Source organism: Elgaria multicarinata, chromosome 8, assembly GCF_023053635.1.
Source record: "Elgaria multicarinata webbii isolate HBS135686 ecotype San Diego chromosome 8, rElgMul1.1.pri, whole genome shotgun sequence".
NCBI lineage: Eukaryota > Metazoa > Chordata > Lepidosauria > Squamata > Anguidae > Elgaria > Elgaria multicarinata.
This window is the reverse complement of record NC_086178.1, coordinates 54915025-55200353: the sequence shown is the minus strand read 5'-3', so window position 1 is coordinate 55200353 and position 285329 is coordinate 54915025. Positions and strand designations below refer to the sequence as shown.

The 285329-nt window shown below is 46.7% G+C and overlaps 10 protein-coding genes across 14 annotated transcripts; 4 read left to right on the top strand and 6 right to left on the bottom strand.

Moving 5' to 3' along the window:
* Nucleotides 1–42642: 42642 nt before the first annotated feature.
* On the top strand, nucleotides 42643–45630 carry NKX2-3 (NK2 homeobox 3). The gene is made up of 3 exons (XM_063133239.1): nucleotides 42643–42976; nucleotides 43881–44225; nucleotides 45002–45630. The coding sequence occupies exons 1-3, from the start codon at nucleotides 42643–42645 to the stop codon at nucleotides 45628–45630; spliced, it is 1308 nt and encodes a 435-aa protein (XP_062989309.1).
* A 10740-nt stretch (nucleotides 45631–56370) lies between these two features.
* Nucleotides 56371–59981, bottom strand: SLC25A28 (solute carrier family 25 member 28). Of its 3 annotated transcripts, none has more exons than XM_063132472.1 (4): nucleotides 59703–59981; nucleotides 58581–58809; nucleotides 57546–57602; nucleotides 56371–56980 (listed from the first exon to the last, which is right to left on the bottom strand). In XM_063132472.1, exons 1-4 carry the CDS (start codon nucleotides 59979–59981, stop codon nucleotides 56463–56465), a joined length of 1083 nt encoding a protein of 360 aa, XP_062988542.1. In that variant the 3' UTR covers nucleotides 56371–56462. The 3 variants fall into 3 exon arrangements, with proteins under 3 accessions (XP_062988542.1, XP_062988543.1, XP_062988544.1); XM_063132473.1 differs by lacking the exon at nucleotides 59703–59981 and adding an exon at nucleotides 59560–59615; XM_063132474.1 differs by lacking the exon at nucleotides 58581–58809 and having other exon boundaries at nucleotides 59703–59853.
* A 991-nt stretch (nucleotides 59982–60972) lies between these two features.
* Nucleotides 60973–76770, top strand: ENTPD7 (ectonucleoside triphosphate diphosphohydrolase 7). The gene is made up of 13 exons (XM_063132476.1): nucleotides 60973–61054; nucleotides 61240–61344; nucleotides 62356–62535; nucleotides 69720–69925; nucleotides 70074–70224; nucleotides 70762–70865; nucleotides 71188–71244; nucleotides 71630–71778; nucleotides 71859–72025; nucleotides 73271–73595; nucleotides 73703–73788; nucleotides 73932–74093; nucleotides 75992–76770. The coding sequence occupies exons 2-13, from the start codon at nucleotides 61337–61339 to the stop codon at nucleotides 76206–76208; spliced, it is 1812 nt and encodes a 603-aa protein (XP_062988546.1). The 5' UTR covers nucleotides 60973–61054; nucleotides 61240–61336; the 3' UTR covers nucleotides 76209–76770.
* Nucleotides 76771–77622: 852 nt separating this feature from the next.
* On the bottom strand, nucleotides 77623–80767 carry ATP6V0E2 (ATPase H+ transporting V0 subunit e2). Its single transcript, XM_063132478.1, has 4 exons — nucleotides 80616–80767; nucleotides 79471–79518; nucleotides 78569–78691; nucleotides 77623–78149 (listed from the first exon to the last, which is right to left on the bottom strand). Exons 1-3 carry the CDS (start codon nucleotides 80717–80719, stop codon nucleotides 78598–78600), a joined length of 246 nt encoding a protein of 81 aa, XP_062988548.1. The 5' UTR covers nucleotides 80720–80767; the 3' UTR covers nucleotides 77623–78149; nucleotides 78569–78597.
* A 602-nt stretch (nucleotides 80768–81369) lies between these two features.
* Nucleotides 81370–91379, bottom strand: LOC134402755 (cytochrome c oxidase assembly protein COX15 homolog). The gene is made up of 9 exons (XM_063132469.1): nucleotides 91046–91379; nucleotides 89197–89384; nucleotides 86320–86442; nucleotides 85897–86083; nucleotides 85353–85520; nucleotides 84022–84103; nucleotides 83627–83781; nucleotides 82624–82737; nucleotides 81370–82074 (listed from the first exon to the last, which is right to left on the bottom strand). Exons 1-9 carry the CDS (start codon nucleotides 91115–91117, stop codon nucleotides 81943–81945), a joined length of 1221 nt encoding a protein of 406 aa, XP_062988539.1. The 5' UTR covers nucleotides 91118–91379; the 3' UTR covers nucleotides 81370–81942.
* CUTC (cutC copper transporter) lies at nucleotides 91303–106598 on the top strand. 2 transcript variants are annotated; one of them, XM_063132470.1, is made up of 9 exons: nucleotides 91303–91405; nucleotides 94391–94462; nucleotides 99620–99679; nucleotides 100147–100356; nucleotides 101162–101197; nucleotides 101457–101590; nucleotides 102675–102702; nucleotides 103684–103789; nucleotides 104534–106598. In XM_063132470.1, the coding sequence occupies exons 1-9, from the start codon at nucleotides 91360–91362 to the stop codon at nucleotides 104643–104645; spliced, it is 804 nt and encodes a 267-aa protein (XP_062988540.1). In that variant the 5' UTR covers nucleotides 91303–91359; the 3' UTR covers nucleotides 104646–106598. The 2 variants fall into 2 exon arrangements, with proteins under 2 accessions (XP_062988540.1, XP_062988541.1); XM_063132471.1 differs by lacking the exon at nucleotides 91303–91405 and adding an exon at nucleotides 92476–92746.
* Nucleotides 106599–106684: 86 nt separating this feature from the next.
* ABCC2 (ATP binding cassette subfamily C member 2) lies at nucleotides 106685–151870 on the top strand. Its single transcript, XM_063132467.1, has 32 exons — nucleotides 106685–107480; nucleotides 112129–112302; nucleotides 114677–114808; nucleotides 117062–117196; nucleotides 117917–118039; nucleotides 118388–118443; nucleotides 119637–119868; nucleotides 120262–120437; nucleotides 122340–122517; nucleotides 122979–123233; nucleotides 124803–124868; nucleotides 125174–125311; nucleotides 127166–127312; nucleotides 127946–128030; nucleotides 128208–128274; nucleotides 128661–128787; nucleotides 130484–130660; nucleotides 131768–131935; nucleotides 134590–134776; nucleotides 135419–135545; nucleotides 137231–137342; nucleotides 137848–138067; nucleotides 139122–139276; nucleotides 140994–141149; nucleotides 142357–142556; nucleotides 143461–143587; nucleotides 145463–145564; nucleotides 145713–145856; nucleotides 146395–146553; nucleotides 147375–147541; nucleotides 148187–148381; nucleotides 151392–151870. The coding sequence occupies exons 1-32, from the start codon at nucleotides 107307–107309 to the stop codon at nucleotides 151519–151521; spliced, it is 4791 nt and encodes a 1596-aa protein (XP_062988537.1). The 5' UTR covers nucleotides 106685–107306; the 3' UTR covers nucleotides 151522–151870.
* Nucleotides 151871–152862: 992 nt separating this feature from the next.
* Nucleotides 152863–202340, bottom strand: DNMBP (dynamin binding protein). Of its 2 annotated transcripts, XM_063132465.1 has the most exons (17): nucleotides 202258–202340; nucleotides 184056–184209; nucleotides 180211–180333; nucleotides 177283–179124; nucleotides 163095–163279; nucleotides 162127–162226; nucleotides 161208–161355; nucleotides 160769–160786; nucleotides 160025–160224; nucleotides 159020–159150; nucleotides 158809–158913; nucleotides 158199–158327; nucleotides 157193–157525; nucleotides 156165–156347; nucleotides 155791–155989; nucleotides 154678–155114; nucleotides 152863–154210 (listed from the first exon to the last, which is right to left on the bottom strand). In XM_063132465.1, the coding sequence occupies exons 2-17, from the start codon at nucleotides 184201–184203 to the stop codon at nucleotides 154025–154027; spliced, it is 4467 nt and encodes a 1488-aa protein (XP_062988535.1). In that variant the 5' UTR covers nucleotides 184204–184209; nucleotides 202258–202340; the 3' UTR covers nucleotides 152863–154024. The 2 variants fall into 2 exon arrangements, with proteins under 2 accessions (XP_062988535.1, XP_062988536.1); XM_063132466.1 differs by lacking the exon at nucleotides 180211–180333.
* A 4338-nt stretch (nucleotides 202341–206678) lies between these two features.
* Nucleotides 206679–226220, bottom strand: CPN1 (carboxypeptidase N subunit 1). The gene is made up of 9 exons (XM_063132464.1): nucleotides 225734–226220; nucleotides 223269–223465; nucleotides 220423–220578; nucleotides 218117–218299; nucleotides 216359–216470; nucleotides 214529–214668; nucleotides 213678–213777; nucleotides 211807–211925; nucleotides 206679–208921 (listed from the first exon to the last, which is right to left on the bottom strand). Exons 1-9 carry the CDS (start codon nucleotides 225954–225956, stop codon nucleotides 208790–208792), a joined length of 1362 nt encoding a protein of 453 aa, XP_062988534.1. The 5' UTR covers nucleotides 225957–226220; the 3' UTR covers nucleotides 206679–208789.
* A 6327-nt stretch (nucleotides 226221–232547) lies between these two features.
* On the bottom strand, nucleotides 232548–284402 carry ENTPD1 (ectonucleoside triphosphate diphosphohydrolase 1). Its single transcript, XM_063132463.1, has 10 exons — nucleotides 284333–284402; nucleotides 247766–247890; nucleotides 245160–245277; nucleotides 244407–244557; nucleotides 241543–241702; nucleotides 238645–238869; nucleotides 237034–237300; nucleotides 235179–235286; nucleotides 234700–234837; nucleotides 232548–234377 (listed from the first exon to the last, which is right to left on the bottom strand). The coding sequence occupies exons 1-10, from the start codon at nucleotides 284346–284348 to the stop codon at nucleotides 234171–234173; spliced, it is 1515 nt and encodes a 504-aa protein (XP_062988533.1). The 5' UTR covers nucleotides 284349–284402; the 3' UTR covers nucleotides 232548–234170.
* Between the last annotated feature and the right edge of the window lie 927 nt (nucleotides 284403–285329).

Below are 285329 nucleotides of genomic sequence, written 5' to 3'. Positions count from 1 at the left end.
TCCCTGCTGGGAAAGGAGGCGGGGTCTGGAGAAGTAGCTGGAAGGCCAGATGTGGAACCCCTTCAGAGCGTCTATCGGCTGGAGCTCATCTATCCCCAGTATGAGAGTTTGGAGAATGTAACAATTCTGCAGTTGACAGGAGGGGGCTCTGTGCTTGTGAGTGTGTGTGAGACAGGCAGGAGGAACTGGTATTTTTTAAGATGTGATTTGGCTGAAAGTGCAACACCTTCAGGATCTCTCTGGGGTTCTTATATGGAGTAGGAATTCTATGGCTTTCTGGGTTTGCCTCTTTGCCTCCACTTATAGTGTGCTTGAATATTTGCAGATAAAGCAAATATTACAAAGATACCTTAAGTCTCAAGTGTTCCCCCATGCAAAGGAAACCCAGTAGCCCTGCCCCTGGAAGTGGGAAGCGTTTACTACTATTTACTATTGCATTTATATCCCAGCTTTTTTTCCTCCAAGGAACCCAAGGTGGCATACATAATCCTCCTCCTCTCCATTTTATCCTCACAACAACAACAACCCTGTGAGGTAGGCTGGGCTGAGAGTCTGTGATGGGCCCAAAGTCACCCAGAGGGTTTCCATGGCTGAGTGAGGACTAGAACCCAGATCTCCCGACTCTCAGTCCAACACTCTAACCACTACACCACACTGGCTCTGGAAGCATGGAACAATATGAAAGTTGGCCCAAAGTGAACGGCCACCAAGAATCTGACTGGATTGAGGACTGGGAATCCTCCATGAGCCAGATGATGAGCCAGATGGTGAATGTCTGACATCTCCCCATGTCCCTAATAAAACCGCGTCACAAATATTCGGGAAGGATCTCTGTAAACACCAAGAGAAAAATGAAACCATGAACCATAAGCAGGATGAGGATTGTAAATAAGAGGCCAGGCCAAAGAAAACAAGCAGTGACTGTTTGGGAGATAATGTCAAGATTAGTGAAGGAAGGGGACCCACCAGATGTCTAGGAGGCCGCCCAATCTGCGCATACACCCCAGTTCCAACTAGCCTAGCCTGCTCTCCATCATGCATGGACTCTGAAGAGTGCATTGAAGAAAGGTTTTACGGGTCAGCTTCAAAGAGAATAGAACCACTACTTCCAAGAGCACCTACCCTTCTCAGAGCATGTATTGGGGCCTCTGAAGCGTTAAGCAAGCTCTCCTCTCACCATTACACCCTAGGCAGACTATTTGGGTTTTTTTGAGATGGCAAAGGAGAAACATCATTAGAGCATCATTGGGGATTTCAGAGCATTTTGTTCAGAGACGAGTTTGGGATTATATTGACTTTAAGGCTTATCTACACGGAGACCATCCAATGTGCATTTTAAAACCTATTCCTGGTCTCCCTGATAGTGTGCTTGCAGCAGCTGTCCCATTGCAGCTAAAGCACAGCGTCCTTCGTATTAATTATTGGATTGCCACCATTTGTCACAAGTGTGTTTGGAAGAACAATTTTGAAAGAAACACTTCCAAATGCCCATGGTTCCAGTTGTTCCCCATTCTCTTCAGCCTTGTGGCCGTTCCATCATGGAATTAACCAGCTCTGGCCATTTTAATGTAAAAACTTTAATAAGCCACAAGTTCTAGTTTTAGATATTTCCCCTCGGCTGCCACACATCGCTTACCTCACAGTTTTTCCTTTCTAAACCAAATCATTACACATTAAGGCTGACCATAAAATGCCTATCCCTTTAAGAATATCGCTACCTGCTTTCCATGACTAAGATCTCAGGAAACCAAAAGGGCATCTCTCTGATTTGTAATTCTTTGTCTTACCTGCCTGGGCTGTTGGTCAGCGTTGATCACACATTTAACATGGGCTTCCTGCCTGCATGAATACGCCTCAAGTGTAGCATCTCAAATCCCCTGCCCCCTCAAAGATAGTTATGCCCACCTGATTGGTTAATCCTTATAACCCTGTCAGCCTCCCACCTCCTTCCTGAGTACAGAGATCAAGATGGGTCTGTTAGCATCTTGGATCCTTGTACTTTTTCAGATATGTTTGATGAATCTATGCAAGTCCTCTAGGATAGTGCTACTTAGAACTTTGTATTTCCTTTCTTTTTTATACTGCTTTCTTATTTTTCCACACACACACACCCTCAGCTTAAGCTTTGATTAGTGGTGCAGCTAGGGCTGAAACATGGGGCCAAAGTCCTAGGCCCCAAAACCCAGGGGCCTCCTAGATGACCACCCAGAGAGTGGTGGGTGATGAAAGCAGCAGATGTAAACTACCTTTTATTCCTGCTATGATTTAAGTGAGTTTAAAATGCAAAACTGCACATGCTCAGAATTGGCAATCACTTTTGTTGTTGTTCTAAAATGTCAGGAATGTAGAAGCAGTTTAAAGCATGGAATGTTGGGGTGGGAGGAAGGAGAAACGTTAGTTGTGCACTGTGCCACTGAAGTAATAGAGAGGGCCATCTAACCCCCCAGTAAGTAAGACAATTATGTCCAGGGTCTAAAAAGAACTTCCTAAAAAGAACTAAAAAGCTCTAATAAACATTTTAACTGGGCCATTGAAGTTGACCAGATTTTTATATAGCCTAAGGATCTGTCCCATGCGTGTGTCAGATCATTCATGTCCATGTTACATGTTTTCCTAAAGAAGAGGTAAAAAGCAAACACAGATTGTGCTCTGCCAGATATTAGAGGCTGGTGGCTCTGAAGTCAGTGGGGCAATGAATCTGCTACAGGTTTCAGTCAGAACCAATCAGAACTCTAAAAGAGCTATCCAAAGTGCAGAATAACTCTTTTAGAATTCTGACTGGTTCTGACTGAAACTTAGAGCGGATTCACTGCCCCATTGACATTGGAGTCACCAGCCTCCACTGCTGCCAGGGAGTGATCAGGAACATTTGCTAGGAAAAATTTGCTTCTTTTCGGTAAATGATCAAGTGCAAGTCTGGGTTCTCCATTCAACCAGACCTAAGCTAAAACAGACTGAATGGTGGCAATTGCTTGTAAATCAAGGAGGTGATTAAGTCAAGGAGGCCCACATGACACATTGCTGGATGGAGTGGCGACCTTCCCAAATTCTATGTACATTTATCTGAGAGTTCCAGTTAGGGTAGTTCTGAAAACCATCCATAGGGTCACGTGAAGGTTTTCTACAGCTCTGCATTTCCAAACTACGTGCCCAGAAAGTACTGGAAAGGAGGTACCTTTGAACCAGTCATGAATGTCATAACAGCTTCTGTGAATCAACTCAAGTAGATCATCTTCACTTTTTCTTATGCTGCAATTTGTCTGCCAAGTTAGGAAGCCATTTGTTAAAACTCATTCTTGGACCAGACATTTCCCCACTATCACCAACCCCCTCCTTCTCCTCAGAAATTGTAGCATGTTTATTAGCTGGCAAATGTATGAAAACTAGGCAGCAGTAGCCAGCTAGCATAGCTAGGGTAACAGCGCAGAATACTTAAAAGTTCATTTGGAACACAGTTCTCCTGAGATTACAGCATAAAGCATTTGTAAATGTGTTTAGAATTTGGTAGACAGCACTGAATTAGTTATATTTGATGTCTATATTTTATCTAGCATAACCTTATATGTTGGTTTTGTTCATACTCGCTTTTGTTTATCTGTATGATGGATTTGCAATAGCTGCAGCAAACATGTGAAACTTAAAGCAATTCGCATTATGAACAACAAGAATCTGAAAGGCAAGATGCTATGAGCTCCATCACACCAGCGATTTATTGCACTTGCACCATGCCTGATATGTGTTTTTGCAGCTTGGTACTCACGTGATGTTGTCCCTGTCCTGTGCTCATCTTGCCTCTTCCCCTCCCTTTTCAGTCTTATTTTGGAGTAGGGAAAGTCCGTTTTTCCCCTCAGTGCACATTAAAGCTGCTCCTCCACCCCATGTATTGAAGACCTTGCACTATATCAGACCATTCCGGTGTGTGTGTGTGTGTGTGCCAAAGGGCAGCCTCACTGTCAAAAGAGGGCAGTTCTTCACTCAACTGTGAAGGGGGAGGGAGAGAGGGTGCCCAAACACCCTGTGGAGAAGGCGAACAAGGCTGCTGCCACCCGTGCCCAGCCTCAGTCCCATTCAACTCTATGGTTCTTACTCCCGAGTAGGCACGTCTAGGTTTCCTGACCAGAACAATGTTGGCTTCTCATTGCCATGCCAACATTGACCACAAACTTCTCCAAAAACTAATTGTAATACTTTCTCTTCACTTATATTGTTTAATATGATCTTAGTGGAAAGCATAGTGTGTTGTTTTACTGTAATTGCACAGTTTCAGGCTGCCGTACTATTGTATTTGTACAGAAATAAAATAAAAATAAAAATATATAAACAACTTCAGGAGGAAGGAGAACATGGGGGGCGGGGAGGAGATTTTGCTGGCACGGTAGCGATACAGATGAAAAGACACACAAGGCGAAATAACGCAACAGTGCACAGACGTGAAAGTGCCCAGCGCTCAACTCACTAAGGAAATGGAGGGGGAAACCACGCAGGGCCGGCGCTGCCATAGAGGCAGCTCAGGTGGTGGCCTAGAGCGCCAAGCAAAGGACGGCGCCGAACGGCGTACCCGGAAGTTGCTCTCCTAGAGCAGCTTCCGGGCGCTCTGTTCCAAAGCCGCTGCCCCGCCCCCCAACCCCAGCATCCTGGCTTCGAAGCCAGCGCCTGGCCAGAAGCCACTCCTGGCTTCGGAACCAGGATGCTGGGGTTGGGGGGCGGGGCAGCGGCTCGGCTTCCGAGCGCACCGTTCCGAAGCCGCCGCCCCGCCCCCCCAACCCCAGCGTCCTGGCTTCGAAGCCAGGATGCTGGGGGCAGGGGGGCAGCTTCAGAATGGCGCGCCTGGAAGTCACTTCTGGGCACGCCGTTCCGAAGCCGCCGCCCCAACCCCCAAGCCCAGCGTCCTGGCTACAAAGCCGTTTGGCTTCAAAGCCAGGATGCTGGGGTTGGGAGGCGGGGGGGCGGCTTCAGAACGGCGCGCCCGGCTGGAAGCCGCTCACCTGCCTAGAGCGCAAAATAGTCTGGCACCGGCCCTGAAACCACAGAATCAAAGCGGGGGGCAGGAGAATAGGTGTGATGGAGCTCTATGGCTACTTCCAGATGGAGAGCTCCTACTGGCAAGAATCAGAAGGCATCGTGCAGCTCTTCCAACTTTTCTTTCTTAATGGATTTTCTGTGATAAGAAAAAAGATGGAAGAAGCAGTGGGAAAACACCTGAGGCTTAAGGGTTGAAAAAGATGATGTCTGGACCGCCTGTGAATGAGGCAAGGGCGATGGCATGATAAAAGCCTCATCTGAAAGCAGCCTATCATGCCTTTTTTGACCATGAAGAGTCAATGAAAGAAGAATCAGAGGTGGTGCAGGAGGGTCACCTTTCTCTACAGCATATGTAGGATTTCTCTTGTATGAGTCATCCAGTGTTATTTGTTCCACATGTGTCCTTTTGCATTGGGGGATAAGTCTACTTTGAGAGGAGGCTGGTCTAGTCCAGGTTAGTCAGTTAGTTAGGTACATTTACATCCTGTTGTTCCGCTAGAAGCTTGGGGCTGCATACATAGGGATGGATCCACATTAAGGCCCACGCAACCAGGCTAACTGAAGCAGATCCTGTCTCCCATTTTTTCCTCACAAGAACCCTGTGACATTATGATTGTCCCAAGGTCACCCAATGACAGCTTCAACATGGCTGAGTGGAACTGGGCATACAAACCTGGGTCTGCCCACTCCTACCTTGATGCTCTGACCACAACACCATTCATGGTTTACATGTCATTTGATGTCTTCTACCCTTGTGGTTGGATGCATTAATGCATACAAGGATTCATGATAAGGATCTACTGCAGACTCTTGAACACTATCCAGTCTTCCCCAACCTGGGGCCTTCCAGATGTGTTGGACTATATGGCTGGCTGGGGATGATGGGGGTTGTAATCCAACACATTCAGAAGGCAACAGGTTGGGGAAGGCAGCACTATTCCATTTATTAGCAACATTTTGTATCGCAAATTTACCAAATGTGTAGCTACAAGTCTCCAGGGGAGAAGGAAGTCCCCAGCTTCACTGACAACACAGATAGGTGAAAGTGAAATGGCCGGTTAGATGCATGAGCTTGTGATTCTAGAGGGGAACAAAATAAGGAAACAAGTCAATGTCAAGGTAATTATGCATAAGATTTTCAACTCAGTGAAATTGGAAAGGCAAAACGGACCAAGGCTAATTGTGGAGCACATGTCATTTGGTATATAAAATGTTTGTCATAACAGTAGCCAGAGTAACCAAAAGATACCAAGATGCAGAAAATCCCAAACAGAATGAGAATTTGCACAAAATACACTATCAAGGTTGGTTGGTTGGTTTTACTTTTGCTCCTATGTCCTTTGTACTCCTCTGTACTTTTGCTCCTATGTAGTAGAAGTAGAAGTAGACCTGGTGAAAAGTTCTGAAATTCATTAGCAAAAGCACTCTGGTGTGGGGTTCATTTATCCAAACTGAAAGTATTAAAACACATTGTTATTGACATTGTAATTCTCATTGTTGTTTGTCATCATCAATATCAAAGCTAATTTTGTTTAAAGCTTCTCAAGTGGGAATGCAGATGAGGCTTGACTTTGCAGATTCATAGAATCATAGAATAGCAGAGTTGGAAGGGGCCTACAAGGCCATCGAGTCCAACCCCCTGCACAATGCAGGAATCCACCCTAAAGCATCCCTGACAGATGGTTGTCCAGCTGCCTCTTGAATGCCTCTAGTGTGGGAGAGCCCACAATCTCCCTAGGTAACTGATTCCATTGTCGTACTGCTCTAACAGTCAGGAAGTTTTTCCTGATGTCCAGCTGGAATCTGGCTTCCTTTAACTTGAGCTCGTTATTCCGTGTCCTGCACTCTGGGAGGATCGAGAAGAGACCCTGGCCCTCCTCTGCGTGACAACCTTTTAAGTATTTGAAGAGTGCTATCATGTCTCCCCTCAATCTTCTCTTCTCCAGGCTAAACATGCCCAGTTCTTTCAGTCTCTCTTCATAGGGCTTTGTTTCCAGACCCCTGATCATCCTGGTTGCCCTTCTCTGAACGCGCTCCAGCTTGTCTGCGTCCTTCTTGAATTGTGGAGCCCAGAACTGGACGCAATACTCTAGATGAGGCCTAACCAGGGCCGAATAGAGAGAAATCAGTACCTCACGTGATTTGGAAGCTATACTTCTATTAAAGCAGCCCAAAATAGCATTGGCCTTTCTTGCAGCCATATCACACTGTTGGCTCATATTCAGCTTGTAATCTACAACAATTCCAAGATCCTTCTTGTTTGTAGTATTGCTGAGCCAAGTATCCCCCATCTTGTAACTGTGCATTTGGTTTCTATTTCCTAAATATAGAACTTGGCATTTTTCCCTATTAAATTTCATTCTGTTGTTTTCAGCCCAGCACTCCAGCCTATCAAGATCACTTTGAAGTTTGTTTCTGTCTTCCAGGGTATTAGCTATCCCACCCAATTTGGTGTCATCTGCAAATTTGATCAGCGTCCCCTGCACCTCCTTGTCCAAATCATTAATAAAAATGTTGAAGAGCACTGGGCCCAGGACTGAGCCCTGCGGTACCCCACTCGTTGCCTCTCCCCAATTTGAGAAGGTTCCACTGATAAGTACTCTTTGAGTCTGATTCTGTAGCCAACTGTGAATCCACCTAATAGTTGTTCCATCTAGCCCACTTTTAGCTAGTTTGTTAATCAGAATATCATGGGGCACTTTGTCAAAAGCTTTGCTGAAGTCAAGATATATGACGTCCACAGCATTCCCACAGTCCACAAGGGAGGTTACCAGATCAAAAAATGAGATCAAATTAGTCTGACAGGATTTGTTCCTGACAAATCCATGTTGGCTTCTAGTAATCACTGCATTGATTTCAAGGTGTTTACAGATTGACTTCTTTATAATCTGCTCCAGAATTTTCCCAGGGATGGATGTTAGACTGACTGGTCTGTAGTTCCCAGGTTCCTCCTTTTTGCCCTTTTTGAAGATAGGGACAACGTTAGCCCTCCTCCAGTCATCCGGCACCTCACCCGTCTTCCATGATTTTGCAAAGATAATAGACAAAGGTTCTGAGAGTTCTTCCACTAGCTCCTTCATTACTCTAGGATGCAGTTCCTTGGGCCCTGGAGATTTGAACTCATTCAAGGAAATTAGGTGTTCTTTGACCATTTGTTTATCAATCTCAAACTGCAATCCTGCCCCCTCAACTTCTGCTTCACTTTTTACAGGGGGGTCATAGACCCGCTTTTGGGAGAAGACTGAGGCAAAGTAGGAATTGAGCACTTCAGCCTTTTCTTTGTCATCTGTTATCAATTTGCCATCCTCATTAAGCAGTTGAACCACCATTTCTTTCCTCTGTCTTTTACTACTCACATATCTGAAGAAAGCCTTTTTATTGCTTTTAGCATCCCTTGCTAATCTCAGCTCATTCTCAGCTTTAGCCTTTCTGTAGGGTGACCATATTTGGGAAACCAAAAAAGAGAACACCTAGTGTGTGTGTGGGGAAGCAGCTTTCTGAGTCCTGCAGAAAGTATGTTATTCCCCCGCCACCTTAAAGAACCCGATTGGAGTGGAGGAGGGGAAAGGATTTCATTCTGCACCACCACCATTCACTCCAATTGGGGCCTTTTCTATAATGTCCACGAATGACCCACTTTCCCCTTTAAGACCTCAATTGGAGCTTGGGGTGGGGGAATGATGTGCCTCAAGAAAGCATGTGACTCCCTCCTGCCATGCTAATGGCAGCCTTAAAGAGGAAGGTGTGTCATTCCAGTACATAATTGAAAATGATAGAAAATCCCCCCTGACACCATGGAAAGAACAAAAACCAGGACAAATCCGGGGAAATCCTGACAGTTGGTCACCCTACCTTCCTGGTGCCATTTTGGCACTTTTGTGCCCCCTGTCTGTACTCTTCTTTTGTAGCCTGGCCTTCCTTCCACTTCTTATATGTATCCTTTTTTGTTTTCAGGTCATCTCTAAGCTTTTTGTGGAGCCATATTGGTTTCCTCTGTTGTCTTCTATCTTTTCTCCTTGTTGGAATTGTTTGTAACTGTGCATTTAAAATTTCCTTTTTTAAATACTCCCACCCATCCTGCACTCCTTTTCTCATTAGGCTCACTTGCCATGGGACCTTACTTATCATAGTTCAGAGTTTGATAAGTAAGGTCCCATGGCATTGTCAAGTCTGTTGCTACACATGATGACCTGAACAATGGTCTTTCCTTAAAGTCAAAGAAATGGGTAAAACAATATATATTCTCACACAAAGCCCTAAAAGGTCCAAAGAAGCAGAGTATCCTGCTTTATTTATTTATTTATTTATTTATTACATTTTTATACCACCCAATAGCCGAAGCTCTCTGGACGGTTCACAAAAATTAAAACCACAATAAACAACCAACAGGTTAAAAGCACAAATACAAAATACAGTATAAAAAGCACAACCAGGATAAAACCACGCAGCAAAATTGATATAAGATTAAAATACAGAGTTAAAACAGTAAAATTTAAATTTAAGTTAAAATTAAGTGTTAAAATACTGAGTGAATAAAAAGGTCTTCAGCTGGCGATGAAAGGAGTACAGTGTAGGTGCCAGGCGGACCTCTCTGGGGAGCTCATTCCACAACCGGGGTGCCACAGCAGAGAAAGCCCTCCTCCTAGTAGACACCTGCCTCACTTCCTTTGGCAGGGGCTCACGGAGAAGGGCACCTGTAGATGATCTTAAGGTCCAGGCAGGTACATATGGGAGGAGGCGTTCCTTCAAATAACCTGGCCCCAAACCATTTAGGGCTTTAAATGTCAATACCAGCACTTTGAATTGGGCCCGGACCTGGACTGGCAGCCAATGAAGTTGTAAAATGACTGGCATAATGTGATCTCGCCGGCCAGTCCTGCCCTGTTTTGTACCAGCTGAAGCTTCCGGACCGTTTTCAAAGGCAGCCCCACGTATAATGCATTGCAGTAATCCAAACGAGAGGTTATCAGAGCATGGATAACTGTAGCTAGGCTATCTCTGTCCAGATAAGGGCGTAATTGGTATATCAACCTAAGCTGATAAAAGGTGCTCTTTGCCACTGAGTTCACCTGTGCCTCAAGTGACAGTTCTGGATCCAAGAGCACCCCCAAACTACAGACCCAATCCTTTAGGGAGAGTGCAACCCCGTCCAGGACAGGGCAAACATCACCTCGCCAGACAGATGAACAGCAGTGACTGAGGTACGGCTCTAGCAGGATTGCTGATGATGTTAATTCAAGTGGCAGGAAAAAACTGCAGGTGAGACGAGTAACTTCTTCTCCCTCTGACTAGTTTGTTTCTCAAACTTGAACAGGCATTATTTATTTATTTATTTAAAACATTTGTATCCCGCCCTATATCATTAGGATCTCCGGGTGGCATACAGATAAAAGCATACAGTAGAAAACAATAAATATACACAGCTAAAAACAAATTAAACCATGAACAAAGTTTAAACAATATATAATTTAAAAGCAGTAAAAAACAATTAAAACAGTTCTCTGAGATTCACCAGATCAAGGGGCTTTACAATGACTTTAAAGGACAGACCCTAGTCAGCAGCGGATGTATGAATCTAGCAGAGTGTTTTGGGTTTCAAGAATTAATTTATATGGATTGTGGTCCTTGAAACTTCTCTCAAGTCAAATAACATGAAATGGTAGCACATATATATATATATATATATATATATATATATATATATTGCTCTAACAGTATTAGAGAATAATAAAGCTGTGAAATGATTAAACAAGCAAAACACATTACTACAAACAATGTAATTAGGATGATTAGACGCATGATAGAAATGGTGGCTGGCATATTCTTCAGTAAAACTAAAGTTCTATTCCTCTGAACTAACAAAGCAGTCATCAGTGAGATCTAATCGTTACCTATCTGGCAAGCATGGTTTGCAAAGCTTAGGTAATCATGTTTGGTAGGCTTCTCATTCTCCCAGGATCTCTTTCTGGGTAATCAGATCAAACTCTTGTCTTATATGACTCCTATGATGTTGATGTTCTCATCTCAAGTTTCCAGTCTGGTCATATACCACAACTAGGGTGAATATATGGAAAGATGGACAGGACTCCTGTATCTTTAATGGTTGTATAAAAATGGGAATATCAGCAGGTGTCATTTGTATGCATGCAGCACATGGTGAAATTCCCTCGTCATCACAACCATAAAGCTGCAGGAGCCCTGCCCTCTTTTGTATCTGGCCAATAGCGCAGTTTAATTGTTGAGATGAAGAGGAACTTTCACCAGATGCTGCATGCATACAAGTGACACCTGCTGAAATTTCCCTTTTTTATACAACTGTTAAAGATACAGGAACCCTGTCCTCCTTTTCATATGGTCACTGACACCAGTAACACCTTCATGAAGATATTCCTGCTAAGCTAAGCAGCTTTCTGCTTCTCGTACCTAACTAAGCCACTTGTGGGAACTTTGCTCCACTTTCAAGAATATTTTACCTTATTTCCAAGAATATATTCCAGTTCACAGTTATCTCACAACACAGAGAGAGAGAATTAATCACATATATTACTAATCACTTACAGTTAGCATACACAGATAATTAGGAATAGCACTCCTTTGAAATACAATGAATTCTTGTCAACAATGCATGTACATTCACCCTCTGCAACACTAGCCACACCAACAGGAGGCAATGCTCTTTCTAGTCATGGGGCTTCACAGTACACGGGATCCAATCTTCCTAAAGTCTCTCTTGACTTCAGGTGGAGCAAGCCCAGGCTCTTAACCACGGGCCTTGCATCTCCAGAGGACTGGGTGACTCAGTCTCATTTTGAGAGCTTCACTCAGCATGCCTCAGCCTCCTTGAAAGAAACACCCATGTCTTCCCTTTGTCTCATGAGACAAGATGCTGTGTTTGGCCAATCATTAGCGGAGATTGACAGGAGAATGTGAGCAAGCCCAACATCTCATTCAGCCACAGGAGAGGGACCTCCAGGCTATCAGCCCAGGCAAGCAGAGTCATGCCCTGCTCCTACTACAAACTAGGAACACTCCGCTCACTGACGTCTACCATGTTTCAGAGGAATATCCCAGTTGCCTGGCATTTACCACTGCGGGGTGGGTGGGGACAACACCTTTTCCCTTAGCAACCAGGACAATTCAAAGGGGAAAACCTGCACAGTGCTATGCTGTGGAAATAGTAACTCTCTCTGCCAGAAGTCAGTATTCAGCCTCAGCAATTTTCACTGCATGAAGGCAAGGGACAGAATAAGAAGTGGAGAAGAGCTCCAAAACTACCAGGAATCTCAGAAATTCAAGTTTAACAGGGGGGATGAGATAACAGAGGTTGTACTGCCCAAGGAAAAATAAGCCTAGTTAGTAATCAGAGGAAGAATTCCCTGGGGAATCCGAACATTTCATGCACTTTCTTGGGCATTACATCTGTATTGCCCCCTGGTTCACACATAAAGCTAACCTATGGAATGGGTTGTTGAAATCTGGGTTGTTGATGGCCACAAACAACCCAGAAAGAGAACCCAATGTTTGTTGTTGGGTTGTTTAAACCATGCGTTGTTGTTCGGTGTGAATCCAGAAATGTGGGTCATGCATGTTGCTAGGCTACAGAGGTGGCATGCAAGAGCACAATCAAAAACACCAGCTACTCTACATGCAACACTGCAGAGGCATCTGGGATACGGAGAGGGAGGGGGCAAAGGAGAAGGGAAGTGATCTGGCTAAATGATCTGTAATTAGGAGTGAGTTGTGAAGTAGCCAACTTTTCTTATCACACCAAATTATTTAGGGTGGTGAAAACAAAAAGGAATTATGAGGTATTCCAAAAGGATCTATATTATTATTATTATTATTATTATTATTATTATTATTATTATTATTATATTTCTTACCCGCCTCTCCATTTTGATTGAGGAGAGGAATGGGCATCTAAATGGCAAATGTGGTTCAATGTAAGCATGTGTAAAATGATACACGTTGGGGCAAAAAATCCCAACTTCAAATAAAATCTGATGGGTTCTGAGTTGACTGTGACTGACCAAGAAAGAGATCTCAGGGTTTTGGTGGACAGCTCGATGAAAATGTTTACCCAATGTGTAGTTGCTGTAAAAAAAGGCAAACTCCATGTTAGGCATAATTAGGAAATAAATTGAGAATAAAACTGCCAATATCATACTACCCTTATATAAATCTATGGTGTGATCACACTTAGAATACCGTGTACCGTTCTGGCCACTGCACCTAAAAGTGCAGAAAAGGGCAACTAAAATGATCAAGGGGCTAGAGCAACTCCCCTATGATGAGAGGTTATAAAACAATTGCTTAGTTTGGAAAAAAGGTGAGTAAAGGGTGACATGATATAGGTGTACAAAATTATGTATAGTGTGGAGAATGTGGATAAGGAGACATTTTTCTCCTGCTCTCATAATCCTAGAACCCAGTGCCATAAATTCAGGACAGAAAAAAGTACTCCTTCACACAGCACATAGTGATACTATGGAATTCGTTATCTTTTCATTGTGTCTATAACGAAGAAATAAATACAAATACTGACACAATAACTGTATATCTTTTGTTATGTTATCACAGCTGTTTTGACCAAATTAAAACTTACCCTTTTTGTTTAAACCTTGATTTAAATCGAAGATGGGTATTGTAATTTTTTGCCAACCCATGCCCACTGTGGGATAGTATAATCATTTCTCATCACACATCATCACACATAGGGGCAGGAAATCTCAAGATGAGTTCCAAGACAGGTTAAGGAGCTGGGTGGATTTCCATGTAAATTAAAACCAGGACCACACACTATGCTTTCATAGAGTCATAGAATAGTAGAGTTGGAAGGGGCTTATAAGGCCATCGAGTCCAACCCCCTGTTCAATGCAGGAATCCAATGTGTGAAAAGGGATGGAGTATCTATCTGCCATCTGTATGTTCCAGGATTGCAAAATGATATGTGCTGTAGCTGTGGTGCTAACATGGTCCTCAAAAGGTCAACTAGCACCAATTCCTGGAATAGAACAGGATAATTGCTCAGATTTAGAGGGGGTTAATTAGGTGCATTAATCTGTTACTTTGTGGTCTCAGATAAAGGCCACATACATGCATAGTCATTTAATTAGTACTTAATATAGCATGGCTCCATAAGGGTGCAATTCTATGCATGTTTAGACCGAAAAATTCCTAAAACTCCCAGCATTCCCCAGCCTGCATAGTTACATGGAAAATGCTGGGAGTTGTAGGACTCTTTCCTCATACAAACATGCATAGGATTGTGCCCTAAGGTGCACAAGATGTGAAAGGCTCTGGGGACCCTATTTCCTCGGATTGAGCTGATGGATTGGACTCTCTTCCTTCCAAGCTGACTCAGCCAAAGTAAAGGCCGAGGAGGATAAGTGTGGGGCAATGCAACGTTCTGTTCAGAGCCAAATTCATCTCACAGTTTCCTTGACAGATGAACTCTCTCTGTCCATGATACCAGGACTCAGGTTCTCCATTTGCAATGGGATAAGACAGAAGACCAATGCACAAGGGAGAGATTGTCACCGGCAGCTATTAAACAATAGACGCTATTGGTTATTTATTCTCTAAATAAATCAGCAGGCCCTGGAAAGAGGCAATTTAGAGCAGGCCCTCCCTGAATCCTGGCTGGGCCTTCAGCTGCCATCAGGCTACAGAGGAACAGCAGCAGCAAACTCTCACGCAAACCAACTATTAAAAAGGCTTGTCAGAGGCACCTTGACCTGGAGGTTCACTCTGGTCCTCAGCTCCCCAGCAGCCCTCCCTTTGCATGATGTATTTCCCTTGCCATTTTTAGAGCTGCATTATGTTCGCTCCAGGAAACAGCCTCTTCCTTCTTATAAACACAGGCCTGGGTAACTGACCAGCAGCCCTGCCACTCTGCAGCTACTCTCTGTCCATCCATCACATCTTGCTGTCACCCTGGCAACATTTCTCTTGAAGCGGTCCAGCTCCAGAGATGGCGGGGGAGGGGGAAGCAGCCCAGTTCCAGCCTGCTGACTAATTCCTTGGAAACTCCTAGACAACACAATGAGAAATTCTTTCCAATAGCTTCTAGAATGTCCCTGGAAGGTCACCCAAAGGTTGGGGCAAGGACACGATTTCTTCGTTCCATACTGTCAGCAGGATTGGGGCAAAGTGCATACGTGGGTGAGCTGTGTTTATCTCGCTGTGTACATGGGTGCCATGCTGTGTGCAACTGATAGGCCGAAAACAAACAAACAAAAAAGTCTCCAAGGAAAACTGTGTGTGAGAGAGAGAGGGTCTCCAAGGAAAAAAAACAGCCTCAGTTGCAGTTTTGGCTTCTAGATCTGTCTCCCACAGCCTCGTGTCCTCCAAATGTATTGGACTGCAATCACCATCACCCCCAACTAGTACACACACAGGATGATGGGATTTGTAGGAGAACACATCTGGAGGGTGCCAGGTTGGGAAAGGTGGATCTAGAAGATGCCGTATTTGTTAACCCATGGAGGACGTTCATTGTTTGCTTTGGAGAGCGGGCACCCCTCTTGCCTATGACAAAATATAGATCAACTTCATCCTAAACCATCCTCTCCTGACACTGTGTAGCAGCCTTCCCCAACCTAGTACCCACCAGATATTTTGAACTACAACTCCCAGCATCCCTGACCATCGGCCATGTTGGCTGGGACTGATGGGCGTTAAAATTGAAAACATCTGGATGAAGCAGGCTGCTGTAAAGCTTAAACTAAAGCCCTTCTTTCAGAAAGGTTCCCATTCTTCTTTTGGGAGGGCCTTGATCGATGCAACCCTTGAAATGCCCCTGCTTTCTACTATGGTGGACTAGCTGAATTCTCAGCTCTAGCCAAAGTATACACAGTGAGTGCCTTTCACAGGAGGATTTGTCCTTGCAGCCCAGATTTCCATCTTGGGAGACATACACAATTTCAAATTACACTGGCATTAAGGAGAGGGGAAAGAGAGGAGAGAAGACTATTGATTAATTACAGAAGAACCTTGAATGGATGGAGTGGTGGAAGACGGATTCTGACAACTCCTGAACTAAGGTGCAAGATGAAGCAAAGTGGGAAGGAAGCAGGGTAAATTTAGGGGGAATGAAGCAGAAGGAGGTGGGGGGGGAGTAAGAGGCATAAATGAGAGCAACACCACTTTATGCAGAAAAATCTATAGTTGGCCAATACCTTTATTAGGACCAGCCCAAACGCCAAAAAAACCTGTATATACTTTTGAGTCCTCCAGAACTCTTCATCACATTAGATGATACAAAAAGTAAGGGGGGGGAATATATTAGAGATTAGGCCAGATCTTTTGCCCATGCGGTTTGCAGTTTAGACCTACTCTCAAGATAGAAATTACAAACTGAATGAATTAGAGTGCAATCCTATGCATGTCTAGACAGAAAGAACTGGGAGTTGTAGGACTTTATATGTGTAAACATGCATAGGATTGAACCCAAAGTCACTGGTAGGTTCACACAACATGACAAATCAGAGAATAGGTTGAATATGGGTTGAGTATGGCTTATCATTGAATTGTGAGTTGTTGTTGAGTCATGGATTATTGCATTGTATGAACCCAACCATGCTAACAAACCATGTTTTTTAAACCCAAACAACCCACAGTTCACAATCCAACAAGAAACTGTGGGTTAGCTTTGTGGGTTGTTTGTGGTTAACAAACCATAGTTGTTGGCATAGCTGGATTCACACAATACACCAACCCACAATTTAATGACAAGCCATACTCTACCCACACTCTGTACTCTGGTTTATCATGTCTTATGAACCCAGCCTGCACCTAGCATTCTGGGACAAAAAACAATGGCTGATCCCCATTTCTGAAAGCATAAAGGGTGGCTGTAACTCAGATCTGTCTTTTACCCTGGCTGAGTCACACAGGTCTCTGAATGAGAGAGAGTAGAAACAAAGAGAAACATAAAAGACATGAAGTATTAATCTCAGATTGGCAGATTTATATATACATGCTGGGATGGCAGCAGTGGGGGGATGGGAGGCAGAGAGATGTAAGCTGTGTTGTCAGAGGGAACTGAAATGCAAAAAGTACAGACAGTGATGATTACCTTAACAGTTGCCAACCACAAAACATGTGAGCTGATTAACATATGTAATGTGATTTTAAAAAACAAAACACTCCTTTTTAAACCCACAGGAAATAGAGCTTCCAGATATCAACATGAAATCAATTTCATGTTGATAGCTGTCCTTGAAATTCCTTTGTTCAAGAATGAGCACCTTAAAGGCTTTTACAAAGTCTCCTTGAAGGTTGAAATGTGTCCCCTCTGGTTTCTGAATATTGCCATTCATAATGTCAGATTTGTGTCCATTTATTATTATTTGTAGAGAGTGTCCAGTTTGTCCTATTTAGAATGCAGTGGGGGCATTGCTGGCAAATGGGGGCATATATCACATGAGCAAGGAAGGTGAGCAGGTATATGAACCCCTGATGTTGTGGATGGCATTCTGAGGTCCTATAATAGTGTTGTCAGAATAGATATGGGAACTGAGTTGGCATCTCTGTCTGCCACAGGGTCTGGTTTCAATAGCTTTATCTCTGTTGCAAGGTCTGTTGTTGCTGGTGAGTATCCTTTTTAGGTTAGGCAGCTGACTGTAAGCAAGTATAGCACAGTCACCCAAGGCCTATGAGCGGGAAGCGTAATTGTCCAGGATGGGTTGTAGATCACTGATGACACTGGAGTGGTCTTAGATGGGAACTATGGGTGACAACAAGTGGTGATCTATTGTTTTATCTCCTGGGTCTGTCCTGTAGTAGATTATTCCTGGGTATGAAACTGGCCCTGTGATCTGGTGTGTGTCCCCCCCCCCACTTTGTTGGATGGGTATTATAGTCTGAGAAATGGCTGATTTAGAATTGAATCTCTCGATGAATTATATTTTGGCAGTTTCACAACACTATCTGTCTTTGAAGAATGGAATTTCAAAGACAGATATCATTTATTTATTTATAATATTTATATACCGCACCCCATTGAAAATTTCAGAGCAGTGTACAAGATAAAATAAAATAAAAAGAGAATAAAACACATTAAATAGATGTTAAAAGAAGCAAAATGTATAGTGAACTGTGGTTGGTCATTAAGGAAAGGCTTCCTGGCATAATGAAATGCATCAAGAGATTCAACTCTATTTCATGAGATTTGAATATGGACAAAGAAGTTATTTTTAATCACACTATATATGTCAATTGGCTCTCCGTTGCAATGATGTCTGCGTTATCACCCAATGAGGTTTTTAGAATGGCAACAGTTAAGGTAAATCACTGTCTGTGGTTTTGGCATTTCCATTCCTTTTGACTACACAGTTTACATTCCCTCACCCCACCCTAGCATTTGTATATAAATCTGCCAATTTACATCCACAGAAGCTTATGCCAAATAAATTCCTTAGTACTTAAGGTGCCACAAGACTCTTTGTTGTTTTTGCTGCCACAGACTAACATGGCTACCCATCCAAAAAGACAGACATGACCATCTTTAAGCTCCATCATGCTGGGGGTTAACACACTCTCTACCTTCACTTCCTTTCAAAAGAGGAAGTACCCAAGGAGCACAGGGCCCATTGAGTCCGCTGTTCTAATGGCACTGATTCTCCTGCACACAGCAGGAGAGAGCAGCAATTCCATGTTTAAAAATACATCAGACTTTTTGACGCAAAAGGAAGGCCAGAAGGGACGGAAGGCGCATGGGAGGCAGATGACGTCATGTGAGGGACCTGAGCAAACTCCGTGAGTGCCCATTAACGAGGGTACAATAAAATGCTCGTTGGATGGAGCTTTTTATGTTAGCAATGCTGGAGGTTATTTTTAGGCAGTGAGATGAAACATTACTGAGAGTGACCCGACACACACAGCTCTGTTCTATGGCTAGATCTACACTACTGCTTTATAGTGATATTGAAGTGCACTAATAACTGTTGGGGCACAATCCACATTCCATGTACTGCTTCCATAGTATTACTTCCTGATTTTTATTCCACATTTGTAATGACTTGACACAAGGTGTAGATCTGGCCCAAGTCTTGCTCCAACTAGCTGGTTGTGGACCAAAATAGTTTTTCTCACTTTTGAGGGCCACTGATCTTGTAGCCAATACATTTGAAATGGCAGGTTTACCCTAATATGAAACCAATTAAGACTGTTTAACATAGCAGGAAGGCACAAACTGTATTTGCAACTATTGAAAAGCTGGGGTGGGGGTGGGGAACTGATCTCCACTAATTTCCAAATCCCTTACAAACATATATTTCCTTTTTATATTGTCTGCACAATGATCCTTCATACAAGGATCTCAGATATGCAGGAGACAATGTATCTGAAGTGAGTCTCAAGAAGGGATAGTAAGCAATGTTGGTCTCTTATATTATACATTTAGTTAGCTACCTTCTCATTCTGCTTGACAAACAATTCAGCCTGCTTTGAAACCCTAGAGACTGAGAGCTGAGCTATGGTCCGCATTTCCCACTATTAATACATACGTACAGTGAGCAGCTGCCTGGTCCCAATTCAGACTAGGGTTGAGGCTCTAGAGAGGAGACTTCCTTTCTCCCTACACTGTTTCCAACATGCAAATCTCTTTCCCCCCCCCCCACAGCCCCCAAAAGCTGTTTTGTGCCCTGCTGAGAAGTATTTACATATAGGCACCCATAAAGTTTTCTCCACAGAGTAAATAACATCAGGGAGTCCAATTGAATCAGGAAAATGGGACTGGGGGAAGGCTTAACTATGAGCTTTATCACACCAGCCTTATACTGTGCAATCACTGTGAATTGCATGCAAAGGACTCAGAAGTTTCCCACCTTATAATCTGCTTTGATTGTGAAGTACTCCCATGCATCCTGCCTTAATTGTGCAATAAAGCAAAAAGTTTTTCCGTATTTAGCCCCTACTTTTTCAGTGTATCTTCCGAGCCGCTGCTGGGGCGCAGGAGCAGGATTTTAAACAAATGCTTACATCTTCGTAAGCTTTAAAGATAAAGACACGAAAATTGGCACAGTAATAGATATTAGGGAGAGCTTTAAGTATACCAAATTTGAATTGAATTGGGTCATCCATTGATTTTTTATGATTTTTTACATTTCCCCCCTTAAACTCACTTCCTGGTATGCAAAGGATCGCTGTCGCCCGGTAGCAAAAGCAACAACAACCGCGAAAGTTTAGCGCTATGGGAATAATCCGAGGGAAGCAGGTACATGGGATAAAGCTTTATGACTCCAGTCCAAACCCAACCTCTGAGGTAGCACACACACACACATGTGTGTGTGAGAGAGAGAGGGGGGGGGTGAGAGGGCGTGTAACATGTGTCCAGCCTTGTGTATGTCCTGCCTTTTCCTCTCTTGTAAGGAACCCAAGGCGGCTTACATGGTCTTCCTCCTCTCCATTTTATCCTCACAACAAAGCCGTGAGGTAAGTTAGGCTGAGAGTTGGTGAATGGTCCAAGGTCACTCAGAGAGCTTCATGGCTGAGTAGGGACTAGAACCTGGATCTCCCATGTCCCAGTCCAACACTCTAAGCATGACACTACACTAGCTCTTCAATTCAAGTCCCAACCTCTGAGATCACGCACATATATACAAACATACACCAACATGGGAGATCCTGACAACAGATGACTTCTTACAATGTGGAACCTACATTAACACCTGTTCCAAAAGCTGGATCTATACATGTGGCAGAACGAGGTGGTAGTAGAATGCTGCCTTAGCGGCATGACCTGTACCTCTTCAGACTACATGTAGGGATTACCACTTCTGAATGCTCCTCCATGTAGAAAAAATATTCCTGCAACTAGAAAACTAGTACATCAGGAGAGAGGTTCTAGCCAAACCTTTTTACACAGGTTTCCGGTTTTCATTAATGTAATTTAATTTCATGTGGGGGAGCATTCAAAAATCTCATCCCCACCACCACCAGACTATTCTGCCATGTCAGCATTCTTCCACAAGTAAATGGCAGGCTACTATCACTTAGAGAAATTGGTCTAACCAAAGATCTCCCCCATTCCCAGTTCTTTTTCTCTCATTCTCTGGCACCAAGAGAACAACAGCCGTACATACCAAAGTGTTGATGCTCAACAAGACCAAACTCTATTAGAGGGAATGTTGTGAAAGCCTCGAGGAAGGTTGTGTCTGTGCACTGGAACAATGTTAATTTCAGATCCAAGTACAGTTATTTATTCAAAACTGGCCCAATAAATAAGATTCAATGCTAATGCATTGTGGCAAATTATCTATGCATATTTGTTAATGTTAAGACAGGTGCTTCAGAACATTTCTAAACCACCATTAGTTGTGCTACCTTGTTGAGAGAAATGTCTTCAAAAGTCCACTTTGGCTTGCTGAGTGTTAATGGCACAAGGGCAGGAAAGATAAAGAAAGCAAGGAACCCGTTTCTTCTGAGATCTGGCCTGGCCCCAATAAGGCATCCCCTGGTAACATCCAGGCTAGATTACGGTGATGTGTTCTATGAGGAGCTGCCTTTAAGAAGTGCTCAGAAGCTATATTTAGTCCAAAATGCAGCAGCAAGTGCATTTGCTGGCGCTCCCCACTAGAGCATATGATACTGATAACGTGTCAATTGCACTGGCTCCCTATCTGCCTCTGACTAGACACAGTTCAAAGTGCTGCTATTAACCTTTAAATGGTCTGGGAGCAAGAGGAAAGAGAAGCTAGGAAGCTGTCTTATACTGAGCCAGACCATGAGTCCATCTAGCCCAGTATTGTCAACACTGACTGGCAGCAGTGGTCTCAAGGTTTCAGGCAGGAGTTTTTCCAGCCCTATGTGGACATGCCAGGGATTGAACCTGGGATCTTCTGCATGCAGAACGTGGGTTTTACTACTGAGCTACGGCCCCTCTTGGTCTAGCTAGCTCAGTATTGTCTAATTGAGACCTTTTGCACACAGAGTGTGTGCCCTACCACTGAACTACAGCCCTTCCCAATCATAACAGCCAGCCACCTTCCCCTACTATTTTGAACATGTGGACATGTTTAGGTAGTCAGCTGAGGTTCTGCTCTGCATCCCTCCCAACACCAACACCCAATAGAGGCTAGGTGGGTGAGTACAAAGGATAGGCAGCTTTCCCTAACCTGTGTCAGGTTAGGGAAGCCAAAGACAGATCCCTTTCAGCCATTCCATCTAAGCTATGGAATTCCCTCCCCTGCAGAGTCCATTTGACTGCCTTTATTCCTGGCCTTCCTGCACTATGTCCAACACTTTTGTTGTTATTGAGGATAGCTTGGGGGAATAGAGGGTTGTTTTTTGCTTGCTGCACTAACTTCTGCTGGTTGTTGTTGTTGCTTTTTTGCTTTGTATATTCTTTTTTTATTTGTATGAAATATCTATTTTTGAGATTTTGTGAGCTGCTTTGGGTGGGGAGGAGGGTGCTTAACAGACAATCAGGTTATAAGCATTTTAAAATAAATTATTAAATAAGGACTGGCAGCTGCTTACCTACCTAATTTATTAGTAGGGGGCTGTCTTCACAGTGCCGGGTTCTAGGGTGACCATATGGAAAGGAGAACAGAGCTCCTGTATCTTTAACAGTTGTATAGAAAAAGGAATTTCAGCAGGTGTCATTTGTATATATGGGGAACCTGGGGAAATTTCCTCTTCATCACAACAGTTAAAGCTGCAGGTGCCCTGCCCTCTTTTGTAGTTACTAGATGACACCTGCTGAAATTCCCTTTTCTATACAACTGCTAAAGATACAGGAGCCCTGTCCTCCTTTTCACATGATCCCCCTAGATTTGGCACCACCTTCTCCCAAAACCGCATGGTTTCACTTATATGGGGTGGCGTTGGGTAATCCCCATGCCAAGGAGGGAGCGTGGGGTTTTGGGCATTCATCCAGGTACTGAAGCCAACCCTGCCCTCTTCCTGGCTTCTGGTGACCAATTGCTTGTCGCCTTCCACCAGTACCGCCACCCAAATCAGCCACAGAGCGAGGTCAGATGGCATAAGAGCCCGGATGACCTTGCTCCCACTATAAAAGTTGGAGTAGGTTCCTACTTTTTTTCTACACAGCTTCACTAGAAAGCCTCATGGTGGTGCGAATCTGTGGCTGCATCATAACTGATGCAACACAGCTTCACAGCCACTGTAGGGCTTTGGGCACATATAGACAGCCCCTAGATGTTTCATATGCTACCCTAAATAAATCTCCTGCCCCTTTAAGAGCTCAGAGCCAGCAAGAGAGTATGCAGTGTCTCTTATTCTGCTGCCATGGATTGGATGGTCCTTTCATTTGCAATTCTCTGTGGCTCACCTTCTAAGGAATTGTGGGAAAGAAAAATTGTCAAAAAGACTCCTGGGGCCAAGAAAGACCCATTGCTGCCAACTCTCTAGCAACCTCCAGCTTCTTAAAGAGAAAGGCAGAGTTTCTGCAGCAACACCTGGAGAAGAATGGGAATCTACCCTCTAATGGGCACACAGCAAACTAAGGCATTCATTTTATGGAACAATAAAACACTTATTCGGTCCTTTAGATTTTTATTGGTTGAAATCCTAATTGCCCTCCTTCTTTCATTTTAGCACATGCAGACAGTATTCCCCCACCAGTGGCTTCAGCAGCAGACCAGAATCCCACCTGTACAATCTTATTCAGTTCAGCCAAGTCCATGCACATTGCAGAGTATCCTTGCTCAGCCCAGGGAAGCTGTGTGTGGCCCCATCACCACCATTGGACTCCTGCACAGTTGCACAAACAGCATAAATTCAATGAGTGTTGCTTTGCCTGCAAGACAGAGATACAATGATGGGGAAGGGTTGGCTCAGTTGACTTTCTGCCCATCCTGCAGCTGTTAAAAGCACTGAGCCCCTGTGTTGGCAACTGAAGTTCAACCCACAACATCCCCATGGCTCTTTGTATGGCAAATTCTGGGCAGGGGGTTGAATGGATAATCACAGGCTTATTGTAAGTAGTGCTGTCCACATGAGAATTGATTTTAACCAGGATCTAGAAACTCATAATATCCACTTTTGCAAGGATTCTTATCTAACGCAGAAGCAGCAAATTTGGGACATAGGAGGCTCCTGAAAAGATTTGAGGTGATACTTTTTTTTAATGGAGGAAGGCTGTGTGCTCCTATGACCTGATGTTACAGGAAGAAGTTCAAATAACGTAGAGCATTTCTCCATGGGAGGTATGCTGTACCTGTTGAATTTCTGCCTGCCATGCAACTCTTAAAGGCACAGGCCTCGTCCATCCATAAAAAGGAAGCAACCTCAATGAAAATGTGTCTATCAGTGTGTTTGAATTTTTATGAATCTGACCCATAGATTTCATAGCAGACCAGTTCCTCCCCTATTGGGCGGATTCCGCAGACTTGTAGAATGTTTTTTTAAGCTTCAGGAATTTTGCACAAATTTCACTGTAGAAAAATGTGGTACCCCACCCCCACCCAAATATGTGCTTTCCTCCATTGGCTAAAGCATGAAAATGTGCGCTTGGGAGGGAATTGGCACATTTTGTAAGAATTTGTGCATTTTTGCACATGCGAATTTGCACAAATTCAAAAAAAGAAAAAAATCCTATTCTGTTGATGGGCGGACAATGGAACGAAAGGCACCTGGCAAACCATGAAACACATTTGGGATGGATTCTTCACAATCCATACATCCCTAAGTGGACTAGATAGGCCTTTAGTCTGATTCAGCGTGGCTCTCTTTATGTTCTTAAGAGGAGCATAAGATTTATCATTTATTAAGTACCATTTCGGCCATTTGGAGTGACAGACCTCTTAGCCATGGTGGATGAGACATAAAATGGTGTCTGGGCTTTGTTCTTCACAGGCTTCATCCATTTGTCAGAAGCCTCCTAAATTCAGCCCCACAGCCAAGGCAGAGAGGCAGCGGCTAACTAACTTAAGTGTGAGGAGCAGCTGCTGAGTTCCTGTGGGCAGGGTGTTTTCTGGGAGCTGGGCCTCAGCCACTGGAGAGCTGTGATCTAACAAGCTGTTAAAACGTGATTTATGAGCAATACTATTTCAGAAGAGGAATAGTTTAACTGTCTTTTAACGGCCTGTAACTCGGAGGCTGTGTGCAGCTTGGATATACAACTGGCACGGAATATTCCATATAAAATCAGCCAGCGGTGGCTGCTTGGTGGAGACATTTCCTACCCTGCTTTGACTCAGTAACAATGTGACCTTTTCACACTCCTGCAATGTGATTTTGAGCACAGCTTTGACACATCAGCTCTGCTTGCTGTCGCTGATGAGACTGCAACCAGCATTGAAAGCTCCATTCCATAAAACCTCTTTCAGAATTCCTAAAAATAAACAATGAAAAGGGAAGACATTCCCAGCCACCAGAAATAAATTGGATTCAATCTGGGTTGCATTTCCACACACACTTCAAACTTCCTACTGTAAGTGGCCAATGGGGAACTATTGCACTGGGAGGGGGGGGGGGGGTGTGATGACACCTATCTACCGCTTGGCCTTTGAAGAGAAAGACTGGGAGATGATCTTCTTTGCATAAAGTCTCACTCCCCTCTTCTTTCCTTCTTCTCTCTTCCTCCCTCCTTCTTTCATTTGTTAACAGAGAGCTGGGGAACATGGTTCTTCTTTCTTTTATCTGGGTTGGAATATTGTGGGGGGTAGGACGCAGATTTATGCTATTCCAGAAGGGAGAGTGGGAGTATGTTTAGAATAACATCTGCATTGGAACATACTTTTCAGATCCCAGAAACAAATTCTGGTTGGAAGAAGAAAATTGGGAGTGTGGGGAGGAAGGAACAGGTGGGGGAGTGGTTTTTTATTTGTTTTTACTGCAAAATGATTAAACCTTCAATAAACAGTTAATTTTAAAAAATAAATCTGAGAAGGGTCACCCAGGAAGCACATTGGATGACCTTGGGCCCATTTTCACAACATAGTTGGCACACTGAAGGTTATTTAACCCATGATGAGTCTTGGCACATCCCAGGCCACATGCAGACACCATTTTAATTATATAGCGTGTTGTGCAAATCTGCCCATCGTCAGTTATTAGAGGGTTAAACAACCTATGATGACCTGGCTGTGTTGTGCGAACCAGGTCAGTGTGGGCTCCATCCGATGAGCGTTTTATTGAACGCTTGTTACTGGGCACTCATGGATTTTTCACAGGTCCCTCACATGACGTCGTCTGCCTCCTGTGCCTTCTGGCCTTCCACAAGAAAAACCACAGAAAGTCCTAAATATTTTTAAAACCAGAAGTTGCTGCTCTCTCCTGCTGTGTGCAGGAGAAGCAGCGTGATTAGAACGCCCAACTGAATGGGCCTTGTGCTCGTTGTTTACTGCCTGTTTTGAAACAGGAAGTAACTGAGCAACGAAACCAGGAGCAGAGAAGCGATGGTGGGGAGCGTGTTTTCCCAGGTGTGATGGAGCCCTATCTCTCACCCTAAACAACCCTATTGTGAGGATAAAAGAGGGGGAGTGAACTAAGTTTGTCACCCTGAGTTTCTTGAAGGAAAAGTGAGATGACGATGACAACAACAGCCCCTGGCAACTGATTGGACAATCTGCCTATGCCTGATTGGAGGCCTCAGGCTATGTAAAAGGGATGCAAAACAACAACAACAATCAGGAGTATCAGTGCATTTTAAGTTTGCAGTGATGGGAAAGATAATAAATACTGCCTACGATTAAGTCAGTAACAAAATGCAAACCCTATTTCAAGAATTAAAGTCCTTATAGGTATTAGTAAGACATAGTTTAGAATAAAGAGTCAATGGCCTGAGTCCAACATTACATGTAGAAACTTCTGCCCCTCCTCTTCCCCAGCACCCTGCTTGCACATACCCCAAATCTGCTCAAAAAATTCCCCAACCTTCTGGAGCAGATTTGGCACTACAGGGAGGGAAGGGAATTTGATTGCCAGCAGGAGCTGTTTTGCTGGGAGAAGGACACCATTGGATACAACCTAATGTCTCTGTGTTTCAGTAATGCCCACTGTTCTTTTCTGGCATGCATTTTTGCTTGTTCTTTTGCATCACTGTGGGAGGGGGGTTCCTTGATGGTAGAGCACTGGCTTTGCATGCAGAAGGCCCCAGGTTCAATTCCTAACATCTCCAGGGAGGGCAGGGAAAGACTCCTGCCTGAAACCTTGGAGAGCCGCTGTCAGTTAGTGTAGACTAGGGCCATAGCTAGACCTAAGGTTTATCCCTGGAACGTCCAGGGGTCAAACCTGTTCATCTAGGTGACACACAGGGGATCCAGTGCTCAGGCAGGGGCGAACCCTAGATGGTCCCAGGATAAACCTTAGGTCTAGCTGTGGCCTAGGTTTCTCCAAACTGGTGCTCTCCAACTGCCCGGGGATGGTGGGAATGCTAGTCCCACACCTCTGGAGGGCACCAAATTGGAAAAGGTTGGTGCAGACAATAGTATGATGGACCAGCAGACCATACAGACAGATTATAGGGCAGCTTCCAGTGTCCTCAGGCCAGCAGGACATCTTTATTGCATGGATAAGCACACCTCCCTTTTCCATGTAAGCCCCTTGCAGTTCCCCCATAGCTTCTCTTCATTTGATTCAACCTCAAGACTGGCCTCAATTATGAAATGAACTCCCTAGTGAGGCCTGCCTGATGCCAACATTATTATCTTCTCTGCACCAGATTAAGACCTTCTTCTATTCCTAGGCATTTGGCAGCATACTGTTGTTTTTATGTTTTTGGTGGTTTTTAAATTTTGTATACTTTTTAATGTTTACCATTTTTAACTGTGTAAACCACCCAGAGCGCTTCGGCTATAGGGCGGTATATAAATGTAATAAATAAATAAAATAAATAGGGTTTTAATCAGCTATTCAAATAAAAAAAGGACAAGATCCCCAACCTACACAACTGCAACAGACCACTTAATTAAAACATTTATAATTATTAGTACTACAATTATGCCAGTTGATTTTGCAAAGCAACCATAACTATTATAAACCAACAGTCAGTAATTAAAAACAACAGGATCAGTTATGCTTAAGGTGACTATATGAAAAGGAGGTTCCTGTATCTTTACCAGTTGTATAGAAAAGGGAATTTCAGGAGTCATTTGTATGCATGCAGCACCTGGTGAAATTCCTTCTTCATCACAACAGTTAAAGCTACAAAAGGAGGCAGGGCTCCTGCAGCTTTAACTGTTGCGATGAAGAGGGAATTTCACCAGGTGCTGCATGCATACAAATGACACCTGCTGAAATTCCCTTTTCTATATACAATAATGCAGGAGCCCTGAAATTCCCTTTTCTATACAAAGATACAGGAGCCCTGTACTCTTTTCCATAGGGTCACCCTCATTTTTAATCTTTGTAAACTGGCCAGAGAGCTTTGGCTATTGAGTGGTATACAAATGGAATAAATTAAATGGCCTTACCATGAAACAATATTCTTCAGACAGCAATTCCAAAGGAAGTGCCATTTTACTGCCTCCATCTTGATAAAATAAGTTACTCTGGTTTGAAGGAGAGAAGGAAGACTGTGCCTTTGTGGGTGTGGTGGAATTCTTCAGATGTGGAAATACCTAGGGCTGGACCCATTCCACCTTGTTTCTAGTCTCCTTGCTGCCCCGGTTCATTGTTCCATCTTATTCAGCTGTGGCACCTGATATTTGCATATGCATTACCTAAGAGTAAGTTTCATTGAACACAGTGGGACTTACTTCTGAGTAAATATGCATAGGATGCCTCTGTCAATCAGGAGGAATCCTGAGGTTCTTTGGAGATCCCCCACACAACTCTCAATGAGGTGGGGTTATGAAAAAGGAAGGAAGGAAGGAGTGCTATGTGAATGTGACAATAGATGTATTTTTGTAGATGTATATGGTGCATATATGCTTCTGTGTGAGCACACAAAAGAGAACATGCTTGTACTTAATTGTGGCCCAGAGGCCAGTTTGCATTTAACAATGTGGCTTCCATACACAAATAAATTAAAAATTAAAAAGATCTCTGATTTCTGCTTTGTTGGGATCAACAATCTCCCTTCCTTAAGCATGCTTAGATGTTCAAATAGAGGTCCGCTATTGGAGGATTTAGGAAGGAAGCCAGACTGCTCTCAAGATTTATCTGAGCAGAAAATTAAACAGAAGATAATTGAGGGGGTGTGGGGGAGAATCTATACTTGTCTTCACCCAAGTCTTGAGTTTGTTAATCTTGGGGCACCAGGCACACCTTAATCTGCCAATCAAAGCTTGCCCTCTGGCATGTCTTGAATCTGGGTTTACAGTTCTCACCAACTAGTTCAGACTAAGCAGCCAGTTCTGCTTATCTCAGCACGGTGAAGATGCAACAAGGTCCTCAGGGAAGATGATTCAGCAGAACATCAAGGGTTGGAGGCACTCTGGCCTTGCTTTTAGGTACCTTTTCGCCAAAGGCATTAGAGATGCAATCCTATGCATGTTTAGACAGGGGGGTGGAATCCTATAACTCCCAACATTCCCCAGCCAGACATGCAGGCTGGGGAATGCTGGGAATTGTAGGACTTTTTTCTGTCTAAACATGCATAGGATTGCACCTTAATGCTACAATCCTTCACCCACTCCCTTGGAAATAAGCTCCATAGAACTCAATTGGACTTAACTTCTGAGTAGACAAGTATGGTGTTGCACTATACGTTGGAGGGGGTGGGCAGAACTGTCAGAGGCCAGAATGACTATTGGGGTCTGGCTGAGTCGACAAATGTTATAGGAAAAATATTAGCCCCACAGGAATGACACTCCATCGAAGAATGAGGAGGAGGAGGAGACCAAGCAGCTTTGATGAAATCTTCATCCCCAAAATGGATCCCACTCCCAGGAGCAGTGAAATTGATCCAACAATGAAATGTATAAGCAAACAGAGGTTTATCATGCCATAAGTTTGGCGTAATGTTTAAATTCCCCAGGAGCCAACATCAAGCAAAGGAAGCTATTCGTGTCCAGCTTCATTGTTCCAAATAAATTAAGTGTGTTTGTGGTGACTGAGCTCCCAGAAAGATGGAGGATGACGCCAATCATCCCACGTGCACACACACACACGCATGTCTTTGTATACAAATTAAATTCTTCTTTATTTATTAAAAAAGAAGAAGAAAAATCTTCTGAACAAGAGAGAGAGAGAGAGAGAGAGAGAGAGAGAGAGAGAGAGAGAGAGATTATAAATCAGACACTGGACTTCTTCACCCAGCACAGCTGGATTTGGTAGGAGTTTCTTGGGCTGTAACTCCAGAGAAAGGTGGTTCCTCCAAAATACAAGCAAAGATCATCTCAGGAGTCTTGGCAGGCTTGGGCATGTGGCAATGGCTGCTTATCCCAAAGCCGGTAAAAGGCTGGGCCTCACCTACAAAGGAGCTCACACTCATTGTACATTTCTAGCATTTCCTAGAAGACTGCAGTGGCCAGAAAAGTTGGGTGGCTTCTCTAGTGCAAATTCTACCAACCTGGGGCCCTCCAGCTGTGCTGAACTACAACTCCCATCATCCCATCCAACTGGGGATGATGGGAATTGCAGCCCAATACATATGGGGAGAGTTGGAAGAGGTGGCTTGGGAGGGGAGGCTCTACTGATTCTATAGGTAGTAGTAATCTCCACCCAGCTCCAGGTCAAGCAAAAGGCCCCTTCCTGTCATGTCTTAAAGGTACTTCCACCTGATGTTTCATTGACTGTCTTGTTCCCAGTGGAGTGTTAGTCCAAAGCCTGGGTGCTATCAATAATTTTCCAGTAGCCATGTGATTTGCCAGAACTACCCACTAAGGGCAGGATCAAGACATGGGAAGATCAGGTGAGCCTCAGCATGAGCCTTTGTGAGCAATTTAGGGACTGCTGCTATGAGATCAGGGACTCTTGTATATATATACTAATAGACCTATGAACACTCCGGATGAGTGGAAGTATTTGTTTCACCATATTCTCCAACCTTGCAACCTCCAGATGTTTTGAACTATTGCAGTCCAACACATCTGGAAGGTGCCAGGTTGAGGGTGGCTGCTGTAGCAGAAAGAAAACAAAAGATGCTGTGATACGCTTTTACTGATTACACACACACACAGAGAGAGAGAGAGAGAGCACTACAATTGTGCTATCCAGAATCCAGCATTAAGAGCATTATTATAGCCCCCAAGCAATGGGGTGATGGCAGAAGCCTTGACACATTGCACATGCTGCAATGGGATTGCCTATTTGCTACTTTTTCCAGGTCATTCCAGCATCGGAGGATTTCAACCAATGGGTGACCCTCCAGATGTTGTTGGAGTCTGTCTCTCATCAACCAACATAGCCAATGGCCATGGATGATGGGAATTGTAGTCCAGCAACATCTGGAGGGCCACTCTCAGTGAGAAGAGACATGAGAGCAAGGCTAGGCAACCTGGTCTTCTCCAGATGTTTGTGATGACAACTCCTAAAATCCAAGATAATCTCCCAGACTGATAAGAGTTTTAGTCCAAAATCTGGAGGTCTGCCCCTGCTCTTGGGTCTCTTCGCACCAACAGTGGGAAGCTGTCCCTGTGCCACCATCTAACATAGATCTACCTACCCTTTATCATCACAACACTCCTGTGAGGTAGGTACGGTTGAGAAATGGCAACTAGCCCCAGGCCGCCTATCCTGCCCTTTTGAGCCCAACAGTGGGTGGGCGGCCCGGTGCTGGTGGTGGTGGGGGGCTGGATGAAGCAGCGTCTCGGGGCCCAGCCCGACCGGCAGCGATCGCCCTGCTGGGGCCCCGTCCTCCGGCTTTGCCACGCCGACTCCTCCTGCCGCCGGTGAGCGCGTCCGCCGGGCTGCTCCGCATTCCCTCGGTCCGGTTCCCACATAAATCAGCGCGGGCGGAGCGCCGCGACGGGCCGTTTCTCATCGGGCGCTGCTGACAGCCAACGACAAACAGAGAGGCCTGAGAATAACCACGGCCCGGGACGAGTTTACACAAGGGCAGGCGCTGTGTAAATACGGAGCAGAGCGGGAAGGAGAGGAGGACCGGGGAGGGCTCCCAAGCTCCGAATTGCGCTCCCTCCGGCAGCCGCCCCGCGCCCCAGCGACGTGGCCGCTCAGGGGCGCCCGCCCCGGAGAAGGGCACGGAGCGGTGGCTGGCTCCACCTTCGCCTCTAGGGGCGCCCTAGGAGGCGGCTGGGCCACGGGCAGCTTCCGGCGTCAACGGGAGCACGACCCAGCCCGAGTGGAGGCCTTGAAAGGACGCCATCCTCGGTACAGCTGACCTGGGGCTAAGCCCCCTCGGGCGGACTGCGACGTGCCCCTGAGTTAACGCGGAGGCTGGCGCTCTTGCTTTCAATGGGAGAGACTTCATTTCCCCCAAGGAAATCAGCGGAAGGAACACCTGATAGTCCTTCGCTTTGGCTGCCTCCTTCGGCCAAGGTCTTTCCGACTGGGTGAATCTCTACCAGCAGGGCCGCTGCTTCTCTGGGTCATTTGGGAGGGAACCGTTAAACCGAGATCAAAGCGGATCGAGGTCTGTTTTAATCCATAATAGAACCTGGCTTAAGTGTTCCAGGGATGCCTGGGACCAAATTGCCAGGGCCTGATGGAAGTCTTTTAAGGTGAATGGAAATGGCAAATAGAGTATGACTCTATTCGCTAAGAACAAGCCAACGAACCAAATGGTACCGGCTCGGCTCTTGTTTCCAAGATCAGCAGGGCGGGTTGAGAAACCAAGGGAGCGAAAGCCTCTGGCCCCCATGTTCATTCCATTTAAACGTGGCTCTCTTCATTCACAACATTCACACGTGCTCGCAAGCTGCGGGAGAGGGGAGCGAGAGTGCGCGACTGAGGTGGCGCCAGGACTCAAGGGTCCCTTTTCGGAGATGGATCTCGTTGCTTCCCGCACTCAGCATTGAGACGTCTCTCCTTGCTGTCGGTGGAAGGCGTTGAAACACCACCTAAACAATGGGTTCGAAATCAATGGGACGGAGCCCTGCTTAATTTGGTCAAAACCTGCCTGTGACAGATTTAGAAGTTGTATTTGATTTTTTAAAAAAACCACCTTTCACAATCCACATGAACACTACCCAATTAAAATAGCAACAATAGAACAACACAGGGGTGAGAGCCAGTAGTGGCTAAAGTATTGGACTGGGAGTAGGGAGATCCGGGAGATCCGGGTTCTAGTCCCCACTCGGCCAGAGAAGCCCACTGGGTGACTTTGGGCCAATCGCAGACTCTTACACCTACCTACCTCACAGGGTTGTTGATGTGAGTATAAAATGGAGGGGGGGGGGAGGATTATGTATGCCGCCTTGGGTTCCTGGGGGATATATATGTATTAAACAAACAAACAAACAAACAAACATACATACATACATACATACATACATACATACATATATATATATATATATATATATATATATATATATAGTAAACAAACAAACGATAAGTTTTGCTGATCAGGAAGGGAGGAGGGCTGAAAGAAGTTGCCATCCCTGAAGGTGCGCGCAGCCCCCTTGGGGGGTGCTGCTGGCGCAGAGGCCGCGAAAGCAGGGGGGCGATGCAGCCCCAAAGATCACCTGGCCGCCCCCTGGCCACTGCCGAACTCCGCTTACACTTGGAGTACCGTGCAGCGGGATCCTAGGCATGTTTACTCCGACGTAAGTCCTAACGACTTCACTGAGATTTACTCTCAGCTCGGTGTCAGTGTGCAACCTCCGGTTGCAATCCTCTCCCCTCTGACCTGGGAGTTAAAGCCCGTGGAGCACCTGGGAAGGCCTGCCCCGTCCGCCTGCCGCACCAGTGCGCTGCGCGTTGTTCATTTCCCCACCCTTCCAGTTATGGGCGAAGCTCCAATTCTCGTGCTTTATTGTTTGGCTTTGGGAGGTCGTTATTTCTAATTAATTTACTCTAAAGATGCAACATTCGTCGAGCAGATTAAATTATTAAAGACTTTTGATCAACTAAAAGGATGCAGCAGATCCACCTTGCATATTTGTTAATATATTCATATAAGTACTTAATAAGAACGGCAGTCGGCGGATGCTATTTTCAAAGAGGCATTCCGTCCGGTGTGACAGAAGGAGATCCTCTTCTTTTTCTTCCAAAGAAACAAAGCAAGTACCCTTTTTTCTTACATTATGCAGATGTAATCGTTCATTCATCCGCTGCAAATATATATATATATATATATATATATATATATATTCGACTCAGATTGTATTGATCATAGAGCAGCCCCCATTAATAGCAGGGATTCTATTCTCAGGACGAACCCAGCATGGACCCCTGCAGAATCGTGTTCCTGAGTTATCTTAATGGAAGTCTGGTTGATTTCAGGGCATCTTGACTTCCCAGAAACCCTGCTCTCCATTCGGGAGGGGGACTTAGGGAAACCCTCACTACAGCCCTGCAAAGCAGGCTATTATCCCCAAGTTAGCGGATTGGGCAGGGGGCGCTGAGGGAACCGTGGCTTGCCTAAGGCCACCCAGTGAGATGTCTCGCGTCCCATTCCTCGCCTCCGTCTTGCAGATCCGCGGAAGATTCTCAGGGCTGATGAAAGTGGCTGGGCTGGAACAAGGTGTACTCGGTTGTTTGTTTGTTTGTTTGTTTGCATGTGTGTGTGCTGCGTTTGGGGCCATTAGCAGCCCAGCGTGGCGGCGGGGATGGGTCTCACGCCGGCCCGCGGGGCTGATGGAGCCATTAGGCCACGAGGAGGCTGATACCATCTGCTGAGAGGGGGCTTCCTGCTCCGGCCGCCCCCGCCCCCGTTCGCAGGGACTCCGGCTCCATCCATTACCTTAATCCCTTGTCTAAACAGTGCGCAGCGCGGCTGGGACAACAAGGCAGCGCTAAAACCAGAGGGGGCCGGTGGGCAGCCAAAAAGCTAATGGGCTGTTCGAGACAATAACCATTAATACAGCAGCAGCAGCAGCAGCAGCAGCAGCAGCCGTGGACTTCTCCAGCGCCGCGACGTGCGCAAAGGGCGCCCGGGAGAAGCAGCGAGAAGACAAAACAATCACAGTTTTCGCCTGCGGGGAGGTGTCCAATGTTAGTCCTACGTAGAGAAGGCCCATGGAAAGGAATGAGACTTAAGTAAGTCATAACTCACTTGAGTCCCTTTCATTTCAACAGGTCTCCTCTGCATGGGACTAATATTGGATACTATCCACCGTCTTTAAAAAGAAAAAGGTAAAGTTTAAAGCTTTTCCACACCAAGTCAGGCTAGTAGCCAGCCTAAAAGTTCTGGGGGATGAGGCGCCAAAATACGGGGGCAGCACAGCTGGTTTGCTTGCATTTAAAGACAAAATTGAAAACTGATTTTTTTTTTGTTTTTTAAAAAATAGGAGTCAGAGAACATTTGGGGGGAGGCTCCCCCAAGCCCACCCCTGTCTACAGGCCTGCCCCAAGAACCCCTGCGACTCGCACATCCCACTACAAAGTTTTTCCCACCGCCTGGCAAGGAACCAGGCACCGTCGTGGGGCACCGTGGGCCATTCCAACCAATGGCGCTTATGCAGTTGTGCTCAAGAAAAGAACATCGCAGTAATGCGGGCGTGTTTTCCTACAGCGTAGAAAGCGCACCTGAATGTCATCTCTCCAAGGGCTTTCGGGATTCCTAACTATGAAAGCCCCCATAGTGGCCGATTTGGGATCAAGTTCTGAGATTTACTGCCTTGTGCCCAGATCCAAACCACGTTAACTGGAGGTTTCTTCCCGTTAATGTGGTTTGGATCAGGGGATAAAAATCTAACCTAAACCCTGCTTAGAGTAGAACCACTGAAATGAATGGCACTTAACATAGTTCTGACTAGCTTAAGTCTCATTTATTTCAGTGGGCCTGCTCTAAGTGGGACTTACGTTGGATTTTATTCAAAGCCTACAAGACAGACAGAAAACATTGGACCGGCCGGTTGGACAGGAAAACTCCAGCCGAAGGTGGAAATTCAATGCAGCCGCAACCAACAACAATAAACATCTGTAGACCACTTTTTGCAGCGCAAACCTATGCGTGTTTGTTTGAAAGCAAGGCTCACTGTGTTCAGTAGGGTTTACTCATTTGCTATATGTGCATAGGATTGTGAGCCCTGTTCCAAGCGCTTTACATACCTAGTGGTGTTTTGTTTTGTTTCGTTTCGTTTCGTAACCCTTACAAATAAGTCAAGACTATTATCCCCATTTTGGCAATTGTGGGGCTGAGGCTGGGAGAGATGAAGGACAGACCGGATTTATTTCATGCCCGCGCGCACCGATCGCCGTCATTCGTGACTTTGGTGAGATTTACACCAGGGACTTTCCTGATAAATCAACCCCAGGAGTGTTAAATGATCAAAGCTGCGGAACTTTTTTAATATTCAGCGGCGTGCGGCGTGGGTGCTCGCCTCGTTTCCCGCTTCTGTAGCCCTTCGAGACATTTCCCCCGGCCTGGCTGTGAGAGTCGGGGAAGCCCAACGTGGGCCTGGCGCACGGAGGAAACGAACGCGGTGCGAGGGGCAAGGAAGGGCCTTGCGGGGCATGTGGGAAAGTACACTGCGCCGGGGAAAGAAAAGGCGCCTCCTCCCCGCCCCCGCAAAGTTGGGGTGGAATCGAGTGGTTACCCCGGGCTCCGGAAAGAGCCCGAAGGGGATCACATCGAGAGGCTGGAGGAGGACGCGCCGACGGGGGCGCACGGGCGAAGGCAGAGAAGGGGCTGGAGGAGACCAAGCCCAGCCCAGCCCAGCCCAGGCAATCGGAGTGGGCAGGGGCCCCTGGCGCACGTCGCGCGGTTTCTGTGGCCTCGGCGCGCAAGCTGCGAGTCTCGCCGGCATCCGCTCTGCGCCTCCCGATCTCCCTGCTTCTCCTGCGACGCGCGGTGGTTTCCGCGGAATCTCTGCCGCCGCGGCGCCGGCGTCCGCTTCTTGCCCTCGACGGGCGCGGATTGGCAGCCAAGGTGCTGGGCTCGATCAGGCGCTGGGATCGGGGCCCTGCTCTCCCCCCACCCGCGGCTCTTGTTTGCCTTTCTCCAGAAGCAACGGAAGGCTTGGGGTCTCTCGAGGCGAGGCCTCGCCAAACGCACGGAGCGCGCAGCGCCGTCCGCCCAGCCGCCGCCCGGCTCGCGAAGAGATCGCACGTTTTCCGCGCCGAGACGGAGGGCCCGGGCTGAGGGTTGCCGAGCTCGCCTTCGGCTTCCCGCAGCCTGGGCAGCGAAGCAGCCCTCGCCTTCCTCTGCTCAGGGCGCTTTGTGTGTTTCGCCCGGGCGCCGAGCGCTTTCTGCAGCACATTCCTCGGGGAACGCGCGCCCGAAAAGGCCAGGCCGAAAGGAGTCGAGCAACAAGCCCCTGGTTCCAGCCGCTCAGGACAACGGATGCTCAGCCGCGGGCAGTCGGAGACACGCGTTACCACCCAGGCCAGGTTGGGAGCTTCGGCCTTGGAACTCCTGCCTCGCACTTTCCAGAGCCCGGCAGATTCGGACCGGCCGCCGACTGGTCCCGAGCTGGCCACTCACTGGCCCTTACCCGGAACCCAGTGGAGCGACTGGCGAGCGTCTCAGGGCAGGGAAACCAGGCCGGACGGAGTGGGGTAAATACGCACCTAGGAGATGCTGCCTCGCTGGATCATGTGCTCAAATTAAGTGAAAGCAACAGTCAGTCTTGTGGCACGAACACATTTATAGAGGCATAAATTTTCCTGGGCCAGAACCCTCTTCCTTGGATGTACGAAGTGGTCACTTAAGTGGATAAATATATAAACCCTGAATACAGAGAGGAGGGGTGGGTGGAAATCTTTATTTGTTTAACAAACGGAGGCCAAAGGATCAAACAATGCAAGAAGCATCGGTAAGTGTGTCATGGTCATATCCGGAGTACCACTGAGCCTGGCCCCATATTTACTTGGGCCACCCTATAAGCCATGCCATCCAGGGCTTCTAAACAAAGGTGATGTATGCTATTATCTGCCAACAATGCCTTTAAGCCATTTGCATGAGCCAAATCGAACCAGTCTCTGTGCAAGAAAATAAATACACACGCATCAGGCATTAAAAAGAGCTTTTAAAATGGCTGGAGAGCATTTCTATTTGTCCAGGAAGATGGGAATCCTCCCACACCATTTTTTTAAATGTAAAAGTTGAAACGCTCGGAGGAGGAGGACAGTAACAACATTTCAAAGGGAGACTCTGGCATGAAGCTGCCAAATTGAAATTCAATTATAAATTTATTCCAGCATAAGCAGTGGCAGACTATCATCCACTTCATGGAATTTTATGGAAAGTTTCAGATTTTTAAACAACACATGTAGGGGAGGTGGGAGGCTGTAATGTCATAAGGAAATTAAATTAAGGAAGTGACAAACATTATTATTAGTGTTCATTTAAAGTGCAGTTGCTGCTGGTAACACAAACATCCTGGCCCTAGAAAACAGATGCAGTGTGATTTTAAAAAAAAAAATCCGTTACCAGATTAAAGCCTTTGGCTAACAAAACTTGTTGATGAATTCTAACTCAGCACCCTCTCGTTCTAATCAAGATCTGCATTTAATTCCCTTCTGACCTCACTGTTTACAATCACCACCACCACCACCACCCTATATACTGTATCAAAACCTGAAACTCTCCATAATACTCCGTGCATCTGATGAAATGGGCTACAGTGCACGAAAGTTTTTGCGAGAATAAATGTGTTTGTCTTTCAAATGCTGCAAGTCTCTGTTGTTTTTGCTGCAATAGGCCTTGTCTGTCTTGAAGGTGTTTATTTATGCGATTGATCGTGCTATGCCTGTTCACCACCAGTCATACCACAGTGATTGGGTCTTTTATTCATTTGTCCTCTCTGTTTGGCGCTGAGACTCATCTACTGCTGCCTTGCATAGGCAGATCTTTTGTTTGAAAACAAAACAGCAAACCCAAAAATCATTTATGTATTTATTTTGGTACTCAGGGGGTGAAGGTACGAGTGCGAGCACGCCTATCATGTACACATGTACTACACACATACATACCTACTTAGGTGACCACTTCATGAAAAGTTTAGGCTACAATCACCTTTACTCCACAGGATATTCTGGCTTTTGCTGCAACCGGGTGAATTCCTCGAATAAAACAGGCTCTTCTCTCCTCTCTGCTATAGATTTTCAGCCGGATCCCAGACGAATTTACTGAAAAGTAAATCCCACTGTTGTTTAGCGGAACATTAAACCTGCTTCTGATTACTGTTTAAGCGGGAGATAATTAAGTCATCAAGAGACAATTTACTTCGAAGTTATTTTTGTAAATACCTTGTCTTACACGGGAGCCTCTACACTCTTAAAATACCATTGAGCGCAATGGGAATTCCTCTTGGCTAAATAGAGAGCTCCGGCTATTGGGCGGTATAGAAATGTAATAAATAAATAAATAAATAAATAGGATTGCAGCTTCTAGCACAGATTTTCGTATTCGGCGGGGATGGGTACAAGTTTGGGCGTAATGTTATCGTGATTATACAAGTAATAGAAATATCAAGCAGCCATCGCTGATGAAATCCGTAGTGACTGGAGAGAGCATTTGCAAAGCCAATTGTTACTGATTGGCATGAAATCTATGAGACGAAATGCTTCCACAGACTTTGCATTTGGGCGAGAGGGGTTTTAATCTGTTCCACGCCGTCACGTCTTCCCCTTCTGGGTGTCAAGCAAAATACCCGCATGGATGCCAATGGACGGAGTTCGTTTGTTGCATTCTAGCTATACATGACCTGAAGAATGTCACCGTTTCTATTGCATAGGCACTTAATATAAAAAATGTCACATCGGTGGGTCTAGGACGATCGTGGGGAATTTATGCTTGCAATTAGTAAAGCGAGCATACGATTAATCCACTCTGACAGGGAAGGGGGAAGTAATCCCTACTATACTCCCAGAGCAGAAGTTGGTTAGTTATGTGCCTTCAAGTCTTATGGCGACCCTATGAATCAATGGCCTCCATTTGCATCTATTGTAAACCACCCTATTCAGATCTTGCAACTTCATGGTCCCGTATCCTCCTTTCGGAGTCAATCCATCTCTTGTTCGGTCTTCCTCTTTTCCTTCTCCCTTCTGTTTTTCCCAGCATTATTGACTTTTCGAAAGAGTCATTTCTTCTCATTATATGTCCAAAGTATGATAGCCTCAATTTCAACACTTTCGCTTCTAGTGAGAGTTTTGGCTTAATTCGTTCTAGATCCCAGATTTAAGCAGCCTAATAATAGAGGGCATGATCCAGCACCCTAGAAACACCCTCAAATCCGTTGATTTCATGGGAAAGATAACTTCCTTCTATGGAAATCTATTCACGTTATTTGAGCAATGGACCCTCAGGGCAGAATAAAATCCTATATCCCGTGTCCAAGCGCCAGCCTGCCCCCATTAATACAAAGCAACTTCTTCTGAAGCCTCATTTGGAGCCCTGGAGACAGAGATCCATACTAAATGCACAATTTAATTTGGGATCCTGCTGGAGAATCCTACTACTAGTTATGTGTAGCCCCCCCCCGCCAAAAAAAACCCCCAATCTGGAGCAGGTCCATTGAGGCTTTTTATGTTTGTTCGAAGGTCCCCTTTTGACCGCCTAAAGAAAGAAAAATCCTGAAGGAGGGCGGAGGAGCGGGGGTGTGAGGGGGGGTTGGTATTTTTAGAAAATACGAGCTTGGGCGCGGTTCTAACCGCCAAGGACTCACTGGGCCCCTCTGCAGGCTTCCTCCTCCTTGCCTCTCGCGAATCCTGCAGCTGCAGCCTGCAGCCTATGCCCAGGAGAGGACAGTGGAGCCGACAATAAGGAAAATTAGTAAGCTTCGCACAGATTTCATAAACATTAATTAAAATTAATCGGCGGTAATTAAATAGCATTGATGTCATTGCATAACTACACAAAACCATTTCAGTAGCTTTATTTTAAAATAACCTTCATGAGTCGAGTGATTTTCAGAATTGTCTGCCTTCATTGCTCGCTCGCTCTCACACACACGCGCACGCGCGCTCCCTCCCATTCAAATTTCTGGCTCTCTGGAAAGGTTCACTGGAGAGAAAAAAGAAAGCAAATTAAATTCAACCATAGCAGGAAAGAAACACTTGGCGCGGTTTACTAACCTCGGACACACTATGGGAGTAAATTCAAATCAACATTGCATGTTGAAGCAGTAATATTGCATTAGTTGTTGTTGTTAAGAAGAATTACTATGATCAACAACAACCACAACATTCTAGTATTCTGGTTTTGGCATTGTTCAGACAAGTGCCAATGTAAACTCACAATCAGAGCATAGAAGTGATGGCTTTCACCCGTTGTATTACTTACACTCACACACGCCCACACTCGCAGCCTCCGTAGGTGAAGGTTCAATTTGGCTAGCAAGCTTTGCTAAAAGACCCATCCGCAATTAACCCGAGCAGTTTAAATGCTCACTATCTAAGCTTGTGGCTAGGAGGCTATCTTGCCAAAATAATGCATATTACCACATATTATTGCTAGCCACCACCACCACCACCACCACTACTGCCACTACTACTTTCTTCACCCATGATTCTCTCACTCTTCCATAGTACACCAGCCCTGGTACATTGCCAACAAGTGCTCCAAAAGGTCTGGTTTGGGAAGGAAAGAAGAAAGAAAGAAAGAAAGAAAGAAAGAAAGAAAGAAAGAAAGAAAGAAAGAAAGAAGCCTCTCCCCGCAGGCAGGCGGGGTCGCTCCTTCCTTTGGGAGGCTTCAGAAAAGTTTTCGTTTAGTTTTTTCCCGAACGAGGCCATTGATGGACCTGAAGTTGAACGCCAGCAATTCACAACCACCGTCTGCGCAGATGGCCTTTGCGCCTTCTACCGCGCCCAGCGGCGAAACAGCCCCCTCCGCGCGTCGCCAGCCAACACCCCCACGCCCCACACCTTCTCGCTCGTCTCGGGCCCCATTTGCCCCAGGAAGGGCCCGCAGCTTACCCTACCCAGGTGTGTGTGTGTGTGTGTGTGAGAGAGAGAGAGCGAGAGAGAGAGAGAGAGAGCGAGAGAGAGAGAGAGAGAGCGATTCCTCCATTCTTGCCCCTTTCCTTTGCTCAGTGACTTACCTTTCCTTCCGTTCTCTTTCTTTCTGTTCTTCCGGAGTTTTACAAGAAAAAGGAGGGGGGACCCGACTCACACATCCCCGAGGGACCAGATGAAGCTCTCCGGAGCCGCGGGAAGGGGGTGGCGACGCGGCTGACCGGGGAAAGGCGGGGCGGTCTGGCAATGGGGAGGGGGCCGGTCCAGCCCCCCACCCCTCGCTCCGCCGTTCACACACACACACACAGGCCCGCACAAACGCAGCCGGCTCTTCCTGCGGCAGTTACTCCCCCCCTCGCCCCCCCCCCGGGCGCCCGGCGTGTCCCGGCGTCCCTCTGCCCCGACGTGGCCTGGCCAGCTCGGACTTGGCCGCCGCCTGGCCCCGGGCAGGCGCCTGGGTCCGAGCGTGCAGGTCCCTCTTTCGGGCAGGGTCTCTCAGGGGGCCGGCTCAAGCTCCCCCGCCTTCCAATGGGGGCACAGCCCGAGCCCCAGCCCGGCCCCTCCTCGCCGTGACGTGCCCTCCCCGGCCGCAGGGGCGGCTCCGAGTCCAGAGCCGGCTGCTGGTCCTGGCAAAGGCGAGAGCAAAGCCGTCGGAGCAGCCCTCGCATGGACGCCCCGTAGCCCGGCGGGCGCGGCCCTTTTGCCTCCAGCCGGGCCGCCCGCCTCTCCGCCCCGCTCAGGATGCTCCCGAGTCCCGCCACGTCCACCCCCTTCTCGGTCAAGGACATCCTGAAGCTGGAGCAGCAGCAGCGCCTCGGGGGGGCCCTCGAGCCGCCCTTCCCCGTCGCAGCTGTGGCCTCCTGCCTGCTGGGCTGCCGCTTCTCGGACGGGGAGGACGACGAGGACGACGAGGACAAGCTGCCCCTGCTGAACGCCATGGCGGCGCCGGTCGCCAAGAGCCACGGGGACGGGGGTCTGTCCCCGGGGAGCTACGTGCAGGCGATGTTGCGGGGCCCCTGCGAGCCCAAGGGCCTCGTGGACGAGGGCGAGCTGCCGAAGGACTCTGGAGCCGCGGGTGAGTAGTCCCAGGCCAAGCACGGCCAGGGCTCGTGTGCTCCGCGAGGCTTTGTGGGGGGAGAGCAGCACCGCGAGCCGGGCCAGGCCAGCACCCAAGTCCCTCCATCAGAACTGCCCGGCCTTCTCCACTTCAAGGGCTGCGACCGGGATGCTCGCCCCAAAAGGGCCCCCAGCACCCGGACTGCCCAGCGGCGGCGCCGAATCCGCTTCTCCCCAGGGGATGCTAGAATAGGAGGGGGGACACCCACGGCGCCCAGAGCACCTCGGGACGCTGAAAGGCCGTCCAGAAGCGGCTGCGGAACGCATTGACTAGAGAACCCGTGCCCTTGAACGTCGGAAGACTTCATTCTGAGTAAACATGCTTGTTTAGGATTGCGCTGGAAGCGTGCACTCCTATCTATGCGCGTTTGCCTCGGAGTAATTTAGGCCCCTGGAACTCCGTGGGACTTGCTAGCATCCGGTAATAGGCAGCGGGCTGGGTTGATCCGCTGCAGTTCTGCGCCTGTTTCCTTGCCTAGAAGACCCCCTGGGTGCAATCCTAGGATAGCTGTTCCTTGAGAGCAGGTCCCATTCGACCTACTTCCGAGGAGATGTGCCGGATTAGGCTGCAGGTCCTAGCGGAAAGGGGACTCCGCTTTCGGGGTCGGGACGGTCCTTCCACATCCCAAGAAAGAGGACGACATATGCCTAGCTAGGCCCAGCCACACGGAGTAAGTTGGCCTTTGCGGGTGGGGACGGTCGGACCAGCTTTGGAGCCCCCAGTTCCTCTGTCGAAAGGCAAAGCCGGGGGCAGGAGGATGTCGAGCCATGGCCAAAGGCAGAAAGAGCCCCTCGTTTGGGGCCCTTCAAGCGGGGATTTCGTGCAAGCGCAGAAAGTCAACCCTTCGCTTCTGCGCTGTCAGTAACGGGCCTGGCCTGGCCTAGCCGAGGGCTAGCGGGCGGGAGGCGGTCTCGGAAGTGCCTGAAGACCCCCATCGGCTTGCTAAGTCGGCCTGGACGCGTTTCCCCGTCCCCGGCTCCCTTCCGGCTGCCGCAGCCAGTCTCGGGGTGGCCCAGAGGCGTCTGTTTCCCCGTCCTCGGCGCGTTCGGCTGGACTCGGCTCCTTCGCGCTGGGCTCGCGGAAAAAGGCCCGGCGGCTCCCGCATTAGAAGGCCGGGAGGCCACGGCTATAGGCGGCAGCGGCGGGGGAGCCCACTGGCTGCAGTGGAACTCCGGGGCGAAGCGCCTTCCTAAGCCGACAGACGTCGGTCTCCCCGGGTTGCGCCTCCCAGACCACCGGAGGCGCGTTTTGCCCGCAGCCAGCTTACTTTGACTTTCCGTCCAGAGGTGCTCCAAGGGGAGCCCGCGCCGCCCTGGGGCCTCTCGCAGCGAACGGTCTGTGGCTGCCACCGGGCGCGCGCTTTCCCCGGGAGGAAGACCCACGAAGCCTAGCGGGACTTCTTTCTGGGAAATCAGACGTCGAAGGCGCCTTGGGGCCGAAGTCCGGGCCCCACGCAGAACCCTGAGCTAGGGAGGGGCCGGACGCAGCACCCAAAGAAGAGGACTCCCGTGAGACCTTGAGCTCCTGAGTCTGACATGACTCCACTGCAACTCTCCAGGGAAGATCAGGCCACCACCGGCAGCCCTCCAAAAGTGTTGGCGCTTTCTTCAGGTGCTCCAGAACGCGTCTGCGTCTCCCGTCTCCTCCAATGCAAATTGGCATTGGGGTGACAACCGCGTGGATGGAGAGAGCCTGCTCGGGGGCCCGATTCATCGTACACCTTCAATGTATTGCGCGGGGGGGGGAGGGGGAGAAACATACAAGAGTATCCAATGTCAGTCCTATATCGAGTAGATCCATCGAAAGGAATGCGACTCAAGTGAGTTACAATTAACTTCAGCCCCATTCATTTCAGTGAGTTTAGTCGAGGTAGGACTGGGGGTGGATCCTACCCCACTGGCAGCTCTGGTCTCCTTGAATCGCGAGCGTCCCATCCCCAGTCACGTCTTCTTTCTCTGCCCCTCTCTCCGCCCCGCTCTCCAGGGAAGGAGGCCGCGGACTCGTCGTCGTCGTCGTCAGAGCGGCCCAAGGCGCGTGGCCGGAGGAAGCCGCGGGTGCTCTTCTCCCAAGCGCAGGTCTTCGAGCTGGAGCGGCGCTTCCAGCAGCAACGCTACCTGTCGGCCCCCGAGCGGGAGCTCCTGGCCAGCAGCCTCAAGCTCACGTCGACGCAGGTGAAGATCTGGTTCCAGAACCGGCGCTACAAATGCAAGCGGCAGCGGCAGGACAAGGCCCTGGAGCTGGGCGGCCCGGCGGCCGGCGCGTCCCAGCAGCAGCAGCCGCCGCCGCCGCCGCCCCCGCGTCGGGTGGTCGTGCCGGTGCTGGTGAGGGACGGCAAGCCGTGCCTGGGCGGCTCGCCGGCCTACAGCGCGCCCTACAACGCCAACGCCGCCTACCCGTACAACGGCTTCCCCAACTACGCCTATGGCGGCTCCCCCGCGGCCGCTTACAGCGCCGGCTACGGCTGCAGCTACCCGGCGGGCGCCAGTGGGGGCCCGTCGGTGCCGCCGCCCGCGGGGGCCTACGTGAACATGAGCGGCTTCCCCGGCGGCGCCCAGCCCCTGCACCAGGGGGCGGCCGGGCCTTCCTGCACTCAGGGCATCCGAGCCTGGTAACCCCGACGGACCGCGCAGCGCCGGCCAGGCCGCGCTCGGCAGTCGAGGCAGAGGCCGAGCGCCCGCGCTCCTCCAAGACCGACTTCTGCCCCGGCGATGGATGGGCCGCCTGCTTGGCGGGGCGGGGACACTCTGGGGACAGAAGGACTCACCCAGAGAAGCAGCGCTTCTCCGCGCCCCCGACGGGAGACCCACGGCTTGCCTCGGGGGCTCAGAGCCCCCCTCGGCCCTCGGAGCTCACCACCTTATCTTCGGCCAGCAGCGCCTCAGGCGCCCAACAGCGCCTGCCCATCGCCACGTCGGAGAACGTGGCGCCACTAGCTCTGACTGCAGGAAAGACGCTTCGACTTGGACCCTTCCTTCCCCCCCCCCGCTCGCCCCGGCAGCGCTGCCGTCGGCCATGGCTCCCCAACGCTCTCCCGGGTGGGGGTGGGCGTGGGCGTGGCGCAGCCGGGCCAAGGGACGGCGGTGCGGTGGAGGCCGGGCGCTGCCACAAAGCAGCTTCGCTTGTACAAAGCCAAAGCCGGGGTGGGGGGCAGCCAACCCTTTGTTGTATCTTATTCCGTGTATTGATGTAGCCACCGCTGCAAGGAGTTAAAGGATCCAATAAACCAGGTGCAATATCCACACGAGGTTACGCCATGGCGAGGCGGGAGGGGGCTGTGTGGGCAGCATGAAGCGCGTGCGAGCGCGGGCAATCCGGTTGGCTCCATCGCAAGCATTGTGATGATTCCTTTCCACGTATAGCTTCTATCTCGAGTGCATGCTTAAAATAGCGACACGCACGCACGTTGGGGACCTTGCTCTAGCATACTCAGGAAAGCCAGAGCCACAACCGCCGCACTTTTTTTGCCAGGATAGGAGTGGTGGAGGGGGCATTTATGGGTGCCTCTAAAGCTTCCCAACAACCTCTTCGCACTCCGCTCTTTTGCTCGGGGCACCCTCCTGCCAGGGCTGGCCCAAGGCAGTTTGCTGCCTACGGAGAGGAACAAGGTGGTCTCTCCCCACCCCCTCTCGTCCGCTCCCCATCTCAAGTACAGAATCTGGCCTGATTGTCCCCAGGACAGCGCCCTCCACCTCTGTACCTGAGGGCAGCGGGCTAGCTCAGGGGGTGCAGGCACAGACAGCTCTGCCCTCAAATACCGTCCCACAGCTCAGCATTTGTTGCCGACGGCCGCAGCCTCATTCTGCCTAACGGTAGGACCAGGCAGCAGACTCAGGCCAGGTTGAAATCCCCGCGCAAACGCCAAGTTTGCTGCTGACCCTGAGATGGTTTCTCACTAATGGCTCCGTCTCAGCCTTACTCGCCTCCCTGGGTAGGAGCAAAGCGTGCACACCGTCCCCAGCTCCTGGAAGGGAAGGAGAGGGGGTGGGGGGTGGCGGGAAAGAGAGATTTGTATTCACGTCTGATAGCTGCCGTTCTTGATCTTTATTTTAGTATGTCCCTAAGAAAATCCACTACCCTGAGCATAATTCGGTGGAAGAATTTAAAACAGGGGTATCTAATCCGCATTAAGGGGTTTAATTATATGCCCATAGTTACTAGTTAACAAGTTGGTTAACGATAAAGGTAGTTGTGTGTGAGAGAGATTGATTCCTTCTCTTTCACCAGACGCTCTGCGTGGAGGACAGAGTCAACCCCGCTAAAGCTACGGGCCCAAGGGCAGCAACTACTTCGGATTAACAGGGATAGCTTTGCGGGCGAGGCGGGCTGTGGGTATCCGAGCCTGGCTCTCCGTGCCCGGAAGTTCCACCTTGCCGCCTTGAGCAGCCAGCCCGGCCGCTGTAATCCCCTTGTCCGGGGCGAGGAGCGGGTGCCAAGGCGCTGAATGGGGAGCGCGCTGCGCGGAGCGGCCCATTGTGGCAGCTGGGTCGGCTCTGAAAGGAACCGCCGGGAAGGGGCCGAGAAGCGGCGCTTATTGGATTGGGGAACAAAAGGGGGGGTCGGGACAAAGAACGAGATTGACGGCCCGCGCTGCCCCCACGCTGGGCTGGGGCGGGCAAAGGAGCTGCCGTTTTGTTCCCCCCCTTTTTTGAACCAGAGGGCGAGGGGGGGAATTAGGGGACGCAGTTCAATGCCGGGCCCGCCTTGTTCCAGCGCAAAGGGGTGTCGTAGGGCAGTGGGGGGGGGAGTGGGGGGTAGGAGTGGGGCAGTTGGGAGGCTGCAGAAGCCAGCCATCTCTCCCTCCGGCTCCCAGCGCTCCTCGCACAGCAAACCGGTGCTGCGTCTCAGGCCTGGCTTTTCTCTCTGCTAGGAGGTGTGGTTCCCTAGTGGCTGAAAAGATGCAGCGCACCACTGCTGAACAGAAGCCGCGCCATAAATTCCGACGCGCAGCCCTGGCCGGGCAAATCTCTCTGGCTGGCAACAGCGCCCGTAGTAGCAGAGGTCTCTCGGCGCCTCAGAGGCCTCCGCGGATCCATCTTCCCAATAATACTTGTTTTCAGTCAGCTGGAGCCGAGGACGCGTTGAGTGGATGTTAAGGAGAGAGTTAGAGCTCGATTGGGGAAGAAACTGGTTTCAGGAAACGGTGGGTTGTTGGGGGTGGGTGCCTGGGACGCCCTAAGCAGACACCCAGTCCCGAGAAGACTAGAGTTCTGACGGCTCATGCTCAAAAACACTGAATGCAGAGGAGGGCGCAATCCTATGCGTGTCCCCGGCTACAAAAGTCCCCCAGCTATCCTCAGGACCGGGCAAAGCTGGTAATAGGTTCGGGCCAGATGGGAAAGGTAGGCCCCATTTCAAACTGCTCGTTGAGTATTTTTTTAATCAGTTCTAAATACATATGAACTAGAACGATTTATAAAAAAGGTAACGGCAAGCACTTTTATTCAAGATGTATACAAAACATCACTTCTTCACATTCAGAAATGCTTTATGTTCTTTTCTTTGAGCAAATTCATCATCAACAACAGAAAAATCAAGCTACTTTGTAACAAATCTTTACCAAAGGGTCCCCCTTTGCCTCTACCACGGAGTAGGCCCCCTCAAAATCCTAGGCCCATGCCAACCGGCCCCACTGCCTCCCCTCTGCCCAGCCCTGGCTATGCTTCCAAGGAAGTGAAGGGCTCCCCGCCCCCTCTAAACATGCATAGGATTGTGCCCTAACTTTGTACATGTTTTAAATTTGTAAAGCCGCCTTGAGTCCCAGTATTGGGGGGAAAGCAGGATATTATTATTATTATTATTATTACAGGAGTTGTTACTCCTCCTTTAAAGATCTCGTTAAACAGAATAAGGCAATGGACAGAGGTGTCAGAATTCTGGGTTGTACAACTTCAGATTGCAGATGCTGCGGTGGTTATATTTTAGCGCTATTATTATTAATATAATTAATAATATAATATCTCCAGTTGTGTATGTACACATGTTAAAATATTTCTATGCCTCTTTTATCCAAACTCCCCACAGCGGTTCATAAAGTACAAACAATATCTAAAAAAACCGCACAGTCAAATAGCAACAAAACTTAAAACAAGCAATACGATAAAACAGGAGCAATAGCTAAACACACACAGAGAGAACACACAAAATATGCTAGGTTTACGATAGGGTTGTTGTTCTTTGCAGAGAAGCCTTCAAATTATTATTCACTTTGCTGCCTGGGCCTCCGAAGTCCTTCAGTACTGCCGACGGGCTCAGGGACTTGATCTACACACATGAAGCGGTAGAATGGACGGAACTATTTCTGACGGTGGGGGGGGGGTCGGGAATCATTTCTTTTTTAATGCTGCGCTATATTAAAAGCTCCCTGTAAATGAAAAACCATCGCAGCAGGCGAGAATCTAAATGTTCCCGCTTTAGATTTGCAGGGAGCGTTATGTTTTTAACCTAGAGGAATATTCAGGAGTGGTACAGTCCGTTCTGCCGCCTGAAAGTCTTTCCTCGTTCTGCCGCTTGTCGACGCAGCCTAACTGGCAGGCGAAGGGGCAGAAGCCGCCCGCCCGCCCACTCTTGGCGCTGGTTCTCTTCGGTGTGGAGATTATTCTAAACCACATGAAGGACGGTGAATAGGAAACCAAGGAACAGCGGTAATTTCAGGGTTCTTCGTACTGAAAGGCGGTGCGTGGACACATCCGCTCGGAAAATGGCCAAAAAAAAAAGTGGTTTGGAGCTGCATGGTGAACTGTCACGGCTTGCCCCACAGGGAACCTGGAAATGGTCGTTTGGGAGCTGTGAGGGCTCTTTGTTTACTTTCGCTCCTTCACAGAACGACGGTTCCCAGAATTCCTCGGGTGCGAGTGAGCCGTGGCGGTTGAAATAGTCTGGGAACAAGACGCGTGTGCAAGAATGGCCGGGGAAGTGGGGGGGGGGGGGGAGTAAGAGCTCCGCGAGCAGAGAAAGGAGCCACCAGGGGGCGCTCCCACGAAGCCCTCTTCGCCTGCCGCTTTGCTAAACTGCGGCCCACAATATTTCGCTGAATGAATTAAACAGTAAGAGATTGGGAGAGAGGGGATCATGGATACGGGCAATTCCATTTGCTGCCTGCCAGAGGAGAAGGTTTAAGGGATCCTTTGGGGGTGGGGTGGAGATGGTACAGGAATCACCACCTCCTTTGGGGCCTTGACGATCCTGGGAAATTCCTGAACGAGGAAAAGGAGACAGTAACTTCTCCGGTAAAGCTCAACCTGTGTGAGTCAGGTGGCAGGCGACACTAGCACATGTTTTAAGTAAACTTTAACTCAAGGGTGGGCAACTTGTGGACCTCCATATCAGTGGATGCTGGTGGCTCCGGTTTTGACAGGGACATGGATCCATTCTGGGTTAGTCAGAACCAGCCAGAATTCTAAAGGAGCTATCCAAGGTACTGAAACCTAGCCCAAAATAGGTTCAGCACCATGGAGAACTCCGTCAGCAGTCTCGCTGGCTCTGACTAAAACCCAGAATGCCTTCACAGCCCCACAAAATCAGAGCCATCAGCCTCCACTGCTTCAGATGTTGTCAGGCTGTATCTCTCATCATCATTCACCATTGCTTATGATTACAGATGATGGGAGTTGCAGTCCGACAACAACTGGAGGGCCACAAGTTCCCCACCCCATAATTCAGCTGGACTTGGTATCGATCCTCTCATTCTATATGAATAATCAGCGATTTCCCCTTCTTATGTTGCCAAAATAGCACCATCCACTCTGTGCAGCAGTGCACTCGGGGGGAAACCAAGGTCTGCAAAAGTACAAAAATATTTAGTGTGAAGGGGGGGCAGAGTAACAGCCCAAACGGAGCAGCCACGGAATAGTGACCGGTGGGAAGGTATGGAAACGGGTGTGGAAGGAGACACAGAACGTGGAGCACCTTGTACTCCACACTGAAACATTTTATTGCAGGTTCCACATGTGGAATTCCAATCTATGTTAGCAATTGCAAACAGGGGACCAAGGGTTGGTAAAGTCCTCCTTGCTGAATTACAGCAGGAGGAATTACACTGGCACATCTACAGGAAGGGTTTGCCGCAGGGTTGCTTCACACTAGAGGCATGTCATCTACATAACGCAGCTGCCACTGTGAAGCCATCTGGGGGCAAACCCTGGAAACTCCGCTCCCAAAGTTGGGCACTTAACCCAACTTTTTTTGGCAGTGGAGCCCATGGCGCCCTGATTGGTTGCCATGGGCAACCCACTCCTCTATAAGTTTTAAAAAATGGGGGTAGGAGAGGAATGGGGCCATTCCTCCCCCCTTTTAAATGTTTTTATCATCTCTGTCTCTGGAGCTCCGCAGATACATATAATAAAAATAAATGAGGATGGGTGGGGAGGAACGGGCAACCAGAGGGAGGAGACATGGGTAGTTTGCTGCTCGTGCAGGTCTCCCTCCAGTCCCTCTCGCATCCTCCTCTGGCTGCCTCATTCCTTCCCCCCACCCCATTTTTATTTTTCTTAAATGTAACTGTGGAGCTCCACAGATAGATATTAAAAAAAACAATTAAAGGGGCGGGGGGAACGGGCAGCCAGAGAGAGGAGACCTGGTTCTACAGTCCCTCTTGCATCCTCCTCTGCTGCTTCATTCCTCCCCCCTTTTTAATTTTTCTTAAATGTATCTGCGAAACTCTGCAGATAGAGATTATAAAGTTTAAAAGGGAGAGGAGAGGAACAGCCCTGTTCTCCCCCCCACCTCTGTTTTTTTAAAAAAACTTTTCAAGAGATGTGGGGCTGGGAAAATTGCACTTGCCTTCCTTCCTGTGCAGATGCTGGGAAGGCAAGTTCAGGTGCAAGGCACCTCGCGGTGCCAAAGTGCTTCTGTAAAGATGGGGGCCAGGTGCGATCTTGTACTTGGAGTGCTTGGAGGAAGCCTGCAACACCATGCAGAAGGATTCATTTCTCTGGTCTAGCCGGTAGGGTTCCTTCAACTTTTTGATAAGCCGAAGTTTAGCAGCAGCTGGGAACTACTGGCGGGAAAGCTTCATCAGTTGGTTTTCTGCTCAGCACGCTGGGTGTTAAAGAGACAGGAGCTTTTCCATTAAAATCAATCAATCAATCAATGAAGAAGGCCAGCAGCCATCGTGGGGAAGGCCGGGAGTGGAGGCTTTCACATCACCACCTGTAGGCCTGACAGGGGTATCACAGGTTCCATTTCTGCACTTAGATTTGTTCAGGTTTAGAGGCATAAGAACTCTCTCCTGCCCGAAGTTTTCTGTTTCTGGGAATACACCAAACACAACACCCGGCAGTAGAGAGGTGGTGGTGAGGTAGAGAAGGTGGCCAATGACCATGCTGGCTAGGAATTATGGTAGTTGTATTTGAACACATCTGGGGAGCACCAGGTTGAGAAAGGCTGCTCTAGGCCTCAGGCGAACCAGCTGGAAACCAGACTTGCTACTGGATATGGAAAGTTTTATGTATTTATTACATATCTATACAGCCCATCTATACATTTCTATACAGAAGCTGTCTGGACAGTTCACAGAAATTAACAACAGAAGTTATACCACCATCCCAGAAATGGCAACAAGCCACAGTGGGAGGGGCTCAGGAGGGGCAATGAGGAGTTACAGCTGTAGGGGGAAACGCTAAAGGCTTATCCTTATCTTTCTAAGCCAGCCAGCAGAGCAAAAACCTGCCCAACTTGTGATGCACTATACTGAAGGCAGGCCTAATTGCCCTGGAGTGCAGCCCTTTAAAGCGCAATCTTATGCATGTTTAGACAGAGAAAAATCCCTAGTATCTCTCCATCACCCATGCTGGCTGGAATATGCCGAGAATATAGCACCCATTTTTCCTGGTCTAAAGATGCATAAGATTGCATCCTTAATTACAAAACATGCATAACCTCACTGGGGTGTGGGTGTCTCCAATGCAGAAGGAGTAATTTAACCCAATCTCTAGGGCAGGGGTAGGGAACTGTTTTTCTGCTGAGGGTTGCATTAGCTTGGGTTAATTGCTGTGATAAATTCATGCTGTCAGTGGGTAGGAGCATCCCTTTTCTCTCTGGGAAGGGGCAGAATGCTTTTTCCAGACATCTGAATGGATCATTTGCAGAGAGCTTTTGAAATTAGGCTGAGGGTCACAGGTTGCCCACTCCTGAACCAGCCAAACAAAACTGGCCTATAATGAGATGCTACATTTTATATTTAAGCAACAGAATCTTTAGGCTATTCTATCCAGGAAAGGCTACCCCACCTACCCCTAGGCATGCATTAGGAGCTGTGAACCTGATTCATAGTTAAAAGCCTAGGAGGAGAGGATTTTAACACTTGTGCATTTTGGGTAGGGTTGCTGACTTTGAACTGGCCCTGCTCTTCTCACTTTAGCAGCAGCCTAGCAGAAATTAATCAGGTGGCATTCCCCCCCCACAAAAAAAAACACTTAACACCATGTGGGGGTGGAAACAACTTTGCCAGAGAAATTTCTGCATGTCAAGTTGCTGTTACAGGCATAGGGCCCGTCAAGATGTTGATAACTCTAAGTTATGCACAACATTCTACCCACATCCGTAGCCCCCAGACTTCCTGAAAGGATTGGCAAGAGCCACATGCCAGGAACTCCAGTCCAGCATCCTGGAATATAGCTAGAACTGTAGCAGCAGTTGCTAGCACAAACATTTAGATCAATCTGAACATCTTTAAAGGAAGATGTGGCACGATAAAGCAGCCTCTACTCTCCAAATGGAAGTGTCTGCTCTGTATCCATAGCCAGACAGGGGGTTGGGGTTGCATTTGACTTTACTGGGAACTGTCAAGAGGCCTGAGAAATCCCAGAACATCAGGACAAACAGGGTGTATTCAAGTGCCTCTTTGCTTCCTTATCCCCCTGCCCCCTCACATCGGCGGTTATGGTATAAAATTAGTGGATCAACAGAACTCACTCCCATGCATTGATACATTTTGTCTGGAACATTTATGACCAAGATGGGTTAGGCACAAAAATGTTTGCTTCAGCCTAAAACCCACTTTTTAAAAGCAGCTGGCACAGATGTTACCAAAGCTGGCAGAAATGGTAGCTATTTTCATGAGCAGCCTTCTTGTCTGCCTGATGCATATGGAAGATCACAGCATTCCATAATTCAAAGTCAAGCTGAGGATGAAAAGGGAAAAAAGCAAAGTGATCCCCACCCACGCCCAATTCATGGAAGTTGACACTATGATTGTGCATGTATCCCCAACTTCAGATGTGAAATTTATGTAGAGAAAGTCTTCCCAAAACTAATGTTTATTCTACCTCAAAGACTGAAAGACACTCTTAAGGAGGAAGAAGCTGACACATTTTTTGATTTGATTGAAATCCTATTTCATATGACAGATGTCTATCCCCCAAGCCATGTGGCTTCCTCTCCAAGCTGTAGATCTACACTCAGTGAAGTTCAGGAATAAAGGTCAAGAGTCCAGTAAAAATCTTGATATGCTTGGGAGAATCAGTAAGATAGCCAGGAGAGTGTAATGAGAAAGATTATGGCCTCAGGAACATAGTCAAGCAGAAGAATGCCCTATGCAACTCCTAGTTTTTGAGATATGTAAGATTAACTAAAAGGCAGCCTGAAAAATAAGATCATAGCACCATGCTAAATCCTTTGAGCAGCTAGCAATACCAGAAGCTGCACTTAAATGAACCCTACACACCCACAAGATCTTAAGAGTGGCAATATTATGAACAGCATGCAGGTGGACACAAGACCTGATTGCTATATTCTTCGGAGCAGGGATATCAGGCTTTCCAGTATACTGCTGCAACAGTGGTTATAAGTGGTGAGGCTTCTGTCAACATTCATTTTTCCAGGAGAACAAGAATTTCCTATCAAAGCCCACATTTTTAAGATGGGCCATGTCAGCAAGAAGTACAGAAAGCAAGATCCAGCCACTTACATGAAAGGACATTTCGGAAAAAGATGTTCTACTCTCCATTCTGGTTCAGTTTTAAAAGATCCGGAACTTCAATTCATTCTCCTTCACAGACCTAGTACTAAAACAACAGAAAGGATGTACTAGGGAACCTAGAATTTAGTTACACCCATCAGAAGCAAAGGAAGAGAACTGTACTGTATGAGGATTCACTTTTTCTGCTATAACTTGCAAAGGCTGCACACAGAAAGTTGACTGGCTGTTCATTAACATACTGGGCAATAAGGTATTGGCTTAAACACAGCCCTGCATTAGCTTCCTCTGTGCATTTCCCCTCCTCCAAAATGGCAGCCTCTTATGTCTTGGGGAGGAGAAGGAAAGATGATCACGCCTTCTCCATTACACAGACAGGTAGTTCATCTCTGCAGTCAAGAATGCCCTTGTTAAGCCACTCCAAATTAAATGTTATTAGCTACAGAAGCACTATCCTCTTTTGAGTTCGTACAAGGACCTTTCATTAGATCAGATTCAAAAAGAGAGGCTGCATATCTTACAACTGCAGATGGAGAAATATGCTAAGGACACCTGTCCCTGCTCTTCAGCTACAGTCTGGCACAGAAGGCTCCACTCTTCCATACCTCATCCTTACAATCCTGTGTGACGCAGAATGGGGGAGAAGCAATGAACACACATACCCCTATATATGCAATTTCCCCATCACCGTGTATGATAGTGGAGGTCACTACAAGCCACTTGGAAGGATACCCCGGGCTGAACCAGACACTGGCTCTTTTGCACTGCTACCGTAACACGTATTTGGACTATGCATGAGAGTTACTACCACCTGAACTGTCAGTTGTCTGCTAAAGGCACACAAATACTGCTGAAGGCACACAAATGCTTTTCCAGTGTTGCTTAAGGGTGATAGAAACAGGCCCTTCATGGATCAATATCCCCCGTACAACGTGTAAAAGATGCTGCATTATATAAACCCAAACTTGCTCTTCCCCTCCCCTTATCCAAATCACAAGAGGAAACAATATCTACCATCGTCCTACAAGTGGGTCCAACTTACTTGTAACAAAGAAAATGCTGAGAATCAGAAGGTGAGACAATAAAAGGGCCATGACAATGAAGCAGACTTTATTGGAGGTGCCAAGGGCCACAACAATCAAAGCCTTCCCAGAGAGCACGAGGTCTGTGTGTGTGCTTCTAGGCAACAGCTCAGCTAACACCTTCTCTGCCTCTATCACCACTAATAACTTCAGCCATTTCTGGGTATGCAGCCCATCACCCCAAGTTTCAATGTGCTCACAGTAGCTCATGGGTAGTCACCCTCATTTTTAGGGGAATGCAAACATTGGTGGGGCAAGGGAGATGCTTGTTAAGTGACAGGCCAGAAAAGGGCAGGCCAAGCTGCTGCCCACTGCATACTATCCGTTTGGGAGAAGGATGATGGGCTGTGCAAAATGCAGCAGCAGGCAAGAGGCGGCATCATTATTCCAAAGGCTTGCTTGTCGTCTGAGTCTGACACCTGCCAATCCAAGGGGAGGTGTCAACATTTCACTTCCTCGCCAACCGTTCCTCCTTTCGCTTTGTGAGGATGTATTTGAAGAACTCATACACGGACCAGGCAATGGCTGTGGAGGGCATCTGGTAAATGACACGGGCCTGCACCCCACGGAAATAGGCAGTCAGCCCACCCACGCGGTACACCGTCCTGAATGCGTGAGCCATGCCTGTAATGTGCCCACTGATGTTGGTATTCAGTGCCAGGGCCTCCTGGGTATTCAGCAGTGTCTTGCAAACATCCAAGGGTGTGGTGACAGCAGCAGCAATGGCCCCTGCACAGGCACCTGCCATCATATGGGAGCTAGGGTTGTATTGTCTATGAGGGTTGAGGTGTTCCTGTAGGGATTCATAGGCCATGAAGTGGATAGCCTGGAAGGGGATGTTCATGGTCAGCTGAGTGGTGTAGCTTCGGTAGAAAGCTCCTGCCCCTTCGTTGCACCACACAGCTCGCACACAGTCTGTTACTCGCTGGTATGGAGAGTTGTACATCTGCATCCTCTGCTTTACCACTGGGGGCAGATGACAGCAGCAGCCCAGCCATGGGGAGGGGGTGGGAAGGGGGGAAAAAGCCAGTAAGTGCAGTGATCTGAACACTGTGCATTATAAGTAAGTAAACACTCCTCATGCTGCATCCCATTCCCTGCAGCCCTCAAACATGCCTCAGTCTTATCTATCAGCCCAGCAAATCCCACAGAATTCCATAACACAGGAAGAACCAATGATGCCACGTTCCTGGATTGTGAGACACTTAAGTAAAAATTGGGGTCCACTGAAACGTGCTCGGGTTTTGCCTACAGAATGCAGAGAATACACATACAGGAAAGGCCAGGTTATAATATCATTTTCATGTCATTTATCAACCTCCCCTCACCCCGAGCAAGACCACACGGCCCTTCTTCATTCCAGCCAAAGTCTCTTCTGCTTGCCCCACAGCTGAACCCCACCATCCAAACCACCCTTACTGCTCTCTCTGTTGGTACCTTTTTACAAACAATGTGAGAGCACCCTCTGGTGTCAAGAATGGAGCAGCACAAGCTGCTTGAAAGCTGCAGCATAGTTGGGAAGTAGTATTACCTTCTGCTGGGTTCATGGCTGCATCATGAAGCAATGTTGCCACACAGCCTGCTGCGCCTGCAAGACAAGGACTGTTACATATAAAGAAAAGTGGAGAGGAGACCCACCAGGGTCCTCATGAGCTCCCAGAATATTCCATAAAGGGAGTGTGTACATGGAAATAGGGACACCACCCTCCCCAAGAGACAGACAAAGAGTCTACTTAGAAGTCAGCATGAATTTTCAGCAGGAATCACTAAGCCTCTAGTGTAGATAATATTTCTCTGACTTATTCTCAATCCATACTGGAAGAAGGAGGAAACAAAAATACCCATAAGACTTTAATGTCCTTAATTCCTAGAGCACAGAAGAGCCAAGACTGTCCTGCAGTTTTTTGGGACTCCACCACCCTCCTGCCAACAGATTTCAAAGACTGATGTTAGGTCCAAACTTAACATCAAGCCAAATGCATCTTTCTATTATCTGTCCAGACTATCAGAGATGGAGGAGCATTAGAAATAGGATATTGCGAAGAAGCAGATGTAAACAGATAAAAACTAGAGCACATGTTATAGGAAGCCAGGGGCTCTCCCCACTCAAGCATTAAGTTGCTAAATAAAGTGATCAGTTTAGGACAAACAGAAGCACACAAATCTCTGGGACATCTGTTTCAAAGGAACAACACTATATAAAAACAAAGAGCAACACACCTATCCCTCTATCGCATCTCAATCTCTCATCACAATAAGGAACAGATCTTCCAACTGTCCTGATGGAAACATCAGCCACTTGCCCCTTCTCATTCCCTTCCCATCCACATACTGCTCTAACAGGACAGTGGCAAACCTATACTTCCACTGATCATGCTTAGATACTGCTTGGAGTTAAGGAAAACACAGTGTTAGGGAAGAGTGCCAATCAAAACCAGGGCTGGGAAGGTAGCAATGCCAGAGCAACAGGAAAGAACCTGACGTCCAATTTCCCCGTCTCATTTTCAGCCCCAACTGGTAACATGGGGACCCCGGGATGGGGTAAGGAGGCAGGAAGGGACAATACCGTTGGCCACGTGACTATTGCCCCCAGCATGGACAATGTCGGTAAGTGTCTTTTTCAACTTTTCGTAGCAGGCGAAATACAAGGCATGGGCAGGGCCAGCTCCTGTGGCTGTGATGTTCAATCCACGCATGGGTCGCCAGATCCCTTCAGTCCGCACAATTCGCCACAGAGCCTCCAGCACATTCCGGTAGCGAGCAGCAGGTTCTGGTTGCAGGCTCTGCATCCTTGTCTGCCAGCACAGGGAAGGGAGCAGGTTAGATATGCCAAGGGACTGACCCAAATAACTTCTCCCCACCCAGCTCTTGCCCACCTGATGCAACATTTCTCTTCACAGACCATCAACATTCGTGGCTCTACAGTGGCTCTGCAGCACACTCTCCCTGCCAGTTGCAAATGACCTTTGCAGATGCAGACCAGTTGGGTTTGGGGGTATTTTTTGGTACTGGTCCATGCCCTGTAGCCCCTGCCACCATCAGCTAAGGGCTCAATCTTATGCATGTTTAGACAGAAAAAAAGTCCAACTCCTCCCAGTATTCCTGAGCCATCGCTGGCTGGAGAATTCTGGAAGCTGCACGACTTTTTCCCCATCTAAACATGCATAGGATTGCGCCCTAAGTGTCCTGCTACCTTAATGACTGAGCCCATATCATTATGTGGGAAGCAGGAAAAGTGGTTTGCCTGCAAAAAGGCCCAGATGCGATCAACTAAATAGTTCCCACTTCTACCATTGGCGGCAATTTGTAACTGTCATCTCAAGCTCCCAAACCAGTAATTGTCCGTTGACACATCCGCCGCAAAAGAGCCATCTACTTGTTGATTCCTACTTCCCTGACATAATTCGTAATCTCTACCTCGCGACATTCATCCCCTTGCCCTTCTGTCAAATATCCAGACTCATCGCTGGTTGGGTCGATTAGGATCGAGCCGAACCGCCCGCCCAAAAACGGATTAAAGCGCAACGCCCCTGGACAACGTGTACCTGCGGTTACCGTGCTCCGGTCTTGCTAAGAGTCTCCTTACAATGACTCCTGGGTCTCGCTGCGAACAGTACATCGCCACCCTTCCCGGCCCCGATTCCCGCCACCGCCGGAATCGCGAGGGCAGCTTTGCACCTGTTCTCACCTTGACACAGTCCACCGGGTACATGAGGCTGTGCTCCAGCACCCCAGCCACAGCCCCTGCCAGCATGTGGGTGGAGGCGGCGGAGCCGCGCGGGAGGGCCTCGTAGTCCGGCTCCGGGCCGGCCTCGGTGTCCGTTCCCCTCCCCCCGTCCCCGCCGCCCCCCGCCACGGGCCACGCCCAGCCCGCCCCGCCACCGCCCAGCAGCAGGAGGAGCTGGCGGTCCGGCACCGCCCCGCCCCGCTGCCCGGGCCCAGCCGCGCCGCCCGCCCCCAACTCCATGGCGCCGCCGTCGAGTCCGTTACGGGATGCCCGCTCGGTCCTGCGGCTCCCGCTCTGCCCAGCCCGCCCACGGACACCGTTCATTGGTCACTGTCGATATCCGCGCCGCCCAAGGCCAACCTCCATTGGTCCGTCCCGACTCCGGCTAGTTTCTATTGGCTAATGCCAGCCTTGCCTCCCGCCTATCCAGAGAAGAAGTTGAGCAATACCTCTTTGACCTTTCTTTCTTTCTTTCGCCCATTGGCTACCTTTCCCCTTTACGCGCTATACATCGGAAGGAGAAAATATTTATTGGGTGCCATACCTGCCATTTAAAATGACAGGCTGGTAATAAGGTCTGCGCAGTTTTCTATGGCGCGTGGGGTTTGTTTGTGGATGCTGGTTGGCTTTTCTTTAGTGATGACGTTGCTATGGGAAGGCTACGTCTACGGCCAGCCTTCCCCAGCCTGGTACTCTCCAAATGTGTTCGACTGCAGCTCCCATCATCCCCACCCAGCACGGGGGAGGGAGAAGGCTATTGGACGAGGGTTGACTGGGAGCTGTCATTGGCTCGGCGTTAAGAGCAGGGCGCTTGTGCGGGTCTTCGAATAGCTCAGCCCACAGAGACAGAACAGGCTGAACTTTTAAAAGCAGCCTTCTCCCACCTAGCGCCCTCCAGATGAGAGGGGCTATAACTCCCAGCCTACATATCTGGAAGGCCCCAGGTTGCGGAAGGCTCATCATCCACGCTTCAGACCGATAAATTGGGCAATATTAGCGTGACGTAATTAAAGGATACATGGGAGGGAATTCCTCCCCGGCCCTTAGCCGGGACCTAGCACTGGATTGGCCCGGACACTGTGACGTATCCGATGCAAATCTTGCTGAATGATGCCTGAGGAAAGTATCGGATTCCATTCTGGAGAGTAAGAGGCGGAGCCAAGGCTTCAGAACGGCCGAAAGTAGCCGGATTGGTTCCGCTACGTCAGCCCTATGTGGACTCTCTTATTGGTTGGTGCTACTGGGCCCCGTCGCCCTGGGGACGTGGCCGGAGCGCTCGCTGCCCCGGCAGGCACCGAACGGCGAGCGAAGCGGTGAGTCCCCTCTGCCAGGGCTGGTGTTCGCCCCCCGCCCTGGTGGCGACTGGCGAGGCGCTCTGTCCGAGCCGCTGAGAGCCATTTGGAGCGTGGAGTTAATTCACCCGGGGTTAATTGTGGCCGTCACGGGGCAGAGAACCGGCACTCCTTGGGTGATCCCGCCTGACCTGCTTCCTTTTCAGGGTCCGGGATCCTCCTGTGGCTGGAGGGGAAAGAGATGCAGCTTCCTCCCGGAGACCGTAGAGGAAGTTAACCGAGTTTGGGGAGTGGGGTGTGCACATGGCCAGGTGAGATAATGGCACGCGAATATTGCGCAGGTAATCCGTGGGACTTCCTTTCCGTAATGGTCAGCTTCTTCCTTGCCTATCGGTCATGGACCATGCTGGCTGGGAATGATGGGAGTTGTAGTCCAAAACATCTCGAAGGCAGCAGGTTGGGGAAGGCTGTTGTATAGGGCTTTGTGTTGGGATGAAAAGCACGCCAGGCTGGCAAGACCTCGAGAGAAAAACTATGCTTCTCTCCCCGCTACCAGTTACAGTGATGTTGTCAGCCTCCAGCTTGTTCTGTGTGGCTGTTAATTCTTAGAAACCTCTGCTGCGCCACAGCACAGCCTGACTAGCAACTAGGGAAGTGCAAAGCTCAAGCTCAGTGCTTATTAAGCAAGGAAGAAGGGAAGCTGACACGTTTCCATGTCGGTCTGGAATGTGGCTGTTGGATGCCGCAGAGTCCCACGTACGTGGCTAGGACGGGTGGGAGCAACACTCCTTCCTTAACGATGAGCATGTCTATAAGGCGAGAAAGAGGGGAAATGAGCCACACACCCATTCCCTGTGCCTATACAGGGCTATGAAAGTGGTTACTGCTGCAATGTGGTGCATACTTACCTGGCAGTAAGCCCCACTAGACACAGTGGGATGTGCTTCTGAGTCAACATATGTGTTGGGTTTCATCGTTGTAGTAACTGACTGAAAGCCACTGCAGTCTGACCCAGATGGTCAGTTCAGATGCAAGATTGTCAATTAGACAAAAACACTCTCTTAAGACTGCAGTACTCCATGTTCTCATGAATCTGTGGGGCCCAGCTCTTCCTAAATGTGTGTTAGGAGTTCCCAGCCTCCTTAGAAGAAGGGTTCCTCCTCTTCCAACCTACTAGCTGTGGGCTGTTTTGTTTTCTCTGTGGATGTTGGAAGTACCCGTGCTTGGCATTTTTTATGGTCAATTCTTATGTATTGACCGAGGCTCTTGCCAGACTTTAACAGTTGTTACTCTGTTCTCTCCCCCTCCCCTTTCTCTTCCAGGATCAGTTTTTCTTGCCTGTGTCCAGCAACTTGGCACTTCACCGTGCCCTCGGTGAGCCTTTGCCTTCGTCAGCGTTTGGCTCTGCTGGGCCTCTTGCTTGGAGCCTGCCTTCTGCTGCTTTTGACAATTACAAATCTGTGGCATTGGAAAGCTGACTCCCAGGACAGGCAGTTTGAAAGGTGGGTGAATGGGGCAGGGGGCTGGCCTGAGACATGCTAAGGGAAGCCAAACGGATGTTTCCTGGCCTGGTTGTGAAGATCACATTGTGCAGGGTGCATAATCTGCAAGCAAGACCTCTGTCAAGAGTGATCTGTCCCTTTTCTGGCAGTTTGTTGGAAGGGAGGAAGAGGGGGAGATGGAGAATAGGAAGCAGCGGAGAGAGATGGCTGAGCCCCTGCCTATGGCTGGTATGGGTCACTGGCAGATTTTTTTTTTTTTTAGTATTCATTCATTCATTTATTGGAAGCATTTTTATACCGTTTCTTAGCCCAAAATGCTCTTAGAGCAGCTTACATTCAATCAGTAGAACAAGAAGGTTCTTGCCCACAGGCATACAGTCTAAAAGGACACAGCACTCAAGGAAAAAAGACTGGGAAGGGAAGAGGGGGGAAAAACCCACCTTTCATCAGGGTTGGTAAAATGGCTCTGCTTTCCTTCTCATCTCCCTCCCTACAGTCTGCTGGAATGGTTCAAGATTACCCCCAGGGAATGTGGCCCTCAACAGAAAAAAGGTTCCCTAGCTCTGGCATAGAGAGAATCTTTCTGGCTCTTAGTGTGCCAATCCTATGCTGGTGAACATTTCTCTGCTGGGAGCCACTCACTGTGAAATCTGTAGCACTTGTGCAATGCAATTCTATACATATTTACTCAGAAGTAAGTCCCACTATGTTCAATGGTGTCTACTTCCTAGTAAGTACATTTTGGGAAGCAATGTAACTTAGATCTGAGGTAGAAACCAAAGAAGCAAAGTGTGCTTGATACATAAGTGCTGGGAGCCTATCAGCTTCCATTGTCCGCATTTCCAAATCAACTGAGCTTTGGCATAGCATTTTAAATGGCTTTCTTCTGAAGCCGCTAGTAGTGGATATAAGAGGAAAAGCCTCTCTGTATCTTGCCAAATGCACCAAGATTAAGGGATTAATTGGGAATTGAGCACAATGTTGCTCTCAGAGAGATGGAGCAGATACAGCAGTTCTCTAATAATTTGGTGCAAACAGTAGGCTCCAGCATGATGGTCGTCCCACCAGAAATCTTTGTGTGCCCCTTCGGAAGACGATGCCAGATTTGTTTCTGCTACTGACTAATCTAAAATAGAGGAAAGCCATAGGAACAAAAATGGGCTTAGGGCGTAATGCATGGCAGGCTGGGGAATGCTGGAAGTTGTAGGACTTTTTCTCTGTCCAAACTTGTATAGGACTGCAACACTGAGGAAGTAATTACCCAGAAATGCAAATTCTTTCAGATTAGAAATAAACCCACTCCGAAAGGGAAGTGTTGCTTCATATGGAGCATAGCGGGGTATCTTCAGGGTGAGAAAGTGCTGTGTGCCCTTTAACCAGAAGTGTGTGCACAATGTAGATTCTATGTCCTAGAATCTGGTGCCCTGTGAAAGCCATGGGGAAGGGCAGAGCTTGTCCTAACAAAAGAGGGCAATTTCCACCTGCAGGGACTTCAGCTGGTGTTTTCCCACCAGCAAAGGCCTAAACCTTTTTAGAGTGGAGGAGGAAGGGGGTGCCCAGGGTTACCTGCACAGTCTTAACACAAGATCAGGGTGGCCGTGATCAATGCTGCCAGGCAGAGCTTTCACAGTGCTACTCTGTGGCGGCTTTGTTGGCTCCCTCTCTCTCCATTGGTGGAATGTTAGGAACAGATCGGTGTTGGCATCTTAGATGGTGTACATCTGGAAGGCACCAGGTTGGAGAAGGTTGGTCCAAGTGTTGGAAACTCTGCATTTTGGTGGGATTTTCCCTCCCTTCATTCACTGATTTCAACCCAGGCCTTTTTCGCTTCTCTTCTGTACGGAGCCTGGCTAGGCTGCTCTTCTGAGATGCGGTTTGTGTTCGGCTGTCGGAATAAATGATATGTCACACGAACGCTTCCCCGAGTTGGTTTGCCCACCCTCTTTATGCCGGGCCTTCTCTTTTGTTAAAACAGGGATGCGGAACCCCTTTCAGCCCAAGGGCCGAATTCCATTTCAGAGAAACTCTCTGGGGCTGCATTCCAGGATTGGGCCGGGCCAAAGTCAAAAGTGGCAGGCCTTGAAGGCAAAAGGGGTGGGGCCCAAAGTACCAAAAATTAGTAGCATAATTTAACTTAACACTTGTACTGCCAGTAAGTAAGCCTCAGGAGTGGCATTTCAACCTTTTTGAATGGGGAAAAGGTGAGGAAAGCACTAAAGTACTGGTAGTTGGAAGGAAAAGGGGTGTAGCCAGGTGGGCTTCTGGGGAACCCCAGAGGGCCAGATTTGTCCCCCAAGAGGACTGGATTTGGCCCCTGGGTCGGAGGTTCTGCACCCCTTCGTTCAAACCTTACTTCTTGTGGTTGCACTTCAGAAGTTTAAGACCAACCACCATATATCTTATGCCATGCCTACCTACTCCCACATAGAATCCATTTCTGTGTGCCTGTGCTGGTGGCAGGGGCACTCTTGAAATGGGTATTTCCTTGGGTAAGGTTTTTTTTTTGACACCCCAATCTCTCTGTGCACAGGAGTCTTCCTCCTCCCACCCCTGCAACTTTCCCTATACTCCTCTTAAGATCAGTAGCATTTCAGAACTAGATATGTAGATGTTTTTAACTTGGCCTAGACTACTTGAATAAAGGAAGTTATCTCTATTGATGAGACTAGAGAGACAGGAAAGCATCAAAGACAACAAGCAACTCGTAAAGAACAAAAAAGGTAAAATCTTTCAAGATTTGTAAATAGCTTTGTTACTCTGCTGCAGCCTTCACCAACCTGCTGCCCTCCAGAGGTTTTAGACTACAACTTCCAGCACTCCTGATGGGAGTTGAAGTCCAAAAGATCCAGGGGGCACCAGGTTAAGGAAGGCTGTTTTATTGGGTAGATTATTGAAAATTAAAATTTACTAAACTTAGGGTTAAATCCAACGTTAACCTTATGTAGGATAGACCCCTTGAAATGAATGGGACTTAAGTTAGTCATGACTAACTTCTATATCATTGTTTTCAGTGGGTCTACTCTATGTAGGACTAACATTGGATTTAATCTTAAAAGGCAGCTTGTTACATTTCTATGGATAACATGACAGACAGCAATTCTCTAAATAAAGTGATGAAGGCTGATAATTTCCCATGACAATACCACCTCCACCCCCAAGGGCTTCTTGGGAAGATCAGAAGTCCTTTTTAAGGTTCTGATTTAGGATCCCGCAATCTGATGTAGACTCTCACGGTCTGGTGGAAAATGACAGCGCTTCCTCTGAAGCCCACATTCTATTTAATATGCAAAAGAGGCTCTGCAGCTGTGGTTCTTTCTTAAGATTAAAGAGTCTAGACTTGTAGATGTTATCACTTTAAAATGGGCCATTAAGATAAAGGAAGGGCAGATGTTTTGGCCAGGGTTAGTCATTTGCATTTGACAACCACCTCAAACAATTGCTTTTCAGACCAAAGAATAGATTGGTAATTACTTTTGCATTCACATTTCCTAGAAGTGTATGTGATTCTCTCTGCCTGCCCTTATGAGTGGCAGGCTGGATTAATAAAAGACATGTTTTTGTTAACAGAATTTTTTTCTCTTGCTACATATTATAATCTGCATAACATCCTGAATGTAGTACTTCTATTATTACTGCATTTTCTTCCATCATGGAACTCAATGTACCACAGATAAGGGTTAGGGTTATGGAACTCAACAGAGCATGCATAACATTCACAAGTGGTATCCCAGCCTGGCAGTGACCAGGTCAGACCTGCTTAGCTTCAGCAGGTTGCTGTAACGTGTGCCTTCGGACCATCACTCGGGGCTAGTACTTGTGCCTTCTCTGTCAAGACCAGAGGTGCTCCTGAAAGATATCTTCAATGTATGGCTTAGAAGAGGGGCTCTGGCTCAGTGGTAGAGCACATGCTTTGCATGCAGAAAGTCCCAGGTTCATAAGAACATAAGAAGGGCCATGCTGAACCAGACCAAGGGCCCATCTAGTTCAGTTTCTGGCATCTCCAGCTAAGGCTGGAAGAACCACCGATTTGAAACCCTGGAGAGCCCCCAATACCGGGCTAGATGAGACTGGAGCAGGCAGGGACCATCAGAGCCTGCTTCAGTTGGACACACACACCCCCCAGGGCTAACACCTTCACCTTGTGGGGAAGAAGGAGCTGTTGGTTTGCCCCTCCATTGGGAGATGAGAGGACGGAGCAGGGCCTTCCCACCAGCCTAAGCAGTCTCCTTAATTTCCTTTTATTTTCTCCCTCTTCCCTCCCCATCCACTTTTCCTTGTGTGTCATGTCTTTTTTTTAGAATGTAAGCCTGAGGGTAGGGACTGTCTTCTTTAATGATACGTTGTAAGCCGCTCCGAGAGCCTTTTGGCTGAGGTGCGGGATAAAAATACTCTAAATAAATAAATAAATAGATGGACCCATGACTGGACCTCGGAATAAGGCAGCTTCCTGTGTTCCTATCAATTCAGTGGGATGTGATATGGACCAAAGGGGGTTTCTTCTTGGGGGCAACTACAGCTGCTTCCAGGCAAGGCTTTTTCTCTACAATCCCACTGCCTCATTCACAGGATTTTAGGGGAAACCCAAATAACGTTGTCTTCAGTTTTGAGCCTTCCCATGCTTTCCCATTGTTGTTCCTTCTCACTGTTGCTCTTACCAGAAAAAAAAGACGGCATAGCCGCCCTGTGCCTTTTGCTTGTGCTTTTGATCGTTAGCGCTAGGAGCCCTCCCGCTGGGAAGCCCCCCACCACCCCCAGTCAGGCAAGAACTGCACTGCCATGCAAATTAGAATGTGATGTTCTGTGGCTCCTCTAGACCTCAACCCCTGGTGCAAAGTTCTGATCCTACTTGAGACATGGTTTGTGTCTGTGTGTGTCTATTCCGAGAGCAGCAGCTTGGTGGGTCCTTGCACCGATTCCCCCTGGCCCCAAGCCTTGTTCTGTCACTTATCTGGCAACTGGTCCCACCACACTGTAAGTTTGTCTTTCTTTCCCCCTGTTTCACAAATGCTGATGGATGGAAGTAAAATAAAACATGCTGGGATGTCAAGATTGGCTCTAGGCCTGTCAGCCGTGCTGACTGGCATGTATCTGAATGCCCAGGGAAGCTGTGTCTTCTTCTCCAGGAGCCAGGACTCCATAATCTTTGTTCCTCTGGCAACTAGCCTAGGGAGGTCTTTTTCAACCACCTGCTTTATTCCAGCTGTTGCTGCTGGATGGGGGAAGCTGTAGAGGTTGTGCTGGCTGAGCAAGAATTTCCTTCGTTGTGAGGAAGGGGAGCAGAATTGATATTTAAAAAGCTATGATGGTTTGAATTCTCTGTCTGATGGATGTGCATAACTTACTCATTTCATTCGCATCATTGTTAATAGTAGGACACACTGACATTATTATTATTATTATTTATTGCATTTTTATACCGCCCAATAGCCGAAGCTCCCTGGGCGGTTCACAAAAACTAAAACAATTCAAAGTGTAAAACAAACAGTATAAAAACATGAGAGAAAATACACATTAAAACGAATTAAAACATACCGTACATGATTAAAACATCATGAAAACATTCTAAATATGTTATCTGCCATCTCCCATATCCTCTGTTCTGATGGTGCTGACTAAATGGCACAGAGGTGAGATTGGGCATATCTGCCTGAGTTCTGTGGCTCTTTGGGAGCTGAGGCCAGACCAGTGCCTCAGAGGATCCAAGAGCTTTCATCCTGCTTCCGGACAGGGGAGCAAGAGCCTCCACAGGGACTAGCAGCATGTGCTGCCAGCATTGCTTGGAGCACTCATGGAGGAGCAATATATATAGGCATTCCCTATTCAATAGCCAGTCTCTGAAAGGGTTGGGCGGACACTGCGCTGAGCTGGTGGTGTGTTTTCATCCATGTCTCTTGGGACCATGAGTGCCTGGCTAAGCTAAAGAGTGAGCTGGCAAAGCATCATCTCTAGTCCTCATGGAAAGGGGTTGGTGTCCTGGAGAGCTCAAGAATGTGACCAGCACGAAGGGCAGGACCTGCTTCAAGGAATGTTATGGGGGAATCCAGAGCACTGTTGGCAGGAGAAGTCCTCTTATTTGGAGCAATGGGGGTGGGGGAAGATCTAGCTAAGACCTGCAGGTGCAGGTTCGCTTGGACTTGATAGCCCAGGAACCACAGGGGTTGTCATGGGTCAGCAAGGCCTGGTTCCATGAGTGAAAGGGAGAGCAAGCAAAATACTGTGCTCTCATTTCTTTTTGGTTTCTTGAGGCCTTTTCTGCTGCCATTAAGTAGAAGTCTTTATTTCTCTGGCTGGCTCCATCAAACCAGTCTCAGAACTCTGGGTAGTGTAGGGGTTGGCTGTTAGAAGTGGGGTGTATAACCAAAATCTAAATGGATACATGCATGCATACACATGCCACAAAGAACCCATATGAGCGATAGGGTAATATGACAACAGGGATAAACGCATCCAACTAAATTAATTACACTGTGTTCCTATATTATCTTTTTTCCAGCCAATGACTTACTGTCATTGGTCCAACCTTCCCAGACAGTTCTCTAGTTTTGACAGCTCTGACTCTTCCTTTCCTCTAGGAAAGCCTTCTTTCCTTTCTTCCTTCTTGCTCTGTCTGTCTCTCTCTGCTCCTCTGCATTTTGCTTTTATTTTCTAAAATTAGTTTCCCCGCCTCTCCCCAACCAATCAGGAGAGTAGTTTCTTGTTCATTTCTGCCAACTAAGTTTAAACTTTTCCTCTCTCTTTCTCTGACCGTCTGTTGAACTTTACCTTCTGCTTCCTGAGCAAAACTTGTATATTCTAATTAATCCTTTCACCTCTAAACTATTAACTTTTTGGCTGAAACTGACTAGTGCGTGCATGCGCACACAATTTAACTCCACAATATCCATAAATGGAGGACAATTCTGTTTCTCCATAGGGATAAAGGACGATGGCAAGACTTGCTTGCTCTTAAATTCTCAGAATACCCTTTGCCAGCTGCTGCCCTTGAGGCTGTTGCTCCCATCCCACTTCTGCAGGTGAGAGTATCCTGCCCCCCTGAGTCTTGCCTTCTCTCGGGGACGTCCAAAGCGACAGGAACACTTTTTATGGGCGTCCAGCTCTGACTTTTTTGTGGTGCTGAGACTACGTGTGGTGTTTGTCTCTGTCTCTTACCCCTCCAGACTAAATCTCCATCTTCACGCTTGCAGGTATTTGGCAAGATATCGAGCCTTGGAGGCAACGGACACAAAGGACCCAACTCTGAGTTACGGGGTTGTTGTTGACTGCGGGAGCAGCGGGTCCCGGGTCTTTGTGTATTTTTGGCCACCGCACAATAAGAATCTCCATGACCTGCTGGACATCCGGCAGATGCGAGACCACAGCAGCGAACCTGTGGTCAAGAAGATCAAGCCAGGTGTGGATCTTCTGGATTCCTTTTTGCTACAGTAGGCCCAGGCCCGCAGGCAGCTGGGGGCTCCCCTAGTTGCACTCCAGGAGTGTGTGAGTGAGTGAGTGAATGAGTGCTGCTGCTGCTGCTCAGGCTATTCCTTTTGCTTGAACAGGGATCTCTACGCTGGCAAAAACTCCAGAGAAGGCTAGTGAATACATGAGGCCACTGCTCAGCTTCGCTGCCACCTACGTGCCCAAGGCCAAGCACAAGGAGACTCCCCTCTACATCTTGTGTACTGCAGGAATGAGGCTACTGCCTGACCGGTAAGCGATCGATACCTTTCCTGGACCTGAGTTAGCCTAGGCTTGGGGCCAGGGAGCAGGAAATGCTGGGTTCCTAGGAGCAAGCGATGGGCTTGTATCCTGGAGTGGGGTGTGGGGGGAGGACAGCACCGCCCCCTCCAAGAAGCAGGACTGCTTGGAGGAGCCCCTTGTAGGACAAAGCCGCAATAGGGCCGCGGCTCCTCCCTCTTTGGTTGGCTGCAAGGCTTGGGTGGGCAGTTTAAAAGCTAAGTGGGTTTCCCAGCATTGTGCTCCGTGGAGCAACTTTCTCTCTTCCCTGGCCCCGCCATCCAACCCCTAACCGAGTAGCAGTGGCTTCTGTGCCCCGTGGAGCTAAATATTAAACCGTACTTCAGAAGCTTGAGTCTTTGCAAATTCCTGGCTGAAAAGAAGCCAAGGGAGAAGGATTGGACTCTTGCACTGGGGGACAAAACAACGGAGTCTGCAGGGAGAGAGGCGGGATGTGTCTCCGTACAGAGAACCTGGAGATGCTGATTGTCTTCCTGTGGCTCTTTGCAGGCAGCAGGCGGCCATCCTGGAGGACCTGGTGAGGGACGTGCCCTTGGAATTTGACTTCCTCTTCTCGGAATCGCAGGCGGAAGTGATCTCGGGGAAGCAGGAAGGTGGGAGCCGCTCCACGACAGGGGAGGGGGAGTTTGGCTAAGCGTTAACAACACAGCAAGGGCCCGCGGGGAGAGACTACTGCACAGGCTCAGCCACTTGGTTCCTCCAGACCCGGCTGAAATGAGCTGTGACTTGAGAGGGGCTGTGCAGTGGGGCTGAGTGGGACACAAGCTCCGCCCACAGCTGTGGTGCCTGTCCGGGGGCGGTACTTCCTCCCATCAAGCTTCCCAGGAACCTGCTGCTGCTGCTGCACCAATCCCTAAACTTCCCTTGTATCTACTGGGGGCTTAGCAGCACCTGTAACTTTCTCTTTCTCCCCAGGGGTCTACGCTTGGATAGGCATCAACTTTGTCCTGGGGAGATTTGACCACGAAGAAGGTGAGGCTGGGGCAAAGGATGGTGGGCCGAATGCCGCCTTCCCCAAAAGGGTTGGACTGCAATGCCCATCACGCACCCACCCAACATCCTCCTGGTTGTGGGTGGTGGGAGTTGTAGTCCAACACATCTGGAGGGCGCCAGGTTGGAGAAATCTAGCCTAATGGATAGTTTTTCACTTTGGGTCTCTCCCCCCCCCCGCCCCTTATTGCGGGGATGTCCTCTGCAGCCTGCTCAGTTCCCAGCAGGAGCAGAAGTGAGCAGCGGAGGAGGCCCTAGTCCAAATTTCCCCTCCTTCCCCTACACATTTCCAGGGGTCCACCCCAAGTAGTGTGGAGAAGGGCGGGTTTCCCTTTTCCGAAACCTTGGTGACTCTCTCTCTCTGCAGAGGAAGATGCGCTGATTTCTGTGACCCTGGCTGGCCAGGAAGAGCCCCTGGTGCGGAAGAGGACAGTTGGGATCCTTGACATGGGAGGCGCCTCCCTGCAGATCGCCTACGAGGTGCCCAGCTCCGCCACCTTCTCTTCTCCTCAGCAGGTGTGTACCTCAAGGAGGGCAAGCGTGTGGCCTGGCCCAGGCTGGGCACGGTCTCTTAACCCTTTTCCTCCCCCTTCCAGGAGGAAGCAGCCAAGAGCCTGCTTGCTGACTTCAACCTGGGCTGCGACGTGCAACACACCAAGCACATCTACCGGGTCTACGTCAACACCTTCCTTGGCTTTGGAGGCAACTTTGCCCGGCAGCGCTACGAAGAGCTGGTACTGAATCAAACCATCGCCCGCAACAGGTATCCTGCCCCTGTAGTGCCAGGCTGCAAAATGTTTGCCCGAAAACTTTGTCCAGGCTGTAAAATGTTTGCAGCTCTAGTTCATGGCCGAAAGGTCTCTCAGATTGCTTTGCGGCACTCCTGGGGCTGACACGAGCTGTTCTGCCTCCCCTTGCTGTACCCGGCCCAAGGCAGGATCGGGAAGGGCAAGTTGGCAGTACTGGTATTGAAAGAGGACAGTTGCCCAGGGGGAAAAGTTGCCCAGAAGCAGCTTACGTATAGATAGAATAGAAATGCCTTGAGCAGGGGACAAAACATCGGAGGAAGATTAACTATTATTCTTTTTCTGCATATCCTACATGCTGTTCCATGCCTGCCCGGAGAGCTGCAATATCTCGCAGGGCTCTTAATAGCAAGGATGGCCGGGCAGGCTGTGGGAAATGAATGACCCATTTTGCTCATTCATCCTCCTGCTTTTGACGCCTTAATGCCCGTATTATGGAAATCAAGCCTGTCCTCCAGGGAGGCTTTTGAACCCTTAGAAAAAGCCTGTTAATTCAGAGAGTAGAGCATATGGCAAGCAGGAGTGGGAACCTGTGGCCCTCCAGCTGATGTTGGACTATAGGTCCCATCATCCTTGACTTGGGGCTGATGGGAGTTGGACTCCAACATTAGAAAGGCTCCAGATTCCCCAGTCTTGGAATCTGGGCTCTAGCCAGCCAGCTTGCTAAGTGGATATGCCAGGATGGGCTGAGGTTGCCCCTTCATTGAATGTGCCGTGGAGGATCCCTTTTTCTTCCTCCTCCCCCACCACAATCCTTGCTCTTTCAGTCACTGATGTACTCTGACTTCAGCACTTCCATTTTATGTCCACCCTTATGTTCAAGAGCAAATAAAGTCCAGGGATGGGAACCCTCTTTCCAGCAGGGGTGGGGTGCCTCTGGACGCATGGCATGCACTCATTTTTGCACACTTGCACTTGGCGGTAGTGCTGGGTGTATGTGCATACCCCACTGACAGAGCATCTGTTAGCAGTGGGGCTTGTAGATCCTTCCGGTAGCAGGAAAGAGAATTGAGTTGTTTGTATATATTTGCAGGCTGCAGCAGAGGAGAGGTAGGCCGGTCACCCGAAGAATGAGGGCGGTGGGAGAAGAAGCATCCCTTTTGCCTGTTTAGGAAAGGCAGGAGCTGTGCTTGCTTATTGCCCAGAGTTGGGAATGTCGGGTTTCTCTTTCCCAGATTCTGAGGCCTGGGCTCTAATTGCAGGTTGCGGGGTGAGCAGATGGGGTCAACCCCTGAGGTGCCAGTCTTAGACCCTTGCCTGCCTGTGGGACTGGAGGATGTTGTGGATCAGGGTAGCCAGACCCTGCACATCAGGGGCCAAGGAGACTGGCAGGCCTGCGCAGAGCAATTACGCCCCCTGCTGGCTGGAGACAACAGTAGCCAAGTGGCTTTGACCAACACCTATCAGGCCCCTCTGGATTTTACGAACAGCGAATTCTACGGGTTCTCCGAGTTCTACTACTGCACCGACGATGTGCTGCGCCTGGGAGGACCATATCATAGGCCCACGTTCGCACGGGCTGCCCAGGTGAAAGGGACCGAAAGGGATGGGACTGATGTGATCCCCTTTGCCTAGCTTCTGTGTGGTTTCTGTGCTGATCTCTCTCTTCTCCACTGCCCCTGACCTCCTTCCAGGATTACTGCAGCCTGAGCTGGTCTGTACTGACACAGAGGTTCCGAGACAAGCTGTACTCATCACATGCAGACCTGCACCGTGTCAAGTAAGATGCCCCCTGTCCTGTTTGGGATGGAGCAAATGCTTTGTCCTTGTCCCCCATTGCAGAGGAAGGGATAAGAGCTCTGGGGAATCTGCTTGGTCCCAAGCCAGCATCGTTGTGATGGAGCCCGTTTGCTCTGCTTGCAGGTACCAGTGCTTCAAGTCGGCCTGGATGCACCAAGTCCTTCACGAAGGGTTCCACTTCCCCACGGATTACTCTGGCCTCCGTACGGCCCAGTTGGTGTATGACCGTGAAGTGCAGTGGACGCTGGGAGCCATTCTCTATAAAACCCGCTTCTTGCCGCTCAGGTAATGCTTTTCTGCCCCCTCTCGTCTAGGCCAGTCACTAGTGGCCTTACTCCAGGACTAGCCTTTCCCAACATGGGCTTCTGGGAAGAGCTGGACTCCCAGGATTGTGGCCTTGGAACAAGAGAGTGTGTGTTTGCACTCCACAATCTGTCTTCCGGGTTGCAAAACCTGAAGCATTTCCTAAAATAGTGAGGTGAAGCCAAATTGTTCGGCTGGGAGTGTTCGCTGAAAGGAGAAGGATGGAAAAGCAGAAAAGTAGGGCCACTTGAATTTCTGGTATGCTTTAAGAGCTGCCAGAAAGATGGATTTCAGGGAAGCAAAGTGTCCTGCTTGAATAGGAAGTTGATCCTTGATCAGCAGACAACGTGTATTAAACTTAAGACTCAAATCCATTTTTTTAGTATCTCCCTTCCATCCATAATTGGTTTGTGGGACATAAATTAAAGCCAAATTAAAACATTCGGCAAATGTGGAAGTTACATTTTAGTGCAATACCTGCAGTGCGCGTTTGCTTGCTTTTCTGCTGTTTGCTGTAGCTGAGGCTGCAATCTGGCTTAGTACAGTTTGCCATTTGACCTTTGGGCCAAATCACAATGCAGAAACCTATTTGGGGCTTAGGCAAGAGTTCATACTTCTGCTGATGGATGACTGCTCATGCCTCCTTAGGGAGCCAGCCTTACGTTTGAGGAGCTTTGTCTCAAGCACTGATCTGCGGGAAGGCACGTGGTGTGCTGCACTGAAGCATTCAAAGTGGGGCATGAAGGAAAGGCAAACTCTGTAGTGTGAATAGGTCCTTACATACTCTATTCCGCCCTTCACTGGCTACCATTAGTTCTATGATGCAGAACGTCAAAGAACGTCTGTGGCTTACTGGATAGAAAGGAAAGGATTAGGAAAGCTTCACCACGACCTCATAGTCCACTCTTTTGGCCACTGAAATTTCTGCATTGGCTTCTTTTCAATGAAAGCTCAATTCACAACATGTTACCAACATATTCTCAAGTGTGTGCCGTAGCTGGAAGTTTGGAGTCTTTTTACATTCACAGCTGAGTTTGCTCAATATACTGAATTCCACATTTGAACTTTGAAGCTGTAAGCATGTGGGATCTGTCCAGCCGTTGGTGCATGTATGTGGAGCAGTGGGGAGTTCTACATTCTAGCCCTTGCATCTCTTATGAAATGGCACTACAGCAAATGGAACAATTCAGTAATGCACAAGGCACACAGCTGTTAAACTTTATTATTATTATTATTATTATTATTATTAGTAGTAGTAGTAGTAGTAATAATAATAATAATAATAATATACAATACTGGGGTAAGAGAAAAAAAGATTCTCTTACCCCAGTATTGTATATTATTATTATAAGTTTAGCGGTTGTATGCCTTGTACCTTACTTAATTGTTTGACTTTGTCAACTGCTGCCTCCTACATTGGTTCTCTAGTCTACTATAACAGATGGTGCAGGAGTGTCACCAGCATTCTCAGGGAACATTAATTAATGAGATGTAAAGCTAAGGTAGTACAGTGGCTAGATAAGCTACAGGAACCAGCTGTGCTCTTTCTTGGCCCTGCTTCACAAGGTTGTTGTTATAATAAAATGTGGCACATGGAGGAGAGGACCCTATGTAGGTCCACTTCTACATGGTAGATGTACGGGATATATGTAAACAGGTGCTGATAAGGGTTGCTTACTTTTTTTTAGCAGAGCTCCTGGGCTGTTTGAGAACTACTAGGAGAACCAGAATTTTAGCAAGGGAGGGGTTATCATTGCTTAATCGCTACCTGCATCGCTCACTAAATTTCTGCATCTCAAGCAGCTGCTAAGCGGCTTCACACCTTGCCAAGGGAAACAACCAACCGGAGCCCCCCTGCTGATCTTTCTTTCTGTTTCCAGGGATATCCGCCAGGAGGGCATCCGTCAACCCCACAGCCCTTGGCTCCGTCTCTCCTTCGTCTACAACCACTATCTCTTCTTCGCGTGCATTCTGGTGGTGACGCTCGCGATTGGACTCTACCTCCTCCGTCTGCGCCGCATCCACCGCCAGCAGCAGCTCGACCTGCTGTGGCTGTCAGAAGTGGTGCCGCTGTCAGCGCAGGAGCAGGGCTCCTGACAAAACCGCTACCTCTCTGTGACTGGCCAGTGCTGCCCCCTCGGCACTGGTTTTGAACAGGCCCAAAGCTGTGATCCTCTTGTATTTTTTTTAGTCCAGGATTCTGTAGCACTCCAGCATAGCCCCAGGGCCAAAATCACAAGGGTGTCCGCTCAGATTTGCCCCCTGCCCTGAGCTCCCCCAATGGACACCAGATTTTCCTCTGTGCCCAAAGGCCTCAGCTAGCATAGGATAACCGTGCCGCAAGGAAGAGGACCAGAGCTGCTCTCTTCTATCCTTGACTGTGAGCAAGAGGCAGCATTTCTGCAAGCGACCAAAGAAAACTTGGATTTGCTCAGGGAGGGGAAGGAGAAGGACCTTGTGTGGCCACAGGCCATATTTAGGACTGGACAGCTCTTTGAGTAAGGCACCTCACAGAAAAGGAAAGGAGATTATTCTTTCTGGTGCTTGAAATCTATGACTGTAGGCCTCTCCGCTAAATTCGTGTTGATGCCTGTGAGAGGAGGACCAAATTCATGCATACAGAATTCCATGGGGGTAAAGAACATCCTTTTTTTCAAAAAAAAAAAAAAGGAAAGAAAGAAAAGAAAAGGGGGGTAAACCACCTGCTGCTATTTTCTGCCTCTTTTCTCCCCTCAAAGTGGAACCCAACTGACTTTTGCACACTCTTAAAGTGTGGGGTCCCTCTCAGACCCCATATTATACACAGTGTTGGGGTGCTGCTGTTGCCCCAGAACAGGGCCCTTCAGGTGATCTTCATTCCAAGGAAGACCACCTTGAAATATTGAACATTCCTGCCAGTTCAGCTTGTTTCATGAGGACCGCTACCCCTTTGAATCAGAAACAGTTGTGGGCTATGCCACGCAGGGCATTTGCTTCCATACTTGAACGCCGGCAGCTGTAGCAATAAATGATGTGTTGAGCTGTTCAGGTAGAACTCCTTGATGCTGCTTATGCTTGCAGCTTGTTATCCATGACCAACCAGAAGAATCATCATTCCTTTCTTGTGTGGGAGCCAAGAGACTATCTACACACGGCTTTCCCCAAATGGATGCCCCCCAAATGTGTTGGACCACAATGCCCATCATCCCCAGCCAGTCCAGCTGGTGGTATGGTGGGGGTTGTAGTCCAACACATCTGGAGGGGAGCTGTTTGGGGAAGGCTGATTTACCCCAACTTCATCTTACAGTAAGAAGGTTGCTCTACAGCTTTAAATGCTGCATGTTCCTGAAACAAATAGGCTAGTGAATGGCTTGCCTCCTCCCATTTCCTTACTTGGAAAAATAACTGTCTCTTAGATCATCTCAATGGCTTCTGTGCCAAGAAGTACAGCCCAATTTTAATTTCTGTATGCTATCATGTGGGTGAAGGGGCATTACCCTAGATGACTTTCCAGCCACATAATAGGGTGCTACAAACAGTACAGAAAGAAAAGATGACATCCTGAATTTTTTATTTTCACAATACAATTTTACACCAGATAAATACATCTACAACTGGGAACCCACACAGAGGAAGAGGGAAGTCGAGGCCAATGCACCCTGGCCCAGCAGCCTCATCGCTTAGATAGAGCAACACGTAGAGAGAGCAAGTGTGTGAGGCCACCGTCGCCATTGAAACCGGAAGGAAAGGGGGATATTACACAGCTTCATCAGCAGTGATTCGTTCTTAGCGTTAATCACAAGACTGCCAAGATGCAACTGTTTACCCCAGCTGCCAAGGGAGGGACATTAGTTACAACTTCACAGCAAGGGTAGATACCCCAAGATGCACCCATTAAAACAGTAAGAACAGGGTGGTGGTCAAATACATAAAATGGTCCCTTGATGTGCTTGGGTCTTGGCCCTATTGCTGTGGGGGGTTTGGGTTGTGAATTAAAGATCATTGAGTCTATACTGGAAGGGGCAAGGGGTACAGCTGCATCTAGCATCAAAACAAAGCCTAGAAAAGAGAGAAAAAGATTCTTAGTATTGAACTTTTCCCCCAGTTGAAGACAACCTATCTTGAAACAGAGAGAAGGGGCAGAAACCTATCCTCTAGAACCACTAAGTAGCAGAAGCCAAAGTTATTGCAATCACCTTTCTAGTCCTGCTGGCTGTAATTGGTGTGAGAAATCTGTGGCTCACACTCCCATCAGCCTCAGCCATCTGGAAGGCCACAGGTTCGCCACCCTGAGCTAAGCCATTGCCCAGACTAGTTCAGCTTTCCCAGCAGCTCCACGCTTGGAGCAAGCAAGGAACTAGAAGGGAGTTCATTCCTTTTCCTTTCAAGACATTAATGGGTTGCAACTAACATGGGTGCATTTTGGCATAACAAATCAAGACACTTCTTTGAAGATATTTGCAGGGGTGGACGAGTACCTGCTGAATTGGTCTGCAGTGGGCCCAGGTCACTCCCACAGGAAGCGCACGTACCAGATGGTCTCATTCTTCAGCTGGGGTCCAAACAGTGGGTTAGCTTGAGACAAGATTGCTACTAGCCAGCTGCAATAAAAGAGAAAAGAAAGTGGTACCCAAGTTGGCTCAAAACATTTTTTGCAGCAGTTTTGAAAAACTGGAAGGCATGGATTCCCAGTGGCCCAATTATCCTTACATAAGGGACAGGTGTATGATTTTGGGTGGCTCAAGGTTTGTTTTGGGGTACAAAGCCCCCCAGTTCTTTAACTCAGAAATGTACCACCAAGGAAACAGACTGGGCTTGGGGCATCATATATAAGAGCACTTTGCAGAATAATGAAGCTCTGAGCCAGTTAGGATGCTACAGCATTTGGAAGTTAATAGTAAAAAAGTGGTCCATGGCTTATTATGGGATTATTTAATATTTAATAAATAATTATGGGATCTAAAATCCAAGTGTTAATTCGCATGTGTTGGCCTGGGGGCACCTGCAAGAAAAGTGTCACATTAAAATAAAGCTTTGGGTCAGAGCCAATACATAAGCCACATTGCACCCCAGTGGCAGGGGTGTTTGATTTGAAATCACTTATTTTGAGAAAGAGAGGTGCGTACAAGATTCAGTTTGTTAATGAGACTACTTATCTACCTCCATATCAAATGAAGAACAGGGATCTAGCAAGTCACATTAGCATCATAAGTGGGGGAAGTTAAACACAAAATCAGATTCCTTCTATCCCAGGTTACTTTCTACGCAGCCAGGAACGGGGCACTGGGTGACATGCTTGAGCTAGCCTCAATGGAGAGGGTCCTACTAGGCACAATCCAGCCCACATCCAGTCCTCTTCTCCACGTGTACAAATACTCACAAAAGATAGCAGCAAACAGCAGTTGTCACCAACATGGTGATAATCACTCTGCAGAGAAAAGCACAAAATGATGGGTGAATGAGGCAGACAAGGGCAGGTGTGGTGTGAACACAGAAAGGACACCTAGATCTTAGGCTGGATCTACACATGCAGTGCATCAGCCTCCCCCAACATTGTGCCCTCCAGGTATTAGCATCCCCTAGTCAGTCCAATACATCTGGAGGGCACCAGGTTGGGGAAGGCTATAGTAGATTGTGGCGGCGGTACAATGGGCTGTACCTTTTTCGAATGCATTCCCACATGAAAACTCCTTGCAAACAGAAAGCTAACATATTCCAGACCATCCCTTTGTTGGCTATGCTGGTTTTCTATTTGCAGGATGATGATGATGTTAGAGAGCATGACAACATGTGTTTCTCCTCACCTGCAGCCCATTCTACTTGCAAGTGTAGATCAGGCCTCGTGGGAGGCTAATCAGCTTGTTAGTAGTGCCAGCAGGTAATGTTAAACCCTGGACTTAACCGTCTTATGAGCCCCCCACCCCACCCCTCTTTAGATGGCTGTGTATAGTATTCTGGTGGTGAAGCCCACAACTAATATGTCTCTCCCCACGCCCACCATTCTATAGTTTAAAATTGCTTCTTCATTCCTGATACTTTAGAACAACAAAACTGTTTACCAATCATATATCTCCCTCTGAGCATATGCAGTTCTGAATTTTAAACTCCCTTAAATCACAGCACCACCAAGATTACAGGAATAAAACAGCACCATGTACACTGATGGTGCTATATAAATAAATAAATAAATAATAATAATAATAATAATAATAATAATAATATTTGCGCCTGCTGCCCTTATCACCCGCCATTCTCTGGCTGATCATGCCGGAGGGCCCCAACCCTAACCGTGGACTTTGTCCCCAAGGCCCAGCCCTAGCTGCACTGCTGACGTCGGTGGGGAAGGAAAGCGGGCGAGGGCCGGCGGCGCTTCCTCCATTAAGGCCAGCGGGGATGCTGAACAGGGGATAGTTTCCCTCGTTGCTAGCCAAGCGCGGCCCTAAGACGGATCGCGCGGATTAAGGTCGTGAGAGCCGGGCGAGGGAGCGCAGCAGCGCCGGGGGCGGGTGGGGGGAAAGGGCTCACCCGCGATTGGGCCCCTTCGGCACGAGCCACGGCCCCGCGAACCCCACGAGCCCCCAGAAGACGGAGAAGAGGACCATCGGCAGCGCGAAGCTGTGCGCCGTCATGGCCAAGCCGCTGAAGACCGATGGACGCGACCGCAGCGGAGCAGGGGAGACGGGAGGGCGTCCGCCGCGCTTGACAGGTGGGACAGCTAGGCTCCGCCCACTCGCGCCCTCATTGGCGATCTGGAGAACAGCGGCTGCCGGCGTGAACAGCGATCCAGCGAACTCCACAGGCGGCGCTCTGATTGGCTAGCGCCCACTTCTCCGTCAACCCGTGTTTTGGAGCCTCGGCTCCGCGTGCAGAGAGTTGCGACCGCACGCCCCCTGCTGGTCGGGAGGGTTCAGAAGACGGGAACTGCCGACGCTGCTAAAGCGCTCCTAAGCCAGAGCCTGCTGCTTCCAGCACAGGGGAGGCAGGGCGGTGCGTTATCGTGATCCACCCTCCAAACCCACTGAAGAAGAGTATCACCCATTAGGGGGAAATCAGGGGCTCTTTGACTGCACACCACAGCTGCTTCAGCAGTCCACCCTTCATCCCAATTCTGCATTTTACACTGTCTCATATCATCCAATATTTCAATACAGCCGTATTTTAAGTGTCTTAATCTTATGTAAACCACCCAGAGAGCTTCGGCTATGGGGTGGTATACAAATGCAGTAAATGATGATAGCAAGGTAGATTGCATAAGGACATTCAAATAGTGGATTTTTTTCAGAAAGACTCATCAAGAAGCATTTTTAATTAAATTATGATAATTCTGAAATATTCAAACATTAATATAATTCCACTCAAAGAGAATATGGCCCATGGCACAGAGAATAAGGCCCAAGACACTGCTACAGAGTACAACTACATCCTCTCAGTCCTATGTAATGTCGCCACGCCTTCAATTACAGTCAATTCAAAATTCAAGGCCCACTCACCCCTTAATCCTATACCATGCCAATGCTGACATCCATTAATCTACACAGAATGTAGTAGGATAGAGACACCATTGAGATGAGCTCATGGCCACAGCCTTAGACAGATGGCATAGTTCAAACAACCCCAGTTCTTTTCACAGGGACAGTCTTGTCAACCTCACATCTTAAGCCAAGGATAGCTCGACAGATGGTGGTTCAAATTCATCAGGTTTTGCTACTAAATACTCCAGATCTTGAAGTCGAGGTGCTGCTCTGCACAGTGCTCTTCTTAGTCAAATTCAGGCTTTCAGGCACAGTTGTTCACAAAATATGTAGCAAAGGCAGCATTCCTGAACACCCAGCTCCTGGCTGAGAGAGTGAGGCTATTTAGGGATCCGCCTAAGTTCGTGAATCAGCCACAGAGCCACACTGAGCAACACCAAGGAGCCTGACTGATGAGTGGCTGCTAAAGGAGTCGGGACATACAAGAGTAGGGTGCTGATTCCCAGGGTGACCTAGAAGGGAGTAAGAAAAGCAGTGAACTATCAGAAGAAAAACATGCTTGCCCACCTGCAATTTAAGAGAGAGTGGGCATATATGTACGTGTGTGTGTATGTATCATACGTCTGCATAGATGGTTGCCCACCCCATTATGCACGGTCTATTTTTCCCACCCTTTCTACTAGTGCAAATAACCTGCTACCAGAATAGTTCACTGTGCTTCACGATGCAATGCTAATCAAGCTGCTCTTCATTGTCTCAGTTTAAACCCAGTAGACAAGAGGGAGCAGGCATGGGCAGCCACCATAGCATTGTGCTGTGCTTCCATGGCACCGCACTATTGCAGTTTCATTTCTGTCTTTTGGTATTAATGCTAAAAAGGAAGAGCTGTGCAGTGCAATGGTTGCTGCCAGTTCCAGTTTTAAATGCCTGAGACAGGTGGCTGCACTATCAGGTACAAACAGGCAACTGAAAGGAGGGGGAAGTTTGTCACTTAGATCAGAGGATACTACTTGCCTGTCAGTGGGAAATTAAATAGATGGATTAAAGGACAGAGGCTGTACCTGAAGGTATGCTACTGTTAGTAAGGAGGCAACGGCCATTCTAGTCCTGCGTGGCAGAGGAATCTTCCTGGAAAGGAGGTACAGACCTGTGATAGCTGTGACAGAGGAGACTCCCTAAAAGAAGAAGAGAAAAGTACTTACTGAGGGAATGAGGAAACATCTTCCAATGGCATTAAGGGCCCCCATTCTCCCATATTTTTAAGGGAGAGATGGAAAGCACTAGACACAGAGATCCATACAGGACATACATACCCTATCCCTAAGCCTCTCTTCCTTAACCTCCACTGCTTGATTCACACTCCCTGTAGCTATTTACAAGCCCCAGCTCTCCTAGATACTTCATTAACAGACTAGAACATTGGCTCTAGCAGCTCTACCGCTCACACTGATAACCTCCACACAGGTCCCTTTTATGATCCCACCATTTCTTCCATATCTTGTGTATTCAAAGACTCTGAACATGTGGTTCTCCAACTGCTATAGTAACAATAACATCATCATCAACAACAACTGCATGTTTTCAGGAACAAAGCAAGCTGTAGAGCTTACAACCTTAAGCAATGAGCAGGGGGTTGGACTCAATGGCCTTATAGGCCATTTAATGGCCCCCAGAACTGTTGTTTTAAAATGGATACTGTTGTTTTTATACTGTTGTTTTTGATGGTTTTAAATTATGTATACTTTTAATGTTTACTGTTTTTAACTTTTGTAAACCACCCAGAGAGCTTCGGCTATGGGGCGATATATAAATGTAATAAATAAATAAATACTATTCTATGGATTCTAAGTGAAGATGGTCTTCCCTGGCTCTACTAATTGAGATCCTTCAATTGTGGATAGCACGGACTGAAACTAGTATCACGTATGCAAAGCGTGTGATTCACTCCAAACTATGGACCCTCCCTTTCCCGGCTATCAGTTTTATTTGCCAACTGGAACAAACCCAAGAGGAACATAGCAATTAAGAGTCATCAATTAATAGCACGAAGAGGATGGCACATACTAGAATCCTGTGATTGAACTGCACAGTTGTGGGATTCTCAAATACGTTCCTCAGCATTGGGGAAAAGGCAAGAAGATCCTCAGGAATCCAGCGTTCCCCCATCTTAGGAAAGGAATTGTACACAAGACCAGCATCCAGTCCTGCCACAAATGCCCCTAAAGTTCCAGAGAAGAGAGATTGACACACCTGGAAGTATGAGGTTTAAAGTCATCAAAGTGAGAGTTAAGGTCTTTCCCCTATATAGAAGTTTCCAGCTCAGTGTACAGACACTGCAAGAGGAAGCACCTTGGAGCCATAGAAGGCTAGAACCTCCCCTGGGACCCCCACACCCCAGATCATGCTGCTTCCTGCTTCTCAAATAGAGAGACCGGTGCAACAATAACAGAGACTTTTACCTGAGAGGGCAGTGAGAAAGATGAGGCCTGATGTTCCATAAGTGAACCTTCTCAGGCGCAGGAGTTGACGAGTTTCAAGTAACTATGAAAACACAAGGTGGAGTATCAGGGGGGTATGCAATGACCTCTTTATACATTCTCTGGGGAGTATGAGCAAAGCAACTACATTTTCCATAGGTTCAACACATGCCTCCAATAGAGTCCTGGCAAAGAATGAACAACTTTGTTAGCCATTAACAGCGAAACAAGGAGGCAGCACTGACAGCTAAGCGCTCCCCTTTCTGCTCTTCTCACACAGCCACTATGCAGCATGGCTTTTAATGGGCATGGTTTACATCCAAGTATATATAACTGTGAATTCATTCTAGCTAAGTGTTACAGAAACCATTAGGAGTTCATCAGTCATCATCATCATCTATTTATTTGTTACCCGCCTCTCCCTCTGGATCAAGGCAGGGTACAACACAATTAAAAACAACATAAAATACATAAAACTAATTCAAACATTAAAACCAGTGCATCATTAAAGGCAGCACAACATTAAAAAAAGGTATCTTAAAATTCAGCTGGGTAGGCCTACCGGAAGAGATCAGTCTATGGCTTTCTTAAATTCTGGAAGACTATCAAACAGTTGGGTTCCCAATTTCATAAGCCTTAGGGTTGTCCTGTGAAGTCTGAGAGTCCCCTGGCTCAGGCGGAGTTGAACATAAAGGGTAATGCCAGCCTACCATGCTGGTTTGGTGTTCAGCCCAAGCAACTTTTTGTCACTACCTCTAATGCTAGGAGTTTGAAAAAACCCTTTCTCCCTTCACACCTGTATATAAAATGTGAGCTGTTCGATCCAGCTCGGTCTCCTCCTGCAGATCCTATGCTCCTTGCGATGGGGCTGTGATGGGGCTGAAACTCCCATTTCTTGCTTCCCAGCCCTATGGAATGAGTCTGTGGCTCCCTTTGTTGCCTATCCCTCCCTCCCCCTGCAAGAGTCTTTTTCTTATTTTACATGTTATGCATATAATGATGCCAGGGTAAGTGCTGGGGACATGTCCCATCACCATGAATTCACTGGCTCTCTCCATGTGTATGGGCATAATCACTAGCACAGTCATTTGACTGGTCAGCTTTAGTGATGTTTCCAGGGACGGTAGGGCTCTGCGTGCAGTGTGTGTGTGTCTGCATTTTAATGACATTTTTGTGTTTTCTGATTGTGCGTTTTCCCCTCCCCAGCTGAGCACACGTAGGACCCAGGATCCAGCTGCAACCTATCTACCCACCCACCCACTGCAGAATTGTTGTATAAAACATGTCCTCTACTTGCCCCACTTTTCACACACCTTGTGCTGTGGTAACAGCAGTGACAGCCCAGTCCACAAGCTGTAGCAGTAAAGAACAAGTGCAGATCCCAGGTGAGCAGCTAGACGGTACTGGCTGACCCGAGGAATATCATGAGAGTCTGGCTTTTCCTCTAGTCCACTTTTCACCATGTACCAGCCCAACAGGCCCTGCCAAAAACCAACAACAGAAGTCCTATAGAGGCATTAAACAAAACCCATTCCCAGCCCTGTTAATATCATGTACACCCCCTGCCAAGAAACCAAGGTCTGATAACACCAAAGCAGAGATTCATTTCATGTTTACCATCACATCTTTTAGGACAGACATCCTGCATCCCACAGCAAGATGAGAGAACAGAAGAAACAGGCCTTCACCGCCTGGTTTATTTCCTTCTTTGTTGCACAAGCTGCTGAAGCTTCACATATAAATCGGCACCAGCTCCTGGAGCTTTCAAGATATCACTGTCTTCCTGCCTCATCTTAGTTACCACAGGTACCCACCACAGTCATTTAATGAGTTTAATGTCCCAGTGGCTTTTCCCACCTGGAAGCAGATAAGCCCACAAAGGGCAAAGGCGTGACCCTTCATGGACCGGTTCAGGTAGCCTTTCCTCCAGAAGTAGGCTGCTGGAAGGATGTAAGCCAGCCCCACAAGCCGTCCCCACATACGGTGTGAATACTCCATGTACCAGATAAATTTGAATTCTGTCAGTGTCATGTCATGGTTCAGGCTGTTGGATTGGAGAAAATATGTTTTTTTAAAAAAAAACACAAATAAACAGCAAACCATCAGCTAGGGGTAATCATCCCCTTCCCACCTCATCATCCTCCAGTAAAAGCATTCAAAATACCCTTTTTTCTACTCTTGCCTTTTGCTGGGATAACCCCTTGCCAGTGATAGTAAAGTAGACCTCTCCATTCTATTGGAAATTTAGCCTCCCAGGGCCTCAGCCCAACCCACACTTACATTTTAAATTCTGGGAATTGCTGGTACTTCTGGAATTCTGCCTCCCACTCCTGCTGTGTCCGAGGAGGTTTCATCTCCCGCACCAAGTGCCAGTTAACCATTGAAAGCCCAGATTCTGTCAGCCTAAGAAAGCGAGCACAACAAGGACTTACTACTGGGGGAAGCTGCTTTCAAAGTGGAACATGTGTGTGTGTGTGTGTGTGTCTGCCTAGAAAAACAGCATGAATACATAATGAGAACTCAGAAATTGATGTGGAGCCGCAGGAAGAATGCAGATGCTGGGATGACTGTTTGCAAACCTACCAGTGATCAAAAAAATACATAAGATATGTACCCTCAATTACATTGAATTAACATATGTCAGAAGCTTGTTATGAAGACAAGGAGGAGAAAAAACACGATTACTATCCTGAGTTCCTTGGAAGAAAGGTAGGATAAACAATAAATACATTTTGTATATAGAAATCACTGTGATGTTAGAAACACCCTCCACATGTGAACATGCACCAAATGTACTCTCTAAATGTGCAGAAAATAAGCACACCTTATTAAGTCATCTTAATTACACCATACTTTTACAAGGTGGTAGAATTGAATGACTTGCATGGGAAGCAAAGCAAGGCTGGGAGAACAGCCTTGACTTGGAATGCCTTTGAGATGCAGTCCAGACAATCCTCAGCACGCTTACGAAGAAATACCCCCACTGAGCTCAATGGGACTTACTTCTGAGTAAGTACGCTTCAGATTGCACTGTTAAATTGCTCTATCGAACACAGTGAATTTACTTCTGAGTAAACATGCATAGGTTTGCACTGTAACAGAGCAGGAGTACTATAGAAGGTACCACCAGATTACCACCAAAACACTTAAGCAAGTGACCCAAGCCTCATGATGCAAGGAAACACAAACCCACTCACATCAAGATGACAGGCCAATCAGAACAGGGGAAAAAATCTTTCTAACCTCAAATATGGTAGTCAGATGGATCCCAGAATTGAACAAAGTCCATCCACACATCTCACCAAATCCGAAGTCCATCATTTACGCAGAGGTCTGTGCCTGTAATCCCCTTTCTAGTTCTACTCCCTGATGCCAAAGAGGAAAGAGGCTGGGGTAGCTGGTGTATGAAGCAAACTGAAGATGAGGAAACAACACTTTCCAACATCGTGAATCCCAACTAAAGTTTCAGAATAGAAAATCTCAAGAATATTGTTCGTATGTTTATTCAGCTATGCTGAACTTAATGATTTTTATTTTGTTTTCATAACTGTTCTAGGAAGACTATTCCTGAATGTTATACCTTTCAGTTATAAGCCTCTTTCTGAACATTAGTCATTTATTCAACAACAGCCTTATTTAACCTCTAATAGTGCAATCTTATACAAGTCTACTCAGAAGTAAGTTTTATTGCATTCTAAACAGTGTTATGTAAGAGTGTGCTTCTGCATTTATATCACTTTGCGATATTTTCATATTAGAGGCTAGTGAATTCCTGAATTCAACCTGATCTTAAGCCAGATGTTCCTTCCAGCAAGCAAAACTAGGCTTACAGTGGGTTGGAAGTTTCAGCCAAACAAGCCCACATGGTCTATTGACTTATCAATTAAAGTGTTCTTGATGTTGGATACACAGTTTAGTATGAGAGATTATTCTAGCTGTTCTCGCAAATGTTACTATCCTGTCTAGATGTGGCAAGAAATTGAGACCTTTCACAACAAACCACTGAATCAAGAATCTCTTGCTGACAGGATTAATTAAAAAAGATGGTTGTCTCAACTTTGAACTTTTCTTATTCATGAGTATATTAACCTATCAAGAGTTCTTGCTAATCAGGCTTTTGTCAGCTTATTATTTCCTGTATTTTATTTATTTATTTATTTAAGGATTTTTATGCCGCCATTCAGCCAAAAAAGGCTCTCATGGCGGCTTACAAAGGTATTTCTTGACAGTCCCTGCCCACAGGCTTACAATCTAAAAGACATGACACAAAAGGAAAGGGGATTGGGAGGGAGGAGGAGGGGGGGGGGAAAGGAAAGCAAATTCAGGCACTACAATCTTAGTTGGAAAGTTCAGCAGTTACAGTTGGTAGCAGGAGGGAGGGGGCTCTCAGCTGGAGCTGGACTCAGGCATGGTGGAGAGGTGCCTGGCTGTTGCTTCCTCCCTCACTGGTGGCCTCTCCAGAGACAGTTGGTAGCAGGAGGGAGGGGGCTCTCAGCTGGAGCTGGACCCAGGCACGGTGGAGAGGTGCCTGGCTGCTGCTTGCTCCCTCACTGGTGGCCTCTGCAGTGAGGTGATAGTTTCCCTGTAAATTACTGTAATTTAATATATAATCTGAAAGCCAACTCATAACACTCCTAGCATGTATACTTGTGTCAGAAACATGGAAAAGTGTGCACTGTCGATCTCTGCAGCTGTTTAAGCATCTGTAGTCTCTATCTGACCATATTAGTTTTGTATATTTGTCTTTTACAAGGAAGGAACCCTGTGGTTGGGTTGGACAACTTGAAGGACTCTAAGCTGGAAGAACATGCTTTTTCAGACATGTTCCTCTGACCGCTCTGGGCCTCTTGGAAAGTCCAACTCAAGCATTCTGAAACAGAATTCCAGTCCCTACAGGGCACCTGTAAAACGAGGGTAGAAAAAGAATGGCACAGCATCCAAAGGGTAGGGAGGTCATGGAGGTTCTTTCAGATACACACACTATAAGAGGCTGGCCAGAATGACCATTCTTTATAACATCTTGCATAGCAGCAATGCTCCCAAGAAAAAGAAAATGTGTCTTTGCTGGGTGCAGAGAAATCCACTGAATCTGTGAGAGATGAGGATCATAGTGTCAGAGATAAAGAAAATATAGTGAGAGTGGCTAACTTCCCTCACCTAGTGATGCCACCGAGCACCACAGCTCCAGCCACAGTGCCACTGCATATTAAGAGCCAGCGCCCTACAATCCGGTCTGTCACAGCATTGGAGACAGGTGGTACAGCTGGTTTGGTCTGGGAAGCCACTTCTGACACCACACTGTGTTGCGTCCGCCTCTGTGGGAGCTGCCACCACCGGAGACATTGCTGAGGATAGAAAAGGTGGTGAGGTCATTGACAATTAGTGCACCCACTCCACCTGCACTGAGTGTATGTTCCCAATCCACAACATATTCACAACTGAAATGAAAGAGGCACTGCTCACACAAGCTGGGAAACCAGGATGATGGGGAAAGATCACTTTACCCTATCTTTGCCATATCAGGAAGGTCATTTTCAATGCAGAATGTATTATTCAAAAATGCACAACGATAAAGGACCACATCTTCACAAATTCCATAAAAATAAACAGCTATTGGCCAAGAAGCTCAGCACAACTGATTTTTTAAATGTTCAATATGTACTTTAAACATTGTCATTATGCACTTGCAGCTTTGCAGAAGCATTTGGCTAATCAGTTAGCAACAAAAGGCTGAACTCAATGCATTCTTGGTCTAATCCATCAGGGTTAGAATCATAGAATAGCAGAGTGGGAAGACTCATAACTCCTAAATGGAGCATGCTCAGTAGCGTCGCTCTCCCCCCTCCCTCCTGTCTCAGATAGATTGGAATGTTGGAAATAAGATGGTATTCATCTCTTGTAACAATCTTGGTTGTTATGGAATATTGTTGCATTTATATCTGTTGTGAACTTCCTATGTGTCCAAAAGCAACAACATCTTGTGGCACCTTGAAGCAGTACTCTCCAGATGTTGTTGTTGTTGGACTGCAACTCCCGTCAGTCCTAGTCAGCATAGCCAGTCATAGAATCATAGAATAGCAGAGTAGGAAGGGTCCTACAAGGCCAGAGAGTCCAACCCCCTGCTCAATGCAGGAATCCACCCTAAAGCATCCCTGACAGATGGCTGTCCAGCTGCCTGTTGAATGCCTCTAGTGTGGGAGAGCCCACAACCTCCCTAGGTAACTGATTCCATTGTCATACTGCTCTAACAGTCAGGAAGTTTTTCCTGATGTCCAGCTGGAATCTGGCTTCCTTTAACTTGAGCCCATTATTCTGTGTCCTGCATTCTGGGCAGATCGAGAAGAGATCCTGGCCCTCCTCTGTGTGACAACCTTTTAAGTATTTGAAGAGTGCTATCATGTCTCCCCTCAATCTTCTCTTCTCCAGGCTAAACATGCCCAGTTCTTTCAGTCTCTCTTCATAGGGCTTTGTGTTCATAGGGCTTATATTCTTTAAATGCTTAAGGAAAATAAGGGGAAACATATGTGAACTTTTGCACTTGCCATCTTTAATGTATCCAGTTCTGAGAACAACAGACCACAGAGCTTGACCTTATAGTAGCGTTTTTAAATATTCACCCATTCATAATTAGAGTTCACTAAATGGAACCATGGCCTGTTTGAAATTTGACTAGTAGAGAAGCTTCCCAATCCCAGTTGAATCGAAACATACAGTTTCTTCGCTGCCATGGCAGCCCCAGTGACAAAGAGGTTCAGGTCTAACCCGAAAGGATGGGTCAGGGTGAAACGTCTTGCCTTGGACCTCACGAGGATCGGTAGCACCCTTTGCTGCATTCCTTTGGGCCGGTCACTTTGGCCTATTAACTAAGAACCTATACCTCTCCCCGGTTGCCATAGAAACGTGACCCACCCACGCCCGTGATTGTTGACCACATTCTACCAGAAGAAGAGGCTTCTCTGACTCAGTCCCCATTACCCTGGAAACCAAGTTCCACCCCTCAATATACCTGGCCAGGAGAACCTCCTCCACGAGGGGCCAGCAAGAGCCGAGCCCCTCCGAGTACCGCCCGCAGAAGCATCGCTTCCAGACACGACCCGGAAGCGGCTTTCTTCTGACACGGAAATGAACCGAAGACTTTCCGGCACCCCCCGGGGGGTGGTCGCGCGCTCGGTCTACGTGACAGAGAGGACGACGCTTCCAATCGCGCGTGCGCGCGCGGCCAGAACAGGAGAGAGTCGAGGGGCGTGGTAGTACCGAACCAACAACACCAAGGCCGCCTACAGAGCTCCCCCCTCCTCCTCCCCCCTCAGCGGACGCGGAATGAGGAAATGGGACCGGAAGCGGGGGCCGGCGGAAGATTGCGAGGGTGAGTGATCGGAGGCGGAACCAGGAACGGCGGCTGGAAGGGAACATGGGGGGTCCGGAGGGCGGGGCCAAGAGCGGAAATCCGGGAGGCTGTAAGCCCTGCATCCCTTCCCCCATCGTCCCCCCTCCAAGTCGAGGATGGCGATGGAAGAAGCGAGGGGTTCTTGTATGGGCGCCCTTCCACCGGATATGGGCAGCCACATTGGCACACACACACGCGGGCAGTGCATGCCGGGAGTGGGGAGCGTGTAAGCTTCCGGGCGGTGTAGGGCTGTCTCTCCCATCAGCCCTAGCCAGTGGTGAGGGATGCTAGACGTCGCAGTCCAGCCACACCTAGAGGGCTACACTTTTCTCATCCCCGGTGTCGAATCAAGTTGAAAAGGTTTTCCTGGAAAATGTGGCTTCAGCCTGCAGTGGGGGGAACTGGCATTTTTATAGGGCAACCTTATACACGTCTACTCAGAAGTAAATCTCACTGAGCTCAATGGGGCTTCCTCCCAGGCATGTACTTTTGTGGGAGCAAGTCCCATTAAACTTAAGTGGGACTTGTTTCCTCTGAGTAGATGCATGTAGGATGGCGCTGCCAATAGCCACCAATCCTAAAGACTCGCCGTGCGTAGAAAAAGAGTGCATGGAAGAGTAGGCCAGGCCGAGCCTTTCTCCCTTACATGTTTTGTATCTTCTGGAATGGTTTTATGTTGGTGAATATGAAAACATGCAATCTCTCCCTTTCTGGACAAATGACATATGATGCCAAGAGCTGTGGCATGCTGATCAGGCTCAGGACTTCAGAGTGGGGCAGTTGGAACCTTCCTCCCCTCTATCATGGTCCTGATGAAAGTTGGCTTTTCTCCCAAGTTGCTATTTTTACCGGAAGGAAAGCTGGCACCAACCAGGAAGAACTTCACTGTTTGATTCTGCTGAGTGAATAAATTAGTCCTTGGTTTCCTCTGTTGAAGCAGTGTAATGATAATAAAGCTACCCTCAGTTCAAATTGATGTTTACTGATGGCATTTTCTAAATTATTGTTGTTTCACAAATTATATGGATAGTTATATTTGGGTATATATGATGTTTCTCATTTTCCTTCTATAATAGCCCCCACAGCACCTCATTTGTCTTAAATGAGATAAAATACCAGCAATAGATAACAATAAGCAGGTGAAAACAAATCAAATAGTGCAGGTAAATAGTATCTTATGCCCCTATGTAGCATCTTCTTGCAACTTAGTCACCCAGATTTGCATGGGAGCATGTGCCCAAGAGCAAAGGCAATTGCAGAACAAACATGGCTCTTAAATCCATAGGTTTATCATTACAAAGCTACGTGGTGCTTTTGAAGGTAGGTAGCAGAGATTTGCTTTGAACTGGCAATATTTTAGTGATCCATGTAGGAAGTTGCATAAAGACTGCTTGCCGTTCACCAGTATGACAGTTTCACGAGTGTATTTTTTTATATACTCAGAAGATTGATCAGGGGGAACTTTCTGTGGAACTTAGGAAAGGATCCTTGCTCAAGTTGCGCATAGGATTTCATCCCTGTTGATGTTAGTATGTCAAAAGTTATTGGCCAAAGTTCTAGCTGTTTTCAGAGTCTATGGAGTTGCGCTGCATCAGTCAAAGGCACTGTAGTTTACATACTATGGAATTCTTGTGCTTTCATGCATCTCAACTTTTATTTATTTATTTATTACATTTTTATACCGCCCAATAGCCGAAGCTCTCTGGGCGGTTCACAAAAATTAAAACCATAATAAAACAACCAACAGGTTAAAAGCACAAATACAAAATACAGTATAAAAAGCACAACCAGGATAAAAAAACCGCGCAGCAAAATTGATATAAAATTAAAATACAGAGTTAAAACAGTAAAATTTAAATTGAAGTTAAAATTAAGTGTTAAAATACTGAGAGAATAAAAAGGTCTTCAGCTGGCGACGAAAGGAGTACAGTGTAGGCGCCAGGCGGACCTCTGGGGAGCTCATTCCACAACTGGAGTGCCACAGTGGAGAAAGCCTTCCTCTCTGCAGGAGAGCCAGAATTTTTTGAACTGTCTGTACTGGAAAAAGGTGGGAAGGGAGTCCTCTCAGTCCTGCTTATATGCCCCCCCCCATCCTAATTCCCTGTTTTTTACTTGTCCTATGTGAACAGATTCAATATTACTTTTGCATGATGTAATTGCCTTAAGGACTACCAACTCCTGCATGAGCCTACTGAGGTGTTGAGTTTTTCTGAGGCCATTCTCCACCCCACCAATAAGGTGGTGACTGGGGATAGGGCCTTCTTGGCTGCAGTGTTTCAGCTTTGTAATGCTCTCCCCAGGAGGCTCACTTGGTGCCAAAACTGAGGCCTTTTTGGTCCCAGGGTTTTATTTTCACAGGCCTTTTAAGTTTAGAAATCTAGAGTTTTTAGTCTGCTGTTCTCTTTGTATGTCAATCTTACTGCTACTGTTTTAACTAATTTGTGATTTTATTGTATTGTGATTTAATTTTGCCACCCTGGGGGACTTCAGGCTGAAAAACAGCTTATTAAAGTTTTGTAATAAATGAGCAACCAAATAAATAAAATTATAATAGCTGAATCAACGGTAAATTTGATATGTTCTGACAATGCAGCACAGCAACCCTGGCACAAACTCTCCGGCCACTGTGCCCCCCCTTCTTCCAGTCACCACATCACACATGCCCCCCTTTCCCCTTACTGTTGCCCTGTCACACCAGAGGGCAAGTGGGATCCATGGAGAGGGGCGTCAGCTGGAGAAAGCAGCCGGCACAGTTCTTCAGAGAACCAGCTGAATTTCCTGGTTCTGAGGGAATCTATGAAGCTTCTGATTCTGAGGGTTGGATGTGCTTAAGTGATCAATGTGAAAGAAGCCAACCGAAAACCACAGCAGGGGCTAGAACTTGAGGTGAAACAAATCGCCTCTCAGTAGTTATCCAGGCAGAACTAAATTTTCCCATAACCTCTGATTGTGTTTCTCTTCTAGGAATGGCCAATGGCTTTCTCATGGAAGTATGCGTTGATTCAGTGGAATCTGCTGTGAATGCAGAAAGAGGAGGTAATCCCATAAAAAGATTGAAGATGAAGTTACCTAGGAGTCTCAGGCTGATACAGGCTCAGTTCAGACATCACGTTCCTCAACAGTGGTGTTAGAACTCGACAGTGGAGTTTTGACACCACCGTTGAGAAATGTGTTGTCTGGTGGGAAAACTCCATGCAACAGTGGAGGGTTTTTAGGAAAACATTCCATGCAGAATATCCATGCTGTGCAGAGGAGAGTTCCTGCACAACTGTTCTGTTGTGTGGCAGGCTCCATGGAGTTTTCTGTTGCATTGAGTTGACTTTTCCCACTGGCTACAGAGTTCCCTGGCAAGAGTGGCAAAAGGAACGAGTGCTGCTCTAGGAAAGCAGTCGGGATTGGGGTTTTGCAGCAATGGCTGATGGGATACCATCAGGAGGACCAGGGCAGGAGAGAGGGTGGAGGAACTGTCAATCAAACATCACGATGGATTTTACTCAACTCCACGGTAGCCCACAGTCACACAGTGGTGGAGTTAGAACATGTTGTGTGGGGAGTACTGTTGTGGTTAGGTTTTTACCCACAGAAGGAAAAGGACTCTAAAGAGTTAAAAAGATGTCCTTGGCCAGATTGTCTCTGCCAGGAGAAGTCCAGTATGAAGCAGATTCTTCCCTGGCCTACGTGCGGTACGAGATGTACAAGATGAAGAGACTATTGGTTAATTGGGCCAAGGAGAAAAGTGTATTTAAGAAGTCCATGTTGTATGGCTACTTACTGCTGGAACTTACTGCTGGAACTTACTGCTGGAACTTACTGCTGATGTTATACTGCTACGTTGTTGCTGTACTGTGAAAGGACTGTATATATGACCATTTATTCTGTAAGTAATTTATTTAGTGTCAGTAAAGCTTCTTACTGACCAAAGACCGTGAGTGCTTCTTTTTGTTCCTAAATTCAAGCTGAAACCATTTCCAGACTCTACGCTGCTGCTATTTCGCACTCTGCTATATTTTTGGGTAAGCAATTACCCCGATAGGTTATGCGCCCAGAGAAAGTCTGGAAGGCATAATTTTTGGTTGCTGGAAAGCTTGAGAGCAAAGGAACGCTGGAGGGAAAGACGGAGTCGAGCTCAGGCAGTTCATCGAGCTCAGACGGGTCTGTATCCAGTGTGAGTCGCGCTCCAGCCCAGCCGGTGAGGATGGCCCAGGTTCAGATGGCATCCAGTATTCCGGTGGAACGGCTGAATGAGAGAAATTACTTAACGTGGTCATTCAAGATGGAAATGTTTTTGAAGCGGGACAGATGTTGGAACGTCGTGAGTGTCCCGAGGCCGGTTGGTCAGACTGCTCAAGAAGCACAAGTGTGGGAAGAGCAGAATGAAAGGGCCAAAGCAAACATTGTCTTGAGTATGGAGGACTCGCAAATTGTCCATATCAACAGAGATGAGACGGCAAGAGACAGCTGGAATGCGCTGAGACAGATTTATGTGCGTGCGTCGGCAAGCACACGGCTGAGCCTCACCAGAGAGCTGTATCGGTTAAAGTTGGAGGAGGCTGGAAGTTTGGCAAATCATCTCCAACAGGTGAGATCTCTATTTGTCCAGTTGCAGGAGGTCGGAATCGTTTTTACGGAAGAGCATAAGTGCTACCTGATTTTGGGGTCGTTGCCTCAAAGCTGGGACATTCTGACAACCAGTCTGGAAAGTATGAAGACTGATGAACTCACTCTTCATTATTTGACGGGTCGTTTGCTCCAAGAAGAGAAACGGCGTCTTTCCAGGAAGGAGGAAAACTGCCAGGAAAGGGTTAAGCAGTCAGCCCTTGGCAGCAGAGAAAGAATGCAGAAAGATAAGTGTTTCCAAGACAACAGTGTGGAGAGAACCGCAGTTGCAATAAGAGAGTGTTATTTTTGCAAACAGCCGGGTCATATCAAACGCTTCTGTAAAAAGAGGAAGAAGGGAGTTACACAGGCTGGAGAGGAGAAGGAATGCTCGAATGCATTTGTTTCAGCCACAGTGAGGTGTAACGAGGCCCAAGAGGTTTGGCTGATTGATTCTGCGTCGTCCAGAACAATTTCTAATAATCCAGAGGCGTTTCGGAAGATGGAACCAAGCAAGGTGAAGTCAATCACGCTTGCAGATGGACGAACGTCGAGGGTGGAAGGAATTGGCTGTTGCTACGTTCCATGTCTGCAAAAGGAGTGTGAACAGGTTCTGTATGTTCCAGATTTAGATTTTTGTCTCCTTTCTGTTAGTGCTCTAACGTCTGAAGGATACGTTGTTACGTTTCAGAAGGATGAGTGCCAAGTGATTAAGGATGGACAAAATGTGGCACTGGGACATGTTAAAAATGGACTGTTTTACATGGGTGCAGGTAAAGAAAGGGTGGCACAAACTGGTAACGTGCCAGACCATAAAAATTGTGTTCATGAGTTGCACAGGCGTTTAGGTCACGCAAGTTTTAAAGTGTTAAGTCACATGCCTCAAGTGTGTACAGGGTTAAGCTTGCGAAACTGTAAAAATTTCTTGGATTGTTCAATCTGTCATCAGACCAAATCCCGGGTGCAGAACATCTGCAGGAAAAGTGACAGGGTGTCACAAAAGCCTTTTGAACTGGTGTTTATTGACTTGGTAGGGCAATTCACGCCTACACAAGGGGGATCCAGTTACGTGCTTGTAATTCTGGATGATTACACACGCTTTAGTTGGTGTTATTTACTGAAGCGAAAATCAGAAGCTTTTGAAACTTTTAGGGATTGGAAAACTTGGGCGGAAAAGTTCTTTAACAAGCCCATTATTTCTGTGCAGTCGGACCGTGGGGGTGAGTTTGTTTCTGGAAGGTTCTGTGAGTGGTTTAGGAAAACAGGAATCACACACAGGTTAATAGATCCCCAAACTCCTTTTCAAAATGGGTCAATTGAGAGAAGAATTGGAGTACTTCAAATGAAGAAAGATTCTCTCATGGCTGATGCAAACGCTGAGCAAGATTTGTGGGGAGAAGCATTTTTAACCGCAAACTATTTGTGTAATAGAACCTGGAGCAGGGTTACAGGCAGTTCGCCTTACTGTTTACTTTTTGGTTCAAAGCCAGATTTGTCTCACTTGAGAACATGGGGGTCTTGGGCATACGTGAATATCCAAAGGTCTAAAGGTGAAACCAAGTCTGTGAAATTACGTTTTGTGGGTTATTCTGGCATGCAATCCAAATCTTGGCGTTTTTCCCTAAGTCATGGGAAGGTGGTTGTTTCTAGGTCTGCTACTTTTCAGGAGGCAGGTTGGGACAGGATTCAAGGTTCCCAAATTCTGTTAGAAACTGTGAACAACCAGGAGAAAACAGTAACTCAGGGGTTAACTTCTCAGAGCCCTCACATCTCTGAGAAGAGTGTTTCCACTCCCAAAAGTGGAAGGGAGGAGGGAAATGAAAGGGAGGAAGAAATTGCCAGTGTACCTCGTCGTTCACAAAGAAAAAACAAAGGAATTCCACCTTTAAAGTATTCAGATGAATTCAGTGTTTGTTATGTGAAGTCTGAACCTGAGAGTTACAATGATGTGTTGAAATTGTCTGAACAAGAACAAGAAAAGTGTTTTCAGGCAGCGAAAACTGAAAGGGGGTGTTTTCAAACACACGTGTCTGTATGCAAAGGGGCAAGCAAAAGAGTACATGATTGTGGAGCTAGTGGTTCGTCTACTGGTGGCAGGGAGTTCCCAAGACCACATTCAAGAAAACTCAGCCCAAAGCTGCAGGAAGGGTTGAAACTGAAGTCTCTGGGGAAATTTAGGTGTTACCTTGGTGTAGAGGTAGAAAAGTTTCCAAAGGAAATTACCTAAAAAAGCCAGAAGCAGAAAGTTTTAAAATTGTTGGAAGATTGCAAAGTAGTTCAACGCCCCAAAGCACAAAGTTTTTCAACAGTGCTTGGAAGAAGAAGAAAAGAAAAACTTACATATAAAAAAAAAGTCTCTGGGAAATGTAACACACAGAGAAATGTACACAATGTTGGGATTGTTGTAAACATGTAAAGTTGATTTCTTACAGGTGAAATGTAATGAAATGTAAATTGTATTTTTTCTGTAGTTAAAAATGAAAGGGTGTTGTGGTTAGGTTTTTACCCACAGAAGGAAAAGGACTCTAAAGAGTTAAAAAGATGTCCTTGGCCAGATTGTCTCTGCCAGGAGAAGTCCAGTATGAAGCAGATTCTTCCCTGGCCTACGTGCGGTACGAGATGTACAAGATGAAGAGACTATTGGTTAATTGGGCCAAGGAGAAAAGTGTATTTAAGAAGTCCATGTTGTATGGCTACTTACTGCTGGAACTTACTGCTGGAACTTACTGCTGGAACTTACTGCTGATGTTATACTGCTACGTTGTTGCTGTACTGTGAAAGGACTGTATATATGACCATTTATTCTGTAAGTAATTTATTTAGTGTCAGTAAAGCTTCTTACTGACCAAAGACCGTGAGTGCTTCTTTTTGTTCCTAAATTCAAGCTGAAACCATTTCCAGACTCTACGCTGCTGCTATTTCGCACTCTGCTATATTTTTGGGTAAGCAATTACCCCGATAAGTACCTCCTAAAAGCTCAACGGTTGAGTGGAGTTTTCACACTGCATTGACTAACGTGTTGTCTGAACTGAGCCACAGACTATATATAACTGCAAAGATAGGCATTATCACTTCCCCAAGAAGCATGTAGCCACTCTGGGACCCCCTTTGACCTCAAGAGCAGTATTATAAAATACTATAAATAACCAAGACTCTGATCTAGATTAGGACACATAGATTTAGGACAAGAATTTATGTATCCTTTTTAATGTCTGCAGTCCTGTCAGGATAGGGCAAACTGCATATTTAGATGAATACATGACAAGACATTTTGTCCACTCCTATTTTAACCATTTTAGCAGTCCTATCCTGCTTTAATGCAATTAGTTGGTCCAGCAGCAGAATCAAATAAAACCTAGGCTGTAATGTTCAAATTGCTAGTTCATTGGTTATTCTGATAGGTTATCTTCAGAGTACAGATTGAAATACGTGTTGGAAAACTAAATATAGAGGACAGAACTCATGCTTAAATGATACCTTGAGAGTACCCAGTGCTACTCATTTGTTAGAGATTGCTCCTTCACCTCTGCTTTTCATATTGTACATCCCTATTAAATCCATTTAGATCTGGAGGTTTAAGTTGTGATCCTGTTGCAGGTGCTGGCCGCCTTGAATTGTGTGCCAATCTGATGGAAGGAGGAACTACGCCTAGTATAGGTGAGTTGGCACATTCAGGCTAAGAACTAACCCATTTGTTTGATGCAGTGTGTAATAGGACTGAAGAGTGAAGACAAACTAAGTGATCCTGTAGATGTTTTATAAAATGGACCTCTGCTCTTTAGGCCCTCTGCTCCTGCAACAGAGAAGAAGTACCTGGTGTTCTGCTTTTTCCTTTTTCTTTTTTTGTAGCTGAGTGAAGAAATTGATCTATTATCACCTTCTGAGTTTGTTTCAAAGCAGGCTGTCATTTTGTCATCTGATTTCACCTTCTGCTACCAAGTACTGCAGAGATTGCTTAGAGCCTCTTCTTTTCTATTTTCCCTTGCTACTGCTGCAGGACCCTGTCCTGAGGGTCTAGCTCTGTCTCTTTCCTCTTTACCTAGTTCTAAGTTCACTTGTCCCACTCATAGATCCAGCCAATTCTTAACTGATACCATGTCCTAATCTTCTCCTTTTGCCTACAGGGCTTCTGCAAGTGATGAAGCAGTATATACGGGTGCCCATATTTGTGATGATCCGGCCCCGTGGTGGGGACTTCCTCTATTCTGACCGGGAAGTGGAGGTGATGAAGGCCGACATTCGACTTGCCAAGCAACATGGGGCTGATGGGCTGGTGTTCGGAGCCTTGACTGAGGATGGGCGTGTGGACACAGAGCTCTGCACAGCGTTGCTGGGTCAGGAGGCCTTACTTTCCATAGGGTATTTTCACGTATTTGGTGCTGGGTTGACTTTGGTGACCATCATTGTAGGGTGATACCAGCTGGTGATTCTATGAGCAGCAAAGGGGGGGATGAGATAGAGACTGCCTCACTATTCTGAGCTATGGTGTGTGTGTGTAGTAGTAGTGAGCCTAAGAGAACCAATGTGCTTGATGTTCTCTCTGCTGAATATTGGGGGGGAGGGGGTACCCTTCATCATGATTAGGATTATCCCACTCCTCAGCCCCATGCCATGTACTAATTGAAGGTTCCATGTCATCTTCAAGGGCAGCCCCACATATAACACTACAGTAGTCCATCTAGGAATTGCTCAGCAGCAAAGAAGTCGACAGAAAAGAAATTCAGTTAGAAACAAAGCTCATGTAACTTTGTGGATCGATTAATCCACAGGCTATCTAGAGAGTGGAGTGGATGCTTCTTTACTCCACTCCAAGATTACGTTTCCAGTAAATAAGCCCAAGATTACTTTCCCAGTAAATAAGCCTAACATGTGAGGGGCTTGGTAAATAGTGAGTGGGTAGACTAGATCTACCTAGCTAGGTAGAGTGAGTAGTGTCAGTGGAGATCATTGACGCAACAATCTCAGCTGACAAGAATGGATGATGGATCTATACTGCAGAAACTACTATACAGCCATAGGGAGAGGTTTCCTTTCTCTCCAGGGCCTGTAGTAGAAGTGTTGCTTTTGCTGGGATCGGAAATGTTCTTGGAATAAAGATGCACTGACCATCTGGGACCTTTGTTTTGTTTTGTTTTGCAGCTGCTTCCCGCCCTCTGCCGGTTACCTTCCACAGAGGTGAGTTTCTGGGGCTTGGAGCAGGGAATGGAAGGCTGGACTGCTTTCTTGCAGAGTGCAGGCCCTGATACTATGGCCTTGCCTGTTAGGGACTGTGAGAATGTTCACACATTAGTGCTGCCTACCAGGGATTCGAGGACCTGTATGGCCTCCTGTTTGGAAACAACCATTTCAAACACGTGGTTTACATCCAAATCCTAAGACTTGCCTTCTAAAAAAAATTGCCAGTAGAGACTGACATGCTCCATTTCAACTGCAGCTTTTGACATGGTCTATGACCCTCTGGCAGCCTTGGAAACACTGATATCGATGGGTTTCGAGCGAGTGCTGACTAGTGGCTGTGATAGCTCTGCCTTGGAGGGGCTGCCCTTGATAAAGCGGCTGACAGATCAGGTGAGATGTCATCTCTCTCAACTTTGTAACTGTACTGGTACCTTTTTCTTACCTTCTTGGAGTTTTCTACATAAAAAAAACAGGCAATGCATAGTAGAAACAATAAATAAATAAATGCCAGCTACTTGTCAGTTGCAGACTTCAGATGGGTGAGGGTTCTGCACTGATGCAGTCTGGCTTCCCAGCTGATTATACAGAATCTGTGTCTGGCACCATCAGTTGTTTTAGCTTCTCTTAATACTGCATTGATCCCCATAAATCCCTGCAGTAACTTAACTCCATTCTTCTCTGCTAGGTACATATAGCACACACACATCATACATGTTCAGCAGAATACAAAAGAGCCAGCAAAAGTAAACATAGGAGTCATCCAGTTATTTAAGGGTTGCTTCCACTCTTTCTCACGCTGGGGTAAAGTTGAAGCAGTCCCTTTGTTGGCCTGGGAGAGAAGGCCTGCCTCCACATTTCTATTAAAGGGGAATATACCAAATAGAAGGCCCTTATGGTGGAGGGAGCTGAGAAACGTGAGAGGGTTGCAAATTCCAAGCTTGCTTGGGGGCATGAATCCTGTGGTTCAAGTCATTTTTTAAAATCCCATGATAGAAATGAATGGATCCAATGCTTTAGCCAGAAAGAGAGCCGCCCATTGCTATGGCCAAGGGTGCCCTCGCTGATCATTCTACAATGCACTGTCACAGTGGGCAACCACAGAAAGACCCCTGCTGCGGCGGATTCCAGCATGTTGAGGTTGGGCAGTTGGGTGGGGAATGAGCAAGAGGCACATTGTTTCCTCCAGCTCAGTATCCTGAGATGGAGGAGCTTCAAAGGTGCTCAGTCCTTTGACTAGTTTGCAGATATGGCGATGAACTTAGCAGGGGACTAGCTACTGGAAGCATGCACTAGAGACTTAGTATGTCAGTAATTTACTTGGAGCAAATCACTAAAGAAAAAGCATAAAAATCCAAAAGTAAATTCTGCAGATAAATAAATTCTGTGTCTTCCTAAACTAGATGGTTGTCCCACCCCTGTGTTACGTTTTTTCTTACAAGCAAGAACACTAAATCCCTTTTCTCTTCCTTTTCAGGCTAAGGGCAGGATTGTTGTAGTGCCAGGTAGGACTCTGCTGTGAGTACCACTAGTTGGTAAAGGCCAGAGCTCGAGCACCAGTCTAGTAGGTAGCTAGGTACCCCACCCCCATATCCCCAGATGTTTCGAAATCCAGGTGCTTAGGAATATACAAACAGAATGTAGTAGAAATAAAAGGGCTCCTGTAGCGGGCAGCACAATTGCTGAAACTGCCTCAGACTCCCAGAGCAATAGTGTGTTTCTAATCCAGCTAAACTCACCTTTCTAGACTTCTTGCCTCTTGTCAGACCAAATTCAAACTGCAAATTGCTCCTAGGTCTCTGTCCTTTTCCCAGACTCTTGATAGGTAGGACATCATGAAGACAAAGGAGAGAGATTTCTAGCCATCAAGGAACATTAGCATCCTTTTATCACGGCCCTGACTAATCATTGGTTGTCCGGCAGATGGGCCCATTCATCCTAGCCAAGGCAGCCAGTCTGGTAATCTATTGCCAAGTGGGCTTGTGCTTCCACCTAGGAGGCATAATGAGTTGGGGGGGGGGCGACTGCAGGGAATGATCAAGTTTCCTTATTGTTGTTTCTCTCCACTTCCTCATTCTTCCCAGAGGGGAAAGAGGAAGTAAACCAAGACCATGTGGCCCATTCAGAGGCTGTTTTTATCATGTCCTTTTCCTGCACACAGCATATTCCATTTTTAAAAAAAGTCTGATTAAAAAGGGAGGCGGATGTCATTGAAGGGCACGTGCACATCTGTAAGTGGGTAGTCGCGAGCGTGTGATAAAACGCTAATCTGATGAACCTCACTATCTCTAGGAGGCCAACCTGCGGCCCAGTTTTGAGTGCAGCATCCATTCCTCTTGGCACCTGAAATGTTTTCTAAAGTTCAACCCCAGGTTCAGAGCAAAGGGCTTTCCCCCTTATATTTAGAATCTATCTCTGCATTTCTTGAAGTAATAATCACTGCTTGACTTCATATTTGTGACTGAGCAATGGATTCTCTCCGCCAGGGGGAGGCATAACTGAGAGGAACCTCCAGAGAATCCTCGAAGGCTCCGGTGCTTCTGAGTTCCACTGCTCGGCGCGCTCAGCCAGCGACTCAGGCATGAAGTTCAGGTAACTGAGCAAGATTCTTCCCTGACCTACTGATGGGGCCAAGTCTTGTTTGCACCTCTTGATGCAGCTCCTATATTTTGGATACTGATCTGGTCAGCAACATCAGGAGCGCTGGAACCTGACAGCTGCATTGGGCTGGGAGCAATGCCTCCGGCACAGGGGCATTATGGGATTTTGTTTGTGGTTCATCGTTTCAGATCTGGTGGGCAAGATAGCATCCGAATGGCAGCACTTGGCGTTTCTGATATTTGGGTCACCTTGACAGCTGATCATGTCCCGATGGAAGCTATGCTTCAGGGGTGCAAAAACTTCAGACCCAAGCACCAGATTGGGCCTGCCTGGGGTCCCGGTCTGAACTTCCAGGGTTCCCCAGATCACCATACCGCTCCCCACACCCCCAGCCCCCTTTCCAGTGACTATTGATCATTGTGGAGGTGGTACATTAGCCCATTCTAAAACGTTGAAATGCCTCTCCCCAGGCTTAGTCGCTGGCAGTGAGAACTTTATGCTGGTATTTTGGCCTTGCCTTTGCCACCCCTCCCCACCCCCACCCCACGACTGGCCCTGAAGTGCTTCTCCAAAATGGAATTCCGTCCTTGGGCTGAAAGCAGTTCAACACCCCCTGCCATGCGTTGCCCAAAATGGGGTGGGGGGAAGGGGAATAGGACTCGACCTGGTTCTTTTCCTGGCTGTTCCGAGTTCAGATTCCAGACAGTATCCAATGACGTGTTGGTTTTCTTTTAGAAACCCCAGCGTTACCATGGGGGCCTACCTCTCTACACCTGAATATTCCCACAAGGTGGCGGATGTGGCTAAAGTGAGGAACCTGAATGCAATTGCAAAGAATATCCTGTAGAACAAGATTCTGTGGGACAGGAAGACCCAATGCCCTGCAACCTGCCCAGCCCTTAGGCATAGACATTTCTACAGCATCCTTCCCAGTGCTTAAAAGGACATGGGCCCATCAAATGAAGAAGCCTTTACTTGTTTTTCCTCCTATTCCCACTTCCTGGTCTTGCTCCACAGGGCCTTTCCCTTAAATGTTGTGAATGCCATTCATCTGTGGGGAACAAGCTGTGGGGAGGGATGGTGCTTAGCTATAGGGGCACTCACCATTAGGCCACACTCCCTGTGACTATCGTGTCTCAAATAAACCCTAAAGCCACTCCATGTCGCTGTAGCTCATCTTCACGCAGAGACCATGGCAAGGTATTGCACTTCTTCAGAAAGAACCATGCCAGGGTTGTGTCCTGGCCTGGGGAGGGCATCTGGTAAGTGTTTCAGGCGGGCAGCAGGGGTGAGTGTGCTGAGGATTGCAAGCTTTCTTCTTCCCAGTCCTGTTTCACTGAAATGGAGGTCTTTGCCTCTTTGGAATACAGGGATCAAGCTGAGCTCTGCTCAAGAAATTCTGCAAGAGTTGGGAGATCTTTTCCTTATGCAGAATGGACAGGTTAGGGAGCAACAATAACGTGGGAGAACAGTGCCACAGAATTTGTCTACAAAACGTGTTTAATGGACTTGGAAACGGTCAAGTTCTGGGTCCTGTCACACATAGGGCAGGAAAGAGAGTGGAGTGAGGGTTGCCCTAAAAACAAAATATCTTGCCCTTGCAGCATTTGCTTCCATTTTTCAGAGAATCATATTTATTGTTGGTTAAATTTTGAAACAGTTAGTTCTCTGGGTGGTGCACAAATAAATAAAATACAAAGTAAAACCCACACAATAACAGATAAAACAGCACAGGATAAAACCAAAATAAAAGCAACAACAGCGGATAAAATAATGCAAAAATCTAAAAACACTAAAAAAAATCAATCTAAAAAGCCCAGAAAAATAAAAAGGACCTCACTAGGTGCTTAGAAAAGAGCATAATGTGGATGGTAGGTGAGCTTATCTGGGAAGGAAATTCCACAGGCAGGGCGCCACCACTAAAAAGGCCCTCTTTCTTGAAGCTACCCACCTTAACCTGTTTTGTTGGGGAACCTGGAGGAGGGCCTCAGACTTGGACCCAGGTAGGTAAATATGAGAAGAGAACATCCATCAGATAACGTCGCCCCAAGCCATTGAAGCTTTAACGTTTAAAACTTGCATTTTGAATTGGGCCTGGAAACAGACTGGTAGCCTTTGCAGATGGCAAAGTACTGGCGTGATATATAGCATAATATATAAGACTATATGTATATATACACACACATACATATATCTCAAGGAGAGGATAGCTCCTCAGGTGAGTTACTACAAGATATCATCTTGAGGATCCGAGGAGGGTCAGAGAAGTTCAGGAAACCTTTGTGTTTTCATCTGACTCAGGTTAGGGGAGTTTCGGAGATTCAAAGCCAAATGCTAGTGTAAGTCTTACATTGCAAAAAACAATGATGTTGTTTCTGTTGCTCATTGAAATCTAAAACTTCCTGCTCCCTTTATACAAAGGGGGACCTTGGGAAAGGGGAATATTGATGCAATAGCCTGACATACATACAAAGTCATAGTGAAGGAATTACCCCATCCCATGGGACAACTACACATTGGTCATGTTCTACATCTCAATGCAAGAATGAGCTGGGGACAAGATTGCTGAGCACTGTGGAAAAGTAATCTTCATTCTCTTGTTTTCCTGTTCTCTAGGGTTGCATGTTTAGCTCCTGATTTTTATCTGAATGCTGCCCTATAGTACAGGGGCATTTGATTATCTAATAATTAACTGTGAGGGACTTAAATTGCTTCTTCTATGGACATTGGACTCTTTTGTCAGGACTGAATCACAGTTGCTTATGGAATTACTGATTGCATAAAGAATGAGACAGCAGAATCTCTCTTGCCTCTATTTAGCTTGTTTCATTGGCTCTTTAGGTAGGAAGTGGAAGGAGAACACTAGGGAAATGCCACTGCTGATAGTTAGGGATTAATGGTGGAGGGAGGGAGGGAGAAAGGGGTCTTCAGCAGGTTTTGGCCTTCTGTTTTGGAAATAATATTCCTAGTTTCCCTCAGTCTTGGAAAGAACATTTTGTGATCCAGTCTTCTCTAGTTGAGACCTATGGAGCCCCAGGGTCATTCCCTGGAATTTGTCTGGGTGCACTATGGGCACACACATGTCTGGGATGCCTGGGGTGCTGCTTGTAACAGAGGTGCATAGTTTTAGAAGCCCCTGGCACTAAGAAAGCAAGATAGGAGAACAGTAGTTCAGAGCCAGGCTGGATCTGTCTTAGAATCAACAGAGAAGAAGAATAGCATGCAAAATTCCCTGGTGCGGAAAAGGGACCAGGGCAAAAGAGCTGCCTTCCCAGGCCATATTCAATCACGCCATTGCTGAGGACCGGGCGGATTCTTTATATGTCAGTGTGATGGCGGAGTCACCTTGTGGAATTTTTTCCAGGGCACTATGTTGCTCTCCACTGGATTCCGTGTCATGTCCTCTTCCCCAAAGGCTGGAAACTATTAGTTAGCAACTCTTGCCACATTGCCCAAAGTTCATGAATCTGATGCATGGGGCTGAATGTACACCAAGAGTTAACGATTAATGCACTGTCACCGAGAGGCTGTACCAACGCCCCTTTGTGGAATACGTGGGACTTTTGCCCCACTCGGCTTCCTGGGGCTGATAGAGCAGTTGGACAAGGGCAGGCGGAGAGAGCGCCTCACCATGGCGGCAGCAGCGGCTGCCTTGGAGCACTTCTGTGGTTCTGTTTTCTGGGTGAGTAGCAGCTTCCTCTCCCTGAGCTATTGCTCAGCTCCTAGCAGGGACAACATGGGGATACTTTGAAGGCCAGAGCCTCGCTGCCTGTCCTGAACTGCTAAAAGCCAGAGTAAAGGTTGTTTACTTCGTGATTTGGGACAGCGTTGGGTATGTGCTATTGCTGTGCCAAAGCCAAGACTGCAATCTGATTGGGGTGGGAGGATGAACAAACTTTCCCTCCCTGTGTGCTGCTTCTTGAAAGGATTTGCTGAGTTTTGGAAGAACTGTGTTGGCCCCCTTGCCCCGATAGATGCCAATTGTCCTCCTCCTTGCTCCCCCACCCACCCCTTGGGAACTTTCCCCTCTGCTTTCATCAATACTTCTGTTCTCAACTTCTAATGCCTTAGAGGGTGGGTAGGTGAGCTTCAAAACACGGGGGCAAGAGATGTTCCCATCCTATGCAAAATCCAGCCTGAGACCTGTTTCACAGGTAACCCTGACTCAAATGGTTTGCCATAGAGAACGGAGTTAGGAGGCCTCTTTAATCTCACTGTGAAAGAGAAGATGAGTACACATGATCAGGAAGGGCACATATATCAGAATGTAGCCGGGGGATCAAGTGTTTAATTGATCCCACGTGTAATCATGTGGCACCTAATGGAAAGCAAACATGTCAGGAAGAAAACTTAACTCTATCCCTGATGTGCTAGTTTCCCAGAGAGCTTTTGATACGGTGCAGCAATCAAATTGTGCTCCTTCCGCCCCCCTTCTGAAATGGTACACTCCCAGAGGGTTATAGCACGTGGTAAGTCTGTCCATGGAGCTTAGCTGTCAGTTCAAGGAGCCCTCTTTATTTGACCTCAGAAGTGTTGCAGTCCCCAGTCTATTTCCAAGTGGCCAGGATCTGTCCCTCAGAGCCCTAAGTGTCCATTGGTGCCAAGGGAAGGCTTTTCTCTCATCTTAATTGCCATACAAGAGGTAATTTTAAAGGGAGGATTGCAAGTGAGGGGGAAGAGCAGCTCTGGGGGGCTCTTGGGATGTGGACCCTCAGAGGTGCACAACCATGCCTATCCTTGTCACCGCCCCTAGCACCATGGTGTCATTTTGCGTGTTGTGATGAAGTACTATAATGAGCACTTGTCCCCATCGTAGGGAGTTCATTGACTCCCAGCATGTGGGTGACACGTGGGCACATTTTTGTATCTTTTCATTTTCTGGGCTGTGCAGATATAAAGAGGATAAGAACTTACATACAATTATAGATTTCTCTTAGAATAATTGATTATAGAATCATAGAATAGTAGAGTTGGAAGGGGCCTATAAGGCCATTGAGTCCAACCCCCTGCTCAATGCAGGAGATAACACATCGTGAATGATAAAACATGAAGATTTAAAGAATGCTGAAACAAAATTTGTAATAAACTCTTGAGAAAGACTCCTGAAAAAAGAAACTGAAAATACTCATTTCAAATAGAAAAAAGGAACTTGCCATATAAACTTTTTGAAAATCCAATGAAACTTTAAATACTGAAGTTATAAATATCTGAACAGGGGCACTGTAGTATCTGTAACTCAGGGGTGGAGAACCTCCAGATGTTTTGGCCTACAGTGGTACAGGCACTAGTAACCTCAAGACTGGATTACTGCAATGCCCTTAAGGCTGGTCCAGTAACTGCAGCTAGTGCAGAACGCAGCCACTCAGTTGTTGTCAGGAGCTGCCCATTTTCAGCATGCAATTCTTTTGCTGAGAAACTGCACTGGCTGCCTCTTTGCTACCAGACCAAGGTTTTGCTGCTAGTATATAAATCCCTAAACGAGACCAGGAAACATGAGAGAGTACCTTCTCCCTTATCAACCTGCCCAGTCACTGAGGTCATCAGATGGGATGCTCCTGGTGGATCTGCATGGCCTTACGGCCTGATTGGAGTCCATCCAGAGTAGCCTTCAATGTGGTGGCTCCCTTTCTGTGGAACTCCTTGCCTCTGGAGGTTAGGTAGGTATAAACATTGTGTTCATTTCAGTGCCTGCTGAAGATTTCTTTATATTAAGCAGCATTCTTGGAGTGACCAGTCACAGTTTTATTGGTATTCTGTGTTGTTGTTAACTGGGTGTTTTATTCTTTGTATGGTGTTTAATTCTTTTTATCTTTTATTGCTCACCACTCTGGAATCTGTTTAGATATGGTATATAAATGTTGTAAATAAATAACTACCCATCATCCCTCACCATTGGTTATGCTGGCTAGGGCTGATGGGAGTTGTAAGCCAAAACATCTGGAGGCTCACCACCTCTGCTCTATGATTGGTAACTGCTAGTCTTAGACACCACATGCAATGTAAGTCCATCCCAATATCAAGAGGGTAAACATCAATGTTGCATTTCAATAAGTACAAATGTTCATCATTTATAACAAGCTGAGACTTAATCCAGACAAGACAGAGGTACTGTGGGTTGGGAAGCCTACTAATCTGGAATGATGTTCTTAGCTGGTCTTGGGTAGGGTTACACTCATCGTAAAAGACCATGTCGTCTGGGAGTCCTCCTTGACTCTGTGCTTCCATGGAAAGTTTTGCCAGCTTAGGCTGGTACACCTGTAGAAGACTGATCTTGCCTCACTTACCCTTGCACCAGTCAAACACAGGCTGGACTACTGTATTGCACTGTACATGGAACTGCCTTTGAAGATGGTCCAGAAACTCCAGCTGATGCAGAATGCAGCTGCCCAAGTATTGGTGGGGCAAGGCGTTCCGATCAAATAGCATCTGTAATGTGCCATTTGCAGTGGTTACCAATGCATTTTCAAGGCCAATATAAAGTGCTGATTTTGACACTTTAAGATCAGCAACAGAGGCCCTTCTTACTTGCAGTTAAGTGCAGAAGAGGGCCGTTTACTCAGTTGACCCTACACATCTGGAATACATTGCCATGGTTGGGGGGGGGATCCACCAGGCCCCATTGTTGCAAACTTTTGGGAAGGCCCTGAAGACTTACAGATTTACTCTGGCCTTTCCCTGCTTATGTTTTACCAAATGGTTCTGGGTTGTAGCTGCAATTGTAGGCTTTTAGTACTGTTTAGGCCAGATATTTTGTGCTTTTTTTGTTTTTATGAATGTTGGCTGTTTCATTACTGTATCAGTTGTTATTGTTACTGAGTTTTATGGTTGTAAGCCACCTTGGGAGGACTCTGCCCTCAAAGTGGCCTAGAAATAAACAAATAAATACCACTTGAAAGTGTCCTCAAAAGTTGTTTCCTGGTGTCAGTACCTGGCTTGGTTACAGTGGTGTCCTACTGAATGGATGTGTGTTGGGAATAAAGATCATTGTGAACCAATGGGACATGGTGGGGGAAAGTGGGGTAGAGAATAGAGGGGGTGTTGTCAATAATGCTGGGGTTTATTTATTATTGCTTTTCTATTCTTGTCCAATAGCCAAAGCTCTCTGGGCAGTTCACAAAAATTATAACCATCAAATTCAATTTGCAGTATAAAACAAACCACAATATAAAAGTACAATATAAAAACACAACCAGGATAAAATGGAGCAGCAATGCAGAAATTTATACAGATTTTAAAAAGCAAAGTTAAAAGACTAAGATGATAAACTTAAAATACTAGGAAAATAAAAATATTCTTTTTGACCTGGCATCAAAAAGAATATAAACTAGGTGCCAGACAAACCTCTCTAGGGAGCTCATTCCATAATTGGGGTGCCACAGCAGAGAAAACCCTTCTCCTGGGTGCCACGTGACTCACTTCCTTTGGCAGGGGCTATTGGGATATGTTGGTCTAATATTTACAACCTTATTTTAGTTATTGCCAGACTAGGCTTCTGGCCAATAACCTTATAACAGAGTTTTGCAGCGGTTTCCAGCAAAGTCAGCACAGACACAGATTAAGACTGAGACTTTCAGTAGGTTTAAAGAAACCTTTACTGGCATATAAAAATATAATTTAGTTATGGCAATCACAAATACAAATACTTACATACGGTCAGTCAATACAGCTCTCATAGAGTGATCATTTCTGATATCTGATAATTTCTGAAATCTGATACATGTACATGGGAATACAATCCTTTTTATAGGCTAACTGTACAATGATGCAACTGCTTGCAATCCCTTAATTGAAACAATCAAGTCACCAATTATTCAATCATGACATCAATGTCCAGGTGCAACGTTGACCTTTAAGTTTTCTGCTGAGTCTTCTGATTCCTCCAGCTCTTCAGCAATTAGTAAATCCCTGGAAACATATCCAGGATCCATTCCAGGATCCAACAGGGGCTCCCGGAGAAGGACCCATGAAGATGATCTTAGGGTCTGGGCAGGAACATATGGGAGAAGGCGTTCCTTCATAAATCCTGGCCCCAAGCTATTTAGGGCTTTGTGTTAGAATGCATTGGGCAGATGTGATAAATCCCTGAAAGTTGTTGTTAGGGCACATGTTGATGAGCTCTTGACAGGTGCTGTGTAATTGGAATTGTGGCAACTGCTGAGGATGGGTATATGATGGTTGTTCAAGTAGAGCCACAGTGGATCCTGGGGAGCAGGTGCAAGGGATAGTGGTAGGTGGCATGGATGGGTGGGGAACCACCCCAGGTACTGTGAAAAGTTTAAGTGGGTGTGGGCTTACCTCATACCTCCATTGTTTGTCTTTGATGTCTCCAGAATGCTTCTCTATTGGATCGTGAGGATGCCGACTTGACGCTCTGCTTCAAACAGACTGTTCTTGTCTGGATCCCTTTGGGCTTCCTCTGGCTCTTTGGCCCATGGCAGCTTCTCACCATGTGTACCTCTAAGATGAAGAAAACATCTGTCACAAAGGTTTTCCTCGCTAAGCAGGTGGGACAGAAAGGCATGGCTCAGAGTTTTTATTTATTTATTTATTATTTATTTATTACATTTCTATACTGCCCAATAGCTGGAGCTCTCTGGGCGGTTCACAAAAATTAAAACCATTCATAATATAAAACAACAGTATAAAACCATAATATAAAATACAATAAAAAAGCTCAACCAGATAAAAACAGCAGCAATGCAAAATTGCAAATTTAAAACACCATGTTAAAATGTATTTATAGATTGTTAAAATGTTGGGAGAATAAAAATAAAGTTTGCAATGGATTGCGAGCAAATGTGCTTTGATCAAAGGGCACAGCAGTTCATTAGGGTGGTAAGGATCAAAGGTGTAGTGGAACCAGGGCTCACAGGGTCAAAGGGCTCGGACTTTCTGTTTAGAAGGGACAATGGTGTCATCTGCCACCCCCACCCCAGGCTTCCCCTCTGAGTTTAGTTGCAATCCTCACAGTAGCTGGAGGGAAACAGATTTACACACACACACACACACACACACACACACACACACGGATCAACATAGTTGCTTGCATTTTTTGACTATCCCTAGGGGCACAGCTGTAGAGACTGTCATGATAAACACCTACTCTTCATAATTTACCACTACTCCACTGGAAAAGATGTGAGACATCCCAAAGGACACACCAATCATTGTAGGTCATGAAGTATGGATCTGTGCGTAACGGAAAAATGACGCATGGGAAGAGCAAAAAAGCCAATGTGTGTGATGGGTTTGGAGGTATCCTTGAACCAGAAGCCTTTGAACTGTGACTTACTATTTGTTGCTGTCACTATTATGGTCTCCTGTATTACAGGGAAACACGGGAGTGTTTCCCTGTGTTATAGGCAATTAGTGAAAAGAGCATTCCACCATGTTAAGGCCGAAATTGCGGGGTGGGTCATTCTGACGTTCATAAAATGGAAAATGTTTCACCAATCTTTCTGAAACAGAGACCTGCCAGAAAGAAATGCTGGTCTTACATACCCTGCACGTTTCAAGAAGATTTGTGAAATATTGAGGGCAGGATGGCAATTCAAAGTACCAAAATGGGGAAAACCTCTCTGGCTCAAAATGGCTCTTTTCTATTTCCGGGTGGCGATGGTTCTTTTGCGCACTAAAAGCTCCGAATTGGGACCCTTACCCTTTAAACCAGTGGTGGGATCTTGTCCCCCTGTCCTTCTAGTTGGTGGAATGACTTTTCTTTTTTCAAAATTCGCTTCCATTGTTTTTTAATGAATATTTCTTTGCCCCATTAAAGTGAATACAGACTCATAACTCCTAAATGGAGCATGCTCAGTAGCGTTGCTCTCCCCCCTCCCTCCTGCCTCAGATAGATTGGAATGTTGGAAATAAGATGGTATTCATCTCTTGTAACAATCTTGGTTGTTATGGAATATTGTTGCATTTATATCTGTTGTGAACTTCCTATGTGTCCAAAAGCAACAACATCTTGTGGCACCTTGAAGCAGTACTCTCCAGATGTTGTTGTTGTTGGACTGCAACTCCCGTCAGTCCTAGTCAGCATAGCCAGTCATAGAATCATAGAATAGCAGAGTAGGAAGGGGCCTACAAGGCCATCGAGTCCAACCCCCTGCTCAATGCAGGAATCCACCCTAAAGCATACCTGACAGATGGCTGTCCAACTGCCTCTTGAATGCCTCTAGTGTGGGAGAGCCCACAACCTCCCTCGCCCACAACTGATTCCATTGTCGTACTGCTTTAACAGTCAGGAAGTTTTTCCTGATGTCCAGCTGGACTCTGGCTTCCTTTAACTTGAGCCCGTTATTCCGTGTCCTGCACTCTGGGAGGATCGAGAAGAGATCCTGGCCCTCCTCTGTGTGACAACCTTTTAAGTATTTGAAGAGTGCTATCATGTCTCCCCTCAATCTTCTCTTCTCCAGGCTAAACAGGCCCAGTTCTTTCAGTCTCTCCTCATAGGGCTTTGTTTCCAGACCCCTGATCATCCTGGTTGCCCTCCTCTGAACACGCTCCAGGTTGTCTGCGTCCTTCTGCATCCCATCATCCAGTGGCGAGGGATGATGGGAGTTGTAGTCCAACAACCTCTGGAGAACCACATGTTCCCCATCCCTGCCTTAAAAGCTATCAAATGGATTATGGCATAAGCTTTTGTGAACCAATTACAGGAAACGGGTATAAAAAGAAACAACCTGGCTTGATGGAAGATGAGACATGTAGCAATGCATCTGGACAAGCCACTAACTAGGTCACGGTACACCCTGTGGCCTGGGGTCTTGCCCTGCAGCTGCTGCATCTCCATGGTTGTTTGGAAGCTCCTTGCAGCCTTGTTCTTTTGGAACCTACTGGGTAGCAATCTGATCCTCCCTCTCTTCCTTTGTCCAGGTGCTGACTGGGCTGCTCTTACTGGTGGCACTAGCTGAACTGCTTTTCGTGGTCATTGGAAACGTTGAGCACCCCCAGCAGCAAAAGCCGATTGTCCAGTACACAAATCCTGCACTCTACGTCATCACTTGGGTGAGAGCCAAACCTTCCTGCCTGCCTGGGGATGTTCCTTTTCTTTGTTTTAAGTTTCTTCCCCCTATAAAGATGCCAACTCTAGATTCACAATTTCAATCCCGATCTGTTTCTACTGGGTCAGACTAATCCTAATCCTAGTCCTGGGCCAAACTGGTATTAGTAGTTTTGGGAGGGGATTTACATTGGGAGATGGATATGGCAGGAACGAGTCAAACACTCTCTCTTGAAGTGCCATTTCCCTGATCTTTAAAACAGCAGCCTGGGTCTGCTAATTATTATTTGTTGTTTTTTAAGGGAAATCTGTGATTAAGAGCTCACATGTCACATCTGATTTGTCCCTGAAGATGGTATGTTTATATTTTCCTGCAGGGGGCAAAAAATAGCTATGGATTAGGACATTTTTTTAATCAGGAAAACAGCAGGAGGGAGCAGAGTTACACACACACGCACACGCACACACACGCACACACACACACACACACACACACACACACACACACACACACCGTTTCTCCAGGATTGAGGTCCCAAACAGATTCACAGCCACTGACTATCTCTGCAGCTGCTATAAAAAGTAACCTCTAAGAGTCTTATGACACTTAGGGTGCAATCGTATGCATGTTTAAACAGAAAAAAGTCCTGCAGGTGCCAGCATTCCCCAGCCAGGATGGCTGGCTGGGGAATGCAAGGGCTATAGGATTTCCCCCCTGTCTAAACATACATTGGACTGTACCATTAAAAGACTAATGAAATTTATTATGGCATAAGCTTTTGTGGACTAGTAGACTGTAGCCAACAAAAGTTTATGCTTTAATAAATTTGTGAATCTCTAAGGTGCCACAGGACTCTTCCCTTCCCCCCTTTCCTTTATTTACTAGTGTAAAGCCCATGTCACCATGGGTGCTAGTACTCCTGCTCCTTTCTCACTTTTTTGCCCCTCAGTCCCCTCATCACAGAGGGGCTCAGGAATAATGCAAATGTGGATCATGCATAGTGAATCTCCCCTCTGAAATGGGTGCATGCAGCACAATACCACCCCACCCTCACACGCCCTGATTAGCCTCCTCCGTCCCCTTTCCGCGGGTGGCAACAGCCGAACCTTACAGTTGTGGCCAGGGCTCACCTTCGTGCCGCACTTACTGGCTGAGGAGAGCTGTCCATCATCCCGCTGATGGAGGAGCTGCCCTGCCTGTTTGATGTAGAGGAAATTAATTGCTATTAAAGCTCAAGCTTTGGATTTTTTTTTAACTTTCAAAATTTTCTGCACATCTACACTGTTCAAGCTTCTGTCAAAAACAAAAATGAGCAAAATCAGTCCGGTAGATCTTGAGTAATAAACCTTACACTACCATATTCTCATATAAGATTTGCTGCAACATGGCTATCCCTCTAGAAGTTCATTATGACTAGTTAGGTCTTTGCTAGTTCATCTAAGCCAGGAAGTGGAGATGGGTTTTGGAGCACTCTATACGTTGAGTTGGAATAGTATGCTGGAACCAGAGGCCATTCTCCATTGTATTCTTAAAACCTGGAGGTCTTATGATCAGGTTGCCCTTTGTTTGAAGCTGACTGCAGACTCCAATAGATCTCACAAGCCATGGTGCTGACCTTGTCTTAAGTGAGCATATTCAGTGAACTAACAACACTAATCACATATTACTGAGCAGCTGGCTGTGCATATATCAGTTCAACTGACTGACCGGATTAGCTAAACTGGAGAAAATGTATTTCTTGTGTTCTGTTATTTGTGTTCTGTATTTTACCTTGGATGGGTCTTATAACTGTAATAAAGAAGGGGAGGGGGAGATGATGATGAAGATAATAATGAAGTCGAAGATGAAGGTTGCTAATCTCAAGCTGTTGTCCATTATCAAATTCCATGTCCAGCCTGGTACAATGAGCGTATGAAGCACTTCTTCCGTTTCCCAACCCTGAAACCAACCTAGCAGGGCCGTCCCTACCATTAGGCAGATTGAAGCAGCAAGAGGTAGTTGCTGTGGGTTGGGGAGCAACAGCAAGATGTTAGAGGGTAATGCTTTGTGCCCCCTAAGTGAGCCTCTTGCCCTCATTTGCAGTGGAAAATCCCATCACATCATCAATGTTGAATTGAATTTCTGCTATCAACCTGGCTGGCTTTAGTAAATGAAGCATGCCGAGGTGCAATCTAGTCGTTTTGCCTCAGGCAGCAAAATGTCTTGGGCTGGACCTGAAACCCAGTCCTATAATGTCTCTGCTCTCCCTGCACTGCAGATGCTGGTTTTGCTGATTTACAACAGCCGCCGCTTCACTCTATGCAGGGACTCATGGATTCTCTCCCTGTTCCTCATCTTTTCCGTGCTTTGTGATGTGTTTCAGCTCCAGACTCTAATCCGACAAGCGATTCAGGTTAGATGTGCAGGAGGTATATGGGAGACTAAGGGTGCTGTCAAGCAAGGCTTGTATGATGTCATCACTCTACCTCATTCATGGAATTTTAGGGGCGGGGTGTGTGTGTGTGTGTGTGTCCAGACATTGTCTTCTGCTCATAGCCCGCCAGTGTTTTCCCAGTACTTCTTCCATCTTTTTTCTTACCGTGGAAAATCCTTTAAGGAAGCCAAGATGGTCTAGTTCAGCCTTCCTCAACCTGGGGCGCTCCAGATGTGTTGGACTGCATCTCCCAGAATGCCCCAGCCAGCTGGCTGGGGCATTCTGGGAGATGCAGTCCAACACATCTGGAGCGCCCCAGGTTGAGGAAGGCTGGTCTAGCTGAACCAGGCCTTCTGGCTGCTAGTGCTAGGGGCCATCCATCCGGAAGTACCCAATGGAGCCCAGGATGGGAAAGGATGAGGTGGCCCCAGGAAAGCCTGCTTGGCAGCACACTGGGGGCCATGATCCCACTGCATGCAAAGGAGACATGGTTTGCCACATTTAACTCAGCAAACCCACTCACTGTGGTCCACCCATCATCTTGCTCAGGATGCTCTTTGGGGTGGGAGGAGCAGAAACAAATGTCTTCATCAAAAAGAAGGCACAGGCAAGAGTTTCCTGGTGCTCATCCCTAGCCTGGGAAAAGCTCACCTTTTGGTACTTCTACTAGTAACCCCCACTTGCTTTTCTGTCCTGCAGGGCTCCATCACTGATATGCCGCGTTTCATCTTCTTCCTGGTCTCCTACGGGCTTCAGGTCATCCTGTTGGTCCTCACTGTTATTTCCGACATTGCCCCTGAAATGAAAGAAGCTGCCAAGAAAGTGAGAATCATTTGTCGTATGTTCCAGGCTCCTAGGTTAATCTTTGAGAGGGGAATTCTGCCCAGTGTCCCCATGTCTCCCCATTTGGGTGCAGCTTGCTGAATGGGCTTGCTTGATGGAATGGGAAACTCTTCTGCATATCAGCTCCTCTTGGGCCTTAGTTGCAGTGGTCAAATCTGGTCCACCCGGTGCACTGAGGGATGGAGTGATCTCCAAGGGAAAAAAAAAGGAAAAGCGGTGGGGGGGGGAGCCTTACACATCTTGAAGATTTTGTCTTGAAAGATGACAGTCAAATCAGTTACTATCCTGAATTTTTCACCTTGGAGTTCTACCTCCTTTGTTTCACAGAACCCAGAGGTCACAGCTTCTTTCCTGAGCGCCATCACTTTCCATTGGTACAGCAGGTATGTGATCTGAATGGAAAAGATAAGTACATTGAATGAGGCAGGCTTGGAGTCTGTGTGTGGCCTGAATGCCCCGAGTCTGAGGGGCTGGGCACCCCACACCACCGCTGATCAGCTGTGTAGCTGTTGGCTGCGGGTGAGGGGAGCTGAGCATAACCACTGACACTGATCAGCTGTGCTGTGAGGGCGGAGAGCAGAAAGCACAAGCGTGCCTCAACTGCCAGTCAGGTATGCACCCTTTTTTGTGCAATTTTTCACACCTCATAGAATCATAGAATAGCAGAGTTGGAAGGGGCCTACAAGGCCATCGAGTCCAACCCCCTGCTCAGTGCAGGAATCCACCCTAAAGCATCCCTGACAGATGGTTGTCCAGCTGCCTCTTGAATGCCTCTAGAGGGGGAGCGCCCATAACCTCCCTAGGTAGCTGATTCCACCGTCGCACTGCTCTAACAGTCAGGAAGTTTTTCCTGATGTCCAGCCGGAATCTGGCTTCCTTTAACTTGAGCCCGTTATTCCGTGTCCTGCACTCTGGGAGGATCGAGAAGAGATCCTGGCCCTCCTCTGTGTGACAACCTTTTAAGTATTTGAGGAGTGCTATCATGTCTCCCCTCAATCTTCTCTTCTCCAGGCTAAACATGCCCAGTTCTTTCAGTCTCTCTTCATAGGGCTTTGTTTCTAGACCTCTGATCATCCTGGTTGCCCTCTTCTGAACACGCTCCAGCTTGTCTGCATCCTTCTTGAATTGTGGAGCCCAGAACTGGACCTGTACATAGCTATTGTGACTTAATTGTAATTGATGAGGAAATAGTGATTTAGAGTGATCGGTGGGGGGCACAAATTAATAGAAGGGTTTTTTTAATTTGAAATTATATGGATGGGAAATTGAATGGCTTGCCTCACCTTCTAAAAAAATGTTAGTAATTATGTCTACATTTGCATATATACATAAAAATTACCATATGCAATTGATATGCACATTTTTGTCTTGTGGGCCTGTGCTCTAAATCCTTTAAGTACCTAGCAACTTTTAAAAGACTAGAAGAGCAAGGGTCTGTGGATCAGGATTGAAGCAATCTGGAACACGTGTTTGGTTTGTGGGAGAGGAGAGCTAAAGGTTGAGAGAGTAAGGGACTCTGGATCAGAAATACTTGAATAGTGAAGAGAGCTGGTGTGGTGTTTCATGTACTTTACAGTATGGTAATAAAGGGCTATCGGAAGCCATTAGAGATTGATGACCTCTGGGAGTTGAAGGATGAAGTTAAGACACAGCAGATGTTTGGCAAATTTGAGAAGAACATGAAGGCGGGGGTCAGAAAGGCTCAGCGGGCGCTGGAGATCCGGCGCCGGAAGAGGAAACGGCATTCAGTGATCACTGACTACAGGAATGGCTTGAGCAAGGCCCAAAGTCAGGATGCGTTGGTTCTGGTAAATATTATAACCCTGTGGGGAACCCGTTATTTCACTTCCAAATGCTTTGATTTGGAAGGAATGGGAGGAAATCTGTATACAAGATCTCCCAGCTGCCCAGCATTCCAGGTTTAGAGGCATTTGGGGGCCTGGAAGCATAAAGACCGGCTCTGTGTGGGCCATCCAACCTGAAACTACGGGGCTGCTAAATGCCTAAGGGGAGGGGGTTTAACTCAGTGGTGAAGCACATGCTTTGCATACTGAATGTCCCAGGTTCAATCTACAGGATAGATTGGAAAGACTTCTGCCTGAAACCATGGAGAGTCAGGATAAAGCAGTGTCCTATGTTCTAAGGTAGTAAGTCATAAAAAGGTGTCTGTGTTATGTTTCTATATTCTGCTTTGGATTTAGGAAGAGAAACAGAGAAAACACGATGAAAAGGTGGTCAAAGGAGACCCCAGAGGTGACTATGCAAAGCACTGGCTGATGGTTACTGTGATTCGAAGCTTTTCTGGGAACGTTCTGAAAACAGTGGCCTTCAAGGTGGTGCATGACGCATTGGTGTTTGTGAGCCCACAGCTGCTGAAGTGAGTCCCAGTTTCAGGTTTCATTCTAAGCTTTCCTAGCATCTGTCTATACACCCTCTTTACCCCATGGTGGCTGCGCAGTGGCGCTGCCTCGGTTACACAACGCAACTGCCAACTCGCAGCCACCATGGGGCTTTTCCTAGGGTGACCATATGAAAAGGAGGACAGGGCTCCTGTATCTTTAACAGTTGCATAGTGAAAAGGGGATTTCAGTAGGTGTCATTTGTATTTATGGAGAACCTGGTGAAATTCCCTCTTCATCACAACAGTTAAAGGTGCAGGAGCTATACTAGAGAGAACAGATTTAAAAGAGGGCAGGGCACCTGCAGCTTTAACTGTTGTGATGAAGAGGAAATTTCACCAGGTTCTCCATGTATACAAAAGACACCTGCTGAAATTTCCTTTTCAGTACAACTGTTAAAGATACAGGAGCCCTGTCCTCCTTTTCATATTGTCATCCTAGCTTTTCCCCAAAGTTGTGGATTTAAAAAGTCAGGGATTTGCTCTACTTTCCCCTTTGCTGTGAGGTCACCACCACCGTCTTTCCACCATCTGTTGGTGGTGACCTTGCTTTGGCTTCAGGCCAGGGACGGATTGCGACCACTGATAGGCCACCGGAAAAGCGGAAGGCTGAGCAGAGGGTGGGCCTAATGAGCCGAATGGCTGCTGGACAGCCCACGCTCCCTCCTGCCGTGGGGATTAACTGTCTCTACTATGTAGCTGCGATGCCTCGAGGTTCTAAGGGAACGCGGGGCCGAAGCAGCGGTGTGAAGACATCCCCCTAGTGCCCCATTTGGGCAGCGGGTGAGGGTGGAGAATCACTGCATTGGCAGTAAAGTTTAAACAAGCCTGTAATGCAGGACCTTGTCAGACACGGTCTGGAAACCCAGGTCGATCCTAATGACTATCCACATAATGGTCGACACCTTCAAACATTCTCATGGGCATTGAGGAACAATCCATGTGTTGTACACATGAGTGAAATTCACTAGTCCGATGCTTCTCACTGTGCTTTTTCAGGATGGCTTTTAAAGAGAGTTTGTTGCTTTTAATTCTTCCCAGAACTCTCAAGCCTCTGTCTTCTGCTGAGAATATGACTCCTAGTTTCCAGGACTTCCCCTCTGCCTTTCCCAATATTATTGTCAGCCTTCTGCATGATGACGACTAGCTCCTTTCTAGCACTTGCCAAAAGACCATCAGCCTAATGAGCACTGATCTCTCTGCACCTGGCAACAAATCATCCTGCCCTCCTCACTTCTCCAACTGCCCCAGCTATATATGGCCTTAATGCAGCCTTCTCCAACCCGTGCCCCCAGATGTCTTGGACTACAACTCCCAGCATCCCCCAACCAGCAAGCATGCAAAACAATTCCCTTTACACCCTTCTATTTTAAAATGGCAATTGGATATGGTTTTATAGATAAGGAGCATGCTGAGAGACAATGACTTGTTCGTGGTTGAGATTTGAAGACAGGTTTCCCCAGGTCTAGATTTCATAGAATAGCTACAATTTAGAGAGTAAGTTTGTTCCAGGGAAGAGGTTGGTCTGGTCCCTACTCTGGGGGAGGTGGGAGGGTTCGCCTTCAGACTTAGATGAGAGAGAGCCCTCAGTCTGCAGTCCTACACACCCTTTCTTGCAAGTACGCCCCACTGAGCTCAGTGAAACTTACTTCTGGGTTGGCATGTGCAGCACTGAAGAGTTGGGAGGGGGCTTTCTAGGCCAGCTAGGCCAGGCCTAGACTCAATGCAGAATGCTCCAATCCTTGCAAAGCCTGGTGTCTGGGCTGTATATGGAGGAAGCAGAAGCTGATGTGCAGGACTTGATGCCGTGTGTTCTTGAGGTGTGGTCTGGGCAGGGCTGGGTGGCATTTAGGCTGATGTGCGGTCTCTTATCCCTCAAAGGCTGATGGTCAACTTCGTGTCGGATCCCAACGCCTACATCTGGCAGGGCTACCTCTACGCCGTGTTGCTGTTTGTGACGGCCCTGGTTCAGTCCCTCTGTCTGCAGCAGTATTTCCAGATGTGCTTTGAGCTGGGCATGGGCTTGCGCACGGTTCTCATGGCTGCCATCTACAAGAAGGTCAGCTGGTCCTCTTCCTGGGGTGGGGGCTTTCCTTAATGCCGGCCGTCAGTGTTGACTGGCTGCTTTCCCCCTAGGTGGGATTGCTTGGGGGCAGCTGGGCTTGGCTCTGCCTGCAGTAAACTCAGCATCAGAGAACTGGAGTGGAAGTGTAACGCATGCCATTTGTGGATCTTCATTCCTGCCTCTGCACCTGGCAGACAAATCATCCTGCCCTCCTCACTTCTCCAGCTGCCCCAGCTATATATGGCCTTAATGCAGCCGTCTCCAACCTGTGCCTCCAGATGTCTTGGTCTACAACTTCCAGCTTCCCCCAACCAGCAAGCATGCAAAACAATTCCCTTTACACCCTTCTATTTTAAAATGGCAATTGAATATGGTTTTATAGATAAGGAGCATGCTGAGAGACAATGACGTTTCTACCCCTGTTTCCTAAAGTAACTGCTGTGTCTGCTCCCCAGGCCCTGGTGGTCTCCAATATCACACGGAAGGAGTCCACGGTGGGTGAGACGGTGAATCTAATGTCAGTAGATGCCCAGCGCTTCATGGACTTCACCAACTTTGCGCACCAGCTGTGGTCAGCTCCACTGCAGATTGTCCTGTCCATTGTGTTTCTGTGGGAGGAGCTGGGCCCCTCTGTGCTTGCTGGGATTGGGGTGATGGTGCTGCTGATCCCTATCAATGCTTTGATAGTCACCAAGGCCAGGAGCATCCAGGTGAGTGCAGGCTTGCTTCGTCCCGCCCCAACCTCAGAACCCCTGTCCATCATTCCAGAGCAAGGGTCTCAAACCTCAGACCCCCAGGCCAAATTGGCCTACCTGGGGTTCCCCAGGGGTGTGTGCGCCTCCTTTCCCACTGCTGCTGCCTATCGTTCTGTGGTCTCCTGGCTTTTGCACATTTCCCCCCATGCTAAAAGGGTCAAAATGCCGCTCTTAAGGTTTAGCTATTGGCAGTCAGAGCTTTAAGCTAAAATATGCTGGTATTTTGGCCCCTCCCCTCTTGCTTTGGCCCCGCCCACCACTGGAAGGAGACTCCTGAGAGCTTCCCCAAAATGAAATTTGGCCCTTGGCTGAAAGAAGTTCAACCTTCCTGTTCTAGAGCTTTTGTACTCCCCAGGTGCTGTATAGGCTACACCTTATCCATCAGTGTTTTATGCTCCTTGTGCTTCTGTTCTTTGGCGACCGGTAGCAAGTCTTGTTTCTTGTTGCCCAGTGACTGTGCAGCCCAGGCATTAAGGTGGGCTTGGACTGGCCACCAACTCATCACCCCAGTCCACAATGAAACGTGTGTGGAACGTGCACACAGACGTACGCCTTTCTTGCCCAGTTGAACCAATTCACCAGTTTGGATGGGGGCAGGGACATTTACCCAAGTGGTGGGCAGCAAAATGACACCAACTTTGTTTTCTTATAATAACCCTTTTCATCCTGCTGGCCATGTCAGACTTCCACCTCCTCTAGCGTTTTAGTTAAAGCACCAGTGGTTGGAGCAATTGTTCCAAATGCCACTATATTGCCCCAATCTCAGCACATGTTCCAGCCAGTGGAGGCTGGTGGCTCCGATTTCGGTGGGGCTGTGAATCCATTCTGGGTTTCAGTCAGAACCAGCCAGAACTCTAGAGGAGCTACTCCTCTAGAGTTCTGGCTGGTTCTGACTGAAACCCAGAATGGATTCACAGCCCCACTGAAATCGGAGCCACCAGCCTCTACTGGTTCTGATTGTCGCTGCTTTAATTAAAGTGTAGATGCCTCCGTCACATTTGACTTCACTGAAAAGGAGAAATCACGTTATGCCCTTCCCTCTCAGCTAATGTCCTTTAGTCATTAACCCAGCAATTTATTGATTTTTTCCTTGTTTAAAGCTCCTTTATTATTTTACTAATGTTATTTTCCTTTTATGCAGGAATCCTTGTCACAATAATTTTTAAAGAAGTATTTTAAGAAAGGAAGAAATAGAGCTCAGGGTCATCAGCAAATGGATGACATTTCACCCCAAATTCTTTAGTGCCTCCCAATGGATTTAATGTAGGTGTTGAAAAACCTTAGCGGGCAAGACTGAACCTTGCAGAACTCAGTAGGACAAGTGCTATAGGGCAGAGAATCAGTCCCCCAGTATCACTTTCAGAGATCCATTGGAGAAACAGGAGCAAAATCACAGCAATGTCGTGTCTCTGACTGTCAGAGGCAGAGCAAAACCTGCAGTCTGTTCTCCTAACAGGCAGCGTTTTACATGGGGCTGTGACAATTCTCAGCTCCCTGTTACTTACTTTGTTCATCTTTGTTCAGGTGAAGAACATGAAGTACAAGGACGAGCGCATGAAAGTAATGAATGAAATTCTCAATGGCATCAAGGTGAGTGGAGCCAAAGTGGATGGAGTTTGGAATGAGGCTGAGGGCCGCAGGTTGCCCATCCCTGGGTTAGACAGACAAGGGCTGTGGAAACGGAGAGCAATGCCTCTAGTCTCTGCTAGACACCATCCAGAACCAGAGCTCAGCATCTGCCTTGCCATTGACTGCTCTCAATGTATGCTTTGGCCAAAGGCATGCTGCTGCCCATACTGGAAATGGGTCAGGATGGGGTGGAGCCCTCCTCTGCTCTGTGGGGCTGGAGAGCTCCTGGCGGCCAAAACCCATATCTGACCATGAGCATCCCTCAGATCCTGAAGCTGTTTGCCTGGGAGCCATCATTTCAGAAGCAAGTCGAAAGAATCCGGGCCCGGGAGCTGAAGGGGCTGCTGCATTTTGCCTACCTGCAGGCAGTCTCCATCTTCTTCTTCATCTGTGCTCCTTTCCTAGTAAGACGATGCTGGGAATGGGACAAATAAATTAAAATGTTTAGATTACTAACACGTATATCCAAATATTTGCTGACTCAGAGACTGGGCAAAGCTATGTACAAAGGTTGTTTATCTTTATATATATTTATTTATATCCCGCCTTTTACCCAATGCTGGGCCTCAAGGCGGCAAAGATTGTTTATCCTTGCCTGACTTAGATCCTAAAGGTTTGGGCATCATGGTCTGATCCACAAGCAATTATAAGGAATGCCAACAGGCACACAACTGCATAATCATTTTATCAATTAAATCAGACAGTAATAGTATAAAGAGTCAAATTAATGACTTCTATTTTATATAATTATAGCAATTAAAACAATTTAAACATACAAATTTGTAAAGATGACAAAACATAAAGCAAATAGTTGCTTTTTCATGATACCTTAACAATAAATTTATAACAACAGACTGAATATTATTGATGTAATAAATTATTAATTATTATAACAGGATTCTGGTTATCTTTCCCGTTTCATCATTTCAGACTTCCTTGGACGTACAATCTTTCAAGTCGCCGCATGCCATCAAGAGCCGTGGGGGTGTAGACAGAAGATAAAGCTCCCTAAATAACCTCCAGTTTACAGACAGGGAATTCTTTCTTATGCCCTGGCATAACCTGATGGACTGTTTGTTCACTGCTTGGAAGCTAATGAATTTTCAGCCGGGGCATAAGAAAGAATTCCCTGTCTGTAAACTGGAAGTTATTTAGGGAGCTTTATCTTCTGTCTACCCCCCCCCCCCCCGGCTCTTGATGGCATGCAGCGACTTGAAAGATTGTACGTCCGAGGAAGTCTGAAATGACGAAATGGGAAAGATAACTGGAATCCTGTTATAATAATTACCGTATTTTCCGGCGTATAAGACGACTGGGCGTATAAGACGACCCCCAACTTTTGAGAAGATCTTCCTGGGTTAAAAAGTCATCTTATACTGGGCGTATAAGACGACCCCCAACTTTTGAGAAGATTTTCCTGGGTTAAAAAGTAGTCTTATACGCCAGAAAATACAGTAATAATTTAGTACATCAATAATATTCAGTCTGTTATTATAAAATTTATTGTTTAGGTATCATAGAAAAGCAACTATTTGCTTTATGTTTTGTCATCTTTACAAATTTGTATGTTTAAATTGTTCTAATTGATATAATTATATAAAATAGAAGTCATTGTTTTGACTCCTTATACTATTACTGTCTGATTTAATTGTTAAAACTGTTATGCAGTTGCGTGCCTGTTGGTATTCCTTATAATTGGTTATTATCAACTGCAGCCTTCGTGTGTTCTGATCCACAAGCAGGCATAAGCTGCCAGTCACAAAACAGCTGTGGCACTTTCAACTCTGTTTAGTTTTTCTAATGTTCTATCTAGCCTGGATACAATTATGGTAAAATGTAATAAGGAAAAGCCTGAACTTTAGAGCCAGTTGAGGCAAGGAAAGAAAAACTAAACCAAGTTGTTGCATGCTTAGCCTTTTAAACTGTTAACCTTTAATGCCAGGTAATAAAATGTGTTTAAACATTCCTGAATTACCAGATGCAAATGTGTAGTTACAGAGATTCCCCTCTAAGAGAGGCAGCAACAATCATTGTTGTAGGTGAGGCCTAGGTTGGGTTTGGACCAGAGGGCCCATCATGGCACTTCCAAACCTCTCCCCAGCTCATGTTCTTTCCTTTCTTGGTGCAAGTTTTCCTCCTCTCCCAAACAAATGCTTTAGATGCTCAGTCTGCCTGATGCAAGGTACAATTGTAGATGCTTCTGCTCATGCTTTCCAGTGTAGATCTCACATCTCACGACTGTCGCTGTCGGTCCCTAGGTCTCTGTAGCAGCCTTTGCTGTGTATATGATGGTGGATGAGAACAATGTCTTGGATGCACAGAAGGCCTTCACTTCTATATCTCTCTTCAATGTCCTGCGCTTCCCGCTTACCATGCTGCCAATGGTGCTGTCTTCCCTGGTGCAGGTGAGCAGGCCTGTGAAGGACATAGGCCATAAAAACCTGGAAGTGGGGCAGAGCCTGCCTGACTCCAGGACAGCGAAGGGATTGGTGCTCACATCCTATTTGTAAAGTGAGATGGTTTGGTCCTGGATTATGCAAGGGTCAGTGAAGTTCCATTAGGTTTGGGTGGTGTATCGCAGCCATGTTGAGTCTGCATAGTAGTGGTGACCCTCGATAAGCGTTGGAGCATCAGAAGGCACCAAGCCTGCCCATGCCTCAGGATCAACTTCAGTTGTGAGGGTGCCCATGACAATGTGCCCTCTTGTGGGCCCTCCTACATCAGCAGGCTTCTCTGGCAGTGGAGGTAGCAGTGTCCCAACCAGTGCCAGGTGGCTGGTGGGCTTCTGGGAGCTGCCATTTTAATTTCCCACAATGCCCTGGCATAACTCTACACCAATGGCATTGTAGAAAATGGAAATAGTGGCTCCCAGCACTAGCCACATGGCACTGATTGGAACACTGGAAAAAATAAATATTTAAAGTGGGTCCCAGGGCAGGCATTGGCGTTGGACCCTGCTGAGGCCCTGATAACTGCTGACCAGTACTGGATGGTAATATTGAGCCTGCTATGCATGACTTTTCCTCTACACCTTACAGGTCAATGTATCTACTGGGCGGCTAGAGCGGTATCTGGGTAGTGAAGACCTGAACACCTCGGCCATAAGGCATGACCCCAGCCCTGGTAAACAAAAGTTAGGGTTAGGGTTTGGGGGTCCAAACAGGCAGGGTTCTGGAGTGAATGCAGCAGGCTGCTGACTATTTGTAAGCAGACAAATGTGGTTTGTGTCCTGGGACTGGTTTATAATAAATCCTATTCTGCCGTTGATGATGGTGTCACTACCGTATCTTTCTCCCCCAGGCTGCGCTGTGATTTTCTCTGAGGCCTCCTTTGCCTGGGAACAGGATTCTGATGCCACCATTAGAGAGTGAGTCACTACACACATGATCAGTTGTGTTGCAGGGGAGAGATGACATCCTTTGCTTTAAGGATGCAAGAGAGGGGACTGCTTTCCTCTCTGCTGACCTGTTCGGTCAGGCAAGGAAAGGTAAACCAGGCCCTTCGGTTCAAGAGAATGTTCTGGCATAAGAATTGCTTAAGAACATAAGAAGGGCCCTTCTGAATCAGACCAAAGGCCTGTCTAGTCCAGCATTCCGTTCACACAGTGGCTGCCTGTGGGAAGGCCACCAGTAGGACATGAGGGCAAAAGCTTGTCGCATCACGGCTCAGTCTCCTAAGGTCTGACGACCACTTCTGTTGACATGCCTCCAGCCATGACCTAGTATCCGCCTTTGTGTTACTTTTCCCCTGCAGCATAAATCTGGAAATTCCACACGGGTGCTTGTTGGCTGTAGTCGGGTCTGTGGGATCAGGAAAATCATCGCTGGTGTCAGCAATGTTGGGCGAGATGGAAAACATCAAGGGGCACATCAGTATTCAGGTGAGCAGAGAGCCATCTTCATCATCCATTACACCTGGTCTCTATATACACCAGAACAAGGTAGTAAAATCCTGAGATGGTGAAGTGCCTGTGCCTGCATTCGGATGTTACTTGAAAGACTATCACATTTATGAGTACATAAGCTTTTGTGGACTACAGCCACTTCATCAGTTGCAAGAAGTGTTTACAGGATATATACCTGTATACCTCTCTCTGTGTGTGAGAGAGAAAGAGAGAGGTCAGAGGGAAATGAAATGCAGAAAGTACAGACCAGGATGATTACCATATTAACAGTGGCCATTCACAAAATAGTGAGCTGATTAACCCTGTTCAAGCCCCAGGAGGTAGAGTTGACAAAGATTTTTATTTTATTTTTTAAACACACTGTATGTGTTTATCAACATAGTCCCCATTGCCAACCCTGTGTATTAAACACACACTGTTCTGTGTGTTTATTAAGGCTCCTCGGTAAAAAACAAGTTCTACCATTCTAAACGATATATATATTGGTAACAATAACACCCCAGTCATCTGATGAAGGGCATCATCAAACAAGTGTTCTATCACACACTCGCTACTGCCCACTTGCAGATGTTTGCATGTCCTTTAGACAACGTCACCCACCTCCTACTCCTTCTTGTCTGTTTGCCATCACAAAACGGACCCCTTTTAATCCGACTTTTTTAAAAAAATGGAATGTGACCCCGTTTCCTGCTGTGAGCAGGAAAAGGAGCATGATAAAAGCTGCCCCGCGTGTTTTTTGTTTACTTCCTCTTTCTTCTCTGGGTAGAAAGAAGAAGTATCATGGGACAGGAGTGGGGGCAGAGAAGCAATGGTTGGCAACCTCGATTTCCCCCCTGCAGTTCATGCTCGAAGTCTACTGTAGACTCGAAGGTCTACTGTAGTTCTCAAAGCTTATGGCATGATAAATGTGTTAGACTCTAAGGTGCTACAGCAGTGGTTCTCAACCTTCCTAATGCCGCGACCCTTTAATACAGTTCCTCATGTTGTGTTGACCCCCAACCATAAAATTATTTTCGTTCGTCTCTACACGATCCATTGTCATGGGATGGTTTGCTAATGAAAATAATACATAACAATAGCTTTAATAATACAAAAGATGATACATGACATAGTTCAGTCAATACAGTTTCCTAAGACCATTGGAAATATGTGTTTTCCAATGGTCTTAGGCGACCCCTGTGAAAGGGTCATTCGACCCCCAAAGGGGTCCCGACCCACAGGTTGAGAACCGCTGTGCTACAGGATTCCTTGTTGTTTTTGGAAATTGAGACATCAGGTTCAGGATGCCTCTTCAGAATGTTGTTCCATACCTCGATCCAGAGGGAGAGGCGGGTAATAAATAAATATATGATGATGATGTTCCTCCATGTTAAAAACTCGCTGAAAGTAAAGAACTAGTACTGTTGGGATAGAGCTTGCTCCCTGTTGTGCTCACTTTTTACTTGCAGAGATTTTCCACCTAAGGGCGCCTTTTAAAAATATGATTTCCCACCTGTAGTCTGAAGTGATACAGTCCATTGCCTCAGAGCCCTTAATGCCTCATTCTGCCACATGTGTAGATCAGAACTAAATGCTCTCAGTTGTGTATTTTGTTTGCTTCCCCCCACAACTTTATAGCCTTTCCCCGGTACTATCTTGACAAGTTCGACGCCATTGCCATCTTCTTTTTCAGGGCTCTGTGGCCTATGTGCCTCAGCAAGCATGGATCCAGAATGCCACACTGAAGGATAACATCCTTTTTGGTTCACCCCTCAATGAGGCTCGGTACCAAGAGGTCATAGAAGCTTGTGCTCTTCTCGCAGACTTGCAGCTGCTTCCAGGAGGAGACCTCACTGAGATTGGGGAGAAGGTACCAACTTTGGGCTGTATGGGAGAAGGGGCATGATAAATCTGAGAGGATAAGCTGGTGCAAGTATGGCAGGGAGGCTGAAAGGTTTGCTTGGGCACTTGCAGTCCAGTGAAATTTATGGCAGAAGAAATAGGTGCATGCAGGAATATGGCTTTCAAAGAAGTCTAGAAAAAATATTTCATAGGAATGGAGAGAGCAGGGTAAATGTAGACATCTGAAAGTTGTTATTAGAAGAACGTGTGTGGGCAAGAAATGATCTGATAGGACATTTGATTGGGCAGGAGAACATCGATGAGTAGCGGTGGGGCATGAGATTACCATGTGGTAGGCGTTTCACAAGGATGTCTTGCTCAAGAAGGCAAATGCTTTGCAGAGGCTTGCTCCGGCCAGGGCTGGCAGGAAAACCAGAGGTCAGGCTATTCCCACGTGCTGAATAGTGTAGTGGTACATTTTGAAGAGCAGGAGCTTGTCACGACAGCACCCCCTACCAACATCAAACAAGTGCTACTGGCCTAAACATGTTTGGAAGTATGTAACAATAGTTAAATCAGAACTGCAAAGGTAATAGTTACAATAAGTCCCCATGCTTTTCTTTCTCTGACCCTGTTCAGATAACACGCTGAGTCATGGTGGGTAAACATATTTAGCTAAACATATGGCGTAGCATGTTGTGTGAACCATTCCTAATCATGGTGACTACATAACCACGTTTTAAACATGCTCACTAACCATTTGCTGCAAAAGCATGGCTTACCGTGTTGTCTGAACAGTGTTTCTGTAGTGTGTGTGGGGATGGGGATTGACTTAATTACTTGGACTGGACAGGCTCTCAAATAGAGGATTGCCCTTTGGCAGCCCATCAAATAGAGATGTATAAGGTAGGATACATGGCCAGCCTAATCACAAATAATAGTAAAGCCGTAAAGCCTCTGATCATCTCATGGGGCAAAGCCTGACCCCAGCAAGCAAACAAGTACCATCCCGGCTGATGACATCATTGTTCCTGCCCTAAAACTTATGCCAGAGCTGTGCTACCAGTGACAATACCACTGGTACAGAACCACAGAGAGGGCTCGGAGATCCTAGCTTGGTTGCTTTCTCCTGCAGGGCATTAACCTGAGTGGAGGCCAGAAACAACGCGTCAGCCTGGCCAGAGCAGTATACAACAATGCAGATATCTACTTGCTGGATGATCCCCTCTCAGCTGTGGATGCCCATGTGGGACGACACATTTTTGACAAAGTACTGGGGCCAGAGGGGTTGCTGCGGCATAAGGTGAGCCCTCGCCTGCCCTATGGAGCCCGGTTTTGTGGAGGCCAAATTATTTTATTTATTTATTCCTACCAGAATTGATATTTCTTTACGAAGAAAACAAAAGCAAAAAGCAAAGATCCAGCCAGTGCCGGAGACTGGTGTTATTGATTCAGGTACTAACCTAGCACCAAAAGGAGCCATTGACCATGGTAGGAGTCAGTGACTTTTATTTTGGAGTTAGTTTTCTAAAGATGTCAGCTTTTTCTGTCGCCTGGTGAAGAGTTTGGGGTTTAAATGCATGGGGGATGAGATTTATAGTACTTGAACCAATAAACTAATATCCGGCAACTGCTGGATTTTTGTTTGTTTCTAGTTTGTGGTGCTGTTGTTTTTGTGTATTCTAAAAATACCAAGGCTGCTAACTGTTTAAATCAAACAACACCAAATAGAACAATAAAGACTAATAAAATAACACTGTGTTAAGGTCCATAGTTTCTCTCTCTCTCTCTCTTAATATCGGGACCCAGGGTCACCCAATGAAGATGAATGATGGGAGATTCAAAACAAATAATGGGAAGTACCTCTTCACGTACCACATAGTAAATCTGTGGAATTTGCTACCGTAAGGTGTAGTGATGGCTACCAACTTGAACAGCTTTAAAAGAGAATCAGACAAATTAATGGAAGACAAGGCTATCAGTGGCTGCTACTCATGATGGCTATATGTAACCTCCAGTGTCAGATGCCCTGCTGTGGGCATCCCATGGGCCTCTGGTTGGCCACTGTGGGAACAGAATGCTGCAGATATGCCTTTGGTCTGATCCAGTAGGGGCTTTTTATGTTCCTAGGTAAAAACCAAATATCAGGCCTTAGCCTAGGTCTGAGATGCAGAGCTAGCCTTAGCGGTGGGAGAGCTGGGCAGATGCCATGGGCGCCCAGCTGAGTTGAGGGGGGCGCAACTGGGGCAATTTGTCCCAGACCTCCCCAAAGCAAGCACACACACCCCTCCAGCCTCAGTTCCCGTGCATACCATTGGTTCCTGCCCTGGCCCTGCCACATTGCTCATCAAAATCCTTGGCATTTTGTTCATAAAACGAGGAAATGGTATAATGTAAGATGACACTGAATCTCAACATGTAATTGTGATATAATGGGACCTCTCCCCAGATGTTACGAAGTAAATATTTTACATATTTGTGTGTGAAACAGAATAGATGCTAATTTGATGCTTAAGTTGGCTGTAAAATGTACCCCTGGGGGGCAGGAAGGGAGGGGCCTTCTTACTAGCTAGGCTGAACCTCAACTATAATGGCATCTAAACCCATCCTGGGAAGGTAAAACCTTTCTTGGTCAAGCAGGCTTATGATTGGCCAAGGCCATGTAGCCCCAAGAGTAGGTTGTAAGGAGGGAAGGAACAGGGAAGGTTTTAAGGAGAGATTCTGTGGCAGTTCAGGCACTCTGTTCTTGTCACAGAAAGAACTCCAGGCCTGCCAGGGAAAGAGTTCAAGGAGTGAGTGAGTGAATGAATGAATGAGTGCCGCTTAAGATTTCCATGCAAGGTGCCACTGGAGAGTCATTTTTTGAGGCACTTAACACAGGGACAGGTGTAGGAGTGGTGTGATGCCAAGCTTTAAGGCAGGAACCCTTCCTAAATGAGTAGTGGAGAAGGCCAGAGATAGGCCACAAGACGACTGAGCCTGAGTAAGTAGAAACAAGCTCTTCCAGAAAGGGCTTGGAATTTGGAGGAGGTACTCAGGAGAAGCACAATGCGATCCCTATTCCCTTATCCCCATGTAAGAAAAATCGAAGCACATGTATCATTCTGCTTGATCCCAGGGTAAGAAGAAGGTGCAGGTGAGAATTCTTATATGTAGTCCTCCATACATGCATGTGGCCCCCAGCTTTGTGCACATATGCATGGATTTCTTGTAGGGGGCAGCAGCAGGGCCCACAACATCTCACCTGCACCAGGCCCCAGAAACCCTCTGAGTGGCCCTGCAAAGCTGGGAGTGCCTTCAGGCACTCCTTGCCCAGCACAATTTATCCCAGGGCTGGCCCTGCTGAGATGGGCTGTGGGTAGCCAGAGTCAGAAGGGCGATAGATGTAGTCCCAGGTGGGGTAGAGGTCAGGTACTGGATCAGGCAGAAGAGGATCAAAGGTGGGTATCCTGATCCCATATTGTTCAGGCTTTTAAAGGTAAACCCAGCACTTTCTAAGACCATAAATAAATAGGCAACCAATATAGTTGAGATAGAATTGGGATAATATATTTCACCAACCAGCCCCCAAATTACTTATTGAGAAGAACGTGGGTGTCAGGATTTGGACATTAGCTGAGTGGAAATAGTGTCTCCTGGGAGGGGTTTCTAGTGTCAGTCTTCTATCTTTGGATGAAGAAGGGAAACAGTATTGGTTTTCCAATGATGCAGTAGGAGGATTCAGAAGAATTGGGCCTGTAGAGGCCAGTGGCCAATCTGACTGGTGGAGCAGAGGGCAAATCTCTAGAGGCGGAGCCAAGGGGACAAGTGGGTCCTTTGTAAAAAAACACACCACTGATTATTGAGAGGATAGGGTGCTCTGTAGAGGCCTGCTTATTTAATAACATAAGTCTAAGGGTTGCTCGGGTGTCATCTTGATGCTGTCTCCTGAAATTGGTATGCTGTTTTTTGCTACAGACGCGAATCCTAGTGACTCATAGCCTCAGCTTCTTGGCGCATGTGGATGACATTGTGGTGCTGGTGGCTGGAGCTGTCTCAGAACAGGGTTCTTATAGCACCTTACTAACCAATGGCGAGGCATTTGCTCAGCTGCTCAACACATATGGGAACCAGCAGGATAGCTTGCCTGAAGAGGAAGCCACAGGTAAGGGGCGTTAACAGTATAAGAGGTCAAGGGACACTGGTCAAGCTCACCTTTCAGAGTGCATCTTGTTCTGGAGTACGTCTCACTAAGATCATACCATTCAGCATGACTTACAACTTCCATATTGCAAAACATGATACTAACCAGGAAAGGGATGAAGATACCCAATGTAAATTCTGTAAATTCAGTGGTAAATTCTGACAGGCAGGCACTCATCATGACAGTCCCCATAGCCACGCCCCCAAGCAGAGTCCAGAACCATTTCTGGCAGTTTTATCCCCATCAGAAACAGGTCTTTGTAAAGCTTATCAGTCTTAATTACCCATTCCAGACCAAAACATGGCAAAAATACTTTGCATCACAGCGGGGGACAATATATTGTTGTTGAGAGAATTCATTTCTGTGAGAATTGTAGCTAAACTCAGAGGAAAAGAGGGGAATTCTGAGGGGGGTGGCAGATGATGTCAGCATCCCTGCTAATTAAAAAAAAGTGCCAGCTCTGCATCCCTGTGAGCGCTGGCTCCACTACACCACTGAGTAGACCTCATGGGATTCAGGAGTAGGGTCCATCTAATATGGTGGCTCTCAGGTTCACTCACCTTGCAGTTATCCAATCATCCCTTGCGTTTGACCTTTTTTTAGTGGGGATGGGTGAGGAAGTGGACCTGGAGGGGGACCCTGAACCTGGAGCTGAAGAGGTGCCAGCTGACGTGGTGACTATGACCCAGAAGAGTGAGGCCAGTGTCCAGCAAAGGAACTTCAGCCGCAGGTGAGGGTCTCCCATGAAGCCAAAGCCCCTTCAGCCCCGATGTACCTCCCTATCCTTGCCCATCTCTCCGTTGGGTGCTCTTTCGGTCCTTGCCTTCCTTGTGTCTCCCTTAGAAACAGGGAGATCCTTGTTTCCCACCCAGACCAAGGCTTGGCTCAGAAGATGCACAAAGATTCCAAATGAAAGAAAGAGACAAAGGGGAGGGAGGGAGAGACAGAAAGTAGGCTCTGTTCTCTTTCTCTCTCTTTTCTTTCGTTTTAACATCCACAGCAGTAGTTGAGGAGAAAACTAGGCACCGTGCCATTCTCTACAAGGTAGAACAAAAGAGAGGAGAGGTTTCTCCTCTTCCTGTCAGCTCCATCCTCCTCTAATGGAGAACCTCTTTCAGACCCAGGGCTGCATTCCATTTTCAATCAACTTTCGGGACCTGCCTTCCCATGGTGGGCAAGACTGCAGGCAGAAAGGGCAGGGGGGAAAGGCACAGGGGCAGGGCCATAAATACAAGCCTGTTTTAGCTTGAAGCTCTGACTGCCAGCAACTAAGGAGACGCTTCTTGAAATTGTCCCTCAGGGCCCACCTGGGCTTCCTTGGGCAGAGGTGAGGGGCAGCTGCTCCCTTGAGGCTCCCCAAGCGCCAGGTGCATTGGCGGGAACTTGGCACGAGTAAGCAGTCAGCGTTCCTTGCCTTCACCACAGCTCCTCAGGAGGAGGCAGGCCAATTGGGACTCCATCCCTTGCCACCGCTGTTCTGTTCAGACAGAAGAAGCCATTGCAACGCACCAATGGGGTCAAGTCAAGGGTGGGGAGCCCATGTGCACTAAACCTCTCTGCCTCACTGAGGCAGACTCTGGTGGCCATTTCAGAAGCAGCTCTCTTTCTCTTCCTGTACTGTCCTCCCTGTTCCCAGAGACTCAGCAATGCCCTTCATGGGGAACTGCTGGGATTCTGGCTCCATGGTGGGTGTCCCATATGGAGGACACACCGCGGCGGCAACATAAAAGGCACCACGGCAGGAGGAGAGCCCCCTCCTCTGCATCTAGTGAGTCATCATGTTCACCCTCCTCTTCCTCATTGGTTGGGTATCAGTCTTATGGGCATGTTCCCTTCTCTTGGAAATCCCCACAGGGTTCAGACACCTCAGGAAATGTATAAATAAACAATTTAGAGGTGCTTAGTTTATGGCAGACTCTTGTCTGGACTGCTTCCAGTTTGCAGCCAGAGCACTGTCCTCAGGTGTTGTGATACACTGTGGTTTAAGGCTGAAACATTGGGAAGTGGAAGCCCAATCAAAAGGGCAAGCAACGGGGAAAAGAGCCTTTGGCATGACACCACCTTACCTCGGATAGGGGGACGCTTGCTAGATTTTTGGCACATATGGGGCTTAATTTGTTTGGACAGGTGAGTTCTCACGACTGTGCATCTGGGATATGTTCTTGAATTCCAAACAGTCCCCAACTATAGATTCTGCCCTCTCCAGTGTCCAAGAATTAGGAAGAACCTCAAAGTTCACACAGCCATAGAACATAGGCTCGAAAGCTTCTCCAACATAGAATTCAGCCCTGGGGCTAAAAGAGGTTCTGCATTAGCCTTAGGCTAATGTCGATAAGGGGCAGAGCACTGTAGTGCCAGGGAAAGAGAGGGAAGACTATAGAAGCACTATCCCTCACCGCTGTTCTCCCGCTCTAGCCTCAGCATCAACAGTAATGTGTCCCATCAAGGAAAGTTGAAGGAGAAGAAGCCAATGACGGAGATAAAGGGACAGAGGCTGATTGACAAAGAGGCCATGGAAATTGGCAAGGTGAGAGCGGGGCGGGGGTGGGAACGACGCACAGCCCCAAAATGTTCTTCTGCCTCTTCACTGGGGCAGATGCCACCATGAATCTCGCTCAGACAGGTAGAAAGTGGTGACTTTGTTATAGCAATCTTGCCGCAGAGTTAGATGGAGACCAAAGGAAAAATCCCTTACAGATGATAGTGAAGGACTCTTGAATCCATGAATCCCAAGAAAAAAGCCTGATGAAACACTGGCTCAGTGGTCTTAATTTTAATGTGCGTTTCTTGAATGCTCCTCTTGCCATCACCTGCTGCTCAGGTTAAGAGCTTTGTGCTAGCCTCCCAAGGAGCAGCTCCACCTTTCTGCTGTGGTGAATGTCACTGCTCTGGTGTATTCCTCCCTTAATGGACTCATGGCACCATAGCATGTGCTGGGATGGGGGAAGACTGTGGGGGCTGCAGTGGCAGAGTGCATGATGGGGATCCACTGGGCAGCGGGAGGTTGGTAACAACATCACTCTGCCCTCCAGGTGAAGTTCATTATGTATCTGCGGTACCTGCGAGCTGTTGGTTGGGGCCTGACAACATGGATCATCTTCGGCTATGTAGCACAAGCCATAGCCTTACTGGGCTCCAACCTGTGGCTTAGCGATTGGACGAACGATGCTTCGCATTACCAGAATCAGACCTACCCAGCCGCTCAACGGGACAAGCGTATTGGCGTCTATGGGGCGTTAGGCATAAGCCAGGGTAAGCCTATGAAAAATAGAAGCCATTCAGAAGTACGAGGGGCTAGGAGCTGCCCACCCACCCTCAAGAACCAGAAGAGAGCTCGCTTGCTTGCAGAAATTATCTGAGAGTTTCATCACTGCCAGGGTAGACAGCTGTTTAGGCCCCAGGTCCAACCCCCATCAAGAGGAATATGATGGCTTATGCCATCCCAAAGATTTTGCAAGATGCTTTTGGGAGACTTAACTCTAATTCGTGAGCCTAAAGCCTGCGAGACCCTTTACATTTAGCTCTCTAGAAGCATTTATCTGCGTCCCGCTATACATCATAGATTGTGATTTGCTTTCTTTCACCCAGAAAGTTTGTTCTGCTGTGTTTGGATTCTTTTGGAGCCCCAGCAGCCAGGGAAAGCCCCGTTCCTGGGCGCATTCAGGTAGCTATCCAGGGCACCCCATATTGCAGAGGGCACCACTAAAGTCTGACGCTCGTAGCGCAAGGAACTCTAGAAGGCAGAGAAGAAAAGGATTGAAGAAAGCCCAGCGCAGGGATGAGCTGAATGGGAGCAAGAGCCTCCGAGCACAACACCAAGGCGGGTGAAGCAAGGCCGTAGTTCACCTAGACTGCCGGGCCAGCTCCAGGCGTTTGAGGGCCGGTGGGCCTCACGGCCCCCTCCATGGGCCCCCCTCCCTCCCTCAGTGATCCTGCCCTCTCACTGCTCTGGTCTCCAGCTGCCCTTGCACCTCCTCCCCTTTCTCGTCATTGCTACCACTTGCTTACATGAGAAGCAGAGAGCTTGTGAGGAAGTAGGCAGTGGCATCTTGGACTTCACTTCTCGCCACCACTGTGGCCTGGCCCAGAGAGAGAGGCAGACGAACTAGCACGTTGCCAGGGTGAAGAGGAGGAGCAACTCCAGGGGGCGCTTGTCAGTGGCCCCTGCTGGAGCATGGGCCCTTGGCAAGCGCCCAGTCATGCCTACCCTTGATGCCGGCCCTGAATAGCCTAAGGAGACCTCTGCGATGGCCTCCAGCCACCCCCCTCTGCATCAGGCTCTCACCAGCGCTTATGTGTCTTCCAGCTCTCTTCCTGCTGATGGCGATCCTTTTCTCCACCCGCGGTGCTATCCGAGCCTCCCGGGTCCTGCATGCGCAGCTGCTCCATAACATCCTGCGTGTGCCCATGGGTTTCTTTGACTCGACACCAACAGGCCGCATTGTGAACAGGTTTGCCAAGGTCTGAGCCCATGCTTTGTGGGTCCTGCAGGGTCAGGGACTCCCCAAAATAATCACCAAAGGCTCCGAGACCCTTTTGGCTGTGCCAAAGATCTGACTGGGGGGCGGTATGAGCCAGCGGTGCCTTGAACAATAAATAACATATTGAAAGCATGCTGGGAAAGGAGGCAGCTGATGCTTGGGGTTTTCTAAAGCCTGTGAGCATGACAGGCGACTTGTAAATCCCTGTGGGATCAGATCTAGCTTAGCTCCCAGCCCTGTCCCACGTTTTCTTGCACTAACCCCCACCTTCAGCCAACACAGATGCATATTCATGTGGATCGTCCTTTACGTTTTATGGAAATACAAATTGGACTGAATGTATATAAACCGGGGATGCAAAACCTCAGGTCCAAGGGCCAAATCCAGCCCCAGATGGCCACAGACCCTTCCCCTGGCCCCACCCCCTTTACCCCAACATAGCCGTGTGCAGTTTCCCCACCCCCCACCCCACCCCATTTTAAAAAGCAAACATGCCTCTCCTAAGGCTCAGTTACTGGCAGTCAGAGCTTTATGGTAAAACATGCTGACGTTTGGGGCAGGCCCCCTTTTGCCTTCAGCCTCACCCACCATTGAAATCCAGCCCCCGGGGACTTCTCTGAAATGGAATTCGGCCCTTGGGCTGAAAGACGTTTAACATCCCTGATGTAAACGCAAAAAGGCCTTGAAGAGTTTGACTGGAGAAAATAATAGCTGCCTGCCTTTCCTAGATATGTTTCCTTGGGCTCTAGAGTTTGCCTTACTTTGATCTATCTATTCCCCATCTCCCTCCATGACTTCTGTCAGAAGTCCAGGTGGACCTCTGCTGACACTCAGTTAACCGGGTGATTTCAAGCATGTTCTCTGCGCAGTCATTTTATACGTGGGCCCCGTGAGACTGAGGTTATGGGAAGAATCCTCGCTTTCTCCGCGCACCCTGTTGTCTTCCTCATTGTCTGTTTTGGATTTGCAAGTTCCTCGCAGGAACCTGCCTGGGTTTTGCTTAGGAAAGCAGGAGAGCACCGCAGGCTTCCCCTGCATCTGCCCACTCCCCAGCCAATATGTCCCCCAGGGCGTCCCCAGCGCTCCACCCCCTCATCCACCTACCCTGATTGCCACCACTGCTGCCACTGCTCTCTGAAGAGCTGCGCTGGCTGCAAAAGCCCACAGCTTCACCTGCGGGGGTTTCCGGCCACCGGCCCCCTTTCAAATCAGCAGCCATCCCCTGAGCAGAGAGCTCCACTTCACAGGCCATCCCTGAACACCAAATGGTGGGCATGTAAAGGTCTCATGGGGCCGTTCTCGCAGTATTTTGTGTGTTGCAATGTATGAACTGGATGCAGAAAGCTAATGCAAAGAAAAGTATAGTACGATATGCCTACCATTGCACCAAAAGGAACTGTAAAAAACAAAGTCATGGTGTAAGGTGAATAAGAAGATGTTAAAAGTTAAGGTGAGAGAATTCAAATGAGAAAATTTGAATAAGTTCAACGTGGACCAGTGGGAGGGTGCTTGTTGAATTCAGTTTAGAAGTACTTTCGCATTGCCATGCAAGTATTACCCAAGCCTAATGCAGGTAATAGACCTGAAAATGAAACCTCCATCCCCAGGTGGGTCTTGAAATACTCTTGTTCCTAACTGGCTGCTCCTGATCTAGGTTATACCAGTTCTGTTTTTATCTTCATCCCCTTTTGCTGCAGGACATTTTCACTGTGGATGAGAATATTCCAATGTCATTCCGCTCCTGGCTGAACTGCTTCATGGGCATTGTCGTCACTCTGCTAATCATCTGCTTGGCCACACCGTTCTTTGCAATTGTCATGCTGCCTCTGGGGATCCTCTACTTCTTTATCCAAGTAAGTCAGGGCTCAGTATCTATGGGAGTGGACACTCCTTTTATGGCCAAGTTGTACGCATTCAGAACTTATCCTGAGCGAGTTCATCAGTCCAACTAACCCAGTATTGTTAACACTGACCGGCAGCTGCTCTCCAGCATTTATCAGTGTTTTTTCCAGACCTGCCTGGGACATGTCTACTCAAAGGGTTTGCCCTGGGTGGCACGTCATCTACATGACGCAGTCATCTACATGACGCAGCTGCCATTGCAAAGCCATCTGGGGGCAAACCCTGGAAACTACGCTCCAAAAAAGTCAGGCACTTACCCCAACTTTTTTGGCAGTGGAGCCCATGGCACCCCATGATTGGTCGCCATGGGCAGCCCCGCACCTCTGGAGAAGTAAAAAAATAAATAAATGGGGGAGGGGGGAGAGGAATGGGCCATTCCTCCCCCCTTTTTAATTTTATTATCTGCATCTGCGCAGATAATGGTTTGTTGTTGGATTGTGAACTGTGGGTTGTTTGTGGTTAACAAACTATGGTTTGTTAGAGCAGCTGGATTCATACAAAATAATCCACGATTGAACAACAACCCATACTCAACCCACGTTCTGGCTTCTTGTGTCCACCAGGTCATTGACTGGAAAAAGGTTCTTGCTCAAACACAAGATCTGCTGGGCACCCGCTTCAATATCCTTGAAGCTATAGGATGTCATAGTGTCGCTTTATCATTGTAGGGGTGTTAGCTAACAACTGAAAGCCGTGTTTAAGGAGGAAAACTTTGTGGTCGTCATCCCAGATGACGACCACAGAGCTCCCCAGAGAGGTCTGCCTGGCACCTACACTGTACTGCTTTCGTCGCCAGCTGAAGACCTTTTTATTCACTCAGTATTTTAACACTTAATTTTAACTTAAATTTAAATTTTACTGTTTTAACTCTGTATTTTAATCCTATATCAACTTTGCTGTGTGGTTTTATCCTGGTTGCGCTTTTTATACTGTATTTCGTAATTGTGTTTTAAACTGTTGGGTGTTTTACTGTGGTTTTAATTTTTGTGAACCGCCCAGAGAGCTTCGGCTATTGGGCGGTATAAAAATGTAATTAATAAATAAATAAATAAATAAATAAATAAATAAATAAATAAATAAATCCCCCGCAAAAGGTGGCATAGCTAGGAGGTCCCTGCCCTGCCTGTAGATCTCACTGGCACCTCTCTCTGCTCCTAGCAATTCTATGTGGCAACATCCCGCCAGCTGCGGCGCTTGGACTCGGTCAGCCGGTCCCCCATCTATTCCCACTTCAGCGAGACAGTGTCAGGTCTCTCTGTCATCCGGGCCTATGGGCACCAAGAACGCTTCCTGCAACACAACGAGAAGATTGTGGACATCAATCAGAAGTCTGTATATTCTTGGATCGTTTCCAACAGGTGAGGCTGTGATGTGGAAAGGCTCAGCCTGTGCTGTTCAAAATGCCATCAGTCCTCAGGTAACATCAACAGGTGGTTGTTTTTAGCTTAGGTATTATTACAAAGCTGAAATCAGTTTTCTGTCTGCGTGGTTTAGCAATTCCAGATATACAACGTCACCAGGGTACCTTAAAATAAGGGCTCCCCTCTCTCAAATGACTCTGGGCGGCCACAGCACAGAAAAATCACGTGAGAGATCAGGAGGTGGCGCGCAACAGACATATCAGCCAGGAGCTTAGTTAAACTATGGAATTTTCTACCATGAGATGTAGTGATGGCCACCAATTTGGATGGCTTTAAAAGGGGGTAGGATCAATTCCTGGAGGAGAAGGATATCAATGGCTACTAGTCCTGATGTCTATGTACTACCTCCAGTATCAGACCCAGTAAGCCTATGTACAGCAGTTGCTGGGGAACATGGGTGGTATGGTGTTGTTGCACTGTGTCCTGCTTGTATGTCCCTGGTCAACAGCTGGTTGTTCACTGTGTGAATAGAGTGTTAGACTAGATGGACCCTTGGTCTGATCCAGCATGGGTCCTCTTATGTCCTTATGAGCCATTAGCATGAGATTCTGAAGTGAAAGATGGCATGGTGGAGTATCTTCCTCTCCCTCCCCTCTACTAAATGGCACAGGTTGGATATGTGATGCTCTAGATCAGTGGCCTTCAACTAGTTGAGACCCGAGACTCCCAACCTGCAACATGGGATCCCCTTTCACAATTTCACAATTGCCCAACATGACGGCAACAGCTTAGCCATGACACATCTGGTCTGATCTCATGACCCACTTTGGGGTTGCGACCTACCAGTTGAAGACCAATGCTCTAGATGACGGTGCTCACCTTACCCCTTCTCCTTCTACAGGTGGCTGGCTGTGCGCCTAGAATTTGTGGGGAATCTGGTGGTTTTCTTTGCAGCGCTACTGGCAGTCTTTTCCAAAGATACACTGAACAGTGGTATCGTGGGACTCTCCATTTCCTCAGCTCTCAATGTGAGTGACTGAAGCCGCCTTTGGTCAGAGCAGTGGCCAAACTGGGGCTTGTTAACTGTGTGCACTGATACGCCAGCTGGCGAAGTCGAGGCCCCCATCTTTACGGCAGCGCTTTGGTGCTGCATGGCACCTTGCGCCCGCACTTGCGTTCCTTCCTGACATCTGCACGGGAAGGAAGGCAAGTGCGAACTTTCCCAGCGTTTAAAAGTTAAAAAACACACACCGGTGGTTGGTTGGGGAGGAGCAGGGCCATTCCTCCCCCCCTCACTTTAATTTTTTTTATTATTATCTGTATCTCCACAGCTGCACAGGTACAGATAATAAAAATAACAAGAAATGGTGGTGGGGAGGAATGGACAGCCAGAGGGAGAACACGAGGAGCCCCCAACTTTTTTGGAGTGGAGTTTCCAGGGTTTTCTCCCGGATGGCTTCGCAATGGTGGCTGCATCACGTGCCGCTGATGTGAAGCCACCCTGGGGCAAACCTTTCGTGTAGACGTGCACTAGGATGGGGGTTTCTCATTCATGTTTTTAGTGATTTATTTTTATTAGCTTGTGTAAGCCATGTAGGATGTTTCCAGAGAAGGCTTTTAATATGCAATCACCATGTATCCTTCATGCAACTTTACAGGGGATCCAGATAACATCGTAACCCAACCCGCCCGGGCATTTTTGTTACTGCAGAAATTCCAATAAGGAGGGAAAGAGCAAACTGGCAGCGCAATCTCCTTGCAATTGTGGATAGGTTAGGAAGAGGTGTGATTGGGGTAACAGTGGGGGGAGCTGCCCCCTGGGAAAGTGGGTGACAGGGTGGGGATGCGCCTCCTTCATTGCTTGCTGGGCATTTCCAGATTTAGAGCCTTTTCTGGCCCTGCATCACAAGCCCTTTCCCTTCATCTACCTGCTCTCAGCAGCAATTAATTGCTTCTTGGAATAAGTGTTCTTCAACCCACACACTTCAATTCGCTATTTAATAAATGGAATATATTGATTACATTGAAAACAGCAGTGTTGATTTCTGAGTACAGAGGTTCCAGCTGACATCCTAGAATGCTGCAGGCAGCATTTTAAAAAAAATTTTTTGCAACTGTGCTATGGTAGAATAATGCAAATAACAAGCATGGGGAAATTAATCTGGCACATTTTCAAGCCAGGTTATAAAACTGACTAGATTAGGTTGTGGAACTGACTAGATCCATTTATGAAATTGACCAGAGACCAGGAGTTCTCCAGTGAAATCAATGTGGTTTACAGCCATTAGTAAGCTCAGCTGCTTCTTGCCCTGTGCTGAAAGGTGCTCTCTTAAAAACAACTTTTACAAATGTTTTCAATTGCACAGCTTCAAAACTGTAAAAATGCACACACAAAACAGGGTGCTAAATTGGTGCTGGGAAGCACCTGCTTCGAATGTTGGGGAAAGGGTATATACGGCAACCAGGGAAGGGGGCATCACTGCCCACATGGCACCGTTATGCGCACTGTATGGACAGAACATAGTGAGGTACACACACCGCAGAAAGCACTAGACCTCTGAAATGTGGACCGCCTATTGCAATTCTGCTTGTAGCGCAAGAGGAATGATTGGTAGCCCTAGATATCTTCCATCCAGAAGCACCTCTAGGGTCTAAAATGAAGTGGGGATAGGGTGAGGGGGAATCTGTCCTTGTGAAGCTCAGGGGAAGTCTGATAGGGAGTGCTAGAAATGGGAGCTGTTGTTAAAACGATATGTATTTTCCATAGTAAGACCATCACCTATGGCAAATGCTATTCTTCCTGAAACCTGTAGGGGTGGTATTCACTCTGCAAGTATGGGACAGAGAAGAGAGGACTGGTGAACCAGGGCAAGTACAGTGATACTTTCACCTTTGTTATGCAGGTGACTCAGACCCTGAACTGGTTGGTGCGGATGACTTCAGAGCTGGAGACCAACATTGTGGCTGTAGAGAGAGTGCATGAATACACAGAGGTGGCAAATGAGGTACAGGGAGCTGTGGAGTTTGGGTGAATAGTCAAAATATATTGGCGGGGGGCGGGGCGAGGGTAACGTAAGATCCCAATGCTGTGGGAGAGACTCCAATAAAATAATTTGAAGGCCATTCTTTTGATACCCATCCTGCCTCCTGCAGGCACCATGGGAGACAGCACAGAGACCACCCTCTAATTGGCCCAGCAATGGAGAGATCAGCTTCATTGACTATCAGGTGCGGTATCGGCCTGAGCTGGAACTAGTTCTTGATGGGATCACCTGCGATATCAAGAGCACTGAGAAGGTGAGGCGGTGCGGGTAGGTCAACAAAGCTCTCTTGAGATGTTGCTGAGAATGGGTTACACCACTAGGGAGAAGCAAGAAGTCAAGTGTGGATGAAGTGCAAAAAAGCTTGGCCTTCTCTGTTATTTGCTAGGCCAACATCCCGTGGACCTGAAAACCTGTAGGCTGCTCAGTCTCCAAGAAAGACCTTTTAAGGCTTTTCAGTGGATAAGACTATCAGTGGCTATTAATCTGTTATCTCCAGTATCAAGGGTGACATTCCTCTGTATACCAGATGCTGAGAACATAGGTTGGAGGCTGCTGTTGCACTTATGTCCTGCTGTGGGCATCCCATGGGCATCTGGCTGGCCACTGCGGGAACAGAATGCTAGACTGGAGAAGCCCTTGGTCTGATCCAACAGAGCTCTGTCACAAGAGCAGGAAGAGGGCTAAAGAAGTCTGTCTAATTGGATGAATGAACCAGAGAAACAGGGGAAAGCAAAAGCGAAGAAAGAAATGCTCTGTCAGACCTCTGATCCTTTGGATTGCTGTCTCTTCAGGTTGGCGTTGTTGGCCGAACAGGGGCTGGGAAATCCTCACTCACCAATTGCCTCTTTCGCATCCTGGAGGCAGCCGGGGGGAAGATCCTGATAGATGGGGTTGATATAGCAACGCTTGGCCTGCACAATCTGCGCCAGAAACTCACCATCATCCCACAGGTGAGAAGCCTAATGGATCTGGATTGAAGGTGTTTGGTTGGCTGCTTGAAGGGAGACGGCCGAGTATTGATACCATCTGGAGCCTGGAGAAGGCTGCGGTTGGCTGGCCTCTCTTACTGAGTTGCTACGGCTAGTTCCCTTGGAGTGGGGGATGAGATGGATCTAGTACTGTCCCCTAATCTATACACAGTGCAGCAAGGGGGCATGGACAGAAAAAAAGATTGTGTGTAGGGTCCCTCCTGAGAATTTTACATTTCCAAGCAAGCTGTGGCTGCTTACTCACCATATCCCTAATGGAAGACTGACCGTTGGCAGTTTAAACTACTGCTTTTGGATTCCAGAGATGGGAGGGCTGAAAAATCCTTCCAGTTTCACCCTATAAACCAGTGGTTCTCAACCTTCCTAATGCCGCGACCCTTTAATACAGTTCCTCATGTTGTGGTGACCCCCAACCATAAAATTATTTTCGTTGCTACTTCGTAAGTGTAATTTTGCAACTGTTATGTAGCAAAATTATGTAGCTCAGTTCTTAAGACCATCGGAAATATGTGTTTTCCGATGGTCTTAGGCGACCCCTGTGAAAGGGTCATTCGACCCCCAAAGGGGTCGCGACCCATAGGTTGAGAACCGCTGCTATAAACCCAAACGGCAGCCACCAGTTCCACACTATGGGTCTCTGCGTTGGGTCTGGCTGGGCTGGGTCTGGCTGAAAGCCTGGAGAGCCGAGTGAGTGGCAGTCCTTCCTTCCCTCCTCCACCCAGCTCAGTCTAGCCCAGCCATCCAAATGTACCTGCCTAAATGTCTCATGTCCACCCCTACAGGATCCTGTTCTCTTTTCGGGGAGCTTGCGCATGAACCTGGACCCATTTGACCAGCACTCAGACGAAGAGGTCTGGCGTGCTCTAGAGCTGGCACACATGAAGTCTTACGTACTTGGCCTGCCTGAAGGACTGTCCCATCCAGTGAGTGAAGCTGGAGAGAACCTAAGGTACAGGAGAGTAATGCCAGCTGCTGAGAGCTGCTCCTATCCTAAGAGACTAGGGGTGTCCGTCACTGTGAAATCCGGTCCTTTGGGGGCTTGACGGAGTTTGGCAGCATGCCTGGATCAGCTTGCATTTGTGAGCTGAACTACAGGGGATTTGTGTGTGTGTTGAGATTTGTGCAAATTGTGACTGTACTTTGCGCAATTTGCATAACATGCAAATTTGCCAAAAATTCAGCCACAATTTGCCCAAATTTAAAAACATGGAAAATCCGCTAACTGGCCCAACTCGCTGTGGGCCAAGTTGGGCTACATAGTGATAAACAGACCAAAGTCCAGGGGGCTGAACCAATGGAAGATTGTCAAGCTCCACCCCCAAAATGGATTTCTCCGACATCCTTATGAGAGACTTGTGTTTTAGCTGTACAAGGGCCTCCTCAGTTGCCCCTGGCCACATCTCTCCACCTCAGCTTGGCTGCTTGGCTGATGGAGAGCATGGACTGTGCTGATGTTTGCCCTGATGCCCCACCAACAGCTGTACCCATGTAGCTGATAGCATAAGTGAGAGCTTCGGCTATTGGGCGGTATAAAAATGAATGAATGAATAAATAAATAAATAAATAAAATAAGTGATCACCCTTGTTCCCACAGTGTGGGGCAAAGACAACTTTTATGCCTGGCCCGGGCCCTCCTCCGTAAATCCAAGATCCTGATTCTGGATGAGGCAACAGCAGCTGTGGATATGGAAACCGATCACCTGATCCAAGAAACAATCCGAAGCGAGTTTTCCAACTGCACTGTGCTGACAATCGCCCATCGGTTGCATACCATCATGGACAGCCATAGGTAAGTGTGTGTGTGTGTGCCTGTGTATGGAACTGAGTCTGATCAGGGGTGGAGTTCTCTCATCATGCACAACTGTGGGTTCAGGATTTCACGTGCCCTTATGATGAAGTGAGAGGCAGCGAAGGTGTCTCCAGCCCGCGTTAGAGGAACGGCAGGGAAGACAGCATCTATTCCCACAATAGAAGCAAACAGTCACATTCAGTCATCATCCCATTGAAACTTCAGATTTACACCGAATGCTCCTTGAACAGACAAAGCACTTTCAGTGCACACCTACTCATGTTCTCTCAGAAGTAGTTCCATTGGTATTCAATGGGGCTCACTCCCAAGAAAACATGCATAGGATTGCACCTTCAGAGACCTACATACTGGGAGCATGTGGCTGACTCAAAAGGTCCACACGTATGCTCAGAAAGGGCCCTGAACAAAGGCAAGATGTTGAAACTTTAGGCAGCACAGTCCTCTGAGTTAGGCAAATGGAGAAATAACTTGCCACGCAGGACAGAGAAATATCATTAGCACCCTTCAGAAAACAAAATCTGTTGCACGTTTAGCAAGACAACGTGCTTGAAAACCACAGTATGGCCTGTGTAAGTTAAATCTTTTTCCTCCCTAGAAAAACACATCAATTCTCGTCAGGTTGGCTTTTAGCCACAAGCACAAGCAACACAACAAAATTACAGAGGCCTATAAAGTTTTTAACCATGTTTGGCATCCAAGGCAGGACCGTAAATTGCTGCAAAAGCAAAGCAGGAAGGAAAACTATGACCTCATGGACAGTAACCAATCCTGCAGAAAAAGAATCTAATGAACAGGCAAAGTGAGGCCTTCATGGAATTCACTACCACAAGACCATGACCCCCAACATGAACAGCTTTAAACAGGGGATTAGACAAATCCATGGAGAATAGGGCTGTCAATGGTAAACTCTCGTCATGATGGCCACTATCTTACCTCCCATTAGTGGAGCCATTGTGCCTCTGGGGCACATGAGCCGGAGGGTGCTGTTGCCCTCATATCCTCCTTGTAGGCTCCCCAAAGGCATCTGGCTGGCCACTAGTATTGGAACAGGATGCTGGATTAAATAGGCTTTTGGTCTGATCCAGCAGGGCTCCTCTGATAGTCTTAAAGCTCACTCTCCTCCCACATCATATATGGATATTTCAGGAGGAACAAGGACTCTCCCCCTTTTCTACTACCTTGCAAAGCAGACAACTTTGGGGAGGGCGGAGGAAAAAAAAGATGTCCTTTATCCTCTCCTCCTGCCTTAGACAGGCCTCAAATCACTATCGGGCTCTTGTTCCAGGCTGGCCAGAGCTCTGAGCAGGAGCACTCCTCTCAGAGGACGGGGATACGCTGCAACGTTGTGTTTTGGGTCATACATCGTTTCTTTATATTTTCATCACGGTCTCTGAGACTGCACTGAAGTGGTTGATGGGCCACAATTGCAGAATCCCTGGTGCCGACTCTTCTTTGGCCATAGGTCTTTCCTTTGCTGCTGCAGCCTTAAAGTGCAGCAATGCCTTTGGGAGCCTGCCTTTTCCAGCCACCATCCTGAAAGATCGATGGATGGTGGTAGGAGGGGTGTGTGTGTTGTTGTTGTTGTTGTTATTATTATTATTTATTTATTTATTTATTTATTTATATAGCACCATCAGTGTACATGGTGCTGTACAGAGTAAAACAGTAAATAGCAAGACCCTGCCGCATAGGCTTACAATCTAATAAAATCATAGTAAAACAATAAGGAGGGGAAGAGAATGCAAACAGGTACAGGGTAGGGTAAGCAGGCACAGGGTAGGGTAAAACTAACAGTAGAAAGTAACAGTAGAAGTCTGCACAACATCAAGTTTTAAAAGCTTTAGGAAATCCTCCGATGGAAAGCCAGGTTGCTACTCTGACTGAATGCCTTTCCACACTCCAGACAGGTAAATGGTTTCTCCATTGTGTGAATTCTGCAATGCAAAGTAAGCTTGCCCCTTGAACTGAAGCGGTTTCAACATTCCAGACATTTAAAAGGTTTCTCCCCTGTGTGTATTCTTTGATGTAAAGTAAGGGAAATTCTCAGACTAAAGCTCTTTCCACACTCGGGCCTTTAAAAGGTTTCTCTCCTGTGTGGATCCTTTGGTGTACTGTAAGAGCTTCCCTATGACGGAAGTTTTTTCCACACTTCAGACATTTAAATGGTTTCTCTCCTGTGTGAATTCTTTGATGGGAGTTAAGGTTACCATGAGCACTGAAGCTCTTCCCACACTCGAGGCGTTTAAATGGTTTCTCCCCTGTGTGAATTCTTAAGTGTATCTTAAGACTTCCACTCTGACTGAAGCTGAAGGAACCCCCAACAAAATACGATGGCACCACAAATAGGGGGGAAAGATGCCAGATTTATTTTTTAGGCCCAACACATTTTGGAAATCCTTCCTCAGGAGCACTTAACAACATATATACAGAATGGGATTGTCTTCAAATATTGGTTATGCATATGAAGTTTAATTTTTTACATGATTTTTGATAAGTTCTTTTTGACTTATAGGTTCAGATTTTTTTGTTTCTCTTAAAGACGAGTTTGCATGCCCGGTATATGTACTTTTAAAGATTTTTTGGAGCTGTATTTTAAAATTAATTTTAAGGGCTCTTTTGTTAGAGGTTTTGTCCTTTAAACAATGTTGGTTTTGTATATGTCTTCAATATTGTTAGTTTTTAACAAAATAACTTTTTGGCAATATAATGTTTTGAGTTACTGGTTTAGAAGTTAGTCTTTTAATCAAAATAATCTGATCATTTTTGTTTTAATGTTGTGTAGCAAGAGATTATATTGCAATTGTTTGTTCGATTTTCATTTTCTGATTATCCCGTTCTGTGTAGGTATATGTTGTTTAGGGTCCAGGAGGAAGGAATTCTGAAATGCGTTGGGCCTTCTTTTGGCAGCTAGAGTTCTTTCCTCTCCCCCAAACCCCCCCCCCCAATGCTTAAGCTTAGATTTCTCTCTCTCTCTCTCTCTCCTCTCCAGGGTGATGGTCCTTCAAGCGGGGAAAATTGTGGAGTTTGGCAGCCCTGAGCAGCTGCTCCAACAGCAAGGCATCTTTGCAGGGATGGCAAGGGATGCTGGCCTCCTGGGAAGCCAGAGCACTGCACTCTAGGGGAAGCTGGAGAACCCTGGCAGCAAGCGCAACTCCACTGTTCCTATGTTGCAGGAATCTGCTGGCAGCTGTTCTGAGCCTGTCTGTGACTGTGTGTGTGACAAAACTCTTGCCTGCAATTGCAGTGCCGCTCTGCTTGGACCAAATCATCTTCATGGACCATTCCCTGGTATGCTTGGTTTTCCTGGCCCTGACTTCCAGCGACTGGAGGGTGTGCGTGGTTTTACGATCATCCTCTCTAAGCTGGGGAAGCTTGGTTGAAGACTCTACCTCGTATGGTGCTCCTTTGTTTTAACCGCCCAGAGAGCTTTGGCTATTGGGCGGTATAAAAATGTAATAAAATAAATAAGAACCACAACAGAAATTCCCAAACCATCCTGGATCTTTCTGAAGTTTCCATACAATTCTCCATGTCATGAAGGAGGTTGTAACCAGGCCTGCTGCTTTTCATCTTTACTGTTCTGTTTGCCCCCCCCCCTTGCCACACACAACCCTTCCAGATGGTATTCTGGAAATACTTGTCAGAAACAGGGCTCTTTGTTCATGTATCCTCCGCTACCAGGTTCCTCTCATTCATCTGTTTCTTTTTGAAACGTATGGCTTTTTATATTATGTTTACTATGTGGTTCTATTTTATGGATTTAAGTGTTGTCTTGTGAACCATAGAGAAAGCTTCAGTGAATGGGTGGTAGAGAAATGTAATTAATTAACCTGAAGGAGATGAGTTGGGGAGATGTTTAGGTGTCACCCTAGAATTTGAAACACTCTGCTGAAAAATGCAAGTGGTTCTTAATAAATACCTGGGGGTTGTGCCCCAAACAATCCAGTCTCCCTACTCTTCCTTCAGGCCTGCTGGGTGCAAAGACTTGATTTTTTGAAAGTAGGTCATACTGGGCGTGTAGCTATGGAGTTTGCTCTTCACTATTGGGCCACCTTCCCTAAGCCTGATGCCCTCCAAATCGCTTGGATTACAGCTCCCATCACTCAAGCCCACATCAATAAAGCTAATGGCCATGTGGGCTGGGGTTGATGGGAGTCCAACTGTCTAGAGGGCTCCAGGTTGAGGAAGGCTGCTATTGAGTCTTCCTAGCCTTCTGTCAGTGCATCTAGTCAGGACATGACTGTCCAAGGCATGAGATCCGGCCTTCGTATGTCAAGCTTGTCAGCACCGTGACCATTCACAGTTAGGCCAGAAGGGGGTGGGCGGGTGGCCATTTGATTGTTCCAAACAGCCTCTGTGTTGATGTACTCAAGCTCAGGGATCCAGCTTGCGCCATCAGGGCAGGGGGGATGCAAAAGTGGGGGTGAGGAACAGGGGGCTCTGCATGGATCAACACACAATTTCAAGAAAGATTTTTTATTTACAAAACAGCAGCTCAGGAGTCATCATTCAGGAGGCAAAATACAGCTCTTACATTCTCTCCTGAGCAGGAATCTGCACCCCACCAGTCCAAATTTGTCAAATTCGGACTGGTACCCAGGGGACTACGCAGTCCCGGCATTACCCTCCCACATGGACATTGCAGCATCCAAGGCAAGCACCAGACTCCTCTGCCACTGAGCAAAGGAGCCCTAATTGGCCCTGCAGGAGCCAAGGCCAAGTAACACTGAGACAAAGAGAGTCTGTGCAGCGGCCCTCTGAATACGTCCTTTTTGGCGGCTAATACCCTCGCAGGCGATACTATGGTCTGTAAGGAAAGAGACTTGCAGCCTGTTCTATTGGACCTAGCCCTGAACAAGAGGCCAGCAGCCCTGCAATTGTTTCATGAAGGACAGGCCTTGCAACAGTTTCTTGGCGTGGCAGCTAAATCAAACCTTAAGGTCAGCCACAATATGCACCTCTGCATACCAGCTGCTAGGGAACAAGCAGCAGGAGAGCACTTTCGCCTTTACGGCCCAGGATGGGCTTCCTGGAAGCATCAGGGAGGCCATGGTGGGAAGCGGAAGCCTGGCCTGGAACAACCTTGCCCGGCCTAGCACCCTCTGGAGCTATTGGTCTTCAACTCCCACCATTCCCCAATGATGGGAGTTGCAGTCCGACACCTCTGGAGGGCTTCCAGGCTGGGGAAGGCAGGACTCGATGGGTTCCTGGACCGATCCAGCAGGGTTCTTGTTCTGCTCTGGCCCCTCTCAGCCCAGCCCCCTTGGTTGCTGTCTGCCAGGTGCCTCTTCGTTGCACTTTCCCCAGCCAGTTTGCAACCCTGTTAGTCAAAGGGGACTAAACACCTACGTCAAGGGGGAGTGAACTTCACACAGCACTGCGAAGGGGAAGCGAAGAGGGAACCGCTGCTGCCGCTGCTCAGGCCAGGCCATGAGGCTCTGCATCGTAACCCAGAGAATCCCATGGGAGCACCTCAGTTCAACTTTGCTGGAAACCTGGCCTGACTCGCCACCAAAGGTATCTAAACCCATCAAGGGAACGGGGCAGGAAGACACAGTAGGTTCTCTGTCTAGTTCTGAGAGCGATTAAGGCACCCGTTTCTGGCGTCGCCGCACACGTGCCTCACGTGTACTCCGTCTTCCGAATGTAGCTGGATGGCACGTAGCCCTGCTTCCCGTGTGCCTCTGCCAGCCACCACTCCTGATTGCCAGTGATGTCTTCAAACTGCAGGATCTTTAGTCTTTGATTGGCTGTTACGCTCAGTTCGTTTGAGTTCCTGCCCTTGAAGCTGTAAACAGCATAATAGACCTGGAAGCAGAAAGAACAGGAAAGAGAGCAATGGCACCATGAGAGCAGGAGTTTGGAGCAGACGTCCAGGGTTCCACTCAAGTACAATGCACAGGAGGGGCCCCCAAATCAGCGGGGCTGGCTTACTACACCTTGAAGTGAGGGAAGTAACACACATTCCCATTTAAGGAGGAGGATCCCTCGTAAGACCATTAAACTGAACATTACCTAGTTGCCGTTCTAGCTGCCGCCCGCCGTCTTGCACCAACCAGAGCCCCACTGAACACATCCCAAACTGTATTTTATTGCTACTTGTATTGAGACTTTGTTTACAAGTGGAAATGCAGGCTGAAATCATCTTAAATCTATAAATCCCCAAGCATTAGCTGTACAGAATTAGATGAAACGGAACTCATCCTGGACTTCCAATACGCTCGCTTAAACATGGCCCATTAACAGTGAGGCAGGCACGTCTCTTCCCCACTCACCTGGTTACCCTTACACTCGCTGCTCTTCAGCCTTGGGTTGCCTTCCTCCAGGGAGGGCGTGGCCTTAGCCTTGGGCCTGGCGGAGTGTCCGTTGCGTGGGTCAGGGTTACTGTATCGCCGGGATGCTGGAACCACACGGGGGGGCGGTGCAGACTCTGCAGCAGGGCTTGTCTGCAGCTGGCAGCCGGTATCCACCTCTGAGAGGGCCTGAAGAGAACTCACCAAATCCCCTTCGAAGCCAGAGTCCTGCGGGGATTTCTGAGGGCTGCCCATGGCGGCTTTGCCCAGGATGCTGCTTGGCGTACTGCTGCCCCGGGAAGAGGAAGAGCCGCTGTGCTCAGATTCACTGGAGGAATGGCTGCCCACGGAGGCATCGGAGTGGCTGCACCGCGGGTTGTAGGGCTTCAGGAAGGAGCTGTACACAAAGCCTTTGGTCACTGGGGGGGCAGGAGAGCAGGGAGAAAAGGTTACCCATTACAGTGCGGATGGGAAGCGATCCCAGACAAGAGGCTCAGAAGAAGAGCCAGGCTGGATCAGACCAAGGGTCCATCCAGTCTAACACTCCGTTCGCAGAGTGGCCAACCAGCTGTCTACAGAAAACCCACACATAGGCTGTGTGTGCAATAGCACCCTCCCGCCCATGCTCCCCAGCAACTGGTGTATACAGGCACACAGCCTCTGACACTGGAGGTAGCAGAAAGCCATCAGGATGGCCTTATCCTTCATGAATTTGTATCGACTTCTTTTAAAGTGGCAGCCATCACTATGTCTTCTTGGTGCCAGACTCCCTTTTATCTGAACCTCCCACCAATCCGTTTCATTCGATGACCCCTGGTTCTAGAATCATGAGAGAGGGAGAAAAATGTCTCCCTGTCCACTTTTTCTCCACACCATGCATGATTTTGCACACCTCTATTGCATCTCCCCTCACTCCTCCCCCAAGCTAAACCTTCCTGATGTTGTAACCTTTCCTTAAAGGGGAGATGCGGCAAGCCCTTGATCATTTCAGTTGCCCTTTTCTGCAACTGTTCCAATTATACAATATCCTTTTTTAGATGCTGTGACCAGAACACAGTTCCGCCTTGCCGGGACTCAAGACAGATCTCCACGCACCTCCATTGTCAATGAGCCAGCGGTTCTGGCTGCCCATGGGGTCCTTCTTCATGAGGACCCCCACAAGGTCTCCCTCCAGCAGCGAAACATCCAGCTCTTGAGCTGCGTTGAAGTTGCGCTCAGCCTGGAAGAGCTTGTCAGGGGGGTACCGGGCCAGCAGGGCCGCACGCAGGTCGTCTGACTGCAGCATGTAGCTGGGCTACAAGGGAAGTAGAAGCACACGATTGGAAGGGGAAGCGAGGGCAGTGCTGCCCCCACACCCGTTGCTCCTCAGAGCACCCCAGGCCCTGGCTCCCCACGATGCCCAGGTTTAATGCTCCAGGGGCACCTGTCGGGGACCAGTTTCCACCCCTTGCTCCCCCCGCAGCGCTCACCATGCCCAGAAGCGGCTGCCTCCGTGCTGACTGGCGCTCCAGGCTTTTCCTCTCGAAGGGCCTCTTGGCAGCGGGGATGCTCTCGGGGAAGAAGGTGAAGACCTGCAACTGCTGGAGGACCCGGCTGTGCTCTTCCTGGAAGATGGCCACGAGGTTGCCCTCTCGGCCGGCCACTTGCAGCAGCTAGGGCAGAGGAAGGTGAGGGAGGGGTGAGAGCAGAAGCAGCGTGGAGCCAGTCAGGGCTCAGCCCAGGCACACTCAGCTCAAGGACAGGCCAACATGAAGCCATGTTCTACACAAGGTAAACCCAGAGGTGGCTCTGGAGCCTAATATCAGAGATGTCGACTTGCCCACTGGTCTGCATCCATGGAGAGCTCAGTATTCACAGCTCTGTTCTGGATCAACCTCTTCACTCCAAGGAGCCTTCTGTTTCAGGGGCCAGACTGTAGCTCAGGGTTAGAGCCCGTGCTTTAGCTGCAAAAGGTCCCAGATTCAATCCCCGGCATTTTCAGATAAGGCTGGGAAAGACTAATAACCTTGGAGGGACACCATCAATCAGTGTAGACCAGCCTTCCCCAATTGGGGGCCCTCCAGATGCGTTGGACCACAGCTCCCATAATTCCACTGGCAATGCTGGCTAGGACCCATGGGAGTTGCAGTCCAGCCCCTCTGGAGGGCACCAGGTTGGGGAAAGTTAGTGCAGACAATACTGAGCCAGGTGGAACAATGAGCTGACCCTGGCATAAGACAACCTCCTGTGTTCAGCAAGACCTTCCCATTCAGATCCTGGCCATTTTGTCCAGCAATATTTCCAACCTAAGGACAGAGGATGAACTCCTGGGAATGCAGAGACTGAACGAAACAGAACTGTCACATGCACGCAAACCCCTGACTAGGAAAGGGGGTGGGAGGGAAGACACCCAAAGGCCATGACCGCATCGCAAAGAGAAAGATGCTCTTGCCTTCTCTCCCCTGCTTGTCATGGAAAGCACCCATCAGGCAGGGCGACTGGCCCTCTCGCCACTTACCGAGAGCAGAGGCTGCAGTTCCCGCAACGCCAGGCGCACAAAGTCGCAGTGCGCCTCCGCATAGCCACGCAGGCAGCCGGTGAAGAGCGCCTTGGCGCAGCTCTGGAACTTGGGCAGCTCGTCCAGCAGCTGGGTGTTCAAGGCCTCGTAGTTGTTGCGTGCCGACTGCAGCTCTTCCAAGGTCCGCTTGTCCTTCAGCTTCTCGGCCCGCTCCGTGCAAGTGTGGAAGTCCAGGAGCTTGTCAAAGCGCTTCTGCACCAGTTTGTGAGGCCCAGCAAACATGTTCAGCAGCTGATTCAGAGGGGAGATCACCAGCCGCTCCGTGCGCTCCTTCTGCAAGGCGCAGGGCAACAGTCACACCAGCGCAACAACACAGCAAAGCCTTTCCCCACCTAGGATTGCGTCAAATTATTCTTTTGCTAAGTTTGGTACAAGTGACACTGGGGGAAAGTAGTACGTAGAAGTAGGGATTTCCCCATCTCTCTCCTTTTGCAAAGCTTTTTTGTTTATACGAACACATTTCTCCAGGTATTTTTCAAAAGACGGACTTCCTTTCTTCTCCAGGTGCCTCCCTCCAAATGAGGCAAGGCGGGCAGCTACAAGAGAGAGGGCCTTTTCAGCAGTGGCCCGTCTGTGGATGATGGGAGCTATAGTCCAATCCATCTCAGACATCAGGTTGGGGAAGGCTGTTTAGTCTCTTCAAACTGAAGATTTTTTGCATCTGTTTCTGCAGCAGACTGAAATCTGCTGCACAGGGAGAGACACCCGACACAGGCAATGACCTGGTTTGCAAGATCACCACAGTCCACCATGGCTTATTTACAGGTAGCTTCTTGTGTCATGTGAATCCGGCAAGGGTGGTTTGTTGGGGTGTGTGGGTGTGGGTGTTTAATAAACCACCCTACAATGGAGCATGGGTTCAGAGTGGTTTGTTTTCGTCACCCACAGGGTGACATGTGAACTGGCCCATGTGCAGGGCAGGGGAGGGAGCAGAGGCCTCACTCACAAAATCAGAGAAGAGCTGATCACTGATGAGGCGATGCACCTTCTGGAACTGCTCCAACTCGGCGCTGCCCTTCTCCATGCACAGGTCCCACATGCTCAGCGCCGCCGTCACTTTTACGCAGGCCGACTCCTGAGGGTCGAGACACACAGGCATCATCTCACCGTGCCTGGGTCCAGCTCCAGCTGAGAGCCCCCTCCCTCCTGCTGTCAACTGTCACTGCTGAACTTTGCAACTAAGATTGTAGTGCCTGAATTTGCTTTCCTTTCCCCCCTCCTCCTCCTCCTCCCTCCCAATCCCCTTTCCTTTTGTGTCATGTCTTTTAGATTGTAAGCCTGTGGGCAGGGACTGTCAAGAAATACTTTTGTAAGCCGCCGTGAGAGCCTTTTTTGGCTGAATGGTGGCATAAAAATCCTTAAATAAATAAATAAATAAATCAGCTGACTTGCGGTGGTTCAGAAGCCCCCACAAGTCCAGCGATGACCAGCTCCCAGAAGCAGAGAAAGGGAGACAAAAGGCGGGGCAGAAAAAGGCGGCCCGGGCCTCGCCAAGGTGAGCCCACTCCATCGCAAGGCGACACCCCCCGCCCCCACGCACACACGTGCATATTTACCCGGACATGCTGAAGGTAGAGGGAAAGGTCCCGGATGAACGATTTAATTAGCCGCTCCTGCATCCGGAAATTCTTCTCGGTCTCCTCGAAAGCCTCATCCTTGAGCTGCAAGAGAAAGGGAGGGAGCTAAGAAGCCACACAGAGCTTCTCGGAGCACGAAGCCCTTACAGCCTTGCGACGGATCCACAGGTGGAGCTGGCCCGTTACTTACTTGGGGCGCAAACCCCGTGAGGTGCTTGAGATGGCTGCTGACCCGATTGGATTTCTTGATGATGGAGTGGAAGTTGAGCTTGGAGATCTTCTCGATGAGGCTGTCGTCATCCGTCTTCCTGTACTTCAGCACTGGGAAAGGTGGGGGGGGGGGAGCAGGAATCAGCATTCACCAGAGGGAGCAGCCAATCTCCCCTAGACCTGAGTTAACCCAGGACAATAGGACGTTTCCTAATCAACCCAGCCACAGGCCTTGGCCAGTTCACGCTAACCCCACCCTTGCACTGCTTTCAAACAAGACTAGCAGCGCTGCTGCCTTCTGGCCCAGACCGGAGGGCCTGTGCTTTTGTAACTGGCTGGATGAATCCTCCTGCTAATGAAGGACATGTTTATTTTATTTATTTATTTATTTCATTTCTACACCGCCCAATAGCCGAAGCTCTCTGGGCGGTTCACAAAAATTAAAACCACGAAGAGCATGATAAAACAACCAACAATTTAAAAACACAAATACAAAATACAAAGCACTATAATACAATAGTGCTTTAGTGCTTTTTATATTTTTACAATATAAAAATACAAAATAAAATATAAAAAGCATGTGGGTTAAAATGTGCAGATGTTCCGCTTTCCCTCCCAGCACCCACAGGGACGTGCTTCACTTTTCTCTGTCTATCACAGCCGTCCTCGTCTTGGTGCCCTCCCCCCAGGGGTGTTAGACTACAACTCCCATTCTCCCCAGCCATGCTGGCTGGGGAGAATGGGAGTTGTAGTCTAACAGCCCTGGGGGGAGGGCACCAAGATGAGGAAGACTGGTCTAACAGCTTTTTCACAGTAGCCACACCCAGCCTGGTGTGGCTACACCAAACCTCCAAACGTGGGACCCCCACTCTCCACGTAGGGAGGCCCGGTGGCTTTCCCTCTTCTCTGCCTCAAGTAGGGGGTTTGCGCTCCTCCTCCCTTTCTCCCTGGTCGGCATCCTTCCCCCCACAGCCCCGCAGCTCACCTAAGTCCTTTCGCCGTTTGTACTCGTTGATGTTCCCGTTGATTTCCTTGACCGCAAGGACGGCGGCTGCCAACGGAGCGCGATCAGGATGAGACTCGGGCGTAGCGCTCAGGAGCTCCATCAGCAGCAACGGGTAGCGCATCACCCGCTGCACGGGCTTGATCAGGAAGGAGCCCAGGTCAATGTAGTTGGTGCAGCCCCTGATGAAGGGAGCAGAAGGCAGCATGCAAAGGATCACATAAACCAGGTGTCACCCGTGCTCCACTGACAACCTGGCCATCTCCCCCAAAGTCCTGCACCCCAAGGAATCACCCCACACCTTCAAAGTCAACATCTGCCTAAAGCCAAGCCAGCACACCCAGGGCACTCCTCACCTATAAAGCTGTTTTGCCCCCCCCCCCACAAAAGACCACGAAACAACACGGCACCAGCATCCATCCCAAACTCAGCCACAGTTCTCGACATGCGTTCTTCTCTAGCCAAACTTCACACCACAGCCACTTTGTTGACTAGTTGCTACTCTAGTTGCCCAGCCAGGCCTCACTCCACTCCCTCCCCAGCCTGAGCAGGTGACCGCGGCCACAGCGGCCGGCTCTTCCCAAACCCCCCAGTGCGCGGATGATCTCAATTCACCCTCCCCCCACTCTTGCCAGAAGCACAACCCCTCCCTCCACCTCCTTGCTGCCTCCTCAGATACCTGAATAAACAAACAAACAGCCCGATGGTATATAAAAGCTTGCTTACCATTCGCTATACAGACTCCTGGCAGGGACAAAACAGGTCGGTGCGGGGTGGGGGAGGGAGACACCAAGAAAAAGCAGCTGATTAGAAAGATTGCTACCTAAGTCCTAAGGCTGCTACCATCTCCACCCTGTCGCGGCTACTAAGCGAGAGCCTAAGCTGCACCCAAGCCATTGGCTGAGAAACCCCCTAGCAGCCATTAAACGGAGGACCCCCATTCCATACAAGGGCTGAGGGTTCATGCAGGAGGAAGTTGTTACATGAGGGGTGGGGACCCTGACATTCTGCCCTGGGGTGGGGGGCTCTGCCCACAAACCAGAAAGTTTTTCCATCCTAACTGGGAAGTCGTGCAAAGGGAAGGGGGCCAGGCCAAATCAGCCGAGCCTGCCAAAGCCCAGCAGTGGGGTGGGGAGAAGAGAAGGAGCCCGGGCTGCCTTCTCACCTGAGGACCTCCAGAGACCCCAGCAGGTGCTTCTGGACCTTCTCATCCTTTTCATAGGCCTCCAGGAGCGCAATGGCCTCGTCGTGGTTGTGGCAGAACATTTTGTACACGGCCTCCAGCTCAGCCCGAAGCGCCAGAAATGTTGGTCCTTAGGAGGGGCAGCGAAGGGTTAACAGGTTGTACTACACGTGTCCCAATCGCGTTCGTTTTAAAGAGACGGAAGAACCAGATTTATTTGTCGTCTGACTGCTCCTTTCCCAGGAAGGTCTCAGGAGTGGAACACAACCTTCCTGGTCATCGACACACAATCTTATGTAACTGAATCAGTGGCAAAGTTTGCATTGGGTCCATGGGAATTGGGTCCAAAACATCTGGAGATCTACCTTCTGCCCGCCCTTGCCCAACAGCAAGGGTGCGCAATCTTTTTGACCTTAAGGGTGTTAGCCACACATCTGGTGTTAGCCACACACTTGCGTTTGCTCACACGCACACTCTCCTCCCTGCCCACTAATAGCAGTGCTAGAACACCATTCCCCCAATTACAGTCCAGCTGATTAGCTGTGCTGCGGGAGGAGGGGGAGTGAGTGGGACCCCCACTGCTTCGCAAGCTGCGAGTTGTGCACTCCTGCCTTACAGTACAGGAACTAAGGGATGCAAGTCAGGCCCAGTGGAGGATGCAATGGATTAAATCATGTGAAACAGCGCCTCTGTCTATGCCAGCCTCCCACAGCTTGGCACCCTCTCCAGATTTGTTTGGACTACAACTCCATCATCTTCAGTCAGAGATGCATTCAGGGGGTGACGGGAGTTGTAGTCCAACATCCCCATAGGGCGGCAGATTAGGGAAGGTCCGTTTATGCAATGCCCGCCACCCTCTAACTCCTCTTACTGCTGGGCTCAGATCCCCCAAAACACGTACCCACAGCATCAGCAGCTTCCAAGGTGCTCAGCAGCTGCTTGGAGAAGGAAATTACCCCATAGATGTTCCCAAACAGCCCCTCACAGTCGACATGCGGAACCTATGGAGGAGGAAACAAGAGAGCACTAGAGCAAGAGGACACGTGTCTGCACAATGGCGGGCTGCTCCCTCAGACCCACGCTTCCCACACGAACGAGTCAGGGTTCGGTGTCTTTCCCTTTCCCCACAGGCTAAAAACAGCATCAGAGAACACGGGCAAATCCTCCTGTACTTGCAGCGAATGACATCCCAATACAGGCAAATGGCACAGACACGCAGGGGGCCCTGGACAATTGCCCTTCCAGCCCCCAAGCACTACTGAAAACACCCATTGCACTTTCCAAGGAAACTGCATCCATCAACATCTCCAGTTTTACACGTTATAAATACATATCCACATTTTATATTATATTTTATCCCATCCTTCCTCCTACATGCCTCCCCGTTCCCCTCATAACAACCTTGCAAGGTAGGTCGGGCTGAGAGACAGCCATTGGCCCAAGGTCACTCAGTAAGTTCTGTCACAGAGCGGAGATTTGAACCCAGGTGTCCTTGGTTAAAATAATGTCCAACACTCTTGCCCTCCAGATGTTTTGGATTATAACTCCCATAGGCCCCAGCCAGCATGGCCAGTCTTTAGATATTACGGGAGTTGTACTCAAAACATCTGGGATCAGATCCACATTTAGCCATACCTACAGCAGACCCACTAAAATCAAAGGGACTTAAGTCAGTCAAGACTGATTTGTCCCACTGATTTCAATGGGTCTACTCTAAGCATGACTAAATGTGGATCCAAACCCCAGAGGGCACCAGGCTCCCCACCCCTCCTCTAGCCACCTCTCCCAATGGCTCAAGATCACCACATCATGTTCCATGCCTGTTCGCCATTGGTTGCCACAGGTGAGTGGCACCTCTGACACACCCACCTGAGCCTCCTGCAATGGCACCAGGACCTTCTGCACACACATCTCGAGGTCCCGGATATAATCCCGCTCCGTCTGCAGCAGCTCGTCAATGACCTTTGCCCTCTTCTCCAACATCCTTTGCTCTGGGTTCGGAGTGGCGGCTGCAGAGTCCAGGGACGCTGGCTGGGAGGAGAGCAGGGTCATTTCTGAAAGAGAGCCGGAGGCGATGAGGACAGGGTGATGGAGCCAGCTGGCAGCTCCTTATAAAGCGGCAGTCAGTAACTGGACTTCCAAAGCCAACCCACTGATGACCACTTGTTGGCCTTCTGGCAGATGAAAGGGCCTTTTAGTCATAGGCTGCCTCCTCCATGCTGGCCCCAGGGCAGGGAGAAAGTGTCAGAAACAGCCAGGCTGCACCACCCACATGTTTCCGGCAGTCTCCCTCTTTCCCGGGAAGGGAGTGTGAATGGCTGTTGTTTTCAATCAGTGATGACTATCGGAGCAGTAGCAAGTAACTTAGAAGGAGAAAGGGAAGAATGGATCAAGGGCACTGGATCCCAGGGATCAGGGTAGCTCTGAGAAGAAACCTGTGGAAGGCACACGTCTTCCATTGTGGGGCTGTGCCACAGGGCGCCACAGCCAATCAGGAGCTCCCTATGTAGCCAACACATTTCAAACCACATGATTTTAGGCACTGCACATTTCTTATTTAGCATGTACTATATAGGTGTATTATGGGGTAAGCTTTTGTAGACAAAGGCTTTTTTGTCCATAACAGTATACGCTGTGATAAATGTGTTAGTCCTTAAGGTACCTCAAGATCCTCTGCTGTGTTTTTGCTGCAGCAGACTAATATGTTACCCCTCTGGAAAAGAGAGGTACATGCTATATATACGAAATTACCCTCTCATCACTCCTCAATTCTTCTGGGTGAACTGAGTCTATGAGTCAGGCAGTACTGGACTGCGTTAATTAATACCACTAAGGGTCTATTCAGACAACACGGTAAGCCATGGTTAGGCCACTAACCCTTTTGAAGCAAGTGGTTAGTGAATGAGTTTAAGCTGCGGTTATGTAGCCAAAATGGCTAGGAATGGTTCATACACCACACTAAACCATAATGTTTAGCTCAAAATGTTTAAACATCATGGTTGTCTGAACAGGGCCTAAGAAGATTGTGGAATAATTGTGGATAGCTCAACCCATGCTACAGTGTTGGTAACCAAATTGGACAGGTGTACCTAAAAAAAGAAGAAGCAATAATCATGGGCATGCAATATATATCACACACAAAAAAGGGGGGAGATTAGGATTCCACATAGCCCAATCCTATGCATGTTTAACTCAGATGTAAGGTCCACTGAGTTCAGTGGTAGCTACTCCCAAGGAAGTGTATACAGGATTGCACTCTCAGTTTCAGAAAGAAAGGGCCAAGAGGATAAGATTTTATTTTGATGTACATAAAGTCAGGAGAGTCTGTTTCATTTTTAAGCCTTTCCACTTAAAACAATGAAACTTACTTTAAGTCATGAGTAGACCAGAAAAATATAATAGGGAACAATTAGGACACAATCCTACGCATGTTTAGACAAAACAAAACAAAACAAAACGTCCTACAATTCCTAGCATGCCCTAGGCAGGCAGCAGGGCTGGCTGGAGAATGCTGGGAGTTGTAAGATTTTTTCTGACTAAATATGCATAAGATTGTACATTTATTAATCTTTTCATATAACTCTAGAACTGTGTAATACTTTAATTAAAAAATGAACAAGGATATATTCTCCCTCAGACACAGCTGATCTATGGAACCCTCTGCTACTAGAAGTAGCAATGACCAGTAGTAAGAGCAGAAAAAACGAGTTTAAAAAAATCTAAGTAAGCTAATGGAAATTAAAAAAGCATCAAGAGCTATTAGTATAGATGTTCAATATAGCCACAGTGTCTCTAAATCTGTAACCTGCCAGACCTCAGCAATCAGATCTTCTAGTGGTACCATACACTGCAATCAAGTTATTATTATTATTATTATTATTATTATTATTTATTTATATAGCACCATCAATGTACATGGTGCTGTACAGATAACACAGTAAATAGCAAGACCCTGCCGCATAGGCTTACAATCTAATAAAGTTGTAGTAAACAATAAAGAGGGAAGGAGAATGCAAACAGGCACAGGGAAGTGTAAACAGGCACCGGGTAGGGTGAAGCTAACAGTATGGAGTTAGAACAAACTCAATATTTAAAAGCTATAGGGAAAAGAAAAGTTTTTAGCTGAGTTTTAAAAGCTGTGATTGAGTTTGTAGTTCTCAAGTGTTCTGGAAGAGCGTTCCAGGCGTAAGGGGCAGCAGAAGAAAAAGGACAAAGCCGAGTAAGGGAAGTGGAGGTCCTGGGGCAGGCGAGAAGCATGGCATCAGAGGAGCGGAGAGCACGAGCGGGGGAATAGTGTGAGATGAGAGAGGAGAGATAGGCAGGAGCTAGACCGTGAAGAGCGCAAGTCATCATCTGCAACTGCTGGAAACAAGCAACTGAAGGCGATGAGTCATTGGTTTGATCCAGTTAGACTACTATTGTGTTTACTATGTCAGCCACATGCCAAGACCCAACTTTGTCGTCTAGGAGACTTGAGAGAATGGGGCTGTGTGGACATAACGCAGCATAAGGTCATATCCTTTTGCACCAGTGAACTCAAACCGAATACATTCCCAGCCCCCGCAGCAGAAGTGCAACGACACGGAGATGGGCAAGTTAAGAAGTAATCCGCGTTAAGGGACCTTGCTTATGCCAAGATGTTAAATTTCGGACGGTATGTTGGACCGCAACTCCCGGGAATGATGAGAGTTGCGGTCCAGCACATCCTCAGGGCACCAGGATGGGGAAGTCTGGATGATCTACTGGATCATTATTTCTATAGGACAAGGGAAAACGCAATCTCTCCGTCCTATAGGCAGCTGACTTCCCAGCACTGCCTTTCCCTCGAAGAGAGATCCTCACAGCAAACTGGAGGAGCAGCATTCCACTGCGCTTTCTATTGGACAAAGCCGGTTACAACGTCCCTGCCCGCGGCAGGGGAGCGGGGAGAAGAGGAGGCGTGGCTTTGCGCAAAAGGAGGCCCCGGCAGGTGCAGGGTGGGGAAGGGGTTGGGGTAGAGGGAGTGGTGGATCCGCCGGAGGATCAGCGGGGTGCAGGGAAGAACAGAGCTTGAGGAGCACCCCCACCCCGACAATCTAACCCCCATCCCGCTAGGACCCCGCTTGCCCCAGGATCCTCACCAAGCCGAGGCCAGGAGCCATCCCCACCTGCTGCTCCAACTGGGGGACGTCCTGTAAGAAATCTGGGGGCAGGCGGACAAAACTGACCCCCAGCCCGAGCAAAGCTCTCAGGGTATTAGCATCTCAATAGCCCAAGGAGGGAGCGGCCGCCCACGGCCGGGCAGAGCCAAAGCCCGGAGTTGGAAATCCGGTGAGGAGGAGGAAGAAACCTCCGCCCACCCTCCAGTCCCCAAAGCCACCCCGCCCCTTTTGGCTGTGTTGGGAAGGCTGCTGCGGATTCTTGGGATGCAAACTCGGCAAACGGGCGAAGTTAACAGGCGGCCAACATGCTGAGCGGCTGGACAGGGAATTGCACGGGGGCATATGCAGACCACCGGCTCTGCTGCCCGAAATTCGACGAGCCATGCCGGATCGGAGCCGGTTTTCCTGGTTTTCTATCCCACCTGCTGTTGTCTTAATTCAGGCCGCCCCCCCCCCCCCCCGCTCAGGTTCACACGCAGATTCCTGGGGCCCACTAACACCCCCTCCCCGCGCCCTGGCATTTCTCAGGCATTTGCTCTTTTAAAGGGAAAACGCCTCCCCTCCCCGCAGCATTCCTTGGGAGACCCAACAGAAGCTTGTTCCCATAATGCCCGCCCCTGGCTAGATGCACTTCTTGTAACATGGAAGCAAAAGCCTCACAATACGGGAGCAAGCAGGAGAATTCCAGGGATGCTGAAAGCATGCGTTTCCCTCACATGAATTTTTGTTTCGGGTGTTACAACAACACTAAATCAACATACACCAAAACAAACTTTCCCTCTAATTAAGTCTCTGTTTCTGCCTTCATCACCTGCAAAACAGTTGTTTCTGAACAGTCTCCTCAGATGTCTTTATTTACTTTTTGCAGAAGTACAGAGAGATTCTGTGGTTTTGCTCATACGAGAACAAGATGCTCCGTTGCCCTAATTTATTAACTGGGCTTTACGACATTGGTGATTATTTCTAAGAGCTAAGTGGAAAAATAAAAGCAGGCTTGTTTCTTTGGGTTCCCGATCTTCCTATTCTGCCAACGTGGGCTGAATTTTGATGAGGCAGGCCTATCACACTGTCTCCGCTGGCAGCTCGGCTGTGGTCTCCCACGTCTGGAAGCCCATTGGCATGCATTCTGAGTCTCACTCCCACCGCCGGTGACCAACGCTCTTGGCAGCGACACACACGTGCGTGCCCTTTCAACTAAGAGCTTGCTGTGCGCAGGGAGGCACTCTGCAAAGGCTCATGCATCATTCTACGACAGTATGAAAAAGGGCTGGAAGAAGGCCACCATGAAGGGCAGAACCCACAAGGCACCGAGAGTGTAGTAGTGCCACTATTTACTCCTCTCTTTGGATGACTTCACACACTGACTGTTCATCACTTGGTCAACAGCCATCTTATCCCCACGACTTACTCCCTAAGGCAGAGGCTCATAGCTCAGTGGCAGTTTCCATGCAGTTCAATCCCCGCATCTCTACTTAAGGCTGGGAAAGGATCCTGCCGGAAGGCAGTTTCCAATGTTCAGTTTGGTCTCCAACACCAAACTTTATATCTCCCACTTGCCCCTGCCTGTTTCCATAAGGCAGGAGTGCAACGCTTCAGATCTGGGTCCCAGAGACAGCCCTGTGGCGGGTCCCAGTCTTGACCCTCCAGGCTTCCTTAGAAGGCAACAAACCCCTTCCCCCAACCACCATCTTTTGGTGGTTTCACAGCTTTTGTGCAGTTTTCCCCCCATTGCAAGAGGTTGAAATGTCACTCCTAAGGCTTAGTTACTGTAAGAACTTGATGCTAAAATATACTAGGATATTTATATGTCTTCCCCTATGTTCAGCATAAGGGAGACAGAGATCTTGGCTGCCGTCTCTTTCTGATCAAAGCGCTGTTCCTTCAAAAGCTATGTGGCAGACAGAAATACTACAGGTGCAGCTTTACCCATCACTGCACAGTGTATGCTTTTTCTGCAGCCTTGATGACACAGGGGGCTTTGCCAGACAACAAGGCGAGGCTCCGGGCTGGCAACAGTTTCAGTTATTATTAGATCCCGCCCTAGACTGGTGGGGAGCTTCTTTACTGGAAGAGAGAATCTACCAGCTGAATGAAAGGCTGGCTGGCTGCCCGGACCCCAAACAGGGCTCCTGAGAGGCACAAGCAGAAGAAGCCCACTGTTTTTCTTTCCCAGCACTGGATTGCAGCCCGCCTCCTCTTTGCACGCGCCTCCTCTCCTCCAGCAACCAATAGCAGGTGCATTGTGCGTGCAAAATCCAGGCCAAGAAGGTGCAGCCCATGCTGGAATGTGCACACAAGGCTGTGCGATGTGTAAGTAACCAGAAACAATGTGGCAGCCCGGCAGCGTAAGCGCTGCCCCTGCAGAAAAGCATTCCCAGGTCTTCTGCCCCCGTGCAGGGGAACTTCGATCCAGAGGACATTCCATTGGGGTGACACACAAGCTGCCTCCATTTATTTCCAGCTGAAAGCAGGTTTCTGTTTCAGACTTCATTGCTCTTTGCTTGGCAGCACAGGAGCAAATGGGAAGACAAAGCCCCAGCCCAGGGGTTGGGGGTTGGGCCAGGCTGGGCTGCGGAGAAGGAAGGAAGGAGATTCATTGCTGTGGGAGGTAACCAGAAGACCCTAGCAGCCCAGCCTCTGACTCAGGGACCTTCTGCCTTGAAGATTTGTGTTAATTCATAAGGACACAAGCGGCATCTCCAAAAAAATACTGCAGTGTGGGTTGCTCTGGGGGCAGGCTTCCAGGCAGCCCATCATACATACCCTTTTCCAGGATGCTCTAGTTCAGATGTCCCCAACTAGCATCCTTCAGATGTTTTGGACTATACCTCCCATCAGCTCCAGACAATTGTCAGAAGATGGGCATTGTAGTCTAAAACATCTGGAGGGCACCAGGCTAGGGGAGGCTTTGTTCCACCCCCCACCCACCCCGGGGCATTTTCCCATTTCCTCTCTGCAACAGTCAGCATTCCATGCCTGCTAAGCACACTCAGTTTTCGCTGAGAGGTTTTGGGTCCCACCCCTTTAGGGTTCCTCCTCACAACTTACTCTGCTTTTTCTTTTCTAGTCTACAATCAAGGTCACAAAGACAACATAAGTGTGTAATCCTAAACACACTTACTATGTACATTTACAGACTTAAACCCTTTGAATTTAATGGGTGTGACTTCTGAGTAGACATGTAGAAGATTGCCAGTCTCTCTAATTCATCCAAAGGAAACTAAACGCTCTAGCACTGATCCTGGAATTGTCCCCACTCCTGGAGGTGGAGAGAATGTCACAATATAATTTAAGGTTCATTAACTACTCTGGGTTTTCTGTAGCTGTTCTGGACCACTAAAGTGTGGCAGAAAGATATAAACAGCACAGAGGCAGATGGACAGACAGATAAGGGAGGATTAAACTTTGGTTTGAGAAAAGATTAAAAGCACCACCTCCCACTAGCTAGTCCAGCAGACAGCTGATAACGGTTACACCCATTTGCTCACAGGTGGAAAATGTTCCTGCATTTTTCCTTAGGTGACGAAGGTGCGACCGAACCCTTGGCAAATGCAAACAGTCGAAGGGCAAGAAAAGCACTTTAGGTTGCAGTTACCAGGTTGTTTGATAAAAGAAAACTGAGGTCTCCGGAGGTTGCAGTGAACATGGCAGGCAAGAGTCGAAAGGAAAGGCTAGCCAGGGTGTCCCTGCTTCTCACAACGGGATGCGCCTGGTATGAAACCATTCCACAGAAGAAGGAGAATGCCAGTGCTTCCCTGCATCAGACCAAAACCCCAGTTGCGGAGAGAAAAGACCCAGATGGAGTTCCCTGGTTCCCTGGTTGTACTCTCTGCAACCCAACATAGTTGTGGTTCTGTTAGCTCAAGTGTCTCTTACTGTGAGAGACATGGAAAATCTCAGCAGCAGGGCTGGCCTTAGCCCTTTGTGTTGTGTAGCCAGAAGCAAAAGCTGATGCCACCAATGCATCCTACACTGTGCAAGTGGTTCTCTTGACCCCTTTACTGTTATGGACAGTAAAGAAACAAGATGCACCCTCCTCCTCCTCCTCCTCCTCCTCCGGGTTTCTCTGCTGAGCAAGCTGGCATAGAGCAGCAAAGCACAATGGGGTTTTCCAAGCATGACAGGAGTGCCCCCTCCCTCTTGGCTTTTTTGAGGAGTACAGAAATCTACCTTAAACATACTTGCCATGGGTGTTTCTTCACTCAAGCCTGGCTTTCTCCCTGCATTTGCTATGCCAGGGGTAGGAAACTTGGTACTCAGCAGATGCACCCAGCCAAAATGGTCAATGGCAAGGTATTATGGGAACGGTAGCACAAAACATCTGGAGGCCCCTTGCACATGTCCTCATATTTCAAGTGGGCTGTATGCCTCTATTTTATTTGTAAGCAGCATATGTACATTTATTCAATTAAAAGTATATTTCTCTCATTTAATTTAATTAAAAAAAAAACCTTTTTAAAGTTGAAAAGCTGCTCCAGGAGGAGAATTGGGAGAAGGTGGGCTTGTGATGTCACAGGTTCCAGCCAATCAGCAGTGCTCTTGCTGCAAACATACCAAACTCAATCCCAGAGAGAAAACTATACATTTGACTGAACATAGTGAGTAGCCCCACTGCTCACAAATTATGTACATTTGTGTGCTCCCTCAGTTTCACAATCAAGACACAGCATCATTTGCTACATCTATCAGCTACCTGATACCTGATCAGCTCTGTAACCTGAGCAGGCTTTTGTAACATGCCCATGCCTCTAATTGCACTGATAAGCAGTAAAATGATTATTAGATGGCCTGACAGCATCCCTTAAAGATGAATGGGGATTGTCACACCCTCAATTTCACAGGCTCTAAAAAAATTGGCATTCCAATTCAGGTTGTGTTCTTCTGTGAGAGAAAAACACTTCTGTTAGCCACTTTATATAGCAGGTATGTTTGCCACTTGTGTGGTGTGTCTCTCAATAAAGGTGTAGAACATCTGAAGCTGAGGCCAATGTCTGAACATGAACCAGGAAACTATGGGCAATCGTAGCTACCCAAGCTCTGTGTTTACAGACACAGCGTTCACCAGGAAACACAAATGGCAAACCTGTCTTCTGAATAAAGTGTGAATCAGACCCTGAAGTCAGAGTTTCAGGAATATAAGCAGCAGTTCTGGCTCCATGAATACTTGCTCAATCTTAGACCGGGACAGTAGAATGACTCGGGGGGAGATATTTGCTTAGGGTATAATTCTCCAGGTTTGATTCTTCAGCTTTCTTATTGGGACAGCTCTGGCTGACATCACTGAACCTCTTGCAGATGTGCTTGTTTTCCGAGGTTTAGTCCACCCTTGAAGAAGGCCGGGAGCCAAAGTCCATGTGGTTCATTGAGACCCAGCTCAAAGGTCCCTATGGCAGGTCTGCACTGCAGCCTCTACAACATAGCCAAGCATTTCATATTGGTGCACCCAACCATACACAGAATATCCTTGATGAAGAGATGACTGTCCTCTATGCTGGGTATTGCGGATTCCACTTCTGTTGAGCTCTCCACCAACAACCCAGCTCGCTTCATTTTTAGCCCCTGAAGATCCTCCCAGATAACTAAGTCTGTGCTTATCCTGCAACTGTACTTGCAAGCGCAGAATTTTATTTGGTTGCAGCATTCACTGTCTCCGAAAGGATTTCCGCTTTCCTTTTAAAATTGTGTTGTTGTTGTTGTTTTAAAGGTAAATTTCTAGCCCCTAAAGCTGCTAAAAGAGGCTTTTGCGTACCTGGGCAAGGGGAGGCAGGATTGAGTAATATGTTAAGCAGTCAGGAGCTGGATCATCTTTGTCCTTCATCACTAGTATTTAGCACTCCCCATGACTAGCAGAAGTATTAGAAAGTAGGCCTAATAAGCAAAGTACCTTGCATAATTTGTACCAGTTGCTCAATTTGGCTATTTTGTGGTGTTAAATTTAGAATATCTTGGCTGGAAATTGTGATTCTGTTCTCTCTCTCACTTTTTAATGCAGATTACCCATGACAACTAACTCTACTTTTCTTTTTCTAGTCTAGGATCCAACTGATGACAGGGCTTCAGGAACGCTAACTATAGAAGCTTAGCAACAGCAGCAAAGCCAAGCCTGCCCCATCAGTTTCCCGCTCTGCTTTCACACCTGAGTCCAAGCCTAGCTGCTCTGATGGCCAAAAGGAGTCCCTGGGGGAGGGCCACAGGTGTACACAAACCCAGAGGGCGAGGGCCTGTCTTTGGTTAAGTACTCTGCAAAATCCTATGACTATTGACGGCATGTATGAGCAATAGCAATAACGTTGGCTTATCACACAGCCTTCTAGAACTGCTGGAGAACAAGACAGAGCAGGCTCCTGTGGCTACTGAGCAAAGAAAAACCATCGGTTGAGATTGACCTGCAATGGCTTCAGCAAAAGCTGAATGGTGTCACTAGAGCGAAACCCAGCAGAAAGCACCTTGCAGTGCAAGCCAGCACCCCTTTCATATCCTCACGAGAAATCCACACTAAGCACACCAAAATGGCTAGACCTGCTATGAGACCAGAGATGTAAGAGTCACTGTGGAGACCAACCCCCAGCAGTGGGCAAGCCAAGCTTTTAAGCTGCCTCTCCAGGGGAAGTGCCAATAACAGCCACACAGCAGTGGGAAGCCAAGCTAACTAGGAGGGAGTGCACATTTCCCCAGAATTGCACAGACCCAGTAAGAACGTAGTATCACAAAACTCGAGGGGGTCTCGCACCACAATACGCTTCAAGAAAACCGGTTGCTGTGTGAGGTGCAAAGGATGGCTTCATAGAGGTGCTCAGGATTCATCCTGTGCTCAACGCCTGACTCTCTTGGAGGCCAGGTACACACTGGGGCAGGGAGCATACTTGCTTTGCTAATGCCAGGAGACCCCTGACAGGGCAATAACACACCTGACAGCACTAGCCAAACAACACAAATGGTCCTGGCCAAAGGGCTTTCATTTTCACATGCCCAGCCTAACTGAGAAAAAGGCAGAGCCACTAAGGAGGCCTGGCCAGGGAGGAAAAAACCCACAAACGTCAATTAGAGAAAACAACAGTTAATTAACCTTTATAAAATCACGAGTGAATGACAGAATCAAGATGGTGTTCTCCATGGCTGTGGTAAGCACAGGTGTTTGTGTCAGGGCGGGCAGGCTGACTGGGAAGGTGTGGTCCCCCAAACACACACCGTCTTCTCCCACAATTCTCCCCTCACCTACCTTGTTTTCCTTTTACGTGGCGCCTCAAGGCGCTTGGAGCCGTACGGCGGTAACAGCTGTTTCGCTGCCAGGTTTCTGTGCCCCCTGCCAAGCCAGCTCTGTCTTCCCAGTCCCAGCTCCAGTCTGAGCGCCCTGCACGCATCCGTGGGCATCCGCCTGGCAGACCCGGGGCTCTGGACTGGGCAGCCACAGTGTCCATCCCTCTGGAATCATCCTCTGCCATGTAGTCTGGCCTGACAGTTTCGCACCCAGGCTCCAGCCCAGGTCTACTGCTCTCATATCCCAAGGACCAGGACCCCCGACCTTCTTGGGCAACAGAGAGAGTTCTGTCATCCACAGCGTAGCGCTTAGGAGCCCCACCTGAATGTGGGGCATTGCGGGAATCTCCATGCCGCGGATACTGCCTTTCCACCATCTCGCAATATTTCCCATCTGTTCTGCTGTGGTCCACACACTTGTCACCTCCCTTCTTATAGTCCACATCCAAGTTATGGCCACCTGGGTACCAATCCTCCTCCTCCCGAAAGTCACCATAGTTTCTGCTTTCTCTCCAGTGGTTCATATCCAAAATGTCCTCATTCCTAGAGTCTCTAAAGTCCACATCCAGAGACAAGCCATCCTTATAGCAGCCATGAGGTTTCCTGTAGACTACGCTTGTGGCCTTCTCCCTGTCCACGTGGTAGCCCCTTTCCTCCAGAAGACCATTGCCTACTGTCTCATGCTCCGGAAACAGGTTGTTCCTGTTCATCTGGTCCACATCTTGTCTGCCTTCCTTCCCACAGTCCCTGCAGGCTCTGGCCATTTCATGGTCCCTGTCCCAGATCTTCTCCTTCCTGAAGTGACCGCAGGATCTGCCCACTGGCCTGGTGGTGCCATACAGCTCCTTGGTTCGACGTTTGCTGTCCCAATCACGGTCCCTGCCATTCTGCCCAAACCCATTGGCACCGTCGCCTCTCCTGACGGAGCAGTAGTCTTCGTACTCCCAGCTAGGGAACCGGAGGCGGGGCCGCTGTCCGGGAGAGTCTGTCCCACTTCTTGCCTTGGGGTAAGTGCACATGTTCCCTTGATGTGCCCCCGCCCCCTTCCCCAGGGGGCTCAATTCCTCAACAATCTCCCTCTCCCTACGCCTCACCCCGGGACACTGCTGACTAACTGCCCGGCAACAGAGAAGCAGCACAACCTTCGGACCCAATAGGCAGCAAGCCCGGGTGGCCTCTCCCACCTGCTGGCAGGTAATGAGTAACCAGAATCCCACAGGCTGCAGCTGTGGATTGGACGAGCTCCCTGCCCAAACCGGATTCTCTGGTTTGTAATGCTAAAGGCAGCAGCCAGCAACCTCTCTCCCGGGCTCCTCAGTACAGGGAAACTGCAAGCTTGTGCTGTGAGCAGCCGCACCCCACGAGCACTTCCCTGGGGCAAGGGAAAAGGGGGACAAGCAAGGCCCTTGCGGGAATTAAAGGCTGGACCCTGGGGCTACCTCTGGTCTGCATGCGGGAGCAACAAAGCCAACCTTGGCTATGCAATCATCCGGCGGCATCAGTCACTCATGAATGCACACAGGCAATCACAAGCACTTTTTTAAAAGTACTGACTCCGCGCATTCATCACGTGCCTCCTCTGCTTCCCTAAGGAGACATGCTGGGCCTCGATGGGGTTCAAATCTCAGTTCAAGGCTGGACTCACTGTTTGCCCATGGGCAAGCTGCTATTTCCCGAATTAGTCCTGGCAACCATAAAATCCTGGGACATACCCTCCAAGCCTCCGGAAATCTGCATGGGAGTGACTGAACTCCAGGAACTCTGATGGCATCGCAGGCAGAATTCAGCAGGCTATGCAGAAGCCCAACAACCCCCAGCTACCTATAGTTTCCATTCCGCCAAGGAGGCCTCGCTCCAGGTTCTACGCTCTCATGAGCTACCGTTGTAATTCAACACCGAAGCCTTTTCTATAGTGGCCCCGGAACTTTGGAATATACTTCCTCACTACTCCGGCTGCTATTCAAAACCAAGTGAAGGCTTGCTTATTCCTCCAGACATTTGGAAACTGTGATAGTTTTTTCTGTTAATCGTTATTTTTATTATCTGTATTTGTTTTACACTTGTTCACATTGTTTTAACTGGGGTTTTCCCAAGACAATACTATTTGGATTTCTTTTTTCCTTTGTCAGCAAATATTCCCTGAAGAAGGGCTGTATAATCTGAAAGGTGCTGAGACTCGGGTTATTCTGCTGAGTCAATAGAATGTTTATACACCTTATAGTCTCCTTTGTGTTGTCCTCCTAGTGTAGGCAATTTAATCGCAGTCACAGAATGAAGCTACCTACTCCTGGATGCTAGAGATCAAGAACTAGCATCCTCCTACACAAAGTTGCCTATTCAGCCTGCTTTCTTGTGTCAGCCAATACCCCAAAATAAGTGGAAAACATGACACAGTCCCAGAGTGAGAACCCCTGGAATGAGAAGTGTACAATACAAGTTACACTTTGATCCCTGGATAGCCATCACACCTACTTTTCCCCCCTGGTTTTCCTCCATGATTTCTAGCTCTGTTTCATTAGCGCATCAAGCTAATGGCCCTTTTCACATGGTTTTGTGGTATTGCGCTATACCGTTGAAACCTCCCTTGCTCTCCCACTCTGCCCTGCTCCTTCTTCTGCCTCCAGTTCATTGGTTGTAACATTGTGATGGGCGTGGGCTCCTTCCCCTGCTCGCTCTGGCTTTGTTGCCTAGCGATTTGCCAACACGGTGCTGGAGAAGAACCACCCCGCCCTCCCTTTTCATCAGCAAGCTCTCCCTTCAAAGCACACCCCCCCAACAAAGGAAACAGCGAGAGGACGGCACTACACGGGGGCTGAAGGGCACTTTAATTCCATTTGGGGGAAACAATCCAGACTTTCCACACTCTAGGAAAAGACGAAAAAAGGAGGGGAAGAGGCGGGGTGTCTGCAGGACAGGCATGACGTCATCTGAGTGCTGTGCTGCAAAACCGCAAACCAGGCACAATGAGAATGCGATAAAATGCTGGTGTGATGGAGCCCACTGAGGGATTGTGGGAATTAGTCCAAAACAGCTGGAGGACACCAGGTTGCCTCTCCGCGCAAGAGGCTTGGAATAGGACACAACTTCCACGCGATGCAGGACCGCTCAGGATAAAGTCGTGGTGCTTGGCAGAAAAATGCTTTCTGCTCATCTTTGCCCCCTCCAAAAGATGCCAGCAGAGCAAGAGACAAATCAGATCCTGGTGACAGCACTGGGGGATCACATCCCACTCACCCAATAAGGAGCCATGGCTGCAAGTACCGTGTTGCTCCGACAGAGAGAACTGGACTTCATATAATCTCCTGCCAGCCCTTCCCTCACCATCCCACCTGTGCCAAAAGGCAGATCTGAGTAGACCAGGGTTGGGCAACTGTGGGAGGTCCAGGGGCCATTTTTGCTCCCTGCCCCTGCCGGCTGTCCTACACAGATGCAGTGTTGTTGTTTTTTAAAATGCCATCTATGGAGTGCAAAAGTGTTCAGAATTAGCCTTTTTGGTAGGGTTAAATTTCCCTTGCAAGCTAATGTTGACCATAATGGCGCACTATGGCTGCTATGGATGCCGTTTCACCCCCACCCCCACTTCAGGTGTGGTCTGCCGTGGGTGTGGCAGCCAACCCTGGGGTAGAGTTTCCCCCCCCACCAAAAATGACTGTACTCACCCCTCAGCTCTTGCAGCTCCAGGCACAGGCCTGCTATTTTGCAGTCGCAGAAGTCTAGGTTTTCCAGAGTCTCGGCTCGCCCAAGATCATCCTGTGGCTGCTCCAGCATTGCGCTGTGCTCTGCCCGAGTCTTTTTGTAAACATCCAGTTCTTGCTCCATTTCCTGGAGGCGATTCAGCAGGAAAAGACATTGAGGTGCACTCCCAGGCTCGTTGGTGCTGCCGTGCCCCTCTTTGCTCCCCGAGGGTGGCTTTGCTGATGCCAGACTCCTCCTCTGGCTGCCTGCAGGGGGCAGCGGGGCTGGCCTGGAAGGCCGCACGGAGGTTGGGAGAGCCTGAGGCGGAGGTGTGGTTTTGGGGGCAGAGACAGGAGTCCTAGGCCGAGGAGGTGGTGGCCGCAAAACCTTTCTTCTGTGTGGGGTGTGCTCCACTGAACCACGCACAATGTCCTTCTCCGAGCTGAAGTCCAGGATGGAAAAATGCCGGGAGACATTATCCTGCTGGGGGCTGCAATAGCCGGTGTGGCCAACGGGATGGGCCAGGCTTTGTTCAAACTGGGCTAGCTGCTCTGTCAGCTTGGAATCGAGGTCCCCACAGCTCTCCCCATGGAGCACCCCTTGGGGGCGCTCAGCCCGGGCACCCCGAAGAACAGGCCACGTCTCCAGGCCCTCATGTGTCCCACTGAAGCTGGATGAGCGGGATTTGGGTTTCCGACGCTGGACTTCTGTGCAAGCAGGCATGTCCTCACAAAGAACACCATCGTGGGAGAGGCTGCGAGTGTCTCCATCCCACTCCGAGGCCTTGCAGGCCTCTGAAGGGCCCCGCGAGGTCCTTGGGCTCTGGCTGAGCGCTGGGCCACTCATGTGGTCACCGAGCTGGTTCTTTGACTGGAGCGGAGGCCGAGGGACACAAGAAATGCCATTTACAGTTTTGGAAGAATCTACAGAGGGAGAGCCCGACACACCAGAGGGAAGAGATCCCAGGCAGCCTCCATTTTGGTAGTGTCGCATTCCGCCCCGTTGGAGCTCAGCATCCAAAGGGCCCTCCTGCCTCATCGCAAGGTGACCAGACTCCTCCCCAGGATGGACTGAGCTCCATCCAGGCTCCTCCCACACGCCAGGGGGGGCTGCTTTGCAGGCACTGCCTGCCTCAGAGTCCACCCTCTTCGGCAGGCACCCAGGCTCCCAGTTCTCCCTGGAGGGGGGGCTACTCTCCTCCAGCCTCACAAACCTGTGGGGGAAGATGCCCCGCCTTCCTCGAAGCTCCCCCTCCAACCAGCCATCTTCCAGGACCTCCAGAATCCGGATCCGGTCCCCCACCTCAAAGTCCAGCTCCGCTGACTCCAGGGCTTGGAACTGATAGAGAGCAATTCCGTAAGGCCCCGGCACCTCCTCCCCATCACTCCATGCCTCCTTCTCTGCCTGGGGATACGGGTCTTGCACGCCGTTAACGCTGTGGATTTCGAATGATGCTGGCTCCTCAGGGTTGCTCTCAGCTTTCAGGGGACCCAAGAGTTCCACAAACCCCTCAGGGAAGATGCCTCGGCGACCCCCAAGCTCCCCCTCGAACCATCCAGGCTCAGGGACCCCAACGATGGTGATCACATCCCCTTCCCGGAAGTCCAGCTCCTCCTCCAGCTGGGCTGAAAGGCCCATCAGCGCTCGGGCCTGGCCCAGGGCGTAGGGCGGCGTCTCCAGGGTGATGCCATAAGGGGATCGAGGACCAAAGGCGGAGAGGCCGAGTTCTCGCACACAGGATGATGGGAAGAAGCCTCTGGCTCCCCAGCAGCTCCGGCCTTGGAGCCACGGAGAGGCCACCGGACCATCCAGAATCACCAGGTCTCCTGCCAGGAGAAAGATCACAAGGTAGGGTGACCATATGAAAAGGAGGACAGGGCTCCTGTATCTTTAACAGTTGTATTGAAAAGGAAATTTCAGCAGGTGTCATTTGTCTATATGGGGAACCTGGTGAAATTTTTTCTTCATCACAGCAGTTAAAGCTGCAGGTGTCCTGCCCTCTTTTAAATCTGGTCACTCTAGTATAGCTCCTGCAGCTTTAACTGTTGTGATGAAGAGGGAATTTCACCAGGTCCTCCATATATACAAATGACACCTGCTGAAATTCCCTTTTCTATGCAACTGTTAAAGACACAGGAGCCCTGTCCTCCTTTTCATATGGTCACCCTACACAAGGGTCAGGGGAATTGCTCAGGGGTCACCTACAGCACCCCTTGCTCAGCACTTCTTCAAGCGTCCAACCCTGGGAGATACAGGCAGCCCCAAACCTAGAACAGCAGGGGTGGGGGATTCTTTCAGCCTGAGGGCCCTATTCCATTTTGGAGAAGCTCTCTGGGATATCATTCCGGGGGTGGGTGGGTCAAAGGGGGAGGGGCCAACATTGCAAAAAAATATCAGCATATATTAGCTTAACACTCTTACTGCCGGTAACTAAGCCTTAAGAGAGGTATTGGAACCTTTTAGAATGGGAGGACAGGGGACGGACTGGACAAACAGTGGGAAACTACCAAACAATCGGCGGCAGAGGGGAAAGGAGCAAGACCATCTGGGGAACCTTGGAGGGCCAAACTGAGACACACACACCCCGAGGGGCTGATTTGGCCCCTAGGCCTGAGGTTTCCTACCCCTGCCAGAAAGGCTTACAGTGCTCTTGCCGAGCAACAGTGATCCCAGCGCTGAGAAAGTTGGCCTATGGCAATTATCCTTGGCACTTCCCTGCTGTCAGGGGTCCTCAGAGCTCATCCCCAGGCACAGTGAGCCCAGCTGAGCATGGAGGTAGCAGCAGCAGAAGCCCTTGGATCGTTGCAGCTGGTGGGTCTCTCTTAATGGACACTCAGAGAAGTCTGCATGAGAACCGGGCACAGCAGGCCCCCTCTTTGCCAAAGGGATGCAGGCAGGGAAAGCACCAGTACCTCTCTGCAAGGTCAGGTTGCCAGGCTCCTGGGAAGTAAAGTTACTGGTACAGACAAACAGCTTCTCCCCTTGCTTCAAAGCAGGGACATCCACAGGTTCCACAAAGCTACTCGGGAACTGTCCTAGAATGACATGGGGGTTGGGGGCACAGAGAGAGCATTGTCAATCATATTATTGCACATCCCTAACAGGTGTACAATATCAACATAAAACCCAACAAAAACAACAAGATAAAAACCCAATAAAACCCAATAAAAACACAGAGATAAAAAAACCTCATAAAACCCAGCAGTAAAACAAGGTTCAGGGTCCAACATCAGTCACTGGGAAAAGCCAGAGTAACACATCATCAGAGTAACACACTGAACACATCATCACAGATGATGCTTTATGTATGGGAGAGGGAAGAGCATTCCAAAGGACAGGGTCAAGAGCAGAAAATGCTCCTTTCTGGGTCACCACCACATGACAATCTGCAGGCTGCAGTGCCACGCAAAGAATTTCCCCTGAGGATCTAGCGGGCCTATAAAGGGGAAGACATTCCTTCAGGGAACCCAGTCCCAAGCTGTTCAAGGGTTTATTTGCTAACAGCAAACCTTGAAGATGGCCTAGTGGCAATAGAGCATCAGTACAGTTCCCTCAGCATGGGAATAATATGTACACGGCCTGGTCTCCCACCCATAATGCCATATTTTGCACCAGCTGCTGCTTCCAGAACAGCCTCAAGGGAAGCCCATAAAGAGCACATTGCAGGGTCCAATCATGGCATTCTTGCATTTATCATGCTATGACTTGGTAAAACAACTGTTACTTTACCTACCAATCTAACACAATGTTGGTACCCCAAGTTGCACAACCCCAAAGAGCTGGACTGTAGATACTGCTAACACACTTGTATGGAATAATTATTACCAGAGTGTTTTATGGGGCCTGGGGCAGGTGTGATGTTAGGGGCCTTGCTGCTGCCCCCTATGAAGGACCCGCACATGTGTCTACAACCTGGGGGATCACATGCAAAAATTCTTGCATGCACGGACCACATATGACAATCTTTGCATGAGATTCCTCTTTGCCCTGGGAACAAGCCGGCTTTTCCTGTTTGTTCCAGTGGCACTGACAGTAGGGTGACCATATGAAAAAGAGGACAGGGCTCCTGTATCTTTAACAGTTTCATAGAAAGGGAATTTCAGCAGGTGTCGTTTCTATGCATGCAGCACCTGGTGAAATTCCCTCTTCATCACAACAGTTAAAGCTGCAAGAGCCCTGCCCTCTTTTGTATCTGGTCACTCTAGGATAGCTCCTGCAGCTTTAACAGTTGTGATGAAGATGGAATTTCACCAGGTGCTGCATGAATACAAATGTCACCTGCTGAAATTCCCTTTTCTATGCAACTGTTAAAGATACAGGAGCCCTGTCCTCCTTTCCATATGGTCATCCTAATAGAAGGACCCTTGGTCTGATCGAGCACGGTGCTTCTTATATTCTTAAACACAAGGCCAAGAATGCTGGTTAGCACTGTAGCAGAGCCGGGGCAGGGGTAAACAGGAAGTGAGGCAGGGCTCAGCATGCCCACACCAGCCTAGATGCTGACGCTGTGCCTGTTCGCTGTGCCTCCATCACTTGCCACTGTCTGGGTGGTCATGGGGGTGGGGTGGGGGGCTGGGCTTCAGGGTCCTGGGCCTCAACCACAAAGTCCACCTCTAGCTGCACCACCAGCTTCTGGTTTACCCGACAGGAAAATACTACAGCTGCACAACCTGTACAAGTCACTATTTCTAATGGTTCCATTAGTTCCTAGAGGGGCAGGAAACAGATGCTGTTGTGTGTGTTGTGAATTGAAGGGGAGGGGAGAGGAATGGGGTGGGGGCGGCATTAATTCCTATGGGGCCATAATGGAACCATTAATCACTTGTGCAGCTGCCTTTTTGTGCTTGGCAGATCCAGGCTGGTTAGAAGTCATTCAACACAAATGCCTCATCCCAGCACTCAGATGGGGTTGAAGGCTCCCAAACCTGCAGAATCATCAACTTTCCAAGGCACAGACCCAATTTTAATCCAGTATAAAGGTCAGGTTTGAGACTGTAAGGAGCCCCTTTTACTCGAACAGATAATCCCACGGCATCTTTCCACCTCAGCCCTTCGGGGTTCTGCAACTTGGGGTACCAACATTGTGTTAGATTGGTATGTAACATAACAGTTATTTTATGGAGTCACAGCATGATAAATGCAAGAATGTCATGATTGGACACTGCAATGTTCTGTTTATGGGGCTTCCTTTGAAGCTGTTATCACAAGGACATTGAATGGAGGTGATCAAAACCCCTCTGCCTGACCTGATATGCCCAGCTAAGAAGGCCTTGTTAAACTTTCCATGTTTAGCCATGGAAGGAGGCACGCCGAGGGACTAAGATTTTAGTTTTGTTCTGTGCTGCAAGACAGAGAGCCACAAGGGAGAGAAGGGAAATGAACACACAGGCTTGAGAATGGCTCCCTCTCCTGGCCACTTGAAGCTTTCTCCTTTCTGTCTCCCCTTTACATGGGCAGCTGTCAGACCACTTGTACAGCTTGCTAAGGATTTGCAGAGAGAAGTGAAATCTCAGCCACTGCTGCCGCTGCTGCTGCTGCATCCCGCCCACTTCACCCCCTTTATACGAGTGCAGCCCTTTGAACAGGCCATAAGGCAGGCAGGCACAGAGGAATGAGAGAGGAAGAGAGAGCAGGGTCTGAGGCTGCCGCTTCCTCTTTCCCCCAGCTGAGGGTGAGATATAAGCAGAGGATGCCTGCCCTTCCCCAGGGGCCGTGGCCACAGGCTGTGGTGAGTTGCTAACGGCCAGGACTGACACAACCAGGGCAGATGTGGATTGGAGCTCATAGATTTTTAAAGGCAGGAATCAAAAGATGATCAGGGGAGAAGACCCAGCTCTGCAGCTAGGACAACGGACGGGCCTGCAGACGTGACTGCTAGTCATGGCTTTGCCATCTTTTGAGCTGTTCAGGGTGTTGTTGTCAGGCTGATCCCACATCAGGATGCATTGTGTGCCTTGAGACATGCGCCTTTTATTAGACTGGCAACAAAAGGAAAAAGGAAGCTATACTAATAGCAATCCCAATTCTCCAAGCACCTGATGTCATCGAAACGGCACCATCCACCCACAGGAGGGAGGCATTACCAGGTGTGGGGAACCCCAAATCTTGTAGAAATACAAAACAACTTGTGGGGGGGGGGGAGGGGGAATCCCCAAAACAACCCAATGAAGGCTGAGAGGGCTTAGTGATCATGGAATAACTATGTGGGAGGAATGGGAAGCTGGCGGGGGGATGGAATGGAGTATCCTGCACAGGACCACTCCACGCTGCAACATTTTGTTGCAGGCCCACCTTGTATGGGGCCCATTTAGGCACTACGACCACCATGCGGAGGCCACTTAAATCCCTCCTTGTGGTGGCTGTTAACATACGATGAGCCGTTTGTGTGTAGCTCAGCAAGGCGTCATCAGGCCCAGTTTCTCATGCAACTGCAGAGTGAGCAGATGAGCTCTTAATTTAGTACTTAATTTAGCCCCTCCCTCCGCTCTGTGTTGCATCTCTTCCTTCTTATGGAAGACTGCTGCAGCCACCAAGCAATGCCAGAGATCTCTTTCTTGTCCTTGGCTGCTACCCCCAATGCTGCCCAAGTCCCAAGGATTCTTTATCTGGGGTCAGAATGAAATTCTCTCTTCCCCTAGTTAGCTGCACTTCCCCTCCCCACCCCACCCCACCCCCACCCCAACTTTTCCTTCCTGACCAGTCTGGATTGCACGATCTCTGGACAGGTCTCTTACCCATGTCCCTCAAGGGCTCCTACCTGTGACTCCTTCCTTCTTTCCAAGGAGCCAGAACTCATCTATGACCGCCAGCACTTCTATGACATCCCCCACAAACAGTGGCAACTCCTCAGAGACGCTGGGGCAGAAGTCAAAGACAGCCCGTACCACGGAGCCGGCCTCCATCATCAGGATCTGCAAGGAAGGGACACAGAGTCAGCAGAGAGGAAACAGCTGCACCATGTTACAAACGTCAAGGGACAGTAGCAGAGAGGGAACACAGAGGGCCAAAACAGGTACTGCTTTAAACGTGTGCCTAGCAGCTATGGCTTCTTTTCATTTTTTAGTCTAGAATAGATGCAGGGCCCCTGATCCAGATCTTACATCCCCCCACTATTCCAGAGCAGAAATGGGGAAATGCTAGGCACATATTTAAAATAACGTCTGATTTGGCCCTGAGCAAGTCCAGTCACTCCTCCATGGGATAAAGGATCACAATTGCCTGGGTGTCGACTTTTTGTACCCCAAACTAGTACGACCATTTTGCACCCCAAATCCAGGACAAGGCAGCTCTGTTTGCACGATCGCCTCAGCCAGCTCCAGATTCAGTCGGGCCTGCAACTCACACTGGGCTGCCATTCAGCTCTGTTCTTTCCCACAAATCCCTGTGGCTAGACCCTCCCCCTCTTCCTGCAATTAGCTGGTGGTGACCCACATTCTCTACAAAGACTTCCGAGTAAGATGTGGGACTTTTCTGCACTGCTGATTTTCTCCTGGCCTTTCCTGCTTTATGCCCCCCTGACCCTAGCTAGCTGTTGGCTTGCAGTCCTTCTCTGCTCTTTGTTACATGTCTTGTCCTTCAAAGTTTGTCTTTTGATTCTAGCTTTTCTCCCTCCTGTTCCAGGCCTTGAGCTTGGATGGACTAGATAGCAGGGGCCACATCCTACCCTTACATGTTCCTGCCAGCACTGCTGTATCTCCAGGGGCTGCGTGGGACCACATTCAGTGGTAGAGGAGTACCTGCTTCAGCTAGATTCAATCGTTGGCATCTCCACTTTTTTATTTACTAATTTTTTTAATTGTAAATTTCAACAAAACAGATCGTATTTTTTTAATGTGTGTGCATGTGTGTGTGTGTGTGTGTTTATAGATAGATAGTATAACTATAACTAAAAGCGGCATTTCCTTTATTTATTTAAAAGAACAGGTTGCAGGTGGTGAGAAAGACTTCATTCTGCCTGAGACTCTGAAGAGTCACTGCCAGTCATAATAGATGATATTGTGCTAAACGGAGAAACAGTCTGAGCTTACCTGTTGAAGGCCTTTGGGACTGAATCTAACTTCTACTAATCTAACTTCTACTAACTTCTACTAGCCCTAAACCAGGGATGGGGGACATGGACCATTCCAGAAACTGTTGGACTGAAATTCCCATCATCCCTCACCACTGGCTATGCTAGCTAAGGCTGATGGAAGTTGCAGTTCAACAACATCTGGAGGGATATTCCCCATCCCTGTTCTAGACTAGCATCCCCAACTGGGCACCTTCCAAATGTGTTGGATTGCATCTCCCATAATTCCATTGGCCCTGCCGGTGGGGAATTATGGGAATTGCAGTGCCACACATCAGGAGAGCACCAAGTTGGGGAAAGCTAACCTTGACACTCTTCTGGCATAACATACACCTGAGATCGTGATGCTGCACAGCTTCCTACCATCTGCCAAACTGCCTCAGTTACTCACAGAGAGCAATGTCCTGGGTCAATGCAATCCAGCTGTTCCTGTCTTAGTCAGAAAAAACTCCATTGCATGGAGAGCCATTGGGACATCATGGCTGAGTAAGCAGAATTGTAAGAACAACAACCCACCACAGGTGCTTTGTTTAGCATCATGAGGGGAAAGCTAACATGAAGCTGCTACTGGAGAGGGAAGTATGTGTGCGTTATCCTATTGCAAAAGAATTAATAGACTAGTTCAGAAGTTTTGGAGGGCATCAGGTTGGGGAAGGCTGTGGTTAAACCATGGCTTTAACCACAGTGAATAAGGATTTTTGCTTTATTCACAGTAGTTAAAGCTTTCTGAGCATGGCCTGGCTTTTTGGCTTAACTACCATGGCTTTAACCATGGTGGGTAAGCCAGAAAGCCAGGCCATGTTCAGAAGATACCTTAAACCGTGGCTTTAACCACAGTGAATAAGGCTTTTTGCTTTGTTCACCAAGGTTAAAGCTGTGGTTTAAGTTGTCTCCTGAGCACAGCCCAGCTTTCTAGCTTAACTGCTGTGGTTAAAGCCATAGTTTAAGGCAGTGGTTCTCAAAGTGGGCGGTACTGCCCCCTTGGGGGCGGTGGGATTGCGTAGGGGGGCATTAAGAGGCAGGGGGGCGCTCGAGGTGGTCTTTTCCGAGAAGTACCTCTCCAGAAAGTCTTAAAACCCAGCGACGTTTTTATGGGAGAAGGTAGTTTGGTCCCAAGCCACATAGGCGAAGAATCCACATATGTACTAATACCTAGGGTGACCATATGAAAAGGAGGACAGGGCTCCTGTATCTTTAACAGTAATGTAGAAAAGGGAATTTCAGCAGGTGTCAATTGAAGAGAGTGAAATTCCCTCTTCATCACAAAGTTAAAGCTACACTAGCTATGATACAAAAGAGGGCAGGGCTTCTGCAGCTTTAACTGTTGTGGTGAAGAGGGAATTTCACCCTCTTCAATTGACACCTGCTGAAATTCCCTTTTCTACATTACTGTTAAAAATACAGGAGCCCTGTCCTCCTTTTCATATGGTCACCCAACTAATACCGTTTAAGAAGAGTCCTTTTAATGGTGAATTGAAATGTTTCAAAAGCACCAAAATACTAATGAAGAGACAAACCCTGCTTGGTGCACTCTGCCCCGCCGGCTGCAAAACAGAGATGTTCACTCTCTTTTCCCTCCCTCCCTCCCTCGTCAAGCCTGCAGCGAGTGCTTCCCATTTAAAGGGGCTGTGCACAGGGGGCACTGGGCATGAGTTTGTGGAACCAAGGGGGTGGTTACCAGAAAAAGTTTGGGAACCACTGGTTTAAGGTGTCTTCTGAATCATGCCAAAACCCCACAGCGCAAGACTTTATTTTAAAAAAAAGAAAGAAAGAAAAATGGTTGTACAGATAAGACCTAAGCATCAACTGAGACAAACAGCATGAAACTGAGTGACTCTCACCTATAGAATGTTGAATAGATCAGACATTGTGCTAGGACAAGGATGGGGGAACTTGTGGCCCTCCAGAAGTTTTTGCTTGAGTTCCCATCATGCCTCACCATTGGCTATGTTGCCTAGGGCTGATGGGCCTTGCAGGCCGAAATGTTTGGAGGACCACAAGTTGCCCACGCCTGTGCATAGTGATGGAATCAAGAGCGCTACCTCAGCCCCTCCCCTCAGTGTGTACCTCCTGGGCGGTACTGTCTGGGCAGGCCTGCAGGGAACTTTCCAAATGCCTCCACAGCCAGGTAGTTTAAGGGAAAAAATGGAAGGGGCTTCCATTGCTGCCTGCAACCATTCTGGCTCATTTCCCCAAACCCTGGAACCGGGGCAGGCAGTGTGAAGGGAACTGAGGAAGAGCAGTAGGAGGAATTCCTGTCAGGAAGGGACAGCAAAATGGAGCGGAAGCTAAGCACTTCCCTGACGCACAGAACTGGGCTCTTGGCTGCCAAAGACCAACACACTATATGAAGCTTGGTCAGCAGCCCTTAGCGGGTGATAAAGCTCATCCCAATGCAGGAAAAGGCTTCACTGTGTTGGTCAATAGCTCCTCCACTCCGCAAATTTATACAGATTACACTGTTGTTAAAAGCCCAGGCACAGCCCAGGATGCTCTTTCAGGTCAGATGGCAACCTTATGCTTTAGGACCTTCCAAAGAGGTCCTTTCAGGACCTCTGTACTTTCAGAAGGAGGAAACTTCTGTACTTTCAGAAGGAGGAAACTTTACTCCTGGGTGCTATACTTTCTTCACTTAAAATGAAAAAAGAAGACGACCCTGTATGTCAGAGACGGGAATCCCCCTGAATCCCATATAATCCCCACAGCTACCACTAACACTAGATATCAATAGACACAGAACACATGCTTGCACACTAAAAGCACAATCCTATGCATGTTAGACAACAAATGGAACCATATGCTGTTCCCTTCTCCCAGGAAATGTCCCCAAAGATGTTTATTTTATTTTTATTTATTAAAACATTTGTATCCTACCCTATATCACTAGGATCTCAGGGTGGCAAACAGATGTTGCTTTGCCTGAGCACAGATAGTCTACCTGCCAGCCCAGGACACTAGCTGCATAGTTCTAGGGAGAAAAAAAAATTGGGATTCTGTTTTATAAAAGTGTGTGTGTGTAAAAGTCAATAGAGAGCGAGAGGGTTGGAGAGAGCAATGTATTTTGCTGATGGCACTGCTTTATTATCAGGCACGAGGGGCCTGATGGCAACAGCGTGAAGCTTGCATCTCTCAGAAATGCTGTCCTGGCAAATCCCAGCTTTTATGCTGTTGGCATACCCAGAAACATGCTACAGGTTGCCATTCGTCTAGTTCTTCCCTAGGCCTCTCTGAAGTGCATCAAATCATCACCTCCGCCCCATCAAGCTAAGGTGAGCGATGACTTCATCAGCAAAAAAGCAACAACAACACCTCAATAAAGAGGAAGGGCTGTTGGGATTTGTGAAAATGATCAGGAAATTAAATAGAAGCATTGAAACCTATGAAATCGGTCTTTCAAGTGCCCCAGAGGCAATGTAGTCTGGCTCCTTCCAAACAGAACAAATCAGCACCTCCACAGATCTGTTTCCACCATCTAGGTACACGATAGAAAACCTTCTTGCAGAGAAAAGGGTTCCAGAGGACTAAACAAAACCATACGCTACCAGGAAAGTGAAGATCTGCATTGTAATGTGCAAACCTTGCTGTGATCTTATGCCATATTGTGGTGAAGGCTGCTAGTCGTGATTAGCTGAACCAATTGGGATGTCATGGAATGTTCACACACATTCTAAATGGGAAGGGAATGAAGCTCTGAATAACAGTTCAACATTTGTGAGTGAAGTGAAAGTGCAATTTGGCTGGAAAACACATAAGACTAGTGAAAAGAGGGACACAATGACAACTAGAAGTCCCAGAAAGTAGGCAAGCTAAGGGGAAAGGAGCCCAGGGGCAGGATGCCCAAAGGAAGTACAATTGGCATTGGAATAAGAGACCTGTGGGAATTTGGAGGGGGGTGCATTCATAGTCCCTATGAGTGGGCAGCTGGCAGGAGGGTAGAGGGAAACCAAGAGTGTGGGGCAGGCAGAGAGGCTCACTGAGAATCAGGATGGTTAAAGTAAGTGAGGCAGAGTAGACACAGAATAGTCTGTAAAGGAAACATGAAGTCGTAGAGACATATAACTGATTGAAGGAATGTTAAAAAGAAAGAAAGAAAAAGGCTGAAGTAAAAGTTACCTCAGGGCAGCTTTCCCTAACCTGGTGCCCTCCAGATGTGTTTGACTACAGCTCCCATAATCCCACAGCCAGCCATGGGATTTGTAGTCCAGCATATTTGGAGAGTGCTGGGTTGGGGAAGACTGATCTAGGGATTGGGAGGGTGCTATGTGCTACTGGTAGGAAGGACGTGGATAGGCAAGGGGGATTTGGGGGCTCAGGGACCATAAGCCAGTGGGGTAAAGCACTGCCAGACTTTGAGAGGGTTCCTATACCTTTAAGACTTGCAAAAACAGAAAGCTCTGCCAGGTGTGGCTTCTCCCCACTGCCACAGTACTGTGGCTTGGCAACCCTGGGGAGCAGAAAAAGCCACGGGGCAACAGGTGAAGGGAGCAGAATGTCACATATTGATCTGAGCTAGCTGGTCAATTTTTGCTCCAGACTTCTGGCCTAGAGCAGCCATGATGACTGAGACCTGTCTCACAACCACAAGGTCCTCCAGCAAAGCCCATCTGCCAAAGCCCCTGCTGCTGAGATGCCCTGCTTGATCCATCGCTGGCATTACTTCTTCGCACACACCGAACAGTGCAAGGGCTGCCATCTGCCCGCCTACCTGCCCACAGCATCTACCTGCTGCCTCTAGCATTGTTACGTGCCTGGGCTAGGTCTGGCTTTGCAGCAGATGGATAATAGGTCTGGCACCCTAGGGATTTGATCCCTATACTCAGCAGACACAATGCCCACCAGAAGCAACTGCATACCTTACCCAACACTTTGCATCCAGCCAGCAGGAACTGGACTATAACAGAAGCTTCTAGCTCAAAGGACAACGCAGTCAGTTCACCGAGTTCTAAGCCTTTGTGCAAGGGAGCCACAATGGAGCTCCACCAGCTGTCCATCAGCCTGCAAGTGTCAAAGCGGCAACACCCTTTTGAGGGACTACCTGGGCACCATCAGAACTTGTTAAAGGGGTATAAGAAACAGAAGTGCAACCAGTGGGTTGCGAAGAGAATAGGACACCGCTCATCCATTCACCATCTTAACCAGGTACAGGTAAAAGCAGCTTGGCCATTAGAATGAGGAGGACATTTCTGCATCCCACCTGGTCAAGTGTGCTTTGGACATAAAACAGTTGGACAAAGAGAAAGGAAAGGGCTAAAGTGAAACGTGAAGTATATCAACCCCCACAGAGAAGGAAAAAATGGATGTTATGACATAAAAGCATCGAAGTCCCAAAGATTTTCAAAACAATTTCAACTGTTCAGTGGAAAGCCAGTGAGTTATCCCATTTCACTTATCCTTGTCCGCGAACATCCAAAAATCACCACCACCAACACAAGACACTTTCATGAAGCAGTATGGCTACCCTTAATCACTTACTGTGCAGCAGGAACAAGAGACATTCCTTCCCCAACTCTCTTAATTTAGAACTCTGTTTCATGCTCAACAATCTCAGCCCAATCTGACCGAGGAAGGTCAGTGTAAGATAGTCATATGGTTCCATCTTGCCCAACCAGAACACGCCCCTGGCCAAAAGCTTTTGCATTGTCATGCTACAATGTTGATAAGCCAATGACGGAAGGATTCATTATAAACTGTATAACGGAAATGAAGGCAATCCGCCATAAGCAATACCCCAATATCACAAGGTGCAATCACAAGGCCAGAATACTGTGTCCCTAGAAGCATCTAACACTTAAAAATGGGATAGAAAGTCAAGCCAGGAGATGCAGGGAACAGAGAAGACCCCTGGAGAGCTACCCCCAGTGAATGTAGACAACGCTGAGATAGAAGGGCCTATGGTCTGGCTAAGTATAAGGCAACTACCTGTTTCCAATGAAGAAAAGTCTCTGTGGCTAATGTGAGCTGCCGATGACAGTTGTCATCATGCCGCCTTCCTCAGGACAGCATTCCTGTCAAAAAAGAAGGGGCGTTGACAACTGGGGCTCAAGACACTGGATATTTGGAACTGGGACAAGTTCCATGCTCTCAATGAGCCATGAATGAAGTTGCTTTCTCAGAGATTCAGGGAAGGCAGTAGTGTCTGATACAAAATAGACATTATTGCCTTCCAAACACCATCATCCTCAGATATGCCCAGATTTGTAATGCACCCAGGAAAAGAAGACATGGCCTTGACTTTGGCATTTCCTTGCCAGGCCCAGAGTGAAGGAAGAAGCACAGTTGCAATCCTGCTCTGAGGGGGTGGGGAGGGTTCATTCAGCTGCATCAAAAGTGTGGGTGTTAATGAGTAAAGAATGGCATGAAAGGGGAGGGGGAGGAGTGCTGTGATAATGCCAGAACATTCCTCTCGTTGCTACCACCATGGAGATAGAGCGCATTAAAAGGCGGAAATCAAAATATATAGAGAACTGTTTACATTACTGGCAACGGCCTTTCCCAGCTTAGGGCCCTCCAGATGGGTTAGACTACCTGTTGGGGGATGCTGGGATTTGTGGTTCAACACATTTGGAGAGCGCCAAGTTGGGGAAGGCTGGCTTTCACAGCCATGTATACAGAGTGGAAAATAATGAGGAATATATGTCTACCACAAAAGCAACTTTTCCAGTGTTGCCACAAATCATCTCTAGTTTTAATAGCTTGAGGGGGGCGGGGGGATTGTATAAGAGGGTTGGAACCTGGGATTCTTTTCCTCATGTAGGAGTATTTGCTACAGTGGGCTTCATGGAAACATCCGCTGCTCGCACGTTTGGTGGACCAAGTCCAAAGGGATTGCTTGTTCCATGACAGAACATCAGCGGATTGTTGTCTCCTTGGGAACATCTGCTTGCCGAACCTCATGTTAAACTAATGCCTGGAGGGAGGAAACCATCTCCTAGCTCCATCTGGGCTGGAACGTTAGGGAACCCAGCCCTCTTGTCCCAAACAGCAAACCGTTCCCAGATTTCGTGCCTTCAGCCTCCTCCCCCTGGCCAGCCATATCTGCGCCAAGTGTAACAGCCTTGCCTGCTGCAGCAGGAGACACCAATCCAAGGGAAAGCGCTTCCCCACCCACAGGCCTGGGGTCAGGGATGAGTCACTAGCTTTGCCTGCTTGCCAACACCACTCCCCTCATACCTCAGGGAGATCCACAACTGAACAGAGATGATAGAGGGAATCAGATCCAGTCTTCCACTGCAGCAGAGCATGAAGGACTGCTAGGAGGCTAAAGGACTCCAGTTCCCTAGCACGCCCCCATGTAGCAAGACTCCACTGCCTCCAGGCCTCGGTGTGTCCCAAGCACTGGAAGAATTGCAGCCACATGCCTGGAACTGCACCCAGTACAGTGTTTCTGCCTTATGGGAAAGTTGAGCCCATAGCCTGAGCAGGCAACCTTGGGGGTGGAGGGAAGGCTGTGGGGAAGAACCAGGTATAACCAAGGCCAATCCAGCATGGCCATGCCTATGTTCTTGGGTCCAGTGTTCCACTGCTGTACCTGACTCTATTCCCGGCTACTGCGTATTCTTACACAATCTACATCCCTATGAATCAGAAGAAGGAAACATGGTGTGTGTCCCTTACTGTTTGCATATGCTTGAATAAAAATTCAGGTTTAACTGTTACAATTGCTTCCCCTTTTACGTGGCAGTCACATTTTCCATAATTACACCAGTGTTACTTCACGGTTTATTGTGGTAAATGCATCAACTGTGAAAGGGAGATCCTTTTCTCCAAACACGCAACTGGCCCATGCCAGGGAGCTGCAGTCAATCATCAGTTGCTGATGCATGCTCTCCACATAGGGTGGCCATGTGCATTCTACCTGAAAGGCTGCCACAAGACTGTACTCTATTTTGAAAGCGTCTTCCGTCTGAAGTGTTGTCCAGTCCAAATCAGGTTTAAAGATAAAACAAAAAAATCAGAAGGAAGAGCAGCATGAGCCTTGAAGTTGACTATCAATAACAACTGGACAGAAGACTGAGCAAAGCACACAGGTTGTCTGGTCACATGGGCTGTGATTATTTCTAAATTTGCATTTATACCCAGAAGATGCAAACCATATCCTGTTCACATTTATATGCCTATCCCAGCAAACTCAAGATGTAACTCTGCAGCAAACACATTCCTCATGTAAATCGTGAAGCGGTTGTTAGCATTTCCAGTAAAAAGATTTCAGGTGTCAGGGTTGGTGATACATACTGATAGCAAACAACTATTAAACTGCTATATACTAACAGCAAACTCATTCTCTCAGTGTGGATCTTTATGTAGCCAAAATATCCCTTCCCCACAGACATACAGGGGAGGCTTGCAGAAGTAACAAAACAAAACAAAAACTAACGGAGGCGGAGATCAAAACTGCTCAGTGATGGCAGAGCATACTGAGAGGGCACAGAATACGGATTGACTGTTTGGCAGGGGAGAAAAACTGGGGTGGGTGGGAATGAAATTATGTATCCTGGAAATAGAGGTGAGAAGGCCAGGGGGGGAAAAGCTGTGAAAAAAACAGTGAAGGGAGAGGATTTTTTAAAACACACACACACACACACACACACACACACACATCATTTTTTCAAAGATTCCTTTTGTCCTTGGGAAAAAAAACTAGAAAAAGTAGGATTATTATTTTTAAAACTGATCCCCCCCACCCCCAAGCCTTCAGATCTCTACTTAAGAAAAGAGCACGGCTGGCTGAAACCCTAAATTGAAGCAGACCACACTGCAACATTGTGTTGCAGGTTCCACTTGGAAACTCTCAGATTTCCAAATGAGCTCTCCAGAAAACTCCATATGAACATAAAACAGCAGCGGAGAGTTATTGAACTTGTGAGAGTCCTAGGCAACAATTACCAGATAATGATGAGGATTTATAAAGCACTTAAAACTGGTAGGTGCTGTACAAAAATTAATAATAGATCTTGCCTGCAGGCTTACAATCAATCAGAGTGTCAGGATATAATCCGTCATTATTAGTCTTCAAGGTCAATTTGACAAAGGGGAATGTATTCAACAAAAGGTTAATTTCCTGATTCCTACAAAGGCACACCATTTGTCCATCAAAATATCAAAAGCAGATAAAAGGTCCAGAAGAACCAGTAGTAGAGTCCCTCCCCACAGAAGATCATCTACCAAGGCTACTAAAGCAGTCTCAGTTCCAAATCCTACCTGGATTGAAAAGATGCAGGGCTGAAGCATTATCCAGGAACACCTACGGTGACCATATGGAAAGGAGGACAGGGCTCCTGCAACTGTCAAGAGGGCAAGGCTCCTGCAGCTTTAACTGTTGTGATGCAGAGGGAATTTCACCAGCTGCTGCATGCATACAAATGACACCTGCTGCAATTCCCTTTTCTATGCAACTGATACAGATACAGGAGCCCTATCTTCCTTTCCATATGGTCACCCGAGGAACACCTGAAGCTGCATTTGCAATCACTTGTAGGCAGCAGTTGGAGAGATTAAAGTGGAACTTTTAGGAAGAGTTTGATCACCCTCTTCACAGGACACAGAATTTCCTCCTACCTCAATGAACCATCACTGCAAATCACTGCAGAACTTAATTAGGTATTCAGAAGCACACAAGTTGTCACCCACAGTTTTCCAAGCATCCTGTCAACATTGGAGAACAAAATAAACAGAAACTGATCCAAGTAACAACAAGAGGTTACCAGGGAGACCTCCAACTTGGACATTGTCAAAACTGTGGCTTCCAAGTTAAACCAGAGATGGACCATTTACTGCACAAACTATCGCACAAATGTGTCACAGCAAGCTGTAGAGTTTTCTTCTTCTGGGTGGCCCTCATTTGGAGACATCTGCCCTTCATCAACAAATGAAACAGCATGACAGGTCAACACAGCATGACAGGTCAACGAAGGTCTTACCCAGTGATGGGCAAGAAAAATTTGCTTACCACAACAACCAGCACAACATAAGCCAAATGGACTAAATATGGTCAGCTAACTTCAATGGTCTTTTAGCCATACGTGCTCTGGCTGTGACCCCAAATGCTCTCAAGATCTCAGCTACCCCCATATTTGAAACAAAGGGACAGAACAGCCAGGAATCACTGCATCAGGAGCCAAAGTCAGTATAAGGCTGCTCCTTACATAACTTAACCCAGCCTCCTCTAATATGGATTCCTCTAGATGTTTTGGACTACATCTCTCATCACCCTTGACAATTGGACGTGGTGGCTGGGGCTGATAGGAGGTTCAGTCCAATATCTGGAGCAGCCTCCCCCAATCTGGTACCCTCCTGATGTGTTGGACTACAACTCCCAGAATCCCCTGGCCAGCATAGCTGGAGGATTCTGGGAGTTGTAGTCTAACACATCTGGAGGGCTACAGGTTAGGTAAGGGTGATCTGGAGGAACCCACGTGGGAGAAGGCTGGCCTAACCTTTCTGCAAGACCAGTAGGCCACTGGGCCATATCATAGTAATACCTTTTCTTCAATAATGGTCAGATCCTGATGTTTGAGGAAATGCAGCTCAACACATACAGAATGTTTAGAACCTCTCCGCCCTGCTATTTATTCTCACGCCAAGCAGACTGATGTTTTGAAACGTATCATTGAAGGGTTGCATCCCCCCATCCATCTTGGCTCTTACTACTGTACTGGCTCCTATGTTTATCTTCCCTGAATTTGCCTAGTCACCTTTTTTTTTTAAAGTCAGTTTAGAAAATTTGCAAACAAATTGCAAAGAAGGAACAATGACTACACTCGCCATTTGGCTGAGCCCACCCCACTGACCTAGATAGGATGGCTAGAGAGACAGAGGCCTGAGGAACAGCACAGGGAGATGCCTAGTCCACAGACCTGAGCAGAGACGGAGTCTCACGTAGGGGTGAAATGTTTTCCCACCCAGGGAAACAACAGCTCTGTTTTCCCCTCAGTACATTAATCATGATCATGGGCTTCATAGCTGAAGACTTGAACTTCACCAGGAGTGCTCATTTACAGTTACTACTGCAAGAATATTTCCCACACAGGCTCTGTGCCTTAACATTAATACCAATTAAGTTGGCTCCCTCTCCTGCCAGTAGGCAAAGAAGTTTTCATTCAGGCAGGTCTGTTGCTGAAGAGTTGTTTTTTTTAATTGGTTGGGAGCTCTCTATTCCTTTTATTGTTGTGTTTTTCATTTACTCAGTTTCATAATTGTCTTAATTAAGCTTTTGTTTTGCTCTTGGTCATTTTTAGCCACTTTGAGCCTCATTTTGGGGGTGGGGGTGGAAAAGGGGGATATAAAAATCAAATAAATAAACAAACTTGCATTGCTAAGTGAGGCCTGACATCTTGCATTGCTCAAGTGACAAAACAGTGAAAGCTAGAGTTTCAGAGACACAGTTACGTGTTCCTCATTCCTTGGATACCAAGCTTTATGCGACTGGACCTAGCTTCTCAGATGCACCAACAATTGAAACTTACAACATTATAGGGAGCTGTGGGTCCTGAATATCTTCAACAGCACGTTAAAGCGATAAAGAAAAAAGAGTGCAGGTAAATTCTGTCCCATTCCTATTTGTTTGCAGAGAAAAACATCCAAAAGGCACCATCCACCCTAAGCAGCATATTAAAAAGGGGCACCCAACATGAGTCAGTTCGTGCATCTTCTAACTCTACTTCATTTGGCCACTTCACGTTATCCTTCTAACACTCCCATGCTCAGGAAGAATATCCTACAGGATGAAGCACTGAACTGAGCTTTAAGGGTTGGACTCTCTCTGAGCCTCATTCTTTCTATGGCCGCTTCTGAGCAAGCAACAGAATGACCCTGTTCAGACAACATGCTAAGCCACGGTGGTTAAGCATTTTGAGCTAAGATTATGTCTTAGCATGCCATGTGAACCATGACTTTGCGTGCCGTATAAACCATTCTGAACCATGGTGGCTACACAACCATGGTTTAAACACACACACTAACCATTTTCTGCAAAAGGATTAGCAGCCTAACGATGGCTCAGCGTGTTGTCTGAACAGGCCCAATGTCTGGCTAGTAAATGGCATGCATACTTTTTGGCTCAATTCCTTAATGCACGGAGAGGAGATTCCCACAAGTCTTGGGTACAAAGCCTGCCCCTTATTTTCTATCTGGGCAGGCACTGCTCATAAGCCCAGACTTTGACATGCCAATGGTGAAGCTAAGCACGTCATCACAGGCACAAATTGCTAATGCAAGCCATCCTAAAGCAGAATGACAGTGGCATGCTGAATTGTCCTTTGTACCCATGGCAGAGGGTTCAGAGATAGCCGCTTTCCCATAAGCAATGACATGAAATGTCAGCTCAGACAAATCATGAGTAGCTAGCCACATGGCCCAGGGTCACATGAAAAAATACCCAGCAGCAGCCATTCTAGCAGGCTGAAACAGGGAGATAAGGGATGGGAAGTGGAGCCATTTCATTAGTCCTGTTGAAACGACTGCTTGCTTCTTTTTTCTTCTTCTCTCTCCATTCCTTTTTTTCTTTTTGTGTCACATCTACATAGTCTGTAAACGTGCAGTCAGGGACAGTCTTTTTAATTGACTGTATGTAGACGGATCCAGGTGCTTTTTGCACTAGGAAGCAGGCTAAAAATGCTTTAAAGAAATAAACAGCCCCTTAGACATACCTAGCTGTGTTTAGATCAAGGCACCATAAATGCAATGGCTTACAGCATAGACATTATGGAGAAGCATCCCTTTACATGTATTGGGAATTGACACTAGGTTCTCTGAGCCTGCCTAGAGCCATCAGATGACCCTAGGAACAAATTATACCTTCACATTCCATCTGCATGCACACGTCTTTTGAAAGCCACGTCTCAGTGATTCCAGGGTGTTCCCAGGTGACATCAACAAGGAAAACCACAGGAAACAAACTGATTATAGGAAGAGAAAGGAAATGTCAAACTCAGGACAGAATAGGCTTCAGTGCCCATTCTGTCCTTGAGATGGGTCACATGATGAAATGTGGATTGTACACACCCTTTGTGATATTTTCAAATATAAAATCATACAAAAATTGACTCGTCTGGACACACCTCTAAAACAGGCCCTGCTGAAAAAACACAAGGGGATCATTGATTCTATGATTGTTGTAAGAACATGAATAAGTAATGTAACTTTTGTGCCAAAAGACTAGTGCTCATTTTCGGGCATATCAAAGCCAAGACATAGGAAAATGCTGCATTGCTGTTCTCAGCATTGGTGTGACCGACCCCTGTAGACTTAACAGCTGCTCTTGACAGTAGGTCCATATGGCACAAATGCCCTCAAGCTCTTATTAAACAGCTTGAGCCAAGTAAGGCCAACCCCAGCTAAAGCTGCACGCAAACACAGAGACAAGTACTTCAACGTGGGCGCAAGTGACACCATTCAAATGTCACAAGCTTTCAGAGACGAGAGGAAACTTGTTCTCTCAGGAGCATGCTCAGCAAAGCCATGTGCTGAGACCTACCTCACTTTTCAGCCCTAATGAACATTTCTTCCAGCCCACTGCATACTCCCTACTCCCAAAATCTATGTTGGAGAAACCCAACATTCTTACAATATCATATATGCTACTATTAGTCCTGACAAGCAATAATATTGAGTCACTGAATAAACAACTGCCAGGGCCTAGGAACTAGTTCTGGTCACCACACCTAAAAAAAGTTATGGTAGAGCTAGAAAAGGGCAACTAAAACTATCAAGGGTCTGGAGCAACTCCCCTACAAGGAAGGTTACAACAGGTGGGACTGTTTAGCTTGGAAAAATGGAGAGTAAGGGGGAGACAAGATAAAGTTGTACAAAATTATGCATGGTGTGGAAAATAGGGATAGGGAGGCATTTTTCTCCTACTCTCCTGGGATGGTCCCATGAAGCTGATTGGTGGGAGATTCAGGACAGATAAACAGAAGCACTTAACACAGTACATAGTTCAACTATGGAACTCACTAACACAAGACAGAGTGATGGCCACCAATTTGGATGGCTTTAAAAGGGGGTTAGACACATTCATGGCAAAGAAGGCTATCAATGGCTACTAATCCTGATGACTATGTGCTACCTCCAGTATCAGAGACAGTAAGCCTATGTACACCAGTTGCTGGGGATCATGGGTGGGAGGGTGCTGTTGCACTTGTGCTCTGCTTGTGGGTTCCTGATCAACAGCTGGTTTGCCACTGTGGGAACAAAATGCTGGAGTAGATGGACCTTTGGTCTAATCCAGCATGGCTCTTCTCATGTTCTTATGTTATGTTCTTAACTACTGCTCACTCCCTCATAATGAAATGACATACTAGAATGAAATAGCTACTGAAACACCCTTTCAGTGGAAGGTGGAGGAAGTGAGGCCAGGCAAGACATCAACCCCTATGGTATATGTTGGCCCTTACAAATGCCCCAATATGTCAGGTGCTGAAGCTAGGCCTGCGTAAACACACTGTTGTGTACAATCAGTAATTTACACATGACTACACATTACAATCCACACAAGCAAACCAAACAATTTCCATGCAGGAATTTGGCAATGTGTGAAGTAGTTTCCAGTACAGGCAGATTTATTTATTTATTTATTTAGAATATTTATATACCGCTCCCCATTGAAAAATTTTGGAGCGGTGTACAAGGTAAAATGAAAATAAAAACAGAATAAAACAGTTAAAACAAAATTTAAAAAGAGGCCTCGTTCACATGTAAAGAGAAGCCACTGTCGGCAAATTTCCCCATGAGGCTTCTTGTTGTGGCGGTGGCGGCCATCTTGAATATTCGAGCTGTGGCAGGAGTGCACCATAACTTGTCATTATGTAAGAACCTGGCAAGGGTCGGTTGTTGGGGTGGTTGACAAGCCACCCAGAACCCATGGGCTATTTTAGGGTTGCAGGTGGCTCATCAACCAACCACCCTCACCGGATTCACATGTAACAACAAGCTACAGCTCTCTGTCACACACACAGCTCGAATATTCAAAATGATGGCTGCTGCTGTGAACAGAAACCCCACAGGGAAATTCACTCACAGTGGCGTCTCATTATGTGCGAACCAGTTAACTGGATAACTCAGTAAAGAAATGTATTTATTTATTTATTTATTTCATTTTTATATCCCCTAAGCTGTCTGGGCGGTTCACATGTATTAAATAAATAAAATAATTAAGTCATACCCTCCCACACCATCTCTAAGATGTAGTTAGGATGGTGATGTTTGTAATCATTTTAAAGCTCGTGAAATGTGCCAGACATTTGGACAACACACAAATCATGAGAGTTGGACTGCAACCTGGAAAACATGAGTTGAAATCTGAACTCCATCATTTTCTCAATATTAAATAATGGAGGACAGGAAAGCACAAGAACTGGACTGTCAAATACAAAGCTGTACCAATCTCAAGATTGTAATCATGCAGACACCATGACTTTAGCGTTAAGGCAGTACTTTTTCTTCCTCTCTCCCGCCTCCTAAACTTGCTTTCTATAACAGTTTGCCTGATGAAGAGATCTGTAGAAAGCTTGCACATTTTGGGGTGCTTTTTTTCGGTTGGCCCATTAAAGGTATTTCACTAATAGATTTTGCCATGTTTCTTATGGCCAACAGTGTTACTTTTGATCTATGTTGAAGAGGTTTTTGAAGAACAAGAATCCAAATGAGGGTGCACCGCTGTCTCAGGCAAGAACAAAATTATTTTATTTACTGAAATTCAAAGGTTCGCATTGGACAATAAATTAAAAACAAAGAAGTATTCAAAAGAGCAAGTTCAAATCAGACAAGAGCTTTGGAAATAGCAATCACTCATTATAGTGTATTCCTATACTTACCTACTCAAAAATAAATCTCACTAGATTTCATAAGGCTTACTCCTAGGTAAGTGTGTATAGAATTTCAGCTGTAAATATCCTTTCTCCTTGCCATTTCAGCTCAGTTTTTTAAAGACAAAAAGAAATCTACGCATATATAAATATACTTAAAACATGGTACCCTTTGACCGTATTCATATAAAGCACTTATCTTGGACTAACAAAGCAGTTACATGATACAACAGGTTAACGTTACTATATATCCAGTTAACAAACAAATCCTTCCTTCCTTCTAACATTTGATTAGTTCTCAGCATACACAATCCACTAACAAGAACATTGGGTTTCTACTTCTTAGAGGGTCCCGCTCTAGGAAAGATATGTAGACGACAACCTCTTCAACTCTGATGCTGCATTTGGAGGGATGATGAATATCAGTTATGGGTCGGCACTTGGGTGAAAGAGGCAGGAACCCGTTGATAGCCGAAGGTAGGTCCATACGTAAGGCATGAAGGAAACGTGGACACGTGTACTAAACCTCTTCAGGGCTGCCTGCTACCCTCCATCCCTAGAAGAACTCCTCCACCCACAGAACTATCGTTGGAGGGGTCCATTTCCAGCCGATGAAGCCAAGAAAGAGAGCCGGGGGCGGGAGGCGGCCAAGGGGGTGGGGGATATCGAGGATCTGGAAGACGAGCCCATTTACCAGGTAGGGCACTGGAACCAGGGAACGGTGGCCAAAGATGATGCCCGAGAATGAGCGCGTCTAGGGACGAACCACGTAGAAAGCTGGGTCAAAGTGTACTCCCTATATAAGCCAACCCAGCGCGATGGATGGGGAAGCCGGAATATTACGGCGGCATCTCCCCCCCAGCAGATGGGATAGTTGGGTGGCAGGAGCAACGCCACTCCACAGGACCCAGCAGAAGACGTGGGGCGAGTGCTGGGGCCTCATCAGAGGACTTTCCACGCGAGAACCGGGGGCGCGGGAGTCTCTTGGACGGGGACGAAGTTGAAGCCGGGGTCTGGGAAACCTGGCAACGGCCCGGGAAAGGAGCCTCCGCGTCGGGCCCTTTCCCTTGCTCTGTTCTCCGCGCCCTTACCTGTTGCGCGGTCTCTTCGGCCGCTCCAGCCCCAGCGAATCCCACTCTCGCTCGCCTCGGCCCCCGAGAGCAGCCGCGGCCCAGAGCTCAGCTCCGCCCCGCCCCGAGTCACCGCCCTCCCTCGGCCTGCTGTGCTCCGAGCGCCCCCTTCCCGCCACTGGTGTCCATTTCTGGGAAGTAGTACGCGCAAGGGACTCTGAGCGGGTCCACATGTCCGAGCCGGGACTTTTTAAGCGAATGGGGTCAAAAAGCGTGACCTGGAGCCGTTACCCCTTGTTCCAGAGGCGAGGAGTTTTTTGTGGTGAATGACTGGTGAGGGGAAGGCACTCTGCACGTGCTCAAAGGCACGCTCTTCACGTAAACCAGCGCTGAGTTTCCTGGCGTTGGAAACGGATTCCTGGGATCTCTGACCCTTCCGCAGTCCAGAGGACAGCTTGAATCGCCACCTTTTAGCCTTTGATAGGTTGGGACATATTTTCAGCTTGTCCTCCAAAAATGAATTGGAGGAAAACGTATTATAATTGCCAGAAGGAGGAATTCAGGTGCTTCCAGACGAGGCTTTTATATATTGTGCAATTGCCCTGCCTCATTTACCGGGAGTCCAGACAGCTTCGTTTGTTTTTTTAATACGTTTGTACGAAAATGGCGCATACAATTGCAAAACATGTTGTTTTACTGCAAAGTTTTGAGTCAGCTGCAGAATAATCTGTTTCAGTGAGTGCTTCCAGTACAAAGGGCTCCTACTGCTACCAATGAAAATATATTGTGGAGCCATTCCGTCTTTCCCTCCTGAATGGAAAAAGACAGAAGTGGTGGGAATACACAGGAGGTTACAAATGGAAGGTGTTTCTGAGCGACCCCTGTAAAATTCCAGGAATGGGGCAGGACGATTGCACAATAAAAGCTTTATATACATAATTGGCTGGGATCCAGAGGTGCTTCCAAAGGAAGCTTTTATTGTGCACTTGTACTGCTGCATTCACAGAATTTTACTGGTGTGTGTGTGTGCATCTAGATGGCACTTTGCAACTTTCCTGTGTTTTTCCACTGCTTCTGACTTTTTTTCTTACTGGAAAAAAGTCTGTTGAGGAAGAAATGACAGAATAGCTGCACAATGCCTTTTGATTGGTAGTGCTAGGAGCCCTCAGTCTTGAAGCACCCTAAGCCATGCTTCAGGTTTATAATTATGATCATCATCATCATCTTTGAACAGCAGACTCCTTTTGACTCCCACCCATGCCATATCCCAAGCTCTTTTAAAAAGTCCCCTTGGTTTCAGAAGTGGTTTGCTATGTGGCATAGAGTGCTGCACTTTGAAAAAAAACCAAGCTCAAAGGTGCCTTGAGTATGAAGAACTAGCTGAGCGGTTCTTTTGATTCTGGCCTCTGGCTGTAGGAATTGTTTGTTTTTGCCTTTAAGCAATGAGACAATGTAAAAATGGCCAATGTGGAAACAGTGCAGTGGAGGTAGTGGTAGGAGCGGAGATCTTGTCTAGCCATTACCCCCAGGTAATTCTGGCTACTAGGTTCAAGTGCTTCACATTTATTTTATTTATTTTGACCCAAACTTGTATCATGCCTTTCTAAGCAAATGTCAACTAAAGGCAGCTATCTATCATCTGACAGGATTCTGTGAAAGCAAAACATTCCACAAAAACAAGTATAATTTTTAAGTTGTTTTTAATGTTTTGCTAAGTTTTTTTATTTTTTTATTTGCTGACATCTTTGTGAACTGCCTTGGTTAGCTTCAGAAAGGCAGCATGGAAATACAATAAATAATAATGGCAAAATGCAGAATCTTGGCATTCAAGGATGGCTTCCGCATAATGCCAAGTTTGTTAAAGAACAGAGCTCCTGCTGTGATCTGTGCAATTATCTGAGGCAGAGGAGAATGTATCCTCTTTTGTTTGTTGGCCTTCCTTAAGATTCCAGGCAGCTCAGAACATGATGGCTGTTTTCTAGTCATGTGATATGGGAGTACAGAGGCCACCTTGCCATTTATGGAGAACTTTAGGAAGAAAAAAACAGCGGAGTAGCCCACAAGCAGGAGGTGTACAAACTTGCAGAGTGCAATCTTATGCACTACTCAGTGAGTCGTACTGTGTTCAGACGGAGCTACCTACCAAGTTCTACCCTGAATCTGTGTGATGGCTGCTGCAATCCTATGCACACTTAATTCACAGCAGGTCTATCCAACTTCTAGGCGGCAAGAGTAGGAAAGTGGGTGAAAGAGATAACGTCACACAGAAACAAGTAAAAGGGGAAAGAGGTGCCATCAGAGAAATATGATACAGGGAAAGTGCTGCACACACTTTGGCCTTCTAATCCATGTACTGGTGGCAAAATAGACATTATATCTCTTGAAGAAACGTTTGGGAGGAGGTCCCTTTTACTGAGATTACCCCATATAGGAAACAATATAATGTATAAAGCAGCCCCAAATACTGTTCCTGTCACATCTACATTCCTGCTCCCATGTAGGCTGGAGCATGCTTGGAATTGTAGGACTTTATTTTCCTGTCTAAATATGCACAGGATTGCGCCCTTTTCCTCTTTTCTTCTACTATGCACTGGGGAAATGTAGCAGAACGGGCTGCAAAGACCAATGCCATTTCTTCCACTGACTTTTAAGAATAATTACTTTATGAGATGTTGCTCCCAGATAAGTAGCTCTTCTCACACTTCCCCAATAGGTAATTGTGTGTGGTATAGTGTGAACATTATTTTCTCAGCTCTATATTATATTATGAATAATATAACTGGAGTGGTTATGTGAGAAAGGGTGTTCTGCAGACAGAGATACAATTTATTGTGGGAACAAACCATGTTGCTTCTTTTACTAAGGACATCGGTTATACAGTTCTGTACAGTGTGTGCCTGTTGTAAATATTTATACATGTTCTTATTTCTTTGAAACTATTAAAACATAACTGTAGCACAAAGCAAGGCAAGGGATTGTAACACAAAAATCCTTTGCATCAGCAATCTCCAAGATTCTTTGACCCATCTTCAGATATAATAGGCCTGCAAAGCCTCTCTAACAGCCTTCTCCAATCTGGTGCCCTCCAGATGTTTTGGACTACAACAACCGTGCATTCCTGACCATTGGCCATGCTGGCTAGGGCTGGTGTGAGTTGATGTTCAAAACATCTGGAGGGCACCTGGACAGGGGAGGCTGCTCTGTAATACATATTCTACACTGATCACACAAAATGTTGAATGCCTATTAGCATCAATATATATAGTCAATACACAGTATATGCATTGTGTATTGACTGCAGTTAGGGGCAAAGAACAATAAAACACAAAGATCTCTGAAGAAACAAAGAGGGCATTTCTGCTATCAAAAGGTGGAATCAACCACATGGGCAGATGATTTTTTTAGACAGTTTCTGAAACAAGTTCCAGGATTGATTGTTGGGAAGATCCTTTGAGAACTTGAAGGTAATTTGTAAAAGATGAGGAGTAGCAACAGGAGTGAAAAGGCTCTTTGATGTATGAAATTGCTGGGAACGGGTGCCTCACATCTGAGTGACTTCATTACTGTCCTCACTTGAGACAATATAGTAGAGTTGATGCCGACAATTCAGAATACTAAGGGAATGCCCCAGGGTTTTTCTTATTATTTTTTGTTCTCTGGGATTATTATTTTTTAGTGAAAGCTATCCCAACAACAAGCTGGATTCCCCACCCCCAAAAGTTCATTCACACAATTGGTTAGCTTTAAAGCATCCAGTTAAAACTTTTGCCCATGACCATGCTCTCTAGTGGCCAGAAGAGGGCAACATATACTTTCTCATTCTGATGCTAGGTAGGAGCACAAGACTGCTGTTTAAAATCTCTGGATGCTTGGGGATGAGGCTTTTATGATTCCTCATTCACAGAAATTTATGGAGGGTTCAGCCTTCATCGTCTTCTACTTTTAATTCCCCTGTGTCTTCCCACCGCTTCTTCCACCATTTTCTTTCTACAACCAATCCATTAAGGAGGAAAAGGCAGAGTAGCTCCACAATGTTTTTTGATTCCAGAAGCCGTCTGACTGCAAGCATTCTCAGTTTCTGGAAAGCAAAGACATTCATGGTTCCTGCCTCACCTCCTGCTGTCTGCATGAGATTCTGCTTAATATTAAAAGATCTCACTGACTTTCTGCATACTGTCAAGCAGCAGCATTGTTACCAAAGTTATCGTTGATATAAGAAGGGCATTTACAGCCATGCATAGTATTATTGCATTATTGCAAACCAAGGCACATAAAAATAATTTGTGGGGTAGAAACTGAAGGATTTCTCCTTTACCTCCTTTCTTGCCACTTGCATGAAAATAATGGAAAAAGAATTTTCAAACCAGTATTAAACAGCCTCAGACTGATGCACAAATGCCCTCCCACCAAACCTGACCTCCTGTCAAAGCACAGTAATCCATAAATAGTAAAAGTGTGCATTGTGATATTATTTGCAGTAGCAGCAGCCATATGAAGAAATGTGGTCTGTTGTCAGAATTACAGACCAACTTTCAGTGAATTTGCTTCAAGCACTATATTTTTAATTGTTTTAAACACTTAGTATTTTTAATTCTTATATAATGATTATGATATTAGTATCTAAACTGTTATCTTTTTGATATCATTGTCATTATAATATTCTTATAACCTATGTCTTAAACAAGAATTTTTTTCTTCTTCTTCCACAAAGAAAAATGGCAGAAGATGTAACTTGGTAAACAGGAGGAGAAAGCTGTGTCAGGGCCACTGTACTCAGCAAGTACCTTTTTAAAATGGATGACTCAGGATAATGGAGTCTTAGAGAAAGACATTTCAAGAAAAGACTGAAGCAAAAGGGATCCTAATGGAAAGCTTAGATTCAGAACAACTCAGGTAGGGAAAGAATGAACATTTGAACCATGGTCACAGTGGGGTCTTTAGCCATAGTATGAGCCTGGGTTTGTAGTTTGCATGACAATCATGCATATGAGCATGATTGAATTGTGTTTCATTTGTCAGTGTGATCCAATTCTTCCATGCTTCAGATTGAACAACCAACCTTTATTTCTTATGCATTCATCCATCTTTTAAAAAGCGATGACAGCCAAACCCCCAAGGATTTAAAAAAATAAATGCCAACCTGCTTTGCAGTTTGTGGATGGGCGTATGTTAGTGTCATTACAAATGGTAGCCTAACAGAATTAGCCACAAATGGCTCTTCCCCATTCAATTTCCACTATAGGTTTCTTCATAGAATGGGTTTCTTCACATTAGTCACTCCAAAGGAGAAAATGATCAGGTCCACATGACACAGGAGCCCCCTGTGGCTTAAATTAGCCACAGTGGGTATCGTGTCATGCTGGGTACACTTCCTGCATAATGCCTGTGGGCACCCTTGCTTGCTGTGGTTTGTTGTGACATGCAAACCTGGTGTCGGGGATTGTTTGAGGGAGTAGACAACCCTCAAACAAGCTATGGTTTATTGGAAGGTTGTCTACCCCCTCAAACAAACCACGACGCCAGGTTCCCATGAAACCGCAAGCTTTGAACTCACCACCACTTGCATATTCAAAATGACGGCTGGTGCATTCCATTAACATGATGACTTTACATTACATGCAAACAGCCCCAATGTATATTTGGACTAATTGTGGTTAGGGGGCTTCTAAATTACCTCCAGTGCTCTACAAATTTGATGCCTGTCTTCACCCTTTGCTTACATTTCACATTCAGGAACTCATGGCTCAACATTCAGCTTTAAAAGATGCCTGACAACCTGATCCTAAACATGTTTTCTTGGAAGTCAGTCAGTGGGATTGACTTCCCAGTACATATGGCTAGAACTGAAACCTCAGCACATCCTATACAAAAGCAACAGTTATTGGTTCGGGCCGAGGGGCTCGCCTAATAAGGAAACACAGCACAGTTACAGTTCAAGACCATAAAAATGTTCAGGTGAACACTTGTTGGGCAGCAGCATTTTGGAAGGCCTGGAACAAAGTAAGAAACAAACATGAACAGGTGGTGGGGGTGGGGAAGCACTTCTATACCACATCCAAACTGGGAACAAGGCGCAAGAACATGATCTCCATCCATTAACAGATAATAGGCTAGTGCCAGATTTCATGCATCAATTTTACATCGGCACCCAGAATCACACATGCACACACACACAAACACACGTACAGAGTATACAAGGTGTTTCCCACCTATTCCAACTACATTGTGGTCATGTATCAATGGTAGCAGGCTGCAGGTGAAAATAAGATAACAGACAAGGTATCCCACCCAAAGAAAGGTGAGTGAGAAGCTTTAAACTGGTCAGGAGACCACAGGGCTAAAAGCATGAATGGCTGCCCTCCTTCTGAAAGAGCTTTCAGTCTGCACTGGAGTTAAATATTAGACATTTAATAAACAGTGAGGTCTAGGCTCATTTCATGTTTGCGAGGCTTGAGAGAGGCGTGGGTGCCTCTTAGAACGTTCATCTGCCAGCATTGTTGACTTCTCATGCTAGACATGACTCTGTCAGCTTTCATCTATCTGAGCTCTATCTTCACCGCAGCGTCTCCCATTGGGCAGCTCGCGGCACAACCTTCTTATGCAGAGCTTTATTGGTGGGCCCTTTGTCAGAAGCCTTCCGTGCAGGAGCGTTGTCCAAATTGTTCTGTCTGAGCTGGAAGCCCACCTGGAAGAGAGAAGACCACTCAACTACATCCAATATAAAGACATCCCAATATGTCACCCTTCGTACTTTAGTCCATTGGATCAGAGATATGGATGTTACTTGATTAACTCCAGAATTATCAGAGAATAAACCCTCCCGTGGAAAAAATTGCCAATTTAAAGAGGAACAACTCACTGCTGATACTATTCAGATCACAGGCATTGATGCAATGCTTACCTGAGCAAGTATGGATTGAGAGGAGGGGATGTTGCATGTACAGCATGCAACTGACTGATGAAACACAGCAGAGAATGAGAGTCAGTTGTGCATTGCTGTGCACAGACACAGCCAGTGACTCACACACAAATGTATAGGAGCATATATACGAACGAAGGAAGCTGCCTTTTACTCAGTCAGACTATTGTTCCATCTAGCCCAGTATTGTCAACACTGACTGGCAGCAGCTTTCCACGTTTTCAGGCAGAAGTCTTTGCCAGCCCTACTTGGAGATGCCAGGGATGGAATCCGGGGATCTTCTGTATTCCCAGCAGGTGCTCTACCACTGAGTTACGGCCCCTTCCAAAATGTATGATTCAAAAGATGGAAGCATAAGAAAGTTGTTTGCCTCAGGTGACAATGTCTGACCTCTAACAAAGCCTCAGCAAGGTTCATTTTAAAATAATAATAATTTTGTAGACCCCCATGGACACTACCCTTTTAAAAAAAAAATCCTCCCCTGGGAGGCTGGCATATTGCAAAGCATGAGCTGACAGCCAATCTCTGTTTGTACCTAGATTTCTGGGTAAAATCTAGTCGTACCAGTTTGCTCTCAGAAAAATGAGTATTTTGTGACCCGCCATGCCCATCATGGCAGCCATTTTAAAAATAGGCAAGTCTCCCCTGTCGCAATGGTGGCCATTTTGGAAGAGTGCCCACGATGCTCCCTCAAAATTCCAAACATTTATATAGGTTGGGGACCCTTGATTTAGGCTTTGATATGGAACAGGAAGGCCTCTGCTAGGCATCCAGCAAGCCAGCAATAACTGTTTGTCTCTCTTTCCCCAGCAGATGGCTCAGCCGAGTTCTGGGTCATGGCACTGCCTCACACCCCCACACCACATCCCCCTCTTCTGTCAGAAAGAGGGTTTCCCTGGCAGTAAAGCTTCTCAGTAAATCGTCAAAAATAGATTAAAAACATTCCTGAAAATCTGGCAGCCTTCTGTCTCTGAGAGCAAAATGACATGGGGTGGGGCTAAGCAGAAAGCTGGGGAAGATCAGAAGCTGACAGAGAGAACTGGGAAGGCTAGAGAGTCATAGGAGGCTCTGAGCTGTGTGGGTGGCAGAATGGGGCCTTGAGGCCCAAGAGGTTGGCATGCTGTGTACAGCCACTTGGTGATAGGGTAGGCGGTCCTGGAGGGAGTGTTAGGTTGACTTTGCTTTGCCAGCACAAAGAATTAATGCCTCTTGAACATTTGTTTATTTATGTGAGCCAGAACAGTACAGTTTGGTGACAGAGATCACTAGGGCTAACAAGGGATGCCGGCCACCTACAAAGGTTTAAAGTCCAAGCCCATCCCAGTCCCAAGTCACAAATGGGCACAGCAACACAGACAGATAATTATTCTATTACCTCAGAACAAAGAGCACCCACCCCCACATTTCACCACTGCCAAAGATGGAGACTTGTCAGACTCCCCTTCTTTTCTATGGAATATAGCTGCTTAGATAAAACACAACTCTATTACACAAGGTCCTGGGGAGAAATAAACAGCAGTGCAAAGGATGAGGGAGAGCATAGAGTGATTCTCCAACTTTCCATCAGAAAGAAGGGCAACAGATTTACGTTCTGTGAGATTCTATCTATACAGATTTATATCCCTCCCTCCAAATATAATTTTTCAGAGCAGCCTGATGGACTCTTGACAGGCACTTTGCTATTTTAGTTCTACAAAATTACAGATTTAGAACTGAGATTAAGAGTTTGGTATACTTAAAAGGGCTGAATAACTTTCACTCAACAAGAGGCCGGACCAATAAAAGAGGCCAGACCCATTTTATAACTTTGGACAGGCAATAGTAGAACCAGGCCAACTCTGGCTTTGAGGAAGCCCTGAGTACACCTAGCGGTGGGTGGACAGCAGCAACAGAGTTCCAAGGAACGCTCCAATCAGTGCCAGGCAGTTGGGTCTAGCTGCCATTTTTATTTCCCATAATGCAACAGTGTTGGGGGAAATTTAAATGGTTGTTGGCTGAGCCACCTCACACTGTTTGGAGTGCTGGGCCAGACCTTTTATTTTAAGGGGGCCCATGGAAAGGGCACTGAGGCCCCAGCAGATATGCAAGAATGCTACATGCTGACACCACCCCTAGCTAGCACAGCCTGAGGAGTAAAAGCTGTATTGTTTTTCCAGCCAAGACACAGCCTTCCCCAACTTGATGCTTTCTCACTACAAGTCCCATCATCCCAAGCTAACACAGGACCTAGTGATAGGGGTTGTAGTCTAACACAGCTGGAGGGTGTCAGGTTGTGGAAGGCTGCTCTAGTGGGCTACCAGGAACATAGAGATGCTCCTTACCTGAAGTGCCACCTATAGATTAACCATTCTTGGATCTACTGTGTATCTAGTGAATTGAGTGTGGTACTAGTTAAGAGAGACATAGGAGGGGTTCTGATGTGAGATTTCCTCCCTTCCAGTCTGGAAGAGGAGGTACACTTCTCCATCTCGGCTGGGCAAATGTTTCCCATTTCCCCAATATTTCCACATTTCCACTCATCATGATTCCAGAATGCAAGTCTCTGTGGGAGGAGGCAGTTCCTTCCCTTTCCCCCACCCCTGCTGCCCCTAAAATCCCTTCACGCCCAACTTGGGGAAACCTAGTGCCTTCAGCCTTGTTACAACACTCACCACTGAAGGCGCAGCTGGGCCTACAACCACCGTCACAGTCTGGGACTGATATCCATCTGCTGATGCAGTAACTGCATAAGTACCAGGCAAGAGCAGCCGGAAATAGTCACCCTGTTCACCTACAAGAGAGAACGAGATGCTGAAAAGATACAGAGGGTACAGCAAGAGCAGCCATCATAGCAGCCTGCCTGGCCTGGCCTCAACCCCAGAGGCAGGAAGTCCAGAAAAGGAGAAAGCTCTGGCCAGAACTAGGTCCTCAGCTGGTCCTCCTGATTGCTCTTCTAATGGGAGTGTGGAATAACAGATCCACCCATTAACACTCTTCCACTATGAACCCAGCTGAATCTTACGACCTGCTCTGTGCCAGCTCAGAGAACAAGGGTCATACAATTGTACACTTGCAGAACGGTTAAAGAGCAACCAGACCAACCCCCTGAACTAAAGCATTCTACCCCACACACTCAGCACCTCTGCTGTATTGGTCGACAGAGTGGCACGAGGAGACGATTCCAAGGAAACCACCACCCAATTCAGGTGTTGGGCCGGAACACCCAAGGGCAGAAAGTGTGTAGGGGGCTGGGGGTGCAAACTCCAGTCCTGCCCCAAATGCCCCCCTTTGCAACTGCTCCACCCCCTCCACTCCTGACGACACAAAGTTCTGAAGTGAGATTCTCTGCATGTTCAGCTGATGACGCAGGGTTTCCAGTTGTGTGGAGGCCATCAGGGAGAAATACACGCTTAGAATCCCTCTTCCAACCTTTTAAGCTGAATGTGTGATGGTTGGGAACAGAGGGTGCAGGGCTGACGCATACACACCCTTACATGCTCAGGCTGAATCCCTGAATAAGGCTCATGTCAAATGTATTAAGGCAGCCTTCGCCAACCTGCTGCCCCTCAGATGTGCGGGACTACAACTTCCAACATTACCAGGCAGGATAGCCATCTGGAGGACACCGGATTGGAGAAGATTGCACTCGGGACAGGCTGAATAAACAAATCTCAGTGCCAAGCTGGACCGTGTGTTTGCAGGTTGCACAGAACTCACAAGTCACAAGCCAATGTGACCTTTGAGAAGATCTAAATGTGATCAGTTAGACAATGAATATGAAAGCAAACAGGTACACTGGGATTCTCCAAAGAAAAATTGTTCCGTCTAATGTTCCATCTCTACTTATGGCAATCATTGATACCTCAGCAGAAGATGGGGTGGGGGAAATCCCACATCATAAGGAATTTTTTAAAAAAATCTCAGAGTCCAGTGGCCCACTCCTGACATATCAGATATTCCCTTTGGAATGGTACTTTTGGCTATCTGGAACATCACAAACCTACAGACATGAACACTTCCTAACTTGTGACTGCAGGTGTTGCTATACAGAGGGCTCTTAGCACTAACACTCAAAAGGCATTGTGCTTCGACGTTATCTTTGCCTTAGTCAATTTTGTTCTTGTAAGAAAAAAGAAGGAAGAAGTGGGAAAATATGGGAGGGTTAGAAGTGGAAGATCACTGGACTTCTTGTAAAATTCTGTGAATGCAGCAGAGCATTTGCATAGTAAAAGCCTATGGTTATGGTTAGGCTTCTATAACCACAGAATAAGGGATATGATCATAAGGAATTGAGAAAATTTCACAAGGGACTCTCAGAATCCTTCTTAGTCTAGAAAGAATCACTTGTATTAATGTTCTTATAGTAAATGCACTATTGAAAGCAGAGGAGAGCTGTACAGAAAGCAGAGGAGAGCAAATATACATTCTAGCCAGTGAAGATTTTCCTGTACATATTACAAATGTAGGAAATGAAAATAACAGAGAAGTGATTTAAGGATTAGTTAAGAAAATAGTTCTGGTCTAGGTCAAGCTGGATACCAACCTGAAGTGATATCATGGCTGATTCCTTCGACGGAAATGATAGCACCTGTGAGTTTGTTGTTGTTCTCATCTGACACCAGGCCTTTGATGCCCTGGTGAACCTGCAGAACAGAAACAGTGAATGGCCATAGGATTGGGGCAAAGGTGTTGAACCTCTATCAGCACAAGGGCCAAATTCTATTTAGGAAAAGCTACTGAGGCTGCATTCCAGTGGTGCTCAGGACTGAAGACAATAGAGTTGGGGCCAAAAAATACCAGCACATTTTAGCTTAAAGGATATACTTTCAGTAACAAAGCCTTAGGAGAGGTACCTCAACGTTTTAGGATGGGGAAAAATGACAGAAACACCCCCCCTTGAAACCACAAAATGAACAGAGGTCAGCGAAAGGGGTGGGGAAAGGGGAAAGGAGGCGTGGTCATCTAGGGAAGCCCCAGAGGGGCTGGATTGGGACCCCAAGAAGCCTGAGTTTCTTCATCCTTGGACTGAGACCTTGGCACCTGGGGAGAGAAAGGCAGGAGTCTACACTGGTTAGCAATCTAGAAAGCAGTTGGTGGGCTTTCCTAGCTCTGGAGTAGGGCATCTCCCCTCCTCCAAGTGATGAGCCATAGCACAGTAATAGAGCACATGTTTGTGTGTGGAAGGTCCCAGGTTCAATCCCTGTTATCTCCAGGTAGGGTTGTGAAAGATCCCTGTCTGAAACCCTGAAGAGCCATGCCCAATCAGAGAACCAATGATCTGGCTCTGTATGGCAGCTTCTTAGAAGCATGCGACAGAGATGAGGCCCATGCTGAGACACTTGCCAAAGGCCAGTAGAGATATGGGACAGGGTGACATCCTAGAAGGTCCGTTACCTCCTCTATGTAAGCAATAAGTGCCTCACGGTTTGCCAGCCACTCATACTCCAGTTCCTCCTGTGGTGGGAATTTGTTGCAGCTCAGTTCGAGGGTAATATCAAAGCAGTTGGTGAACAGGTAATTGAAGTCCTGCATCCCTGTGAAGAAGAGGGTTGAGGATATTTATTTGTTATATCAAATCACTTCTACCCCACATCCACTACCCAAATGGGGTCCTCAGAATGGCGTACAAACAAACAAAAGCAATAAAACAAGCTAAACAATAAAACAGATGGCAAAAATCATGCAGCGCCAGCACTAAAACAGCAGAAACCTAAGAAATTGAACAACACGAAAAACATCAGGCAGGACCAGATAAAATGCATTCAGACAAAACACTTGTCACTTGCCATCTGAATGCACTCCAAGCCCAACTTCCTGGGTCAGAGAATTTTGTTATCTCAGTGTTTCTGACGAGAACTCCTGATCATGTATCTCTTTCAACTAGGCAGAGAGACATGCAAAAAGCCCTCTCCTGAGGACCCCGATATCTGGATAGGTTGGACATGAGAGGAGGCAATCAGAAATCAGTGTGTAGTGGCTAAAGTGTTGGACTGTGAGTCAGGAGATCTGCGTTCTAGTCCCCACTCAGCCATGGAAACCCACTGGGTGACCTTGGGCCAGTCACAGACTCTCAGCTCAGCCTATCTCACACGGTTGTTGTTGCAAGGCTAAAATGGAGAGGAGGAGAATTATGTATGCCGCCTTGGGTTCCTTGGAGGAAAGAAGGCGGGGTATAAATGCAATAAATAAATAAATAAATAAATAATAATCTTAGGATTTTGAAAGCAAGGCTGACACCTTGGATTGGGCCCAGAAACAAACTGAGAGCCAGTTCAGCTGATAAAGTACTTGTCAGTAGAAGCTGGTGGCTCTGATGTCAGCGGGTTAATAAATCCTCTCCAAGTTTCAGTCAGAACTCTAAAGAAGCTATCCAAGGTGCTTCGCAAAGAGCTATCCAAAGTGAAAGGCACCTTGGATAGTTCCTTTAGAGTTCTGACTGAAACCCGGAGCGGATTCACAGCCCCACTGACATTGGAGCCAGTAATATAGTCATTTGACCAGGCTTCCATCAGCAGCCTTGCTGTCAGATTTCACACCAATTGCAGCTTCTGGACTTTCTTCAAGGGCAGCCCCACATAGTAGGGAAGGACGGACTTCTGGTTCCAGGGTCTTTTTTTTATGACTAAGACCTCAGATCCACTTACTATAGTGGCTTACGGCAGACACAAACCTACGAAAATTAAGGAACAGGGTTCTCATGGCTTCCTCTTCCAGAGAAAGAGGTGGGTAAGAAATAAATATATTATCACCATCATCATCTCATCAGTAAGGTAAGCACAAGAACACTGAACCAAACCCATGAGAATTTCTCTGAAATTTTGTCTACTTTGAATTTCTTCTTGAAAACAATTTATTTTCTATCAAATTGAAAGAGGATTGCCAAAATTTTCGGCACAGCACTAGTCTAAAGACAGCTCACCATAAGAACGGTTGCCCAGCACTTGGACAGCAAACTGAACAGGCAGGCACGCAGGTCACCTGATCTTCTGCACTATGGTGAGATATACTGTATTTCTATTTGAATTATAGTAATTGTTTCTATATTTGAATCTATAAATATATTAGCATATGCAAATTGGTGTCCTCTTTTGTCCTTTTTTTTTTTTTTGGTGATGTCTTTCCTTTTTCCCATTTTTTGGCAATTCATAAGTGGCCACCCTGCATGGACCATTTTCAATCCTTGCTTCCAAAATGTGCCTCTTTTTCTGGGTCCATTGGCCTTACCCTTGGTGAGTGAATACCAGGACGCCCCATTGGTGATGCCATCAGGAAAGATATCCCCACAGCTCGTGCCCCGGTGCATCCATCCATGGGCATATGAATAGCCCTTGGCCAGCTGCAAAGAAAATGCCATGCAGGTCATACATTCCTAGCTGCTCAATTTCACCCACAATAAAGGGTGCAAGCAGGGTCCAGATCCAAATTCATTTAATTGTGAACAGTGTGTGTGTGTGTGGGGGGGAGTAGTAGTTATCATCCTTTGCAACATCAAAACTGTGTTCCCCTGCCCCCCATTAAGAATACCCACCCCAGCATATACTGGGGTACACTCCAGTACTGCAGGGAGAAAACAAAGAAAATCTTGGACACAGTAAAATACCGTACCATAACTATTACAGTGTAAGAATTTCTGTGCACTATTAGAGTTATGTTAATATACTTCAACTTTTGATTTCCATAAAATATTCATTTTCTATGGGCAGTATCCAGTGCGGCTGTTCCACTTACATGACTGATGTAGTGCTTGTATAAGTGACCTCTAGTGCGATGTCAACAGCATTTGCAGGCACAAGAGTTTTCCCCACAAATCCTGTTACACCAGCAGACACTATTTGTGTTGCACTAGAGGTTGCTTACGCTCATGCTACATCAGTTGAGCAAGCAGAGTGGCAGTGTTGGATACTGCCTGTAAACTGTTGCTTTGCTTTGCTTTTAACATGGGAGGATTTCAAGCATGTGATTTTCCTACCTCCATTCTGAAATGGAGCTATACTGCATGATTTTTTTTTCCTGAATGTCAAGTATGGGGTAATATCCAATGTTAGTCTTAAGTAGAGTAAACCCATTGAAATGAATGGGGGCTTAATCATGACTATCTTAAGTTTCATTCATTTTCACAGGTCTACTCAAAGTAAGACTAACATAGGATACTACCCATGATGGCCTTTTTTCATCTCTGTTTTCAGTGTATGACGCTCTAATCTACTTAAGGACGAACAGTGGAATATACATTATTTTAAATAAATATAAAACTAAATCTGCCTCCTGGGCTCTCTCCTGTTTGCACAACCTGTTTATTTATTGTTATTCTGTCTTAAAAATTATTTTAGGTCACCCTTCATCCAAAGATATCAGGACAGTGTATAAGGCATGAATAAAATTAATCATGCTGAAAACATAATATACAATAAAACATCATAAAAAAATATGAGAGCAGCTAAAAAACCCAGAACAGACTAAAACTGTAAACCAGCATTAAATTGCCTGAGCACAAAACAAAGAGTCTTCATCTGGACTAGTCCATGAAAGTTTATGTCAGAATAAATTCGTTCATCTTTAAGGTGCTATGACTCTGTTGGTTGTGTTGCAATAGATGGTTGCCATCTAGAAATTGACCAAATAAGTCAGTCTTATCTTGCACTAAATTGCTAGTAATATCAATGCCTGTTGAACTCCTGAAGAGAGGGTATTCCCAAGCCACAGAGAAGGCTCTCTCCCTTGTCACAACATAACAAACTTCCCTGGCAAAAGTATATGGAGAAGAGCATCCTCTAATGCTCTTAAGACTTGGGCTTAAGGCTCTAGCTCAGCTTAGGTGGAGGAGACAAGCAACATCTAATGATGAAGAGATCCTTCCACTTCTAGATCTCCCCAAATGAGTTCTCTTATTCTGTGTGCTCATCAGTTTGGGTACACCCAAATCTAATCCATCTGGGTGTGTCCATGCTATACATCTCATCGTTTAGCTTTGCCACCTCTAACCTTCTTGAAGAGGGTGTCATCAGGGGTGGGGGTGCTGGTTACACGCAAGATGCCCCGGATTCTCTGCTCATGGGATTTGTCATAGGGGTAATTGGCAACGACGGCTCCACCATGGAGATTGGCTGAGAGGACAAAATTGTAGCTCTTCATCCACTGAATTACAGCCAAAGTCTCTGGTTCTACCTGGGAAGGAAAAGAAGCAGAAGAAGAGCCCAGGCCAGAAACACATCTGGATTTCCAGTGTTCCCAGTTTGGCACAAACACAACAGCACAGCCATCCTGAATCTTCACCACTTCAGAATGCAGAATCAGAAATGCACCTCGCCCACCAAAAAAGTTTCCTGGCTTTGGAAGGCTATCATGCATGTCGTTGGGTGCCTTTTTATGGGACCATGTTACACCACCCTGGTTACCAGTTTGTTTCTGGTGCACAATTCCTTTAAAGCCCGAAGTGGCTTGGGTCGAGGATACCTTAGAGTAGGGTGACCATATTTGGGAAACCAAAAAAGAGGACACCTAGTGTGTGTGTGGGGAAGCAGCTTTCTGAGTCCTGCAGAAAGTACGTTATTCCCCCACCACCTTAAAGAACCCGATTGGAGTGGAGGAGGGGAAAGGATTTCATTCTGCACCACCACCATCCACTCCAATTGGGGCCTTTTCTATAATGTCCACGAATGACCCACGTTCCCCTTTAAGACCTCAATTGGAGCTCGGGGTGGGGGAATGATGTGCCTCAAGAAAGCATGTCACTCCCTCCTGCCATGCTAATGGCAGCCTTAAAGGGGAAGGTGTGTCATTCCAGGACATTATTGAAAATTATAGAAAATCCCCCCTGACACTATGGAAAGAACAAAAACCAGGACAAATCCGGGTAAATCCTGACAGTTGGTCACCCTACCTTAGAGACTGCCTCCTCCCATACCAGCCTGCCTGTTCATTAAGATAAAGAGGAGAAGGCCTACTCTGTAACTCACCTATGGGAGAAGAACAGTTAGTGGGGACTAGAAATAGTCCTTCCTCAAGTGGCCACACCACTGTGGAACTGTAGGCCAACCCTATGAAGTTCAGATGGTCTCCTTTCTGACTACCTTCCACTGCTTTGTGAATACTCTTTTTAAAAAAAAAGAAAAAAGAGGCAGGCTTTGAATCTGCTGGGCTTCACTGGAAGATGATGTTTTATCCATGCCTACCTTTGTTATGTTCTTGTTATTCTTACTATATTTCAGTATTGTGGCATAAATTATTTAGGCTGGCCATATGAAAAAGAGGACAGGGCTCCTGTATCTTTAACTGTTGTGATGAAGAGGGAATTTCACCAGGTGCTGCATACAAATGACATCTGCTGAAATTCCCTTTTCATTTCAACTGTTAAAGATACAGGAATCCTGTCCTCCTTTTCATATGGTCACCCTAATTATTGTAAGCTGCCTTGAGTAATATGTAAGAATTAGAAGTGCGGGATATAAATCATTAAATAAATAACAAATTAGCAGGGAGAAGGGCTTTAGCATAGCCTTTTCCTCCATATGTTCATGGCCAAATCCAAGTTTGAGGAGGCTCTCAGCAAAGTTCCCTCAGTGGTATCCCTGCAGAGGCCTGTTCCCTGCTTTACTAGGCAGTGGTTGGCCACAGGTATTGAATTCTTGGGGAAATAAAATAGCAGGAGAAACTACAGCTGTGCAGGCCTGGAGCTTCTAACTTCTCCTGTCTGGCATATACCATGCCTAGTGTCAGCAGTGGTGTGCCTGCTGGGTCCCGAATATTTGCTCAAGAATGCCTTGTGTTGGCTCCAGGCTAGAGGAGGTTTTTTTGTTTGTTTTTTGTTTACATAAGAAGATGCTCAAATTTTTGATTCCCCTACCTGCATTCTGAAGTGGTACAGCCCTGAGAATACTGAGGCACATGCCTTTCTGAATATGTAGATTATTGGGTCTCAGTAAAAAACCAAGAGCATAGCAAGTGTGAGGAAGAAAGGGAGAAAACGTTAGCTCCTGCATCACTGAAAGAAGCCAACCACACGGACTGCACAGCCCTCACTGGTCCCTACAGGCCACCTGGACAGGGTAGGTGGGCAAGGTGAAACATAAGCTGAAGCACCCTGTGTTCTGCATCAATGGATTGGATACACTGAAACAGCACATCCACTCCTAAATTGGGACTAAAGCGAGAGGTGAGGAGAGGGAAGAAGAATACAACCATGAAGAGGAAAGCCTGAAGGGCCACAGCCCAGGAAGGTTGAGCCGGTGGGTGCCCTCAACAAGGTGCTGTTTTTGTGAAGCTTGTTCAGCCAGACAGGGCCTTGTTACCTGACTTTTCCAGTTGTCTGGCAAGGGGATGTGGTGGTTGCGTCCACCCTGTTTCTCATTGTAGTACATCATGGTGTTGAGGTCGGGAAAGTTACGGTTAAGGTCAACTCCATTGGCGTTGTTTCTCCCAGTGAGGTACCCTACACCACCTTGGCTCTAAAGAGAGAATGAATGAATTCACATATGAGCTCTAGGACTGACTGAGGGCACACCAAAACCTAACTCATTACTTGAGACGGGGAGATGATTTCTTCAGAAAACACAAGAATAGAGAGATCTCTTGAGAAAGTTCTGGATTTTGGGGTGCTAAGTACAGATAGCAAGTATTTACTGAGCAGGGTCATCTGGTACCATTTAGAATTGTCAGCAGCCAACCCTCATTTAAATTAGATTAGAATTTAATGGGAATATTTATAGAGAATATTTTCAAATAAATATGCTGCTTCCCCACTCAAAGCAGCTCACAATGCACAAAAAAACAGCAACATTGATTCAAATCCCCATATTTTGTGGTCAGGGAATCTTGCGGCCAGCTTGCATTATATTATTTGTTTCTTCCCTTTATGGGGATCTCCCATAAAGGAACTGTTATGAGAACAGCTGTGTGACCAATCTGTGTCTCCAGTGCAATTAAACAGGAAGTTGAATTGGCTGCAGACTTTACCAAGGGGTGTCCCAGGCCCTGCTCAGTATGGTCTCTACTTTGGCATTAAAGGACCAGGGACTACCGACTGCCAGTGGTGAAACGCAGAGCTTTGAAATGCACATGGGTTTCACCATAAGTTCAACATTCCAGTGGAATGGAAATAAATCAACAGAACAGCCAGAGCCATAGTTCTGGGGCCTTGTTCTTGAAGCTCTGGTGTAGATACCAGCATTTGGGCACAAATTCAGGATTGTTAAATAAGCCATTCTTTCTAAGTAACTGTCAAATGCTGAACCCTCCCAGCACATTTGTAGCCAAACAAAGAAGTTAATCTCTAAGTAAATAGCCTTTCTTTTGTGAATCAATCAAGATGATGATGATGATGATGATTTGAATCCCACCTTTTGCCCAACACTGGGCCTCAAGGTGGCCAAACAGCTAACAGCAATTCAGGTTAGAGACTTTGTCATCCTATGGCAACCTAGCGCTATCATCCCTGATTAAGCTGACACAATACTAAATAGATTACCTGAAGATCTCTTTGATAGATTTGCCACTGTTAGGAGAGAGGTTGCAGCAAATCTGGCGCCAGTCTGCCATATGGAAGTTGAGAGGCGTTTCCAGAACTGCCCTCAAGAAGGATCTTCCCCTACAGACGTCTTGTGATGGCCCAACCTTGTAGAATGCCTTAGTTCCTGAAGCTCCTCCTCCCTCTTGACCCGATGTCTGATCTCTGCTCTGACATTCTGGCCTTTCCCCCACCACTTCACACACTTCCTCATCTGACTCTGAAAGCTCCATCTGTCGAGTGTTTTATTGCATGCTCATTACTGGGCACTCATGGAGTTTGCTCAGGTCCCTCACATGACATTGCCTGCCTCCTGTGTGCCTTCCACCCCTTCTGGCCTTCCTTGCGCTACTCAAAAAAACCCTGGTTAAGTCCAATGTATTTTTAAACATGGAATTGCTGCTCTCTCCTGCTGTGTGCAGGAGAAGCAGCACCGTTAGAACAGTGGACTCAATGGGCCTTGTGCTCGTTCTGTACTTCCTCTCTTGAAAGAAGTAACTGAGGAACAAAAACACGGGTGGAGAAGCGGAGGTAGGGAGCGTGTTAACTCCCGGTGTGATGGAGCTTCACAACTGTTCACACGGCCTCTCGAGAAGCCTCTGCAAAGATGCTGATGGCAAACCTGTCCCCAATCCTGACAACATATTAATCTGATTTTGGTTGCCAGTCACTAGAAGAAAACCAAAAATCGGATCTGTTAAGGGAAAGGCCCAGTGCTAGATGTTTGGCTGTTATTGTGCCATGAGGGTTGGACTAGTCTGGCATAAGGGGTGGGCTTATAAGAGTAGGAAGGATAAGAACCTTTCCAAGAGACTCAACCAGGTGAGGATGTACCTGCGACATACTGATACATACATGGGATAGAGAGCAGGATAGAAAAAGAGAGGCGAGGGACAAAGACGAACCCACATGTCATTGATGTGTACCTACTTGTGATCTTCCAGAGGGACTTATCTTGCTACTGTTAGAGACAGAATGGTGGTACAGGTGGAGCTTCTTCTGATCTAGCAAAACCGTTATTGTATAAAATAGTTGTCCTGCTCAGACAGAGATCTGCTCATTCTGTCTCTAACACAGGGGCAAGTCAGGTGCCTCTGGAAGATCACAAGCAATAAAAGTGATGGCTAGATCCTGTATTGGTCCCAAGTATCTGGTACTAAGAGGTTTACTGCCTCTTAACATGGATGTTCCATTCAGCTATCATGGCTAATAAAAAGCCCCTTCACATCTAGGTCAAACATGTGGCTACCGTCCCTTCTCTGTCGCTGCTCCAACGTCGCTTCCTGAAAACAGAAAGTAATTAGTCCCATTCAGTCCGGTAGGACAGAGCAGCAACTGGACTTTCTCTGTTTTTGTTTGTTGTTGTTTGTTTGTTTGCAGTGCAACTAAGGCCAGAAGGGGTGGAAGACACGCGAGAGGCAGACGACGTCATGTGAGTAATCCGTGAGTGTCCAGTAACGAGCATGCAGTCAAATGCTCGTTGGATGGAGCTTAAAGTCTGACTTAGACCTTGCCTCCATGACTCAATCGAACATATATTTCCTCCCTCAGTGCTCCTCTCTTCGCTTCCCTAGCACAAACTTTTCCCATCACCATGGTTACAAAGATAAGAAAGGGATGCTTGCCTGGTACCTGGGCAGCTGCCACCTCATATCCATCAGGGTTCATTGAGGGCAAGAGGTGAATGCGTGTCTCGTGGATGAGCTGTGTGATGCGTTGATTGCCGCGCCGATACTCCTCACACAGGAACTCGGCGAGCTGCAGCAACAGTTCCCGGCCCAGCACCTCATTCCCATGCATGTTTGCCACGTACTTGAACTCTGGCTCCACTGAGAAAGGGAGGGATTTGCTGACATTGGAACAGAGCAGCCAGAACACCATACAGTGGGGTGGCTCTCTGAAAACACAAATCAGGAGGGAGCTGGGATGACCTACGCTTCCCATGCACGTTCTGTGATGATTCAAGGAAAGCTGTGCCTGATTGAGTTGCTGTAAAGCCTCACCCTGCCTGTGAGGCCATGTCTCCTCTGGACTACATGTCCCACCATCTAATGCAGGGGTAGGCAATCCAGTGCCCTCCAGATATTTTGGATGACAACTTCCATCAGCCCCAGTTAACATAGCTAATAATCTATGGATTATGGGAATTGCAGTCCAAAATATCTGGAGGGCACCAGCTTGTCTACCGCTGACTGAAAGTATCCCAGAGTCAGGGGCTTTGACCCCCACAGAGAATTGTGGCAGCAGTGTGAGATAATGTTGAGGAATCTGCGCTCCACCTGAGCTGCAAGAAGCAGTGGCCTATGTGGGAGAGGGGTGAATTTGGGGTGGGGTGGGTGGATGGACCTTTTTGGTGATACAGGATGGATGAGAGGATCCATTCAGATCCACAAGGTCGAGATCTTTACTCCCTTAGTTTGTACAGCCAGGGGCTCCCTTCCCCTGTTCCTTCAGCTCCTCTCACTGATACATCACATTCCTGACTTCAAAAGCCTCAAGGGGTTTTAAACTAAACCGCAAAATCAAATCAATCCTTCATCTTGGCCTGGCCTCAAATTCTTTCCTCTAAAACTGCTTCCCCCATAGGGTGGCCCCTTCAGCTCTACAAGCCCCCTCCAGGGTGCAGGAGTATGAAAACTCCTTTGTACCCCGACAGGACTCGTTCCACTCAGTCCCACAGCCATGGCACGATGAAAAGACTCCTAAAGGGGACATGGCAAAAGTGGAAGGGCAGCGTGCGTACAGCAAGAGTGCCAGCCCCAAAGCAAACACAGCAAGCTCAAAGGCGCCCCTCATGCTTCCCGACGACACCCCTTGCTCAAGTGTGCATCAGGAGTCAGCCTCTTCTTTCCCTCCCCCTCCTCCTGCAATTCCGTGTTGCTCTCCTTGAGTCCCCAACATCTGTCTAACCAGGTGGCCCTGTGGCACAATGTAGTGCACTTAGTACAATGGCTAGAGTGCTGAGCTTGGAGGTAGGAAGCAGAGGTTGAGATCCAAGTTCAGGATGAAGCTTATTGCCTCTTAGCGTAATCTACCTTGCAGGAGTGTTGTGCAGGGAAAACGCTGCTCCAAGCACTTGGGAGGAATGCTTTCTTATTTAGTTATTTAAAATGTGTATATACCGCCCTTTATCATATTAGATTTTTAGGCAGTGAACAAAACAATAAACACAAAAGACAGAGGTATAGGCAGCTCCTTGATCACCTAAAAACAGTTTAAACGCCTGGTTAAATAAAGATGTTTTTGCCTGGCACCTCAATGGTAGCGCATCTCTTTGGGAGACAATTCCATAACCAGGATGCCATTACTGAAAACACCCTCTCCTGTCTAGGTCTCACCTCAGGTGGAAGAATTACACAGAGAAAAGCCTCAGGAGATGATGTCAGATTTTTGCATTCTTGCCTCTTAAGTACAATTCTGGTGCCAATCAGCCCTTCCCTTTTTGTATCGTCAGCATCAGTCTCATGCAGTCTGCCCCATGCCTACTTATTCCAGAGACAGGCTTTACCAAAACAGCAGGAAAAGCTACGGAGCTTCCAGTGAGAGGAAAGACCACTGAAGGTTTCCTTCACCAACCAAGGTTCATAAACCTCTCTCCAGTTCCCTCCATTGGGCTGCTATCCTTTCTAGAATCAATGTAATGGACTTGAACCCCAGGGAGAGCTGCACTTGAACCCCAGGGAGCTGGGTTTAAATTTTTACCTCAGCCATAGACCTTAGATACTTCTTCAGTCACTTCTCAGCCTCAACACCTCCTCAGGTGTACAATGGAGCAACATTGTGCCCAGTGTCAAGAGGACAAGAGAAAGCACTCAGCAAGTTAAAAAAAAAGAAATGCCTGCCAAGTCCCCATGGCAAGTACCTGTCAACTGACCTGTTGGCTACATACTGTACAGTCCCTCCTCCCTCGACCTCACAAACATTTCTACTTTCCCTGCAAGGAGTGCCATGGGACTGCATGGTCTTTGCCGGGCACAGGGCTTGCTGGTTTTGAAGCCAGGGTAGTACTGAACCCCCAGTGCTCTTGAACTCAGCATGGGTGGGCAGTGCAAAAAGAAGCAAAAGTAGGAAAGGGCTACACCCGCAGGCAGACTTACGGAGCTCATGGATGCCAGGATAGTCGCTGAACTCTAGCACATAGAGGTGGCGGCCCTGGACGCTGCGTCCAATGCTGTACAGCCTGGTAATATAAGGGCACGAGGCCTTCACGTTGAACAGGGTTTGCACCAGTTCTTCATAGCGGTGATGGTGGAAGCTCACAGAGGCAGCCACCCTCGCCAAGAGCAGGGCTCTCCCGAGGAGCCAGAGCCACCGAGACATCCTTGTGGGTGGGTGAGCAGCTCTGCACCGAGGAGAGGAGAATGCCGGCCAGGCTCCCTTCCCACCAGGAGCTAAAGTGCAAACTCGAACCAGCTTGCTCCAGTTTCACAGCCAAGTGCCTGCCCACTCCACCTGTGGTGGTGGTGGTGGGAGGGGTAGCTCAGTGAATGCCCCTCACCGCAGGAAGAATGTATAACTCTCTGAGCTTTTGCCTTGCTATCTCACTCACTCACTCTCCACACACACACACACACACACACACACACACACACACTGACGGTATGCAGAGTTCCTGGAGCCAGAATCACTCAAAGCTTCTGCACGTTTGGAAAGTTGTGCTGAGTCCTGTTCATTTATTAACTGAAGGGTAAACAGGGGTCTGAGGCTGCCTGACTCTCACTGCAGGCCAGGAACCTGATCAAAACCTCACAAACAAGAAGGGGCATTGATTGAGGAGCAGTGGCATCTTCTCCTGAGAGCTCAGGACCTGGCCCGGGAATCCATTTTCAGCGCCAAGTTTAGGTCTTGCAATACATGAGTACTTTGAGCATGTACAAAGTGCCTCCCCCTCTCTAGTGAGGAACCGCAGTGTGTCACGCACACATTCAGGAGTAAGTTGCAAGGCTTCCAGGACACACTGTATGGCTTCACAGTGGCCCATGGCAGCTTTCTTTTTAGAAATGAATTATGGGCAACGGACCAGAAAACTGTTCAAAAGGCGAGCTAATGATGTGCCAAGAAAGAAAGAAGCAACGCTTAAAAGTAAATAGGAGTGAATTATGGAATAAATGTGGCCTGGGGCAAAAGGCAGTGCCCCCGTCCCATGGAGCAGCGACAGGACTCTCCCAGTGAAATGGAGGGGGATATTCATTAGACTAACCCAGCTATTGGGACTTCAACCAGCTGCTTTGGCTCATTTCTCAGGGTGCATTATGACTCACCTAGCATTGTATAATGTGAACCGCAGTCTGGAGGACAAGTCCAGGCTTTTCAGCTGCCCATGTTCTAAGCAAGGTGCAGCATGCACTCTGTCTTTCACATACACAAAATCTGATCACCTGCAGAGGATCAATCCCATAAACTTTAAAAAGGATACGCATTGCAGGAGACCCAACAATAGGAGGATGAGGGCCAGCCAGGAACTGAGGGGAAAATGAAGAACAGATTTAATCTCCCAGCGGGATATATTCAGTTGGATTAGTCCTTTGAGGCAGGGGATGAGACCCATCACAACCTATGCCAGAGATGTATTTTCACTTAGGCTGTTGCTATTAAAGGGGCACAGTAGGTACGGTGAATTGCAAAAAGAAAAAAAGGGAAAAAAATCCATTATAAGCATCAAAATTCTAATGACAGTTGGGGGGCTGCTAGATGAGGCCTTTATCACACTATCCCCTGCCTCAATCACAGCTTTTAACAGAGGGTGCATGCAATGCTGTCTTCCTCTCATGTTTTCTTACTATTTCTTCTGTCTTTTTTCTGACTGCAGAAAACCGTTTAAGGGAAAAAAGATGGAATAGCTGCACTACACCTTCAGATTGATGGCTCTAGGAGCCATCCACTTGGAGACAGTGCTGTTGAGCTAATAAAGTGAAATTTTGCATCCATAATCTGCTTGATGAGGCCTATGAAGGTGCCAAATTTCAAACAGATCTAATCAAAATTACCACAGTTACAGCAAGTTAAAAAGTGCTAAAAACTGACAAGTTTACCCTTTTAACTCCAATTTTTGGACAGGCATATTATATATTATTCAGGCCTGTCGAGGAAGATAATCTTTCATTGGTTTGGTAAAGTTCTGAGTAGAGGTTCAAAAGTTATTAAGATTTCCCATTAAAGCCTAAGGCAAGTTTGGCAACAACTGCTGGCAGTTATCTTGTGCACATTCAAGATTCCTCTAGGAATATTAGTATGTCTCTTATAAGACAAGACAGGAGCAGGACAATGCAGGGCATATTTGCTGGACTCAAGCACTGAAAGACCAAAGAAAAGTTTGGGTGCATGGAAGTTACGTCATAAGGAAGCTCAATTTATTACATTGCACACCATCATTACTGATTTATTTATTTATTTATTTATTTATTTATTACATTTCTATACCACCCAATAGCCGGAGCTCTCTGGGCGGTTCACAAAAATGATCACAGACACATCTGTTAAGGCATCATCCTTAGCTTCCAATTTCCTGGCTTTGTGGAATGAAGTCTGGTCGTAAACAGATAGTTTTTTAAAAAATCATTTAATATTTTGGTTCTATTAGCTATTGTGGCTGGAATGAAAAGTCACTCTGTTCCTTCCTTCTATCATTCCACAAGCAAGGCTGGACAAATCTGTGGAAATGCTGACTTCCATTTTCCATTAGTCATGGCTAAGCTGAATTAGATTGTTTTCTGGGAGTAATCAATAGTTCTCTTTCACATTCAAGTAGAGCTCAGTCAATCAGTCAGTCAAGTCAGTCAGTCAGTCAATATTTTATTTGCTGAAACCAAAGGTCATTGCAAAAAGGAAAACTTAACACAGAAAAAATGAAATTCAAATGAAATTCAGCTCAACAAATTCAGGGCAAATTAGACAATAGATTTTTTTTTTTTAAAAAAACACTTTATCATTATTCTTGACAAGACAGCTCTGTATCAAATGATCATCTTATCAGAGTATAGCAACAGATTAACAGATTTGTCTCTAGTTTCTTATCTGGAACCACATACAAAAACTGTCTTATATGTAACATATTTATCAACACCAACCAGAAAATAAATAATCCTGCTTGGATCTGTCATCCCTAAACATTCCCATAAGGACTCTATTTCTAGCATCTTATAGAACAAAAATATAACGCACGAAGTATGTGTATACTTTGAAAACACAATTTTGGTGAGGCCATTCTCGGAGGAGGAAAGATTAATTCAACAAAATATCACTGCAACTCATGTTGCATTAGTCAAATAGTATCAGGATGAAAAACAGGCATCCTTATATGCTTTTGAGTGCTTCTAAAATATATCCTATGTATGATTAGTTTCTTAACAGGGTCAAATTCAGTGAGCAGCAATCAAAGTTTCTAAGAGAAGCTCACACAAAGATGATACATCCTCATACTACTGAATCTAATGTACATTTGATGCTTTGTTCTAACAGATACATCTGGATAGCTGGTATTTGTGCAGTATTTTGAAGTTCAACCAAATAAATGATTATTGCAATGTGCAGTTTATAACTAATGGGGGGGCAGTCCCACTTCAGCATGTACCTTGGTAGCCAATGAGGTACAGAGCTTGGTAACCAATGAGGTACATAGATGAAAATAGGGACATGCTTATGACACCCCAAATCTCATAATAAGGATCATCTTGTGAGCCCACTACATAATTTCATACATTGCTGAAAGTTCTTACCTGCCCTTGCCTTTTTTTTTTTTTTTTTTGATTCTGTCACCGCTTGAGTCTGGCAAATTGGCCAGGAATCCTGAATAGCTTAATCTCAACTTTTTGTTCTCCAATATGCATCCAAAACACAAGCTCTTTTGCACAATGGTATGTCCTGTTAGAACTGGGCAACTCTTTTATCATTCATGTGTAGGGTCATTACAAAGGTGGGTTTCAGCCACTAAGGGTGCAATCTCCAGCCAGCCATAGGGTTGTAGGGACCCTGGGAGCCATATTTTTCTGTCTAAATATGCATAGGATTGCATTTAGGCAATATCTTTTCATGAAATAGACAGGAGCAACCAAATTTCCTTCCCTGGCCCAAGCGAACGTTAAGATTGCCTATGGAGATTTGGAAGCTGTCAGCTTTGTAAATGTATTGTGCCTTTTCTAAAAAAAAAAAAAAGTGTTCATGGAACTGGATAGCCATATCTGAAACTAGTCACCTGATGAGAAATCCATCCATTGTCCACATATGCTGATTAGATCTGTTGTTAATCACTTTCCCATCCATTTTGGTTTTCTTGTTGTTCACAGTTAGGGGTTCTCTCTTGCATATAGAGCTAAACATTTTTAGCACATGTCGCTGATGGACTTGTGTAAGTGAACTAAGGACCATATAATCGGCATATAATAAAATAGAGATTTCACAACCTACAAGTGTTGGTGGGGGAAACACAAGATAAGTATATGAGAAGAACTGGTATAGAGATACTGCCTCCGATGCTGAAGATAATAAGTAGCCATCATGACTAGTAACCATTGATAGCGTTATCATCTATGAATTTGTTTAATCCCCTTTTAAAACCACCCAAGTTGGTGGTTGTGGATTTTATAGATAGGTGCTGTGTGAAGGAGAATAGTACTTTTATTTGTACAATATATCCCATCATTCAACTTCACAGGATGACCCTCAGCTTCTAGTATTATCCACTTTCTCCACACCATGCTTAATTTTGTACACCTCTATCATATCTCTCTGAGCCCAAAGTTACCCAATGAGGTTCGTGACCATGTGAAGACTAGAACCCAGGTCGCCAGAGCCCCAGGCCATCGTCATGTCTTAATTTCCCCTAATTCCTGCTCTGACTAAGCAGCGTAACTTGTCACTCCAGTTTCTGCATCTGAGGGAAGTGGAGAGGGAACTCCATTAGATCAGTCTGGTTCCATCAGTCAGGTTTCTGGAATGTGGCAGAGAGATATTAGGAGTACTGAAATCCAGCCCTGAGGCCTTCCTGCCTTTTCTCTGAAGGCCAAATTGCTTCTTTTGCATTTGCTACCCTGCCAGCTCCCACCCTTCTTTGCTAAATAATGGACAAGCTTCTTTAGCGTTTATCAAAACCTCTTTAATATTACATACAAATACAGAGGTGTAAATGTGTGCGAAGTGAAGTTTGCTTCATTTTGACTAGAAAGTCAAGGCAGGGGCTTAAACTGTTCTCAAGAACTATGTGAGAAAACATTGCCAGGAGCATATACCCTGTGACCTAGTTGATACCATCACTCCAGCCCACCATGGCATGCTGAGCAATTCTTGAATATTGAAGCCGCAACTGTGGCGTATCATGTTGTTGACATGATTAACAAACCACCCAGAACCCATGGGCTGTTTTAGGGTTGTGGGTGGTTTATTAACCACACCAATGACTCACCCTTGCTGGGTTCGGGCAACATGACAAGCCACAGTTGCAGTTTGAATATTCAAAACGGCCACCCACCCACACTGCAGTGCGAACTGGCCCAGTATCTCTCTCCCTCCAGCCTACAACCTGGAACACTGAGGGCTATTAGCTGCAGGTGCTTATTTTACACTTCCCACCAAAAGTGGGGGGATCAGAATCCCCTAACTTGGGCCTCTTTCCCCCCATTTGCCTGCAATCAGGATTTCTGCAACTCAGCCTATTGTTGAAGGGTTTAAAGTTAGCATCAAGCCAAATAGGATAGGCTGCCCTGTATTGTGTGATTTGGACAGATGGATTGAGCTGCTAGAGGATAAAAGAATATACGGACAGGTTAAACAGGGTCAGCCTGAGGCTGAAGGTATTTTTTTATTATTATTATTATTATTATTATTATTATTATTATTATTATTATTATTTATTTATTTATTTATTTATTTATTATTATTTATAAAGCACCATCAATGTACATGGTGCTGTACAGAGTTGATGTTGGGTGTCTTCAGTAGAAAGGCAGGTTTTTCCCTACAGCAGCCTTCCCCAAACTGGGACCCTGCAGATGTGCTGAAGTACAACTCCCATCATCCCTACCCAGCAGGTCCATTGGGTGCGGTGGCTGTGGATTGACTCAACCTTCACTCTCCTTGTGAAGGGAATTTCTGAATGGCCAAAAATGTGGAAGTCCAAACCAGTCCTGATAAGGTGCCAGCTCACCAAACATGGATTTGTTCATTGGCTCCTGAAACTCCTCTTTTCCCTTAACCAATACAGAATTGATGCTCAGTCTACCTGAGCACTCATTCAAGAAATATGCAGAATGAGTGACTGAATGCCTACTTGGAAATTTCACACAGTTGATTTTTGAATTCAAGGCAGGGAGTTCAAACATGGAAAACTGGAGGTAGAAATGAGAAGTCTTCCTCAAACAAAGCTCAGGTTGGTGCCACTCCTGAGTCGTTGCCAGCTCGTAGGTTATTATACCAGTGAATAATGGACATACATAGCCTCCTCTGTGTCTTTTGCTGAGGACCAAAGCTACTAGTTTAAGTTAATGCAGAATTCTAATCAGAAATTAGTCAAAGAAGCACCAGTATCTTCCTCTGGGTGAAAAATTGCACATGCTATTCTGTATTAATGAAGGAATTCTCCTTGATTAAATACATTTTTGTAATAGCAGGTGTGTTGGATAAGCTTTTAGCCATCCAGATGTGACTATTTTGGGGGCACCATGTGTATAATGTATAGATTCTACCTCTATTCCATACTGCTGCCAAGGAGACAACCCCTCCAGACTCCCCCTGATCAGTTTTAATCCATTCCTACTACAGGACAACTGAATTCCACAAAAAGGGATACATACATGATAATACTAATTACCGCACTTCTTCCTTTGTTATGACAACTCATCTCTAAGAACTGCATCAAATATGAATTTCTTGCATAGGAAGAAGTTATGTATAGAAGAATCTATGTAAACTATTCACAAGTGACAATTGCATATACCTTTATTTCCATGCTATTGCACAGGTACATGTTGAAAAAAAGTAGCCAACATATTACAATGCACAGTTATCAGACATAATGATATACACACGTACACAGTGGAATGAGAAGTGCATTTTTGTGTAAAGAGGCAGAAAGTTCATTTCTGGTAATAAAAACAAATTCCTGGACTGAGCATATGCTCAGAGAAACCCTTTTAAAAAACATTCTAAGTACATGTCTGCCCTACCGAGCTACTATGCATCTGGCTCCAGTTGGTAAATCTGTGGAATCTGGTAAAACGGGTACAGAACTTCAGGCCCAGGACCCAATTCCAGCTTGCCTGGAGTCCCAATTCAGCAGAGGTTCTCCAGATGGCCACGCCCCCTTCCCCTGGTCCCTTTCCCCAAACAACTAATTGATTTGTGGTCCTCCTGCTTTTGTACAGTCCCCTCCTTTCTGCCCACCCCTGGGCTAGGTAACAGACTGACACCTCAGTCAGAAGAAGGCTAGAAAGGCCTTGGCAATGTGAACCTCTGGTTTTCAGTTGCATCAAAGCACAAAACAGTCAGTCTCTGTTTGTGAATCATCCAGTCACAGAGAAGAGTCTATTTCTAGGAATTTTCCATTGGTGCCGGAAAGCCAGTGGGTCAGGGGAGCAAAAGGCCAGGTCCTCTAGAGAGCTCCTCCATTGCAAGCAGGTCATTGAAGTAGCAAAGAGTTTGTTTTCCCCAATTCCTCACCAGTTTTGAATGATAAGGATGCTGATGGTGACATTGTTAATACCGGCTGCTTTGGAAGGGTGTAACCTTAGGCCACAGCGTCCAGGGTCTACACAGACCATAGGAAGTAACTGGGTCGGCTGATCCAAACAATTCACAGGCAGTCCATCAACACGAGGCTCGATGTCCAGGGAGCAGCTGAGACACCTGGGGGAGAATTCAGTTGTGCTTGTTTTGGGCAAGCTGCCAGTTGACATTCTTTCCCGGACAAAGGTTTTGTGAAAGATGCATTTTGCTATGTAACCTTTTCCGGAGAAGGTACATTTCACTTACCTCTCCCTTCTCCTGGCTGATGATTTGCACACGAAGAGTCTATTGTCAAAAGTCTTCACTTGCAAAGAGGATGTGCCCTATAAGACAGCGTGACTGAGAAGTGCTGGTTCAGTCACTGTGGCTGGGGCAGGCCCAGTAGTGAGTATTTCTGACGGGAACGTTGACCTTTCCAGCGGAACAACAGATGATGTGCAAACCTGAGAGCCCCTGCTCCTGCCATGCTAAGTCTCTCCCTCCATGGTTCGGTCGGTCTTTTCTGACTGGGTGCCCCGTGTTGAATTTCTGGGGCCACGGCAATCTATGAAGGGGGCAGACCTGAGAGAAGTCTTTTAATGCAATATGCAAGGCCTCTACCGCCAACTCCCGCTCATGATCAGGAGGGGAGGCGAGTCTTCAGAACGGGGGAGATGACAGAAGGGCAGCTTGCTGCTGTCTTGGCCTCTGTCAGTGCCAGAACATATGGCACAGAAAGCCCTTAGACAAAGTCAGTTATTTTAGGAGACCCCAGGAGAAGAGCACTGAGCAATGTTCTTCACTGCAGTTTGTCTGTGGGCTCCTACGCCTACCCCGCTCTTAAATCATTTCCCTTTTCAGACACTTTGGTTTGCAATAGATCACCCAGCCTATGAAGAGCAGAGCCGCCACCGCAACGGAGCAGATGACCATGAGGCTGATATAGCTAGCCTGGGACAGTGGGCGGGTATAGGGCTGCTCTGCCGGGATCATGTTGGTGAGGTTTAGCATGTAGCCCAGAGTCCATCCAGCATCACTTTTCTGAATCTGAAATGAATGGGGAAAGAGGGGAGAAGAATCAGTCACAACAGGAAGAATGGTTTTATATTGTATTATGTTTTTGAATGGCTGTGAGCAGCTCCGAGTGCTGGGAAGGCACTAGAAGGGCAGGAAGGAAATCCCTCTACAAATCAGCCTTCCCCAATCTCGTGCCCTCCAGATGTGTTGGACTATCTCCCATCATTCTCAGCCAGCACGGCCATGGGAGGAATAAATACAGAATAAAAATTAAAATAAAGAATAAAAGTAAGCATGTAGCGCCTTCCAGCCCCAGCCCCATCCCCAGGCCTATCTCTGCATGGCAAGATACCTTCTCTAGGAAGTGGATGTTTGGCCATTTGTCCTTGGTGAATTTGTATCTCCGGCTGAGCAGTGAGATGATGTAAGTGCCCGAGAAGCAGTATTCACTCAAGTACTTGTCTTTTACCGTAGGAAATTCGGCCTTCACCTAGACAGAGAAAAAGAAACAAAATTTATTTCCTTTCCTTTTGAATGAAACACTCCATTTTCCAGATTAATATTAATTCCTGGAGCCACCACAATCCATCTGTGTGTTTTCTATATGAAGAACCCTTTCACACTCTGAGAAGACACCGTATATATACATACCAGATTGTGCATTAGGGCAAGTTGAACTGTTGTGCTTTCTTTCTGTGGCCAACTTGATTCTGAATCTGAAGCATCAAGCAGCACCCATCTCCCCCATCCCATGGCACTCATGCCCTTTGGAAGCCACATACGCTTAAAGCCATGGTTCATGCGCCTTCTGGTTTTGTGAAAATGGCATACCTTATCCCAGGGTTTGGAGCAGAAAGTCTTCACTGCCTCTATCACTTTGTCCATAGGTTCTTTCGTCACATTCAGAAAGTTCATTACATAGTAGAACGCAGAAAATGCCTAAAGAGCAAGAGATGAGCACTTGTTTGGGAAAGTATAAATTAAAGGAAGCCCAGGGCACTCTCTGCATCAGCCTTCACATCTGGGGAGACAGGGAGAGAGTTTTGCAGGTAACCTGCCATAGGCTGCAGAGAATGGACTCCCACCACACCTAATCTGGCACAAGAGCTAGAAGGCTACAGCTCCCTACAGACCCTTCAGCTTCACTTCTTTTTAAAGAGCACTTTAAGCTAGTTTTTTTAAGAGCACGGAAAATATAGTAGTATTTGTGAAAGTGAAAGTAAACACTTTTCCATTTGTGTATTTGAGCTATTCTGCTAAACCACAGGGCCACCTAGGGGTTACATAAAAGAAAAGCAGAAAAGGAAACACTCTTAGTGTAGTGCTCTCAATTTTGCGATGAAACTGAACATGTAGAAAAGCCCTAAGCTATGGTCCGTCTCTTCATAGCTGTGAGGGCCTACACAATAGTGTCTATATACTCCATAGACACTTCCTGTGATTCATGCCCAACTGGCCTGTTCTCCTGCTGCTCAGATGGGTGTCCCATGTAGCTGGGCCATTCACTGCTTTGACTGATGAAATGTTCAGTTACTGAAGGATTATAAGGAGCATTTCTGCTCTGTATGAACTTTGCCACCTAGTGGTAGATAACAAATTGTTGCAAGCTTGAGTGGGAAGAAGTTGTCTCTTTTGTCATCAGTGATACTGCAAGCACTATCCGCATCCCACAAAGCAATCACAACAACAATAGATGCACTAGTGTGAGGGATGAATCACATTTTCCAGGCTTCAGCAATAAAATATGATGGTTTAAGTGCTGGGATAGAAATCAGAGACCTAGAGAAATGCACTGTCTTTAATATAGAGATATGCTACTTTTATATTGGATTAGCCAAAGTGCCTCCATCCTGGCTATCAAGTTTGCATGCTTCATGCATTTCAGGAAGAGACTGTGAAGTGACAGACTGTGCTGTCTTATTATCTGTTCACAGATGGCTTTGCCTAGAATCTACAGCCATTGTCTTCTCTGTTCGGTTAGACACCCTGCAGACATTCCAAACCTGTGATCATCACTTCCCATCAGCTGAATCAGCGGATTCTGCTGGGAAATGGGTGTGCAAGGATGACTCTCCTCTTGCGCCTCTTTCCCACCAGAATTAGGCTCCTACCAGCCTGTCAAACAACTGATTGGCAGGCTGGCAGGAGCACGATTTTGCTACTATGCAGTGTGCACAGGGAAGACTCTTACCACACACCTTGTGTAGCACGGACTGCAGCATGTGCAGGGTGGGGGCGGAATTGGGGTGGCTGGGCACCCCTGAGAGGGGAGGGCACCTGTGGTGGGCCACCCAGCCCCCGTATTGCCCATCTTTGCTTTAAAGCATATTATAAATACTACTGTGGCTGACGCATCCTCTAAATTAAAAAAACCTCGGTGACAATTAAAATGGCTGGGGATCTTTGTGGTGTGGGTCTCCTGCCTCAGCATTGCCCTGGGTGTGGGGTTGGGGAGCTTCACTCTGCGAGACTTCCTCAGAATGAACAGGCAGCAAGAGGGGTTTAGACTCATCCAGGCGAGGCAATTGTTTCTCATCAAGTGCACGATGCAAAATGTCAGGGCTAAGGATATCAGGGCAAGTCACTACTACTTATTATAATTGCAAATACCATGAAAAAAGCTTCTTCCTCCGGTATTAAACCATCAGCGTCTTCTGGATGAAGACAAGTGCCTACATGGACTCACCCCAAATTCCCCGGACACCTGAGGTAAGAAAACGCCATTGAACGAGCAGCTGGAATAAGAGCAGTTGGTAGTACTGAAGATTTCCTCGAGGCTCGTCAGGCACCTTTCATAATCCCCAGCACCTTCGATTAGGAGCTGCAAATGGGTGGAGTTATTTGGGGTGAACTTAGTTGCTGTGCAGGGATTCGTGCGCAGGTGAGAAATGTTAAGAGTCCTCTTATATCCTTGTTGGAAACATGGATCCTGGAATATGCCAGTTGATGAGTCCTGGAGAATATATATATATATAAAAATATACACACACATACACATTTTATTTTAAAGCCATCAACAACCAGGTAAGACATAAGTCATTACAGAATGAGGATGTGGTAGGGTTACCTCAAAGCAAGAAACACCCATATTGATGCTGTATGTTTTTTTTTAAAAAAAAAGTTAATTAAAAATAAACACATTATACATAAAATGCAAAAACAAAACAGAGATGTTAAAAGAAGGAAATGCTTTAGGGAAAAAACATGTGAAAAGCCTGCATGTAGATTGTCACATGAAATTATCCTATAAGCATGTAGAGGGCCTGTTCAGACAAAATGCTAAGCCATGGTTAAGCCACTAACTCTTTTGCAGCAAATGGTCAGTGAGCATGTTTAAGCCGTGGTTATGTAGCCACCATGATTAAGAATGATTCACATGACACGTTAAGTCATGGTTCACATAACACGCTAAGCTATAATGTTTAGCTCAAAATGCTTAACCAATGTGGCTTAGTGTGTCCTCTGAACAAGGTCATTGTGTTGCAATGCCCAAAATGGACTTCAGGGTTTGACATACCAAAACACCAGACTGAGATGAAGGACTAAACTCTTGGGCCAAGAGTCAGTATCAAGGTTAATATTTCTTTCTTTTTTAACACAAGGCATGCATCTCTTCTTTCTGCATGTGGAAATACCATTGAAGGAGGCAGAAGATAGAAGATTAGCCCTGTTAAACCTCTGCTCAGGCCTTGTTGTCTTTGATTTTATAGTAGTAGAATCTGGTGTTATTGCCACTAAAGAGGTATTCTCTTAAAAGCAGTCTGGAATTAATTGGCAACAGGATGCTAAATGGATAGAGACCTTTGTAGAAGAAAATTACCATGAGGTGGACTTCTCAATACAGGGGATAAATAGTAGGCACAGATCAGGAGATATAGGTTTATTTTTTGTTGAGGAATGTTACTTCCCTTCAGCAAGTCATAACTGCCCACATTGTTAAACAGTGGTCTCTTATATCTGACCACTCGCTTCAGCAAAACCCTTTTTGTTCATTCTCATACAACTACAACCGGAACACTTGTCAAATTTGACAAAACCTGGACCCAACACAGTTTAAGATGATACCTACAGCTTCAGAATCTCTTTAAAAGAGTTAATTTTATGGAATGAAGAATGTGGGTAAAGAGAGAAGCTCCAAAGAGTATCTCTGGGGGAAACGTCCAGGTTTTATAAGGCTCATGGTTTATAGCGTCAGTATTACTGAAGGGAACAAGCCCATCCATGGTGAAACTGAGCAGGCTATCTTATGAACTTCACCCTCTACCTGCTATCACATGTATTGGTACCCCACACTTACGAGGACATCATTGAGCAGCTTGAGGCGGAGTGCCTGGTCCTTTCCATAACACAGAAAGCTGTGCGTATACACAGTGTAGCTCTTGCCATAGAGAAGGAAGTTCACGGTATTTTCTGGGGACTCAATCTTCTCGTGGTCTGGTACAAAGGTGATCTGTGTGGAAGCTCCTCCAAGATCCAGTGCTCCTGTTGTCCTCTTACTGAAGAAGCTACGAGGCCAGCTAGACTGCAAAAAGAACATACCAGATAAGAGAAAGCTGTTGCTGATCCCGGGAAAGGGACAGAAAAGACAGGAGCCAGACTTGGGGAAAACGGAGACAGGGAGATATCAGAAGGTTAGAGCAACGCTAGCTAGTAAGTGAGTTAGGAAGGTATATTTATTTATTTAGTACATTTCTAATCTGCTCTATAACTAATGTTTTTGGGTGGATTACAAACAGTTAAAAAAACTAAAATGCCATATAACAGTTAAAAATATAAAACACAATACAAATATTTTAAAGAATCAAATGCAATATAATGCAAAACAATAAAGAGCATAGGAATTGATAAAACAACCACAATCACCTAGAACTAGGTCTCTAAATTGCCTGGGAGAAAAGGTCTTCACTTGGCACCGAAAAGATAACAACGAAGGTGCCAGGTGAACGTCTTTGTGGCATTTATTCCATAAATTGGATGCCACCACTGAGAAGGCCCTCTCTGTTGTAGCCACCACCTAGTAGCTGGAGGAGGGCCTCTGAAGATGACCTAAGGTCCAAGGTATGTTGAGAGAGAAAAAGTTAATCATGGGAAGATACAGGGGTGTTTGTGAGAAGACTAACAATGGGTAGCAAAGAGAGACAAACAGAGGACATTGAGTGTCATCAGACGAGTGTTTTATCATACATTTGCTACTGCCCAGTTATGTTCATAGAATCATAGAATCATAGAATAGCAGAGTTGGAAGGGGTCTACAAGGCCATCTAGTCCAACCCCCTGCTCAATGCAGGAATCCACCCTAAAGCATCTCTAACAGATGGTTGTCCGCTGCCTCTTGAATGCCTGTAGTGTGGGAGAGCCCACAACCTCCCTAGGTAACTGATTCCACCATCGCACTGCTCTAACAGTCAGGAAGTTTTTCTTGATGTCCAGCCTGAATCTGGCTTCCTTTAACTTGAGCCCGTTATTCCGTTTCCTGCACTCTGGGAGGATCGAGAAGAGATCCTGGCCCTCCTCTGTGTGACAACCTTTTAAGTATTTGAAGACTGCTATCATGTCCTTTAAACGACATCCACCTCCCATGTGTCTCCCACTCCTTCTGCCCATTTTTTCATCGCAAAATAGATCTTTTCAAACCGCTGAGGCCCTGCATTATTTTCAAATGGGAGTGACACCTCCTACCACATAACTGTGGGAATTGTAAAGTCAGCCCAATTAAATCTCCAGGGAGCATACAGCAGCCCGCATTGGCCACTGACGAAGACTCCGTGTTGAAACGCATTTGGCCTTTTTATTCTACGTTGTTTCTGCTAGACATTTGTTTTTGTGCAATATGCTATTGCACTTTTAATGCAACACTATTGTTAATCATTAACTTTATTCTTGTACATTAAATACTATTGTTCTACTGTATATATATCCTTAACTTTTTGTTTAGTATTACATGGTTGCTTGTTAAGGACTTCACCTTTCCTTGCTCTCCCGATATAAACAGCCCCTGAATGGCCCATGTGGTCGTTGCTGCTTCCTCTTTCTCTCCCCATGTAAAGAGACTGTCACTATTGTGGGACTGCAGCAGGAGGCCACAGCATAGCGAAGTGCGAAAATTCACAATAAAACCTTCTCTGGAAGCACTTTTAGACTATAATGGTACTTCTGTCTATTGGAAAGTTTTTTTAAAATTATTATTATTATTATTATTATTATTATTATTATTATTATTATTATTAAATACACTGAACTCAAGAAAAAAATAAAACATAAAACTAAACACATCAATACTATTCTATAACTCTTCCCGTTCCCTCCCCACACTTGGTCAATTTCCGTCGAAAAGTTATGTCACCTTTCATTATGTTCAACTACTGCAGTGTTTTCCTTTCACAGGCTTGGAGAGAAGCAAGGTAGGTACACTTAAGGAGATGCTATTAAAAGGATGAGACTGACCATAGATGCTGCTGCAGATGCCAGGAACATTCCAGCTTTTAAAGACCTAGAAGCCTTATTGGACACTGAGAGTTTCTACTGTATTGGGAGGGGGCTGATATTCTTCTACCACACTCCCTTCTATCACATTGGAAATCGAGTGGGGGGAAGACAAAAATCAATTGGTGGGTAAATGGCATTTTCTTAGCAATAGTTTGAATAGAGGTAAAACACAATTCCCCTGCAACTGGCATTATAAAGAGAAATGTATCTGAATGTCCCGCATTAATAATGACTGTGTACATAGAAACAATAGTCTTCATTGGATCAGCTGACCACATATGGAACACATGAAACAGCTGTCTAATTGGAGCAGTAATCGTTTAGGTTAGGAGAGGAAGGAAAACACATAGTGCATTTAAATTAAACTATGAGAGATTTAACGCAACATGCTAACAATCCGTATTTCCACAAGGAGTCTGTGGCACCTTAACAACTTACAGATTCCTTGTAGCACACATTTTTGTGCACTTTCATCAGGGCTCTAGTCCACAAAAGCTTGTACCGCAAGAAATCTGTGCGCTTTCGAAGTGCTCCAAGACCCTCTGTTGTTTTTGCTGCAACAGACTAACGCAGCTACTTCTCTGGAATTTGCTGGCATGTATTACATGTCTATGTATTGTGGGTGTGCAGGTGTCAACAAACATGGTATAGAAGCAAGGCATGTCCACACTTCCTGGTGCAGCACTTCCTTCCTGACATGGCACATTACCTCTTTGAAATTGTCTGACAGGTAATTAAGAGTTATCCAGCCATAGGCCCCTTCTTCCTCCCCACTGAGGATCCTGGCACCTTGGAACTTGAAGGGGTATAAGCGTAGTGTCGCCTCTACTGCAGAAAGGACCTTCTGAGCAGTATCCCCATTCTCCAGGCTGCATGTAGAAAAGAGAGGCAGGGAGTTATACCTGAATCCCCTGCTACTTAGGGCCACTTCTAATGTTCCATATCCTTCTTTGCCTATTTAAAATGTACGTAGGGAAGAGACCAGAAAATGATGTAAGATGTGCATGTTTGTAACAATGGATAGGGTAGATGCTAGTAGCAAGCATGTAAATTATGAAGAAAGTGCTGAGAGTTTTGTGAGATGCGGGTCTTATGTATATCTACCTGTCTAGCATTGCCCAAAGAAGGGCATGCATCTTTTCCAGCCTTTTTCTGGCTGCTTTCATACAAGTATTTTTTTGAAATAGGAGCTGAGAAATGTAACATCAGAAGCAGGCTTCATGCCATTGTATATATAGATTCCTGGCTAGGAGAATCCAATATACCAGGCATCTTGGCAAAGGGTTCACCTCCAAGAATTTTATTTATTTATTTATTGCATTTATATACCGCCCCATAGCTGAAGCTCTCTGGGCGGTTTACAAAAGTTAAAAACAGTAAACTTTAAAACAAATATACAAAGTTTAAAAACATAAAAAGCATAAAAACACAGTATCCGTATAAAAACAGCTATTCTGGGATCCGTTAAAAACAAACAAACTCAGCATATGTTGTTAAATTCTGTTAAATGCCGCCAGGTGAGCCTTATTGGGGAGATCATTCCATAATTGGGGGGCCACCACTGAAAAGGCCCTCTCCCTTGTTGCCATCCTCCAAGCTTCCCTCAAAGTAGGCACTCGGAGGACCTTAGATGTAGAGCTCAGTGAGCGGGTAGGTTCATGTCGGGAGAGGCGTTCCGTCAGGTATTGTGGTCCCAAACTGTGTAAGGCTTTATAGGTCAAAACCAGCACCTTGAATTGGGCTCGGAAATGTATAGGTAGACAATGCAAGCGGGCCAGAATTGGTCTTATATGTTCAAACCTTCTTGTTCCAGTTATCAATCTGGGTGCTGCATTTTGCACAAGCTGCAGCTCCCGAACCGTCTTCAAAGGCAGACCCACATAGAGTGTGTTGCAGTAATCTAATCTGGAGGTTACTAGAGCATGGACAACTGAAGCTAGGTTATCCCTGTCCAGATAGGGGCGTAGCTGGGCTACCAACCGAAGTTGGTAGAAGGCACTCCATGCCACCAAGGCCACCTGAGCCTCAAGGGACAGAGATGGTTCTAGGAGAACCCCAAGCTAGGGACGTGCTCCTTCAGGGGGAGTACAACCCCATCCAGAACAGGTTGAACACCCACTAACCGGTCAGAGGAACCACCCACTAACAGCATCTCAGTCTTGTCTGGATTGAGTTTCAGTTTATTAGCTCTCATTCAGTCCATTGTCATGGCCAGGCACTGTTTCAGCACATCCACAGCCTCACCTGATGAAGATGAGAAGGAGAAGTAGAGTTGTGTGTCATAAGTGTACTGATGACAATGCACTCCAAAACTTCGGATGACTGCACCCAACAGTTTCATGTACATGTTAAACAACATGGAGGACAAGACTGACCCCTGAGGAACCCCATACTGGAGAATCCACGGGGCTGAGCAATGCTCCCCAAGCACCACCTTCTGGAGCTGACCAGCCAAGTAGGAGCAGAACCACTGCAATGCAGTACCTCCCACTCCCAACTCAACCAGTCATCCCAGAAGGATACCATGGCCAATGGTATCAAAAGCCACTGAGAGATCAAGGAGAATCAACAGATTCACACTCCCCCTGTCCTTCTCCCGACATAGGTCATCATACAGGGTGACCAAGGCTGTTTCCTTGCCAAAAGCAGGCCTGAAACCCGACTGAAATGGATCCAGATAATCAGTCTCATCCAAGAGTGTCTGGAGCTGGCCCACAACCAACTTGTTTGCTCAAGGACCCTGCCCAGGAATGGAACATTTGCCACCGGCCTGTAGTTACTGAGATTTTCCAGGTCCAGGGAAGTTTTCTTCAGGAGTGGTCTCACTACTGTCTCTTTCAGATGGCCTGGGACCACTCCCTCTCACAGAGAGGCATTAATCACTTCCCTGGCCCAGCCGGCTGTTCCATCCCTGCTAGCTTTTATTAGCCAAGAGGGGCAAGCATCCAATACGGAGGTGGTTGTACGAACCTGTCCAAGCATCTTGTCAACATCCTCGAGCTGTACCAACTGAAACTCATCCAAGAAAACTCCTGTTGGACAATTTGATAACTATTGCAGCATTGGCATGGAAAGCAAGCAAGTAGCTACAGAATAGCTGTCCGAGCAAATAGTAACCATTATGGGGATCTTGATTTAGCAAAAGCCTATGGCAGCACAGTGTGACTAGAGAGACGATTCTCCCCGTCCAACATGCTTGCTTTTGTAAGCTGTAGAAATCTTAGTGCATGGAGCGAATGAGGTTGGTAGAAGGTATGGGGAAGCATCACTACTCCAGGCAGAGATAAGTGGCCCTTTTCACTGAAGTCCCATCTATACACAAGTTGAGCACAGAGACATGCAACATGTGACTGAATGCACCAACGGTCCGCTTGTGAAATGCAGGCATTGTGCAGGGATAATACCTAATTGACACTTCCCAGGGACAGGAGGGGAAAAAGTCAGACTGGACTCTGATGCAAAACTCTCATCTTTGCCAACCCCAAAGAAACCATTGGGAACGGCTATCTGTGCTCTTGTCTCCAGCAAACATCGTATTTCAAAGGGAGCGCAGACTGTAGTTTCCTTTGGTACCTCAGCAGCCGCATGCCAGCCGTTGCCCCCAGATAAACAGGTGTCTCACTATGTTTTCCATGTGGCACTATCTCCTTTGCCTTATCCATGCAAGGCTTTAGGGAGGCACCAGCTTTTTTCACATCACTGGTGTATCCTGAGATTCCTGGACCTGGGAGGGAAAAAAAGCAGTTTTGGTATAGAACTGGGTACACTATTCACAAAAAAAGGCTAATTCTATTCCAAAGTCACCCAAATTTTTAACAAAAAAACAAGTCATGAGCCCCTTTCGCCTGGGTTTGCATGACACGGCAAACTGTGGGAAGCCAGGCACCCATGGGGCACCATGTAAAAATGGTGCCCTGCTGGTGCCTGGCATAATGCAACAGCCCCTGCAAGTAAATTAAACCATGGTGGACTGTTGTATCATGCAAACCAGGTTCTAGTCTCTGATAACAGGAGTTGATTGTGGGTGGAAAGGACCAAGGAGCACTGTTTATCTACCAGAACATATCGATAGAGGAGAAATCTGGCAACACCTCTGGTGGGAGAGGAACCAGTGCAGAGTACAGTGCCCAGAATAGGACGAATATCACTATTTTGTCCTGGGTTTCCTTGTCAATTTTCCCAATACAGAGCCGAATGGGGTCACTATTGCTATGTGAGGCTCCTTTAAAGGTAGGAAGGAATGTTTGCCTTTTGTGTTTTTCTTGAGTTTGCCATCACATCATCTCTCCCCTATTACAATCAGCCCCATTTTGCCCATTTCCTTACCATCCACTCCACACATATGCACCTGCTGAACCACTCCTGTGTCATTCTCTTTCTCTGCCGGCCATTCGTATATGTACAAGCTAGTGTGCGAAGAACCAGCATCCAGTACTATCCCATACTGAAGAAAAAAACAATTTCACAATTTCACTCAGCACTCAGCCTTGCCTGGCAAGCAATGTTGTGTTTTGGAAGAAATTAACAGTGCCCTTTTACATTTAAGTACTCTTGAATCATTACATTGTTCAGACTAGCAAATATGGACATCATTCAAAATCGGGACTTTTTATAACCTCTGGATTTCCCGCTCAAGTATTTCTGGTTTCAAACTGAGATCCATCTATATAGGATATAGGAAGCTCAAACCTATAATGAGAAGCCATGATTGGTTCTTTAAGACCCACTTAGTGTGTCACACTGGGATTTTGATTTGATTTCATTTCATTTATTACATTTCTATGCCGCCCATAGCCAAAGCTGTCTGGGCAGTTTAAAAAGATTAAACCTTTAAACAATACAGTATTATGCATAGAGACAGAGGGAACAATCATTTTACTCTCTCCACATGCAATGCTTCTTTATTTAAAGGTTTATAAGGCAGGCTCCTGGGTTATGGGGTTTTTGTATTCTATCCTTCTCTCTTACTACCTGGGGGCTGTCTAAATGTGGGGAAAACCCCAGGGTGGCACCGCAATGGCACTGTGTTGTTTATATGATGCAGAAGCCACTGCGGACCCATCCCAGGGCTTTCCCCTGAAGCTCCGAAATAAAAAAGTTGGGGACTGACCCTGACTTTTTTCTGTGTAGCGGGATGACGATGGTGCATCTGCCATCTGTCACTGCTCTGGAGTCACACCGGAGGTGTGGCTGGGCAGATGGCGACCCCTGATTGATCACCATCTGCCAGACAGCAGGAAGGGGGCGGGCCAGAGAGCCAAATGGCCACTAGAACGCCTCCGTGCACTTCCTCCGGCATCCTCGGCAGAAAGGAACGCTTGGCAGGGAAAGCACCAGGTAGGGGAAAAACGGGAGGGAGGGACGCGCAGCTGCACTTGTGTGGCAGCGCAGCAGAGTGTGGAGCAGTGGCGCATGGGGCAGCCGCAGCTCGTCCAACTCTGATTGATGCAAACCCCGTACTCGCTCCTTGCTGTGGGAACAACCCCGCAGGAGCACAAATGCGGGGGTTTGGGGGCTCATGGCACCGAAACCCCCGCATAGACAGCCCCCTGGATGATGCAAGTTGCTATTGACATGACTAGCGTCACCATGAATTTGGCATTTAACTTGACATGGGACTGCTGGGTTCTGAACAATTATGCTCTAGAGATATTCGGCAGAAAAGCTGAATCCAGAAGAGCACAGAAGTAGAGGGGAAAAGGGGGTGCAACATGAATAGGCATGGCATCCTGTGACTTGAGAGCTAAAGTTAATGTTTGAAATTTTGGGTGATGCTTCCAGACAAGGCTTTTATTGTGCATTCACCCTGCCTCGTTCACGGAATTATACAGGAGATCCAGATGACAAAGTCTTCAATCTCCCATTTTCTGCCCACCACTCCTTCCATTATTTTTTCTTGCCAGAAAAGAATACCTTAAGGTGGTAAAGGGGGCTGCACAATGCCTTCTGTTGGGTAGCCTCTATCTGGAAGCAGCAGTTTTTTTCTGGCTTATCTTCATTTTTGTTTCAGTGTATACATTTTCAAAATCAGCTGTAAGAAGAATGGACTGGCATCCTTCTTGCAATTGCAGGATAGCCCATTTCATGTTATTATTATTATTATTATTATTATTATTATTATTATTATTATTTATATAGCACCATCAATGTACATGCCTCCTGGTAGCCCACCTTCTCCTTTGGCTAGTCCATCAGAGTTCTGGAATAGGAGCATGGCTCATGCTGTGGGCAATGATGATGATCCTTCTGGGATTCCTTTGTGCTTCAATATTCCTTTGTGCCCTCAATAAAGGGAAGGATTGGTGCTGCAACGCCAACAGGCACGGAGCAGTGGGTGCTTCCAACATGCTTTAGGGAGGATCTGTGATTCAGTGGTAGAGCACTTGGTTTGCATGCAGAAGGTCCCAGGTTCAATCCCCAGCATCTCCAGGTAGGGCTGGAAAGAGGCCTTCCTGAAACCCTGAGCGCCGCTGCAAGTCAGTGTCAACATTAATGAGCTAAATGGACCGATGGCCCCACTCAGTACACGGCAGCTTCCGATGTTCCCATGCTCAATTTTTGAAAGCACATTTTAGTCCCCCTCAAGGCCGTTTGCGTATCACTAATCTAGACTGTTCACTGTGCATTGGCCTAAGGGTTCAGGATTTCCCCGGATTTGTCAGGATTTCCCCAGATTTGTCAGGGTTTTTGTTCTATCCTGGTTATCAGGGGGGATTTTCTGTAATTTTCTATAATGTCCAGGAATTACATGCTTTCCCCCTTTAAGGCTGCCATTAGCCTGGCATGGAGGGGGGGATGATGCATTTTCTGGAGGCAAATGGCGGCCATCATTAACAGGGTGGGGGAATGACGTGCTTTCCCCCCACACACACACTGGGTGTCCTCTTTTTAGGTTTCCCAAATATGGTCACCCTAGTCCTTCTGTGACCTACTTTACTGTTCTTTGTGGAATGATGGTTCTGTGCGACAGCCACAGCGATTAAAGCAATAACGGCCACTGCTAAGAGAAATCCGGTGATGATGTATTTGGATCGGAAACCCTTCCACCGCTTGGTACCTGCAATCACAGCAAATAGAAGATGACATTAGAAAACGCACAGCATTGCACCCTAGAAACACACACACTTTGATCTCCTCAAACACACACACTTTCCCAGACTGTCTAGGATATGATCTAATGGGGTTATATGACAAAAAAGTTGAAAGGCAGTAATGCAGTTCTACTTGTCTTTGATACTGGAGCCGAGCCGAGCGCAGCAAAGCTGCCAGGCGCTAGTTGCCACTCACTGCACTGTTCTAGTGCAGATGTTAGATCTTGGCCCAGCTGCACAAGCCTCTCTCTGCCTCTGCCTTTATTTTTGGTCTCTGCATTTGTGCAGAGGCTATTCCTGGACTGATACAGCTGGACTTCTATAGTTCCACAATAAACCAGTCCTGGCTTCTCTGCTGGCTCTGGCCTGATTAAACTGTTGCCAACAATTAGAGATGGATGCAGAATTGTGCCAGAATGACTTTTAAGAGTCAAAATGTCCTCAGTGAATACAGCACTGTCAAGCGATGGGATTTTAGAAATCCACATTAAAGTTTTTTTAAAAATATATTAATGTGTATTTTTATACATGTTTAGACAGAAAAAAGTCCTATAACCTCCAGTATTCCCCAGCCAGCTATGCTGGCTAGGGGAATGCTGGGACTTGGAGGACCTTTTTCTATTTAAACATGTATAGGATTGCATCCTTAATCTTTTTTATTTTCATATTTCTCTTACAACAAAAGAATATCAACTATAACAAAAAATATACACATACATGGAACGACACATAACCTATCAAGATAGCTTAAAATGGGTTTCCCCCAAATATCACATGCTCAGCTGGTTGGTTATAGGCAAAGAATTCCTTATTGGCAATAAAGAGATACCACTTTAATTTGGACTATGTCACCAATTTTATTATTTTCATAGAGTATATGCCTTAATAAATATACTCAACACAGATCAGAATCTACCTTTGACCTCTAGCCTAAGACAGAAAGAATGATTCCCATGCCAGCCTCTCTGTCATCAATATAGTTATTCTATTGTTCAAAGTCGAGATTTTGAGCTTTTCTACATGAGGCATTTGTGGTACACTCCTGATTCCTTACTCACAGTTAGTTACAGGTTCTTTAGACAACATTGTGATCTTCCAGTTTCATTTCTGTCTTTATAACTTGGCAGTTAACACATAAAATAGTACTGTTTCAGCTTTTGTTGCTTGTTTTGAATTTTGCTGCTTGGTGTTTTATATGTAACGATGATGTACTTTTAATCTGTTTTTACGTTTTCTTAAGGCTTGAATTATTGTTAGCTGCCTTGAGGATCGACATCATAAAAAGGTGGGGTAAACATTATTGTAATTATTATTAACGATGATGTCTAGTATATTTATTAATATATTTACTTTTATTCAAAACACAATTTCAGAAATACTGTTAGAGACGGAGCTGCAAGCTGTTGCACCCTAAGGTGCACATCTTTTTGCTAGTTGGCAAATAGGAAATGACATAAATCTTGAAAATAGAAACCATTAACATTGTGGTAAAGAAAAGAGGAAGGTTGTGTTGTTTGGCCTCAAAATTAGTTTTGTTATCAATTTGCTGTCTGATTACTGTGAGTGGGTCTACCAATTTTGAAGACATGAAAGGCAGAGAGACTGAGGGTGGTTTCAGAAGAAGCTTTTATTGTGCAATTATTCTGTCTCATTCACAGAATTTTTTTTTTGGGGGGGTAGGTTTCAGATGACAAAGTCTTCCAGTTGAAGCCCTCCTGCATTTTCCCACTACTTCATCCTTTTGATAGTTCCAGTGATCTCTTGAGGCACCCAGAGAGAAAGAGAGAGAGAGATGTAAAAGTGCCTCCAGATGTAGGGATTCTAGCACTAATGGTCAGAAGGCATTTTGCAGCTATTCCATCTTTTTTCCTTAAAAAAAAAAGACTGAAGCAACAGTGGGAAAACACAGGAGGATTACAAGTGGATAACAAGATTGGGCTTTTCTATATGAAGCTTTTAACCCGCACCTTGACCAATGCTTCCAGATTCTTTTGGGAGATTAAAATTGGCTCCTCTACACATTTTTTCCAGTGATTTTTCTTTGTTTACCTTTCTATATGTTCCATTTTACAACCAAGAGGTAGCGCTTTGGTATAGTGGAATTGCACAATTACACAATATTTCTATGGCGTTATAGAGGCCGTTCAGGAAAAAATACATTTTCCTCATTAGGAAAAAAATGCAATAATGGTTGAAAGCATGGGAGAGGCCCTGGAGGAGGAGGATGTTGTAAAGGATACGCAAAGGTCAAAGGCTTCATTGTCTACCCACTTCTCCATACCCCAATTCCTTGTAAAGTCAGGTGATTACCTAATAACACACTCGTCTGGAAGCAATCTGAGTTGGCTGAAGATGAATCTTCTTGGTTGCTCTCTGAAGATCTGCCACTTTGTAGGAGTGACTGTTGTTTGCCTTTACTTATGCTCAGACGGTGTTTTTGTAAATAAAGCATTTATTGCAAATACATCATCATCTCCCGTGCTCTATCATCCAAAGGAAACTAAATTCAATTAGTTCTGCCCCCAGAATGTTTCACTATTCAAGAAAGGTGAGTAACTGTAAATAACTACATTAGTAAGCAGAAATAATAGAGTCATGTTTTAGAGAAAAGGTTCAGAAATATTGCTATAACGTAATTACACAATGTTACCAATCATTCTAAAATAGAAACTATTTGATCTATGTCCCCTCCACCCAACATTTCCCTAAATATTTCCAGTTTTTCCATTTCCAAATTTTGTATGTGTTCACATTTCTACCCAGGCTGAGAAGGAAACAAGCATCTTTGCATAATAACTGAGGATTATTTAATACCATTTAGAAAAGGAGCTTGACTGAAATGGAATAGAGAAGTTCCAACAACTTATTTCTGGCTCTTGAAGATATCAAAGCCACCTTCATTGGTTCAGAGGAGTTGGCCTTAAAGTTAACCAGAGCTTAGCTCCTAAAACTTTAGAATGCCAGGATCCAGTACTGGAATGTGCTAAGTAATGAAAGAAGAGAGAGCCTTTGGATATAATCTAAGAGTCTCTTTTGGGGATCTGGGTATTTCCAGATAAGGCTTTTATTGTTTATTACATTTATTTAAAATATTTTTATCCCACTCTTCAGCCAACAACAACAACCTCCCACAGTGGCTTACAAACATTAATAATGAGAGAGTCCCTGCCCTCATGTTTGCAATCTAAAAGACACAACACAAAAGGAAAAAGGATTGGGAGAGAGAAGGGAAAAAGCTCAACTCAGGCACCAGTTCTCAGTTTCAAAGTTCTTATAGGTGTTCCTTCTGGCAAGGAGGAGTAAAGCAAGCTCCTTGAACCTGTTCCCTCTCTGGTTGATGTATGGAGCCAGGTTGGTCCTTCCTTTGCTGTGATGCTCTTCCCGGGAGAAGGGGGGGTACAGCCTCCCAGTGGCTTTTGGTTTCCTGGTTATGGTGCCATCACCGTGCCTTACTCATAAATTTTACACATGTGTGTGTGTCTGTGTCCAGATGTCATCATCTTCCACTCATAACCCTCCTGTGTTTTTCTACCACTTTCCCCATCTTTTTTTCTTGCCACGGAAAACCCGTTAAGGAGAAAATACAGAACAGCTACACAATGCCTTCCAATAGTTAGCGGTAGGACTCCTTTGTCTGGAAGCACCACCATAAACCTCCACATGATTGAGTGCCTGTTTACCCTACCCTGTGCCTGTTTGCTTTCTCTTCCCCTCCTTATTGTTTTATTATGGTTTTATTAGAATATAAGCCTATGCGGCAGGGTCTTGCTATTTACTGTGTTACTCTGTACAGCACCATGTACATTGATGGTGCTAAATAAATAAATAAATAAATAAATAAATAATAGGAGTGGGTGAGCGGGAAGGAGGACATCCAGGTCACAACACCTCCAAACATCTCTACTTTTTGAAATCAAGGGTTGCAATGCAAGGCTTTGCCAATGAGGCAGCATGTGAGGCTCCTGGCTGGAAGACTCTGCAGCATCAAATCAGGCATCTAATCCTAAGCAGTCCAACCGAGAAAGCAAAGCCTTCCAATCCACCCCTTTCCTTCCCCCACTTAACAGGGCTGAAATCTATTCTTGTTCAGGAAACTGGATGCTAGTGGCTGACGATGGCAATTAACATGGTAATGATGCCTAGAAAGGCTGGGAAACTGGCTCACTGAAGCAAATGAAGACGCCTGAGCAAGGGGAAATCCCAGGATGGCAGTGAGCCATCTCCTTGGCTGCTCAGCAAAGCAGGAGGCAACTGGGCATGAGGCCTGGGTGGTGGTGGTGGTGGTAGTGGAGGAGGAGGAGGGATAATGGCTGAAGTTCTGCAGCTGCACATCAATGGTCCCTGTCTGGCTGCATCCAGCTGGCTTGAATCAGATCAATTCACTGCTGAGCAGAGAAGAGCTCTCTGCCTGTCAAGCAAGAAAGTGGCAGTAACTATGAGATGGGATGAGGCGCAATAGCAGCTGGTGACAATGGCAGCAGGAAAGTAGACTCACTGAGGAAGGGGAACATGCTGCCCAACAGCCTTCAAAAACCTGCAGCTGGCACTGGGATCAGAATCAAGTATCAGGACTTTTCTTCACAACTTTTCAACAAGCCCTAGGAGTGTTTTCATAGAATCATAGAATAGTAGAGTTGGAAGAGTCCAACCCCCTGCTCAATGCAGGAATCCACCCTAAAGCATACCTGACAGATGGTTGTCCAGCTGCCTCTTGAATGCCTCTAGTGTGGGAGAGTATGGTTCAGGATGTATGGTGCATCTGCATTTCAAGATGCAACCTTTAGATCAGACTTCCCCAACCTGGTACTCTCCACATGTTTGGACTTCAACTCCCATCAGCCCCAGTCAGCATGGCCAATGATCGGGAATGATGGGATTTGTTATCCAAAACATCTGGAAAGTATCAGGTTGGGGAAAGCTGCTTTAGATTATCACCACTTATAGATTTTGGAGATCATGCAACACATAAACTCTGGAATTGCTTTTCTTCTGGAAAAATATTACTCTTCTGACATGACCTTTTCATTAATATAAAGTATGATGACTCCTGAGAGAGATCACTTGTCTTTTGAAAGTTATTTGGCAAGCACCCCTACACTGTTGTTAAAATTAAGTTAGAGGTTGAATGCTCTTGTTTGCACAGAAAAATGGAAGATGAGCATCCCACAAAAATGAAAATATCATAAAGGACGAACAATCCCTTTGAAGTTCACATGATGTCTAAACACATTCTTTCAATTCCAAAACCCACTTCATGTCATTTGAGTTCTTGGGGAAACGACCCCTCAACATAAAGGTTTCCTGTTGAACCTTTTGCCCCTCAACCCTACCATGGAAAAGAGGAAAGCCTCATGGACGCTGCAGCCAGGTGGGAAACGTGATGCCTTAAAGAATCGGGAGCAAAATAAATAAGTCAGCAACTTCTTTTCCTGGCAGAAAGCTATGGGAAGTTGTAACATTTTGAACATATGCAGAGCTGCTGACAACAGGCTGGGGAGGCTGTTAGAAACAGGCCTCATTTCACCTCCTCTGAGAGGGTGGCCGGTCTGCCGTTCCAAGCGGAAAGGCTGTAAAAGTGGAGACGGCGAAGGAACAGCAAGAACTTGAGTCCTCCCCCTCGCCCCACACACAATGCCCCCCATTCCCCTTTCCCACAGGGGTTCACGCAGCCCGGAAGTGAGCACACAGGGGGCTTTGTGCTCTCCGTGGAATCCCAGCTTTTCTGTTTGTGTTGGCAGCAAGTCAGTGGTTTATTTCTGGCAAAATGTCCCCAGGGAGGTTACAGACAGGAATTCCCTGTGACCCAGCCAGCTCAGCGCGACAATCCCCCCCATTCACCACATCAGCACCAAGCACATTCCTTCCATCTGGAGACAGGCCTGCTGCCTCGGCCCCTGCTCCAACAGCGCAGACAGCAGCTCCCAGCTGCAGCTCCCAAGCCCTTCTTACGCAAAGCAGGAGCGACAGCAAAAGGCAGCAGCCGAGGGTGGGGCTAGGCACCTCAGCGATTGTGGGAACAGGCAATCAAGTCTGCATGGAATCGGCATATGCTCATTTATATGGGTGTATGCAAATTTAGAAATAATTACTAGGGTTTATTTACAGGAGACAAAGCCGTCCAAATAATCTCAAGTAAAAGAAAAACTTTCAATTAATTTGCACCCTGTCCTAGATCATCCTGAGCCAAAGGAAAATGTTTTCCCCCTAAATTTAATTGCCATTACGGGGAAGATTGGGCTGGGGAGGGGAGAGTTAACCCTTTCATCCCCAGCTGCAATCCACCTTGGAAATGGCTGTTTGCATGACGATTACGCTTTGAATAATTTAAAAACAACGTTTTCCATTGGTACCAAGGGACAATCAGGCCTTTGGCGAATGGATCTGGGGCCCTGAGAAATAGATTCAGGCCCAGGCTCGGGGACTAACAACACAGGCTTAACAATGCCCCAGCAGCAGCTTGACAGCTCCTAATTTCTATAATATGGGCCCTGTCCCTAGCATTTTTCCATCCCCAGGATTGTGATAGGAGTGACCAATTTGAGGAAATCAGGAGGTTGTTCCAGGTGTTCCTTAGATGGAGTTGCCATGAAGATATGCTGGAGAAGTGTCTTGTGGCTGGAGTGTAATGAGTATGTCACGAAAGGAGCGGGGTACTGGGCGGAACTGGCTTCGGTAACAGTAGCAGAATTCCTGGCAACTTCAGTGCTTGTAGAATTCCACCAATGCTTCGATGCCAACTGCTTGGTTAAAGGAACCTTTTGGCAATAGAATTCACTGACAATAGATGTAGTGATAGCAACTAGTTTAGATAGTAGTTTAAAAAGCATTGAACAAATTCACAGAGAATAAAGTAAACCGAAAAGCATCTTCAGGGGCATTTAGCAACCAGGTGAGGCACAGGACAGTGATTCAGATTGGAAGCATGTTTTGGATTGGGGCCCTTCCCGGCTGTTTATCCTTTCAAATAAAAATGGGCAGCTTAAGTACTGTACATTTTTTAAAAATCATGAATAACATAATATGCAATTTTGCCCTGAATCGTATTAAAGGGCATAGTGCACATCATGGTAATCTATTTGGAATTCAGCAGGTTCTTTGACTTCAAACCAGACTTAGTCTGGACAGCATATCAAATAGAGGACACCTAGAGTACTGTCCTCTGCCAGGTCTCTAAAATAGACAACTGTCCTCTGTAAAACAGGACACTTGGTCACCTTAACCCATCTTATAGTAGCGTTCACCATTAGCAAAGCAACCAGAGCTACAAAAATGCCCCCAAAACATACAGGGCCTATTCACATGCAACACTAAGCCACCTTGGTAGCATTGAGAAGCGTAGTGTGTTTTGCAGGGGTGGGGAGAAAAATCTAACAATGATGGCTAGTAAACCACCCCAGGTAACCATCCCTCTGCAGTGGGGTTAAGGGCCCCCAGGGTGGCTTACCACGTCATCTATCAGGCTCCCCATGGTTAAAAATGTCTGTTCCGCAAAAAACACATGCAGTGACCATCAAGCCAGTCACCTAGAGTTGCCATAACTTCCGTCGACGCTTTAGCTGGCACGGACTTTCTTGATCGCCAAGATCAGTGCACATGGCTAGTGTCTGGTACAACCCAATTCCCACCATTGGGATGCGCAACTGCAGCAGCAGGAGGACAACAGAATAACCATGGAGTGGAGAAAACATCCGCAGTGGCAAGAGCATTGCTGGAAGTGGCGGTTGCTCTTGCCGGGTGACTCTATGGTCATTGCACTTTTTTCATTTTCTTGCTGTTCTGAGACCAAAAAAAAACCCCATGGTGGTTCTCCACAGGAACCACCATGGATGCCCGCTAAGAAGAAGAAGATGGGCAGCAGGCATGTGTATTTCAACCACTGTGGGTTCAGGAGAACACCTGCCACATGACATGCTAACCCACAGTGGATTGTGTTTTGAATGATCAAGAGTGGGTTAGCATGTCATCTGAACAGGCCCACAGGCTGCAGCAGTAAGGGCTGAGCACCCCCAAGGCAAGCTGTAAATACACAATTCCAACCTGGCTTTTTGGAATACTGGCTCCCTGTGGTCTAGTGAAACCAGCAGCACCTCCGTCTGCCTTTCTTCTCTGTATACTTTGCTCTTTCAAGCCTAGATGTGGCCTCCTAGAGTTCATCCTCCATAATGGAGCTTCCAGGGATCTTATGAGGTTAGTCAAGTATGTTACTCAGCATGAATATCCTGCTCTGTTCTTCCTATTGCTTGTATTTCCATTCCAAATAATCACGAACAAGGAGTCCTGAAGTATTTTTAAACAAGAAAAGGGGTGGGGAAACAGTCAAGGACAAGAGCTTATTGTAGGGCAACAGATGAAAGTCTTTATACAACTGAGCAAGGAAGTTCCACATCACAGCAGCTCAAGATTGGAAAGAAAAGCAGATCTTGAGAAAAGGTTGCCAAATGAAGTAGGAAGATTTCCCTTCTTTGTGAATGAACTCTTATACAGAACTCTACTTGTTGTCCCTGAGTAGCAGGTGCAGTGATGACATTTAAAAATGGAGATCAGAAGTCCATGAGTTTGGAGCATCTTCTTCAGGAATGGTTGGATTAGATTTATAGCCTGCCTTTCCACTGATGAGCTCAATGCAGTTTAGGTACAGCACCAGGAATTTGGCCTAGATGGCTCTTGGGATTCCGCCAATGTGTTAGACACAGTGGTATAAGATTCGTCAGTGACCCGGAAAAAGTCAGAGAAAGTATTCAGTGCAAAGCATGCATTGAAACAGGGCTAGCCCTATCACTAGGCATAATGAGGCAGCCATCTTTGGCAGAAGGTTTTGAATGCCATCCTGAAGGGCAGCAAATGGTTAGTATTACTGTATTTCTATTGGGTGAGGTGTTTGTGGGATCTTCTGCCTCAGACACCAAAATAACCTGACTAGCCTTGGCTATTATGCTCCTTAATTGGGGCTGGGGAACACCATTTACTACTCTGCTTCAGGCATCAGACTGTCTTGGGCTGACCAGGGTGTAATAATAATACCTAAAGGGTTTGTCCCTTTACAAATCCCTATAATGGAACAGCTACATTTCCCCAAAACAGACCCATCTTTTCCTAAGCATCCTTCCAAATACATAAGATCTGTAAAATGGGAAGTGGCAAGAAACATTCTGTCAATTATCACCTTTTCATTGTATTTCTATAGGTTGAAAATATGTTAACAGCTGATTTCTATGCCTAACCCATGGATCTGGCAGGCCCACCTGAGTCAAATCTGACTGGAGGATTACCTTCCTTCCTATCAATCCCTCATTTCCCTACCCAACACAGCAAATTCCAAGAAATAAAGGTGGAGTTCTTTCCTATGAAATGTCAGCTATCATCAAGTTTGCTGATGGTGGGTAAGTTTGCTGATTCTCTATACTTTTGTTTAGTGTAGGCCTATTTAGAGAGTGCTTTATTCTTATCAATCCTACCAGCTTGATGCCTCCCTTATCCTTTAACTTTAGTTTTAATAAAGTTTCTTAGTTTGAAACTGTGTTTGACTGCACATTTTGATAACCCAAAGAATATTCTCACATGTGCTAGATCACTTGGTCTTTCAGGCTGCATTCTTTGGTGTGATAAAGGAAAGTTAGGGAATGAGATACTGGGCTCTGTCTCACTGTGGTAAGGAGAGAGTTTGGTAAAGTTGCCCTTTTGTTACACACCTGCAGGTTTGGGGTTTCCTTCTCCTCCCCCAAAGCCAGGAAAAGCCAGAAAGGTGGTGGCAGTGCTAAAGACAGATGGAGCATTGCACACTACCTTGCTTAGGATCACTGGTGGATACAGTTTTCGATAGACTCAATTCACACAATCACCACAGCCCACCATGGCTTCTTTAAGCCACAGTGGGTTGTAGCATGTGCCAGTTGCCATTTTGACTACATTAGCTGCAGCAGGGTTACATCATGGCATATTGTGATGTGCAAACCCAGGTGGGTTATTCAACCCAATAACACCAATGCCTGGGTTTACACATGTGAGGTGCCCCTGCCGCAACTTGCATATTCAAAAAGGCATCCGGTGTGTTAGGAGCTCTGTGGGTGAATTAACCAAATTCTTGTTTGAGGTTGCTCATATAATTCATCCCCAGGTTGGCTGAGGATGATGGGGGGGGGGGGGGTGAAGGGAGTGCTATCATGTCTCCCCATGTCTTGAGGGGAGACATGATAGCACTCTTCAAATACTTGAAAGGTTGTCCCACAGAAGAGGGCCAGGATCTCTTCTTGATCATCCCAGAGTGCAGGACACGGAATAATGGGCTCAAGTTACAGGAAGCCAGATTCCAGCTGGACATCAGGAAAAATGTCCTGACTGTTAGAGCAGTACGACAATAGAACCAATTAGCTAGAGAGGTTGTGGGCTCTCCCACACTAGAGGCTTTCAAGATACAGCTGGAGAGCCATCTGTCAGGGATGCTTTAAGGTGGATTCCTGCATTGAGCGGGGGGGGGGGTTGGACTCAATGGCCTTATAGGCCCCTTCCAACTCTACTATTCTATGATTCTAAGTGCAGCACATCTGGAGGGTGCTGGGTTGGGGAAGACCTAAGCCCTTGCAGCTCTGTGACACATGAAGGTAAAATGCAGAGCACAAAAGCACTCTTATCGTATTCACGACCACCTTATTCTGTTGTCTTCCTCACCTTCTCTGGCCCAGAACTAGACAGCTCTCATTCCACAAAGTTGCATGAATAAGGGGTCCTGCCAAGCTATGTCTGTCAAAGTCTCTGCTGCTACTCCCATATGAAACATCTGCCTCCAATTTCCTGTTTTGATCAGCTTCCTGGTCTGTTAATCCCACTGGAAGCAGTATTTCCAATCAAGGATATTAGTTATGCTAATTCAGCTACAGCCACAAGATGCAGCATAGCCAATGGCCAGAGAATGCATTTGAAATTGCCACCCAATACTTACAAGTGCAGGAATAAGAAACAATAAGCCCTTCAGATGTTTTGGACTAGCTTCAGCCAGCACGGGAGTTGTCATCCAAAATATCTGGAGGGTATCAGGTTACTTGCTTCTGCTGTAAGGGGTGAACTAGAAAAGGTCCTTAAAGGGATGAATCGCAAATCTAATCAATTGCAAAGCCATCTTTGATTGAAAATCTAATACACATTTAGTTTGGAGTGAGACCCACTGATCTCAGCAGGACTTATTTCCAAGTCAATATGTTTAGGAGCATACTTTTGAGCTCTGTCTGAGAATACCTACTGGGAATCCAATAAAGTTGTATTTATTTGCTGCATCCTGTGCTAACAGCCATAGGAAAACCTTCATCCGGTCACTTTATACAGAAACTTGGGCAACAGATAGTTCTGTAGGTTACTGCTGAAGGCATATAACAAAGGAAGGCAGTAACACAATATCCCCATTTATTTACTTTATTTGTTTATTATGGGGATGTCTACAATAAAAAATAATTTAAAATAAACATAGATGTAGTAAAAGAAGCAATATCTATTAAAAGCAGCATAAAATTTCTGGCAGAGATCAAACATGTTATGTTATAAAAAGTGTAAGCACACCAGAAGAAATAAAAGACACTCAGTGACAAAAGTTCATTCCATGTAATTCATCAGATACTGCAATTCTGAGGGTAGGGATATTACAAGCAGCATGCCATGTGAGCATTCTGTCTAACAACTGGTTGTTGTTGTTTATTCATTCAGTCGCTTCCGACTCTTCGTGACTTCATGGACCAGCCCACGCCAGAGCTTTCTGTCGGCCATCGCCACCCCTAGCTCCCCCAAAGTCAAGTCTGTCACCTCCAGAATATCATCCATCCATCTTGCCCTTGGTCGGCCCCTCTTCCTTTTGCCTTCCACTTTCCCTAGCATCAGCCTCTTCTCCAGGGTATCCTGTCTTCTCATTATGTGGCCAAAGTACTTCAGTTTTGCCTTTAATACCATTCCCTCAAGTGAGCAGTCTGGCTTTATTTCCTGGAGTATGGACTGGTTTGATCTTCTTGCAGTCCAAGGCACTCTCAGAATTTTCCTCCAACGCCACAGTTCAAAAGCATCTATCTTCCTTCGCTCAGCTTTCCTTATGGTCCAGCTCTCGCAGCCATAGGTTACTACGGGGAATACCATTGCTTTAACTATGCGGACCTTTGTTGTCAGTGTGGTGTCTCTGCTCTTAACTATTTTATCAAGATTTGTCATTGCTCTCCTCCCAAGAAGTAAACGTCTTCTGATTTCCTGGCTGCAGTCAGCATCTGCAGTAATGTTTTTAAACAAATGGGAGCTCCAGTCACAAGCCTCCAACATCTCAACTAGTTATGACCAAAGTTTTCTACTGGTCAGAAGTTAGAGCTTCAGTGCCTCTCCACCAAGAATAAATGATGCAAAAATAAGAGAAAATATGCAATTTGGCTTAATTTGAAAGGTTCCTGTTGGAGAATACAGTTTTCTTGCACAAAAAGTCCTTATTTCATTCCAGAATTCATATAACTTGATGACGTTAGTTCAATACTTGAGTTAAAGCATGCCAATTGGTTTCCAGCATACAGTTATAAAATCAAATGCAATTGAGAGTCAGGAATCTCAGGCCTTCGCTAGGCCTAAGGTTTATCCCGGGATCGTCCTGGGGTCATCCTAGTTCATGTAAATGACACACACGATATCCTAGGAGCAGGCAGGTCTAGCTAAGGCCTTAGTCAGAGCCTGAACCTGCATGCTTACTTATGTCTCGAGAGTGTAGCAAAAATGAGCAGCTTACAATTATGTGAAAACAAAACTTGCTCAAAACATCTCTTTTAAAATATACAAATGTGTGACATCATCATCATCAAGTTACATGTGACATCATAGCTCAGGACCTTTCCTGCCTGGTGACCTCTAGATGTTTAGGACTTCAATTCCAATCAGCCCCAGTCAGCATGTTGAATGTTATAGTTGAAAACATCTGGAGGGGACCAGACTAGGAAAGGCTGTCATATCTTATTTTTTTCTAACCTGAGCCCTCTCTCAGGAGCTAACTGCATGTTACTTGCTAACACATGTAACACGGCCATGATAATTCAGTAATGGGGTGGGGGGAATTTAGATCAGAGAAGTGACATGGAAGGCCTATTTTTCTGCTTCAAGTCACCCCTTCTAAAAGGTTTTCACTTCCCTCCACAGGTGGGATTCGTGTTTGTCCTTGCAAACATACATTTAAAATTGCATGTGGGAGAAGCCAAATGCGGATTATTTGAAGTAGGGAAGTGGCAAGTGAGGAAAGGGCTAAGCATTCCCCTCTCCTGCACTTGTCTACTCTAAACATCTTACTTGCAAAGTCCTACTTGCAAAGTAACTTCACTACTTTTGAAAAAAGTGTCAGGGTATTATTATATGCTTTATAGTACGAAATCTGTAGTTTGCCACTCCCTTTTTCCCAGGGTGAGTTGTGTTGAAATTTCAGATGCAGAGGACCTAACATTTGTGTATACTTGATGAATTTATGGACAAAGTATGCACACTAAAAATGGGTAATGACAGCACGTATGGCTAAATGAGCATTGATATTACTCTCTGAACTATCTAGACATGTGTTGATCACATGTTGTTTTTTGATGTGGGGGTAGGCTCTTAACCTTTTCTTGTTTACCACTTTTCCATCTCCAAAAGAAATGACTACACATATTTTCCTGCACAGGGCAAAAAAGCAGCTGGACAGGGCAAAAAATAGAGGACAGAAAAGTGTTAATCCTCCTCCCTCTGTGTGGATTTTATAGTTTTTTTGTGATCTTGCTGTACTTTTATTATGTTGCTAATATATTAGTATAATGCTTTAAATTGAACTAGATGCCCACAATGCCTAGAGAAATCTATTTTATGAGGCATTTAACAAATGCAACAAACAAATAAAGGCCCCGTTCAGAAGACACCTTAAACCATGGCTTTAACCACAGTTAATAAGGCTCATTGCTTTAGTCACCATGGTTAAAGCCATGGTTTAAAGTGTCTTCTGAACATGGCCCAGCTTTCTGGCTTAACCACCATGGTTAAAGCCATGGTTTAAGGTGTCTACTGAACGGGGCCAAACTGTCTATCTCGATTTGGAGTTTGTTGTCTTCACTGCTGCTTTAAGGAGCACTGGGAAATGGTGGGTAGGGAGGGGGAAATTGTATGTGATGAACCATGTTATGTATAGTTTGAGAATTAATAATATCCTTAGGAAAAATCTGATTACCTGTAGCAAAAGCCGCACTATGCTGAACTTTATTGCTAATGTGTAAGTGACTAAAAAATGAAGGAAAATACAGGATGCCCATAATCCTCAAAGATATTACCATAAATTTAATATTCAGCACACTATGAAAGCAGTTGGAACTTTGCAGATTAGAGCCTCACAGTCTAAACTGGATTTGCGGGTCATGGGGAGCCTAGTGTTTTGCTTACCCTCTTAAGGCCCTTAACACATAATCTAGAGAATAAACATTTACAAACATTTCCTGGCTCTTAACAATTGATGAATCTTGTCTCAAACTGTGCCTCTTCCCTGGGAAGTCATACACCAGCTAGTACATAAATCTGTGTCTCCTGCTCTCTGGTTACAAATTAGAACACTTACTTTCTCAGTGTTTTGGTGTGGGAATACTTTGTGAAAATTTCTACACTTAAATAAAACACACAGACAGATCATCATTGTTCAACATGTAGTTGTTTGCTTTTTGACTTTCATACAAACTATTCCACAGGTGCAGGAATAGGGCATTTCAAAAAGGCCAAAAATAACTCTCTGGCCTAGTTACCACAGAAAGATCACACAGCTCCCTTTTTTGGGCCTTTAAAAAAGTATTTGTTTTGCAGCTTGAACTGCACTGGACTGATAAGGTAAGATTCCAGCCTCTGCAAGGATTCAGGGCTGCTTCGTGTGGGCAGGCTTCCAATTCTGAGAAACAAGGAACACAGGGAACTCCTGTCCCTCATCAAGTTTCCAGAGCTGACTTCCCAAATCAGGAATACAACAACTGCTGCAACAAACAAGAGTACTAAAGTTGCCACCAATCACTCCCAGGGAGTGACTATACAATGACGATTTGTAGCTGATTCCCTCAAAACCCCGCAGCATCACTGCTGTGTTGCAAGGCGGGAACAAGAAATTTAGATGGCAGGAGGGAGCATGAGCTATCCGGCCGGAAAACCACAGCGCCAGCAGCCATTCGGCCTGTCAAGCCCGCCTCCAGTCCTTGCACTGGGTTCCCACGCTTACCCTGAACTTGGATCCATCCCCAGCAATACACACTGGTTTAACCCAAACCAAGGCTACCACTGATAGACAGCGCAACTAAAAATCGTGGGGAAATGACACTGCGAAAAAGCACTGTTTTGAGGGTAAAAGACCAATGTAGCTGTGAGTTGGCAGCTACATCATATAAACAACGCAGCACCACTGCGCAGCCACAACGGGGTAAATAGGTTGTATAAACACACACATATACACCGGTTTTAGAAATTCCATGAATATAGGGCATAGGATCTCAATATCACTACTTGGGGTGCTTCCAGATGAGGCTTTTATCATGCAATTGCCAGAATAATTGTGTTATGCTTTAAGGTGCCACAGGACTAACATGTCTACTCTCTGCAAACTGTCACAAAAAACTGTTAAGGAGAGAAAGATGGAATCACTGAACAATGCCTTTTGATTGGTAGGAACATAGGAAGCTGCCTTAGACTGACTTAGACCTTTGGTCCATATAGCCAGTACTGTCAACACTGACTGGCAGCAGCTCTCCAGGGTTTCAGGCAGGATTCTTTCCTAGTCCTACCTGGAGATAACAGAGATTGAACCTGGGACTTTCTGTAGGCAAAGCACGTGTTCTACCCAAGGCTGGGGTCAAGGGATGGTTGAGTATCTGCCAAGGCCCCACACCCCAGCAGGGGCCCATTGACAAGAACCCCTCAGAGTTGCTGTTCCTCTTCACCATTGCAACCTACTTGTTCACCTCCCTCTCGCTCTGGCCCAGACAACAGTAGTGGTGAGAAGAGATGCAGTGGATGCTCCTCAGTACTTGTTCACTAGCTCTCTGCTTGTCAAGTAAGCAAGTGGTAGCAATGATGAGAAAGAGGAGAAGGAGCAGTAGCATCTGGTGGCAATGGCAGTGAGAATATAGACTCATGGAGGGAGGAGGCCCATTGAGGCTCTCAAAAACGTGGAGCTGACACTGGCTCTACCACTGAGCTATGGTTCCTCCCCTAGTGGTTACCTGTCACTTATGGCATTCACTCCTGCAGCCTTGGAGCCGAAGCAGCTCAAACCTTTGCTTTTTTCACTTTCCAGCAACCTGCGGGAGGGTGAACCCCCCAGCCTGCCTCCAGATCCTTCTCCCACTCAAACCACACTCCTCACACATGGATGCCATTCTGAGATTTCCCACTCCCCAGCTGTTTTACATGTGGTATCTGTGGAATCAGACCAAACACTGCACTACCACAGGAATGAGAGTCCTAACATAACAATTTCCACATGGGGTGGGATGGGGACATCTGTTCAAAATATTATGTTGGAAATTACTCTCCGTTGACCTTTCTACCTTTCCACTGATTCTTCTAGCCCTCTTTCTAAATCCAGCTATTAGACCCCGTGGCAGTAAATTCCACAGTTGTTCTCACAGCAAATATGCATAGTTGTGTGTTGTGGAAACATAGGGTCTTTTGTTCTATGCCAGTTCTTGCCCATTTCTTATCTTCCACCCAATGACAGCCCTGTCGAGTTCACAATGTTGAGAGGGGAAGCTGCCAGAGTACTTCTACAAGAAAGGAAGATGGGAACGATAGCCGGGATCCAAAGTCATGAGGCCTTCAGCCGTAATTAAGCTTCTGGGTGCTTCCAGACAAGGCTTTTTTTAATTGTATGATGAATTGGTTTTCCTGTATTCTATGCCAGGGGTAACCAACATGGTGTTCACGGGCACCAGTGTGCCCTCAGATGCATTTCTTGGTGCCCACCGAGGTGCCCTCCACCTCCTACTTTAAAAACAACAACAAAATTTATTACAGGCAGTTTGAATCACTTTAAAGCAAAGTGAGGGCCTCCAGCTGCTCCCATCTTCTTTTCCCATGAGTGCTTCTGGGCCAGATGTGGGCCTCAGGGACATTATTAGGAAATGAAGATGGCAGGAGACAGCAGGCCGATGCTTTCATCTGCAGCATGGCCATTTTGCGGTGGTCCCCAGGTCACTTTCTCAATTGTCAAATGAGCTCACAGGCCCAAGAAGCTTGCCCACCTGTGTTCTATGGCTTCCTGGGTTTACCTTTTCATACATGGCTGGTGGGGACAAGCCAGAAAGAAAGATGTACTTTTTCTTCTAGGGGATTTCTTTTAAACCCAGAATACCTTGGCTCCAGTTACAAGTAAACCAAATAATAAGAAATTAAAAGGGACACTACAATACTTTTGCCAGTTTGAGTTGCCATGGACTGTCAAATGTATTATTAATAGTTGCAGTGTTTTCCACCTTCTTCTGCTACTTTCTTTCTTAGCCTGTTTGCTCCAAGGGCATGTATAGACTGTGACCACATGGTCACCCATCAGTTTAAACCATGAATTATGCCTTGATAAATCATAATGTGAATGAGCAGCATGGACGTGCCTGGAGTGCTTTGCTCCCACTTTAACTCTCCTTTCAGACAAGAGGGTAAACAAACCAGGAAAGAGAGAGCTTTGCATAAGCCAGGATTCATAAACCAAACTGTGGTTTAAAACTAGTTTATGATTGTGGTTTGTTTGGGGGCATGATGAATCTAATCGTCTTTACCCTTCTTTCTCTGATGTGTACATCAGAATAATTATTAATAACATGTGAGTGCTGGAAGTCTGTTTCTGAGGAATACAGACAAAGGGTGTCGTTTAGGCTGTCCTACCCCACAGGATTGGAGAGGCAGATATACAGTTTGTCCCAGGGTAGAATAAACCTTAATCCTGGGTTTGGACATTGTGCGAAGTTCTCCCTTTCTTGGTTTGTTTACACTAATGTTTGGGTGAGCATCCTAGAGCAGCCTTCCCCAACCTGGTGCCCTCCAGTTATTGTAGACTACAATTCCCATCCTCCCCAGCCAGCATAGCCATATGTTGCAGTCCAACACATCTGGAGGCTACCAGCTTGGGGAAGGTTGCCCTAGAGCAACTGGGAGACATGCAAGAAACTTTCCATTGCTTTCATTCTTGTGCCTGCCTCAAAAGGTATCGGGTTCTCTCGCTTTTGATAAGCTGCCATTCGTGCCTTGTTTTACTGGCTCAACCAATGGAGTGACATTTTAAGTTTCCAAACCCCACCCTATCTCACTCCCATCTTGATCTGGAGCCCTTCCTGAGGCTGTAGCTATGGGGAAAATGCTCCCGTTTCCACATGATTAAACACCTCTACCATGTGCCATTTTGTGATAAGGCAGCAGCAAAGGTTACAGTAAGGAGGCAAATGTAGCAGCAGTGCCACAGCTACTGGCATGCCCCTTCTGGTATAGAAGACAACAGATGATACAGTGCAAAAAGTTGTTTCGGTGTCTATCTAGGTGGCCAATTCACCTTTTTCTGGGCCCCTCACCAGGCTCCAAGGTCATCTAAACGCAACTGATCTTTGATCAAGAAACTGCAAACTTTTAAAACAAAACACAGCAAACACTGCCTTTTCCTGTGGCGAAAGCAGGAAGGTTTGCTTCATTAACTTTTCTTTAGGAAGTAGCTATTGTACTTCTGAAAAACTCAGCAGCATTGCTGCCAAAAACAGCAGCACACTTTTTGAACGAGCATCTTCAACTTAACAGGGACATCAGGGAGAGTAAGATGCTGCCTACATAACAGCCTTATGTAACTACGTTCACGCCTGGTGAGGAAATGGGACAGGGCCTAATCAGCTGCAGCTGTTGGGACTGGAGTACAAATGGCTGGAAACAATCACTGTGTCTGCGCTATGCGGGTGATCTAATTGTCTCCTAACCAAATATCGTCTAACAATAACTGCTAATGCTTATACTAAGACAAAGGATCAAACCAGTAAATAGTTTAGTTTGATCCTTTTCCATTTGGCATGCTCAGCTTCAGTTCAAGTTTAGGGGGGGAATCATCTTAAAGATGGATCAGGTAATGGGGTGATCTGTTTCAAATATAATGTCGAAGTTCGTTGCAACGAGTTTGAAGTATCACAGTACTTCAACATTAAAACTATTTTTTTCATTATCATTCAAAATAAGTTTTGATTTTACCTAGAATTATGGATTGCAAAAGAGATGAGATCTGTGTTTTCTAGTGTCGAGATCACAAGAAGTGATAAGCCCTCCCAGTGCATAAGGAAAGAAGTAGTCGCACCAATTAGCCCCACCTCTGATGTCATGGCACATGATCGGGAACCCTGCACAATCCAAGTTCCTGGTTTTAGGAAGCTTTTGCACGTACAGCTGCACATGTGAAGTTCTGCAAAAGTTTGCACCATACACATGCATGCTAAAGGATGGGACTGACCCCACGCACTGAGTCAGTGGAGGCTGTGATGTCAGTGGGGTGGTGAATCTGGGTTTCAGTCAGAACTCTAAAGGAGCTATCCAAGATGCTTTGCATCAGCATCCACTGCACTGGGAGAACCTGGCATGAGGCATTATTCTGAAGAGCACTTTTGTTGCACTCTATTCTGCACTGGGCAGGTTGTATCTGGAGCACTGTGTCTAGTTCTGCACACCACATTTAAAGACCAATTAGAGCATGTCCAAAGGAGGGCAAGGAGGGTGGTGACAAGTTTGGAATCAGGAGCATTGCTAAGCCTGGGTCCATGCGGCCCCCAGCTGCAAATGTCTTCCACAGAGACCAGAATGTCCATTGTTGCCAATAGAAGGCTTCTTTCTCAGCTTCACTGCCATGCAGGAGGTAACTCCCCACATGCTGTAGCACCTCATCCACAAAATCTTCCCATGCTAATTGAGTTTAGCAGGAATAAATTCATTGGTTTGAGATTAACTTGGGCAGGGTGCAAAGTAACTGAAGAACAGGTTTTATTTGTGATGATTTGTAGGCTTTGCCTCCTGTGAAATTGAAATAAATTCTTGTAGTATATGCAGATTTTATGCAGTTTTGTGTCCAATGGGCTTGGCCCCCTGGGGGGTTTAAGTGTCTAGACTTTAGCAACACACCTGTTTGGAAACCTAGTCCAGTGAGGAATGGTTGAAAGAGCAGGGTGTGTTTAGAGAAGATTAAGGGGAGACATGATAGCAGTCTTCAAAGAGCTGTCATGTAGAAGATGGAGCAGACTTATTTTATTTATTTATTGCATTTTTATACCGCCCAATAGCAGAAGCTCTTCTACATGACAGGGGGCAGAACTAGAACCAATTGACAGAAATGGCAGGGAAAGTTTGGGCTAAACATTAGGAGATACCTCTCCTTTGCTGGAGGTATTCAAGCAGTGGCTGAAAGGCTATGTGTCAGGGACACTGTAGTTACAAAATTCCTGTAATGAGAGGGTTAGACTAAATGACTTTTAAGGACATTTCCATTTCTAACATTCTATGATTCTGTTATCTCCACAGACTGAAATGTGAATCCTCCAGACAAATCAACGAACATTACCCATAATGCATCATGTCCAGAGGTTCTACATGGTGGTCCTCTCCACTTCCAGTGGTGCCATTGATAGCAGGCTCATGTTGCATTCTTGGAATGTGGGACTGTGCCACATGCTCACAGATCCTTCCTCCTCACCTATATTGGCTTCTGACATCACCTGCCTCAGAGGTTCGCTTGGCACCTACATTGTTTTCTTTCCATCGCCAGCTGAAGACCTTTTTATTTTCTCAATATTTTAACACCAAATTTAACTTAAATTTAAACTTATATATTTAACCTATATGAATTTTTGCTGTGTGGTTTTATTCTGGTTGTGCTTTTTATATTGTATTTTGTATGTGTGTTTTAAATTTGTTGGTTGTTCTTATGCTCGTCATGGTTTTAATTTTTGTGAACCGCCCAGAGAGCTTCAGCTATTGGGCGGTATAAAAATCTTATAAATAAAATAAACTAGGAAGTTCTCAGGTCCCAAGCCAAGGCCACTACTAATCTTTCCTTTTACATTTCTTCCTGTAATTTTTGGTAGCTGCCATTGGCTGTCAACCAAGAGGACCTAAACAATAGCGACAAGTTTTGACTGGCTACAGTGGCAGCCTTGGGCCTGTATTGTATTATTATAATTTGCCTCAGAAACTAATAGGGTGCTGTATGTCAGAGATGTTTACATACAAAAATAAGGTAAAACCATCCAGGAGACATAACTAAAAGTCCCGTCCCCCTGTAAAAGTCCCGTCCCAGCCTTGCTGCCCCAAAATAGCACTTGGATCCTGAGCATGAAATACGTTTGGAAGAAAATGTCTGTTAGTCATTAAGAGTGGGTGAAGACTGGTCTGATGGGGACAATGGAACAGGTAAAGGGCAATGCTAGAGACAAGGCAAAAGGCAAAGGGCCAGATGAATCATGCCAATTGCTTCAGTGACGCATTGCCATGGAAGCATGTATTCTGCCACAAATGATACCACTGGAGGGAAGAGCATAGGACACAACTGGAAGTTTGTCTTGCAACCACACTGCAGAGTCATGTGGCACGAAACAGCTGTAGCACAAAATAGTTAAGTCCGAACAGGCTGTGCTAGATCAGACCAAAAAGCCTCTAGTCCAGCATTCTGCTTCTGCAGTGACCAGCCAGATATGGAAAGCCCACAAGCAGGACATGAGTGCAACAGCCCCTTTCACAAGTTCCCAGAGGCATACTGTTCCCGATACCGGAGATAACATATAGCCATTATGACTGGTAGCTATAGATAGCCTTCTCCTCCACGAATTTGTCTAATCCCCTTTTAAAGCCATCTATGTTGGTTCATTTTAGACTGACCGGACTCCATTATGGTCGGGATCAAGAGGATTAAAGTGGCTCAAATCAAAATCATCTTATTGGCTTGCAGATTGCCACTTAAAAGTGGCACTTAAGCAATTTTAAAATCTCACAGGTGTTTTTAGCTTATGCAATCAGAGGCTATAGCAGGGGTCCCCAACATTATGCCCATGGGCACCATGGTGCCTGCGGGAACCTCAAAAGCTCTCCCCTCCTTGCACCCTTGGAAAATGTTAGGTCTGTTTTCTTTCGCTCCATCTCTAGTCTCTAGCCTTGCTCTTTCTCTACCTGTTTGCCTTGCTATTTCTCCTTCCCAGCTCCTAGCTTTATTATTTCTCTCCCCCACTCTTCTTTAGCTCACTTTTGACATATGCTCCATTGGAACCATTTTGTGGTGGTGCCCACAACAGTTTCTCAAATTCCCAAATGTTCCCACAGGTATAAAATGGCTGGGGACCGCTGGGCTAGAGTATAGCTTTCATCAACTGTGCATTTTTCATATTTGGTTCTAAATGTTGCAAATAACAATTATTCTTGCTGTGTCCATTGTGTTAAGATCTGCCCATTTTGCTGTCAGAGAGCTTGTCTCACTCTGTAGGCAGATATGAAAGCTGTCATTAAATGGGGCATACTCTTGGTGTCACTGAGCGCTTGCTTGTACTTCTGCAATCATGGTGGAGCTGCATCTGTACTACAGATGCAGCTCCACCATGATGCCCTATTTCATTTACGGGTTTAAGCATTTCTATGCTACCTTCCCCACACTAAGGGCAGCTGACAACAGTGTAAGATAAAATATTTAAAACAATAACATGTGTGCACTGTAGAAGGAAAGTGCCAGTCTCTCAAGGTATTCTTGCTTGAATGGGATAGAGGAAGGGCAAGCCATTTGATGGGAATGAGGATGTGTCTCTTCTTCACCAGCCACCAGTGGCTCTAGGAATATATCCACTCAGGCCATAGCTAGACCTAAGGTTTATCCCTGGATCGTCCAGGGGTCAAACCTGTTCATCTAGGTGACACACAGGGGATCCAGTGCTCAGGCAGGGGCGAACTCCGGATGATCCCAGGATAAACCTTAGGTCTAACTGTGGCCCTAGATTGTTTCTGTGTCCACTGATTCTAATAACTTTAGAGGAACCTTCATTAAGGGGCAATCAGAACCAGAAAAAGCTTGGATAAGATGTAAAATTATATGTTCCTGAGATCTGCAAGCATTAATTTGTATGCCTATTCAAACTATAGCATGGCTTTTAGGTGGTATGTTAAAAGTTAACACATTTCAGAACACCATTGTGCCAGCCTCAGGTCTGGCTTTGAGATATCCCTTAGCTTGGCTGAGTTTCAATTCAACCACTGGAGAGGAGAAGCAGAAGCTACTAGAATGGAGAAATGTGGTCATGAGTCACTGCAAGGAGCACAAGACAAGAGCAATGTACTGGAGTAACAGTTGAGTTCTTGCAGGTGCTTGAGCTGACAGCTCTTGCAGAATTAAGCTAAAGGTAACTTTGCAGCTAAACAAAAACAAAAAATCACAAGCGCTTTAACATTTCTGTGTAAAATGAAACCCATTTTACAGTCTCAGTGGCTGTCCCACATATGGGTTTCGCACCTGTGGAGAGCTAAATTTGGAACTTTCCAGAGGTGGGCAAGTGTAAAGAACCCAGATGGATTTTGAATGTTAATTCCCAGGCTTGTCACAGTTCAAAGGCTGCCTTTAGGATAAGAACAAATTGCTCAGAGATGGATTAATCCCATAAGGAGCATTATTTACTCACAAAGGACAGGCTGTTCTTGTCTATGATACTTGAAAGCAACTCTGTTTGCAATATCATGGACTTGTTTGATTTGACCCACAACAATTACTATTAGGACATAGGACTCATTGTATTCAGTATACCACGTGCTAATATTGGCAGGTGCAACTCCTAGGCATTCAAGACTGTTTGTTGCAAGGAACTCGCTCCTGATAATCACCTTGGTGAGGTTGGTAGGCAATTTGAAGGCCAGAAAGATGGGATCAGGGGATGGGAATTAATAAAGGTTTGTTCCAAAAGGATTCAGTACATCAAATGAAAGGTTTCACTGTGACCAGGTCAGGGTTGGATGAACGCCCTCCCACCATCAAATCATGCATTTAAGTGTCATATGGGCTCAGGACTGGCATCAAGGGTAGGCATGGTTGGGCAAGTGCCAAGGCCCACACCCAGCAGGGACCACTGACAAGAGCCCCTCCTCTTCTCCGTTGCCCCTCCTCTTCTCCGCTGTATCTTGCTTTTTCTCCTACTTTGGTCCAGACAACAAAGGTGGTAGAGAGGAGGAACAGTAGATGCCACTGTCTACTTTCTCCCTGGCTTTCTTCTGCGAAGCAATGGTAAGTAAGAATATGAGGAGCAAGACTGAGCAGCTGGTGACTATGGTGGTGGGAAGATAAGACTCACTGAGGGTGTCTTGCTGCCTTAGGGCCCTCAAAAGCCAGCACTATATGGGCTGGGCCCCATCCCTATTGTCACTATGCACATGTAGAAGTATCTGTATTGCAGGGGGAGGCAACCTTATGCCCTTTGGATTACAACTCCCATTGGCCATGCTGGTTGGGGCTTATGAAACTTGTAGTCCAAAACATCTGGAGGGCACCAGGTTGCCTAGCCCTGGCTTATGGTGATTGTTCTCATACAGATTCCACAGTGCGTTTATGTGCGAAAACTATATCTCTGTTTTCAATCCTATTATATGTTATGATGCTCTCTTCTGAAACAGTTTTAGGTAGTTCTGTTTAGAGCAAATTATATTGTCTCAGGATGACTGGATATACTTGACAAAACATTTTACTGGTGCTTTGTTAGGGTAGTGTAATAGTTATGCGCTCCCCACTTCTTCAAGTAGTAAGAGGTTCTAGAGACAACACCCACCAAGGTTAGTTTTCTTTTGTGAGAGAGCACTGCAGACTTATACCATCTTTGTAATATTTATTTTATATACACAGGCAGAACATAATTAGAGGACACTCCTGCAAGGCAATGAAAATGCTATTTTGCATCGGATCCCTGAGACCTTTAATCTTAAGATGCTTTACCTTCAGTCACACCCACACCCACGTTACCCTCCAAGAACCAATGGTTATCTCATTCACAGAGGGATTCCCAGCTATCAGGAGACCATCCCCTGCCCATTACCTCCCGTTGATGAAACATCAGTTGAGCATCCTGGATTATTAACTAACAATCTGCCTAATAAAAATGGTTAGCAAGTTGCAACAACATAATAATTATAGATCAAATCGACACTAATGCAGTTTCCAGCAGCACACTGATATTCTTGACTGATGAATGTTTGAAAATACTCCCAACGCAAACAGAGGGATAAAATTATTTAAACAGTCAAATAAAGGACAGGTGGTACATTTCCACTACCCACATCCAGACTCTCTCGAGTCTACCACTTTCATTCCCAATTTTGTCACCAATCTCAGAAAGCTGTTGCAGTGTTAACAGCACACCCTGTCAGTAACGTTGGATATACAAAATTAGAACTAGAACTTCCAAAGTCTGTGCAAAGTGCCCACATTTGCCCCCACCCCACCCCTGCACTGAAAAACAGAATACATACATTTAATAAGTCTAGTCCCTTCAAATGACTTTTATGTTCATAAATCAACTATGGCTTTTTGGTTATAGAATTTAAAAGTTGGGCAGTGTAATCTAATGGGCCCAGCCAGAACTGAGGAGGCTTTATATCAAGGGTGGGGAATCTGTGGTCTTCTATATGTTGGTGGGTTATAGTTCCCATCATACCTGCCCATTGGTCATGCAAACTGGGGGTGATGGGAGTTGAGAGTCCAATAACATATGGAGGGCCACAGGCTCGGCACCCTCTTTTATGACAAGCCATAGCTGTGTGTGGAATAGCATAGGTTTAGCACACCTACAAGGCATTTATTGTGCACTTGGTTGTGCATTGGCTCTTTAGACAATGACATGACCCTTCAGTTTTGCTTCTGTGTCTAACCAGCACTTTTGGAGTTTTTTAAGAACAGGGAAATGTAGCATTAAATTGTGAAAGTGGGGAAAAAGTGATTTCCTATTGTGTTAATCTGCTATATCACAGGCCCACCTACAGGGTATGTAGCAGAAAAGCAAGAAAGGAAATGCTCCTTGTGTAGTGCTCAGATCTCAATTCTGCAACAAAACCAAAAGTAGGTACAGTCAATTAACACCTTTGTGTAAGTTCACGGTGTGAAGTGTACAAAGAGTGGAGGACATCCTTGCTTGCTGCACCTGATGGAGGGCTGCCAGGTTTCTCAAAAGATAAGAGAGATAAGGGGCAGCAATCATATAATGGTCAGCAGATGCAACAAGTAGTCCATGTGCCTAGACCAAGGGTGGGGAACTGGCTGGAGTTAGAGGGAGGGGAAGTCCAATAACATCTGGAGGGCCCTGGGTTCCCCAGCCCTGGGCTACATGCTTAGCAGGGTTGGTGGGTGAGTGATTGAGAGGGAGGGCTACCATCTAGGTGCTTTGCTATGCTGTGTGCAACAGCCCAGGTCCCTGATTTGTGGTGCTCCAGAGGTCCACATTTGGTAGTAGATTATACAGTCATTAAGAGAGCATTCATACATCCTACGTAAGGAGCTGCAGTGCAGTTGATGTTCCTGTGGGGTGTTTATGCCTGGACCCCAGAGACATGGTGCTTCTCAGGGTTCTAAGAAAACAAGGGTATGCAATATTCCCATCTTACTTTGTTGGCAGCTGTGGTGATTTTTACAGAGTGCCTTTTCAACAAAGTGCCTTTTTACCATGGTTCCCAACACCAAAGTCCCCAATTATAAGTTCTAAATTCTTTAGGCAGGAAGACCATGTCATGCCAAATGTCTGTTACTTGGATGAGATGTACAGTATATGCCATTGTTGGTGTGCTGTGGCAGAATGCTAAGTGAGTTAGAATCCTATCCTCCAGTGTGGCTATGGGAATGGAGAGAGAGTAGTTGGGAGTCACTCATTTTGGGCTCTCTGTGGACTTCAACTGGAGAGTGTTACCTAACATCACATCACTGGCTACTGAGGCATTACACCAGCCTCCTCCATCCATGTGTCCTCCAGATGTATTAGACAACAACCTCCACCATTTCCAGCCAGTATGGCCATTGGACGTGCTGGCTGAGAATGATGGGGATTGCAGTCCAACACATCTGGAGGGCACCAGGTTGGGGAAGGATGCATTATACCATTGCCAAGGGTTGAATTAACCTGTAAGTGAGCACTGGATTCATCCTCTGCCACCCCATCCCCAGCATGCTATCCTTGTTTCGCTCTTGTGCTGATGAGGTCATGTAGGTGTCATGATCATCATCATACAATTGTAATACTTCTGTAATCCACTTTTCATGGACCTTGTTGTTTGGTGTACTTATCTTTGTTGAGGGTTCCTCTCATGTTAATTCATGGTCATGTCAGCACAGCTGTCATGCTACACCCATGCAGATCCCCATCACTGGCATATCTTTGGGCTTTCCAAGTGCAAGTGGACTTGGTAGCAGTCCTGACTCTACTGAGTGGGCATAAGGCAAAAGTAGGATTATGCTGCTATGGATAATAGATTCTGACAAACTGGCTAGAGTAGCAGTTATCTAGTGATAAGCTATTAATGAATATGGTGCTCACACTATGTGGAAGCTTTTGTCAGAGATATGACACCATTATGTAAGAGTTGAAATTAATCTCGAGTAGCAACATGGTGCTGAAAGCCAGCCCTGGATGTATGGTGTTAACAGTGGAGTGAAAAGTGATAAAGTGACAGCATTGTCCTCTGGCATCACCCAATGCTGCAAGTGGCTACAGCAGAACCATGCACCCATAGTGAAGGCCAAAGTAATGGGAACTGGGCTATCCTCTGAAAATGTTGTAAAGCACTTTGAGGAACTGATGGTCAAACAGGAGAACTTAAATTTTCTAGATAATAAACAAGAGAAAGTGACAGAAACCCTAAATGGCTTCTCAGCAGCCCTTGTAAAACAGACAAACGTTATTGCAGTAAGTAGTACAAGTATGACCATCCATCAAACTCCTAAGCCCCGCCCACTTACAGGTGTCTGTAAGAGATATAAATGGAGCAGGCAGATCCTGACACATACCCGCCACTGGAAGAACCGATGGACATTATGACGGAGAATGTGAGTATTTTTATATATGAAATTTGTTCTTAGTATTAAGGCCAGATTGATTACTAAAAACCTCTATATTTTGTTTTTTACGCAGGCCCATGGTGCTTTTGAGAAAATGCAGATTGACACTTCACGAGCAGTCAACATTTCCTGCATATCATGTGTTTCCAAAAATCTGAACAATGAAAACTAAAATAAATTTTAAAAAATGATGCCGCGGAGTCAATAAAAACAGTTTGTTGTAAACTTACGTTTCCATTCTTGTGTTAACCTATAATATGGCAGATCATGAAGAAATCCTAAGGAATATTTATTATACCCCCGGACACGTAGGGGGGTTGGGTGGCGTGAACTCCCTATTTCAGGAGGCCAAAAAACAGAGCAAAGACCTGAGCAGAAGAGATGTTAACATCTGCTAACATCTGCCTGCTCCATTTTCTCTTCAGATGGTAGAACCAATTTCATAAGGCCCCCGCCATCCACAGCTTCATCATTATACTTCTCCGCCTTTAGGCGCACATTTTTTAAATCACAGCCACAATCACACTCTGTATCAGACCATTGCTCGGTACAATCCATTCTCCAATCGGCCCATTGTGTGGTTTCAGGAAAAGAATTTGGCTCTGACGGGTACACAGATGATGGTAAACTCCCAGGCATTCTCCAATCGACCCATTGTGAGGTTTCAGGAAAAGAATTTGGCTCTGACAGGTACACAGATACTGGTAAACGCCCAGTTGGCGGGTATGAGGAAGACCGAAACAGCTCCGGCTTTTGGGGCTGAAGAGGCAGGGGTGCCAGTGGATAAGAAAATCCAGAAGGCCCAACGGATAAGGGTTTACTCATTGTGGCATCAGAACTATTATTTATAATATTCTGAGATGGCGTTGCAATTTCTCTGTCTTCTGGAGGATATGTGGCAGCACGACTCACCCCTTTCTTTCTGTTTTGATTCCTCAGGGGGGTCTGTGGAGGAACTGCTGAAGATCCACTGGCGGGGGTTGGATTCGCCATCTTCTCTATGCAGGAAAACGTGTCTGGGCAGGCAAAATGGGGGCTCCCTTCTATATGCGTCTAGAGCAAGGGGGTTGGCCTTACAGGACCACGTGCACCCTCTAAAACCCCTTCCTATTGGTCGAGGATGGTCTTCCGCTTTCCTAGAGGGGTCACACGACCCCCTTTGGACCAATCGGCATCGAGATATAAATCTAGGGGGGATTTCTCCAATCCCGTAAGGGTTAGGGCTCTAAAACCCCTTCCTATTGGTCGAGGGCGGCCTTCCGCTTTCCTAGAGGGGTCACATGACCCCCTTTGGACCAATCAGCATCGAGATATCAATCTAGGGGGGATTTCTCCAATCCCGTAAGGGTTAGGGCTCTAAAACCCCTTCCTGTTGGTCGAGGGTGGTCTGACGTAACCCTAGAGGGGTCACATGACCCATTGGGGTCATGTGATCCATGTCAGGTGACCACTCTTTCCAGAGGAGGGACTTCCGGCGGCGGGACTTCCGCCTAAGGCGGGACATCTGGTCTAAAGGGGGAGGGGCACCTGTCAGTGGGCAGGGCTTAGGAGTTTGATGGATGGTCATACTTGTACTACTGCAGTATTTGAAGGCCCCTCTCCTTCAGTGAGTCTACCTTCTCATTGCCACTGTCACCCATTGCTATTGCTCATCATCTCTCTCGTCATTCTCTCTCATCTTCTCTCTCATCATTGCTTGACAGGCAGAGAGCCTATGGGCATGTAGGTAGTGGGAGCTGCAACTCCTTCCCACCACCTCCATTGTTTGGGCCAGAGCAAGAGGCAGGTAAATTAGCAGGTTGCAATGATGAAGAAGAGGAAGCCTTGGGCCCCTGCTGAGGTGTGGGCCCTTGGCAATTACCCAACCATACCTACCCTTGATGCCAGCCCTAAGTGAAATCCAGAGATGTTTCTTTGGAATATGAAACTCTGAAATCTATACCCGACTCAGCATTGTATAAAGTGCATGCAGCCAAATATGCACACAAATCAGGTCAGAGGAACAAACAGGAGGACAACAAAAATAATAATCCTGGACTGCAATGATTTGACAATCCTATCATCTTAATGCTCCGTAAAAACCGATGGCGATTCCATAAAGATGGCAATTCCAAAGGAAAGGGCTAATATGTAACCAACCAATCTATAGTAGCTATTACACAGCAAGATGCTGCGTGTGCACTTTGGGTCAAGACAGCTACTGGAGAGTCAATAAATACTGCAGACAGAGTAGGAGGCCTTGTTAAGTAGGAATTTAATAGTACAGCATGATAACAAATATGAAAATGCCAAGTTCTGATTCTACATGGCTTTTGGCCAGAAATCATAGGAATGGAGCTTTTCCTATCCACTTATATAGTGGGGTTTTCGAATGGCCTTTAGTTTGAATTGTTCTATCTTATTCCAGAAAATTCAAGCTCTATGGGTCTCCACAGAACAGATCCCTACAATTTAACTATGGGTTGTTAACCACAAACAACCCAGGAAGAGAACCCATGCTTTGTTGTTGGATTGCAAACTTTGGGTTGTTCATGGTTTGCATGTAACAACCCACGGTTCAACAACAACCCTTGATTCTATGACAACTCTTACTCAACCTGTTCTCTGGGTTGTCATTACCTGTGAACCAGGTTAATGACTTGATTTACACATATTAACCAATGGTTTATTTAACTCATGGCTAGTTGCCCTATCCAGGGTTTATCTGGCAGATGATCAAACAAATAGTGGTTTGTTTTCTCAATACCTGGGTTGGTTGGTTCTCTCCTCCTTCTCCCACTCCCTCCCTGTATTCCTAATGCCTTTGAGATGCTATAGTACTGGCATGTAGAATGGCTGGCTTTTTCTGCCACTTGTGCCCTCTACCTCTGTAGCCCACGAACAACCCACAATTCTACGTTTACAAGTAACGACAATTCATAGTTAAAAAATCCAAAGTTCACAACCCACTAACAAACCATGGCTTCTCTTTCTGGGATGTTCATGGTTAATAAGCCATGGTTTGTTAGTATGCCCGTGATCACACATCACGGCAACCTAGAATTCAATAACCCAAGCCACAGGTTAGCATTATATAGGAACCAGGCCATAGTCTTCAGTTTGTCCAGATTACCCTTCCTTGCCTAAAGAGTCCAGTGCATTGAAAGATTTGTGAGTCAACTGGCATGTTTCATTACAGTTTCTCGAACTACCTTTGGATGTTTTCTTTTCAGGTAGCTTGCTTTCAGCTACTTTAGCCCTGGGTGACTTTGCACTAGAAACTTTTTATGAACTGGTCAGATTTTGATGGTAGGTTCTCTGAAAATGCCTTTGCCTAAAATGTTGACAAATCATAATGATATCACTGTCGTTATGAAACATTCCTCAAATATGTTAAGAAGCATGACAAAGTGCCTTTCCTCATAAAAGGGAAATAATCTCCAAATAATTCCAGCTCATTACTCCTTGCAGAAACTGAAAATAATATGGAGAACTATGTTTTGCCTTGTGCTGGAGTGTTCTCAGATACGATGATGCATTCCTTCCACTCATTACATTCTGTGGGCTTATCAGTCTGAAAAGCTCGAGGTGGGGTGGGAAATAGGAGTTTTAAAAGCACATTACTTTTTCTCTTTCACTTCTCCTTCTGCCCTCCCAAATCTGTTTTCAAAATGAGGCATATGACACTATCATTTTGATAATTATCAAGAATAACAGCTGTGCTGTGTATTCCAACATGAAATAGCATTTTTTTTTAATGTGAAAGAAAGAAACATCCTTCTTTCAGCCTCCAAGCTGTCTGGGTTCTTACTAAGGACCTGATGCAATCTAACAATTTTGTGGTTGTCTAACCTGAGCAACAGACTATGCATTAAACATCTGCATAATAACTGCATAGCTTCTAGTGAAACACAAGTAATTAGGGAAATGCTTTGCTAAACATTTAGCATATAGGAGTTCTGCTGTGTTTTGTGCTGTGGGAAATGTCATGCCTTCTTAGAAATACATCAGCCACACATGTGTGGGGGAACAAAGGATTTTTTATTTAATTTACTCTACCACACATCAGATCAGGTTTCCCCAACCTGGTGCCCTACAGATATATGATTGATTTGATTTGATTTGCACCCTGCCTTTCTGTTAAGAAAAATGGCACTCAAGATGCCTTATAGTCATACATAAAACATGATATTGGACAGCAGCTTCCATAATTCTTAGACTGCATGGCCAATCAAATGCATCCAGAGAGCACTGGTTTGGGAAGGCTGCACTAGGCACCTTGAAGTTAGTGTCTGGAGTAAATCTTATCTCCAAAGTTTCTCTTTTGAAGACCAGCTGGAAGAAACCCCAGGGACAAAGTCATAGAATACACACTTTACTTTATATCTCAGCCTATCAGCACCTGGAATGCATGCTGCTATTCTTGGTCAATATTGCAGAGAATCAGCCATGAGCAGGGAGAGTACCTGTATCTACTGGCTGCCACTGCTAGGAGGAAAGTAAAAAGGAGGTAGTGGGGTGTGGGCCCAGTTTTCTTGATGTGCCTAATTGGGGGTTGGACAAATTCCTGGAGGAGAAGGCTATCAATGACTACTAGTCCTGATGCCTATGTGCTATCTCTTGTATCAGAGACAGTAACCATATATTCACCAGTTGCTGGGGAACACTGGTAGGAGGGTGCTGTTACACCATGTCCTGCTTGTGGATCCCTGGTCATTGGTTGGCACTGTGTGAACAGAGTGCTGGACTAGACGATCCTTGGTCTGATCCAGCATGGCTCTTATGTTCTTAATGAGCCAGAGTAGATCATATGACAAGGTCTGACAACTCCCCATCACCACCCCCACCCCAAATAAACGTTCCAAGGTATACATGCTCTTTAGCCTGAGCATCCAAGGAGCACAAGCCAACTGCTAGTCCTTGCCTCAATTCCACTTTCACTTCAGCTAATCATGGCCAGACTTGCCCCCTGGACATATCAGGAGCCTGGTCTGATATCATTCACAGGGTAGTTGGTGTTGCATGGGTGTTATGGTGTAGAGAGATTTTTATCTGGCTGATACGGGAACAGACAAATAGAATAGATATGACTGCATCTTCAACCAAGCCTCAGAGTGAAAAGCCACTGAGGCTTGTTTAATAATGCGATCACATCCTTTGTATTCTCACACACTTCTCATAGTGGTTTTTCACATTCATCTCATAGTGTTGAATCATCCACACAGCAATTCTCCTTTGGCTACCATGTACCTCGGAGAACTCAAAGGGAAGTGGTGCTCTCAAGTTTGGGCTTTTTGCAAACATCCAGGTCCCCATTCAGTAGAATGAGCAGGAGAGCCCCCAAATGCAGCCGGACTGGCTTACCACATTTTGAACAAAGTGAAGTTGTAACATTATCATCTCAAAATGTCCCCCAGTGTAAAACCTTATGTTCGGGAAGGTGGAGGATTACAGGGATTGATGAGATCATTAAGTCCAGAGACTAAAATTTCCTAACTGCACCACTGTGATTTCACATAAATTGAGATTAGGTTCTCCAGCAGACGTCTTTTCCATCACCTGCTACCTGATGCTTTTATATATAACAATCTTGTGGCACCTTAAAGGCTAACAAATTTATTCTGGCATAAACTTTTATGGATTATAGCCTATTTTGTCAGATGCATTATTATGGAAAATTTCAGGTTTATATGCAGTACATATAGGATGACCATATGAAAATGAGGACAGGGGTGTCATTTGTATGCATGCTGCACCTGGTGAAATTCCCTCTTCATCACAACACTTAAAGCTGCAGGAGCCCTGTCCTCCTTTTCATATGTTCAGCCTAGCATATTATGGGGGTGGGAGGGGGGAGAATTGTAAGTAGTGAGGTCAAGCCGAAATTAAATGCAGAAAGTACAGACAGTGGCAATCATATTATTAACAGTGGTCATTCATAGTGCAATTGTTGCTGATAACCCAAACATCCTAGCACTAGGAAAGCCAATTGATATATGCACTGTAATAAAAATCTTTTATCCTGATTCAAGCCTCTGGCAATAGAATTGAACCCATTGATGAATTCTAACTCAGCAGTTTCTCATTCTAGTCTCCCTTTGAAGTTCCTTTGCATCACAAAAGCTGCCTTAAGGTCATTGATAAGAGTGTCCTGGGAGGCTGAAATGTTCAGCTACTGGGTTTTGAATATCCTCTGGAAATGATCCACATACATTCCTCATGGCCATTGGTTGAATGATGAGAACTGCAGCCCAACACATCTGGAGGACATCAGGTTGGGGAGGATGCTCAATTGCATAAACATTCCTTTTCTGAAACCTTCTGTGGGCAAATACCTCTGGGCATTTCTCCCCCTTTCTCTAAAGAGAAAACTTGGTCCAAGGAAAATATTTTCAGGAGTGGGAGGAGAAGGTTCACTGCAGGCCAAGGGGGTTTCCTTTTCTTCTGTACTAATCGATCATGGCCTACAATGGTTTAACAGGGGCAAACCCATTTGCCTGCAGTAAAGCTTCTCCTCCTGCATTTCCTGTCCAAAGGGGAAGTGGAAACCCACAAGCTAAGCTACAACAAAAAAGAAAAGGCTTCCCCCAACAAATGCTGGAGCTACCCTTTCCTGAGCAGACAAGTCCAATAACACAATTTCCTGGGCAGCACAAAATAGATCACAAAGGGACCAAAACTTTTGTGACAGCCCAACTTTAGCCATGAAAAAGCTTTTTGGTAGCAACAAGTCACAGACAATGCGTACATCCCATTCACTTCAGGCCTCTGCTGGGATTATCCTGTGTATATGCCAATAAAAATGCCACTATTTACATTTATTCCTGCAGGTGGAAAAACTTCCACCCTCACAATGTTTCAGCTCTGTAACACACACTTGGCCTGTGACAGAATCACTGTTTTGCACCAACACTTTCCCAAAGAAATACCACTCTGCACACCCAGCATTGAAATCTTAAAATCTTTGGCTGTTTTGCATACTCTTCTCACACTATTGGGTCATCTATACACACACACACACACACACACACACACAGAGAGAGAGAGAGAGAGAGAGAGAGAGAGAGAGAGAGAGAGAGAGATTAAACTGCCTCAGACCAGGGCAGACTATTTGTCAATCTACTCCAGTTATGACTGTGGTTCTCCAGCAGACGTCTTTTCCATCACCTGCTACCTGATGCTTTTAATGGGAGAGGTCAGGGATTGAACCTGGGACTTTCTGCATGCAAGGCGTAAGATCTACCACTAAACTGTGATCCCCACAATACACCTGCTCTCTCTTGGATGCAATAACACAGACAACAGAGTGACAAGGAAACTTTCCCAGGAAACATGGGATGCTCCAAGACACTGTGAAATTGCCCTGCCTCATTCATGGAATTTTATGGGGAGTCCAGATGTACTTCCATTTGTAACCCTCCCACGTTTCCCCCACTGCTTTTTTCATCTCTTTCCTCACCAGAAAAAACACACACCTGGAATTGATGCCCAACACCTTTCAATCCCTCTGTCTGGAAGCACCCCTGGGATTTGAGCCTCTCATGCAGAATATATGTCACATGTGATTGTTATTAATGGAAAACAGATAGTGAATGTACAGGGCAATCACTGTGCAGAAAATGGCAGAGCTTAGCTTCTTGAGTGAAATCACCCTAACACATAACCTTGTTCTATCCCCATCCCTGTTCTAGGCAATGGTCAAACATTAATCTAGAATCCACTTCCCACCCACTCACTATTCAAGGTAACAGCACCATGGGAGTCCACCCTTCAGGTCGTCGTAGCCTTATTAGTCACCCAAAGACTACTAGCCACAAACCTTTTTATTAGTCTCTGCCCTTCTAAGTCAAGATAGTCGTCTCTTTACAACACACACACACACACACACACACACACTTTCATTGCTCCCTTTCCAAACAATCCAAACTTGGAGCAAGAAATCCACGCCAGTTTCACAGAATGGAAGGAATGCAGAAAAGCTGCACGTCAGAGAGGCCAAAATAAATCCCCTTGCAGTGAATTCATCACCTCAGAAGAAAGGTCCAGATGGGTCCTCAACTAGGTATGCCTCTGCAGTCCGTGCTGCTTGGGGATACATCCGGAAGGCTGCAGAAGGAGCCCTGAATGAGTTTGCTCTTGAATGGCAAAACTACTTTCCATGAATATGCATGAATTCCTCAAACTTTTGTCTGTGTCGAGGCTGACATCACAGCTGTTCTGAGCAGCCAGCAAATTTCCCCAAGTCCCTCTTTCCCCCTCCTCCTCTCCAGTTCTTCTTTTGGGTTGGAAAGGCAGAGGGGTGAAGGGGGGGGAGAGAGGGAGATGACTGGTTTTGCTGTTTAAATTCAGAGCGACTTATTTTGTTCTCTTACCCTTTGGCTCGTCCATCAGTGCCTGTGTGCCCACTCCCGCTCCCCTCTCTGCTCTGGCTCCTTTGCTCAGCTTCTGCTGGCTCTGAGAGGGGCACATGCAGCAGGGCTATTTAACGGTCCAGGGCTGTGGGAGGGGTTAGTTTAACGGCATGACTCAGATCAGAAGGAACCTAGAAGCAGGTCGTGCTGTGTCGCTCTCACACACAACAATGATCGTCGTAGGGCTGCAGCCCGCCTCAGACCCTCAGGGCCTTTCACAACAATGAAAGTCCCACATGTTCGTTTGGGGAATCTTTTGTCCCTTTCTCCAAATATGTCCTCCCTGTCTTCTTCCCCATCCTCCACAGACGCCAGGGTTGTAACCTGAGGCAGATGCATCGCCCACTGTGCTGGTCTTTTGAGAGGGAAATCGTGCCTTTGCTATATACAAAACAATTACTTCACCGCCATTTCAAGTTATCTCACTCTCAAGAGACTTCTACAGGGGTGGAACTCTGCCTTACACAGAGGAGCCTTTTTGTCTCCTCCACCTAGTCCTGCTACCTTTCATGCTCCTAAATACAGGACTAATAAGAGAACTTTCCTCATGACACTGTTTCTCTTCCCCCACCCTCTCTCCACCGCCCTCGGCTCCCATGACCTGGCTTTTGTCAAATAGAGGTTTTGGAGTTTCTTTCATTATAACTTATTTTCATTGTATTGAATGTTTATAGAAAGAGGCGGGTTTTGTTTTCTATTCTGTCATTTCTTTATAAATCACTCTGAACGCAGTAACGTAGAAATGCAGTTTATACATTAAAAATGAAAAATGAAAATGAAATATAGGAACAGATACAGAGCGGGTGGGGAAGCGCTTTGTAAAGTTGAACAACGAACAGTTATTTCCCCAGAGATACAGTTAAGTAATTTTAGAGTCTGGATGTAATGGTCATATGGTAGTGGAGCAGTGGCTCTTTAAATTGTAATGTGTATTTCTTTACTTACTTCAAATGTGTTA

Bases quoted from the DNA above. Each gene is read 5' to 3' on its own strand.
- NKX2-3 (XM_063133239.1), top strand. From the start codon at position 42,643: ATGCTCCCGAGTCCCGCCACGTCCACCCCCTTCTCGGTCAAGGACATC. The intron at 42,977-43,880 runs GTGAGTAGTCCC...CTGCGCTGTCAG, and splicing joins GAAGGACTCTGGAGCCGCGG to TAACGGGCCTGGCCTGGCCT. The intron at 44,226-45,001 runs GTCTCCCCGGGT...CCCGCTCTCCAG, and splicing joins TCCTAAGCCGACAGACGTCG to GGAAGGAGGCCGCGGACTCG.
- SLC25A28 (XM_063132472.1), bottom strand. From the start codon at position 59,981: ATGGAGTTGGGGGCGGGCGGCGCGGCTGGGCCCGGGCAGCGGGGCGGG. The intron at 58,810-59,702 runs GTGAGAACAGGT...CTGTGCTGGCAG, and splicing joins ACCCGGTGGACTGTGTCAAG to ACAAGGATGCAGAGCCTGCA. The intron at 57,603-58,580 runs GTATTGTCCCTT...CTTGTCTTGCAG, and splicing joins CAATAGTCACGTGGCCAACG to GCGCAGCAGGCTGTGTGGCA.
- ENTPD7 (XM_063132476.1), top strand. The intron at 62,536-69,719 runs GTGGGTGAATGG...TCACGCTTGCAG, and splicing joins CAGGACAGGCAGTTTGAAAG to GTATTTGGCAAGATATCGAG. The intron at 73,789-73,931 runs GTAAGATGCCCC...CTCTGCTTGCAG, and splicing joins GCAGACCTGCACCGTGTCAA to GTACCAGTGCTTCAAGTCGG.
- ATP6V0E2 (XM_063132478.1), bottom strand. From the start codon at position 80,719: ATGACGGCGCACAGCTTCGCGCTGCCGATGGTCCTCTTCTCCGTCTTC. The intron at 79,519-80,615 runs GTGAGCCCTTTC...TTTTCTCTGCAG, and splicing joins CCGAAGGGGCCCAATCGCGG to AGTGATTATCACCATGTTGG. The intron at 78,692-79,470 runs GTGAGTATTTGT...CTTTTATTGCAG, and splicing joins GCTGTTTGCTGCTATCTTTT to CTGGCTAGTAGCAATCTTGT.
- LOC134402755 (XM_063132469.1), bottom strand. From the start codon at position 91,117: ATGCTTCTGCGGGCGGTACTCGGAGGGGCTCGGCTCTTGCTGGCCCCT. The intron at 86,443-89,196 runs GTGAGGGAAGTT...TCGCTTTCTTAG, and splicing joins GTGCTCGGTGGCATCACTAG to GCTGACAGAATCTGGGCTTT. The intron at 82,075-82,623 runs GTACAGCCTCTG...ACTCCCTTCTAG, and splicing joins TAACAGTAGCATACCTTCAG to GTCACCCTGGGAATCAGCAC.
- CUTC (XM_063132470.1), top strand. From the start codon at position 91,360: ATGAGGAAATGGGACCGGAAGCGGGGGCCGGCGGAAGATTGCGAGG. The intron at 91,406-94,390 runs GTGAGTGATCGG...TTTCTCTTCTAG, and splicing joins GCCGGCGGAAGATTGCGAGG to GAATGGCCAATGGCTTTCTC. The intron at 101,591-102,674 runs GTGAGATGTCAT...CTTCCTTTTCAG, and splicing joins TAAAGCGGCTGACAGATCAG to GCTAAGGGCAGGATTGTTGT.
- ABCC2 (XM_063132467.1), top strand. From the start codon at position 107,307: ATGCACTGTCACCGAGAGGCTGTACCAACGCCCCTTTGTGGAATACGT. The intron at 141,150-142,356 runs GTAAGTCAGGGC...CTCTGCTCCTAG, and splicing joins TCCTCTACTTCTTTATCCAA to CAATTCTATGTGGCAACATC. The intron at 146,554-147,374 runs GTGAGAAGCCTA...CCACCCCTACAG, and splicing joins AACTCACCATCATCCCACAG to GATCCTGTTCTCTTTTCGGG.
- DNMBP (XM_063132465.1), bottom strand. From the start codon at position 184,203: ATGATGGAGGCCGGCTCCGTGGTACGGGCTGTCTTTGACTTCTGCCCC. The intron at 158,328-158,808 runs GTAAATATGCAC...CTCGACCCTCAG, and splicing joins TCTACCTTCAGCATGTCCGG to GAGTCGGCCTGCGTAAAAGT. The intron at 157,526-158,198 runs GTGAGTGAGGCC...TGCGCCTTGCAG, and splicing joins ATCAGCTCTTCTCTGATTTT to AAGGAGCGCACGGAGCGGCT.
- CPN1 (XM_063132464.1), bottom strand. From the start codon at position 225,956: ATGTCTCGGTGGCTCTGGCTCCTCGGGAGAGCCCTGCTCTTGGCGAGG. The intron at 211,926-213,677 runs GTTGGTATCCAG...TCTCTCTTGTAG, and splicing joins CAGCCATGATATCACTTCAG to GTGAACAGGGTGACTATTTC. The intron at 208,922-211,806 runs GTGAGTGTTGTA...TCTCTCTTCCAG, and splicing joins GCCCAGCTGCGCCTTCAGTG to GTGGGCTTCCAGCTCAGACA.
- ENTPD1 (XM_063132463.1), bottom strand. The intron at 244,558-245,159 runs GTAAGGAAATGG...TTTCCCTCCCAG, and splicing joins GCATATGTGTGGAGTGGATG to GTCCAGGAATCTCAGGATAC. The intron at 241,703-244,406 runs GTACCAAAGGAA...TTCTACATGCAG, and splicing joins GCTGGCATGCGGCTGCTGAG to CCTGGAGAATGGGGATACTG.